Raw genomic sequence first — 270,424 nt, forward strand, 5'->3', positions numbered from 1 at the left:
AGCGTAAGATAAATGACGAATGATATTATTTAGTGGTCTTAAAATAAATAACAATAGCTGGGTTATATTTCAAATTCGTCTCATAATGCATGATTGCCGGCAGTTCAGCTAAATAAACTTTGCTGAGTACGAGTTCGACTCCAATTAATACTCCAGTTCTGGTGCTTGATATTATAAGAAGATGCTGAGTTGAATGGCAAGTGCAACTTGATCATGTGCACGGAGAAACCAACTGTGCTGATGATTTCAAGGCTTCTCATTTTGGCACCTTCCCACTTGGTTGGTGCCCACATATTTGATCTCCCCCTCCCCCAGCAGGTACCAATAGATGGGTTCTTCCTTCCATGATGGATTTGGTGTGACTGTGAGCTGAGCCGCCCAAGACTGTTTCTAGTTAGCACGACTGTAAGATCTCTCGGGCGTTCATATTTTAGTTGGACAATAGATAATGGGTGACAACAAAACTCGATATGTTTTCGAGGTTGGATCACCAAAACTCTCCTCTATTCTCTTAGTAAAAAGAAGAAGATAAAAAGAAAAAAAAAAAAGGACCACTTCGTTAACAGCATCCAACTAACCATTGTTAACTTAACTTTCTAATATTAAATTATTAGTTAATCACTTTTCTACTTCTCCTGAGAAAACCACTAAAACCCTACTACCTTCATCATCATCACCGCCGTTGCAACCAAAAGGACCGCCGGAGATCACATCACAATCACCAACCTCATATGTTCCTTCTCCCTCAATCGCGCTTTTGTCGTGGCTCTCTTCTCTCAAGTTTGTTAGCTGTCGCACTTGGCTCGATCTTTGCCGTACCTGCTCTATGTTAAGAAAAAGTACAGAAGAGGAATTAAAAAAGAATCAAGAAGATAGAAGAAATTGCAGAAATTGTTGTATTAACTAATAAATAATTAAGAGACAAAGATTATTTATATGTATAACTGTACTCTATATATAATTTATTGTATAATTAGTATATTAATTAATTAGCTATTTTTATAGTTAAATAATAATTTTAATCTTAAAAAAAAGATTTAGTTATATTTTTAATATTATAGTAATTAATAAATGACTTTTGTGATTCTATAATAATATGTAATTCTTAAAAACAATATCTCAATTATTTTTATCATATTAATTTTACATATAATTAATAAAAAATTAATAAATATTTTTAATATAATATTTTTTTATTGTATGAATAAAATCTTAGAATATTAAAATATTGAAAATTATGTTAAAAACAATACCTAAAGATAATCTAAATTATTAATATTTTAAAAATGATAAAATAATTCTAAAATATAGAAAATTCATTAAAAATATTTTTATAATATTTTATTATTATTATTATTTATTTATAGTCAAATAATAACAACAATTATGCAACAAACAACTAATTAGTATTAACAGCCACTTAATTAGAAATATAACTAAGCTACTGGTTTTAGCACTACCGGTTAAAAAAATGGCTACTTCGTCTTCTTACTATTGTGGAATTAATGGTGGGGGTGAAGATTTAAGGATTTGTCGTTTCGTTTGTCATTTGTCATTTTCGACACAAAGTTATAAGCATGTATGATTTATGATTTGTTATATAAATATAATGTTATTTTGGAATTATAATTTATTGAATTAAATGCTCTGATTAATGTCTTAATTAGGATTTGAAATTAGGTAATTACAGACTAGGTTTAAAAGACTAATCTAGTCTTAATTAGTTTATAATTGATGTGATAATGACATAGCAAATATCTATACGAGTAGATATTAATATCACAATATCAACTAATTTTCACCAAAAATGTATTTAGGTTAAAATTACTCTTAATTAATGAAATCATATTAGTGCTGCTAAGAAAATGATGAATCAGAATATTATTAAAAAACTACTAAATGACAAACTTGTAATGAAACATAATAGCCAATGCTAAAGTCAATAAGAAAGTAATACTTTGATGTTGGAGTATAAATATTAATTGAGACATTCTTTGAAATCAGAATTGTAAATTACTAATTTAATTTTCAAACACAAAAGTCAGCAACGAATTAATTGCATGCCTAATTATTGTTGTGCCTACCTCAAAACATAGCTTAGATTAGATGAAACCCAACTGGAAAATATTGATATCAATTGAGTGTGGGTCTGCATCGAGCTCGACTTTTAATAGGGCAGGCTTGGTCCTTGAGAAATAGATACCTTCATAACTCCTTCCTTTTGAGGCTGAGGTTGGAAGGAGAAAAAATAAAGAAAGAAAGAAACTCTTTCTTAAGAAATATTATAACAGTAACCATAATAATTATGCTTAAATCAGTAAAGCATATAATTTTATTACTTTGATCTTTTATATGAATTTCATATTTATAATAATTAAAGTGTTAATTTTTAATTTATTAATTAATATTATATATATTTATTATGAGATTTTTTAACGGACTTATGATTTATATATTAATCGAGTCACATATGTATAAAAAAATTTTCAAAAGAAAAAATTAAAAAAGGAAAATAAATTTAAATATGTAAATCATTCAGTAAGTGAAGTTAATAGGCTGAGGGTAGGCAACCATTGTGATTACACTATCATGATACTTCTTTGTGTGTGTATATATATATGACTTTATTCTAAAGAAAAAAGAAAAAAGAAATATATAAAACTTCTTCAACGATATCAATACCTTAGACGCGAGGCCTACATGAAACGTGGGCCAAAACAATCCATTTCTACGAACTGGACAATTTTAAGGTCAAGTTAGGCCTGTTCAACTGACCTAACTAAATTAAGTCTGTTGTCACGCATCATTAATCAATAATAATATGCGAGTTTAGTGATTGATCAGTATTAACTGCACATTGAATAATTCTTAATGAAGAAACCGAGCCCAAAACTGGGGGTGTCAAAATGGTGCATGACAAGTGAATCCGATTCCCTTAACACGTAAAATTAGTAAATTAAAATTAAATCTTAATAGGTTCATATGTAGCTCGAAATATATCATATAGCAAGTTGACGCGTGAAGCTATTATAACCCGTTTAGTTACTAATTAAGTAAACGTGTTAATATATATCGTGTCGAGTTACATATGCTATCATATACAATTAATTAATTTAATTACTAATTAAATAAATGTATTATACATATCGTGTCGTACCATGCCGTGTTTAATATATCGAGTTGTGTTACACATGTTACTGCACAACCAATTAAATAAATATGTTACAGGTGATGTATTTCTGTAATTCATTTAAATTTTGTATTGTGTTAAGATTTAAATATGTTGACACGATTATTAATCATGTTTATGTTAATCCTAATTCCTAATCATGTGCCTATGTAAGTCAACAGCACAACACGAACACAATCTAAAAACGCGTTTTGACACTCTATCCAAAACAATGGCTATTTCATTAAAAATAAGCTAAATATGTGATAGGTTCATATTATCTAAATATATAATTACGATATTGTAGTAGTTTATTGATGTCTTATATAAATAATATGCAGGAATATGTATTTTTTATTTCACTTTAATTTTCTTGTCTAATTTCAGAAAATAATAGTAAAAAATATATAAATAGGCTTTAAGTGGATCGTGGTTGTAAAAGACTTAGAAATAAGACACCTGGACTACCAATAGCGTGGGCCTAGCCGAATTTATCAAGGCCCACGAAGAAAAATTTAATTAGTTATGATGTCATTAATGGATAATTATCTTTTAAGTTGTTTATTTTGTTTAAAACAGTATAGAGATAATTATAGTAATTATATGCTGAGAGAATGACTAAAAAAAAGAATCTCTATAAGAATTATAAGTTAATTAAATAAAGGAGGCTTTTACTCTTTTCTCTACAGGAATTTCTACTATTAAAGGGAATCTTTTTGCATTGTTCTTTCAAGAATAAAATGAAGCTTTTTAAAGACGTGGAGAGTGAGGATCAATCTTCTTCATTTTTTGAAGGGCTTTTGAATTTTGCAGGAGTTTTAATTTTCTGTTCTTTGTATCTTATGTCTTTCTATTTAATTAAAATGACAATTGGATTAAATATGTCAAGCCAAGTTTCATAAGTGTTTAGTTTGTTTTTTATTTATGTATGAACTTTATCTATTATAAGTTTAATGGATGATTTCTTTATTTTCATATATATATATATTAGTTTCATCTATTATTATTGGTTGACCATCATATCAATTTAATAGTAATATTTATTGTAAAAATCTTTAGGTTAAAAATATTAGAAATATCATTTTTACTTTTATCTATTTTGGTATAAGAAACCTAACTTGCATCATTAGCTTGAGTGACTTAAAGAAAGGCACATCACCATCTCATTTATTAGATTTGGACTTAAGGAAAATAAGGAGATTACTAAGTATAAGCTAGACTAAATGCTATTTTATGATATACTTTATATTAATCATTCTAGTTGCATATTTATTTTCTAGTTATTTAATTTCTTTCATAAATCTTAAAATTATTTTCAAAACATTGGCTTAGTTTAGATTTATATTTAAAATTTCGTGTGATTGTTGGTTTTTATAATATTTGCTCTACAATATTTTATGAGATCAACCTCTTTATGAATTTGCCAGTACTATCATTCGGTTCGTACACTTGAAAGTATTAATTTAGACACATAAGTACATGAGAAACCAATAATAAAAAGATTGGCTCCAAGTTTTAGTTGATATATATGAAATTTCAAATATTTGGTTAAAGTGTAACTAAATCAACTCTATAAAATTTGATAGAATTTCTAAATAATTTGTGATTTCGGTCTTTTATTCAAACAAAGGAAAAATATTTGTCTATCACTTTAAAATTTCAGACATTGATATATAGTTAATCAGAGACTAACTTGATATTTGTAGAAATTAAGAAATCTCAAATTTAAATTTTCCCTACCATCCACTAATATTAATAAATATTTTATTATTTTTACGTTGAATATAAATTTTTATGATATAGTTAATAGAAAAATGGATACATAATGTAGAAGTCTTGCCCTAAAAGAGGGTTGGGTTTTTTCTTAAAAAAAGAAAGAAAAGAAAACACTCAACATAAAAACATTAAGTTGCTAGACAATTGGACAGCCCGTTTGAATTGTTATTTTTCTTAAAAAAGAAAAGGAAAAGAAGATTTCTGAGCGTTTACATTCTGTAGCCTTTTCAGTGGAGCTTCCAAGCAGAAGTGCAATTGAATTATTCAATTAAAATAGTTTAAGAAATATTTGTTAAGTAATAAGAACATATAGTTATGGAGAAAAGAAAGGGTCACTAAATGTCTCTAAATTGTATTAATATTATAAGTTAATAAAGGGTTCCCACTATCAATTATCAAATTTATCACAACCACCAGCACCCACTCACAGCGTGCAACACATGGTTACACTACTCACACTCCCATGTATCTAAACTTCCTCCGCCTTTCCTATTTATTTATTTTCTTATCCAATGTTTTAAATTTTCTAATTTAGAATTTCTTAGTTGAACATCAAAAATGGGAATTTTTCTAAATATAGAATATCACAAAAGGTAACCACTTTATTTAAATAAAATTTGCATACTTAACGGACATTTAAAAAGAAAAAAAAAAAAGAAAAGAAAAGAAGGAAAGACAGTTATTAAGTGGGTTAAATTCTAATATTAGAGTAGGCCTGGCCACCGGCGGTTCGACCTCGAAATTAGACGAATCAGTAAAATCTGCAATTTAGCCCCAGTCGTTAAGAATCACTTTAGGATTGGTTCTCTCTTCAGCTCAAACTGGAACCATCACTTCCAAATCTAACCAGAAAGTTTTTATTTATTTATTTTGATGCTTTTTGTTTTTTAAATTGGTTGAAAAGAGTTGGAATCGGACCGATCGATTTCAAAAGCCACCAAACCATAAACTGTGGGTTGATGAACCGTGGCCAGGTGAGCACCGTTGGACAATATTTTGTTGTAAATCACGTGACCAACTTTAATGTATATTGCCTACATCTAAATGTTTGCTCATGTAACGGTCCTTATCAAATAGATAGTGAATTATGGCAGTCCTCCATGGGAGGACGACAGGAAGAAGTTAGGGTATAAATGAGTAGATGGATGTACTTTTTGGCACCATGACCAGTGCACGTCTGCTCCCACCTAACACCCCACACTTCCATTATCACCGACCCACAACTTCATACGCCACGCAACAAAAATATATATCATGGCAAAAGTCAACGATAAAAAGAAAGCTGGAATTTGAGTTGCTGTAATGATAATTAATTGAATCTCAGGACAGCTTTAATCAAATCTTAAATCAACTAGTGTGTCCGTGTAGTGCTTTTTATCTTTGTTCATATGAATCAATTTTAGGTTTCTCTAGATACCTCTAAGTGGCTACTATTTTCTTTTTTTCTTTTTTTCATATTAGCTAAAGAACCCATTTACAAATATAAATTTGTCACGGCATGCAAAGGAATTGATTTAAAATTCTTTTATTTTTCTAATTTGATGAAATTGGTTGATATACTTGTTAAAAGACTAGTAGCTGAACAAGTCAATAATCATTTTTTCTAAAGTGTCCTTCCCTCGCTCTCTCTTTTGTTTCTCCCCGGATACTGTCTCCGCATGATTTCACTGTTTTACCATGTAGATCGTGACTTTTCACTTTCAGATGCAAGTATCATTGCTTGCTATTATTTCCAACATTAGTGGAGCCCTGTTCTAATATCGGAAGTATTATTTTATTTCCATGTGAATCAACTTAAAAGAAAATAGTAAAAAAGCATTATGATTGAGATTAAGTGATAATATAACAAAATTTGTTTTATTTGAAGAAACAACAAATTTACTCTTTGCTTTAAATAAAATATTGTTGTGCGTAAAATAAAGAGTCATTCTGTAATGTATCCAGATTCATTATGCACCTAAATAATTTTTAACTATTAAATTAAAATCTTTGACCTGTAGCAATTAGATTAAGTAACAACCTATCTGGTAATATTTTTTATTTTTGAAACTTATAATCTGTTGAAATCATTTTTCATTACAATATATAAATTATGTGAAATTTTATCTTCTTTTGTACTATTTTTATATCATCATTCCCATACTTTTTTAGTTTAATTTATTTAAACATTAAAGTTCAAAAAAATAATTAAGAAATTAGATCTTCTCTCCTCTTTTTTCCTTCTTAATTTCCTACTCATTTTTTCCAAACCCATTGATTTCGGAAATTCTCCAACATAACATCCCCATTCAAACCTGATAGCAAGAAATCTAATTGTATTAACAAGTTTTTCAACCGATGCAGTATCAGTAGTGGCATCAAGATTTTAACTGCAGTTATTTTGGTTGGAGTTTGGAGGCGGCGAGCAGCAGAACTATCGTTGTCATGGATGCAACTAGAGGAGGTGACGCATGGGATGGAAGATGAGGCAGACTTGAGTCCGGAAAGGCAGGAAGGGAACGTGTGGTGGAGAGACGATTAGAGAAAGTGGACGCCATTTATTTAGAAAGAAAAGAAAGGAAAAGAAATAAGAATTCCACTTAAAAGCTACTTTACAATGATTTTACCATTTTGATATAATAAAGGAATCACATAATTCCAAAAAAAAAAAAAAAAGATTTCACCATTCTAATTCTAATGATTTCATTTTCTTAAAAATATTAAAATATTGAGTTTATAAGTAGACCCAAGATCTATCTATAAATTTAAATTTTAAATTTTTAAAAATTATAAAATCGTTAGAACTAGAATTTAATAATAATACTAAGCATTGTAGGAATAAGGCATGAAAGTCCCAAATATATCTTTAAGAAAGTCGTGAAATTATCAGAAATTAAACCCTACATGATGAAATATAAGTACTACAAAGCAAATTTTGTCCAAATTTGACAGCTACTAACGAGTTACAATATACTTGTTATATTATTAGAAAATAAGAGTAGGAATTTTAATTAATTTCAATTTATTAGAAAAAATAAAACGAATTAATTTTTCATAAATAATTCTTGAAAATTGTATCAATAAATAATTTCTAAATCATATGCGTATGTTAAGTCCAAACGATTTAAATTAGAATAGTATATTTTTTTTATTTAATTAGCCATTTGCCCATTTGATTAGTCCAGCCTGTTTTATTTGTTCAGTAAGTCACATGTTATAATAAAATGGGGATCCATCACAACATAAGTAACCTTCTATAGCAAGTTAAATTTTACCCGATGTTGAGGGTCAATAGCAAGTCAACTTTTAGTCAATTTTTGGGTGCATACTACACCTAGATGCACTATAGAAAAAGCCTAAAATAAATCCTACATCAACACTTTTTGAGAATGGAATAAAAATATGAAAAAAAGGGTGCATGTAGTCTAATTATTTTTCAAATTCTAATTACATGATTTATTTTTTAATAAATCAATATACATAATTTAGTCTATTAATAAAATTAAGTAAACAAGTCGTGCGTTTTACTGCCGTAATCAAGTTGATAGATTACAATTTAATAAGTTTTTTAATATTTAATATTAGTACATAATATCTTAAAAATAATAACAAACTAATTATTTTTAAATGTCTTTCTTGATTTTTTTTTAAATTTAAAATTCTATTAATACAATAAACAATAGGTTCACATATAAAAATTTCACATATGAAAAATAAGTACACATAATAAAATTAAGAATTATGTATCAAAATAATAACATATGTCAAGAAAAATTTTATATCTCGTACTCACATGGGTGAATATGGAATACATCTTGCTGATATGGGTTATTTTTTTATTATATATATATATATATATTATTATCAATTTCTGAAATCTAAAACTTTTTTAACATGTTTGCTTAATTTTTGATACATAAAATTTTTATTTGACATGTGTACTTATGTTTGACATATAAATTTCAAATTTATGTGTATTTATAGTTTTTTTATTATAATTAATATGTTATTTCTTAAGATATAATTAGTATCTTTATCTGATAGGAAACTATTTATTAGTTAATATTATTTTAAAATATAATTAACAGCCAGTATTTAATTAGAAATGTAATATATTAATTAATAAATTATATTTTTATTTTAATATTAATTAATAAGTAGTTTTCTAATTGTAGCTTCTAACTAAAAGAATAGCATTATCAATAATATCTGCAGTTTTTATTCTATATGTGACGAACATTTCAATTAATAAATACTATAACATTTCATATAAAAAAACCTGATCTCTACTATAACCTTTTTTCGCTATCCAAACGCTGTTCGCTAATATTTCAGCAACTTAATTTCCTTCTCGAAAGTCCTACAGCAAGAGTCCAATCCTTAGTTAGCATGTCGATACAAGCACTTACAAGGTTAGCATTGATTGCTGGACTTCCTATTGAGCCACTCAATAATGATAGCATGGGGTGTAAATACATCTGCATTCTTTTCCCAGTTAAGTGTATATGAATAAATGACATAAGATATAAAAAGATGACTTTTAGTAAATATATAAAAGGGAATTTTGTCTGGGTTTAAATAAGGTTATCAACTGATTATGTTTTTCAATTTTATACGTTAGATGGTATTTGGACCAGCTATATATTTTTAATTTATTTATTTTTTTAATAAATTTTAAACAAAAAAATTTCTCACTCTAGTTGTCTTTCTACTCTTTTTTCTTTTATTGCTCTTCACCTATATCCTTTTCTTGACCACCGCAAATATCTTTTAGATCATTAGTAGTACTTTCTTTTATTTATATAATTCTATTTTAATTAATAAATATAAATCTTTCATATCTATTTATTTTTATTATTATTATTAGAATTGTTTTATTTCTTTTTGTATTCTATTTATTGTGAAGCTTTTGATTATACCCTTTATAGAATTTCAATATTTTCTTAGAATGCATTCTTAAAATTTCATAAGGCTGCAATATTGATAGTAAGAATTCTTTTATTAGTGTTATTGCAATCGGATTCAAGAAATTGATTTGTAGTTCAACATAACCACTTAATGGAATGCATAGATTATTAAATTGTAAATTAAAAGAGCTCTATTAATACGATTAAACGATACGAGCATAAGATTTTATTCAAGTGAGATTTTTTTTTATATTTATTAATTATAGTGATTTTTAGTTTTATTATTGTCCAAGTTGTACTTTTTATTTTTCAAAAAAATTCATGATTTCTATTTTAAATAAATTTAGGAGATGTTCTCATTCATAAGCAGAAATTTAACTAATTATTTACAAATATAATAAGATAATTTTACATATACGGGAAGAGATTTAAACAATTTGCTTCATTTTTAGCGGATAAGATAAGTTGTACTTGCGCACTAGTATATATTTTATAAAAGTAAAAACAGAATCGCATTATTTAGTTCAAACAAAGACTATTTGACCTGCACAATAATTGTCATTAATTAATACAGTATTACGCGAACCTTCCTTTAACGGGGCGCATAATATAATGGACCACGAGTCCATCCCTGATTGGTCCTTGATGGACCATCCATTTGCACTATCTTGCATTCGTCAAGCCGAGTGTTAGCTTTACCAAGCATTTCCCGGAACCCAGGCGATCATTTAGTATAATTTCCAAATAGGTGATACTGTATTCTTTCTTGAATTATAATTTCCCAATAAGTAAATTTATTATTTAAAATATAATCATTGACCAAAATTTTATTTTTTTCTTGAATTATAAATAAAATTACCATAGAAATTAAGCAGTTTAGAGAACTACTTACAATAATAATATTTAGAGAGGATTTGAATATTATACACCCAGTCAAGCTTAGTGATATTATATTCTTTGAATATTTCGTAAGAGGTACTTTTACTATTTATTTTTATTATAAATAAAGAATTAATAAGGTTTAAATATAATAATTAAAAGAAATTAATTAACAATATAGAAATTGAGACAATTATTAAACTGATAATATATATATTGTAAGTGAAAATCTAAAATACGAGCCTCCTTACTCCATTCCTACTTGCGCATGTGGGAATAGAAGACATCTAAGTCTATAATGAATAATCATGAAAAAGAAGACATTAGTAGACAAACATCCCTATGTAAAATTTATTTTCTTAAGAATTGCAAAATTTATAAGAATATGGTCAGCTTCTGATTTCCAATTTCCAAAACTCTAATTGAAACGTGACATATTTATTTATTGTAATTACTCAAAGCAATAAACACGTGATATATGTGCTCCATTCTCATAATATTTTTTATATATTTTTCTATCTTAAGCGTAGCATTGTTCTTGTCTTGGTCGTTTACTCCTTATATTCTGTCTATAAATAGAACATCTCCCATGAGAACCTTTCAAGCCAAAACACAACAACATTCAGCAACTACACAAAGCTACTCTTCTTAATCTTTAATTTAGTTGAGCTATGGAGTTCAAGGAAGAGAAAACTGGATCAACTGACAAGGAGGATGTTGTCAACTATAATGGAGTTAAAGCTATGCCATTTATCATTGGTATTTATACATGAATATGCTTTGGCTTTTTTATTACACCCATGCATTCTCTAGCTGGTAATATCAATATGTTTAAATTTTTGCAGGGAATGAGACCTTTGAGAAGTTAGGGACAATGGGCACTGTTTCAAACTTGATAGTGTATCTCACTACTATGTTTAACATGAAGAGTATAACAGCAACTACTGTTATCAATGTCTTCACTGGAACTGTAAATGCTGTCCCATTAATTGGTGCTTTCATCTCTGATTCTTACTTGGGACGCTACAAGACTCTTGCCATCGCTTCCATCTGCTCTCTTATGGTATACTAAATTAATCTAAACCTGAGAATACTTATATCATCTTCATGCATGCATGCATTTAGAATCATTTTAATCCTTCCTTCTTGTTTTTCCTTTCTTTTTTTCTTTTGTAGGGAATGATAGTATTAACTCTCACCGCCGGAATCTCCAAACTGCACCCTCCATCATGCGCAGCAAATGAGATGGGCAAGTGTGTTGGAGCCACTGGTGGTCAGTTGGCTTTCCTATTTTGTGGGTTGGGATTTCTTGTTCTTGGAGCTGGAGGTATTCGCCCTTGTAACCTTGCCTTCGGAGCTGATCAGTTCAATCCAAATACTGAATCTGGCAAGCGAGGCATCAATAGTTTCTTCAATTGGTACTATTGCACCTACACGTTTGGCATGATGATATCTACAACCTTTATCGTCTATGTGCAATCAAATGTGAGTTGGACGATCGGGTTGGCGATTCCAGCATGTCTAATGTTCTTGTCCTGTGCACTTTTCTTCTTTGGAACAAAACTTTATGTCATAGTGAAACCGGAAGGGAGTGCCATAGTTAGCGTGGTGCAAGTGCTAGTTGCTGCGGCTAAGAAACAAAAGTTAAATCAGCCAGACAATCCTGCTCTTTCCCTTTTCAGTCATATGCCAACCAATTCTGTCAACTCCAAGCTTCCGTATACAAATCAATTCAGGTAAGATAAAACGCATTCTTCATGCACATTCTTTCTGTGTAACTCCCATAGCATACAAAAGATTAATTGATCATGTGATATTATTTGAAACAGGTGGCTTGACAAGTCCGCAATTATTACGAGTGAAGACCAAATAAATTCTGATGGGTCTGCTGCCAATCCGTGGAGACTTTGCAGCATTCAACAAGTGGAAGAAGCAAAATGTGTGCTGAGAGTGATTCCGATATGGGCCTCTGGCATACTGTATTATGTTCCAGTAGTTCAACAAAACACATATGCTGTTTTGCAAGCACTTCAGACAGACAGAAGACTTGGCGATAGTGGGTTTGAGGTGCCTGCAGCCTCAATTATAGTCTTTTCCATGCTTACTCTTACCATATTTATTCCCATCTATGACCGAATGTTGGTTCCATTTCTTCGGAAGCTCACTGGCAAAGAAGGTGGAATTACAATTCTTCAAAGAATGGGAATTGGAATTATTTTCTCAATTGTTACCATGATTGTTTCTGGTCTGGTTGAAGAGCGAAGAAGGCACTTGGCTCTTACAGGGTCAGCCCAAGGAGTCTCGCCTAGAGGGGCTATATCATCCATGTCTGCTTTATGGTTAATCCCTCAACTAGCACTTGCAGGACTAACCGAGGCTCTTAATTCAGTTGGGCAAACTGAGTTCTATTACAAGCAATTCCCTGAAAATATGAGAAGCATAGCTGGTTCTTTCTTCTACCTCGGATTGGCAGGTTCATTTTATCTGAGCAGTATACTTGTTTCAATAGTCCACCATGTCACAGCAGGATCCAGTGGCAGGGATTGGTTGGCTGAGGATCTTAACAAAGGGAGACTGGACCTCTTCTATTACATGATCGCTGTTTTAGGCACTCTCAACTTTGGCTATTTCCTCGTGTTTTCTAAGTGGTATAGATACAAAGGTAAACATACAAATACAACTGAGGTTATGGATGGATGGGAAGAAGTCTAAGAAGCATTCTGTTCCAAAGGAAACTGAGCAAATAAATCTCAAGGGTCGTTCTCTCTAACAGGAAAACAAAAACCGTAGAATATTGTAATAAGTAATTAAGCATTGCCACTGCTTACAGGCATAAAATATTGTTCCATGTTTGTAATCTTTGATGTCATTATTAATTCAGGCTTTACCTGATTGTTCTTTTAATTATGAATGATTTCTGCAGAACTAATTTAATCTTTCACTGCATAATTTTTCAAACAATATCCAGCGGTGCACTTTCATAAGAAAGAAACTGTGCCAGGAACCTGTAATGCATTTTCGTCTATCAACATCATCACTTGCATAATCTGAATCAACATAACCAATCACGCTCACTCTTCTTCCTTCCAAATTCAGATTTTTTATTAAGAGAAAAAAACAAACCGGATCCTTCAACCATTAATTCAAAACATGTATAACTAACGGGCTTTTTACAAAAGTATGGGAAAAATAATGCAAAATCTTATTTTTCTACGGTCAATTTTTTTTTTTAAAAAAATTATTTATATAATTTTTTTAAACTTTACTATAATATCCTTTTGATAATTTATTGGTATTATTTTAGCACATTTTTTGTTACCATTAAATGATTTTTCTATTTTTATTTTTTAAGTATATTTTATATATTTTAGACTGCATTTTGATATGTATTATAATATGTCTTTTGGAATATATATTTTTATGTCATCAAACACACTATAGTTGCTATAAAAAATATGCAATATCATTTACTTTATGAATGTTAAATATAAAGATATAAAATTAAAATAATAAATCTATCTCATTTGACTAATTTCGGAATAATACAAGTTATAAAAAGATATCTTTTTGGTATCTTATAAATATATTTTTATTATTTTTTTGGACGAAATAATAAAAAGAAATTTAAAATAATATAAATTAAAATAATAAACTTTTGATATCTTTTAGGATATATTTTTAATATTTATTTTTGATAAAATTTTTAAAAAATAAAAAAATAAAAACTGAACATAATAATACAAATTAATCATAATATCCTCATGGTATCTTTTAGATATATTTCATATTTCTTTTCGGATAAAATTTTACTAAAAAAATTGATAATAACATAAATTAAAATAATAAATTTTTGATATCTTTTAGATATATTTTTAATATGTTTTTTTTGATAAAATATCAAAAAAATATAAAATATAAAAAATAAAAATTAAATTTATAATATAAATTAAAAATAAGACCTTTCAAATATTTTTTTAGATATAATTTTTAGTATATTTTATTGAATAAAATTTTAAAAATTGTACAGATAAAAGACCTTCTATCCCGCCAGCCAGCTTACTTCTTCCGCCCATTACTACCCTTTGCTTACACTCCCGTATTCTGAAAAAGCGAAAATGTCTATCCCCATTGCCAACTTTCTTAGTCGTAGAATGGGCTATTGCCTTTTCTTTACTATTAAACAAAAAAATTATTAAAAATAAATTCTTGACAAAGTTTTAATTATTATCATTTAGGTTTGGGCAAGGCCCAACAAACATTTTGTTTTGGCCATCATAAAGTCACGAATTTTGAGACGAAGTTGATGTCCTCTAATAAAATTCTAAAATCCAAAATCTGCTTCTTCCGCTAGGCTTCTTTTTCTTTTATTTTTTTCTCTAAAATTTTAAAATTGAGCGTATTAATTTTAGAAAACTCACGGAATGTATGATCTCATAAACAATTAATAAAAAATAAAAATTATAAAATTTATAAAGGATAAAAAAAATATCTCATATGAGTTAAATTTGATTTATTATATTTATTAAATAAATAGAATACTGAAAAGATATTTGGCTCGACCGAGTGAGATACATTAATAGAGTCTATTATCTTCTAATGTAAGTCAATTTAGATATATTCATTCCAAAATAAAAGTAGTCAAATTTATAATTTTATACTATCATGAAATTATGTCACTATCTTATGTATTAATTTTCACCTATCAATATTTAACTCAATCTGAAGAATAAAAATTAATAAGTTCAATAATCCAACGATTCCATTGCTCTCCATCCTCATAAACTCCCTCAAGCTCTCCTTTTAACTTTATACTTTTTCCTATCAATATTTAACTCAATCTCAACTAAAACAATTGATTCTTTAAACTCTAGTTTTCCGTTTAACTAAAATAATTAAAAAAAATAGAAAAAAGAAGCAGAAATGGATTTGGTTTTTAGGGTCTTAATTAATCAATTAAAATTTAAAATTTATTAATAGTTTTTTAATTTTTGATTAATATATATATATATATATATATATGATATAAATATTTAAAAGAGCACTTTTTAAAGATTATATTTATAAAAAAAAATAATAAAATTTAGTATATAAAAACCTAATTAATCAATTCAGTTAATCGATAAACTAAATTTATTGAACATAATATCTAAATCCTAATCGACAAATTTAATTAAAAAAAAAATTCAATGTCAGTCGATCGGTTCGCTTTGCTCCATTTTTTTCCTACCCTCTAATTTGATTTCATTAAAATGCAACACATGGAAAGAGCTGCGAGGTATTAACTTGACCTTTGCTTTCAATAATCACTTTATGCTGGCTTGTTCCTGGACAAGGCAGCTTCCATTGCAAGTTTAATTCCTAAAGTTTTTTATTTGGTGACTCACATATTCTTAAAGTCCAACTCTCGAATATGTTTTATTTTTATTGTTATTTCTTTTCATTTTAAATCGAGTATAATTTGAGAATATTTATATCAACTCGCATAACAATTTAACGCATTTAAATTTAATACATTTACTATATAAATATTAAGTTTAGTGAGTTTTGAGTCTGATATTTACTTTTGAAATTTAGAAATTATATTCTAAATGTTGATTATATATGGAAAAAATTAGCCAACTTTTACATAACAAATCCTTATATTTTGTATTATTTATATTAAATGTAATTCTATAAATGAATATATAAATAAAATTGATATAATCACATTTAGCGGGGTTGCTACCGCTGATTATCTTCTCTTTTTTATTTTTTTCTTTGGATATATATAATATATATATATATATAAAAGAAAGCATATATGCAGTTTCAACAAATTGATACAAATGTGTGGCAGGTGATTAGTTTAATTAAATAATAGAAAGGAGTCGAATGCTTTTTAGATGCCTTGAAAATTTTGAATGGATCAGATGCCTCCAAACTAGAATCGGCATCTTATTACCAAAGGATATATAAGATAAAAATTAAGATTCATTGAAAGTTCACACAATCAATAATTTTTAATTAATTTAAAAACTTTGTATTATAGATGATAATTTATTTTTTTATTTCTGTTCCTTGCCAATGATTCTAATTATTATTAGTGAACAGGAATAGCACAAATTCATATAGACATGGAACATAATTCTGATGCATTAGTATTTACATTTTCCTTTTCACACCTATAACATTGGAAGCATGTGAAATGTATGGGTCTTGATATTGCTAATCAATCGAATTATACATGTCATTCTTGTTATTATGTTTTGTTATAAAGCCTATATAACTAAGACCGATTTAAAAAGTTATTAATTTTTATAAATAATAAGTTTTTATATACTCTTTTTTATCACTTTTTATGTGGCGGTATAAATAAAAAAAATTTAAAAATTTTCTTTCACTTCTCTTTAAGAATTCATTCCACTTTTTTTTTTTTTCCAAACACATTTTTTATACTACTGTCGCCGTTATATTCTCTATCTTACAAGAAAAACAAAGGAGATTATTTAAAACTCAAAAAGAAAAAACTATTTGAACAAGTAATTTTTATTAATAAGAGATGATTATTGTTAGTTCAGCTATTTTGCCAAACAGGTAGCCCACAAACATAACGAGTATGACATAAACTTAATAGTTTGATCGAAATATATCGTACTATGACCGTTTATATGAATTTAGACTTACCACAACAATAAGAAAATTTATAAATATTTTTAAAACTCTTGATTAAATATACCCTCCTAAACTGCGAATTATATGCTATTTAGATGCCTCACAATTATTTTACTCAATGTCTTAAAATATATAAGTACAATTTTAGAATCTTAATGCGTTAACTAATAGACAACACCTTATGGAGTATGGCAAGTTTCCATACATTTTTCAATTTGGACAAAAGCACCCTTAATTACCTTCTTCTAAAATGAAACAGAAGAAGAAAAGAAAAGAATCAAAATGATGTAGAAAAATCTTATTACCTATTTGTTTCACACATGATCGATAAATAGGCTGAAAACAAAATCAAATTAAAGAGTAATTAAGGCAAAAATAGAAACAGAAAAAGAATTAAAAGATTTTAGGCGACATAATAAGTAATTCTCATATTCTCCGAATGCTCTTTGAGTGAGTGGTCATGAAATGGAAGATGGCCAAAGAAATAAAATAAAATAAAAAAGCATAAAAGGACTAATTAAGGAGAGGAGACAGGTTGTAATCAAATTCTCCCTATCTAAATTGGATAATAATTACGTCTCCAACTTTATTATTTAGAAGTGGGTTCTTCTGGGTTTCACGTCAGTGGACGTAGTTAGATTTTCAAGCCTGATGATAGTAATTAGAACATAAGTTCAAAGACAACACTTTGTAATTAACTAGTAATTACCCTTAATAAAATGTCAAATATTCTTATACATTTTTTTAAGGTCAAAATAAAATTTATATTATTTAATGTGTAATCGATAAATAAATAATTTTTTAAATTTAAGTAATTTTATTAAATGTTGAAGAAACAATAAAAGAAACTGTGGTCTCAGAGGCTGCACAAGCTAGGTTGCTTGTGCAGACCTATCATCACAGACCACCTCAGGGTAAAAAGGAGCATTCTTTCCTGCAAAGCAGGAAATGCCACTTCAACCCATACCCTATTCAGAAAAAGTCGTTAGACAACCGTTAGGATAAAAACTCAATAAGCAAATCATGTATATATATCATTCTTCACACTGTAAAAGACTTATAATTCTTATTTTTCAATATATAATATTCTTCATTGTCTTTTCACATGGTATGAGAGCCTGGTTCCCACCAGTGATCATCATCTACCTCTTTTAATCCCAGCCATGTCTTAAAATGAAAAACTGACCAATATCATTCTTAAAGGCAATTCCAACTATTTCAAATGGTCCAAAACTGTGTATATTGCCCTCAGTGGCAGAAAAAAAATGGGATTTATCACCGGAACAAAACAACGGCCAAAACCAGAAAGGCCAGAAGCCCCAACCGAAGAAGAAATTGACAGAATAGAGGAATGGTAGACATCTGACCATTTGGTCATGTCTTGGCTCACAAATACTATAGAGCCCCAAATATCCCATTTCTGCATCCTGATGAAATCATCAAAATCAATTTGAAAAAAAATGCAAAGCCTTTACGGCCACCAACACAATTTTGCACATACATTCAGACTCAAACAAAAGTTAGCGCAAATCACTCAGGGAACAGAAAGTTCCTCACAATATGCAATAGAAATTCTCACTCGGTGGGAAGAGTTGAAGAACTATATTCCGCCTTCAATCGACCCACTAGAAATTTAAAAAAGGAATAAACAAGATCTGGTATATACTTACCTTGGAGGATTGGATTCAAGCTATGAAAGCTTAAGATCGCAGATCCTCCTCACAGCCGAGCTTCCTCGAATAGATGAAGTAATAGCCAGCGTTCAGCGTGAAGAAACGTGGAGGAACACCATGAGCGTCTCCTTCCCCCTGTAACTCACGGACAATCACGCCTGGCGTCGCGCGGAGGGCAAGCGTGACCAGCCGCGGGGTCACTCCCGCGAGGTCTGCTGGCACATACATCCGCACTTGAGGCCTTCGCGGGGGTGGGACGGAGCTGCAGCATTACGAAGAGAGGGAAAGGGAGAAAGGAAAGGGGGCGGCGGCAGGAGAGATTTTTTGGACAAAAAAAGATATGGGAGAAAGAGGGGATGTAGGGTTAAGAGAGGGTGCATATGCCGGGTCGAGTGTCTTTAATCAAACCCGACCCAAACCCGGCCTACTCACCCGACCCGACCCAACAACGTCAGCCCATCCAGGCTTCGTTCTAGTCCAGATTTCGGCCCAACAGTCTTTATGGGCTCCTCAAGTCCAACAATCTTCGGCCCAGCCGACCCACCCTGATCCAGACTACCAGGCCCAGCCGACTCCCATGGCCCACCAGCCTTCTCAGGCCCAAATGGCTGACATCTTGGCCCAACTCCAGGCCCTTGTCCAGCAGCCCAATCGGTTCGGATCAAACCCATCCTATGGGTTAGGTTCGGTTCAATCACTATTTAACTCCTCAAATAACTGCCACAATGCTTGGATTATTGACTCTGGAGCCACTGATCACATGACTTGGGATTCCACTCAATTACAAAAAATTCATTCCATCAGTGATTCTCATCATGTGACAGTTGCCAATGGCAACAAAGTCAAAATTTAAGGATATGGCACCACAAATTTATTTCAATCCAATATTCATGATATTTTATTTTTGCCTGATTTTAAATCTAATCTCTTATCTGTTGGCAAAATTACTCGTGACTTAAATTGCAATATTATTTTCTCACCATCTTTAGTCATTTTTCAGGATCGAATTCCTGGAAAGACAATTAGTGAAGGTCAATTAGAAAATGGTCTTTATTATCTGCATGACCCCCCCAAGGCCTATTTTGTGTCCACTAATTCTTCCCAAAATATGTTACTGCACCAAAGATTTGGGCATCCTTCTGACATTATTTTAAATAAATTACTTTATTCAAATTTAAATTCTAGCAATTGTAATGTGTGTAAATTTTCAAAACACACGCGACTACCTTTTTCGTTGTCATCTAGTGCGTCTGAAAACGCATTTGATTTAATTCATTCAGATGTCTGGGGACCTGCCCCCTTTACTGCCTATAATTATTTTCGCTATTTTGTCATCTTTATTGATGATTACTCTCGTACCACCTGGATATACTTATTAAAAGGCAAAAATGAAATTTTCTCTCGCTTTCAAGATTTTTTCAATTTCATAAAAAATCAGTATAATGCATAATTAAAAATTTTCCGCTTCGATAATGGTACGGAGTACGTAAATCAAAACTTTTTCACCTTTTTTAAGCATCATGGCATCATACATCAAACCACTTGTGTTAATACCCCAGAGCAAAATGGAGTGTCTGAACGCAAAAATCGACATCTTCTCAATGTCGCTCGCACTTTCCTTTTTCAAAGTCATGTCCCTTCTATATTTTGGTCGGATGCCTTGTTAACTGCAACCTATCTCATAAATTGGCTGCCTACCGTCACCTTAAAATTCTCAACCCTCTAGAAGTCCTCAAAAGCCGCAAAAAAGAAGTAGGCCACCTCCGGGTTTTTGGATGTGTTTGCTATGTTCATATCAAGCGCTCACACAAACTAGACAAAAGTTCAGTTAAAACCATATTTCTAGGCTATTCCTCCACCCAAAAAGGATACAAATGCTATGATCCTTTAACCCACAAAGCTTATGTTTCCCGTGATGTCACCTTTGTGGAAACTGAACCCTACTACTCACCATCCACCAATGCTGTTTTTCCTCCTATACCGTGTCAGTCTTTATTTCCGCTTAACTTTGATTCTTCTCTTAGCAGCTCAGAACTGGACCATCAGCCTCAAGAGGAGTCTTCTTCTGTCTCAAAGCCACTTTCTTCAAGGGGAGAAACTCAGCCTCACGAAGAAAAAATTGCCTTGAGAAGATCCACTCGTCAATCTAGACCTCCTGTAAAATTTAGAGACTATGTGTCTCATACGGTAACATATCCAATTTAAAAGTTTCTTTCTTATAATGTCTTATCTAATCAATATCGCAACTACCTCTGTCAGATCTCAAACCACACTGAACCCATAAATTTCTACGAAGCCAACACCGACCCTAAATGGTGTAAGGCTATGGAAGAAGAACTTCGTGCCTTAGAGAAAAATGATACATGGAGTATTGTTCCTCTTTCAAAAAATAAAAAACCCGTAGGATGCAAATGGATATACAAGATCAAGTACAATAGTAATGGCACTATTGAGAGATACAAGGCCAGACTTGTAGCCCGAGGCTTCACTCAAACTTATGGTGTTGATTATCAAGAGACGTTTGCTCCATACGGTCAGAATTCTTCTCTCAATAGCAATCAATCAGGGCTGGAACCTATTTCAAATAGATATCAAGAACACCTTCCTACAAGGTAATTTAGAAGAGGAAGTTTACATGAGACTACCTCCTGGTCATAAGTCAACCTCAGACACTTCCATGGTATATAAACTAAAGAAGGCTATTTATGGCCTAAAACAGTCCCCGAGAGCATGGTATACCAAACTCAGTCATTTTTTATTAAGTATTAATTTCAGTAAATGTGAATCTGATTCATCCATGTTCGTTAAAAACACTCTTAATCTCACCATTGTTATCTTAGTGTATGTTGATGATATTATAATAACAAAAAATGATGATCAAGGTATAGAGGATGTCAAACAAAGTCTAAAAAGAAGAATTCGACATCAAAGATCTTGGTCAACTGTCATATTTTCTAGGCATAGAAATGACAAAGTCCAACAAGGGCTTATTTCCATCTCAAAGAAAATATACCCTCGACCTCTTAAAAGAAATTAGAAAAATAGGCGCCAAACCTGCCATCACACCTATGGAAACCAAAATTAAACTCAACTTAGAAGATGGAGACCCCTTAACCAATATAGGGCACTATCAGCGCTTGATTGGGCTGGAAGTTGTGATAGAAAATCAACCACCGGTTACTGTATTTTTGTAGGAGGAAACTTGGTGACATGGAAAAGTAAAAAAGAAAGTGTAATGGCCAGATCAAGCGCCAAAGCTGAATATCGTGCAATGGCTTCCACTGCAAGCGAACTCATTTGGATCAAACAAGTCCTCAAGGATATGAAAGTTGAAGGTAAAAAAACCAATGCAAATGCACTGCGATAATCAAGCTGCTCGACACATTGCATCAAATCCGGTGTTTCACGAACGAACCAAACACATTGAAGTCGATGGCCACTTCATTAGAGAAAAGGTTCAAAAAGGAGAGATTGAGACCCCTTACATAAGAAGTCAAGACCAACTGGCAGACATATTCACAAAGGCCCTTGATAAGCAGAATTATCATTCGATCCTCCGTAAAATGGGTTCCATAAAATTACTCGAACGCACCTTGAGGGGGACTGTTGAAGAAATAAGAAAAAAAATTGTGGTCTCAGAGGCTACACAAGCTAGGTTGCTTGTGCAGACCTATCATCACAGACCACCTCAGAGTAAAAAGGAGCATCATTTTCTGTAAAGCATGAAAGGTCACTTCAACCCATACCCTATTCAGAAAGAGTCGTTAGGCAACCGTTAGAATAAAAACTCAATAAGCAAATCATGTATATATATCATCCTTCACACTGTAAAAGACTTAGAATTCTTATTTTTCAATATACAACATTCTTCATTGTCTTTTCACATTAAAGTGATAGAATCTCAACATTAGTGTACTTTGAAAGACTTATTAAATATATTAGAAAAGTTAAATCAAGATATAGACGAGTATTCCTATTAGCAATGATTTTGTAGAACTAATATTGAAAGGTAAATGACTAATGAGAAAGGTATGTAAAATCTATGTGAAATCAGGTAAACAAAAACTAATGCACCAAATCATCACAAACAATAAAAGAACTTTGCTAAAAGAAAAATAAAGAATTTCACTAAAAGTTACGATTGGTACAGAAGATAGCCCCACAACCTCGTCAAAATCGTAAAAGATCCTGAAGGTTAATTTTGCTTTTGATTATTGAGTTTTCTATATAATAATTTGTTTTGTTCTCTTTCCCTCTTAAAATCTGTTTAAAACTCATGCAATCTCTTACATTAAAAGACTTAAGTTGAGGATTTGTTTATGTAGGAGATTATAATTCACCTAAAATGAAGAAAAAGAAAAGTACAATACTAAAATGGGGGAAAAAAAAGAACTATTTCTGAGTGATACCCATGAGACCAAAAGATAAATACACTAATATATCCACTCCTAATTTTCAGTTACAAAATGTTTAAGGGACGTCATACTTTTGGTGGGCAAATCCTAATTTCCTTTTATCAGGAAGCCTATATATTTCAGGGGCCATTGCCCCACTAATGTATCCACCCCAGCTCCTGTATGCCTGTTAATGCCAAGTGCACTGAATTGCACCCTTTTCACATGTTCTTAAAAAAAAGAATTGTGCTTCAGATTGGAGTTCTTGGTAGAACTTGCAATAAATAGTATAGATTCCAATTTGAAGAGTGCGCTAAGTTAGCTTATAAGTATGAAGTGGTCAACTAAGTATAGTTTAATAAATGAGTGAATAATAATTAAAGAAAGGATTCGAAGCTTTTAATTAACATATGCAATGGAATTGATAGCTACTGGCTTTTACCAAAGGACAATTAGCTTTCAATAATATAAAATTATGGGTATATAATTTGTCTAATTATATTGATACTCCATGAACTTGAAAAAAAAAAAAAGGAAATTCACATCTTAACTAAGTCATTTCCAGACTCTCATATAACACGTGATCACTTTCTTTAATATTTTTTTATAATGTAAGTGTCTTTTTAATTATAGTTTTTCTACTCTGAAAAGAATCATCATGTGAAATCTGATGCCACACTCTTTTCCCTTATCATTCTGTATTTAGCATCGATAGCTGCTCTTTTTCCTTTAGTTAATTTGGTTAGATGCCCTCTACCTAGCAGAAAAAGGATAAAAGGAAATCGTACTTTTCCATCTTTAATTAATCTGATATGTAACTGTCTCTGTGTGTGTACATGTGTATATATATGTCACCTCTGTGACAACCTTTCAAGGCCAAACCCACAAAACATTCTTAAGTTTTAGAAAGCATCTAGTTATGGAAGGCAAAGACGAGAGAAGAACTGATAATAATAAGGAGGATGTCCCCAAGTATAGAGGAGTTAAAGCCATGCCATTCATAATTGGTAAGTACACCGCATATATTTTTGACACCAACCACAGGCATATATATCCTTCTCAAGCTTCGTGACGAATTTGTTAAATTAACTTGCAGGGAATGAGACCTTTGAGAAGCTGGGGACGATGGGCACTGTATCAAACCTGATAGTGTATCTCACTACTGTTTTTAACATGAAGAGCATAACAGCCACCACTGTTATTAATGTGTTCACCGGAACTGTGAATGCTGTCCCATTAATTGGTGCTTTCGTCTCTGATACCTACTTGGGACGATACAAGACTCTTGCCTTTGCCTCTATCTGCTCTTTTATGGTATATATATATATATATCATCAATTTCTAAATCCTAGAAATGTAGAGATAGATTGATGGCCACATGCTTTTTAGTCATGGCATTAAAAATAATTAATTTAAATAATCACTCTCATTATTTCAGTCATATTTTTTATATTTAATTAGTACTATTCATATAATAACTCATTCACTCTATAATCATTTTTTATTTATTCATTCTTTTTATTGATATTCACATCTTGCATCACATCAGCATAAATTGTTATTTTTTGTTGATTCTTTTATTCATTTTCTAACGTAATTTAGATGGGAAGAAAAATTTAGATTCACCGATAGTTAATTATTCGTTTACTAGTCAGTTTTATTACATATATAGTGTATATTTTATAAAAAGTCTTTTATCCTCTGTCTGAAACGGGCTTAAACCTAATTCAAATTTAAGCTCATTTTTAATTTATTTTATACTTACCTTTAAAACATATATTTTGACATAATATTTTACTAGTTTTCCCTAACTAATTATTAGAAGCAAAAGAAAATCTCTTAATTAATAGTATTATTTAAGATTTAGTTAGTAACTAGTGCAATTAGGATAGTTAGACAAGTATACCATACAACGGTAACTGGGCTTCAACTATACTTGTCATGTAACTTATCCCACATATATAATTGTTTTTTGGTTTGTCAAAAAAGAATAAAAGAGGAGCAACTATAGCACCCCGTAGCCTTAGTTGTCCATCTAGCAAGAAGTTTTGTTCTCGGAATTCAGTTTTGATTGCAATTAATAACGTTATGGCCATCTCTTCTTTTTATTTTCATTTTCCTAGGAAGTAATGCAAAAGTTTCAATATGCATGGAATTAGTATCATAATATGTAAGCTGATTCATTTTGCATGTTTTTAATCTTAAAGGGAATGATAGTGTTAACACTCACCGCGGGAATCTCCAAACTGCATCCTCCAAGATGCACAAAAAATGAGATTGGCAGATGTGTTGGAGTTGGAGCCACTGGTGGTCAGTTGGCTTTATTATTTTGTGGGTTAGGATTTCTTGTTCTTGGAGCTGGAGGTATCCGCCCCTGTAACCTTGCCTTTGGAGCTGACCAGTTCAATCCAAATACTGAATCTGGCAAGCGAGGCATCAATAGCTTCTTCAATTGGTACTATTGCACCTACACGTTTGGTATGATGATTTCTACAACGTTCATTGTGTATGTGCAGTCAAACGTGAATTGGACTCTCGGCTTAGCCATTCCTGCAGGTCTAATGTTCATGTCTTGTGCACTTTTCTTCTTTGGTACAAAACTTTATGTCATTGTGAAACCTGAGGGGAGTGCTATACTCAGTGTGGTACAAGTACTAGTTGCTGCTGCTAAAAAGCAAAAGTTAAGACAGCCTAGCTACCCTGCTCTTAGTCTTTTCAATTATATGCCAGCCAATTCTATCAACTCCAAGCTTCCGTATACAAATCAATTCAGGTAACAGAAAAAATTCCCTCTCTGCGTCCTTTATATATATATGTATAGCCTTATGACAGATTAATTCGAACACTGACAAGACAACCAATGTTGTAACTGAAACAGGTGGCTTGACAAGGCTGCAATTGTCACTGATGAAGATCAATTCAATTCTGATGGTTCTGCTGCCAACCCATGGAAACTTTGCAGTATTCAACAAGTAGAAGAAGCAAAATGTGTCTTAAGAGTTATCCCAATATGGGCAACAGGCATCATTTACTATGTTCCAGTAGTTCAGCAAAACACCTACGCTGTTTTGCAATCACTTCAGGCAGACAGAAGAATTGGCAATAATGGCTTTGAGATTCCTGCAGCTTCAATTATAGTCTTTGCCATGTTAACTCTTACCATATTTATTCCCATCTATGATCGAATTATTGTTCCATCTCTTCGAAAGATCACTGGCAAAGAAGGTGGAATCACAATTCTCCAAAGAATGGGAATTGGACTCATTTTCTCAATTCTCACCATGATTGTTTCTGGTTTGATTGAGGAGCGAAGAAGGCGCTTGGCTATTACAGGATCAACAGGAATTTCACCCAAAGGAGGGGTTATATCATCTATGTCAGCCTTATGGCTAATCCCTCAATTAGCACTTGCAGGATTAACAGAGGCTCTTAATTCAGTAGGGCAGACTGAGTTCTACTACAAGCAATTCCCTGAAAATATGAGAAGCATAGCGGGTTCTTTCTTTTATCTCGGGTTGGCAGGTTCATTTTATCTAAGTAGCATACTTGTTTCAATTGTCCACCATGTTACAGCAGGATCTGATGGCAGGAACTGGTTAGCTGAGGATCTAAACAAAGCCAGACTGGATTTGTTCTATTACATGATTGCTGTTTTAGGTGCTCTGAACTTCGGCTGCTTCTTGGTGTTTGCCAAGTTCTATAGATATAAAGGTAAGAATGCAAGTGAGGTTGTGGATGGATGCGGAGAAGAGGTCTGATCAGAAATATTTTTTATAGTATAAAGGGGATTAATTATAATTTCCATTCAGGGTCATGTTTCCTTAAATTGTTTAGCATGCAACTAGAAAGCATTATGAATAAATTTGCGCATGTTCATGTTGTGGTTCGACATCAATAATTAATACAGTATTCTTTCCTAGTTTGATTGATCTCTCTTCAGCAAGTGATGTTCTTTCTTTCTTTCTTTTTCATTTTGGGCATTAGGCGTGGATATCATAAGCATGTATATCTTTTGAAATCAGCATTTCAAAAGACATTTGATATTTGTCTAAGAACAACAATTTTTAATAGTAGAATAGAATAGCATTTATTGCAATGCCAAAACTGGGAATAATTATATATAGAAATTGAAATTATATACACACTTGTTTAGATAATGAAAAGGGGACAAGTTTCTGATAGAGAGAAGAGTGGCGATGCCAGCATAAGCGAGAGGGTGGGTGGGGTAGCAGTTTCACAAGAATTTTGTTCCGACAAGTGAAATACGTACAAGTAGGTTGTGTTAGACTGATGTTTAATCTCATCCTTGTTCAAAATCCCTAACCCCATTTCAATTCAAATAGCTATTATTATTATTATTATTGAATAGGAAAAGAGCTATTATAACATAAAATCAATTTTCTGTCCACATAATCTTAAGCCATCTATTGAAGAAAAAAAACAGACATTTGTTTTCAATAGTAATAATAATTTTTCTTAAAAAAAAAAGTTATAAATCAATTAACATGGAGATGCGGGGTATCGATCCCCGTACCTCTCGCATGCTAAGCGAGCGCTCTACCATCTGAGCTACATCCCCAAATGCGAAATGTGGAAGACATGTAAATAGAAAAAGTAATTATGTAATATTCTTTCTTTCTATTTTCCAAAGGCAGAATATATTTAATAGGAGGGCCTTAAATGGGCCTAAAGTACATCGAAACTTTTTTAGCTATACGTTATGAGCAAGAAGATCGAGATTTCTCCTAATGAAGAAAAACTAATATGACAAATAGCAAATTCATCAAAATATAAACCATAAATTTTTATAAAAAAAGATTAGATGTGATCTTAAATTTTAATCATGAATACAGTATTTATGAATTATTTAAATATAAAATTATTATATAATATAATAATTATTACAGTTACTATAAATTAATAAAATAGTAAAAAAATTAAATTTAAATTATAAAAATAGTTAAAAGAATTTGTAACATACTGAAAAACTTATTAGTCTAATATAATAAAAAAAATAGATATTTTAGTATATATATGTGTGTGAGATATTAAAAAATAATAATAATGATAAATAAATAGCAAAGACTCTAATAATCTTATTTGTTAAAAGTAATTATTATTTAAATATATGAAAATTTATTAATATAATAAAATAAATAAAAAAATAAAATTGATAAATATTTCATATTTTTCGTATTTATTTATCTTAGCATATAAAAATATAAAAACTTCATAAAAATGTATTACATGATTTTTATAGAAAAATTAATAAAAATATAAATAAAAGTATCATAAAATAAAAATAAAACTTATTTGTACGAATATAATTATAAATTGGATTATATATGATATAAAAAATAATTTTTTTAAATATATAATAATATGTACAAAGTGCTAGTGCTTAATATTATATTTGTCATTACTCATCTTAGCGGTGACGTGTCACTATATATAAATTTTGAGATATATAACTTTTTATTATATTTTATAAATTTTGAATTAATATCTTTTATTTGAATTACTATCAATACATTAGCTAGTGCATTATTTTTCAATTATATAATTCTAATTTCAAAAATAGCATCTAAGTTTTTCAAATGATTGCTTCAAAAAAAAAAAATAATGATTATTAATCCATAAAATACTAGTTATATTTTAAAGTTAATCTATAAATACCAGTAATATATTTATTAACAACTTAATAAAATTTCCTAATCTTACATTACACATTATCAATTGTATATTTAATTTATATGTATTTTTAAAAAATAAAAAATATAATTTAAATTTTACAAATTAAAAATATTAATGTGTACTTGTATTCTTTTATGAGTTGCAATTATTGTACTTTAATTGCCAAAGCTTTTCACTTGAAAAGTTGGGATCTCTTTAGTAGTGGATACCTCATTGACTGGAATGTTCTTTCCGTTACTCTATTTTTGTGATTAATGCTAAAACTTTTGCTTTATTTGCCTCCTCTAATAAATGCTAGAACTATAGGGGAACCATTGGTCTGACCGCTTTCATAACTTAACTGAGTCCAACCAAACTATAATAGAAACCGAACCAATAATTACAATTTCTAGTTAAAGAAGATACTTTAAGTTTTCCTCCTCTTTTGATTACTAGTTATCTATTCATATCAAATTCTGCCAAGACCTTATTGTTTATTATCATATTATAATAAATATTTTCAATTTCCATTATTGTTCAAGTGAGTCTTTCACGAGCTAAAATTGAAGATATAGTTGTCGTAAAAGTTAATTAATTACAAAGTATTTGTGTAATGCAAGGATTTACATAATATTAGAAATCAATAGGCCATGGCTGACGAATTTTTGTTCGTCCGTATTTGTATGCTTAGAATGTAATTCTCTTATTAATTATTTTTCTTTTAAAATTCTCATCAAATGTATACCCCCACTATATGAAAATCTGATGAAGAGATTAATTATTTGTTGACATAGACTTAAATTACTGTGGTTTTCATGATCTACAGTTGATATTATACAAATTATAATTAGTTAATTTTTTTATTTAGATTGTGTATACAAATTGGTCATAACAACTTCTCAAATTAACTTTAAAACACCAGAGTCAATAAAAATTATATTTTATTTTCTAAATATTAAAATAATTTTTTTATATAATTAGAAAAGACAAATAAATTAATTTTTTAATATAATTGATATTACTATTTTCAAAATTAAAAATATATTATATAAATTTTTAAAATAATATTAAAAATTTTATTTTTAAAATTAGAAGTATAGAAAACTATTAGTTAATAAAATATTATAATTAATATATGTTATTTCTTAAAATTAGAGTCAATAATCAATTAGAAATATAACTTATTAATTAATAAATTAATAAAAAAATTATAAAATTACATATAAACTGGAATTCTATATGTAAAAAATAAGTAAACATTAATAAAAATTCTATATATTAACAATTAAACACATTTATTAAAAAAATTTAGATCTCAAAAATTAATATTTATATATAGATATAGAATTATTTTTTTCGAAGAGTTTTTTTTTTCCTTATGATTATTTTAAATTAATGTAATTTATTGCAATTCTATTTTTAGCATGTTCGAGATGACACTTAGTATTTTCTATTAAATGATCGACATCCGATTTTTTTAATTTTTTGAATTTTTTTTTTTGTGTGTCAGGAAATGATCATTTCAATTAATCCATAGCATATTTATTTTGTATTTGTTGTTGGTGGTTTAAAGTGTGGTAGGCTTCTGTCATTTTTTATGGTCTCTCTAAATGATTATGAAATCTTTTTGGGCACAGTAACACCACTATCAATGGCTGTATTGAATCTGACATTCTTTATTCTATAAACCCATCAGTCAACTTTGTTAGTAATATGTCTCTAATAATTGCCCATAACAATTAGCTTTTTACTCATATGTGTGCGGATAAAGATTATGTATTGTCATTTCACTATTCTCTTATTGGGTATTGAGATTTTTAGAGTTAATATATTTTATGAAAATTAATATACTGAATTTTTATAAATTACTTTTATGAATTTATCTATACTCTTTAATTTGGTATATTCCGATAAATTCTGTTAAATATGATAAAAATTTCAACTATTTTCTCATTTATTAAACTGAAAGATATACAAAAAAATCTATCCCATATTAGTAGTTTTGGATGGATGATAAATAAATAAATTTTATTTTTTAGTTAAATGATAGATTTTAACAATATCTATAAAATTCACAACATTTTTACCTAAATGCTTAAACAAACATAACATATCTTAAGGGCATTAAACATACCTAAGTTTTTTAACTGAAAATATGAAAAGCAATATTCTTTTTAAAAATGATTGTGCATCTCAAATTATTAGGTCAAATTTATTGTAAATTTAGAATCATTCTTGTCATACACCATGTATGGTATCATATAAATCTATAAAAATTGACTTTATTTTAATTTAATAATTTATTAATATAATTAAACACTATATTAGTTAATTATTAATTAATTAAATATATTATTTTTATATATTTTTAGAATTTAATCGGTAGTACTTTACAATCATAAAATTCATTTATATAATTTTAAATTATATAAATAATTAAAAATTATATATAAATTTATCCATAATCTAAATTAATAGAAAGATATATATAATTAATAAATTATTTGAAATAATATTAATAAATTATTTATAATTAAAAACACACATATAATAGTAAAATATCACATTATTGTAAAACCCCTTAATTTAATAATAAAATTGTATCTTGACCAAAGTGACCTTTTATAATTTATGTTGCATCTCAAATTATTACTTGTTAACGTCATGATGATTTCAGCTCCCTTTGGCTTTGATCCAATTATTGTTGGAGTGCCATTGATCTCTCTGTCAATTACCAGTTCAGTTTTTATCGCATCTTCCTTTCTTTCTTTTGTTTGAAAGTCTTAACATGGCAAAGTTAACAGGAGTATAGATATCCAGTTTATTATGTTTTTATTTATGTACTAAATTGATAAATTATATTTATTACTTTTAAATAAATAAATATTTAATATTTAAATATATAATATTTATATATATATATTATCATTTTCTTATTCATTGTAAAATATACATTTGTTGTAAATAAGAATTAGCCAAGTTAATATGTTGTCTCTTTCGTGCTAAAGCTAAGGATTTTTACTTTTGCCACATCAAATATTCAAGCAGTTCTGAACAAAATTAGCAATAAGGACTTGAATTTAAGGCATAGGAAATGAAAAATTGATTTTTAAGGGTATTAATGAAAAACACATCTGATTTCAGAGGCTATAAATTACCCATAAGAAGGACTTAACCCTTCGGTAAAGGGAGGCTATTTCGCCAGCAATTAATTTCTACTTTCTAGCTGATATATGCCAAGAAAGGCAAAATTAAGAATCAACAAGTAGATAACACTTGTTTTCATATATCCTCAATGAGCCCTTTCCTTCCATGGCATGAAGTACTTAAGAAGCAGCCACCATTAGAAATTCTGAATGATTTTATCAAAGAGAGTGTGCCCTAGAAATCGATGATGCCTTTATACATCCTGAGTCCTGACCAAAGATGAACATGCACATGACCGGCAGAAATGGATGCCTCTACAGTTGTCATTGTAATACATCTATATTCAGGTTAAAAAGTTGTCTATTGCATGGCTAAAATTTAAAGAATATGTCCAAACCGAAAGGTTTGGGGGGAAGGACTTCTGTGGACCATTGTTATACAAATTATTGAAAGGCCTAGTACAAGTCTTTTCCTTGCTGCTAATCATGAAAATTTGGCTTCTTGTAGATTCGTTACTAACTCAGAACCATTCTTTTTTTCTTTAGTGGTAACTAGAATCATTTTACTTTTGTAACCTATTCGCTGTATTTGCAGTTCGTATGTTGCCCAGTGAAGTGGCTGGCATATATATCCTCTAGGCTCTAGACAAGACAAAACACACGTGGAGTTTCTACTGATCATCGCTCATGTTTTCCAATGAACTTTGACACATGAAACATACAAAGGGTAGTTAACCTATGAAAGGTACATGTGATTGTGAAGATTTCTTCCCCTGTGCATCTGTATTATATATGCCCGCAAATATGGAACTCTGAAAAGAAGGGTGGACAGGAAGGAGAGGGGAGCGCTGAAGAGAGAAGAATTGGATGCTCTGTTGTCCTTTCTTCTAATCACTCGGCCATTCCTTAAAGATTTAAAAAATTGACTTGCACAAAGTAATGCTGGCCTCCTAGCTAGGTTGCCTGAAAAGGAGAAATTATTGAGTCCATCAAGTAGTGTCTGTTCATGCAAAGTTTTGATGTATCTTAATATGCTGGCTCTGTTGGTTTAACAGGATTCGTACATTCTGTACAATAATATCTTTAAAATTTAATATCAGTTCAATTATGAGAAATCGTAGTTCTAGCAGAAAAACAATACTTAGAAGCTCTTATCTATTATATTCTTAGGATGGTTCAGTTCAACCCTCTATAATTATGTCCATGCACAGAATGGTAAGGATATTTTCTTTACATTTTCTTAATATTTTATATACAATTAGCATAAAGAATCTAACCACTTCAAAAAAGGTATTATGCTACATATATGCACGTTTCTCTATAATGATTTTTCTTATACATAATTATATAAAGTTTATAAAAAAAGTAAAAGGAAGGTTTTATTTGGTTGGAGCATCCATATATATATATTAGATAATGGTATTATTATTATTATAATCATCATCATCTAACTGCTATAAATAAATTAAAATAATCCATGTTGATTATGATAGTTTGTTATACATAATCATATTTAAAAGGGTTGTGGGCATCTATATATACATTTGTGATATTCCTTCATTAATTTGTTCAGCCATTATTTTGAAAAGGGCCATTGGATTGTCTGCATTACTGACATTATGTTTGAAAAATGTTTCATTTCATTAGAAACTCTTGCACATTCAGATTATGCTTTCTTTCTTTGACCCGACACTTGTATAATTGCATGTGTTAATTTACACATTGATGTAGGCCAATAGAGACCAAAAATTTGTCAATGTAACACCATCATTAATGCATAATGCATTTTGTTCTTATTGAAAATTTAACCGGAGATAAATAGACAGATAGTGCAGGCAGGTCCCCATTACAGACACCAGTTGATTATAGTTCCCATTGATTAATTCTTGTGATCATCAGTTTATGATTGTAACTGTCTGATTCTGCTGTTAATGCTTCTTGTAACCTTAGCATAACCAAAATCCTGAAGTAGTGGCATTATTTATAAAAGGATTAGACATTAGCTGGAGATGTGATGTCAGTCTTGATTCAGTGAAGTTAGAGTGGTTAGTAAGAGGTTCCATAAACTTTGAATGGTTGGTAATTAAATTACCTGGAAAAAGTTCATATTAATAATTAATTAAATATGGGAAGATAATAAAACAATTACAAGGATGTCATAAAAATTAAAGACTCTGAGAGCTCGGGTGCAAGTGGTTCGACAATTGAATCTAGCCAGCTGTTCTTAATTAATTGCTACAGCCCACAGTTTCTATTCTTATTTTACGCAGAAATATTGAGCGAAACCTATTGGTCAACTAGAATTATAGATTTTTCATTAAATTTTTAATATGTGGCATATAATGATGAAATTTTGGGTAAAATATGCTATGTCTTAACATTTTAATGGACGTTTATAATTATATTTAACAAATAGGGTTCATTTAAGAATTTCTTTATAAAGAGATATGATTTAGTTTTTTCTTTAATTAAGTTGTTTATTTTTCTAGCAAAAGAATTCTAAATCTACACAAATATACGCAAGAGTTAACCATGATTAGACAGTTAACTTTCAAAATTAAAGGGTGATGACAGATTTTGTCGAAATATGACACATGTTAATATTTTAATGAAAAGTGTTTTATCTTTTGTTTTTCATATTGAATTTTAATGAAAGTTTCTAATCCTGATGGCAAACACAATTGACCCAAGGACCCATAGCAGCCATCAAATACCAAGAAGAGACAGTAAACACCTCTATCAACAGCACAAACTTGTATATAAAATATGTTTTAAAATTTTCAATACAAAATATTCGGACGAATACCAATGGTTAAGCTTATGAGTCATAAATATAGTAAGGAGTCGGATAGCTTGAAGCATCAAGTTGGGTTTGAGAAGTTATAATCGGATTCTGGACGAGATTTTAGAATTTTAAATTATATATTTTAATACCCCTTTATAAGTTTCAGATTTATATTTAGAATACTTGCTATCTCCATCCATTTATATTATTGAATCATTTATATTATCGAATTCAGGACAGTAGACAACCAAAATCCATTTTAGATAATTAATATTAAAATAAAAAATAATCGAAATTAAACTCTTATGGTTTAATATAGATATTCAGTAAGAAACAATTAATAGATGTACAAATCTCTAAACCTAATACCCATTAAACTAACTACACTTTAAAACTCATTAAAATTAATTTCTTACTCTATTTTATCTTAATTATTTTATATAATTCACGATTCTCAATTTAATTATCCTTCTTCAAACATTAGCTGAACTTGGAGCGATAGTTAACATAATTACTAACTGGTTTTTGAACGTTGGATGAGAGTTTGCCAAAGAGAGTAATTTGTATTTCTTTTTTAAGAAAAAAGAAAAGAAATCTTCGTCCAGTGGAGTGCAGAGAAACACGTATTGCCTTTTTATCTTAAAAATGTTACAAAATACATAACCCATCGGGCATAATAGTTTATGTTTAACAAGTTCACATTTTTCATACCATATAGCTTCAGATAATGTACAAGGTGATGTGATTCCAATTATTTTATATACAACATGGAATCCCTTACAGAATCAAAATAAGTTATACGGATATAATAAAGAAAAAAAAAAAACTAAACTAAAAAAGGAAAGGAATACAAAAAGATAAAATGCAGTACCTACACTGATGTCTACCCATTTTCAATCATTATAAACTCTGATTGGATGTGCATTTTCATGAGACACCCCACATTGTTATAATATTAAACAAAATAAATAATAAATCAAAAGGACCATATGGTTATTAATATTATCAATTATACAGCACCACAACCGAGCCTTTGAAAGATGACTAGGCATCATAAACGAATATTGCATAACAACATCTAGCACTCTTAATTAGATTATGAAAAACAACCATTGAAAGTGGAGTAATGATGTGAATCAATGTGGATCACATGTCATCCGAGTGCAGAAGAATTGAACCCAAAATTAATAAGTAGAAATTAAATGACAAAAGCTGAATATTCGATGAGGAAAAAATTGTAGTTGTTAAAGGATTGTAAGTTGTAGCACATGTTACTGAAATTTCAATGGAACTGAAATTGTAGTTGACACGTACTGAAGTTGAACACATTTACATATTTCCGTACGTCGGCAGCAAAAATAATAATTAAAAAACCAAGGTTCACTAATTAATTTGGACCATTTTTCCACATCCAGCTAGTATATATGAGTTGATGCGTTTTGTTATTTTTTATTTAGTAAAATATTCATATAGTTTTTCTTTAAAACATGATATAATAAATTGCATAGTAATCGTATTAATACAAGTAATATTAAAAAACATGACCAGTTCGTTATGTTTTTTGGGATTTTTAAAAAAATCAAATATTCTTTTTTCTCTTTTCTTTCCTCTAGTAAAAACATTAATTTGTCCTTTTAAGAATTGGTAGTGAATTCTTTTCGTATTCAGGCGACTCTAAGGATGCTTCCCATGTCAGCTTAGTGCTTCACAAAAATGCTCTTCATGGAAATGGAACCTTGGTTGATAAGGAAAAGAGAAGACCTCTCCTTTCCAATAACCCTTATGGGTATTATACTTTTGATTCATATACTATGCATAGATGTTCTTAAGCTTGTCGCTAAGACACATTTTCTTAATCTTGCTAAATTCTATTGAGACAGCATATGTTAAAGAATGGTAGGTGATATTGGCTACCCATCCAAAATAAGTCTATATGCATCGAGTTAAGAAGACAATATATATTTTAGCACAAACGTTTACGTGTTAGAGATTCTACATCTCTAAAAAATAAGATACAAATAATTTATAAAAGTTAACATTCAACTAATTAAGTACCTTAAGCATTTTGATATTGGTTCACTTGAATCTGATTTTATTTAATGAGGCCTTTACACTACCGCAGGAAAAGACTCGGCAATTTACTTGCATAGATATTAAGTTTCCACAAAATGCATGGAATCTTTACACAGCCCATTCACATTTCTTTTAAATCAAATCAATGCAAATTCACTTTACTTTCTGCAAGTTAAAAATTGCAGGAAAATGAGGAGTGTTAAGAGCTTTCTTTTCATTATTTTCTTTGCACTTTCTCTTTATTATCTTTTGCACACTTTCTCCTATAAGCAAGACAAGTAATAATTGCATCTTCGTATTTATCTCTTTCTATTTTATTCTATTATGCTAATCCAAGCGAATTATTTATATTTTTCATGTTTGAAAAACTAATAATATATTTTCTATAATAAAAAATTAGAAATTGGTTGAAGAGAAAAAATAGCCAAGTGAAGGAAAAGCACAAAATAAAGTAATAAAAGTACAAAGTGTTTAAAATAAAGAGACTTAAAATTTAAAGCGTATTACAAAAGTATTATTTTTATTTGCGTTATTTTAATATATGTTTGTATTAATTATAAAATATAACACATATAATCTTATTTATAAAGAGAGTAATAAAGATGGCCAAATAGATTGGAATATCAGTGTACAATTCAGTGAAAGGGAGAGTTTGCAGAATTAGTGTAAAGGGTCAGCAAGCACGTACAATAACTTCTTTTAGCACAACTAGGAAAGGGATAATCATTATGTACTCACTAAGGTTCGTCTATTTACATCATCCATCCCTCTAATTTCAAAATAATACTAAACTATCCCTATTTTATAGTCCGCGTATTCATTCCGCTTTAACAAATAAAGAAAAAAAAAAAGAAAAACTCTCACTCCGCTTTTAATAAATAAAGAAAAAAAAAACTTTCAATTACAGAAAAAAAAAACATATTTGCCCTTAAGATAAATTGTTACTAAAATTACTTGTATTTTATTGTGAAAAAATTGCTAGGTATTTGGAGTGAATGAGAGGGTATGATATTGGGTATTTAATTTTTATCTTTTCTTTACCAATTTTATGGGAATTTTTTGATTTGGTGTTGATTATTTGGGTTTTAAATTTAAATTAGATATGCGAATTGTGATGATAAAGCTATAACTTCACCGATGATCCTTTCTCTTTTGGAATAAACAAAAAACCATCATTTCGTTTCAACAATAATACAGCCAATTATATTTAGTTGTTTTTATTTGAAGCCAAGACGAAAATGCAACTCGTTTTCGATACGTGTAAATTTAATACAGCTTCTAGCATCACTGTTTTAGTATTTTGGCATTGATTTTGACCCGCCATTGATAATCACAAATGTGTAAATGAGGGGGACTGCATATTAATTAGACCTCACACTGTAAGAAATGCTAACAACTTAAAAGTAGGTTTCACGAAGTGACGATGAATTGATGGCGATTGAGAATTAGATCGTTGGAATATATATTTTGTAACATCAAGTCTAAGATTTAACCCTTGTTTGGGAAGATAGAAAGAGGGAGCAAATATAATTTTATAATAAGGGGGTTATTTTTCCCTCACTTTCTGGAATCAGAAGAAAATAAAGTCAATATTTTTATAGGTTTATAATGGTAAACTTGTCAATACAGTCTACTTTTCTTCATTTATATTCTATATTTCTACAAAAAAAATAATAAAAAATAGAAAAATAAAATAAAACCATATTTCCTTTCTTTTTCTAGATGAAAAGAAATCACTTTAAATTCTTATGTTCCATTCTTAATTTTTCGCTTTTTAAATAAAATAAAAGTTGAAAAGTATGAAAAAGGGAGAAAGAATAATATGTAAATATATGAAAATAAAAAAATAAATTTTAGATTTTATTAAAGTTGAGATAAACCCTAACCGCGAAGGGGGTGTCTGTATGATTGCTTCAGAAATAGACGCCTCTTGTATTTGGTTGGCAACTTGGCAGCATGTGTCTGATATACGGAGGAAAGGAATTATTTATTTCCTCAAAGGAAGTTGTCCTGACGTGGGTTATCTATTATCTATTTCCACTGTTTTAAAGTTCAAATCTCTTTTTCTTCACAGGTGAGAACAAACTGACAAAAAGTTGTTTTTTTTTTCTTTTTTCCATTTAAACTCCACCTATCTAAAAATTGAATTATGGAAAAAAAAAAAAAAAGTCTGAAAGTAGATAAATTGTATTTGAGATCTGAGTTATAATTTAAAGTTTTGAAGTTAGACGATACACATTGTGAGTCTGAACACTCTTCCATTATATGCCCTGGCGATAAGAATATTTGTATTGCTCTAAAGATTATTCTATTTGGCAGAGTTAATTAGTTTATTGGAGTCCAGTTATACCTTTTGTTATCACCATGCCACACATGGGCATCTGCTTCTCACTTATATTACTGGCTTCAAACTGTTCTCATAGATTACTATCTCTCTTTTCTTTTCTTTTCTTTTTTCTTCAAAAACATAAATATTTATTGTATTCCCATGTTAATGAACTAAAATACATTCCCATTCAATAATTTTTTATTAGAGAAAAAGACACCCCCGCTGCAATAATTTTTTATTAGAGAAAGGTACCCAAATAGTGCATATCAGTCTGCATACGTAAAGATAGATCAAACGGGTTATCTGCTAACCAAATCAGCTAATTCGCCACCGATCAACAAGAAACAGACACTTCCAATTTCTTATTGAGCCACTGGATAGCGAGTAAAAGAATTCTTACAATTTTTTAGTGATTTGTTAATTTATTCAAATATTTTCGGTGCCGCTGTGTTTTTTAAAATGAATGGCACACTAAAAAAGAGAAAAAGAGAAGAAAACCGTGAAAATCCCATCAAATGACAAGCTGTACTATAATAGGAGGATCCAATTAAGACAACCATTGACTACATTTATAGCAAACAATAATTACAAGAGAGAAAGTAGGGATACGGCTTCCCATTTAGAAGGAAGTAATGGTGTTTTGTGCGCCACGGCCCCATCCTCCCCAGCTATATCTTCAACGCTTCCTCCTTTCTCAATTTCATACATTTTTTAAGATCATATTATTATATAATATTTTAATTCCATATAAAACCCGATAACCTTAAAAAAATGAAACAATACTATTCCTCCCACTGCTTTCGGTGTTATTGAATGCAGAATGTTAGGTTGCGGGACCGGAACTTTTTCAATTTAATGCAGTTATGTATTGCCAAGCATTTTTTAATTAAATTTATTCTAAAAATGTTCAGTGTATCATATATATGGCAACTACCATTAAAAGGCTAATTTTATTATATGTCGATATAATTATATTATATATATATATATATATATATATATATATATAAGGTGTGGGATCAAGCTGTACTTGAGCCATTCATTTAAAAAAAAAAGAAAAAAAAACGAGTGAACCGATTCCTCTAGCTTAATTAAATAAACTAATATAGTTTTAATACAAATTAAAACGTGAGCAACATAGAAATAGACAGTAAAATGACATGTTTTCCGCAAGATGCTAATTAAATGCTACACAATTAGATAAGATTCTTTTTCTTTTTCTTAATATATACTAAATGAGTATAATAATAATAATAAGATCGAGGCATATTGCTATCTCTAAGCAGCTCAAAGCACAATTTTAGAAGTAGTGAGTTTGTAATATTTTAATTTGTATGGACATAAATTCGCTGGTCACTCGTGCAACAGGAGACACCGAGGGAAAAAAAAATAAAAATAGGAGGAGCTTAATTGAAAGATAAATTATAAAATTAAGGTGCTTTACCAATATACTTTTGTTACATTATTACTTCATTTCTATTTTATTTTTTCCGTCATCGGATCAGATGGACCGAATCTTTATTATCTATTTTGTTAAAATAAAGTTACCATTCAAGAAAAGTATGAAAGAATAAAAAATTATAACACTTCAAAAATAAATTTATATAACTCTAATGTAAAAGAATATATATTTATATGATTTTTAACAATTTTGATCATTCTTTTTATTTTAATAATAACGACCTGAATTATAATATTATTAAAATTTTATGGGGTGATATGATATAACTAAGTCATGTTATCATTGATTTAAAAAAATTGCAAATAATTTGAAAAAATTGAAGCTATGTTTGCCAAAATTAAAAGAATTAGTTAAAATTGGCAAAAGTTGTATAGATTTAGAATTCTTTTGACCACTAAGTCATTAATATATATATATAACTTAGTTAAATCTTTTTTAATAAATCTAAAAATATACTTTCAAATTGATCTTTACATTCAGAATTATTTTTAAGATATATGAAATTATAAAAGAAATTTATGAAAATTTAAGGACTTTTTTAATTTAAGAACAACATATAATGGGTCGTGGATTAAACAATAAAAAATAATCATTCCGCTAGAATCACCGTAAGGGTGAAGGTGAGAACTCACCTAATATAAAATAGAGGATAAATTTTTACTGTTTGAACTAGACATTAAGTATAAATTTTAAGAATTTTATAGAATAATTTTGAAAATCAATGGTAACAGTAAAGAGGAACGGAGCAATTTTTAAAAGAAAAGAAATTAAAATGTTAAGGGGGTCCAAAATAGAATGGCCAACTGGGCATGGGTTTATAATGAACCACACTCATACATTTACATTTAGAAATTATGTGAGCAGTCATATGTGAAATGAAAACCCGGTTTAAGTAACACTATTTCATTAGCCACTGGACAAGGAATATAAGATGATCACGAATCAAAAGGGAGGGCCACAAATTCTGTTAGCATAATTTTGGATTTGTGACCTCTCGCTCTTTATAAAATCTTATTTTATTTTCTAGAACTCTATAAAAAGACCGGAAAAGAAAATTTTATTTAATTAATATTTTTTTATTATTCGTTGTAAGTTAACCTTGTCTTCACTTGTGATCTTATATATAAGGACGTGTTAGGCCAAACTCGAAAGGCACGGAACCAAGAACAGAACTGCTCTACCAGCTGTTTCTTCCTTCTCACAACATCTATCCAAATGGAGATCACCAAGAAGAAATCTGAACCAACTAAAGAAGATGTTGTCAAGTATAGAGGAGTTAAAGCCATGCCATTTATCATAGGTATATAATATATATATGTATCATGGTGTCTTTTATATTTGTGTGTATATTATATACTCAAATTTGTTTTTTAAATAGTTTATGCCGTCTTGTTAATTATATGTTTATATATGTAATGTAACTTGCAGGAAATGAGACTTTTGAGAAGCTGGGGACGATGGGCACTGTATCAAACCTGATAGTGTATCTCACTACTGTTTTCAACATGAAGAGCATAACAGCCACCACTGTTATTAATGTGTTCACTGGAACTGTAAATGCTGTCCCATTAATTGGTGCTTTCATCTCTGATACCTATTTGGGACGATACAAGACTCTTGCCATTGCTTCTATGTGTTCTCTCATGGTACACAATTTATGCAATATTACCAACTTTTGATCATGTTATAGAACCTTATGTTGTTTTACTACTTTCTTTTCATCTTTCCAAATATTTTTCCCCACAGAAAATCTTTCTTTCTTTCTTTCTTTTTCTATTTTAACGTATATATACGCTCATGATCAAATATTCCAATTGTTTTATTCTTTTTGGACTGGTTTGACGAATTCTTTCACTTCTTTTGCCTTAAAGGAATCGTTATTGCCTGGTGCAGGCTTTACTGTGCGATTGAAAGGGGGTGATTCTTTCCTTTACGTTGTTTATTTAAAAGAATTGCTTTTATCAATCAGTAATAGTAGAGCACGATTCACGACGCTAAAAACAAAGATGGGAATTCTTAAAAATGTTTTGTCTAGGCTTAGAATATAGTTAGAACTAGAAACCGCACGTTCTAAAAAATTTCGGCACCAATGAGTTTGATATTTTTCTGATCTTTCTTTTTTTTTTTTTTTCTTTTTTCCAGGGAATGGTAGTATTAACTCTCACTGCGGGAATTCCTACTTTGCACCCTCCAAGTTGCACAATAAAGGAGATAGGCAAATGCATTGGACCAACGGGTGGGCAATTGGCTTTACTATTTGTTGGGCTAGCATTTCTAGTTCTTGGAGCAGGAGGTATCCGCCCTTGTAACCTTGCCTTTGGGGCTGATCAGTTCAATCCACATACTGAAGCGGGCAAGCGAGGCATCAATAGCTTCTTCAACTGGTACTATTGCACCTACACGTTTGGCATGATGGTATCTACAACTTTCATTGTCTATATCCAGACAAATATTAGTTGGACTATTGGATTGGCCATTCCAGCATGTCTAATGTTCCTGTCCTGTGGCCTCTTCTTCGTCGGTACAAAACTATATGTCATAGTGAAACCTGAGGGGAGTGCTATAATTAGTGTAATTCAAGTACTAGTTGCTGCTACTAAGAAGCGAAGGTTAAAGCTGCCTGAAAATGCTCTTAGTCTTTTCAATTATGTGCCGACTAATTCTATCAACACCAAGCTTCCCAAAACAAATCAATTCAGGTAAAAAAAAAGAAGAAAAAGATAGAAATCCCATTTATCTTATTGATAAAATCTAATAGAACCATGTTATTGGAACAGGTGGCTTGACAAGGCTGCAATTATAACGGATGAAGATCAGTTCAATTCTGATGGTTCTGCTGCCAATCCATGGAGACTTTGTGGGACTCAACAAGTGGAAGAAGCAAAATGCATAATGAGAGTAATCCCAATATGGGCATCAGGCATCATTTACTACATTCCAGTAGTTCAACAAAACACTTACGCAGTTTTACAAGCACTTCAAGCAGATAGAAGACTCGGTAGCAGTGGCTTTGAGGTGCCTGGTGCTTCATTTATAGTCTTTGCCATGTTAACTCTTACCATCTTCATTCCCATCTATGATCGAATTATTGTTCCATCTCTTCGAAAGATCACTGGTAAAGAAGGTGGAATTTCAATTCTCCAGAGAATGGGAATTGGGATCATTTTCTCAATTCTCACCATGATTGTTTCTGGTTTGGTTGAAGAGCGAAGAAGGCGCATGGCTATTACAGGGTCGACCATAGGAGTTTCGCCTAGAGGGGCTATATCATCTATGTCTGCTTTATGGCTACTGCCTCAATTAGCACTTGCAGGATTAACAGAGGCTCTTAATTCCGTCGGGCAGACTGAGTTCTACTACAAGCAATTCCCTGAAAATATGAGAAGCATAGCTGGTTCTTTCTTTTATCTTGGATTGGCAGGTTCATTTTATCTAAGTAGCATACTTGTTTCAATAGTGCACCATGCTACAGCAGGATCTAATGGCAGAGATTGGTTAGCTGAGGATCTTAACAAAGGGAGACTGGATTACTTTTATTACATGATTGCTGTTCTGGGTGCTCTCAACTTTTGCTATTTCTTGGTGTTTGCTAAGTACTACAGATACAAAGGTAGCTACGGAAGCACCACGGAAGTTAAGCCTGCAAGTGAATCAGTGTGAGAGTGTGCAAGATTTGTGATGTTCTGATTTTCCTAAAGTTACTGAGGATAGGACTAGTGTGCAAAATCGCACTGTTTTATTTTCTTGCAATAATCTTTGCCTTTTCCTTTGAAAATCAATAGCCTATTGCATACTGCATATTGTTGATATTGTTGCGTAATGGTACAAATAATTTGGCAGTAGCCATTATCTTTGTAAGTGTTACTGTTAAATGCATAAATAATATTCTCAACCACAGGCATTCATTTTCTATCCTCAATTGATTTTGACAAAGCAAACCTCACTCCGTCAATAACCATCCTGGAATCGTATGAAACAATCCCAATTTATGGTTCATTTCCTGCCCTTTATTTTTGTTTTCTCATCAATATATTGATAAATAATAAGAGAATATTTTAAGCTCAAAGTTATACTACTTTTAGTAAATTTAGCTATACTTTTAAAATTTTATAAAAATAACCCGGGTCTTAGTATTTTTTAATTTTAATCCAAATTAAATAAATTGATGGTTACATGAAATATGCATATTATGCCACTTCGCATGTCACGTCATTCAATCTTGACCAAAATTAAAAATTAGCTAAAATTATCAAAGATTTTGAGATTTGGAATGACTTTTATTAAAATTACTAAGTTTTCCAAAATTATCAAATACAAATAAATTGGGAATTTTCTTACTATTAGGGCAAATTGTTGTTAGAGGATCTCGTTCTTTTCACTATAATTAATAAATAACCTTTTAAGCCACCAAAATCACATATAAAAACCGTTTTTCTGCTTTTCATTTAGCAAAATAGTCTTATAATTTATTAAAGTTACACAAAAATTAGAAAAATATTGAATCAATAGCAACAATCAATTTTTTTTTTAATTCTTTTCAATTTATCATTGAATAATTTATTTTTTATACTATGGTATACTTTCTTTTTGCTTAGATTATTTAATGAATGATTTCTCTTAGACAAACTGAATTATTCAAAATATTACACATATTTATAAAATAAAATACTCATTGAAAGTATTTTAATTTAGGAGGAGAATGCATTTTTGCACTTAACGTTTATAATGAAAGCCCTTCGGCTAACCAAAAAATTAAACTGTCAAATACTGAATTTAATATTTTAATTTGATTTAATCTTAGATGAGTCAACTCAGTTTCATGCAAAAGCTGAGCACAAAAAATAAAAATGATGACGGAAAGCTTAGGCCACCATTACTTAAGGAAAGCGCATCCTATTTGCCTTTTATTACTGTTAAAAATGGGGAATTTTGAATTATTTTGGCTTTTGCTTTTTTTTCTACTTTTGTTTCTTCTGCGTCCAACTTGATTATAGAAGACGGATCATGATGAGATTTTGCTTCAACCATTTTATGGTTCATCTTATGTACATTAACAATATTTTGATTTTTATATTTCATTAATATAATTAAATTTTAAATTAGTCAATTATGTATGATATTTAGTTATTGATCAACTAAATATATTTTTATTTATTAAAACTTTTTGTTTAGTTTTAAAATCTAATTAGTGATATTTAACAATTATAAAATTCATCAATATAATTTTGATTTGTATAAATAATTAAAAGCTATATATGGATTTATTGATAATCTAAAATAGTAAAATATATAACATTAATAATTTATTTAAAATAGTATCAATTGATTGCCTATAATTAAAAAATAAATTCATAATGATAGAGTCCACAATAATATTCCTGTAAAACCCTTATTTTTATTTTCCCATCAAAATATAGATAAATAATAGGAAAGTCTTTTAGGCTCGAACTTGTATGATTTTTTTAGTAGATTTAGTCATATTTTTTTTTTTGTTTTTATAAAAGAAGGATCAGAATTGTTAAAATAATTTTTTTTTTGGTTTAAATTAAATAAATTTAATGGGGATTATAGAATGTGTATGTATGTCACGTGACTCAAGCTTAACAAAGTTAAAAGATTGGTTAAAGTTATCAATAATTTAGTGAAAGTTAATTAATCTTGGATTCAATATGATTGAATGAAAACAAAAAAGAAAACATTTTAAAAGGAACTTATTACTTAACCTAAGAAAATATGCAAAGATATGCTTTTGTGATTTTGGTTGCTAAATAGCGTTGTCATATGCCCGAAGTTTGTGTACAATATCAGAGTGAGAGTTGGCCAAAATATCGAAAGAATCTATGCTTGTCTTTAAATATTTTAATTATGGGTTGGTAATAGATAAAACTTAGACCCATCCAAAATTTCAATTTACCTTCTAATCTAATTTTAATCTATTTATTTTTGCATGAAACTTAAATACATTGCTGAACTTTTTATGCCGGTTGCACAAGTAGGCTTTATCTATGATTTCATTGAGTCATTTTATGGTACATAAATCTATAAGAGTTTTTTTTTTTTAATTTTTATAATTTCTAAGATAATTAAATATTATATTATATAATTTAGTTATTGGTCAATTGAATATATTATTTTTATTTATTTTTAGAATTTAATCGGTAGTATTTTATAACTATGAGATGCATCTATATAATTTTAATTTATAAATAATTAAAAATTAAAAATTAGTTTATTAACAATCTAATTAATAAGTTTAAATAATAAATTATTTAAAAATTTAAAAATATACTTATAATAGTACTCTACTAAAATCCTTTTTATTTATACACAACTATGTTAATTAATGATCTCATATCAGTTAATTATTTGAATTTAGATAATTCTTTTTTTCATTATTCAAAGCGCTTATTCTATTCTAAAAAATAAAAAGTTTTCAAATAATTGATTTTTTTTTTAATTTGGGTTGCTTAAGTTATAATTAAAATTACTTATATCCTGAGAATTGTCTATATCTAAAATCAGACATTACGAAAACTTATCTTCCTTGATTTTTTTTTTATTTTTTTTTATTTTGTATATATAAGATATATGATTAGGAACAACTTTTTTTCTCTATTTGAATCCACATGCTCTACTCTGCACAAATTGCACAATTGTATTATTGTGCTTAGATAAATATATTTAATTTTACTAAAACAGTTGTTGTATATAATGTCTTAAATAATTGAAAAGCTGCAGCACTTTGCGTGCTATTTGCTAGTATATATTATAAATCAATCAAACATAGAGAATATGTTAGCGCAGGGACAAAATATATAAATATGGATACGAACCAGGCATGATAATTAATTCTATTTCAATTAATGGGTACTGGAATAATGTTCCCTCCAAGCACAAAATTGTTGAGCCCCTTCATCTACCTGTTTGTTTCCGACAATAATATTAACTTATTTATTTTTCGGAGGTAAACCTATATTATATTTATTAAAACCCGAATTAAGTATATAGATTTCGGGGACTAATCCTGCCTAACAGTTATTTAAGCGTAAAGGTTGTTTTTATGGGTGTTTTTCTTTGTTTGACTTCATCCGGAATCAATTACTTCTGTTGTGATTTGCAATTATTGTTTAACAACTGTTTTTATACTTAAAAAGTCGGAGGCAAAAAACAAATTGATAAAATTAGTTCATAAAAAGCACAAAATATATCTTTTTGTTCTTGTCCGGTGAGGTTTGAATATTTTTAAAATAGTCTGATACGGATGCTTTTCTACAAGTTTAAAGAGTCGTATTATTACGTTGAGCATGGATTTTTTTTATAAAGATATAAATATGAAAAGTAAAAAATTAATTACCATATTTTAAAGCAAGAAAAGAGATCTCAAACTGGAGACCTTAATTTTCAGCACTAATATTTAATCGCCATATTAGAAGTTTAATAATTTCAAAAATAGGTACACTAAATTAAAATATCAAATGAAATAGAAAACCTCATTACATTATAAATAAATTCAACCATATTAAGATTCTAATTTAACACACCACTCTTCAATTTTCTTGTCTTCCTGATTCTTATCTCGTTCACCATATGGAAGCTCTGGATACCCACAATTAAAAGGCATCCTCTCATGGAAAGAGTTGCACCATCAAGATTGCAAATGTCCACATAAATAATGCTGTTGTTGCAGAAAGTTGACTCCTTTTTGAGTTAAAGATTACTATGCCTGATTTTGACTATTAAAAATGATACATAGGAACAGCAACACAACAGGAACTACCCACTACCATGGACTGATAGCAACATGTTTGACACCAAAAATGGCCAAGTGTTCTCATCACCTACATTTTCAGAATTTAGAATTCGATTCTTAAGCTCAGACTTACAACAGTTCTCTTTTTTCTGTTTTCTCTTTTTCAAAAATAATAATAATAATTTTCTTAAGAATATATGGTAAAGGGATAATAACTTAGTAGTCTATTGTTCTTTTTTCCAATAAGTTCACATCTGAGTAATCTACTAAAATATATGATTTGTTTATTAACTGAATCCTTGCCCTTCAGTGCATTGATTTGCTATAACGAATCAAGTTCTCTCCATTAATTATTTGTTAATACTCAATCCAAATATATATTCTAACACTAATCATCAATGAAGAATCACATTCCATATTCTAGATACATGCCAATGTTGAACCCAATTGAACATAATCAAATTCCTTGTAGTTACTATCCATGGCTAAATGACATATTCTCCATTCCTATTTCTTTCTCCTTTTAGTTGAAATCTACATGCACTATGAGCATATGTAAAGGTTGATGACACAAGCCATTCCACATTATAATCATCACTATTCATTTTGTTTTTTTTTTCTTCACAAACTCATATTGTATAATGCAACTGTTTTATTATAATCTGTTATTTTGATTTATAATCTTCGGTAAAAAAAAAAAAGTTAGTATTTTAACTTGTTCTATAAAAGTAAATTTGCCCCCTAATTTGTGTTAAAAGATTAAAAACAGACCAAGTTTAAATTATTTTGGTAAATCGTCTCCAATGCGCCTATTTTTTTTAAAAATTTTAAATAAAAAATAAAAGAAATTATATTCTTAAAAAAATTAACAAGAATAATACTAAAATTGTAATATTTCTTCTTCTCCAAAAATCCAGTAGCATCTCTTCTATAATCAAATAGTAAGCACATACAGCTTTTTCTGTTTGTTAAGATGGAGTCAGATTCTAATATTGTTGTTCAATGTGTAAAAGGTCATTACTATAGTAACTAACCATTTTAATTTCCCTTAGAAATTATGAAACATTTCTTGTATAAATTAAAAGGCTTAATCTCGATCTCCTCTTCTTTTTTCTTTTAATCAAATCTTTCCGTGAAGCTAATGTTGTTCATGATACTTTGGTCAAATTTGGTCCAACAGTTTATGTATTTATAATATTTGTTTTTGTTACATTTCTTTTAATTTATAGAAAACTCAATAGATCATGGACTATATAATATAGAGATGATTATCACTTTACACTCGTTATAGAAGTAAAAACTCACTCACTTAATGCAATATACAATATGCTTCGCCGACTCGTGTATCATATAACTATATATATTCTTAAGAATTTTCATTTAAAAAAATCCTAATTACAATGAAATTAAATTCAATCACCATTAGAATAATTTTTGATGCATGACAGTAGAAAGATATCCACATTATAAAATAAGATTCTAATTTGAACCATTAAAGAATCTTTTTTCTTTAAAAAGAAAAAGAAATATTTCTAATGGTGAAAGGAGGAGATATTTCTTGAGCACTTCCATTAAGAAATTATGTATTTTTGGAAGTTAGACCAGTGGAGTTTCTAAGCTCCAAACTTTTTTGAAGCATTTTGCATCTCAAGTGGCCCGAGACAGCACATATATTGTCCTTTCCACATACTTATGGCCGCTATTGACTTATATATATTCATCTTAGTTAATTAATGGGAAAAATAGTGTAACGAGAGTGAAGAGTAAACATTGAGGCAAGAGTGAAATATCCAAATTAGAAGTGACTCTTAAAAGACTTCCAAAATGACATTCTGAAGTATGAAGTACAAAAATAAGTTGAATAGCATCAAAATTGAAGAGGGCGGATTCTATTATGAATATAAGAGTTCGTATTCAATCATACGAGCAAATTAAAAATTAGAAAAAGTTGGCACCATGTTTGGTTTAAGAAGATATAATAGTGATTTTATTTTTTTTATTTTTATAAAAGAGTAATTTTATTAATATTAAATGAGGAAAAACATCATAACCCATCCATGAGGCTTACTCAACACACTCATAAAATCTAGGCACCTCCAATATTATTTGAAAAAACTAGAGAAAATCAGACATACAATTTAAAGAGATAAAAACGGATAACCCTTTTTATATAATATTTGATACGATATGACAAAGAAAAGTATATATATTTTGTGGAAGAGAGGAGTAATGATATTGACAAAAGATAATAATATAATATAGTGGAAGAAAACATTGGCATATTAATGATGCGCACCTCATAATCAGATTTGGCGTGTTAAGTGTTTTCGTAAGCTGTATACATCATCTGCTCAAACTGAAACTGCAAAGCATTTTGGACCTCTAAAGTCGCAATGGATAGAGAGATATATGATGCCAACTTCGATTGTTGGAAGAGTCATTCACCGATCTTGCCAAGTTCATGCATTTGTTTGCTTTGTTCAATTATTACCCTTTTCTTTATGCTCTTTTTTCTTTCCTTTTCAATTTTTTTGGGTGCATATGCTACCACAGTATACTTTGTGCACTCCTTTAAGGCATATATGTTTGTCCTATTTCTAGAAACTATATGAATGTGGATCAGCTCAACTTAGTAAAATGCTTTTTGTATATCCTATATACATTTTTATTTACCTCAAAATTCATTAATTGGAGTTGCCTTTAGAGTTCAATGACAAGTTGGATCTATATTCGATTATTTAATTTAGTATCTTTTATGTTTTTTGAATGTATTTTTAGATTTTAATCTAGTGTTTGTTCTTATTCTTTTGGTAGATGATTTATTTCTATTTTATGATTATATCTAAATTTACACAAATATAATTAATTTATTTTTAGATACAATACGATTATTCTATGAATGGCTTCTAGTTGTTTACATCTTTCTACCATCAACAAACAATATCTAACTTATTATAACACGTAAATTCTAAATTTTATATCACATCTCCATCCAAATTGGGCACAAATGGGAAAAGAATTATATAAAAAATAAGATCTATGAACCCGATTGAAAGAGGAAGCTAATCAATTTGGAGTAGTTGCACATTCATTGTTTGTGGTGTAATGATGCTGATGATGTGGTTGTGCATTTGTAATAAACAAAGCACAACTAATCGTCCTGGTTTCTAGGCCAATTTCAAACTTGAATGTGGTTTTGGATTGTTTCTACTTGATTGATGGATCATGGGGAGGTGGTGGGAATGGTGGAACAATGTCACTTTCATTGTCGTTTTAGTTCATGCTACACAAATTCAATGCTGAGATTTGAGTTGGGTAGTGCTTTTCTTTTTGTTTTTTCTTTTTCTTTTCTTTTGAATTGTCCGTTTAATTCATTGTAAACAAATGCTGAAATTTGGACTGGCTAGTGCTCTTTCTTTGTTGTATTTGGATTGTTAGGTTTTGAACAAGATTATAGACACGAAGTTCCTTCGTTAGGTTAAATAAAATTAAAAGAAAAAGGAAAGTATTAATTTCTTTTATTATTAATTATTTCTAATTGTATTCAGTCTTTTTACATTAATTATTACTTCTCATTTCATAGATATCACCAAATAAGATTAACAATTTAATATTTATATATAATAATAATTACATCCATAACCATTAATATGAATAAAGGGTAAAAATACCACTCTAAACTTGTGTTGTTGGATCAAATATATCCAATTTTATTTTTTTAAGTAATTAAGCCCACAACTTCTATTTAAAGGCTAAATCAATCCCAATTTATTTCGTCTCCAGTTCTACATCTTCATTCCTATTAATACATCAAAATAATATTAGAATATTCATTTCGGTTTTCTTTCTATGTAAATAACAATATATTTTTATATTTGCCTCATCTTTATATTTCGTTGTTATACCATCTTCATCTATCACTTTAATTAACCAATGTTATCAACCATCAAAATTGTTACCACACCCATCAAATCAAATCAATTATCAAACTAGCATACCCGCAGTAAGCCACTACACCTATAACAAATCACCATACCCCCAACAAGCCATCACATAAAACGAACCCATAATAAAGCCACCATATCAAAACACCTAAAATGTTTCATATATATATATATATATGTACACAAATTTTAAGCCCGGTAATTTTAAATTGAAAAAGAAAACTAAATCTTTAAGGCCTAGCATCAAATCCTCCTTGTTATTGTCAATGGCAAAGCTTAGCTTCATGGTTGCGGTAATGAGAGAACTACGAGCTGCGCTAGAGAGAGATTGTATGGATGATTTGGTTAGCAATGGCAGTTTTAATTGAACTAAAAGGAAGATCAAATAATGATAGTGTTGTGATACCCGATGAGTTGAAAATATTTGAAAATGAAATTTCTACATATATTTTTATTTGAATGTTTTTTGGTTTAATGGATTGATGTGATAATTATAATTATACGGAAGTACAAAAGATGAAAATAAGAAAAAGAGTTTGATTTGTTTTCCTTAATTAATTTTATTAATAAATATTCAATTCATCCTCTTTAATAGACGCGTGAAATGCAAACATTGAATTTAGTTAATATTTGAATTTATTTAGCTTCAAAATAGGAGCTATGGATCTATTTGACTCATTGGCAAATTGTTCCTTTGTCCTTTTAATATTGTTAAACATGATTCATCTTTTTTTAAACCCCAATCCATTTTAGTTGAAAACAACTCCATAAACTTCATAAAATTCATTTTAAAATCTAAAATTTATATATTTAAAAAAAACTTATTTAAGATTTTTACATAATTATATTTGTAAAATTGGTTATAACACTAAATGTTAACAAAATGTGTACAATTTTAAATAAATTTCATATTAGTGATTCAATATATTTCATAATACTAAAATATCTCATTTGAAATTAACTTCATAATTATTACTTTATAGAAAAACATGATAATTCATTTGTAAATAGATTTTCATTTGCAAATAGATTTCAGTTTAACATAATATAAAATTTCAATTTTCATATGAAATAAAAGTTCAAGCTCGAGGGAGGGTTCGGGAGAGACTATACCAGTTTGAATGGCCCAAGGACCCAACTCAGTAAGAGGTAGGTGTGACGTGGGCATGCACCTGCAAAATGGGTGATTCGGAAGAAAACAAAGAAGATGGAAGAGAAGTACTGCGTGGGCTGATAGTTCAAACATTCATAGACAGAACCATTTCAGACTTGCAAAGCGACACAACTTGGGCTTCACCATTTTAGCCGGGGGGACTCATCCACGAGGTCTTTTTCAGCTAAGTCATTAGCTTCCCAGTTACATCAGAAAGTCTTTTTCTTTTTTTCTTTTTTTATGTATAATATAAATCACGTACTTTTAATATGAAAATCAAGACTGCAATATATATATATATATATATATATATATATATATAAATTTTTGTGTATGCTTACTCAACTTTAACACAAAATGAATATTTACTTTTGACATGTTTACATTATACAAATAAGTAATTTTATATCTTTCTAAGTCATTATATTAATAATATTACAATAGAATCAATATATAAACAAATATGTTATTTTCTAATTAAGTAATAATTTTAATTGAAAAGGATATAAATTTTAACACAAAAGTAATCTGAAGAAAATTTAGTGTATAATGTGTAATCCATCATTAAATTAGTTATAAACACTTATATACGGGGTTTTCAGCTTAACTAAGCTGCCAGCTCATCAAAAGAGAGAAATGTAATAGGTTGGTTAAATAACCAACTTCGACTAATACCCTAACAAAAGCTAAACAGAATTATGTGCTGCCTGGCTCACATTTGACGTGGATGCACTCTTCTTCTGATACTCCCACCTCAAGATGAGCACATATGTTGCAAATGTTCATCTTGCTGAGAAGAAAATGGAACTGCCCTGGATGTAAAGTTTTTGTAAAGATGTCCGCTATTTGCTCAGTAGTCTTTACATGTTCAGTTTGAATGAACTCCTCCATTAACTTCTCTCTTATATAATGACAATCCATCTTTATATGTTTCCTTTTCTCATGAAACACATGATTCTTTGTAATGTGAAGTGTTGAGATGTTGTCGCAGTGCATTAGTGCTGGTTGTTTGAAACCCACCTTAAAGTCTGTCAGTAAATAGCTCAACCATACCAATTCACCTGTAGTCATAGCCATTGCACGATATTCTGCTTCTGCATAATTTTGTGACACCGTGCTTTGCTGCTTAGATTTCCAACTAATCAAAGAAGAGCCCAAGAACACAGGGATAACTACGATTATTTATCCCCTACTTTTTAATTAATATTTTGATTGTCGCTTCTGTTATTTATATTATATTGAACTCTTCTTATATTTTTACAGAACTATGTATTACTTACTTTATTTAAAAATTGATTAATAAATAAAATTATAATCTGATTTTTTGAATTTCTAATAAATATTAAATCTGTCTAAAATTATGTTTTTATCATATTAGAGTAAATTTTTATTTTAGTATGATTTAGTTATAGTATCTAACAAAAATAATAATAAGTTATAATTTTGTGGGAAGTTAATTATGCCCTTGGCTATTGATGAATTACCTTTTAATTTTACTATTTAATTTTATTAATCATCTTTGAATATCATAATTGTGGCTCAAAGTGATTTATTTTGATTTGATGATGGAAGATACATGATATGTGTCTTGTAATATATTAGAAATGATAATTTAATGGTTTTAATATCACTTGAGAAAAGATGTTAATAAATCTAAAAATTTAAACTATTAAATATGAGGCTCAGTCTAACCAAAATAATAACAAAGTAAATAGTTTTAATCACAAATATATATATATATATATATATATTTGTTGTAATAATTCAATTTAGAACATAGCAATTTAATAATATAGCTCCAAATGTAAATATTTTCAAAATATTTAAATTTTTGAAAATTATACTAAAGATTAGAATAAGTGTAAAATAGTAATTAATTATATTTGTTAAATAATAAAACTAATTATTATTTTTACTAAAATAGATCATTTATTATTATTTTATCTATTGGAGGTTGAACATATTATAGACTATATAATAAAGTGTAATTATTTTCTTACTCGATATAGAGATAAAAACTCATTTAATGCGGAAAAAGACTCAAATTCGAGACCTCTCACCTTCAAGCCACTTGAGTTAGGCACCAAGTGTATTAGAAATTTTATTTTAATATAATAAAAAATAATTTTAATGAGTTCCATACTCATTAATAATTAAAAACTAAAATTATAATTTATTTATTAATTCAATCTGCATAAAATAATAAATAATTTTATAAAAGATATAATGAAATTTCAGTATAATAAAAAAGAGACGGGAGCACTCGTGTTAAGGCAAAAATTAAGGGGTAAATAGTAATTACCTCTTTACTAAATCAAATAAGCAGATGAGAGTTGACGAGGACACGACATAAAACGCAAATTCCATTAACAAAGCTTTAAAACTGCGCCTTTCCAAGAACAAGAATCTTTTTCTTCTCTGAACCTTCATTAAGAAAACTAAAAGAAAAAAAAAAAAAAAAAAACAATGGGATCGATTCTCTCTGCCCTTGTTGGCGACTCCGCAGCCGCCGGAGACTCTTTGTCAGGCGATCATTCTGGAGTGCAAACTTTCCACTCATCTGAACGTTGGCAGCTTCACTTCAATTCCATCAAAGATTCATCACAGTTGGTATATATATCACCTTGCTCTCTCGTATTTCTCTAAAACAATTTGGTTAGCTTATTGATCTTGTGATCTGGGTGTCTGAAAATTTATTTGGTGGTTGTCGTTGTGTAATTTTCGAGGGAAGATGGTGGTAGATTTTGCTGCTTCTTGGTGTGGACCTTGCAAGTTCATGGAACCAGAAATCAAATCTATGGCTACTAAGTATAGTGATGTCCAATTTTCCAAGATTGATGTTGATGAATTGCCTGTATGTGTTTTTTTATGTCTTTACTTTTTGTTTAGTTGAGTTGGGTGGTTCCTTTTTTTCTTTCCTGAATGATTTTGGTTAATTTCGGTATTGTGTGTGATAGGGTGTAGCACAAGAATTTGGAGTGCAGGCAATGCCAACATTTGTGCTGGTGAAGAAAGGGAAAGAAGTGGATAGGGTGGTAGGAGCCAAGAAGGATGAGCTTCTGAAGAAGATCGAGAAGCACAGGGCTGCTTGATGTTGTTCAATTATGTATGTACAATTGCCAAACAGGACAGGTTGATAACTCCTTTTTTCTTTTTTCTACTCTCTGCTGTTACTGATGATATGATGATAAACAATAATTTCATCAATCTATGATCGCTGTAGTTGTCTTTTGTGTGATATTTCCATGTCTGTCGTCTAACTAGTCATACCATCACATCCCATATACTAATACCATTAATAGTACCTGAAAATTCAAGTAGTATAGGGAGTTAAAAGGGTTCTAATATCTTTGTGTCAAAAGGCCTCCAAAGGTCTAGTGAATTCATTGAATTGGTGATAGCAATAGCAATTGGAGATGATGCCTTGATTCTGATTGATGAATGGTGATGCTATTGACAAAAGCTACTAGGAATTGATCACCTTCAAATATACAGCTTTAATGCTTTTGGAAAAACAAACACTTCAATATTCCTACTATATGCGAGAAAAATCTGGTTCATTTCTGTTATCATCTGGTATTTAGGATCACAGAACAAAGTAGCTTGACAGGTTTGGAGAATGCAATACATATTTATGGTTTACTTATTTAATTTTGGAGCTTGAACAGAAATCCTTTTGTTGAATCTCATTTCTTTGGTTATTCGCTAAGCTTAAACAAGAAATCAGCATGAACTCCTTTTTGCTATTTCTTTCATATTCTTACCATCCTTCAGAATACTTGAATGGAAATTGTTGTCATCCTAGCTTCTAATAAAGTTCGATAGTAAACATATGATGAAAATTAATGATATTGAGCAGCAAAATAAGCTTACAAAGTTCTGTTGTATGCACAGGGACACACGTTGACCTAGATTATGATACACAGCTGCCAACAAAATATAGTTTTTATACATTCAGAAGATCAATTACATATTTCACTCTCATTTTAACAAGTATACCTCTGAGGCAGGAAAAAGGATTGTTTTTATTAGACAGTGTAGGCTTGCTGAATTGTGTCGATGTCCAAACCCTTCAGCCTCACTACTGATTCAACATGCCCCTTAAGGGTATGCAGTTCTCTGAGCCTGCAAGCACCAAAAAACGATATCAAGCTTTAACAGACCCTAACAACTCACTGGCTAAAAGCACATCGATCATTCTTCTGATCACAAAATATATGAGATTGAAGTTTAAATTTTACAGCTTAACATTGTTATTCAACCATTAGAACAGAATGTGAATTTTATATAGGAAGATCTGTTGCTTGATGGTTACATTTGCTAAGTATGTTGTGTTATTTAGGTGATTATTATCATAACCGAGTATATATAGCGACACTCCTCATTCATTGTCAGCAAGCATACCTTGCAATCTCAGCTCGTCTTTTTGCCTCTTCAGCCATCTGGTTAAGTTCTGTGTAACTACTCCGGTCATTGAACATCTTGATATCAGGTGGATGCAACCCATGTAGGGTCCTTTGAGCATGTGCCCATTTAAGCTCACGCTCTTCCTTTCCAAAATCCTTTTTCCTTGTGAAGGCAATCTGCAAAACAATTAAATCCCACCACAAATAGTCAGTAAGAAGAGACTCCAGACACCAATACAACTCCATTGAACCTATTCTGTATCTGTACCCTTTGCTCAATCACAAGATCCCAAGCCTTCCCACTCAAGGCATATCGGATAATGAACTTGATAAAATCAAGTGGGAAATAGAAGATGAGGTTGTAGAGCCAGACAACACCAGCCCAGCCCCATCCAATGCCTTCAATTGCAGCAAAACTCCAGTTTGCGTAGACGGCAATCAAAGTAGCAATCTGCCGTACAAGTGAAACAGGGGAAAAGGAGTTATATTTTTAAGTAATATTAGACATTAAGAAACGGAGGCTAAAACCTTCACTCACCAGCTGAGCAATAACAAAAGCTGCTACAAGTAAGAGGCCAGGACGTTCAACAAAAGACCAACTCCTAGCCCGAGTCACAAATATGAGTGCCTGACTTATGGTGCTCACTTGCAGGTATATTGCCGAGGCAAGCTTTCTAAAGTCGTCATCGTCCTTCTTTTGAAGGCTTGAAACTCCAAAAGTTCTCTGAGAATTGCAAGTGTCAATTTATGCAACTAGTCTACTATGCGCAAAGAAAATAAAACCATGAAAACTGAAAGCAAAGATAGAAGAGATATATTAATAGGCATCTCTGTAAGATCATATCTTATGCAAGTAGATGAATCACTGACTACAATCGAACAAACACTATCAAAAGATCAAGATTGTCTCTAAGTGCCATATTTAAGTTAATAGTTTCCACCAAAAAAAGTAGGATTACAATGGTCTCTTATCTTGAAATAGAAGGCAAGAGACAACATCAAAAATGATTGAACAAGACTAAGTTAATAATGTGATGGTCATACATGTCATATCACTCAGCAGAGAAATTCAAACTGGGACTGATTCCAGCAGAAATTTAAAAATGCTGAGCTTACAGGAAAGAAATCTGTGCTATATGCTGCCCAAAAGAAAATGACAGTCATCATAGCCAAGTAACCACCAAGGATGATTCCAGTTGTAAAGATCTCTGCCAACTTCCAGCTATCTGGTAGAGGGGATGGTTTCACCCTATCCTTAGATATTGTCATAATAGTACCTGCCACAATGTACACCTCGTAAACTATGAATAGAAAGATTTTCCTAACCAGACAGCCAAGAATAACTATAAGCAAATAAAAAAAGTGCAATTCCCAAGAGTTTTGGCATCTTTCCTACCTAACCAGACAGCCAAGAATAACTATAAGCAACTAATTAGCCTCTAAAGATTGTAGGTTTCAGAAATAACAAAAAAGTGATTTCAAATTGCCAAAGCCAACAGCACTTTTATCAATTTCTATCTATCCTAAACAACATTCATGCTATGACAAGATAGATACAAACCATCATTAAGGATAGCAATGATCAACACCATGAAGGGTGGAAAGTCAAACTGCCAGATGAGTGCCAGTAACATGAAGCCAAGCTGCCATGAAAGAAATGCAAGAATCAAGTGAGCTAATAAGAGGAACCTGTAAAATACCAATGTTGCTCAGACTAAATCACAACACCAGAGTTGCAAATTTAGCTATGGAAATAATTATGTTGTATAGACCCCACACCAAACAGCTTACCACAATACGAATAGTAATAGAGACTGCATATATCTGTAGTAGATTACAAAGAAACATGTTAGTGAACTTAGCCAGTCTATTCTGTAATAAGTTTTAAATAATAGAATCTTCCAAAATTTGGAGATAAAATTTACTGTGTAATTTTTCATTCTCTGGAATATTGCCCGACTAGTTAGTACAGCACTAATAATAACACTGAGACCAGGTTCTGTTAGGACAATGTCAGAAGCACTGCGAGCTGCATCAGTTGCATCCGCAACAGCTATCCCAATGTCAGCCTTCTTAAGAGCCGGAGCATCATTCACTCCATCACCGGTCATTCCACATATATGTTTCCTAGCTTGCAAACGTTTCACAATCTCATATTTGTGTTCTGTTCCAAAAGTGAAGTGAAGCCAGGAAAAACAAAAGGAAAAGATATCAGGCAAAATCCGGAAACAATTAACAGAATCTTATTATGGTCCTTATGGATATATCAAATCTGGTGATATAAATTATATTACAGGAAACCATCCACTGCACTTAGGTTTCTCATTTAGAATGGATGTCGATATGTCCAAGTGGAAAACACTGGATCTGTGGTCCAGTAGTGCGGCAATCAAAATTTATGCTATTGAGCAGCTTGATGTGAACTAGTCCAAAAACCATCATTAGGCATAAAGTGGAAAAAGGCTGAAATACCAGGGAATACACCAGCAAATCCATCAGCTTTTTCAATAAGCTCATCTACAGGCAAAGCAGCAATTGACTCATCTTTGTTATGTCCTAACAAGGTTGATGAAGGATACATGTTGGTTCCCATTCCGAGACGGCGTCCTGTTTCCTTACCTATTGCCAGTTGATCACCTGATGGAGATTGAAAGGAAAACAAAGACGAGCAATTGTTAATAAAAATTATCCAAGAGGACAAGACTGAACTCTCCTAGTCGTACCCATTTACTAAAGGTGCTGAAGATAACCGAAGCACAAATTTTCAGAAAAATGGATAAGCACCTGTTATCATTTTTACATTTACCCCAAGATTCAGTGCCCTTCTTATTGTTTCTGCACTATCATGTCTAGGTGGGTCAAACAGAGGCATGAGACCAATAAATTGCCATGGACCTCCAGAGCTTTCCTTTCTACCTTCAGGAACTTCCTGCGCATAAATTGATAACAATACCAAAAATTTTAGTAGAGTTTACAATATGAAGAAGTTATTGCTGGTGTATGCATTACTGGTATGCTTAATTGAGTTTATGATATAATGAAAAGCAATTACTGGTAATATACTTTACCTGGTATGCTACTGCAAGGGATCGTAAACCTCGTTCTGCAAACTTATCAATCACTGTATGAACTCTACGTTCTATCTCTGATTTGTTGTGTACAAGATTCAAAATCTAATAGACAAACCATAAACATGATTTACTAGCATATGGAATTACAAATACATTTTTAACAAATAGTTTTTGATGGCTATACCTGTTCTGGTGCACCTTTGCTGACCCGATGCATTTTGCCCTCAATATCAATATATGTTAGAGCTGTTCGCTTGTCTGTTGGATTGAATGGAAGGAAGTGAATTTCTTGAATACCAACTCGTGCCTTGATAGTGTTCAGAAGCCAAACAAATAAAGTAGAAAGTAAAATGATTAATAGAATAGCCAAAGTACAGTATGATTTAAACATAAAATGGACAGTAATATTTGCTACAAAAAGTATATGCATAAATGCAATTATATCATCTATCAATCCACCTCCTTTGGATCAGCCAGCATCCCTACTATAGCAGCATCTATTGCATCCTGGTTTTCCACTCGAGAGGCTCTAGCCGCCATCAGAACCACAGTGTCTGTGTCTACTCCTTTAGCTACAATCTGTTCATTCAAATCCAGGCAAAATGTTGGAACAGCAAATGAAAAGTAAGAAGTGCAATAACAATTGTAGAAATATGCCAACCTCAATCAAATTCTTATCAACAGTAAGTTTGTTCAAGGTCAGAGTTCCAGTTTTATCACTACAAAGGACATCCATGCCTGCCATTTCTTCTATTGCTGTCATTCGTTTTGTGATAGCCCCCTGCAACAATTAACAAATAGCTTATACATACAAGCAATCATCTGAGTTACCACCCTGCATTATCTGTGTTTGTAACTACCGACCTGCTGAGATAACCTATGCGACCCTATCGCCATTGTCACAGATAAAACTGTGGGCATTGCAATAGGAATCCCTCCAATAAGAAGTACTAATAGATTGTCAATTCCTGGCCGATATGGCCGGTGTTGAATTGGGTACATGACAATTATCTCTATTATCATCCCCACGGTGATGGAGCATATACAGAAATTCCCAATTGCAGTCAACACCTGTTAAGCAAAACCAAAAAAAGTCAAAGGAATACATCCACTAAATATTTAAGATATAGACAACTAAGAAAGTTCTAGAAATATAGATCCAAATCAGCACAGCAGAAACAATATTCATAACATTATATCCATTTCTATTTCTGTTCTGATAACTATGTTGAACCAAAAAAAAAAGTAAATTTGGGTCTCATTTACCTGTTGAAAGTGTCCCACTTGATTTGTTGAATCCACTAGGTGGGCAGCCTTGCCAAAGAATGTATGAACACCAGTGGCAATGACCACGGCTCCAATCTCTCCTTGCTTGCATGTAGAACCTGAATAAACACTATCACCAGGTCCTTTTGTCACAGGAAGAGACTCGCCAGTAAGAGCAGACTGCAGTCCATTATAACAGCAGACTAATTAGATGTTTCGACTTTATTAAATCTAAATTTAATCAACAGGGCAAGAAAGTTGCAAAAATTGCCTGATCAATTTTCAAAGGATCACCTTCAAGAAGACGAGCATCTGCAGGAATGATATCTCCAAGCTTAACACTGATAATATCACCAGGAACTAGAACGGAGGCATCCTCCTCTATCCACCTCCCATCTCGAAGGACCTGAAACAGTTATGTTAAGAAGAGAAGAACAAATGAGACCAGAAATTTCAAAAAGCTCACCTAGATATTAAATTGATAACTCTAGCATATCCAAATGCAAAAGCCAATTTAGCAGTAAGAATAGATATACCAATAAATGAACATAAGAGACTGTCCTATCCATACCTTGGCTTTGGGAGCAAGACGGGCCATGAGAGCAGCAGCAGCATTTCCAGCGTTATTCTCCTCTATAAAACTTATCGTAGAGTTGATGAAAAGCAAAATAATAATTCCAACAAAATCTTGCCAGTCAGGTGGTTTCCCCTGCACATTTCAAAAAGTAAAAAATTTCATAAAAAAAGAAAAAAAGAAAAAAAAAAAAGAAACAAGAAAATAATGAAGAACAAAAGACAGAAGTACTGACCCCTCCATTCGCAAGTGCAATAGCCATGATAGCTGCTGCCTCCATTACCCATGAAAGAGGATTCCACATGAACCCCAAAAACTTCAAAAACTTACTCTCCTGCAAGATAAAAGCAACGCAAATCATAGTCATTATAAATTATCTTTAGTACTGCAAAAAAGAAAAAATAGGGAGAGAGAGTAGGAAAGGAAAGAACTTCCCTTTTATTTGACTGACTTAATATGCAGAAATTTCTAAAATCTCCATTATTTGAATTAAAAAAAATAAAGATAAAATGAATAGCAAGTGCTTGGAATCATTTTATACCTTGCATAACATATAATTCCCTTAAAAGAAAGGTGGCGACTGAAACCAAATAAAAGTGAATTAATATTAACCTGCTTTTCTTCAAGCTTGTTATATCCAAAAATGGTAAGCCTTTGCTCAGCAGCTTCTGTTGTGAGACCATTTGAATTACACCTAAGTGTTTGAAAAACTTCTTCAATTGGCACATTCTCCTGCACTCAATCAAACACTCCAAATTCATCATTCAAAAGAAAACCCAGTTATCAAAATAAAACAAAATTAAGTGAACTTTATTGATGAAACAACAAAACTAAAACATGGGTTTGATTGCTTCTTTCTTTTTCTTTTTATTATACCAAATCAACAGCTTCCTTCAACACAGCCTCCAAAGTTTCAGACTTGTCATCCATTTCAGCAAAGCCCTGAAAAGAAATTACAAAACAGAAGAAGGTAAGTATTTCTAAACAGGAAGATCATCAAAAACAAAGGAGAAGAAGAAAAAGAACTTAAAAAAGGATTAAAAAACCAAGAAAACAGACAGACAGGACTCTGTTTCACCTATATTATTTTTGTTATGTATTACTATGTTATGGTTTTTGTTTCCTCTGCTGCCCCTTCGTTCTCTTTCTCTCTCTAGAATCTTGAAGTGGCAGCTTTTCTGTTTCGGGCACGATTGTCCTTTTTGTTGCAGATAAACAGCTCTCAGTAGATCATGTACTTGGCGGGTACACTCTTCTCTGCTATAAATACTACATTTTTCTTGTTTCTCTCTCTCTTTTTCCTTTTCTTTTTTATTGGTTATATCTTATCAACAACATATGTATACACACACAAAAATGGAAAAATACAATAAATATATATAAGTATTTTTTATTTTAATATTAATTTTTAAGAGAGAAATACAATAAATTATTAAGCGAATTAATTAAAACGATAAATTGTAATGAATCCTGTTTCCACGTAAAATTATAAAATTAATATAATGATAGTACTTTTTCCATCTCAATATAATAGTCTTTTCTTTAACCATTTTAAATTATAGTTCATCTTTTTTTTAATTGTTATATAGCAAGTAATGTTTAAGAATATTATTCATTAATTAATTATCACATATAATTAATCTTTATATTTTATTTAATATTATAATTTTTATAAAAAGCTTATACTTCTATTACGTATTATATATAAGTATTTTAATATCAATAAAATTTAGGTGAATGTAAGATTAAATTAAAAGTTAAAAATATTGGAGATTTCTATAAAATAAAATTAAAGTGTTTATAAAATTAAATTAAAAATTAAAGTGTTAAAATGATTAAACTATTAAAGTTGATATATTTATTTTATTTTTTGTCGTGAAGTGCCTAAATTTGACGATTAGAAAAGTTAATAATGAGTTTGATTAAAGAGTACAAAAATGATAGCACAAACATTAAGTAAAAACATGACCTAATTCCTTAAAAACAAGATACAAAGCATATGTAATTTCTTTTTCTCACCTAATCTCATTTTTGGCCGAACCTTAGCATAGAAACAAAATCAATTTCCAAAAAGTCACAGTCATGATCAAGGTAGGACAACACACTTCTGTTGCAATGTTTCAATCATTTAAGTCCTTTCATCAACTGATAAATCAAATTTAATTTCTAAGGAATACCCCAATAATCCAATTTACTTGACTAAATCTGTATTCTTTTAGCACCGCGGGCTACTCTTTCGAAATACAAAAATTCTTAGACCGATTTTATCAATTGAAAATAAATTATATTAAAATTAGTAAAGGTAGGTCATTTAAGATCATTAATTTTATGACTATGTATTTTGATGTTAATTTCAATTTGTTTAAATAACTAAATGGATAATTTAATAGCAAATATTTTTTTAATATTTTATTCAATTTAATCTCTTTTCAATTTATTATAAAACAGTTAAAGTTTTAAATATCTAAAATTTAGCAAAAATCCTTCCCTTGCTCTAGTAGACGGAATTCTAAGTCATTCGGAAGGGCTTCGTATAGTTCTATTTTAGGGCGTAACGTTGTGGTTGTTCCCTCTTCTTTCAATCACATCTGATAATAAATGAATAAAATAAAAATAGTAAAAAATAATATTTTCTTTTAAAGTATGTAAGGATGAATTAGCAAATCTAATACTAATATAATTTTTTATAGCTAATATTATATAATTTCATTTGATATTAAAACTGAAATTAGCAATAAAAATACATTGTTAATATTGAAAAATGAAAGCAACAGGGTAAATTTGAAAACAAATGTAAAATACTAAAATTATTTGGCAATTAATCATAATAAAATGAAGTTGCTTCCTTTTTTTATATAAAAAAATGAATGAACTAATTGCATTATACTGATAACAACTAGTCCAATCTTTAAATTCTAATCAATTTCTTACCTACTTTCGTAATTAAAGAAATAACTAAAACGTGTCAATAAGTAAACAGTTATTAGCAATTATCTTACCTACTTTTTTCTCTTATAGTTTTGAAGTAAAAAAAATATATTTTCCTTTAAAAGAATATATTTCATTTTTATTTTCTAAGATGAATGTATAAAAATAAAAAATAAGTAAATAATATTTAACTTTTTTAATTTTTATTTACATAAATAAGAAAAATAAAATAATTTTACTTTTTCTTTTAATCTCTTAAATAATAAATAAAATTTTAAAAAACAGTGCTAAAAATGGATAAAAAATAAAAAACGAAAAAAGATATGATATTATTTTAAAGAAAGATATTTAAATCAATTTACTATTTAAAATAAGTTAAATAAAAATTTTAACTAATAAAATCAATTAGAGACATTATAGTGAATATTTTTTAAAAATTTAAATACTTAATTAAATAAAAAAATAACTTAAACAGAAAAGTTAAAACACTAAATTTATAATTTTTATATAATTTTTATCATTTCATCTTTAATTTTTGACAATTTGTTCTGTAAATATCTATTTTTTCAAATTCTTCGCCTCCAAAGAAAGTGCTTTTAACTGTCTGGAAAGTTCAGTGTTGAAGCTGACTAAAATGGAGAAGAAAATGGAAGAGGAAATCTAAGGACATGGCGACAATGTTTGATTGTGGGACAGGATAGAGTTCTGAAGATGAGATTACAGGTAGAAAAGGAAAAGAGAAAGGAGAAAGAAAGTTAGGGTTTTGAATGACAGCTCATTTAAATTGATGTAATATCAAATTAGATGTTTCTACATATCCTTTTGACTGTCAAATCTTTTTGTACAATTCATGGAATTACAAAACCAAAATGAAACCCTAAATTGCGATAATTAAGTATTGACAATTGACAGACATGATTTGGATTCTACCCACACACACACACAATCGTATTCCTTTTATTATCCTCTGCCAAGTGTCACATTTCATTACCATGTGATATTGATATAATCTTGGCCATTCCTTTTATAAATAATAATAACTAATGATTGAGGGCAAATCACGTAAGCTGAGAATATCAATAATAACTAGTAATTATTTTTTCCATTTTTATACTACTGTCTTTTTTTAAATTAAACATATTTTAATTATTTGTTATTTTTATTTATTCAGCATAACATTAAATTTTATTATTTTTATATTGAAATAAGATAATAAATTTTATAATAAAAAATTATCTAGTCTAATTTAATTTTTTTTATAACTAAACCTATTTAATCTAAATGAATTATTAAAAACAACATTTTTTATAGAATAAAGAAAATAATAATAAGTAATTAAGGATTATTATTTGATATTATGTAATATCAGTATCACAAAAATTTTACTTTTAATAAAAAAGTTAAATTGTAAATATTTTTAAAAAATTTATAATGATCGGTATTATTAAAATATAAAATATAAAATATATTTATTAAAAAATATAATTTATTATTATATTAGTATATTTTTTATTCAACAATCGTAATTAAATTTAATGATTTATAACACCGTATCATGAGACCAAATAAATTGCGTTGGGATAATTAAAGGTTGATTGTTGATTGATTTCTGTGGTTAATGGTTGTGTCTGAGGAATGGGAATACTTTATAATAACCATTGCTTATTGGTCTGAAACATATTTATTACCAATTTTGTATCCCTTTCTCTGAATTTCCATCTTAATTATCCCAATTCTCAGGTTATCAAGGCTTCGATTTAGATGCCTAAAGTTCAGCGATCATACACAATAATAAACTCATATTTTACTGTTATGATGTTTTTTTTTTCTAAATAAAAATAGAAGAAAAGAGAAAGAAAAGAAATTTCTTTTTCGTTTTCCATTAGATCCAAATGGTCGTACTAAGAAAAATATTATTTCAATTTAAATAAATTTTTAAAATAAATTTTTTTATTTATAGTAAAATAATAATAAAAATTATATTTTAATTCGAATAAAATTTTAAATTTAAATATTTTTTAAAATTGAAAATAATTTTAAAAATATATTCTGTTAAATATTTTTGGATCAATAGCTTCTTAACAAAAATCATATAACTCTTATTCTAGAAAAGCCCTTCTTTTAAACCTAATAAATAATAGTAATATTATTATTCTTTAAATAAAAAAGTGAGATATATAAGTCAATTTATGCCTATTAAGATCACTATTATAATTGTTATATGACAAAGATCAATCTTATTATATTGATAAGTTTCATGAAATTTATTATTTTATTTATTCAGTGTACATTCCAAAGGGAACCTTTTATGTTCAACCTAATGATGGAAAGCAAAATCGATGTAATCAGTTTGTTGGAATTTAGCTTTTTCTGGGAAAATGATTTTGAATGGAAAAGTCGAATTCTGGCTTACCAAACAAACGCCTCTTAAAAAATAAAGATCCATGAAGAGAACCATTCTTTTCTTGCTAGCTAAATTTGCCGTTTAACTGGAAATGGGGAACCCTTTTCCAGAGCTTGGTGACAACGTGAGGTTGACAAATGAACTCATAAGCATTTATTTTCAGGCTATATTGTTTCGTGGTTTTAATTACAAATTAATTTCTCAACTTTGTATTTTTTTAATAATTTTATTAAATTATTTTAAAATTTTAAAATAAATATTTTTTTAATTTATTTTTAAAAATATTTTTAATGACAATTTTTGAAATTTTACTGTAAAAACGATGACATAGAAAATTAATTATGCTCGCTAAAAAAATAATAATTATGAATTAACAAAAATAGTTTATCATATATTTAATAATATAACCGTTAAAAATTATATGCATTCTTTCACATATTTTACATGTAAATGCAATTAATCAATTAAAAAATCAATTGTGCTTACTTATTTTTTATTTATTTTCCTTCGTTTTCATCATTTCCAGTACCTCTAAAATTTTATTGTCATTTTCTGGCTTATCAATAAATTGCACAAATTACTCTGTCTTTTGTTTTCTTGACGCCAGAAGGAGAGAAAACAAATAGACAGACAATGAAATTTTATAACGAGTTATGTTTGAGTAGGAGTAACGACATTGCTCGTGGATATTATAGGAATAGTAACGTGCCGACCATATATTCCTATTCATATTCAAAGGATACTCGTACTTATATTTTATTTGAATAATAGATATTAAAATTATTTTTAAAAAATAATATGTGATACACTATCCATATCTTATCCAAACTATTTTTTTTTATAAATATAGATTGACCATATACCTATTATTCAAATGGGAATAGTCATGAATGAATTTTATTTGAACATCATCGGTTAAAATATAATATCAACATTAGATTGCATATTATTTTAAAATTAAGAACTATTTAATTCATTTTTTATTTTAGACAACAAGGGTTCAAGTATGAATCTCATTAAATATCAAAGACACATACTTTGGCGTACAATGGAATAGGATACCAGCATACTCTTTTTCTTATCTTAGTAGTTTAGTAAGCAAGCTTAAACTCAAAATAAGAAAAACTACGAAAATGATTGAATAAAATTACATGTGCATGATTCCTCAAAGTCCAATAAATGTGAAAATTTCCTTCAGTAAATCAAAGAAATTTATTTAATATAGTATGGTTTTGGGCCAAAAACCCTTGGAACTCAATTGAAGCTCAATTAACCAAAGAAAATTGCCGCATAAGGAAATAGGTGGCACATTAGCATGAAACCCAAGTGATTGATTGTACATAGAGTGAATGAAATTCAAATGATGCCTTTGGTATGACAAAAGAAAGTGCATAAGTGGTGAGAGAAGCAATATAAGTGAGAAAAACATTTAATACATTCGGTTTATATGAAGTCATATCAGTTGGTGTGATGCTCACAAAAGGGTTTATAGACTTCGGCAACCTCAAGAGCAAACATGAATCTAACCAATATTTCCATCATCTCTTCAGTCACCAACAGCAAAACTTTTGCCATCTTTCTTCGTAGTGGGTAACAAAAGTTGACTCAGCTGATATCAAATTTTATTTAATGACAAAGGAAGGTTTCTTTTCCTTTTTTTTTTTCCCCTTTTATTATTTTTCTTCTTCTCTTTAAAAATATTGTGAAATTAGAAGGCAAATATTTGATATATTCTTTTTTATGGTGTTCATCGAGGTAGTTGTTGTTATTATTTAAGAATAATGATATACGTTATTAAGAATTAATGAAATAAACTTCTTATTTTTATTCTATTGTTAATTAATTCTAACTAGAATTTAATTTCAACTCGAGATTTCTCAGTTTTAGAGATAATTTTTATATCATTATCAACATTTATTAAAAAAATTATTTTAGAGATAACTTGTAATCATGACAATCATTGAAAATTAGAAGAGAATAAGTTTACTATATATTTATTATAGACCTGGCAATATAAGAAATTAGAATATAATCTAAAATATATAAAAAGGTCAGAATGTTACAAGAATGAGAAAGAGATAACAAGAGAGATAAAAAGATAGATTAGCTCGAACTTTCAAGGAACGTATGTGCCCACCAAACTTTAGATGGTGATTCCTAGCTTTTGTTCTTTATTAAAGATACATACATAATCGAATATTGTATAGCTTCTTTTCGGATAGCAGTCTTTGTCATAGATTTTTCTTTCTTCTTTTTTCTGGATTTTCTCCTCTATGCCCGCCCAGTATCTTTGGAAGGAAGCTCCAACACTTGCACCAAGAATGGAAAATAAAAAGTAAAAACAAGGGAAACAAATGAGAAAGACAAAAACATTTTTTCTAACTATAGTTACGACCTCCTTCCTTTTATGTTTCATATGAAAATTGAACTCAGGATCCAGCCCCATGTTAGGAAATTGGGGATTCCCCATTTTTAATGGGTCTAGCTCTATTAAGAGTCTGGTTCTCCTCCTACTAGTACTAGCTATACAGACGTACATTGAATCACTGATCGCGAGGGAACAAGGAGAGCAACTAACAAGAAAACAGTGTTGAGGGTGACTTTTGATGTGAAGAAGTGATTAGCAATATCAATTGGCAATCAAATTAATAAGATTCGTTTGGTCCACTGGGAATACCTACATCGAATCATCATTTTCCTTTATACAGTTATTGAGAGATGAAAATGGTCACGCAACCCCTAACCATAGCTTTCTTTTCCTCTCTTTTGGTTCCACTTTCTGCTCTTCTGAATGTAGCATCCGTTTTCATACATCTAAGCACTTCTCATGCATCAGACCTGATGTTTGTTTATAATCAAGCTATTCCCATTAATTATAAATAAATAAATAAATACAATACTAAAATGTTAACAGAATCTGTTTTAGCTACAGTTACTTCAACTAACAATCTCTCTCTGTCGAAAGTTGTTAGTTTGCTCCAAAATTTTCTCCCAGGAGAGCTCAAAACTCACCTTGGCTGTAAGACCAACCAGCACGCACTAAAGCTTAAGACACATCATGCAAGGCAATAAAAGAATGGGAAATCTAAGCCGAACTTAAAAAATTAAAAAAAAAAAAGAACAGAAAGAAATGAAAGTAATATGATTTTTGTTTTTTAAAGTGAAAAAGCTACTTTCCATTAGCACTAGCATGTTTATCATGCTTATGGAAAGGCCAAAGATTCACCAAGCGCTCTAGTACTGCTGCACTTTTTGAGAAGTAGCCGGAGAATCCTGCAGGGGTTGAAGGTGGAGGAAAGTCTTCTGCTGGCATGGCAAACGGCCGAATCATCGTCTCCATTTTCTCTAATGTGAGATATGATCCTACTTCTTGCAATCTTTCAGGACCCATAATAGGCAGTGTATGTTCCTGGTGCAATGAGTTGGCCTCACTGTCGTTCTTCTGGAAAAAAAAGAAAAAGAAAAAGAAAAAAGAGTAGAGCTTGTAAACATCACCCCTGGAATCATTCCACTTCACAAATTGAAGTATTTCTGTCTTGACATCTTGCTGATAACCATGATCCTAAATAATTTTGAACAGGCATATGGTCGACTTAGTAGAATTAGAACCAGAAAAAAGCAAATCAAAGCATCAGATTTAGTTGGTTTAATCTTCCTGTCAATCTATGCTTAAAGTATGAAAATTATGATACTGTATGTCATTTAGTAAACAATCTGCAAGGAGTCGATCTGAACAATTAATAACTTATTCTAGGGCCGACCACATAAAATAAAATCCAAGCAATGATAATTTTTAGGCTCGTTGTAGGATGAGTCTAAAAGTTAATGTCTAGTTTGACTAGCACTCAATCCCACGTTTCCACATCAAATACAAGCAAATGGCAAATTAGCTTTGTGGCTTTGCCAAAAACATATCAATCAACTTCTTCCTAAGTGGTCGTGCAATGGCAACTGTTCACTTTTTTTTTAACTATGGCAGCATGTAGTAAATTTTATTGAAATAGGAAATGGCTACAGGACATCAGTGACGTAGATGGGAACTTTTCCAGGAATAATTGATGATGCATTACCTCCAAGGGGGACAAGTCTGCACCACGGCTATATGTCATCTCTATGCGATACCTTTTTGGGTCTTCCAATGGAACCTGCATTTTCAAATGTAAAAACGTGATTAGATAAGTGAAACGGCCTGAATTATTTCAGCTATTAAAGAACATATAAACATACAAGTATTTAATGAAACCAGACTAACTAATTAGACCTTTTTGAGCTTTATATCTTTTATAGGAAAAAAGATGCAAAATATTTGAAACTATCATCATGAGCGAGATATAAATAGCTTTCTGCCTTATTCACCATTTTCTTTAACAAAGCTATATCAAGAAGCCCAAAAGTTTAGCTCTGCTAAAACCAGAAAGTAAATATCAGTTATGAACTGATTGTATTCCAACAGTAAACATAACAGTTAAACACGTCCAAGTTTTAAACTGGACTTCTCATCAGATGTGAGAAACTATCTCAACATAGCCATTAAAGTGTAATACAATCAGTTCGAATAAGAAAAGGCGTAATGGATGGGCACAACATTGCCATTCACATGCAAGGTAATCATGTTCAGTGGAGTTTAATTTGGTGGCTAAGAGGATCCCTGTTTGCTTAAGGTTAAAAATTACCAATGATACTTGATGTTAGACATGAGTTGGGTACAAAGATCAAAATCACTTCCATAGGATATCACTTGATTGGCTAAGTTCCTGATATCAACTCAGATCACGCAGAAACCAATTTCAGGTCTGGCTAGCCAGTACAGACCACTAAGGCCAACAAAACTGAACTCTATTTTGAATATGCATCCTCTTAAAGAAGCTAACCAAGTAAATATTCTTAAGAAAAAAAATAAGGGGGCACCTCGGTGTTCTCAAACATCCTCAGTACGATATAACTCATGTAATCAAGCTCCTTGGTTTTGTGCAGGCGCTCCAAAGCATTATGGCAAACAAGACTATCCTCTTCTTGAAGAGATTCATCCAAATTACAATAACGGAGGACATTCACAAGGGAATGGATATGAGATTCCTGAGAAGAAAAAGATTACAACAAACAAGGGCATTATTACATGCAACAGGAAATATTCAATTAAGGCATTGAGGAAGAAAAATACAACTATGGTGATCAAAATAATAAGATTAGAAATTCTTTCTCTTGTCCAATTTAAAAAGCAGTAAGCCCACTTTCTGTTGAAAGAAGTTGAAGAATAAGCTTAGAGCAAACAATGAGGATTCAACTAAATACGGCCCCACCCCACTACTGCTATTTCCATTGTGCCATAATTGCACTTATATATGGAAAATAATTGAGAAAGGAAGCAAAGGTAGTTTTAAACTGAATAGAAATCCCAAACAGCAATTGATGTTAGTTCAAAATGTCTTCAAGACTGAAGACAGCACAATACTTTGCATGTGTAAATATTTCTTTAATAGAGGAAAAAAAAGTGCTATTCAACTAGTACCCTCTTTTGGCACAGTAGAGTCAAAAAAAAAAAAGTACATGTGCAATACAACTAGAACCCTTTTTTTAACATGCTTTGAGACAGTGCGACCATTTGAACACCTACAATTTTATATTTTGTGCAAAGAAGTCATACACATAACAAGAAAGATAAATTCATTTATATATGTGTTATGAGAGAGAGATGTGAGGTGTTATGGAAAAAAGCAGCTGGCGCATATGTTATACTTACTGAAGTAAAAATAAAGTTGTGGGAAAAAGCAGCTGGAACATATGTTATACTTACTGAAGTAAAATAAAGTCGTGTCCGGACATGACGTTCGGGTGTCTTGACATTTGCATACCTGATTAAGAATTGAGTAATGTAGCAAGATCAGTTATTTTATTAACAATTTCACACGTGAATATAATAATCAGAATAAGTACTTTGGATCCAAACGGTATTTTGTCTCTTTATCATCATCGTCGTCGTGGTCTGTTGAAATTTCACTTGTGCTAGTTCTTCTTGTGTCTTCATTCTTAATGAAAAGCTTCGACTGATAATCTGCATCCTCCTTTTCATTCTTTGTCGATGTTGAATGTTGGTCTTGATTACTTTTTAATTCTGCAACACTGATGGCTTCCTCCCGGGTGTTCCTCAAGTCGATTAGTATTTTACCCAACAAACGGCGAGCAATCTGAATTTAGAGAAGTAAGACTTTAGCCATCTTTAAAAATGTATATCAATGTTCATTGAGAGCTGAAGAGTGCCAATATAAATACCGTCTATAAAGATGCAGGAGAATCAAAATCCACCAAAAATAAACTCAAATATCATTGAAATTCCAATTTTCAGGTCTACAAATAGTCAAAGATTCACATAATAATCATGCAAACTGTAAGAAATACATGCCGAGTTTGGTGGTTGATTTAGCCCAAGTAGACATATTTTCACGAGCATATAGAACAAATGCTTCTTGAGGAAACATTCTTAATAGTGTTCTATTTTGTGAGTCAACAAAAAACAGATTTTTATTACATACAAGATCAATAAGCCACCCAACAAAAATAGCTATCAAGTGAAGTTACAGTGAGATAAAAGCAAATGCATTCAGAATCTCACCTTGGAGCCAATCTTCAATTTCTGCTTTGGATTAATCCCGTACTCATTTGGGATGACACCATCTGCAAGTAACTGCAATAACTTTAAATGTAAGTAGGATATTGCCAATAAAATCATGGAAAGACTCAATAAATAATTGATGTGGACAAGAAAAATATCAAGAAAAACAAAATTCAAAGAATCAAAAGATTTAAAATTTTGGTTTAATATTTACAATTTTCAATACCCAAAGGGTATTTCTATAATTTCCAGCTTTGCTGGAACAGTAGTTAAGATTTATTTTAGGAGTTTTTAGTTTTATTAATTTCTAAATCCTTGTTGGATTAGGATAAAGTCTTCATTTAGAGAATCCTTTAAGAATTAGGAGTCTAAAAGTCTTTAGGTTTAGAATTAGTTAATCCTAAACAAAGATTTCCTGCAAATTGCTGCTCTAAATAGTGTGTTTCAATTCTCTTTAGGTGTTGACTCATAAAGTTTTCTTGTCTTTTTTTCTTTTCCTAATCGTCTGTTTCAAATCTAAATTTCCGTCAAATCAGACCTGGGATTCAATCTTAAACCTTTATATTTCTACGAAAATCAACCTAGAACAGGTTATTTAAATCTGTCCTACATCAGCAATAATATACATGACAAGCAAGTTTCATATCAGTACAGTTAGTCATACTTGCTAAGACATGTAAAATAAAAAATGGAAGTTCCATCCACTTTAATGATGAATAAATGTAGGATCTAATTATGTTTATACCTGAGCAACTTTGAAGAGTTCATCCAGCCCTTCTAGATTAAGATGAGCATTGTGCAACAAATCGTATCTGTAAAATGGTAGGTAAGTTAATTGAGAGAGGCGGTTTTTGAAGGAAAAAGGTCAGGCTTAGGAATGACATAATTAAATCACAGGATAATCCTTTTTAATGCAGCCTTACCATAAAAGCATTATGATATGCAATTTAATCAACTTAAATTTCAATGTTGTGCAGCATAATACCAATGAAATTACATATTTCCCTCATGTGCACTAATACCCAGAGGTCGTGACCACAAGCACGCAAGCACAGATTGGAGGTGTTTGTGTTGAAGGGCCAAAAGGTCAAAAGAGGGGTTACACTTGCATGTTTATGTGCATAGAGCCACTGGGCACAAGTACATGTTTGCATGCCTCGGACTCTAAACACATTATTACATCTCACATTTCCCATAAGTACTTTACCATTCACATAAGGACTGCTAAAAAGTAAGAGAATTGAAAATGAATGGTTAGTGAATCAAGGACAGTCTCAATGAATGACCTAAATTAACACTAGTCATTAGAACTTCGGAAGGTTAGAAAACATGCGGCTAAAAATAACTTAGAAAACTACAATTTCGTTTAAGTTAGCCTAGAAACTAAATAAGTTTATTGGGGCAATGGGTTCTACCTCAAGGTGAAGTTTTGAAAGTAACATGGCAGCACGAAATACTTCCATGTTCATGGCTGATAGAATTTGTTACTCATTTTATAAATTACTACGTTATAACCAGCATCCATCTATATACTAGAAATAGAGAGCTTACTTGCAAGAGTCATAGACATCAGGAATTTGTGTTATATCAAATCGGCTGCAAGTAAATAGCCAGTAAGAGAATGTCAGAGAAATATAGTAGTTGGTAAACAAAGTCCCTCAACAAAACATTTGACATACTATTAATGCAACAAATTATCAATGGATAGATAATAACCACTTACTCTTTGCGTTCATTATACAAGTCTCTTTCCAGTTTTCTCCAGCGTGCATACATCAAAAGGAATCCCTCACTACCACAGGGCAACCCTGCAGCAATACGATCAACATCTATATTTATTTTACCAAGGGCCTTTGCTTGATCGTATGGGGGAATAACATTATATGAGCTTGTCTCTGTAAGTTCTTCATCTTCATCCTTGGCGAGCAGTCTCACTTGTTCTGTGACCTTCTTGGTCAATTTTACCTGTTCACAAATCAAACCAGAAAGAGATGTTCTGAGAGAGAGAGAGGAAATGTTCTAAATAGCTTTTCTTCTCGAACAAAACCCACCTCATGGAATTAGAAATTAGGATGTTTTCATAAAAGCAACAGGGAAATAAAAGACGATGGAATATTTCTTCCTATAAGAAAAGATTCAAAGAAATACCATGTTATTTAGCACCTTGGTACTCAAGGGTAGAGGAAACTTTTAGCATCAGTTTAATAACATGAGGTTTGATATAGTTTTGTGTTGATCTTCTTAAAATCATACTTTCTGGTGTCCATGTGTCATAATATGACAATTAGATTTGAAAGTTATCCATATGATTACTACATGATTGGCCACTTATCAACATGGTTACCAGTTCAGGAAGAAGTTCAGAAGCATTTGGGGGTAGTCCAGCTCCATCGGTCATCCAAGGAAATTCAGGGGATTCATTGCTATTAGCAGCCTTTGTACTGGAAGTTATAATCTCATTCAACCTAGCCTGCAAAAGTTAAAGGAAAGAAAAGCACTTACTCAGTTTGGGAAAATGACATGAGAGTTGGATGGATTCATGCCATGTCAAAAAGTGCTTGTCTATTTATGTTAAGGTCAATATGAGCAAACACAACAAAAAATCATGTCAACATCAAAACATAAGCAGTACTAAATATTTAAATCAGTAAGGTGACAACAATATCATCATTAACAAGCAAGTCACATTATGTTGAGATGGCACAACCTGTTTAACCTGATAATTTATTTAGGAAAAACTGACTATAGACATCCCTATACATTACATCTCATGCAAGATTTATTAGAATTTTATTAGATTTATCGTGAGTCATCAGTGGGGTGGATTGAACATATCAATCCATTACGAATAAATATGTCAATTGCACATCAATGCATAGCATGATACAATTATCTATCATCGAGATTGTCATTAAGTTATTATGTAATGAAACCAATTAAGATAAGCTTTCTGATTTGGTGTTGGGTTCATGCTGTGTACGCTTGTTATGGCCCAACCTTGTCATGTGAGAAGAAATTGATTAGATGGATGTGTTTGATTTGTCAATTTACCATTTCCTTGTTGTTTGTGCAGTAATCCGTAATGGTTGCTGAACACATTTGTCTAATCAATTTCTCCTCACATCATATTGCCATCCCTAGGTTCCCTACACAAACTCACTAGTTAATCATGTTTAAATGCCTAAATTATGTCAATCAGCACATGAAGTAGAAAGCAGTTTCAGTCAATAGCTAGAGAAAACATATATAATGAGCACATGAGTGTAGTAATATTCTTTGGACCATAACCTTGAGACTCTATGTCGATTGCTGATGCAAACATATATAAGAAGATTAATATCTATAGTTCATCCAAACAAGACAAACTGACCTTAGCTTCTTCCATCTCACTGCTGGCATTGTCAAGTCCATCCAACATCGACGAATCCTTGCTGACAAGTGAAACCTAAGCAAAAGCTTGTTGAGTAGATCATAATGCAACATATACAAGTCAGTCAAACTCTGGAAAGATAAGTCCACAAACCAGGATTGGTGTTAGCTGTCCTTCCAGATCAAGGAGGCCTTTAGCAAATGCAGCTGCAGACATCTGTGAACAAGTATCTTGTGAATGATATACGGCAATTCAGTTCATAAAAATTTGGACAAACAAAGAAAGCACCCAAACCAGATGATAAAACAACAAAAGGAAATCAGAAATCAGATATTTTGTTCTCTCTGAGCTATTAAGCTATACCTGCACGCGGCCCTCATCAGAGCTGTAAATTTTAAGATCATGACGATACGTGCTATGCAGGCGTAGCAGACCTGTACCTTCACCTGCAGAGTCATCCAACTTTATCAGGAGAAGTATAGATGGATCTCATGAATTAAATCTAACAATTTATCACTTTTCTATGTGATATATAATTAAAAAATAATTGTAAAAGGATATCCCATTTATCTAATTGAAACTACATAAAACAAGAAAATGCAATGAAACACAATAACATTTCCATTTTCAGGTAGTAAATATTAGAAGAGAGCATCTACTATTCTTTTTCAGCTAAATCAAGTTATAGTTAACCAAAGATGGCCTCCCAACTTTATTAGGAGACATGCATCAAGTCTTTACCAAAATTCTTCTCTATAAATATATATGCAGGTGCAGTAGGTAACCGGTGACAGCAGAAACTTAATCCTACATTGGCCAGGATTAGATGAACCGTGTTAGGTCAAGAACCATGCTGGAATAGGAGTAAAAATAAAGCGACATGACATGGATCTTTAGACCATATTACCAAAGAATTATAACACTTTCAAACAAATTATTAATTATAACCAGAAGTAATGAACTGTGGTTAACTATATAATTAAAGCCTTTGTTACATACTCATCTCACTACACAGTGGTATTAGTATTTTGTACTTTTCTTCCAAGCAGTATCGATCCAATAGCACTCAGTCATATGTATCTATTCCTTTTCACTAAGATAAGGATCTAATACTGCTCCTAGTAAGACAGTTATGAGCTGAAACTTCAACAAAAGATACACATGTGGCTAGCAATGAATTACGCTATTGTAGATTGTCATGAAAAGATTATAAGTTTCTAATTACACATAATTTGAGTTACAACTTGTTGGATACAAGGGGAATATCCCTCATGGAACATCTCTAGCCTTACTTGGATCAAGAGTACCTAAATGTAGATAGAGAGGGATGACTAAATAAGAAAAGTCTATCAAACCAAAACTGCCAAATACAGGAAATGAGTGCAATAAAAAGAAGTGCACCCTCCTCTCACATTCTGGTAGAATCCTCCTACACACATAGGTGGATCCCACAAAAATGTTAAAGGAAGGATACGCCAGTCACCAGGTGCAATAAACATGACTCAGAATAAACTCTGTAAGGATTTCCAAATTGCATTTCAAGAGGGCAGAAATGCAGAAAAATTTTGTTTAGTCCTCAGCAGGGCTACACAGCTGGGGTATCAGCCCCTATGCCATAAATAAATCCCTTCCCTATGTATCTTCTATCTAGTAGAGAGCAGTGTTATCAGAAAATGCTGCACATCTGGCAATTTGTCTACCAAATTGCAAGATCTAGATTATGGATCATTTTTCTACTTTAAACATTAACCTGAGAGTTCCAAAAATTCAAAGAACCAACTGCAAACAACCATTAGTAGTGAATCAAACAATATCAGTCATTCAAATCTTAAATATTAATTAGCATCAATTTGCTGCCAATTTAGGACTTTGACATCTATAATAGCATTGAACTAGTTAGCATAGCATTTCTAACTTAAATTGATTTATTATTACTTAGAGGATATTAGAAACTTTAGTGATGATTCTTTTTCATTTCAATATTTGATATCTTGTGTATTTTCTCACATATGCAATCTAGAAAGCTGTATTTTCTTCCTACTAAACAATCCCAAATAAGCCTACTCCAACCATACCATATTCCTGGACCAGGAAGTTTTATGTTCCATCCGTGTTCCACATACAGGAATTATCCACACTTCATGCAACCGAGGTTAAGAGGCCTACTACAATACTCCGAACCGGAAATCTAAAATAGTTATTTTGTACAAATGAGCCAAACTCAAAATGCAAAAAGTTAACACACTGTAATGTTTCATTTGCGCCCTTAGCATCAATGCATTTATCACAAGCTATAAATTGAATGAGAAATATGACAACCTTCTGAACAAGCCTAAGTCTAAGTCCATATCAGTCAGAGACAGTATGAACAAGGACTTATAACAAAAATTGGGATAGAAGACTATAAAAATAAATGTCAAACAAACACGTCTCATGAGCATGCGACTCAAACATGTCTAGTTGATTAATGTTTTAGGACAAAAAACAGCGAGTTCATTATCTTAACCTGGATACATGTTATTCCGAAAGTATCTACCCAATTCTTCTGCCTGCAAAACAATTAGATAAAGAAATTAAAAACAAAAGTTAGAAGGTAAGTTAATGATGAAAATAATAAAACTTTTGGATAGCATACTTTGTCAAGATGTAATCCATGTACTTTTATCATATATGCAAAGATGAATTTAAATAGAGAACCTCAACTCAAAGAAGGACAAAAATTAAACAGAGAGCCTATCTATGAGTTATTTATAATTAATACCTGCTTTCTGCCAGCATGGGTAAGAACACCCCCATATTTAAGAACCATGAGAGCTTCAACAGGCCGTTCTTCCTCAGCTTCACCGGTACTTTTTGGAATTTTGACCCACTTTAGTGGCTTTAGTTGGACTTTCCTATAGATGCCAGAAAAATGGCCACCCTAGATCAAGGAAACTCAAATTGTTAAAAACACATAATTACAAGTTTTTGCAACAATAACAGTATGTAAAAGATGATGGTGAACCCAAAGTATATAACCATTAGGATGTCATGACTATTTTCTTATTTAGCCCATTTGCTTTATTTGCTTTATTTGCCTTATCACATGGCTCCAGCAGCATAATTTTTCACAATTGCTGAAATGCAAGTTGAGATGTTAAATCAAATTATGACCTAACTACAATATCCAAAATCATTGGTTTCCTAAGAGAATGATGTTGAAAGTTGGAATAAGCTCACAATAACATAGTGAAAGAGTACACGTACATGCAGCAGTGTAAATGATAAATCCATAACTTGGGAACATAGCAGTCAATGGAAGGAATTGAAAACATGATGTTTAAATTGGAAGAGAAAGATGATGACTTCAAGAGAAAGAAGCAAACCTCCTCAAGCACTGCTTTAACTTGGCGAAGCTTTTCAGCATGCTCAATGTCTTCTGCCTCACTATCACTTTCACGACCAGGTCTATAATGTAAAAAGTCACTAACAAGTTAGAGCTTGATAATCCATATATAAGTCAATAATTTAAGTTCTGCTCTTATTTTAATTGTCAATAATGGAAACCCACTCTAGAAGAGGCATGAATATCAGTGCCTGCAAAAGTTTGATAGAGCATGGACCCAAAAACAAACAGTTTGGTTGCCATAATCATTTTTTTCTTGGGGAACCACAATATAGATCATGAATTTATAACCAGTCTATGCTCCAAAATATACATCCCCTAACATGGGAAAAAAGGTTTTCACTCCAAATGCATCAGGTTTACCATCGCAAAAGGAGCATCGATGAAAAATATTGCAATGGCCCCATTAGAGCAATAATGCTTAGATAATAAGCATATGTCTGAAATTGACAAATTTATCACCTTTTTGCACAAGCACATTGTTAAGGCATTATAAATAAATGGAATTCAAAATTCTTGGGTCAGACCTTATACGAGGTACAAGTATTCGTGTTGCATCTAATAGATCTTGCAACTGAATAGCACTTTTTAGTTTTGTCTGCAAAATGAATAAGGACGAGAGAGAGACAGAGAAAGAGACAGAGAATCCAATTAAAAACCAGTCCGTTAGGAGTAAAATTGAATACAGAATCAGGAAAGAATAAACTAAAAACTAAATTACCTCAGATCTAGGTCGTCCCCCATTGTATTTTAACATCAAGTTTAGCAGTTTTTCCTCAGTAACCTTCAATTTCACCTTCTGTTTGGGAGTTCTATCACCACTGTTGATATAAAAAATTTATGTAAAAATGACAGAAAGCAAATATTAGTTTTTGGAATAAATTATAAATTAAGTCCAAAATGTTGTGGAATCCATTTCCAGTTGCATGCTTTCATGTTTGAAAACTCAAGAATTTCAATCAGAGTTCCACACCTAAGCTACAACCACCCCACCCCACTATTTAATTAAAACAACATTTTATCTCTTTCCACACGCTCACTCTTTTTGCTAATGCATGCAGGAATTCCTTGAATAAAAGAAGCACTGAAAATAACTCATTTGCTCCAGATATGACAATTCATTTAAACTTAAGGTATTTAATATATAGCACACCAATTAAGTACAAATGAAAATGAAGTTCATAATAAAAATATTTGCAAATAAATGAATTCTTCAATACTTGGCTTTCGAGCAAATCAATTAAAAACGCAGGGGAAGATTCACAACATACTGTCGCATAACAGTAATCACGCAGCGTAGCTCCTCAGACTGCCCAAACGTGCCAATAATCCCACTTCCCTGACGAGTCAGCCCCTCTGAAGGCTGGACTGGTTCATTGATTTTCCATGGTAAAGTGGGTGGAATTGTTGATGAAAGGTGAGGAGCTTTGGCATCTAAGAACATCTTCCTCAATACACAAGCAGCATCATCATAATATCTGTATCAGAAAGAGAACCCATAAGCCGAGAATCTAATCAAAAGAAGACATTACCCTACTAATAAAGAGAAAGTAGACGACAAGATGAACAACCCTTAGTTGATATCTGAAAACAATTAGCTAGCAATTTAAAATATCAAAGAATGGAACCTACAAGTACAAAAGTTGAAAAACCAATGATGACAATTAACAAATTTGCATGGAACAATTGTATATGTTTTGTGTCGTGCCTGTAGAATGGCCTCATCAAAACTGGTGGCTAAATGTTCTTAACTAAAATACCTTTTTGCTTTGGATCACTTAAGCCTATAGTGACACCCCGTTCTACTTGCAGCCATCAGCTTGATATATATCAAGCACGAGCAGTTTGAAAATTATCATGATGGTCACTATTAACAGACTGTCATAGAATTACAAGATCATCTAAAGTTTCAATTTAAAGAATAACAAATTTCATACCAACTTTCATTTTTCTCCCCTTGCATGTTTTTACCAGCAAGATCTGTAAAGTTTGAATCAACATATAACAATAAAATGTCCAGAAATTGGGGATGGAGAGGGGATCAGAATTTTAGCAACATTCTAAAGATGACACAACCAGCAGCACCTGCATTTTCAATCATTCTATTTTGTTTCTCTAGGAGAGAATGTTCAATATGCTAGCACCATCCCAGAATGAGTATTGCAACTAGGCAAACTACTTTTAGCAACTCAGAACTGAACTGTTTGTAAGAATAAAAAGTGACAAAGTATTACTTGTAGGAATTTTTCACAAAACTCCACCCATTCACATCACAAACATATGACCGCCCTTCACATCGCAAGAGATCAAACCCACAAACCTGCAAGCAACGAGAACAATACAGTGATTGGTCTACATAATAAAAATGATATTGATTTTATTGAAAAGCTAGAAAAGTAAATTTTAAAATTTGTTTTGCTTATGTGGCTCGCTCTAGCAATTTTTCAGAGATATAAGTTAGTGTTTTGACACTTACCTGACACTATATATTTATAACCATAAACAATCTACTAAAGTGACTTCAGATATACTGGTAAGGATTCAAATCAAGATGGCAAAGCCTATGCTGTAGTAATTGCCACCAATAAGAATGCACCAGCTATTTTTTAGTTTTGATTCATTGATCTTTTTTTCCTTTTCCAAAAATTACAATGACAAGGAGGGTGTGCAGATTTTGAGTAGTCTGATAGAAAAAGGCAACAATGTAATGTGCTCATTGTCCTGGCAAAGTACATTAGTAGAAGATGAAACGCCGCTACAGCGACCAATATACCTAAGCTCATTAAACATTTAACGGAAATTTGTTTTAACTTTTAAGGCAGAAGAACATGCAGAATTCTAATAGCACCTGGCGTAAAGTTGCAAACTAAAACAGACAGAGGCCATGTGCATTAGATATTTCAAAAATTCTCACAATAAAGTTAATAGAATATTTAGCATATCACTAATCAAGAGGATGTTAATAATTTCTTTCCAGATTCTGAAAACATACCGCTTGCCTAAACGCAATGCAAACCTCTCTTGCCATTTGCTTTTCATTAGGTGTCAGCAAAACAGGATACCTCACCTGTCAAAGAAAGTGACAATAATACATTTCAAACATATCCTCTCCCTATCCTAAACAGAAAATACTAAATTCAAAACAAGGCACAACATCACAGCTAAATTGTAACAAATTGCATAACTGTGTTAGTTTCTAGTTCTAGGGAATAGAAAAATTTTCTACAAAATCTGAAGGGAGCGCATATCCATGCATTGTGTGGAATACAGCAAGCCACACGCATAAGCAAGTGCAGTAGTGCACTATTTAATGTTAACTTATTAAATTATTCCCCAGTGTAACGTAAGGCCGTCTTCCATTGCAACACCGTCAAGCAGCCATACAAACTCTTCATCCTCAAACTCTCTTAACACTCAGATGTGCTTATAGTATTTTATGATACTTCTAATACCACTTTACTCACTTGACTTTAGACCAACTGTTTATGTGAGCATATCAGTCATCAGTTTACCAAAATGAATTTCCTCATATAGAACAGCTCCAAAGAGCCATTTACCAGCAAGATGGGTTATCCAACTGTGTCCTGCTTTCCGACACTATATAATCTCATACGAGAATCAAACATTGCCAGCAGTAAAAGAAGTGATGAGGATTTGAGAAAAAAGAAATTGAAAAAGAGAAGAGCAAATGAGTCTGTTTGCCTAGGAGTGTGGTTGTGGAGTGTGTTTCAGTGTATAAAAGTATCAGATATATACATATACATATACATATAAAGAAAGAAAGAGACACTTAGTAAACTGGACATGTTAAGGGCATTACTTCCTTTCCATCAGGGTTTCTCATAACAACACCATCAACAACAGGAGATTTCCTTGCCTCAGCATGCGCATATTCAGGGCCAACAGTATATACCTACAATCATGGCAAAGCAGCCATTCATAAGACTTGGAAAAAATAAATGCATAATCAGTGAAGAATTAAGAAAAGCAAGCTAAGAAAGCTCTAACCCCACATCTTCCTCCCACCCTCTCCTCGCGAGAAGGCATAAAAGCACTATTGCAGAGAAAAGATAAATTTAAAAATCAAAACAAATCTCAAGAACTGAAAGCAACTTACAAACCACAGAGTAAAGCAATATCTGGCTGGGATGACTATGAGACTATGAGTAAACACAAAACCTCAAGAAAACCCATATAAGAACTTAACAAGTACTTAGTGATACTGATCTGTTATGCGGTGATAACAATCATATTAATATCCAAAAGCCCATCCCTTACCCAGTAATACATTTAGGAAAATTTTGAAATTTGGACCATATAAATCAGCAGAAAGAATGTCCTCTCTACATGTGCTAAAACTCACATGTAGGAACATCAATCATCAATGATCAAGATAGACAATGAGGAAAACATCAAAACAATTGTCTTTTCATGGAAAAGGATAGTTCCAACCCAACAAAATGCATTTCATTAGAATCTCAAAGCTAAAACAGGATTGACATTAATCAAACACCAACTAAACTTGAAGAATATATCACAAGCCCACAACTATCATAATGCTATATGTATACATATATATACAGACACACAACACAAGGATGAGCTTGGTGCAATGGCATGGTTGTTTGTTGTTAACTTTAACCACTCTCATCTAAATATTTCTTGACCAATTAAATGCTAACATATCAATACAGCTGTATGTTTATAAAAGAAAACCCTCCCAAAATTAACTTAAAATGCCTGGAACAATTATCCAACTATTTTACCACAAGTCAGTAGCTCCATTCCATCAAATTTAACTTCAAGAGAGCTTGCAGAATATTGCACCAAAAACAATGTGTAACTTGAACTGCTTACAAAGAAAAAACAAACACATTTGAGGAAGTAATAAAAGTGCCAAGCATGCAACCTTGACATCTGTTCCTCCTGTTGGCATAAATTCTTCATATATATAAGAGCCTTCCCGTCGGACTCTTCTAACCTCTGGGTGGAACTCACTTGACCGGTTACCAACCTGAAATCCAAACCATTCAGATTTGGGTACTATTGCACATATCAAAAACCAAAACTTATTGATACATATAAGGCATTGCAGCAAAAAGGCTATTGGATATACTGAAATGTGAATTCCACATAATTACATGTTAACTTTGGTGAGTCAATTATATATTAATAAGTTGATAGCCATGAGGCCCACGACACAAGTAGAGGCAATCTTGAAACAGTATCTGGGTGTCCTTTCCATAAAGAAGCAGAACCAAGTAAACCAGAAACTGTACTATGATTCCTTCATATGAGAAAAGAAACAGCAGAACCAAGTAGAGCCACCCAGGGCTCAAGAATGCCTATATAGCACTGCCTATTTGAGTGCCATCATGATAAAATAAATACATGAAAACAGTATTATGATACCAAATCAGAAAATAAGAAGAGGTTGATAGATAAGCATACCTTCCTAAACAATTCCTTCATACCCCCACCAGCTGAGCTTGGATAATAAATCATGATACTATGATTATCCCCTTGATAAAAGCAAAATTTTCAAGTCATTATCAAAATTGCTTAGTGGAAAAGAAAACTTTACTAATCGATACAAATGATGCATAAAAAAGATTGATGATTGAAAACTTGTATCAAAATTTTGTAGCACTGCTAATTTAAGATTAAAAATCCTATGAAACTCAGATGCAGTTTAACCTTTAGTACTCCTAATAAAAGTGAAAAATTCATTCAAGAGTCAAACAAGTATTACAATTACTATAAGAATTCTGCAAACTCGAAAAACAAGAGCATCAGATCACTGGCATGCTTTTTCTTATCGCTCTTATTATTAACACAGAAACAGATCTAATTAAACCTCATCGCATTATGAACAACATTACTATGCGTTTAATGCAAAAGAATAAGTCACATAATTATGAAGCACCTACATCTAACACTGATCTTGCCAGAGTGATGCTCTAGAAGAGGTGATTGCCATATGTTTCAATTTTATCATCTTCCACTATTGGCTGTCAAGACTCAAATCCATTACCTGAACTATGCAACCCAATCTTTTACCATGGAACCACACTAAGGCATATACACCAGTGATTTGTTAATGACAAAAAAGCTGCCCAAACATGAGAATGTCATCTGCAACCTCTTTCTCCGTCTATTTACCAAGTGGTTTGAAAAAATGAGACAATAAAATTTAAAAAAGAATACCATAAAAAGCTGCCTGGATAAAGAAGAATGCATCAAGGCCTTGAAGCACAAAAATCAATTATCTAAATCACCTTATATTTTTGCTATAAACATACTCATTAGTAGTGTTTTGGTCCCTGAGCGATGGAGACATAAACTGGAAAAAGTACACAGCTTATGAATAATATTTTCCCATGTCAAAAGCATAAAATTTATTGTATAAAGAAGGAGCATTCACATCACTGGCATAGATTTAAATGAGAATCCAATGCATAGATAATAATTTTCCCAAGTCAAGCAGTAAATCCATATGTACTTTTGCTCTTCCTTTTACATGCCATCTTCAAGAATCAAGCAAAATCTAAGGAGAATTTCAAATCATTGGCCTAAATAATATTGATAATAAATTCAAGAACTTATGGATAAAAAGGTAATATGCTTACCATCAATAGGCTTCTCTACAAATGGCTTCCAAAAGCGATTGCCATGAACCTCAACAAAATCTTCTTCCTCGGAAAAATAATCCAGCTCTTGATATGGAAATTCCCTGTTCACAAGCGCATATCGTGGAACAGGGATACCATACATTTCAAGACGCTTGGATCACCAAAAAATGAATAAGTTTATTAGTCACCGCAATTGAACTGCTATATGAGGAAAAAAATAATATAATAAATATTTATTATATCCAAGAGTCAGACAACTTTTAGGATATTTATTTAAGGAACAATTTAAGATCAGTTCCTTCTGGATGGGATTGAAACACTTGCCCTTGGGAAAGGAGAAAAGGTGAATACATTCTTCAAGTGAATGAATAAAAATCATTTGCTGAATAATCAGTATTTTTCCACAAGTAAAAATTGCAGTTGCAACTTGTACGACACTAAATCTATATCAGAATACTAAGGTAGAATTTTACACTAGATACCTGGTATACTTTCCTTCGGTCATGAAGAAGGTGTTGTGGCTCTAATTCATTCACTAGAAAAGGCCTGAATCAACACGAGCAGTTTGCCAAGGCATGTTACACATAATTGATGGTAAATTTAAAAAATTTGCATCATGAAAACAGATGTTCCATGGAAGCAAACACAATAATGCCATTAACTACTCAAAAACGAGCATATCACAACCATAACTACATTATTACTCATTTAACATCTCATAGTTATTATTCCAATGGGTGGAGTTTGTTGAAATTGCATTTATTCTACAACATAATTCGCAAGCTTTGATCATTTTCATTGGAATTTAACAACTTGAGCAAAGTGAACAAATAATTTGCTAATAAAATTCAAACCCAAAGAAAAAGTTCTAGTAATGTGAGTGATAGATTATAAGCCACAATAAAACTGATATTTGATGAATTTGGAATTTCACAATATTAGATGAAATTGGGAAATTCACAATTAGTTCATCTCTAAAGTGGGCTATATTTATATATTTAGACAATCCTATGAAAAGGTACAAAACGAAAGCAATCATACTTCCTTAAAGCAGCATATGCCTCAGCCTTTTCAAGGGGATATCCAGAAGAGTAGAAGGCAATCAGGCAATCACAAATTGGCCAGCTGAAATAAGCAAATACAGACAAATTAGTTTTCTTGCAGAGAAAAGTTACATTATCAAATTATTCAGACCACAAAAAAATTGATTGGACGAGACCGATAATATCTGTACAAACAATTAGCAATTATTCTTCCGTTATAACTTTGTGTCCAACACAAGTATCATGCCATCACCTTAATTTACCTACATTTTAATGATGGGTATCGATTTGGATGTGATCCATGAAGCAACAAGCACATTTACCACTCATTTTTTACTTCAGGACTCAAAAATACAAGGCTCTTAAACACATCTCCTTGCTCGAGAAACTATTCTTAATTGCCAAATAATAAAATAAAACATTGGAAAAATAAAAATAAAATTAAGAGGGAAAAGAAAAATTTCAATAGGATCATGTGCAAAAGGAAACATCAATTCAATGCTTATGGATGAAAGAGGGAGTGAATAAATTAAAATTGCATCAGATCTAAAAAGAATATTCTTAATTACTCAATGTTTCTTGTCCTTGAACAAGTTCCCCTCCCATTTGACTGCATCTCTCAGGCAATATAGCAATAAATTGATAAGAGTTTCAAGATTTTCCCCTCTTTCTTTACTCGTTACAAATCAAAATGGAAATAACTGCTTAGATGAAGAAAAACTTAACCGCATTTTGTTCCTTTTCTCATATTAATAACTGCTATCACTATCACGACCATTGACGAATCACCACTGCCACCAGCGACGCACCACATATGGTGAAAATGCAAGTAAAACACAACAAGCAAAACCTATATGCTTTTGTCAGGCATGTTGCTATTAGCTTAACAGAAAGTCCAAAATTATATTGTGAAGTATGGAGTATCTCTACATATATAAAGAAAATTTAAAAATGTCAACCAAATTAATGCCTTGATAACAAAAATCGTAGTCATTAGAGTATTAGGATCACCTCTTAATCTACTAACTTTTAATAGTAATTAAGAAACCATAGCTAAATCCTTAAGCAAAGTAAAGCAGAGTCCAACACAGTGAAGCAATTCATAGAATTACAATAATGAATAACCAAACAGGATTTCCAACTAATTAAATTAATAAGCTGAAATGAACTATACCTCTCAATTGGATCTTCAGCAATGACTTTATCCCCAAAATGTATAATCTAGGAACATAAAAATAAATAAAAAAGTTAATCAAAACTCAAAACACACATCAAACAAACTTAAGGAGTACGTATATATATAAATTGACGTAGTACCTCAAATTCACCAAATGCTTGTAATCTATCCATGATTTGTCCCATTGGAGCTGATAGCACCTAAATAAAGACAAAAGTAATGAAAACAGAAAAAAGAAAAGGAGAAAAAGAAAAATAGTTGATTGTCGAGAATGTTTGTGTTGTTTATTATTAATTAAGATTGTATTAGTGAAAACTCCAAACGAAACAGAACCTCGAATCCGCATTTCACCTTCTTTTCCATCACGCAGACTCCTATCTTTATCTTCTTCTCCATTTCTCCTCCTTCCTCTTCCATCTCTGTACTGTGTATATGAAATGAATCTCCCTTCACTCTTCAAAACAAAACACCAGAGCTTCTCTCTCTATACATATACACGCAGACACTTCTAATAAAGCTTATAATAAATAATAAATACTGAAAAAAAGCAGAGAAGCGCCACCACAGCTGTAGTGGTCTGTTTGGTTGGATATGATATGTATGAGAAAGGATTATCTGCGGATTCTGGAATATGCAAAAAAGATTTACTTGAAATGAAATACCATATATAATTTTTTTTTTTAAAGAAAGATACAATAAAATTGACGAGGACGTGTAAAGGTCTCTTGCTGTTCTTGTGTGATTTATCAATGAAAAAGGTTTTTCCTTTTGCAAGTGGGTCAAATGCATCTGGACACTTTGTGTTAATGTGAAGTTGCGCTTCAGTCCCTCATATGCTTTAAATTTTCAATTGTATACAGAACTTTTGTTGAATCTTTTTCTTAAATAAATATGATGTACATTAGAAATATTAGAGGGTATGTTACTTTTTCCTACATTAACATTTGAAGAATTTTGAAATAATCTTCATTAAGAAATTTATATTCTTTCATTTTTCTTTTTTTTATATGATCTTTATTTCATATTTTTTCAAAATAATTTAATGGATTGCATGTACCAATAATTATTATACTTTCACAGTTAAATATATCTAAATCAACTCATAAATTAAATATAATATTGAGGCTATTTAAACTACATATAAAAAATGTATAAAGAAACATATATAGTTATATGAAATATAAAATGGAACTATATATATATATATATATATATATTAATTTTTAAGATTTATAATTTTTTTGACAAGTATATTTAATTTTTATATTTAAAAATTTTATTTTGATATGTATATTTACTTTTGACACGTGGCATTCAAGTTTATGTGTATAGTTTTTTATTAATCTATTGATTTATAAATTATATTTCTAATTAAACACTAATTTTAATCATAAGAAATATTATAGTAATTATATTTTAATATTATATTAATTAATAAATAGTTTTCTAATTAGATAATAACACTATTTAAACATTATTTTTACTCCTAAGAAATAATACAGCAGTTATGTTTTGATATTATATTAGCTAATAAATAGTTTCTTAATTAGATAATGATATTAATTATATTATAAAAAATAACATATTAATCATATTGTAATATTATATTAATTAATAATTAAATAATAATTTTAATTTTAGAAAATAATATCCTAAATTATATTTTTAATATTATATTCAATAATAAATTTAATTTTTAATTATATAATAAATTTTTAATTCTAAAAATAGTAATATCAATATAATTGATATACTAATTTATATAATATTAAAATTAATTAATAAATTATTTTTATATTATTATATCAAACAAATTTTAAAATTAAAAAAATTGAAGACGTTGAAAATTATTTAGTTTGCTATTTTTTAAAAAATTTAATAAATTAATATTAAATATTAAAAATTTATTAAATTATATCTTTCAAATTGATTTTATAATTAAAATAATAATAACAGTTATATAACACATGAATAGTATATATAGACCTTTAGAAGATTTTAACAACTAAGAAAGTAAACTAATGACAAAAATACACCCGGCGATGGGATTATCATGCTCTAAATATTAGTACACTATATTATTAATCATATGGAATCTATCTTAAAATAATACATTTAGAAAAAGAAATAAATTAATTTAATAGAAGTATTATTATAAAAAAATTAAAAAGTACTTTCAACATAATAAAAATTACTTTACTCTTTATTCTTTTATTGAGTTTGTAGTTTTCTTTAAGTTTCTATAGCTATACTATTTTTAATTGAATTTGGCAGTTTTGGATAAAGTCTATCAACTGTATTCTTTTATGTTAATAATAATTACAATGAAATCAATATTATAAATAATTTAATAAAAACAATTGAGAAAAAAAAAACAATCAATAATTAATTGATGCTTTATATTGCATGTGAAAGAGAGATTTTGAATATATTATTAAGTTAAGTTGGAATTAGAAGAACACTAAATGAGAGTCTTAGTTTTTTTTTTTTCTTAATGAAAGGCATAATTGAGTTGTCTCTTTTTTTAATAATTACTTGATATATAAATCCTAATTAATTTGTTTAATGATTTCAGAAAATTACTAAAATATTAAAACATAAGAAGAAATAAGTTTCTGTTTAATTTGTATATTAAAACTTGAATTATGAATTTGGATTAAGTTCAAATGCAACTCAATATTTGTTCATCTAATCAGGAATTGGATAAAGTAAAATTTGAAGGACTGAACTGCACAATTACAATGCCTTCAACGCATATTTGGCCTTTGCAATCTTTTGTTGCGAGTCCGTGTCAGATAGTGGTGTTTAGGTTTTGGACCTAAATTAAAACTAAGATTTTCTTTTTGTGTACCTAAAAGATTATGAAAGCCAACACACAATGTGACAAAAAGAGCGGGACACTAAAAGAACAAGTGGGATATAGTGTTGTCATTTGGAACCTAATATTTTAAAGGCCCCCACTTTTGATATTACCTTATATAATTATAATGATTATATTTATAGTTTCTTTAACAAAAAAATAAATTATTATATTATTATTAGTACTACTGCTGTTTGTCCTATGTGCCGCAGATTATTTTTCTCCCCCTTGTTATATTTAACATTTTGAGTAGTTTGATTAAACTTTTCTTATTTTAGGAATATATTTATTATAAATATAAACATATATTAATACGCAGAGGCTAATGACGTGGCTCGTGACTTAGCTAATTAAAAAATTTATTGATGATGACTGCCATATGTAATTTTATAATTTTATTTTATTAGAGTCGGTATAATAAAAATCCATACACATTTAATTTTTTTAATGAAATCTCTTTTCTACGTAATAAGTTTTTTGGCTTGTTTTTAAATAAAGAGACTTTCTGAGTTGGCCAATTGGAATGTTTTTATTTGAAAATGACCACTGATGATTAATTATTCAAAGAGAAATGTTATAATTCAAAGGTTTGAAATTGAAACTAAAAAACTAATGATCATCTTCAAGAGGGTGGGGACACCTGATTGGGTTGACGGAGAGACGACTCCCCCCGTCAAGTTTGACATCAACCTTGGCGGCTAATACCACCCTTCTCCTTCCTTATTATTATTTTTTTTATTATTCATTCTCCTTGCTTTTTAATCATTTATTATTATTCCTTTTTTCCAAATGGTTGGACTTTTTAAAATTGTCAACTTATTTAATTGCCATCTCCTTTATTTTGTTTTTTTAAGGCTAAAGATACAAATTTGACCTTAAACTATATGTCGTATCGCACATTAGCACTTGATGTTTTTTTTTTTTCCCAATTGAAACTTTAACTTTTAAAGTTGGCACAAATTAACCACTCTCTTAACAAAATCTTAAATGTCTGTTAATTTTAGATGACTCTTAGTTTTAGAAGACATGGACGTAATCGAGCCATTTTTATAGTTAACAAATAATAATAATAAAAAGTAAATATGACTCTTGGATCTACTTAATTACTAATTGAAATGATGGTCTGATAATAATTTAATGTAAAAAAAATATATAAATGAAAAAATAAATCTCAATCTAATTTAATCTTTTTCTTCATTTAACTTAATAATTCAACCTAATAATTAACCAGATTTTTTTATGTGTATATCAATTTTCTCATTAACCAAATACGCAAAAATTGATAACCTATCCAATTTAGAAAAAATTGAATAGTAGAAAGAAATATCATTGTTTTTTATTACTGTTTTAAAAAGATTTATTCTGATTAAACTAGTTCAGTCCAAAAATAAATAAATAAAACTAGTTGGACTAAAAATGGATTAGAAGTCAAAAACTATATATGACTAAAAAAATATATTTTTCTCACTTCAGCAAACATCGCTAGTGCATTAAAAAGAAATCAGCATAACCACGAGAGACAAGAAATTTACACCCTTGATTCATGAACATTAAGCAAAAAAAGTTCTTCAGTCTACAGTGTTTTAAATTCTATTTGACAATCCATTTCAAGCCATGTTTATTCTTTTCTCAACATCAAGTGCCTTGTTGAACTATAATCCGCTGTACAAATAATCAAAGACTTCAAGGACCTGAGAATTTAAGATTTTTAATCCAATTCAAAACAACCAAAGTTAGAAGCTTTGAGGAAGACATGCATCTAATGAGTTTCTGTTTCTTCCTATTTGATTCCTCTGGCTTCCGGTGGCTATGCTTTCAAGTGGTAAAACCCGCTATTTTGAGTAAATGGCTGACGATCTGGCAATACAATTGTGATTAGGTGCTCTTGATGGGGGGGCAAGTCGACACTCTCTTCCCCTCTGTAACGTTATCCTGGTTGAAGAAGAAGGACTTCCTTAGCAGCAAGATATGTACACATGAGGCTTTTAAAAAATGTTCAATTGTTGTATGCCTTAAGAGCTGTTTCCCTCTTGGGCTATAAGCCCAATTCTGTGGCTTTAATGGATTTTATTAGGAAATCTAAAAGTTTTATTCAATATTTATTGTAATTAGTTGTAACCTACGTGTGTTACGTGTGTGTGAAGTATAAAAAGTTTAAGAGTTATAAGTTACATTTTGAATTAGCATTAAATAGAGAATATATTTACTCTTTAAGCTAGTATGTACTTTTTTCAGCCCCGACCTTCATAAAAAGTTCAGAGCTACTTTTGGATTCGATAGGGAATTGAAGCTTAATCAGCACCTTTTTCTTACGATTTCAGACCAGTTCATACACCCGAAGGTCTAGGCTGAATATTAAAGCCTACTCCCTATACGGCGGGCCAAATGTGCGTTTTGACAAGAAACCCACATCACAGTGTAAGCCGTTCCACCCCAGTCATCATTAGGGCCAATTCAAATTTGGGTCTAAAAAAGGCAAAAGAGAGGGAAAAGAAAAATTGAAGAGGCAATAGAGAGAGAGACAATTTTGCAAAATCTAATAAATCAATTCACATTTCAATACCTGAAGAAGCTAATACGACGTCTCCATATAGAATTGAGATTTTTTAATTCCAAAGTTTTATTTTGGGTAAATTTTGAATTGTTTATGCTTAACTATTTTAGGAAAAACCATTGAGTAATTTTTATAATTCTCTTCTTCTTTTTCTTCACAAGGATTCCTTACCTCGAGGGAACCTGAAGAAACGTAAGTAAGTTTTTGGTTTCTTTTCTATTTCCAATTTCTTAAATTGATTTCTCTTAAACTCAGCTGTTTGCATATGACGTGCTTGAAGAAATGCCTGAGCAAAATCAGTGGATTTTTTTTTTTATCAGTTTAATTTTAGTATTTTCTTCCGTTTTATGGGCAGTTGGTTATTTCCTTTGTTGTTTACTGCAGATGGAAGCTCTATACGCAAAACTCTATAATAAATATGATGCTCTAAAGGTATCTCTACTCTTCTTCTTTTTTTTCTTTTTCTTTTGGCAACATTTTAACAAGAGTAACTGCAGTATTTTTTTTATTTTTTATTCGGCGATTTTCTTGTCTAGACTGGGTCCGTGGCGGAGCAACACTAAAATAATCGGAAGTATTTTCATATTATTTGTCGAAAACAGTGATGTTGTTTGATATTTCAAAATATGTCAGCTCAATTTAATTGGATGGTTTGAAATGTGTCTAATAATGAGGGAGTTTCGTGTTTTTCTTTTCATAGCAGTGGAATTTGATTTTCTAGATTATCTTCTTGATTATGAATTTTGTTTTTGTTTTTTATTCTTCCAGAAAAAGAGGATTTCTGAACTGGATGAAATCAGTAAAGATCAAGAAGTTAACTTTTTGAATTACGTGTCTGGTATGTGTTCCTTGTCTTATACTGTTGTTCTCAAATCTATTACGAGTGTTGCGGAAAACACCTTTAAGTATTTTCTTGGGCGTGTTAAGGATATAGCTAGAGTTAATGTAGAGTCATTAGCTCAACAATAAAAAAAGGAGTGATTTATTCCTTTTTTCATGACTATCAGGGCTAAAAGTAAAAACTTCCATGATTTACTATTACATTTTGTACAACTGATACAAGGTAATGCTGCTCATTTCTAGTGTACGGTTGGTCTAGTACTCCTTTTCTAGTTTCTAGTGTTTATGATATAAACATTTACTTGCGATGATACTATCATAATGTACAGCTAAATCTTAGAATTTCTTGCAATATTTAATATTTGTTTCTTTTGTTATTTCAGCTGCAGAAGAGCTTATTCAACACTTGAAAAATGAAAACAACAGCTTGAGTGCACAAGTTAGTGAATTGAGAAGCAAAGTTGCTTCAATCAGGCATGTTTACCCAAATGTTGTTTTTCTTTTGGTGGTTGCACCTCTTTGGTTCATTTATTTATTCATTACGATCAGAGTCATTTTTTAGACTTGCATGAGTGACAGAGTTCTAGGAATGATTTTTGTTATTTTGGATGCAGTTCTACCAAGGATGAAGAATGTGCACGATATCAAAAGCAGCTAATGGAAGAGAGCCAGAAGAGTAAGAAATCCGACATTGCTGGATTAATACTGCAATTTCTTTCCTTTGTCTTTGATCATCAAGATATAAATCGGTTTCACATAGTTGTTTGTCTGGATGCATTAGCAGTATTATTTATAATAGTCCTTTTCTTTTCTTCTTCCTCATTTTTTATTTTTCTTTTTGCACAAATAAGTTGAGTAATTGTTGGCCCTGGTTGTATATATATGTACATTTTCTAAACAAATTGATGCTTTAGATTAATCTGTTCCGTTAGCCACTATAAATCATGGCAAAAGAAGTTTAATCCTTTCAGTGAAAAGGCACAGAGTTAGTATATCCAGCACGTCTTAGCTTTCGGGTTAAACATTTACGTTTCAATTTTATTACTGAGGGGGTTAAATTTATTTATGGTAGATAAGGTGCTTTATGAAGAAGTTGAGAGGCTTCAGAAACTTCAAGAGCAATTTTCCTTCAGTTCAAAGCATGGCACAGACGATAATAAACAGCTGAAGATGCTTCAAATTGCTCACGTTACATCAGGTGAGGTGATCAGTGAGTCAACAAGAAGAATGACAATAAAGCGCAGCCGAGAAGCTAGTGCTGAGAAGGAAGGCTTTATTACTCCTGATCGAAGCAATCAAGATGACTTGTTGGTAAGAGAATCAGCTAAGGACCCATCTGCAGTTAGAAGACGCAGCGGAGAAGCTGGAGTTGAGAGTGATGACTTTATCTCTCCTGATCAAAGCAATCGAGATGATGTTTCATTGAGAGTATCAGCAAATGATCCATCCAGGTTAACTGTGTCTAGTGGGGATCTTGGAAATGAGCAGGAGGTATGCATGTGACTCCTTACTGTATAACAAAAACTATTTCCTTCTTTTCTTTTTCTGATTATTCTAGTGTGATTATCCAGCCTGCATGCTGTGGAAGAACTGTTGGCAGATCAGGTAGGTTTAGCAACTTTTTGTGCTTTTTTGTTGGAAATGGACTATCATGTGGGTTTACATTTTACTTGTATGTTTATTCAGGTGGTGGTGGTTTTGTGACTGACAATGGTTCTACCAACTGCCAGTTTCAAGCACTTATTGAATGTTTATTAGGCATGAAATTATCTACTGCTAATCAAACTGAAGAGATATGTGTTTCAGCTCTGCATCAATCAAGTGGTAAATTATTAATTTTTACATGTATTCGCATGCCATGTATTTCTCCTCGACTCTGGTTCTTCTTTCTTCCTTTACTTCTTACTGTCATTTTGATTACTCTATCAGCATTCTACTTTTTGTCGTTGTAAAAGTATGATCTTAAAGAAACTTGTCTTTTCAACAAGTATTTGTGTTAGAGTTGTTATCCTGTGTTGCTGTTTCACAACTCAGGTTCGGCAACATCTTTGGTAATGTACCTCAAGTTTAGTGGGGACTTTGAATGTTGAGGTAGTTGGTCCATTTCCTTTAATAATCTATGAGATTTAGCACTATCAAGGACGTTCAGTGTAAGCTATATTATGGACTTTGAGTTTCTTTGTGTTGTGATGTACGAGTTCTAATCGACTTGTTAATAAAGAAATTATAAGGAAAAGTCCTTGCACATTCTGATACAAATTAGACTTAGGTTAGATTTCCAAAGCCTTAGTATTCACGATTTTATAATTTATTTGGGATTCTGGGGGCTGGACATGGACACTGCTTAGGTGTATGATGGTATTGTTTGATACTCTATTTTCCCGTTGGCCACATATATAAAAGCATATGCTTGTAAAGAGAAAACAATGAGCTTTACTTCTTTAAAGAACTGGTAGGTTGGACGTCTCTGAAATCGAAAGAAAGGTGGGGAATGTTCTCTCGCATAAGTTTGGAAGGGGCTTGTTCCCTTCTCAGATACAAACACCGATGTACTTCAAGATGTTGGATGAAACAAGATTCTGCTGGATCTGGGAAAAACAGGATAAATCATTTTCATATACAAAACTTTGGTTTGTAAATAGACAGTGAAAATTTTGGGGCCAAATCAGGTGGGTAGCAAGCACTTAATTATGTAGGTGGTGCCTTGCTCAAGATTATTATATGCTTATGTTCTCTTACTTTAGTAGGTGGTGTATGGTACTTTGTCATAGCTGAGTTTCCAGGCTCCGCGTTTAAATAATCAAACATGAGATGTGCCCTTTTACTTTAGCTTTTATGAAGCTAACAGTTTCATACTAAAATTGGGATAGGTTTGGTGGTTAGTCCTTGGAATATGTGCACCTTAATCTGGTGCCTTTTTTTTTTTATTTTTTTTTTGCGGTATGATCAATTTGACATGCAAGTCATGCTGAAGTTCTAATGTGGTTTTCTAATTCGATTATCAGTCAATATTATTCTTGTTTTCGGTTTTAACAGGTTACTCGTTTAGTCTAACATGGGTGAAGAAAGCTGCTGGACAAGAACCTGAGTTGCTATATCGTCCGTCAACCTTAGGGACATTCGAGAGGGTAGCGCCAGAGTGGATGAGATCAGTCATAAAGTTTAGCACCAGCATGTGTCCTATCTTCTTCGAAAGGGTTGCCAGTGTTATCAAGATGCATTGCTGACGGTCCTTTCTTATTCTTACATAACAACGCTGATAGTTACTTGTATTCTTAACATAGAAAACTGGTGATTGTGGCATCAATCATGAATAGGCAAGGCATTTAGTTTTTTGTGTTGAAATGAAATGGAATTCGTGACTTCACTGCATATAAAGAGTGAATTTGTCCTACTGCACTTGGATTCCAAATAATCTTTTAGCTTTACTTTTCTTTTCTCTCCCCAAAGCTTTTTTGTTTTTGTCATTTTTATTTGTTTAGTTAACTGTCAATCTTAAGGCAGTTCTTAAAATATCTTAAGGAAATGCATTGATAGAGGTATAGATGTACATGAACTAACAAAATGGAATTGCAATTCCACCCAATACATCTTGTTTTCAATTAACGAAGAAGAGGAAATACATCTTATTAAATTGAAGTTTACTATTCCATTTCCATGCCAAAAACTGTATTAACTGAAATGAGGCTGCCCGAATGAACAAAGGCTAAGAATTCAAGTGGAAGTCCCTGGAAGTTCAGCTCCTTGAATTCTCCAGTTTCTGGGTTGTAAGAGACGATGCATCTGCACCCATACAACAGCAGGAGTTCCCCATTTTTCAAATCACATAAAACTCGAAATCGCCTTCCCTGATAACCATTCTTCCTTCTTCTAGCAGGAGGAACCGTGTTCAATCTCAACCCTTGAGGCACATAATTTCGAACGATCATTTCCTTCCTCCAAGATGCCTTCACATTATAAATTTTCATCATCCATATCTCATTTGATCCTTCATTACATGAAACAATTGCGGACAGGCAACCTCTTAATGTTACTAGATGATAATTGATTTGATCAAGACCTCCACAACCTGGCCGTGGAACGTCCTGGAATTGCTCGGTTTCTAGGTCAAATGAAACAATCTCTCTATATTTCACCTCTTCATGCACAAGGCAAAATGTTAGCCAATGAAGTTTTTCATTCACTAACGCCTCTGATGTTGGACCATTAAGATCATAACCTATTTTACCAATGTTTCTCCATGTAGGAGTGTTAGCAGTAAGCACAAAAGCCTCAGGTGCTCCACCAGAAAAATCATTGTTTCCCTGTTTGTAATAAACTATTTTTATCACCTTGTACTCCTCCATTTTTGGATGAAATCCAAACCCGAAAACCACTCTGCAAATGACTGAATGTGGAGAAGCTTCAACTCTAGGTAACTCCCTACATTCAATAGTAAAGGGATTGTATATGTAAAGTGGATCATCAGAAAAGTAATCGTATAAACATATTAATCCATTACAAGACCCCACAACTTCAAACTCGGATAGGACGGACTCAAATGGGGTCTTGAGTGTTTTTAATTTTCTTGGCTCTGGATGCTCCACTTGTACAAGTTCAAGCTTGCTTCTTGGCCAGTCGGAGAAGAATAAGAGACATAGATTCTGCTCAGCTGCGCGGTTCAGATGCATATTAGCAAGCAATGGGTTCCTCACTGAAGTATACCAATGTCGAGACACGGGTTTGCATTCTAGAAGAGAAACAATAGGTTGTCTTGAGAGTATATCAAAGTAAATTTCCTGTGGAAGTTTCTCGAAGGATTCACTACCCGGGTTTCTACTGGTTTCTTCTTTCCCACTGTTTGAAGCCATCTATGGTGCTCAAGGAGTGCGGAGATTACAAGGATTGGAATGTGTCTTTGCAAGGGAATAATGTACGTGCAGCCACAACATGGAAGTGGATTTTGATGAAATAATTCTAAAGCGGATTGAACAAGAAGAGTTCTGTCTTGTTGCTTTTGTCTTTCGTTTTTGTCATTCAATATACAAAATGATTAAATGAATAAAACGAAAGATGCAAGGTTTCGTTATCGTTACTTAGACGATGTTAATGCCTAAGAAATGTGCCAGTACTTGGCATATTGAAATTACTAGTTTATATATATATATACCATAATTAATAAAAAATAATAATATTTTATATTTTAATATTAAATAATTGATACATGTCTTGTTATTTAATATCTTTAAATGATATAATGTTTATTTTTTATTTTTTAATAATTTATTATAATTCTTTCCAAATTTGATTTAGTAATATTATTTTTTTCTCTTTTATTGAAATTATTAACTAGACTAAATCTCTTATGACTTGGTAAATTGAAAATTTGTATTAAATATATATGTTTCATTTTTCACAACGAATTTATATAAAGATTCATGTGCTTTTGTTTTTATTGAAATTCTTTTCTAACAAACTTATCATACTTATCTTATTTTTAATATGATTTATTATTGAAATTATTATTATAGTTTATTTATAAAATAATATTAAAATATCTTATTAAATTTTTATCATAGTTATTCTCTTATAGTAATACAGCTGAATTAGTTAGTTAGTTAGCCTATATAAAGAAAAAAAAAAACTTACTCTCAATCTCAAAATACACGAACCGATCAGTATATTATGTGATAATTGAAGGGAAATAGTAAGACATTTTAAGTGCAATTTTGAAAATTAAAAAAATAAAATAAAATCTGCAAATGAAATATTTGCTTAATTTCTGACAGAAAAGCCCTAAACCTCAAGGAAACCAATCAAAGTCTAATTTCTCCAAATTTGTGTTTCCCAGGACCTAATCGGACTCGAATGGCAATCGATTAAACTGATCAACCGCACCATCCGGGTTGATTTTAAAACTACCACAAGGAGGTTAAAATTGAAAAAGATAATAAACTAAATTTCAACTTATAAAAATCCTACTTTTTCTGCATCTTCAACTGCTAGTTCACCAATACTTGTCCCGGCAATGTATCCGCCAGACCATGCACTCTGTAAAAAGAGAACAATCAAGGGTGCATTTCAATATAGGAAGAATACGTGATGCAAAGTTGCAAACAATTTCAAGTTCTAAAATTTCTCAACAGCTGATTCTGTATGCAGATTATACATTTTCTAACCCTAGCATAGATGTAAGGCAGTGGAATAAACTTTAGCGGATTAAGTTTTTCACCACCGTGAATAGAATTGCTACTATATGAATTCTAATTTCACTTAAATATCAATTTCTGTTACAATATTATTCCCCAGGATAAAAATACTAACATGGAATCGCTGCATTTACATATTTCTTTTATAGTCTTTATACCTATGCTGTAGTATATAGTATAAAATATAAATACACTATGTACTCGAAGGATGTTTTTAATACCTGGAAATTGAAACCGCCAGTCACCCCATCAATATTTAGAACCTGGAAATGATGTTAACCCTTCAGCACAAAAATTGAGACTACAGTTTATTGACAGTCACTTGTGCATGTACACAACTGATATTTGCTCATTTGACAATAGAGCAGTTAGAATTCAGCAGCAAAGATGGAATTTTACATTTACGCTGAACAGTATCTCATAGTAGCTCGCTTGAAACAAGAAGTAATAAGGCCAAAAGGTCTTGAGACTACAAAAGGAAAATACCTCTCCAGCAAAGAAAAGCCGTGGACAGATTTTGCTTTCCATTGTGCTCAAAGAGATCTTCAGGAAAGAAAAACAAACCAAATTACTTTCAGTACATGGGATGAAGAAAAGAGAGCAAGAGGAGAGAGAACCTGGGACAAAGGAACACCTCCTGCAGTGACGAATTCATCCTTAAATTGACCCTACAGTAGGAGTATAAGTTCACATCATCTGAAGAGTATGCAAAATATAAGAGGGCTTAGAGGTTCAGAACATGAAAATTTACCTTTCCTGTTACTCCAAATGCACAATGTTTCAATACATGGGCAACAGAAATGATAGAGTTATTTGATACGGAAGCCCACAAGGTATCTCCAATTAGACTCTGCGTACAACCAAAGAAAGTCATTTCTGCAAATAAGTTTTGTGATGAAACATTAATACATGATAACTTGTTTTGAAGCAGTCAAGGACCTCACGATCCAATATATACTTCCAAAATCTCTTTGTAATTCCAAATTCTGAAGGCCATGAATTGAAGGCCTTTTGTTTCTGCAAGGAAAAAAAATATGATTTTAAGAGCAAAATAGTCATTCCTATGAAAAAGGAAATGCAATATGTTACAAAATAACAAGAAAGAGTAGAAATGCTAGTAGACCAAAAGATAACTAGAAAGCTGGCATAATCATTTATCTCATAACTCCCATTTCCATTGTTGAGATTAAATTTGTTTTTGACACTGAAGGAACCAAAGGCATATCATGTTTGATGATGATGAGGTCTTTTAAACCTCTTTCTCCATTTTATTTTTAGTTAGGTAATATCTGCTGAAAAATAACATACTATCACTTTAAAGAAAATCCCCATTTGTTCTCATACTAGCACAAAACCAACGCCTATTTGCTTAAGATATGTGTACTTTGTGCTCTATCCATCTAAATCAACAAACCAACTTATAATATGGGTCATCCCATATAGAGGGTTCAGTTCTCTGAGGAAAGTAATGAAACTGCCAAAGAAGTTTATAATCCAGTTTCTAAAACTCTGTTTCAAACTTATGCATTTGCAAGAGTTGTAAGCAGAAGTTTGAAAAGGTTACCGCAAATTTATTCTTGTGTTGACTGAGGATTGACTTTATGTCTTCTATATGCAAATCAGGTATAAAATCCACAGTAAGCATGCCTGCATCATTATCTAGAGACATTATTAAAAGAGGTGGAGGAGAGAGAGAGCGAGAGAGAGAGCAAGAGACTAAAACCAACCATTTTACAATACCTTTGTAACATGAAGTGAACAGATCACGAGCCCCCCAAGCAGAGAGTCGAAGAATTACTGGCCCACTGAGTCCCCAGTGTGTAACTAGCATGGGCCCAACCTGAACTCATTAGGTTTTGGTTAAGTCAGGAAATATTAATGCATTTAGATCAGCAGCTGAAAAAGCTTGCCTGTGAAAGGTGTGGTGTATTCCTTGGGATATTTTCTACTTTCAGCTTCACTTCAACCTTAGGAAATGTAACCTGAGCATAAGAAAACCCAGAAACTTAGCACAAAACAAATATTTAAAACATAAGCTGAATATGACAAATTTTAACTTGTGAATTTGCAATGAAATATCCAGAGTCTGGATATGGGTATGCCATGAAGCTGAACAGAGATTGAACTGCAGAATCCTAAAATGACATGATCTAATAAATATATGAAAATCACAATAAAATAGTCATGCCACCAAAATTTACTTTGCATTGTTGCTCCCACTACTGGTAAACATGATAGCAGATAGCATCAATTCAACTGCTTCATAATAAGAATGTACTTCACAGAAGACAACATGCAGCAGTTCAATGAAATGTTACTGTACAATTTGAGGGGTATCCTTAAATATAAGCGAGTCCCTGTCAATATTTGCTCCTACAAAGATACAAACATGTCCATAATAATAAGTCGGTATACAGTTATACTAACAAATAGTTTAACTAGATTGCAGCTAACTAAGAGGGATGAACAGCCACCAATAGGAACACTTCTATTTGGCAGATGCCTATATGTCTGGGTATAGTGGGTCTTCATATTGAAGTTATGAAGACACAGAATACTATTAGGTAGCTAAATTGAGGGAAAATAGTACTAGTTTTACTTGGATAACATAAAACTAAAGTTTGCTAACTTTTGAAAGTACCGTCGCAAAGCCTTAACTGATATAAAGAAGCTTTACCCCTGACAACTCTGCAAGCTGAGAATCTTCAATCTTGAAAGTGAATAAGCTTGGTACTGGATCTACAATGGAATGACCAAGCTGAGTAGCAAGACTATAACCCTGTAACATGGAAAAAATGGAGTTTTATCAGGAACTTTCTGTTACACGCACGATTCAAACAAATATTCATACATTAGTACCTGTCTGCTACTCCCGCTAGCAATCAATAGATAATCAGCTTCAACAGATTCAACAAATTCAGCCGTACGTTTCTCAACCTTCAGATGAAACTTTCCGCTTGCATCAGTAGATGCCTTTGTTACAACTTTTCCAGTTTGCAGAGAAACTGTTAGAGGAACCAGATCTTAGATTCCGTGGCTTTCATACTTCCCAAAATATTGAGAAAACTCCTAATTAAGTCATATCACAAAAAGGAACAAACAAATGTAACTTCCCAAGAATAACACGACCAGATGTTCATTTTCTTCTTTATCTTTCTTGAAGACTCATACATCAATATATCATAAAAAATTATTTCGTAACAAGATTATTTCCATACACTATTAAGAAATTCATATTATATGCGAAGCAGATATTTATAAGAAAAAGAAGTATCAGAAAGAAAGAGAGGTTGTTAAATGCAAATGCATCAATGCTAAGTTTAGATAAACAAGGAAACTACATGCCATGATTCAAGAAAAACTACCTCCCTTTCGCTTTGCCTCCTTTAGAAGACAGTCAATAATAGAAGATGAACTATTGCTGACAGGAAAAACTCTTCCATCATCCTCAATCTATAGGCAGATATGGATAAGTAGAATATGCAGAATAAGGGAAGTATAATAATGGATGCAGTTTCGATGACAACCTTTAGTGCCACCCCGTGATCAGAAAACCAGGACATAGTATCCACAGGGCCATGCATATTGAAGAAAGATCCTTTCAGTTCTCGATGACCCCTAGGATAATGGTCTGCCAAAATCTGCAAATATAATGAATTATAAACAAAATTTATAAGTAAAATCAATGATTTCAGTTAGCAGATGCTGGCTAGACTCTATTACACTTGCTTTGTTTTAAGTCCCAGATGAAATTAAGCATTTTATTATAGCTAAATTAGTTCATAATAGTGTTTAATGTTTAGAGGTCATATAAACTGTTTGAGTAATGTGTAATATGAAGATTTTACACAAAGGACATGACTTCGGAGAAATTGATCAAGTGTATCAGAGTTCTTTCCAGAGGTCATCATAGTGTTATAAGTTTTTTTTTCCACTATGAAATAGTTCCAGATCCAAAAAAAAATTAGGGATCGGAGGCATTTCTCTAAGTTGAATACTGAATTAATCTGTCATATTGCAAGATTCTAGTGCTAACACAACAATAAAAACGAGCACGTTCTGTTATCCATATATATATATATTCTCTTCAGCTATTACTGATATCAAAATCTTAAAACCGGAAAGCTCCATGCATTCATTGAACTTTAAATATGACCTTCCATCTATATCTTTCCTCTTCTGACCCTCAATCACTAAGAAAGAAACAAGCAATCAATAACATTTCATAGAATTTGGCAGGTGAAAAATCTCACAAAAGAATTCTTCAAAATTATGGGAAGTGGCATAGAGTCAATATTCCATCCAACATTGAATTGACAAAAGCACATACAGTAGTACTAATAAGATAATATATAAAGGCAAACTGCAAATGAAAGCATCGCAAGAAGTAACAAATTTCCACTGTGAGATAACAAGTGCTCACCATATGATCAGAACAATGTCCATTTGTAACGTTGCATCTTCCTCCCCCAGAGATTTTCACCTGTCAAAAATCGATGAATAAAAAAAGTAAAGAACCTTTACCAATAAACCAACCAAGAAAAAGAAAGTCAGAAAGAACACATGAGTTAATCAATTCATATAAGTCTAAACTGAAATCTATATCCTTAAAAGGAAAAAAGAAAAAACAAAAGAATGCAAAAACCTTAGACAGAGGCTTTCCTTTCTCTATAACCAATACGTCAAGATTAGGTGCTAAGGTCTTGGCTCTAATTGCTCCATATATTCCTGCAGCTCCACCTCCAACCACTACTAATAACTCCTCATTTGACTACCCATTACAAAAAGACAGGTCAAGATACGACCCAAAGAAAGAAAGGGAGATTGAAAGGAAGAAAGAAGTTAATGAACCTTGTGCGCAGTAGTGGTGCAAGTAGCAGCAAATTTGGGTTTGTTCAGGGTTAAAAGAAGATGGGCAGAGTTGGTCTTGGTACTGACAGTCGCAGCTCTAGTTGATATCCCAAATTGGAAGAAGCAATAACGCGCAAAGTTCAAGCTCATTGATTCTCCCTCTTCTCGAGTTCTTTTTGCTTTTTTTTTTTTTCTTTCTTTTTTTGGATTTCTCGGCATCACATTACATTTTTGTATTGTGTGCTGCTGTCAGGTTGTGCACCAGCATGGGCCGTTCACGTTCTGATTCGGGCTTACCTTGCCAACTGCTTCGAACTTTTTCTTATATTATCGTCCAGTGTTGCTCTTCACAAAGGGCTTCCCTTTTTTTTTCTTTTTTTTTTTTTTTTTTTTTTGCAAATTGAAAAGAGAGAATGGCTCATTATTGGTAATAACCCTTGATCATAATTAAATGAACTTTCTTCTATCTTTGGCACATTCGTAACATTATAATTAAGGAATCCAAATTTGTCAGTACCAATCTCAAAATTTAAGTAAAAAGATCAAACTTAACATGAATTTGGAAAGTATTGGAATAATAACTTTAAGAAACTGTTCTCTTGTAATATGAAATTAGATTATGGTAAAACTTGTTGATCTACAAAATTATCATCCTAAATAGTATTGTCAAAAGGTTTGGTTTTGTTTTATCATGAATTCTACATTTTTTTTGGTTATGTTTCAGTTTTATATTTCCTTAATTATTTAATTTATATTTTTATGAAATTGGTATGATTTTTATAAAAAAGAGCGTCGTATTTTTAATTTATGTATATTAATAGAATTTTTTTTAATTTGTATTTAGATTAGTAGAATAAGGAAATCATTATTTCTTTTAATTTATAAGTTATAACAGAAAATAAAATTGTATTTCATTAGAAGAACACTATATTAATAATTATAATTATTTGCCTCATTTCTATTTTATTACAATTCATTAATTTGGTTTTAGTTTTATTTTTTATATATTTACTATTGTATCGGGGTTTCAATTTGTTGTTATTTTTTTATATATTATTTTTGAATTATAACTAAAAATCTAAATGCGAGTTAAAATCAAATTAAAATAACATGACCAATTTTTATTGATCCATATACCATCATAATGAAATTAACCTTTTATGTACATGACCCAAAAAAAAAAAAAAAAAAAAAAGGAAAGGCCAATCAATTTATTTTTATTATATTATAGCAGTGTTAACATTTGACATGAACACTTAGCAAGATTTAATTATATGATTATTTCGACAAGCAATGGATATATAAGAAACCAAATGTTAAAGACAGCAAGACCCACAAAGCAATAGGTTTATCATCAACATGGCCTATCTTTCTCAGGCTGCCACAAGAAAGCAGCATCAGCATTCTTGTCACTGCAATACAGGCAAGGATGTTGCTCAAAGCCTTGTGCTTCTAATACCTTTCTAGCCATCATCACAACCTCTCTGTTGCTAAATATTTGATCAGGATTTTCCTTCAGCACCATCTGCACCGCATTGCTAAATGCTCCATATGCTTGTCCTCTACCTTCACCACCTGGGTTCATATCAGCAGAAGTCTCATTTGCTTGGCACCCACTCAGTAAAATTCCGTCATCAGGCTTTAGTGATTCAAATAAATCTTGTTCAAGTGATTGTAATCTGAATTTAAGGCTAGCATCAGCTCCAAAGTACTCTAACAAGTGAGTGCCAATATCAGATGTGTTTATGCCTGTCAAGGAACTAAAATGTTGGAGTATGGAATTAAAAGGGATGTGCTTAGGAGTGTGGATATGGGAGGAGAGGTTTTCTGCATTAGCTGTTATTGTTGAATTAGGCCCTATTTGTTCTTTCTCTTTGTCAATTAGGCCACCGCTATGGCATGAATCTGAAATGATTGTGAAGCTTGTTCCCTTTGGTAGCCTGTTGACAAGTTGCCTGAAGTCCACATCTACAGAGATTGTCATTCCAATTATTAAAAAGTACCATGGTCTGAAAACAATATCTCGATTATAAAAAGTTAACGAAAATGAAAGGAACATCATCATATGAACATATGTACGTAAATTAGAAGTCTAAAATTAGGAACACACCAGTAATAAGATTGAAGTCACAGGGGACAATTGCCTCATCCTGCCTAAAGGGATGCCCAGGCCGTTTGGAAGGAATCTTTGTTCCATGTCCACTGTAATGGAATAACAGAACATCACCTGATTCAGCCTTACCAACCATCTGATCAAGTGCTTTCTTTATGTTTGCACCAGTTGGCATGATTTGCGAAGACCCTGGTGCAGGTGCATCTGTTAGTAGCTCAATGTGGCTAAGATCGAACCCAAAGCGTTTAACAAGCACATCTCTCATGGTCACAACATCATTAATGCATCCATGCAACTCGTTTCTGCTGTTTGGATAATTGCACCCAACCAAAACTGCCATTCTTTTCTTTCCTTTCTCCATTTCTCTGGGCTGCTGATGGATTTGAATAAAAAAGTAGGGAGGAGAACAATTTATTTGTAAAAATGCTAGCTATAGATATTGCTGTTTCTCTCCATCTTCGAGTTTATATACAATTCTAATTATGGCATTTATGTTTCCCTTGCAAGATTTCTGTCACATTACTTGACTTTCAAGTGTTGGACAGGTGACTTAACTGAGCGTTTACAGAACGCATTGAAAATAAAACGTGTGATTGCAATTACTTAATTAGTTCCATGAAAAATGTCAGAAAATAAAATAAAAATTTCATATGCTAAAGTTCAAGTGATCCAGGAAAAATAAGGCAGTCCTTTACTTAGAGCACTAATTCCTCACCAGAAGGCCAAAGAAATGATTCTATTGGTTTTACATGCCGAAAATCTGTGTTTACATCATAATTGGTGTAGACTTATATAAGGACTAGAGTTGAGCACTTACTCCATAACAGGTCCACATCTCAATTTGAATAAGGTTCCAAATTCAAGTCTTTCTACCTCATTTATGAATTAAGAAAAAAGAATTGCTAATTTACTGATCTATTTTTACTTGGAAAGTAAAAGGAGGAAGAGTATTGACTATTGAGGACTAGAACTGATTTTCAACAACCATAACATTCTTATTAAAATAAAAAATAGAGAACCAAAACGGGCTGCAAACGGATCCTTTTCCAGGTGGGAAAATATACCAAAACAGAAAAGAATATATCAAGAATCTGATTTTGATGAAGCAAGGGTTGCATATATGAATAGAGACCCTTTTTGCATATAAAAACTCGTAGAAGCTTCAAAATTAGCGGCATGCTCTGTTTGACAGTTATTTAACCATATCTCTTGGCGCCAATTCCAGAACTCCATTTCAAATATTCCAACGCTTAACAAACTTAACAAGATACATGACCCAACTCTTACAAGAGACCAAACTCAGCATCAAAGCATGGAAGCATTGCATGTCCTTAGTCCAACAATGTGCAAACATGCGACAACTCAAAGCCATTCACGCAACTTTTATTGTCAATGGCATTCACACAAACACCTATGCAATAAGTAAACTGATTGATTTTTGTGCTCTATCTCCACATGGTAATCTCTCTTATGCGTCCCTTTTATTTAGCCAAATTGAAATTCCCAATTCATTTATTTTCAACACTCTTATTAGAGCTTATACTCGTAGTTCAAATCCTCATTTAGCTCTACATTACTTTGATTTCATGTTAAAATATGGTAATATAAAGCCCCAAAACCATACTTTTCACTTTGTTCTGTTTGCGTGCGCAAATGCAAGTTGGCCTTTTCTGGGTAAGCAAATACATTGTTGGGTATGTAAAAATGGAATGATTATATCAGATGGGCATATTCAAACTGCTGTTGTTAGATTGTATGCGAAGTGTAAAATAATGAGTGATGCACATAAGATGTTTGATGAAATTCACCGACCAGATGTTATTCAATGGAATGTGCTTATGAATGGGTACATTGAGTCCAATTTGGAGAGTGAGGCTTTGAGGGTGTTCAGATTTATGTTTGTCAAGGGGGTTGAGCCTGATGAATTTTGTGTGACTACTGCGTTGGCGGCTTGTGCTAAATCTGGGGCTCTATGGCAAGGGAAGTGGATTCATGAATATGTTAAGAAGACCACATTGGGATTCGATGTTTTTATTGGGACAGCACTAGTTGATATGTATGCAAAATGTGGATGGATAAATATGGCAGTGCAAGTCTTCGAGGAGATGCCTAAAAGGAGCGCATTCTCATGGGCAGCCATGATTGGGGGATATGCAATACATGGGTATGCGAGGGAAGCAATTCACTACTTGGAGAGGATGCACGCGGAAGATGGGCTTAGGCCTGACGGGGTTGTCCTCCTCGGGGTTCTAACGGCTTGTACACATGCTGGTTTGCAAGAGGAAGGGCGGTTTCTTTTGGACAACATGAAAGCAAGATATGGAATAGTGCCTAGACATGAGCATTACAGTTGTGTAGTGGATTTGTTATGCAGGGCAGGTCGATGGGATGAAGCACTTGCACTTATAAAGAGAATGCCCATGAAGCCACTTGCTTCAGTTTGGGGTGCTGTGTTAAGTAGTTGTCGAACACATAAGAATGCTGAGCTTGCAGAATTTGCTGTTCAGGAGCTTCTACAACTAGAAAATGGTAATGGCAATGAAGAGGATGCAGCTTTTGTTCAGTTGTGGAATATTTATTTGAGTACTGGAAGAGGTGAGGATGCATCTAAGATACATAGGCTGATTGGCGAAAGAGGGTTGAAGAAAACACCTGGCTGTAGTATGATAGAAGTTAATGGGATGGTAAATGAGTTTGTTTCTGGAGATGTGTCAAATAAAGATGTAGCTCAAATGCACGCAATACTGGAACTGTTATTGCCGGACTTGATTACACCATCTTTTGTAGAGGAAAAAGTTTACAATAATATGGAGGTTTCTTAAAGGTAGTACTATAATAAGCGTTTAAGTTACTTTGATCTGAGATTCCATTTGAAATTATAATTGTTTGAGAAGTTTGTTTTAGGGCTGTATTCTGCAGAAATATACTTTCTTTCAACAGGAAGTTTTAAACCGAAACATTTTATCAAATCTCACAAATACTTATCTTATAGCAACTAAAACTCATTTAAACTTGCATTAAACTTACAATGATCTAAAATTTGTGTTAATCATTTCTAAACTTAAAATGACACAATACTTAGAGTGCTAAAATTAATTATTTCGAAAAACTTTAAAACCAAAGAAAACCTCAAAGTATTATTAACAATTACAAAAGGATTAAGAAAAACAGCCAACAAAGGAAGAAGGACCCGTATAACATTAAATAGCCCTCAAAAGAAATTCCACAAGATGACCCGTGGATAATCAAGATTATCTTGATTGAGCAATGATCCAATTTAAACTCTGCCAATCTCACCCCCTTCCCGGCCTCCAACTTGAGCAATATCCACACGTAATGTTGTGAATGACAATGCAAATTCAATTACGCTGCAGATGGACTCTCAAGTTGCCCAATATTTGATGATGCTGTTGAATTGCACAAGAGAAACATCTTAAATCAACATAAATCATGAACCATAAACCACCAAAAGAAGGAAATACACTAATCTGGATCAGCATGACAAAGAATTGGTGATGAAAGTTTAGAAATTTGCCCCTTTTATATAATTGGCGATCTTCCAAACTAATTGCCACAAATAAATGAAAGGAAAATTTTCTGTTATAGGAATCACTCAGATATCAACCTTTTTTACAGGATTCTATGTCAGAATCACTACAAGAAAATTCTTTTAGCAAGCCTGAAAAAATGCGATTGTATTGTTAATAGGGCAACAGCATTTAGCTACCCTATAGGATCATTAAATGAAGGGTGATGTACTCTGTGTCAGAGAGAGCATCAGGATTTCTAACCTTTCCCTGGTGAGGGAACCACAATAACATGCATATTTGCATTGTTTGGAGGAAGATGTAATCGAAGGGGATTAAGCTTCCCATTCAATGGATTTCGAGAACAAACAAGGATATCTTGCAGCCCTGTTTCTTCCTCCAATTTTTGCTTCAATTGCTCCACCACACTTCCTTTGAAAGTAAATGATTGCCTTTTGTTTTCATCAACTTCACCATTCTCGTTCGCCACATTATAATGAATCAACCTTCCTTCATTCTTTACTGGAACGCCCACCAATGGTTCGTCAATCTGCATTAAAATTCATCAAATAAGAAACCCAAATAGCGTCGGTGATCTGTTTGTATCTGAAATTGAGGTCAGAAGCTGATTTTTTGAAACATTCCTGCGTCTAGAAAGTCAAAGAAAACTTTTTGTTGCTATTCAACAAAGAAGTCATTTTGCAAGGAACGGAATCATGCGAGATCTACAGGATTTTGTACGAATACATTCAAGGCGAATAATTTATTCTAAATAATGCCAAAGAATATTACGAAATTTAGTTGCTTCTGATCAGCAGATTCACGACGGTGGTTTTAAATTAAAAATGCTCGCAAATACTTAGCCATTTTATACCTCAGTGCTTGAATTTTTAGGGAATTGAAGCGAAATTGCAGTAGGTGAACCAGGATCAGAAGGTGCCGCAGCCTCAATGTGGTTATTGTTGGTAGGCGGAGGTCGTTCGTAACGCACAATTTCCGCTCGTTGAGTTATGGCTTGCGGTGGCGGAGGAGGTTCTTGTACTCTTATCTCTACAAGATCAATAGCCCAAAGAATCCAATCTTGTGTTGAAGTTCTATGAGGAATATCATGTGTAATATGATTTCTCCAAGGTGGTAAGCCTGCATTTGCTCTTAAATATTGCCCATAAGGTGTCTTAAGTTTAATTTGGACCCCTTCTCTAATGGGTTCCCATTCGACAGATGAATCTAATCTTCTTGGCAATGTTTGCAGGACTTTCTTGCCTGTCATTCCTAACAGGAATGGCATGTTAGAAGCTGTCAGGTATTTGCCGTAACAACTCCTGAAGCGCAAACACTGGGATTTTTCGATAATTTCTACCGTCCATCTTGCATTCTTGGTTAAACCATTTCTATCTTGGGTAACAGTTTCTTCATCTTCATCAGCTATCAGGTATTTGTCATGGTGACTTCGAAGACGAACCACTTTGGCTTTTTGGAAAAGTTCCATTCCGTTCTGGATCAATATATCAAGATGGATGTATAATTAATGGTTTTTGGAAACAAGGTATATGTATATATAGCATGCAAATTTTTGTTAAGATCAATGAAGAAGCAGAAAGGGATTATGTGAAATGCTTCTGGCATTCTATTCCAAGGAAGCAACACAGCAACTTTTCTCTCTAATTTCATAAATTTCATTCATTTTGTACAGATGAGAAACTGAAAAACAGCTTCCCAGAAAAAGAAAATTACTGGTACTCTGATCAGGAGATTCTCCTAATCTTAGAAACTAATTCAGTAAACCAAACACCCACATTAAAATTTGTTTCTTTTTTAGTGTATATATGTAAAAATTTAATCCCGCAAGTTAAGCACCTAATGGCACTATTGCGGTTTTTATATTAGGCAAGAAACTAAAAAAGTAAATTGTTCTTAATACTATTGGTAAATGAGTAGCTACCTGTATTATCATTTCTTTCCGATGCATCTTCCCTGGTGATAATTATTCTTTGTACTTCTTTTTTTTCTTAAAAAAAAAAAAAAAATTATTTCCTTTGCATAAGCTTACTTAGTATGTTCAGTAGATTTTTAATTTGAGATTTCTTAAATACCAATCAGGAATTATTTAATCTAAAAAGCAAGTTAAATTAGACTTTGATACCATAGTCAAGTGCATATATCATATATGAGCAAATGAAACGGAAAATGATTTCAATGGGTAACCAATTATTTTGTACTTTTCCCATCAAAAGATAGAAATGTCAAAATTGGGAACCCAATTCATACTTTATTCGAAAACTGAATGAGGATTTTAAGAAAATTCATGGGGATAACACATGTTATTATAATAATATATATTATATAATTCAAAACTCAATGATCCTTTCAAAAATTGAGGAAGCGCCCATTGAAATAGGAACCTTTTCCTTTCGATGTTCACATATTCTTGTTTCTTGAATAATCCTTCTTTAGCTAAGGAAAAAAGAAAGAGGGAAAATCTTCAGTGTCAACTTAAGTATTTCTCAAGACATTTATATATTGTATGGGTAAGTGTTATCATTATCGCTGGGAAATTCTTTAAATTTTAATGGGTTGGTCAATTATAATGGCTGGTTATTTTGTAATTGGCATTTCATATAAATATATAATTGAAGAATTTTTGTAGCCAATATAAGGTTCATAAACAGTTAAGTTGACATCAATAGATTTAATAGATAAATATCTCAAAAAAAAAAAAAAAAACAGTTGAAAAGAGAAAATGTTGGTTAGATGGGAGATATTGAGGTACGAAAACCTTGACTATAATTTATCATATTAAATTAAAGATTGGTGGTTCAATTTTGTTGGCTTGATTTGAATAAGGTATTTCACAGTTGTATATTTCCATCAATAGTTTCAATCAAAACGGAATACTGAACTGTTTTGAGTTTTTAATTAAAAGGGAAAATGACATAATTTTCCAAACTAAAGAATAGAAAAGGAAATATAGAAAAAAGAATTTACATACCTCTGTTACTAATTTGGATCTATCACTAGATACAGGATTCACCATTGAAGAATGAATCTCCAAACATGATTCTGAACCAGAAAAATCTGATGAAAACGAGGAAGAGAAGCTCGACCCAAGAGATACATTACCAGGGATTGAATCAAATTCTAGTATGTCCACCATTTCAACTTTCCAAAGAATCCAATCTTGCGTAGAAGTTCTATAGGGAATGTCATGTCTGACCGAGTACCTCCATGGCGGCGCGCCACTGTTGGCACGTAGAAACTTGCCGCATCTTGTTCTTAACTTCACATGAAACCCTTCTGTTCTGGGCTCCCAATCGATGGAGCTATCCTTATGTGATACTGGCATGGTTTGCAATACTTTTTTACCTGAAACGCTCAGTAGGAATTCCTCATCTGAGGCTGTTAGGTACTTGCCGCTGAAACTTTTTAGTCGGACGTGGTGGGAGTCGCCTTGGATGAACTCGACGGTCCAACGTGCCCTGTGAGAGCATCCGTCATGGCTCTGTCGAACTGTTTCTTCATCATCGTCTGCTATCAGGAACTTGTCATGGTAGCTCTTCAGTCTTACTACTCTGGCTTTGTTAAAGAACTCCATGACTAGTGAAGAAAAGTCTTAGCTTGAGAATGGAGAGAAATTAAAGAAGATAAAGATGATGAAGTGATGCTGGAGAAAGGCTCTTTATAGTATGAAATATAATTATGGGTGAAAAGTACGTAATCTTGGTAAATTTTCAAGACCAATAAATTATAGAAAAGGTAATTTCCAACATTATTTTAAAAAACAAAAAGAATAGTATTAGCACCCAAGATATATTATCACTTAATCAAAATTAGCAGAAAACAAAATCCAATAGAAAATGATTTGACTTGACCAAGTTGATATCAAACTTCGACCCGTTTGGCTTTTTATTTTTTTATTTTTTTATATAAAAAATAAGCTGACAAAGGTATGAATAGTTTAGTACTTCAAGGAAATCATGACAATTTTCTTAAAAAATAAAATTATGAGACAATATAATTTGTTTTAGTAGAATGTATATTTAAATATTTAAATTTTGATCTTTTAGGTATTTTAATATTTTAATTTTTAATTTATATATATATATATATATTAATTTTTAAAATTTTAAATTTTTTGATACGTATATTTAATTTTTGACATATCAATTTTTTATTTTGATATGTGTACTACTTTGACATTATTAAATTTAAATTTATGTGTAATTTTATAATTTTTTATTAATTTATTAATTAATAAATTTTATTTCTAATTAAACACCAACTCTAATATTAAGAGATAAAATATTAATTATATTTTAATATTATATTAGCTAATAAATAATTTTCTATCGGATAATAATAATAATTCTATCTTAGAAAATAGTAGCATTAATTTTATTTTAAAAAGTAGCATATTAATTATATTTTAATATTATATTGACTAATAAATTATTTTTATAATTAAATAATAATTTTAATATAAAAATAACATCTCAAATTATATTTTAATATTATATTTAATAATAAAATAGATTTTTAATTCTAAAAATAGAAATATCAATTATATTGATATGTTAATATATATAATATCAAAATTAATTAATAAATAATTTTTATATTGCTGTATTAATAAAATATTAAAATTTTAAAGAAATTAAAAATACTTAATTTATTATTATTTTTTAAAATTTATAAAATAATATTAAATATTGAAATTTTTATTAAATTGTATTTATTGATTTGATTTTATAATTAAAATAATAATAATTAGTTTAATTTGAATTTATAAAAATATTTATTTTCTAGATTTTTTAAAAGAATTATGATGCAATATAAATTTTTTTATTAATTTACAGTGTATAAAATTGTTATGGTGTTTTTAAGATTACCAGGTCAATATAAAATCGAACGGATTGATTACTAGGAAATGAATGGCGTTGAAGACACGGCTTCAATTTGTACTTTTTCTTCTTTTTTTTTTTTCTCTTTTCAGATGTAAAACTAACTTATATATATGTTTGACTGTTTCCAACCTTAAACTTTTATTATTTTTTAATAAATTAACATGTGATTTATTTAATTAGTAAAATTAAGTAAATTGATATATCAGTGTTAACGTGACAATTTTTATATTTACATGATATCTTGTTAACTTTTATTATATAAAGAAAGTAATATACTAAAAAGATTATATATTTAAAATTAAAAATTGGTCAATCCACAATTAATTTTTCTTGTCCTTTTCAGTAAGCATTCAAAATTTAGGGTTTATAAGATAATTAAGCAATTGTACTCTTGTTTGTTAAAGAAAAATGTTGCCTTGTGACAGAATTTGGTGATGTTTAATGGTCCGACAAGGTTGTATTCATACTTTAACAAGTTATGATGAGGTTTAGACTATGTTAAGGATTAGGAATGGAAACAATAATTCGTTCTACTTTCAAATTCAGTTACTACTATCTACATATTATTCAATTTCAAATTTATTTATATTATTTATTATAAAATATTATTTTTTAAATATTTAACCTAGTATTAGATACTTTACCCACTAAAAATCTATTTATGTAAATGAATTAGGTGGGCACTTCCCTTCACAAACTCATTCATAACAAAAACTCTTAATGTAATACAAGTATTAATGAAATAAAAAAATATAAATTAAATCAATAAAACAACCTATAATATTAAACTGAGTAAATAAAAAAAATATAAAATATAAATTTAAATAATTGTTAATATTAAACAAGTATTTACGATCTCTGAATGCAAAATTCGAATTCTATATAAATTTATTGTAAATATTAAAATTAAATTTAAAGTCGTTTGAATTTGATTTTATATTATTTAAACCCGTCCTTATATTATATAATATCGTATCTCAAAGAAAAGTTGATCCATTGCTATTCCTAGTATGGATGAGTTGAATTGTTGGGCAATTGGGAAAGATGGAATCGCTAGTTATTTTGTTAGGCAGAAATATATTTTTGTCAGGAAAAGGGGAAGGAAAGGAATGGGAAAAATTCACCTCCACTCTTTTTTTTTTTTTTTTTTTTAAAAAGAAAGAGAATTGTTAAGATAACTGTTAGAGACTTCTGATTGTGGTAGGGTTTGACACTTGTTTGTTCACTTTCATGTCAAGTAAACAAAATCAAATATATATGATAAAAAAGAAAGGATAAATTCCCATTTTCAAACTGAACCCGAAACTTATCATGTATATAACAAAGCCCTATATGAGTTTTGCTATTTTATTGTTTAATTAGCCAACTCTCTGGCCTTTTGTCATGTCTATTTACTTGCGTGTGCTCATGGCAGGCAAAGGACGAAGCACAAGCCAGCAAGCCTGTGCAGCTTGCAAGTACCGCAGAAGAAAATGTGCTGAAGCATGTGCTTTAGCTCCGTATTTTCCAGCCGATCAAGAGGAAACGTTTCGAAACGCGCAACGGTTGTTCGGTGTTTGCAGGATTCAGAAGATGCTACGGCAAGCGGATAAAGATAAGAGAGAAGATGTTATGGTATCCATAAAATATGAGTCCAACATGCGCGCTGAATACCCTGTTCATGGCTGCCGCGGCGTAGTATGCCATCTCCAGTCCCAAATTCAACAGGTTATGCAAGAACTTACCCTTGTGAACAAGCAACTTGCCCTTTGCAAGGACCATTCTGATGGGCTTCTCACTAATGGAAATGGCGATAACAGTGTAGACAATGCAAGGCTCAGCAACAATGACATTGTTGGCAGTAAATGTATATACGGTGAAATTAATTAATTCTATTCAACACCAGATAGAAGAACCTTTTGATGAATTTGATTAATTAGGCCCCTGTAAATCAAGGATGTTCATTTATTTATTTATTTATTTATCTATAATGTTGAAGGTGACTTGTTATATTTTATACTCTCTAAACTTATAATTAAGAGTTTACTAAAACATTCATTTTAAATTTATGAAGTAAGTAGTTATATAATAAAAATATTAAAATATTATACTAATATCTCCTCTCATGTGCCGCAAAAGATATAAGGGCTTACAACATCAAGTCACCCTTTTACCATCAACAAATTGTTTTTAATAATGAAAACTTATTCCTATAAACAATATAATGAGAAGTTATTATATAATAATCTCAACAATTTGTGAGACAATATAATAGCTCAACAATTTTGATATATATCAATTTGGAACTTTACCATATTATCATTATAAAAACATAATTATGTTAAATTACAAATAATTTAGGGACGATACTTGTAAAAATGACGTACAACCAATAGTCATCATGATAATTACGTGTCTAAAAGTCTTAAAGGGAGAGAAAAATAATAAAAATTGGTCCATTTTACAATCATATATTTTTGAAATAATTTAAAAGAGGCCAAACTAAAATTTTCATTCTATTTTCATAATAATAATAATAATATTTATATTATAAAGCCTCAATTTCTAAAAAAGATTTATCACTTTAATCTATGAAGCTGATACATGAGAGACACAAATTATTACCCTTTTTTCTAAAGGTTATTGTACTTTTATTATCTGACAAAACCCAACTTTTGTAGCTGTTTGTTATTACATGCATAACTGTTCTTATATATATCAACATATATAGACATGGCTTTCTGATTTTTGGAATTGAAAAAGTCAAGTGTGTCCCAGTAACAGACAAGTATCTTGGTTTGATAATATGTTTATTACTATTACTTGGTTGAAGTGATATTATTCTTTTGATAGATAATGTGTTCTAGGCAATATTTTATTAAGTTCTTGGCAGTTGAAAGAATTGGATAATGTCTAAGTCATGCTTTTTTAATCTACTTTTTTTAATAGGGTTTATTAGTTTCCTGAGTAACTATAGATTTTCAACTCTTTATTGTTGAAAATCTTAAGGCTGGTGTCTGTTTGATGGTGTTGCGTTTTCTTGCATTGTCATTGAGTTGGAGAGATGCGTGGGGTTCTTGCCATCATCATCTTCTTCCTTTGTAACTTGCTGGTGGTCACTGATTATGGTTATTCACATCCACTGTGTACTAATTTAAGTGGGTTTTTTTTTTCTTTTCCTTTGGTTATTTAATCCATTCAGTTCCTTTCACTTTTGATTCCCATGGTTTTGTTTGTTTTTGACTGCATTTTTTTATTATTTGTAATTGTATTTGTTGGAATAGGGGCACCCTTTGTCCCAGAAACCTCTCTGTCTTTCTGCCAATACAATGGAAGTGTTTGTTGTAACTCCACTGAAGATCGGGAGTTGAAGAAGCAATTTAAAGCATTGAACGTCTCTTCTCCTGGTTGTGCTTCTCTTCTAAAATCAATACTCTGCTCGGTAAGTGTTTCTATAGAACAGTTATTTCTGTTTCTTTATCAGAATTGATGTTTCAAGTCATCTTGAGCTAATTCATTGATCAATTGAATGAATTATGTTTGATGTTGTTTTTCTCTTTAATCCATTTTGAATTGCAATATTTAATTATATTTAAGGACATCTCATCGTTCCTTGATCTATCCTCCGATAGTATAGATTGTTGGCATGAAGGCTCAATATAGCTGGAATTTGGTCTACAGGCCAAATGCAAAACAAACATGTAAATGGTTTCCCTGCTTAGGCAATTGGGCACTGATTTCAGAACATTATTTAACCAAGTTATATGCATTGAATTATTGTATTTGGCAGAGATGCGACCCTTTTTCAGCAGATTTATATAGAATTGAATCTGTACCTCGTGTAGTTCCCGTTCTTTGCAATTCCACACTTTCAGCAAACTCAACCCAGTCACAATTTGCTGCCGGTGATTTTTGCTCAAAAGTCTGGGACGGGTGCCACAATGTCACAGTATCAAATTCTCCATTTCCGTCTCCAGGAAAAGGTGGAACAGTGACTAATTCTTCTTCCAAGCTCACTGATTTATGGCAGTCCAAGAATGCTTTCTGCAATGAATTTGGAGGAATGTTAGCTGATGGTTCAGTATGTTTTGATGGCAAACCAGTTTCGCTGAACAGTTCCGAAAGCCCAAGTCCTCCAAGTGGCATTTGCCTTGAAAAAATTGGAAACGGTTCCTACCTTAATATGGTAGCTCATCCTGATGGTTCAAATAGAGCCTTCTTGGCAAACCAACAGGGTAAGATTTGGTTGGCAACTATTCCAACAGAGGGTTCTGGAGAACAATTAACACTTGATGAATCAAATCCTTTTCTTGATTTAACTGATGAAGTATATTCTGATTCCGAGTTTGGGATGATGGGAATAGCATTTCATCCAAATTTTCAACAAAATAGTCTCTTCTATGTTTCTTTTAACTGTGATAAGGTTAGATGGCCTCAATGTTCAGGAAGATGTTCCTGTAATTCTGATGTGGGATGTGATCCTTCAAAACTGACTCCGGATAATGGAGCACAGCCATGCCGGTATCACAGTGTCATAGCAGAGTTCACTGCTAATGGTGCCTTGTCACAACCTTCCTTGGTAAAACTCTGAACAATTTGATAGCTTTATATTTTTAACAATCATTTATCAGTATTATGATCCGTTCTATCTTGACTTCAATTGCAGGTAATAAATGCCCACCCTGCTGAAGTTAGAAGAATATTTACCATGGGTCTTCCATTTACATCCCATCATGGTGGTCAAATAATCTTTGGACCTGAAGATGGGTATTTATATTTTATGATGGGAGATGGAGGAAGTAGAGGTGATCCTTACAACTTTTCACAAAACAAGAAATCCTTGCTTGGAAAGATTATGAGGCTAGACATAGATAACACACCCAGTAAGTATTTTGACACATACGCTTTTCGTTTGGGATTCTGTCCATCTCATGGACTTTTTCAGTTGCATATTCTTTTGGCCTTTCTGAATTACTATTTTACATTATATATTGTTTGGTTTGTGTATGTAAAGATCCACTTTCGACTATTCTTGAAGATGTGCCTTTTGCAACTGCAATGAGCAAAAAGTATTTTGCACTAGACAAGAGCCAAGTTGCCTTCTTTCAGCATGTCAAAGTGATGACCTACTGTTTATTATGATATTATCCTTAGGTCTTTGGTGAAAGAGTATAGATTACTCTCATCTGTCAGAAGGATTTTCAACCATAAGAGTTGTGAATAGAGAGTTAATTGGGCTTCATAGAATAGAATGCTTCTGTAGATCTTTCGCTGGTGACACAAGGTGTACGTTTCGAAAGCAGAATGAGAAAGAAATGTACCTGTTTAATTGAGTTCTGGATAGAAGTCCTCTTTCCTGAGTACTTTTGAAGTAGTTTAAACTTACAAGCCAGTAGTTTACATTTCCTTTTGGCGAATTAATTGAATTTTACATCATTTTTCTCAAAATTCACATTTTTGCAATTTTTCAGGTGCACAAACAATAATTGACTTGGGTTTGTGGGGTAACTATTCTGTTCCCGGTGATAATCCATACATTGAAGATAAGGATTTGCAACCTGAAATTTGGGCCTTAGGGTTCAGAAATCCCTGGAGATGTAGTTTTGATGCAGAAAGGCCTTCCTATTTTCTATGTGCAGATGTTGGGCAGGTAATCAGCAGCTTTTCTCACATACCATTGATCTGTCATAAGACTCTTTGCCACATACATTTTTGGCGTAGCTATAAATTGGATTCAAGTTTGTTAATTCCCACAAATGATTGCTTCAACATACTCTGTGATCTTTGTATCAAACATGTGCGTCTATCTTTCCATATTATTATCATTTGTTTTGCCCGTAACAATGGGCATTCTTCGTACGCCAAAACTTTCGACCTTGTCATCTTTCTCCATGGTTTCTGATATATGGGCAATGGTCTTGCAGGAACAATATGAAGAAGTGGACATTATCACTAAGGGTGGAAACTATGGCTGGCGAGTTTATGAGGGCCCCTTTCTTTACAATCCTCCAAGTTCTCCAGGAGGAAATACATCAGCTAGCTCCATAAACCCAATTTTCCCTGTAATGGGATACAATCACTCTGATGTAAACAAGGTCGAAGGATTTGCTGCAATCACAGGTGGCTATTTCTATCGGTCAATGACAGATCCATGCATGAATGGAAGGTGAGAAAGCTTGATTCTCATTATTCTGATGCCTAATAGGATTTTACAAAATATCTAACATGTTCTTTCAACTAAAACATGGATTAGAAAGTTCTAACTAGCTAGCTAAGCCCTTTCTCATTGAATCAACAGAAACCAAAGAAGTGATAGTTTCAAATTATACTACTTTGTGTAATGACTATCACTAGCATTCCACTTGCATATGACCATATCTTCCTTATAAAACTTGTACATGATCAATATCCACGGAATATATAGAATATTAATGAACTCATTTTATAAACAACTCAACACTGGGGGAATGACTTGTGTTGATGACAATTATAACTATAATCCTCCTTTTTCAGATACCTGTACGCAGATTTATATGCTGGGGCAATATGGGCAGCCACAGAAAGCCCTCGAAATAGTGGAAACTTCACTAGTACGTCACTTTCTGTGACTTGTGCTCACGATTCTCCTATCCCATGTACAACTGAAGAAGAGAGTTCTCTCCCTGCAATGGGGTTCATATTCTCTTTTGGTCAGGATAACAGGAAAGACGTTTTCATCTTAGCCAGCAGTGGTGTGTATAGAGTTGCTCGACCAAGTCGGTGCAACTACTTCTGCTCAAAGGAAAATGTCACAGCTACTCGTCCGAGTCCAGGTCCCTCTGCTCCTTCCCCTTCACCCTCTGCTGGGGAACAGCTGAGCCATTCATCAATGCAGTTACTACAACTCTTATCCTTTTCATTATTGCTTTTTTGGAACTTTGCTCGACTCCAATAACTAAACACCACCATCCAGTGGGAAGATAAAATTGGAACGCAAGAATGATTCCTTTATAAATAAATTGTTGTAGACTTGATCATGCATCTTCCAATGAATAAATAGTCATCATATTCATCCATAACTATGAAAATTTGGAAATGCCCATGTTTATACCTTCAAGCCAATTCCTTTTGCATAAAATTTGTAATTTTTTTTCCTGTGGAGTATATCCATGTTCCATTTTTAAGATTACTAGAAAAGAGAAAGGAAAACTTTGTAAATGTAGATTGTATTTGTTGCAGAATTCGACAGCATCTAAACAACATTAAAAGAATGAGATCTTTTAGTTCAAACTAGAAAAAGGAAGAAATTCTATGCACTAACAAAATTTAGCCAAAGAAATTAGTTTCCTTTATAATTCAAAAAGAAAAAGCCATAAAATCACATTGTGAAATATGTAACAGCCAACTTGCCTAGGCCATGATTCAAGGAACCATAAGATGCATATTGGCGAGAAATTCCACTCTCTCTCTCTGTACTGTATGGACATTATAGCTGTTAGTAAGCATGTAATAGCGCAGTGTCTCCTATTGTTTTTGAGTTGGAAAGATTTAAGAAAACGGGTGATTAACTGTCATGTTTATAGTTTCAACGGTAAGAAATGACCCGCCACCATTTGTTATACGCCGACGCTGACGTGGCAATAGCGAAACTAAACTGTTTTGTCTGACAAAAAAAAGAAAAAAAGAAAAACAAAAGTATCGCTGAAAAATCTTCCACTGGTTCCAGAACAGGACCATCCATCACTCGCTAAAAATCCAATGTCTTCGCTCTCATCATTTCCTTCTCCAATGCAAGTCTTAGACCCCATATTTTCTCTTCCACTGTTACCCTTACCCAAATCCCGTATCTACACCTTCTCAAGACCCATTACTACTCGCTTTCTCCTCCTCTCTTCTTCAGCAACCAAAAGAGACATGTGGACAAGAACCCAGAAAACAACGCCTTCTTATTTAGACCATAGTGTGGACATGAAACAGCTATTAATTTCAATTTCCCAAACCCAAAATGAAGTAGAATTGTATTCTTTACTTTCGCCTTATAAAGAGAGACAACTCTCAATTCGTTTCATGGTTTCGCTTATCTCGCAAGAAGCCGATTGGCAAAGATCCTTAGCTCTCCTTGATTGGATTAATGAGGTTGCTAGATATTCACCTTCTGTGTTTGCTTACAATGTTGTTCTGCGTAATGTGCTTCGAGCCAAGAAGTGGGACCTTGCACATGGCCTGTTTGATGAAATGCGTCAAAGAGCGCTTTCTCCGGATAGATATACTTATTCTACCCTTATTACTTCTTTTGGTAAAGCGGGTATGTTTGATGAGTCCCTTTTTTGGTTACAGCAAATGGAGCAAGATCGTGTCTCTGGTGATCTTGTTTTGTATAGTAACTTGATTGAGCTTTCGCGGAAGTTGTGTGATTATTCTAAGGCTATTTCTATATTTATGAGGCTTAAAAGAAGTGGGATTACGCCAGACTTAGTTGCTTATAATTCTATGATTAATGTGTTTGGTAAAGCAAGGTTGTTTAGAGAGGCGAGAATGTTAGTTCATGAGATGAGAGAGGTCGGAGTTTTGCCTGATACTGTTAGTTATTCAACGCTGTTGAGTGTGTATGTTGAGAATGAGAAGTTTGTTGAGGCCTTATCTGTTTTTGCGGAAATGAATGAAGCAAATTGCTCGCTTGATTTAATGACATGTAATATTATGATTGATGTTTATGGACAGCTTGACATGGTTAAGGAAGCTGATAGGTTGTTTTGGAGTATGAGGAAGATGGGGATTGAGCCGAATGTTGTTAGTTATAATACCCTTTTGAAGGTCTATGGTGAAGCTGAACTTTTTGGGGAAGCTATTCATTTATTTCGGTTGATGCAGAGGAAAGAGATTGAGCAGAATGTTGTCACATATAATACCATGATCAAGATTTATGGGAAATCACTTGAGCATGAAAAGGCCACAAATCTCGTGCAAGAGATGCAGAAAAGAGGAATCGAACCAAATGCCATTACGTACTCAACAATAATTTCTATTTGGGGTAAGGCAGGGAAATTGGATAGGGCAGCAATGTTGTTTCAAAAGCTGAGGAGTTCAGGGGTTGAGATTGATCAGGTTCTCTATCAAACAATGATTGTAGCTTACGAGAGGGCAGGTCTTGTTGCTCATGCCAAGCGTCTGCTTCATGATCTTAAATGCCCAGATATAATTCCTAGGGACACTGCCATTAAAATTCTTGCCAGAGCTGGTAGGATAGAAGAGGCCACATGGGTTTTTCGTCAGGCTTTTGATGCTGGGGAGGTGAAGGATATATCCGTCTTTAGATGCATGATTGAGCTATTCTCAAGAAACAAAAGGCCTGCAAATGTTGTTGAGGTTTTTGAGAAGATGAGAGGAGCTGGATATTTCCCTGATTCTGATGTTATTGCTCTTGTGTTGAATGCTTATGGGAAGTTGAGGGAATTTGAGAAGGCAGATGCTGTATATAGAGAAATGCAGGAAGAGGAGTGTGTTTTTCCAGATGAAGTTCACTTTCAGATGCTGAGCCTCTATGGTGCAAGAAAAGATTTTATCATGGTAGAATCCCTGTTTGAGAAGCTGGATTCTGATCCTAACATTAACAAAAAGGAGTTGCATCTTGTTGTTGCCAGCATATATGAAAGGCAAAATAGATTGAATGATGCATCACGAATCATGAACAGAATGAGTAAAGAAGGGATGTTGAGATTATGAATATTTTTGAAGTTTAAATCTTCCTTGTCTTTGTAAATTCTGCCAACTGTTGTAGATTACGCTTTGGTATTCTGGCTAATTTGTATATATCCTATTTGAAGATCAAATTTTTGTACCTCTCTGAAAAATGAAGATTCTAATGACCTTCAACCATTTCCAGCTGACTTGTAAAACTTGAACTATAGGAAACTAATCCCTTCCTTGATTCAACTGATGAATTATATTCTGATTTTGGAATAATGGAATAGCTTTCATCGAAATTTGCAATAACGTGGCCATTTCTTCGTTTCTTCCAACTATGCTGAGGTTAAATGACGACAATGTTCAGGAAGATGTTCAAGTAAATTTGATGTGGGATGTAATCCTTTAAAACTAGCTCCTCGTAATAGAGTTCAGCCATGCAGAATCACAGGGTCATTACAGAGTAGACTGCTAAGGTACCACTTCACAACCTTCCTCTAGTAAAACTCTGATCGGTCACGTTTTACAATTAGTGATCAAATTCATTTTGACTGATTGACTGCTCATTCCTGTTGAAGTCAATCTCCTTAGTACCATGGATGTCCATTTTTCTGAAAAAGAAAAACAATATAACTGTGGATTGTAATTGCTACAAATTTCCACTCTAACAGCAACTATACAACTCCATTCTGACTAGAGTTTTATTAGTTATACATCCAAAAAAGGGTGAATTTACCGTGAATTTATATTTAAAGATTAATTACATCAAATTTAAACTTTTTTAGCAAATAATTCTATGAATTTATGTCCAAATATCAAATATATCTAATTTAATTTCTTTTTCAGCAAATAACCTCTTGAACTTGTATGCAAAGGTTATATACATCTAATTTAAAAATAATATTTATTTATTAATTTACTGATGTAATATTTAGTGACGCGCTGTACAAAAACTTATTTGATAAAATTTAAAATTTAGATTTAATTGATTCAAAAATAACGAGTTATAGACCAATTTGAGTTATTTAATCCTTAGAAAGTTAAAATTTGGCTTATTTAATACTTTTTATTTTTGAATCAATTAAATTCAAATTTTAATATTTTTTTAAATATGCTCTTGTATAATCACTAGATATTGTATCAGTAAAATAATGAAATAAATATATTTTTTTTAATTTTTATATTTTAATTAAAATCCAAAAATCTAATATTATTTTTATTTAAATTTTTTTTAAAGTTTGGTGTATGTGGCCCTTGGACAAAAATTCAAGAGGCTATTTGCTAGAAAAGTTTAGGTCTTTTGATATAAATTCAGGAAGCTAATTGCTAAAAAAATTTAAATTACATATATTTGATCATTGGATATAAGTTCTGGGAGTCAAATTGAGATTATACATCTCTTCTTCAATTTATCCAAAATAATTGCCATCTTCAACTACTCGTAAGTAATACCCTCTTATCTAACAACATATCACAGCTAACATCCTTGATTAAGCTATGCCCTTCTCAAGGAAAAATGCCAATCACACTTGTATAGAAACTTACCTAACAGCTACACACTTCTATTTGTAAAGAAAAAAGTCAATGTACAGAGCTTTTTTTTTTTTTTTCCCTATAAAATGAACTGGGTCAAGTGTTCTTTATAATTCCAATATGCACAAAGGTAGCTGAGTGTAGAAAAAGAGAAAGTTCTCTATTCAACTAAATCTTGAAACGCTGATTAGGAAAAGTAATGGAAAAAGGAAGAAGATTAAGAGCATTTTAATTGAAGTATGCATGGCCTTAGAAGTATTTCCAAAAGAGTATTCACCAATTTTAGGAGATAGAGTAGAGGTAATGGTTTCCAGTTTGTTATGGAAGTTAGATCGGATGAGGTAGATGTCTCTCTTTTGATCTGGTTTTCCAAGATGGCTATAAAATTAAGATGGGTTTCTTGGAAAAGAAGCTTAGTTGCCTAGTTTAGCTTCCATTATATTTGCTGCAAACAGCACATCTCCTACTCCTCTGTGCTAGTTTTATGAAGGCTGCATGCTGCATCAGTTTAGAATCAGCCCTTGCCCTTATCTACACTTAATGCTAACATGTTTTTTGGGAAATGGATATACCCATAATCATCAAGTACGTTGTTTTCCTTTTTTTTTTTTTTCCTTTTCTTTTCTTTTATCTAACCTCTCTATTTGTTTTGATGAAACTAATTTATTTATAGGAATTAAACTATATTCTGCAGAAGCACTTTATGGGAAACAAACAAAAAAAGGGAAGAATTTGGGATCTATGGTTGTGCTGAAAATTAAAGTAGAAATTTTTTTTATGCCATTTGGAGTACAATAGATAAAATAATAGTTGCAATTGTATAAGAGGGAGGTGACAGTGATTTTAATTAACTACTACTAGTTATTAGCCATTAATTGCATGCTATTTGGATCATTTGTTGTAATTGGTTTTATGTAGTCTTAGTGTTTTGACTTCTACTCCCTAACTGTACCACAGCTACTGGTAACTGCTTCCTAACAACTAGTTGATAAAGAAAAATTACTATTGCAAAAAGGAAATAGGTGCCCAAATTTAATTCAAATATATCAAAGGGAAAAGGACAGTCATAGGAATTAGGCTGGCTGCATTTGTATAGTTAGGTCAAGTTAGTTGATGGTTAAGAGAACAAAAATGATTATCAAAGAAAAATAAGAAAAGGCAGAACAAAAGGGTAATCGGATCTCTGCATCAATATATAAATAATAGTTTTTGTTTTTTTTTTTTATTTAAAAAAATTAGATCCCTTTGATAAAAAAAAATAATAATAATTGCAATAAACTGCAAAATTTTTTAAATAAAAGACATAAAAATATAATCAAAGATATTAGAAGCTTAAGAATATTATCCCCTAAATAAATAAAAGAGAATAATTTGCTCTAACTAAGGGTAAAAATTGAACAACAAATAATTTGGATTTAGAGAAGGCTCATTATATATGTCATTAATAATGTTATGACAAAAAATGGAAATTCCAAGTCTTCTTATTGACTTTTACTCTTCAATTAATTCCTAAATCACCAGAGACCATTAAGTTGTCAGTTATCTTCTTCCTTCCATAATTATCTATTTGTTAAAAGAAAATTATCCCTTCCAATATGCAAAGTTAATGTATAATTATCATATTATTATTTTATTATTGGTGTCTGGATGGAATTCTATTAATAAATAAATAAATATATTAAACAGAATAAGGATGACCAAATTTAGGGCAGGAAAACTTAATCTCAAATAATTAATAATCTTATTGCTACAAACTTTTAATCCATAAAACCCTTATTCCAATATATGGAAGCTCCCATTGTTTCTCATATATGTATAGTAATAGATGTATATTAAAACTTCCACCCCAAACAACTTTTAAAGAAATTCATGAACATCAAATTCCTTGCAAGTCTGGTAACACAATCAGAGATATTCAAAATCTAAACTCCAATATCAACAATAACTACCATTTAAATTCAATACGAAATTAATTAACAATCCCAACAAAATTTCAATTCCACAAAGTGGGTCAACATCAAAATGTCTCAAATTCTATAAATTGTTCAAGAAAACAAAACTCAAAACAAAAAAAAAAAAAAAAAAAAACCATAAAACCAACAAATTCAAGCATAAAAATTACATTTTTGAAAAAAAAAAAAAAGAAGAAAAGAAAAAGAAATTCCCCCTCCTGTCACGGCGAAGCTAAGCTCTTCTTTAATATCATCATCGTCTTGTTCTTCACCGTCAATTTCACGCTCTAGTTTCTCCACAAGAACCCATTAAGAAACAAGCATCGACAAAAAAAACAACACACACCCATTTCACGGACATCTCCATAAAGTAAACCAAAAGAAGAGAAGAAAAATAAACATGAAGAGATTGAAGAGCTACTACATGCACATACGCCATCATCAATCAATGGAACGCAAATGGATCTTTCCATTAGCAATTGGTTCTTTAGTTTCATTATTTCTTGTCTTGCTAACTAGTCTCTCTTCTTCCTCGTCTGATGGCACTCCCTTAATTCCTTTATACCGTTCTTTCTCTTCTTTCAGTTCAAGATTTGTCGAAACTAAACTCCACCCAATTCCCATCAACACTCTCCCACCTCCTCCGAGACTCGCCTACCTGATTTCTGGGTCTGCGGGTGATGGGAACATGTTGAAGCGCACATTGCAAGCTCTTTACCATCCCAATAATCGATATGTTGTGCATTTAGATAGAGAATCTTCTGCTGAGGAGCGTTTGGATCTAAGTAATTATGTGCAACAAGATCCTGTCTTTTTAAAGTTTGGTAATGTCAAAATGATCCAAAAAGCTAATCTCGTTACTTATAGAGGCCCTACTATGGTTGCTAATACTTTACACGCTGCTGCTATTTTGTTGAGAGATGGTGGTGATTGGGATTGGTTTATAAATTTAAGTGCTTCTGATTATCCACTTGTCACACAAGACGGTTAGTGAATTTTGAATTGCATTTTTAATGTTTATTGTGGTTGAATATTGGTCTTGTTTGATGGGTTTGTTTTTGTTTTTCTGTTGGATAGATCTATTGCACACATTTTCTTATTTGCCAAGGGATCTTAATTTCATTGATCATACTAGTAACATTGGATGGAAAGAGTGAGTTATTGGACTTGATTAAATTAATGATCTTTTGTTGTATTGTGATTTCTTCAAGTTAGGAGAGTTAATGGCTACCGCTGTTGTTGTAGGTTTCAGAGAGCGAAACCTATAATTGTTGATCCTGGGTTGTATATGACAAAGAAAGCTGACGTTTTTTGGGTTACACAGAGGAGGAGTGTGCCAACAGCATTTAAACTTTTTACAGGTGCAAATTTTAAATTATGCTTGATTGTCCACTCTTTCTGTTCATGAGCTGATTTTATTTCAATTGTTGTAGTATTTGAATACAAGTGCAATGTGATGGCCAATTATCTAAATTCGTTTTTGCTCAACTTAGAAATGCTTTTGTTGCTGGGGAAACAAATAATGGACCAAAAGGAAATAAAAGTTCTGTTATTTATTTGTTTTCTCAAATTCCGTTATTCATAATTTTTCTTAGTTTGTCTCTGATTTCCAAAAAGGGTAACCAATTTAACTTAGAAAATTAGTAGAATGGAGCTCAGTTTACATAGAGGATTCTTCTTTTCTGAGTTCATAAACCGGGACTACGAAGATTCAAGGTTTTCTGTTTTGGTTACTGTCTTTTATTGTCAATGTCATAGGATGTTTATGATTAATTGCTCTCCATCTTAGATTTTCCTGTATTACTGTGGTGCTTTCACCTTTAGGATCAATCTTATGCGGCTATGAAACTTGTATGAACTCTGTTTCCCTGCACTTGATTATTTGATTTTGTGGGTTACTGATGTGTTATGTCTTATTGAAAGTTGAATGGCATCATAATCCGCTTGAACTATATTCCTGAGTAAATTAACTTCTGTAACAAGTCAAATGGCATGATTTGGATTCAATTTAGTGCAAAAACACTTTGCATCTGGCAGTAAGTGTTTGCAAAGCTTCTTGCCAGATTGTTGGATGTTAAGTTTTGCTTCCCATCATAATCTCATTCTTATTAAAAACATTGCTGTATTTTTGTGAATATACCAGCTCTGATGACAGAAAGCACACATAAAATGAATGTTGTCAATATCTGGTTTTGACCAGCTCACACGCCTTTGCTTCTTGTTGGGTCAATGATGCTATAAATAACCTGCTGTTGTGCCATTGTGATAAACTGAGGGACTCAGAATTGTCTCATAAAGTCCCTTGTCATCTATATTAAGAGTCAGTGAACATATTTTGTATATACTTTGCAACTGACTCATACATACCTCTTCTTCCTAGCATCTCTCCATGCTAGTAACTTAGCATGCACCTCTGTGTATGCTTGTCTGTCTGTTAGCTGTATTAATAATTTTATAGTATTAGTCGCTGACTTGCTGTTTTAATTTTGTTGAAACCATATTATCAGAAGAAAGTCTAGGAAGAAAATGTTCTGGAAATAAGTTAAGTCCTCAAGTGCAGTCACAGATCCCAGTAAAAGTTTAGGCTTTTGATTAGATTTTTATTTGCTGAGGTGAAGAGGGCACGCAATTTGGGAAGCAATGATGAAATATTGGATCTTGGAATTTGGCACTAATTTAAGTTAGTCAATTCTTTTAGTGGATTAACAGAAGGGAAATTTGGTGGGGTGCTGTCAGCAACTTAACATACAGCATATTCAATCACAGTTTGGCTTGGTTAGAACTAGTTTAAGGACCTAATCTATGACATGTTCAGATCACAGTGTGGCTTCATTGGAACTAATTTATAGTAATTTGATATTCTGATCTAGTTTCTTAGCTTCTAAGATTTTGTTGATACAGCTGCTTACGTGTCAACTGCAACTCAAGATTCATGGCGTCCTAGTATCCCAACTTTGCTGCTACGGTTAAGTGGGTAGTAAGGACAGCCATGTTATAAGTAAGGAATCTAAGGGAGTCATGCCATTCTTTTGTAATCAGTCCACCTGTCTGTGCTTCCAGTGGAAGCCAAGAGGTAAGAACATCCATTAAGGCATTGAGTGCTTTCTAAGAGTCTGTTCTAGGTTAGATAGGCTGAGATAGAACTAGGCTATGGAGGGGAACTTTTTTTCGGATTATTTTCAACAGACTATTAGGCCCCTTGTATTCCTTTCAAGTCCTTAACATGTTGCTTAGCGGTAATGGAGAACTTTACTACATGTTGCATATCATTATTCTCAGGTATACATGGCATGACTTATTAGAATGCCATTGCCATCTATAGTGCATTAATGAAATGATGTTTTAATTTGATCAAGCAGCAATTATTACTTTTTATCTTTTCCTCTCATGTTGAAAAGTCTAAAGGACTGAAAAGTTCATTTCCTCTTGATGCTGTAACCTGAATATCTTTGGGATACAGAAGAGGGTAACAATTATACAACCCTGTACAATAGATTCATGATGCTTATTTGCTGGAAGATGGAAAGGACATGTGGACTTATGCACCACAAATTTGGGGGTTGTGACCTACTAAGTCCTATGCTTCTGCCAATGAAAAGCTTTCATTTAGATTTGGCCAAATTTCATTTTAGAGATGACCTTTAGTTGCTTGATCATTGAGTTTCACACCACATAACAGTCAATGATTTGGTTTTGATGCATGCCAACATCACTCAAATCTTTTGCAGAGTTACTCTTGAAGAAATGTCATTGAGAGTTATTATGTTTTCAATTATGCCTCAATAGGTCAAGAAATGTTCTATTTTGCAGGGATTAAATGCCAATTTGAATGTTGGGTTTTGATAACGTAATTTATGTTCTCTATTGTAGGTTCTGCCTGGATGGCACTTTCTCGGCCTTTTGTTGATTACACCATATGGGGGTGGGACAATTTACCAAGAGTGGTACTTATGTATTACGCCAACTTCATATCTTCCCCAGAAGGGTATTTCCACACTGTCATTTGCAATGCACAAGAGTTTCGTAACACCACTGTGAATAGTGATCTTCATTTCATATCATGGGACAACCCTCCTAAGCAGCATCCACACCACCTCAACATTGCTGACATGCAGAGGATGATTGATAGTAATGCTCCTTTTGCAAGGAAGTTCCCTCGCAATGATCCAGTGCTGGACAAAATTGATTCTGAGCTTTTATCTCGGGGTCCAAGCATGTTCACTCCTGGTGCTTGGTGCATCGGAAGCAGGGAAAATGGAAGTGATCCATGCTCTGTTATCGGTAATACCACTGTCCTTAGACCAGGCCCTGGAGCAAAGAGGCTTGAGAATCTGATAAGCAATCTGTTATCTAGTGAAAATTTCCGACCAAAGCAGTGCAAGTAGCAACCATTAAGCAAGAAGGTAGTTTACATGCTCTTGGGTTAGTTTATGTCAGAAGTACAGAGACTGTGATCGCCTAATCTACATTCCCTCAGGTGGGAGGAAAAAGAGTGCTGAAACTATATACGGGTCGCTGGCTACATGTAGTGTCATGGAGAAGACGGATTTTGTGCAAAGATATCAATTACAGGGCTGGCATTAATTTTCCACTGTAGTATCATGGTGTAGATGACTGAACTCATCCTTGTGATTAGGTGACCCAAAATATTTTATCCTTTTCTTGTTCTTTTTATATTTTTTAGAAAGTCCGTCCATCAAATCATTTAGCCTCAATATTGTGCGGAATTGATGGTGAGGTGGATGAACAATGGTAAACACCCAATGTTTAGAAAGAGAAGGAAAAAGAAAAAAAACAGGAAGTTCAAGTTTTACTGTACGATGGCTTGTATAGACAACTGCTTCTCTGGCACTATCAGACTCCGGTATGAGTGCTGAAAATCCAGAGAAAAAGAAATATCGTTTAGAGTTCATTTTGATGGTACAATCGCATAATTGTCATTCAATACTGTATGCCCGTCATGGAAATTCCTGGGTGCTAATGTTGTCAGGTTTTATTTTGATAATGAGTGTTCTTGACCATGGTTCCTGGAAACTTCTATAATCTTGCAACTCCACTACATTTCCACAGTATTGTGATTTCTGTTTTCCATGAAAAATGGGCTGATCAGGTATTTGCTTTAATGCTTTTTTGTGTAGTCAAAGCACCGACTTGATTCCAAATTGCTGAAGGGCGCAGGCGCTGCAAAAAGTATAGTGATGAATTTTTTTAGTTGATAGACTGTCTTGTCTGTCTTGCGAAATTTGTAATTACAAGCTAATAAAGAAAAATACTTTGCATACAGATAGAGAGGGTAAAAGACATCTCTTCCCTGACGGGGATTAAGGAATCTTGCAATTAGCAGTAATTGCCATCTGACCAAAAACAGAGTCCCTAATTTATACCCCTTTCTAGTTTTTCCCCCTTTCAATAACTGTCTCACTAATTAATTACTGATTAACATTTCTAATTAAAAGAAAAAAAAAAGTCACATCCTAGATCATAAAGAGGAATTGATAGTAGTCTACATATGTCTGGCAGGTAGCCACTTGGACGGTAGAATCCTTCTGTCTCTTTATCTGATTCAAGTGTTTAAATTAACTTAATCACAACCTTAAACGCCAACCTTATGTGTATTTGTTTATTAGAAAATAGCTGTAATAAAAAAAATAGGTGATTAAATTATATGTATATATAGTACTAAACAAATTTAAATCTTTTAGAGAGGCTTAATCATCTCGATATCACATCAATTTACTATTAATTAACTTCCATATATGATTTCATAATTTGTTAATAGCATAAGTTGTCAACAGATAGTACACAAATAATGATTAATTAACTTTAATCTAAAACATAATAATAAAAATAAAAATAAAAAAACATTTTCAGAAACTCTTGTATATATATAAATCTCATCCATTTGACATCACGTGGATGATGAAATGAAACGTAATACAAGTTGATGAATTAAGTCTTAGCCATCAATTCCAATATCTTCTTTGACAGCCAACCATATCTTCAAGCTGGATTGATCAAATTCAAAAATATATATCTGAAGACGGATAATCTAGCTTGACAAAGTCAAGAAATCAATCTATATATAATATATATCAGTAGATAAACTATTGGTGCAAAACCAGTAATAAAATAAATAAGTTTTACCTATTGAAGCAACTATACATACCTTCAAAGAAACAATCAGAAATACAAGTAAACTATGTTTAACATAAAATAAAGCATTTGCAACTGGGAGGAGATAATGATGCAGGCAAGCAGCTACAAAGGAACTAATAGAAATTAGAGACTATAAGATTTAATTTGAAAGAGTATAGTTTGATTAAGGCTAATTCTTACCTTCACTGTACATTGCAATAATAAATAAGAGCTGTAACAAAGAAATGAAAAACAAATGTCATATTGTATTTTCCAATAACAAAGCAGATCATTAAAATAACAATAGCAGAAAGCACGGATAGAGAGAAAACAATTTTCCAAGAAGATGGTATATGTGTACACATTTTACAAGAAGAAGATCATACAAAGGCCGGGAGCAAGTAGAAGAAGAAGAAGAAATTGATGTTCTTCTGATCAGCAACCAAAGAGAGACTAGCTACTTACATTGCATACAGCCAAAGGAAACAAAAAGCATAAAGTTGGAACTCCAGTAAAATATTTCTTGAGAAGAGAGAAGTTACAGGTGTGTCTTGTCATAGGATGATGGCACTTGCGGCATCTTTTCTACACAGAGGCCGGAGGTGCCACCGCTCCTGCGACAGGACTCCCCCAACCCCTCATATATGTATATATATATATTATGTTACATCTCTCCTTCTTCATGGCTGATATTATATACTTGTACGTGAATACATATATATATATAGAGAGAGAGAAAAGGTAGAGAAATTAATGTAGGTGCATGCATGGCCTTTCGCATAAAGAGAACAATTCTATGGAAAGCTCAAGAATTGAAAAGTCTTGATGAGCGACAAGTCGAAAACATATTCTATGTAATATATCCTTGTCAATATACAATCCAGTCTTGCCTCTGGTGAGTTCACATATTTATATAATATGAAAAGTCTTTACTTGCGGAAGCATTTTTTCTCTGACCAGCTATTGCAAGTTGTTCATTTGACTTGAGTCTTCCAACTTAAGTTGAGGCCACTAGGGTTAACTTCATCTTCTTGTATATGATTCCAGTGGTCCCTTTCAATTATTAGCCAAGTTTTGACTTATATATATCTATTTCATTTTCAAACCCTCATAATTTGTTTTCTATGTTATTCTGAGTGTCTTTTTGTTAAAGAAATTTATTATTTATTCTCTCAAAAACGATACTATGTGGAAGGATTAAAAGTTAGCCATCAAACTAGAACTTGAGCTGCAAAAAGCTGATTGCAGGGAATGGTCCTACCTGCAAAGTACTGCCCAGAGTTATCATTTAGGGACCAGTTTAATATCATCATGGTGGCTAATTCCATTTGCAATAAAAGTCTACAAAGAAAGGTTAGGTCATAATTAAATTAAAGAAAGTAAAAGAAAAATCAATAAATTGGAATATGTGGGATTATTTTTGTAAATGTGCTGTGATATTATATATATATATATATATATACACACACTAGAATATGTTGAATTCTAAGGCATGGTGACTAATTGTAGAAACTGGACTTCATGACCTAAATCAAGACATGGATTTGGGAAATAATCAAGAGCGGACGATAGCTCCTACTAACCCTTCTTCGCATTCGTTAAAGTTTCTTTTTCTTTGTTTTCTTTTCTTTGTTGCCTTTGTCATCTTCATCTTTTTCTAGTCCCATCCCCTAAATATAATGAATCGCTGGTCAAAATAAACCTCAATTATTAGTTTCTTTTTATTTATTTATTTGTTATCTAATGTTATTTATGCAGTAAACGAAATCTTATTTAATACATTAATTTAACTAATATCAAATTAAGTATAGAAAACTTCAGCTAAGATTGTCAATATATATATATATATATATATATATATATATATATATATATATTTTAAATGAAACGTATCGTAATCCATTCAAATCATTGATATAATTTTCAAAGATAAAATTGAAATGGTTTTCTGTCAAATTTACATGTCTAGATCCGCTACTAGAAAAATGGTAAATAAAAATGGAAAGTTGCATGAAATCGATCTTTATATGAATTACCTGTTAATGAAATACCTTCTTTTCCAAGCCAATTTATAATTATCCATTCTTAATATAGGAAAATTAATTAAGTGACTGAGGCTTGTGTTCCAAACTAATATGAAAGAATAGCTAAAGTAAAAGAGTTAGAAGTTGCATAGTGATTTGTGAAAATTCTATAATAAGCAACCGGCTTATCTTAATATCAAACAAAATTCCAGGATTATCAACTTCAGGATTCTCATACATACATAATGTTATGCACTGTTATGCCAATAAAATAGAATTAGCAATTTGAGATTAAGCAAGAATTAGCAATAGAAAATTTCAAGTATTTCTATCTGGAAATCCAGATCATCATCCTAGCTTTACGAGGATTGTCTGTGTTGATATTTCCATTAGGAAGACCATCGATTTTCAAGGATGAGGGGAACTAATTAGAAAAAGAACTTCTAACTACCTTCTACTAGTCAAGAAACATTACATCAATCAGCTGGAAGCATAAATAAAGTTCCAATCCACCCCAACAAATTATGTTAAAATATATTAATAAGCTTACACATATGATCATCCGTCACCTGATTTTTCGTGAGAACAAATATCATCAGAGATTTGGTTTCATATATACCATATATATGCTTGTATCTACATGGGGTTTCAACAAGAAACAGGCATAAGGATTGAGCTTAGAAGTCTAAGTTCATCTTTCTAAATCTACTGAATTGCTCTCAAATAATTCAAATACTTTTGTAGAGAATAATCTTAATTTGAGAAATATATATCCACTGTCGAGAAGACAATGGAAAAAAAAAGAAGAAGAATATTATGAATTAAATGCTTTTACAACCTGATTTTGAGTGGTAATGGGATTAGAGAATAGTTGTATATGGATTGTTCGATATGCAAGAGAACTAATTCTCTTACCAATATGCATAATGTATCTTTGCTCTGTCTTTTAAGGTGAATGTTAACCATGCAATAAGCCAAGATAGATTGTTAATTAGTTGCCATCTCAGGTCCTGGCGATCGGAAAAGAATAAAGCTGTGTTGGTTTAGAAACGTGATCCTATTATAGATATTCCTTTGTAGCTGATGATGCTGCTTTTGCAGCTTTGCTTTCTTAATAAATTTGTTTTCCCTTCGAAAAAAAAAAAAAACTAGAACTCGTGGAGTTTGAATTAATATGATTGCTTTTTGTTTATAAGTGTTTAAAGTTCAAAAAAATAATTATTATTTGATTGAAAATTTAGAAATTGCATACTATTTTAAAATATGGTGGCCCACTAAATTTAAACTATATATGTATAAGTATTCTTATTCAACTTTTGATTCCCATTTCATTATTATGTCCACATTGAATTTGGATAGAAATTCATATTACTTAATACCTATACAGCTTGAAAATAAAAAATTAACCAACACAATCATAAGTTGTTCGGGAAAACAAGAATAAATTATGTTGAAAACATTAAGAAACACAATCATAAATTTTGTGAAGACATTCAGTCAAAAAGGTCATGCAATATGAATATCATTTATGAACATTATGAAGATTTCATTGGCTAAGAATTTACCTTTAGTTACAGGGTGCATAATCATACATATGTGCTGCTTTAATCCAAGCTTAATAATTAAATGAATAAAAACCATCCAAATATTAATAATAAGGGATCTCAAAAGCAAAAATAAAATGTAGTAAAGTACACATTCAACAAATTAACATAGAAATTATAAAAATAACTAAGTGCAAATGCTATTAGGAAGGACTACTATTTGTCGTGACTGGATAATAATTTTTATTTATTTTAATATTAAAGAGTTACATGATGGAGAGGTTTAGCTGGTGTCATCTCCTACAATGAGAATTTTCTTGGTATGTATAACTTCTTCACTCGTTGAAACAATTATTATTTTATTCTATCATAATAATAATAAAAAAGTATTTTAATTGTAAGGGCCCATTTCCTGATTTTCTAATAAAATTATATTATGATCTACAGGAGGAAAAGAAAAAGAAAAAGAAAATATCAAAACACCAATTAAATCAGGCTAGGATCATGTATAGGCACAAGAATTTTATTAATTAATATAGCTTTTAAGCAATATTAGAATTACTAACACAACAGCAATTAGCTGATATTGCCTAAAATGACCGAAACCAGGTAAAAAAAGACAGACCCAAGAAAGATATGCACTGGATACTGTGATCAGATGTTGACGGGATCAAGCTCACAGCAGTAACTGCAGAAAGAAGCAAATGAGTGAGGGAAAGCTTGCAGCATTGCAAAATGCATTCAGAAGCAGCGCAAAGAGCTCAATTCAGAACCTGACAAGTGAAAAACCAGCAGCTCCTTAAATCTTCTCACGCCTTTATAATCTGCCACATTAGGAACCATGCGCCATTCCTACCCAGACGTCCCTACTTTGATTTTAAAAAGAAACAGAATCACGCCCGTTCCATATTCTTTCCTTTTTGTTGGTTTGGTCGTAAGTATGTCAGAGACGGAAGGAACACTGATGCAATCAAGACGCCAAGTCCTAAACATAAAAAGAAACAAAACCAAAAAAAGAAGAAGAGAGAGTATAATTCCAAAAAGGAATTCCAGTAAAATTTCTGAAGAACATTCATATTAATTAAGAAATACTACTACGTTCAATAGATTAAACACCTCTGCAAGCTTATAACTGAAACATAACATACCCTTTCTGTGGAACTCCTTAGCCTGCAGTTTATATAAAGACCTGAAAAGAAATCCCTAGACGTATACAGTTCAATATAATTCTATACTGATACCTCTATGCATCAAATGACCGTGTGCACGCATGCGGCCAGAGAGATGGTTTAAACTGCAATCAATCAGAAGTGGTTATCGATTAGAGTAGGATCTTTCTAGAGGACAAAGGGAAGTTCTGTCGAGGAATGATGGTACCTATTGCTATTAATTTTGTAAACACCAGGTACCATCTTTCCTGCGACAGAACCCCACTTTACCCCTCTCTTCCACGCATTTTCAGCTCATCTTTTCAACAGCTTTTATAATAATCTCTTTGACAGCTAACAAGATTAAGGTAGTCTGTAGACGTTAAACGCCTATACATGCACAATCTTTCCTGAGAAAGAAGTACTCCCACGATACCCTAGCCATCTACATTTCTACTCATTTTCTAGTCACTAGATTAAGAGACACACTCTCTCTTTTAATATCTCTCTCTCCTGCATCTCATGCCCTAATTGCAGAGACTGACTCTTCTATATATAGAGAAAAAGAAGAAGTATTTTGTCCATTATTCAGTGAAAGAAAATAGAGAAAGATCAGGGAAATGACATGATCATGATTAACGGTGATGCATAAGGAGACAATGCATCCATACAGTGGGGAGCTGGCCGGTCTTGAAATGTGCGGTCTTGTGTAGGGCCTAATACACTGAAACATTTGACCATATAATATTTTAGACAAAATTAAAAGGCTTCATTAAATACTACAAGATAATGTATAATCTTGTGCAGTTCATGCCTAGAAAGTTTTTTGACCTCTTCCAAGTTTGATATTAGGAATCCAAAGGATGAGCATCGCCCATTTTGTTAACTGGCAAATTTCTTTTGATGTTTTTTTTTTTGGGGTTATAATTATTAGTATATGGGTCGAGGTTAAAATTGGCCAACATATATTCCTGGACCAAATCTCTCTGGAATATTTTTATTTTCTGGTCTGATGGGTTAGGCTGAAATTCAGATTCTCGACCATAAAGAAATAACTAGTCAAAGCACTGTAAGGATAATGACTTATTTTGTTTTTATCTTTAATGAAAGAAATGATGAATTGATACTTTAATGGAGCAGGAAATTTCTACTTCAACTTATAAACTTTAATGCCTCATAAACCATTCATATTCTTAATTTTAATTAATCACCAAATAAGTCTCCTCGTCGTGGAGTGTCTTGCTGTGAAACACAATGGTCGTCCACATTTCCTAATGTTTTCGGGAATTTGATTTTATAATGCCTATAATGGCAGTGGAAACTGCAAAATGAACCAGTTTTTTTTTTTTTACTATTTTTTCTTTGTTAAGGATTATTTTTTTTATGAGTGCTTATTAATTACTTAGTAGTTGATTTGGATTAAAAAATTATTTAATCGGGTTAATTATAGAAAAAAAACTGACTAAATAACACAAAAATAAAATAAGAAAAAAATTAATACTTTTTAAAGATGAAAAAAAAATAATGTCCCATTAATATTTTATTTGAAGAAGAGACCATTAGTAAGTAAGAAATAGAGAGAGTATTAGATTCCCATTTTTTACTAGAAAAAGCACCACAAACAGGCATAACCTAATAAATGGAAATCAAATTTATTATTATGACGTTAGAAAGAAAATAATTATGATCCATCGTCAGTTCATCACCACTGGTAAGTAATTGAAAAAAAAAAAAACACTTTTACTTGGATAACTTAATTAAATTTGCTTCGTTGTCTTGTGGCTGCCGTACTATATAATTTTTGGTGATATTATATATAAACATAGGACCTAATAGCTAAATATGAATTGTCATGTGGAGAACTACCGATAAGCATAGTTGAAGGAGCACAAGGCAAAAATTAAGTGCCAATAAATTATATCCACAAGGCAAATTGTAGGGATTCGTGTCGCAGACGGATGTCTCTTGCTGAAACAATGTTGGCTACTCACACAATAATTAAGTTGCATCTTCATGTATATACTAGTACAGTCATGAGTTTGATAAGATACATTATTTATACCTAAACAATTACACTGTAAAGTTGCATCTTGGAAACAATGTCGGCTTGTTCGGGATGGTCGGTAGGGGACAGAACTTGATGACCCCAAAGTCTTGAATGATAACAACAATTATTCATGGCTGGAACCCAATGCTCTCTCTTCTCTTTATTTTATATGTATAAAAAAATGGGCAGGTATCAACGGAAATTGCATGAGATTTGCTTGCATATATAATTAAGTTTTTGGAGTCGAGTTTTATGATCGATCTGTAGAAAAAAAGATGAAGAAAGCAATAAGCTGGAAGTTGCATGGCACTTTATTGGGGAGACTTTGTAATTATTAGCGAGCAGCTATTTTTGAATATTCCTACTTACATCCACTGTAATAGAATTTGTTTGCATTTTCCCAATGCTTTTCTCTTTTAGTCCAAATGATGTTCCGGAGTTGGGCACACTCGATTAAGTCTATATTTATTTTAAATTTAAAATATAAAATATGTTTAAATTTCTTATATTTTTTTTATTACAATTGTAATAGCTCTTTCCGAACTACTATATTTCGATATTTTGAATTTTATTTTTAAAATATCAAATATAATTCTATATCAATAAGTAAATATAAAGCTAATCTAATTAGCAAACGTACCCATAGACAAATAAATGCTTCTTCTATACTAATAAAAAAATAAACAATTTCAAATCTCAATGAAGCTTTCAAGCCCTTATTCATCCTCACTTGGGTTCACCAAGATGTCTCCTTTCTACCATTTTGAAACTTTTCCATACATCATTTTCATTTCGTTCACATTTTTTTTACTAAAATTTGATAAATAATTATAGTTGGAATCCATAGACAATTTTGATTTAAAATCTTGACCTATATATTTACACGTTCTAGATTGAGCCATTTTTGACAAATATAAAACAAGAGCAACAAGCTGAAAATTCCACATCTCTTAGAAAATGCTATTCATAACTAATTAGTAGACAACTCCAAGTAGAATTCAATCAATCATGGAAAATCTCTATACCGAAACCTCCATTAATTTTCCAAAATGAAGCGAAAAGGATTCAACTGTTCAGAGAAAAAGAAGAAGGAATAAATCCAGTATCAATTGACTAGCACAAGTGAATGATTCAAAGTCTTGTAAGATCTCTGAATCCTTGAGGCCTTCAAAGAGCAAAACAAACAATTATTATTTGGGAAACTGACTGGGAAGATTAAATTTACATCTGTTCCTTGTGGTTTCCTAGCTGTCTTCCATGAAAAAGAGAGGCATATTTTTGTTCTTTTATAGGTGAGAAAGGCTTTGTGATATGATTTACTCTTTAAATAACTAAAAGACTAATTCTTATGCATAAATTCGTTAATATGGATGATTCGCTGAGGCTGAGAGCAAAGATCTGTTTTGTAGCAATAACTTTTAAGTATTTACGAGAATAAATGCAATCAAAAGTTAATGTGCACAATGGATAACTTATTGGAAAATGAATGAGAAATCGAATCTTTCTTTTTGATATGTTTGGTTTGTTTTAATTCCGATCTTTATTATTGTAAATATCATGTTTTAAAAAAATGTGAAAATGGAAAGTTAATAAGGAAATTCTGTAAACATTCTACTTTTACAACTAAAGTCTAATATCAAGCAAAAAAAATTATTTTATTATAATCTATTCAGCTCATTCTCTTTTAAGTTTAATATATTATTTGTATTGTTTATGGCGAGAAATCATCATATATAATCAAAATCTATTGATTTAAAATTATAGATTTCTAAAATTTTATGTTTGAATTAAACATAAAAATAATAGATTTTTTATTTAAAGTTAAATATAATTTTGGGATAAAATAAATTTATTAGGAACAGTATTGAAACAAATAAATAATAAAACAATCTATCATTTTCTTAAAATAGTGAATTTTGGATTTTTTTTCACTTATTAGATGGAAAATTAAAATTTTTAAAAATAAAAAATTTGGATGGATGAGATATTTTTTAAAATTCAATATTTTTACTTGTCAAATAATGAATTTAAACTAAATTCATATATTTTATAAAATTTCTCGGTCTAGACAAAAACTGTGTAAAAATGAGTTGGCAATCTGAATAATTATGAACAAAAAAGCTAATAATCATGTAAAACTCCAATAGCTAATGGATGGTGCTAGGAATTTGTTTTTCATAAACCCAACTCACGAATCTCCAAATTCCAAGTCTGCTGTAAACAATAACAGCATTAGATTACTATTTACCGAAAAAGAAAAAGAAAGGGAAGGTTAGCAAGAAAAAGAAACGATCCTGACGAAGACTAGTTTTATTTACCAAGGTATGGATAAGTAAGGCTTGACTCCAGGGCATATAGCAGGTGCCACCAACTCCTGCGACAAGACGAGAATCTCTCCTGTCCACCTCTTTAACTTCTTCTTTCCTGCCCCTCATATCTCATGCCAAAGTGATACTATTTACTGGCCTATTGATCTTTCCAGTGAAAAGTTTTATCTTAATTATGTCTATATATTGATTCTGTTATAGTGGTGGTGCCAGATTGGAGGTTCGCATTTTCACTCATGAATTGTTATTTTAATATGAATTTTAAAAATAACCTTCGGCATTTTTTAAAGTTTACGATGAAAAGAATAAAAGTTAAAATTAAAATTTTATTCAAATTGAGATATACGTCAAGCACGGGGTAAAATTTATGCTTAACTTTCAATTTTATAGTAATTGAAAATAACTAAATAAGGAGAAATTAAAAAATAAAAAAGAAGCAAATGTTGACTAATTAAAATGTATATAAACTAAACCGGTAGGCTGGCTTGAATAATTCCAGTGTAAAAAGAAAATGCAGTGTGTAACCATGGCTGGAGACGTAGAAGGAGTCATCTGAGACAAAAAAAAGAAATTAATAATAAATAAAAAAAGGGCAAAGAAAGAAAAACGTCATCCGGTCTCCTTATTGGGGGAGAATTGAATTTCAAGTTCAACTTTAGGCATCCACCCAATATTAAATGAATGGGATCCTTAAACAGGTTGAGTTATAACGCCTTTCTTTTTTCTCTAATAAGCCAATAAAATAATCAAGCATATCAAAAGAAGAAGAAAGACATAAGAATCAAGCAGAGGTTTGAGGGCCACTGATTCGGGCTTTATTTTTATTATTATTATTATTGTTACTATTATAAAGTGGTCCAAATGCTTTAACAACATGTCACTAAAACTTAAATCTCTAGGAAGTGTTTATTATTGTTATTATTTTATATTTTTAAAATTCTTAAAATAAAGAAAATAAAATATATTTATTAGAAATTGTTTGTGTTCTCTTTTTAATTTTTTTTTTGTATGGTTTTAAAAAATAAAAATCTATTTTCGATAAATGACTAAAAGCTGTTTTTATAATCTTTGAAAACATTAACAAGTTAGAGATTTCTGAGTTTCTTTTTATATTTCTAGTCTTAATAATCTGAGTTTTAGATGGGACTTGATTCCCAACTCATGAAGTTGCTTGATCATCTACGACCAAAATAAACATATTCTTATGATATATTTTATGATAATTTTATTTATTGGAGTAATATTTTGATTTAAATAAGCTAAAATCTCATCACAGATTACAATGGCATAATGTTAATCAGTTCCTGAAAGATTACCTCCACAAGGTGTTAAGATCTATGGACCCTGTAACCAGATTCGGATAGAGCAAGCTCAGACTCGCATAGAGTGGACTAATATAGACGGATATGCATCGGTTTAATTGTAGAAATTTTGTTATTATATTAAAAGAAATTATTCAACATATAAAAATAACTATAAATTATTGGATGGAGTTTGAAGAATATCTTTTAATCTCTATACTGAAATAAAGGAAATTTATCAGCAAAGGAAGATGAATTAGGTGATGGAGGATACGTACTTACCGCTTTAAATAAATCGCAAATACAGAACGGTGAAGCAAAAGAAGTTGAAAGGTAGCTTGTCGCTAGAGAATGGCTTTAGCTGCGCCCTGCCATGGCTACGGATATCGCAGCTGGCGCCATCTCTCCAGCGACAAGGAACCCATAACTTCTCTATTATATTGCACCTTGCTTGCCTAAAACAAACTGTAATTCGTCGTGTATTTATAGACTCAAACTGGCTGTCCCTTCTATTAATTTTTTTTTTTTTCTGTCGTTTACATGGAAATTTAATAATTAAAATTCGAGGAAATTACCTATCTCATATCAATATATTTTCTTTTCTTAAAAGAAAAAGAGAGTCAATTTGAGAATATAGTTCGGTGTTGGTGCATATTGAAATGAAGATCTATTATAGTCCGATGATATCTTTGTTTATTATAGTCAAGAATTTAGAAAATTCAGAGGTGAGTAAGTTGGTAGGGACAAGACTTTTCTTTGTCAGCTGAATGAAGACGCCGATAATCCCTAAACCCTAATTATTGACAGCAATAAAGCTCGAATACAGCAAAGGCTATATATGTTTTGCACGTGATCAATGCATTAAAAATTAAAGAAAGAAAAGGAGGAAGAAGGAGAGAGAAGAAAGGAGCAACCCAAATAAAAGAGAGGATAAAAGTCCTCTCTTTTTTTAATCATAAATAATAATAAATGACTTCCACTTCTAAATTTATTTAAATTAAACATATATAATGTTTAACATAAAATATAATTTAAAAACTATTTACTAATATAAAAATATAATATCATAAATTTGGTAATTTAATCTTACAGTAACATGAAATTATCTTAATTAAAAATAAATATCAAATAATTCAAGGATAATGAAATTCATATGAGAATACAATTTCATATAAGGTGGCAACATGGATAAATAAAATTGGGCAATGAATTATAAGACCCATGTTATTATAATGGAACTCTAACAAACGAAATTAGAATTATAATAGAGAACGAAACAGCTCTTATTCATTATTTTTACAAATTTCTTTTCCAATTTCGACGAGACATTAAACATATAAAGAAAAATTCCATGAGTAAAATTTCAAATGGAGAATTGATTTTCCAAATATATGCTACAATAGAGACCTTACATATTTAACTTTTCAAAATGGACAAAGCAAAATACCAATCTCTTGTCATTAATCGAGAGTCAAAACATGGTGCCGCTTTTTATAACATTCAATTCAATGTTTTCACACTTACTAACATAGAAGTTTCTTTCTACTAACATTGTCATGTAATTAAAAGAGTTAGTTGGTGTACATTTTAAAAATATGTATATAAAAAGATATTAAATTTTTAATTGAAATAAGTAAATGATCATAAATTATTTTATAAATTAAAAGTTTTGTTATTTAAAAATTATAAATTTTGTAATATAACTTTAGAAATAATTCTTTCCACAACCTTCTTCCTTCCTTGTACTTTAATTACATTTAAAGATGAAAGTAGAATATATAAATAAAAAATAATCATTAATAAATTGATTACAATAATAAAATAGTTTATTCTCCGTTCTTTGGATAGAAGTTATTTTATACAAAATAAAATATGGATAAATATATAAATTGATCATTGAAGTTGTCTCATTTTTGCAATTGGTCCCACGATCATCATTTTAATTCAATTGGACTTTTCAATTTTATGGGTTATTAATTTTAAAGCCTTTAATCAGAGACGTTGTGCATGTATATTTTACGCCATCTAAAAATATATAAGTTTGAATAAAATAATAATATTTAAAATATAAAATAACGGCTAAATACATAAATGGTCTCCTAAATTTGTCTCATTTTTGCAATTAGCACCCTGAACTTAACTTTGATTCAATTGGACTCCTCAACTTTATGGGTTGTTATTTTAAATCCTTCAATCACATACATTAAAGGTGTATATTTTACGCAATGTAAAAAATGCGTAAGATTGAAGAAAATAATAATATATTTCAAATATAAAATAAGTAAATAAAATAATAATAGAAAAAGTAAAACAATTAGTTTTAGTTCTTAAAAAAAACTTGTTCTTTTTTATATCTGTTAAATATTTCATTGCTAGGTTACTGGTGTGGACATAATTTATGAGAATAGAAATAAGAACTTGATGATAGAAAAATTGAAGGATTATAACGGTTTATTTTTTTTTTCATAAAATATATTTTTTTATTTAATTTAATAATTAAAGAATAATTTAATATATAATAATATATTAGAATTAATGAAACACACTTTTCACAAGAAGTTAATCCAAAGCGTTTAACTTTCGTCTGTGAATGATTTAAATATAACAACTCGCGAAATTCATACATGCAATTGAATCAAAATTGAGTTTAGGGAGACCAATTACGATAATAAGATAAATTCAATAGTTTAATTATATATTTTGCCTATTATAAGTAGACTTGTTCATGGGCCTGGGTACCTGTCCAGGCCCGCACTCTTCGGACCAGATTTGGACAATACTTTTTTAGTACAAGCCCGGTCCGGTCCAAACCCACAAAAGCCCGTAATTTTCGGACCGGGCTTGAGATTTATATAAAAATCCAAGCCCGGCTCGGCTTGATGTCTAGTTTAGTTAGTAAAAAAAAAATGTCATACCTAGCACTTGAATCTATGATCTTCAACTTATAATTAAGTGCTAATACCACTTAGCTACCTATTTTTTTTTTTTATAGTTTTATTGTTATTAATAATATATTAATCAAAATAAAATCCTAAATCTAAATGTAACTACAATTTTGGACAGATTTAATAATTGGTCGGGCTCGGGCTTGGGCTCAGAGATATCAAAAAAAATTCGGTCTTAGGCGGGCTCGAGCTTGTCCAAAATCAAGTCAGGCCCGGCCCATGAACAGATCTAATTATAAGTAATGTCGTTAGTAAGAATATTAGTTTTTTTATTACTATCATTAGTTGAGGGGTTAAAAATAACAATTCATAAAATTGAAAAGTTCAATTGAATCAAAATTGAGTTTGGAGGTCAATTGTAAAGACGAAACAAGTTCCAGGATCCATTTATGTATTTAGCCATAAAATATTTATATGAATTAGTCATTAACATGGATGTAGTGGTTTATTAATTATAAGTTATTTAGATGCTAATCTTTACATTAAAATATGAAATTCGAGTTTTTTTATAAAATAGAATAAAAAATATATAAAAATTAAATTAAAAAATATATTAAAAATCTCAGTAAAATCCTTATAAAAGAGAGCGAAGAAAAGATTTTAAAGTAATTAAATAAATAAGAAAAAGATTATAGAAATTTTTTTAAGATTAGATTAAGTTTATAATTCTAAGAAATGAATTAAGAATTTTAGTATATTTCTTATGATGATAGGATGAGAAAAATAATTTAAAATAATTAAATGGTTAAGTATAAAATTATAACACTTCTAATACTAATTAATATATATAATTTTCTAAAATAGTTAATACACTTCTTTAATACTAATACAATTATTATCTTTTAATAATTTTTTTATTTATAAATTTTTTGCGATGAGAGGGTGAATAAAATAATTTAAAGTAATTAAATGGTTGAGTATAAAATTATAATAATTTTAATATTAATTAATATATTTTTTACAATTGTTAATACATTTTTTAATACTCATATAATTATTATTTTTCAATAATATTTTTATATAAATTCTTAAATTTACTACAATTTAAATAAATAATTTAAATATCATACAAATTTTTTGTGAAGAGACTGCATTACTTTCGTGTGTATATATATATATATATATATATATATTGTTGTTGTACAGAATGTAAGTCCATCGTAGTTATTAAATTTTTCATAAATATATAAAAGAAACAAAAAGAAGGAAAACTTTTCCTTAACGGTTAAAACTGTTATGGCCTCTGTTTTCGCCATTTTCAAGCTCACTTTGCATCGATGGCATCAACTCTTTTGGAAATTCAAGTGTCGCAATTACGGTTACAATCCATCAATAATATAATATATGGACTGAAATTGTGCTGAATCGATAAAAGAGAAAATGTAAGATACTTATTGTATTTTACATAATATTTATATTAGTTATTTTCATTCAAATTATTATAATTTTTGACATATATTAAATAATTAACAGAGATAATATGTTAAATATTTTGATGTTAATTTATATATTAAATATAAATATAATAATTATCCTAGTATATGTATAAAAATAACATTATGACAGATTAATTCTGGTTGACAGTTTCAATTCCAGCAGACTGCAAATTTAAATTTTGAATAAAGACTTTCATTTAAGTTTTAGAAACTTTGAAAACATTTATATGAAAAACAACAATGAAGTTATTTGAGAATCAAAGCTGATAGTATTAATTATTTTAGGTTTGATTTGTGTTATGTATATGTATAAACAAGAAGAAATATTTATTAGATGATTATGATATTTAAAAAAAAAATATCAGACTTTTGATTAATGGATGTAGAAATAGTGGTTTAATAAGATGAAAAATCTCAATGTTGTATTCCTAAATAGAACTAATTTTAAATAGACATATATTTTTTTTTTTTTAAATATTAAAGTAAAAGCAGTAATATAATATGTATTTGAATAGAGTAATAGGTAAAAAATTCTCAATGTCAAATAAAGATTTATTATACCACTAAACATATATATGCTTACGGTGAAGTGTGGAGAATTGTCATTTAAGGCAGAGCAAAGCTTATATAAATTTTGCTTTTGAATTTGATTAGCAATTGTCGGCCTATTTGAGTTGGGTTGGGTGTCATTTCTCTTCTTAATCTTATGGGTGGATATATTGTCTTTACCACATTCTTTCAAATCTCTAACATAATTGATACATTCTCACATATTATATTACTATTTTCTCTTTTTAATATTATGTTATTATATTTTTTCTAAAAAAAAATTAGGATAGATTTATTTTTGAATTTTTGGATTAAATTATTTAAAAACTTTTAATTTTGAAATTAATTACCAACTAGTAGATCTTTGGTAAAAATAGAGAAAGGGAGTATTTAGTATAACAATTTGAAATAGAGAAACACATGGTTGCATTGTATTGTTGCACGTGCCACAGACGTTGCACGCACGCACAATACACACTTTGGAGATAATTTCGATGTATACATCGATTATGATCTTATCAGTAGTTTCTATTTGTAGAAATTGTTGATAAGATCATTTAGATTTTTCTTTTCCTTCCTTTAATCTGCCCTGCCAACCATCCATACTAAAACCTCTCATTTCTTTTTCTTCTTTGCCACCCATCAACCTTAAGTGCTGCCCATCTTCACGTACCAAATTCAAAAATTAAATTGGTACTTCATCCAATCATAGTGTAAAAAAAATCAATTACGATAAATTTAGTGTATAGACCACAATTAATAGGAAAGTGTCACGTATGTGTGAATATTTTACATTTTGATATTAAATGATTGACACATACTTTATCATTTAAAAATAATAAATATGTATAAATTATCTAACGATTGATATATATGTGGAGACATACATCAAGACTGTGCAAAAGAATTTTTAAAAGGAAATTACAATATAAAACATCATTACATTTTTTTAAAAATATATAACATTACAACTAATATGTACCAATCTAAATCTAGCTGGGTCAGTAAGATTTATTGCTTTTAAAAGTAAAGATCTCTAATTCGAGATCTCTCTCCATATCTTGTGGAGTTAATCTTTCATAGAGTGAAAAGCTATAAAAAAGTGTGGGATTCATAGCAGCCCGCCTAAAAAAATTTTCATTCTTTCTGACACTAACAACTAACATATACTAATTATATGTCAAATTAAAAAAAAAACTACAAACATGCCAAGAAAGCCTTCTATAGCCTCAAAAACCTTCAATGTGCAATGCCAATCCATAGATAAAAGCATTTGCTACCATCTATCATGCTAGTCATTCAGATAATGGACCAGCACTTTCACTTTCTCACAGGGGTCAAACCAAATGTATTGTCATTAGCAAGTAATTATTATTATATGAGAGTGTGTAGGTTTCCTAATTAGAAGAAACCGATGGTTAGAATTTTTCTTGATAGAAATGCAAGTGGCTGCAAGATTCCCATTTCATTAGCCTTTGGTCTCTATATATAAGACTCTAATTTATTTGAAGCTAGAACCCAGAAAACTCAAGATCTGCTTTTGCTTTTTCTTAGTTTTAGAAAATCTATGGAGGGCAAGGAGGAAAGAACATCACGTAGCAATGAGGATATCATAAACTATAGAGGAGTTAAGGCCATGCCATTTATCATTGGTATATTAAATTGTTTCATGCATCTTGTTATTTAATTTCCTAGCTTAGTTTTTAATTAGTTCTTTAAAACTTATTAATTGCAGGAAATGAGGCTTTTGAGAAGTTAGGAGCAATTGGCACTCTATCAAACATAATGGTGTATCTCACTACTTTTTTTAACATGAAAATCATTACAGCTACTTTGCTTATTAATATCTTCAATGGTACCTCAAATGTAGCACCATTGGTGGGTGCTTTCTTATCTGATTCCTACTTTGGACACTATAAGACTCTTGCCTCTGCTTCCATTTGTTCCCTTTTGGTAATATCATCTTCTTAAACACTAAGCCCTTTTTTAGTATACAAATAAGAATTTATGAGAATGAGAACTCAAAATCCATGACTGCAATACTAGTAACCTGAATCTCATTGGTAATATTTTATTTTGTCCATTTATTTCAGGGAATGATGATACTAACTCTCACAGCAGCCATCTCCAATTTGCACCCACCAAAATGTGCAGCAATGGAGAGCGGTACATGCATTGGACCCTCAAATTGGCAAATGCTTTTTTTACTAAGTGGATTCGGATTCTTAACCATTGGAGCTGGAGGTATTCGACCTTGTAATCTAGCCTTTGGAGCTGAACAGTTCGATCCAAATATTGAATCTGGTAAGCAAGGCATCCGTAGCTTCTTCAATTGGTACTACTTCACCTTCACATTCGCCATGATGATATCTGCAACCTTCGTTGTCTATATCCAATCAAACGTGAATTGGGCTGTTGGATTGGCGATTCCTGCATGTTTAATGTTCATGTCTTGTGCACTTTTCTTCTTCGGTTCAAAACTTTATGTCAAAGTGAAGCCTAAGGGAAGCCCCATAACTAGTGTGGTTCAAGTTCTTGTTGCTGCTATTAGGAAGAGGAGGTTAAGCCCACCTCACAACCCTCGTTTTTGCCTCTTTGATTACATGCCAATCGATTCTCTCAACACCAGGCTTCTCTACACAAATCAATTCAGGTAAAAACGCAAAATAAAAATCTCATTCTCTATTTATTTATTAATATCCCCAATAATTGCAACAGGTGGCTCGAGAAGTCCGCTATCGTGACTTGCGAAGACCAAACCAAGTCTAACGGATCAGCTGCCAATCCATGGAAACTTTGCAGCATACAGCAAGTGGAAGAAGCGAAATGTGTACTAAGAGTAATTCCTATATGGGCATCAGCCATAATTTATTTTGCCGCTATTGTTCAACAACAAACTTATGTTGTTTTTCAGGCACTTCAATCAGACAGAAGACTTGGCAATAACGGCTTCAAAGTGCCTGCCGCCTCGTTTATAATCTTTTCCATGCTAACCCTTACAATATGGATTCCCATCTATGACCGAATTTTGATGCCCTTGCTCCGAAAACTCACTGGAAACGAAGGTGGAATAACACTTCTACAAAGAATGGGAATTGGAATCGTTCTCTCGATTCTTACAATGCTTGTTTCTGCTTTAGTTGAAGAGAGAAGAAGGCATTTTGCTCTTACAAGAGCAACACTAGGCGTGGCACCTAAAGGAGGAGCTATATCATCTATGTCCGCTTTATGGCTAGTCCCTCAACTAGCACTTGCAGGGGTAGCTGAGACATTCAGTACCATTGGGCAGGTCGAGTTCTATTACAGGCAGTTTCCTGAAAATATGAGAAGCATAGCTGGCTCCTTCCTCTTTCTTGGTTTAGCAGGTTCAAGTTATCTAAGTGGGTTCCTTATCTCAATAGTTCACCATGTCACAGCAAGATCTCAACATGGGGATTGGTTGGCAGAGGATCTTAACAAAGGGAAATTGGATTGCTTTTATTACATGATTGCTGCTTTAGGGTTTCTCAACTTTTGCTACTTTCTGGTGTTTGCCAAGTGGTATAGATACAAAGATAATAATATCGCAAGCACTAGTGAGTTCAGCATGGAAGGAAAGCAACCTGAGAAGCATATTTATACTTAAACTCATGCTCATACTTCCGTAAATTGCATAAACTAGAACATGATATATATAGCAAGGAAGCATTGTCAACAATTATATATGTATATATATATGTAGACGCATACGTACCTGTTGCTTAAATATATATGATATTAAATGAATTGGTATTGAGACTCGCCAACTCCCTGACAGTATGACTTTAACAGAGATAAATTGAGTAATTTAAGTTTTCTTTCCTTTTTGATGCAAACCAAAGAAACACCCATCTTCTAACTTCCTGTTTCACTTTTTTCCATCCGTTTCCTCGAATCCAAGAGTGATGCAATTTATGTTACATGCTGATCGTAATGTTTCTCATTGTAGTTGTAGGTTGTAATTATTTTCAAACTTTTTAAAATATCAAGTAAAAGCATTTAAGAAATGCAGGTCAACTCAACTAAACTTGACAGTCTTGAAACTTATATATACATAAATGTTTAGCTCCAATTTTCTTCTTTTAATTTTTTTCTTTTTTCAAATATTGTAGCTGCTATAGATTTCTAAAACTTATATTCTAGATTTCCAGCTACTAAATATTTGTGACCAACCCGATAAACATTTCTTTATACCATCTTCTTTAAAACCGTTGTTAGAGAGCAATTTTTTTTTTTTTTTTTTTTTTGTTTCTAAGAATTATAAAAGTTCAGGAAGAAGAAGTGGTTCAACGGAATGAAGGAGAAATTGGATAGGGTGGGTGGTGGGCTCTGAATCGAAATAAGGAAAAAGAGAATGGATGGTGATTTGAGCAATTTTAGGAAAAATAATGACATGGTTTCTTCCTCTTATATATGGTTCTCCCACTGAAAAATGAGAGAATACCGTGTGTAATTCGTTTCTATTTCCAACTTATGAAGAAAAATTACAACTGATTCTAGTCAGATTACATTGGAGTTACAGAAATTAAGAGTAATAAGATATGGAAGAAACAAATCTTCCCATGTGGAAGTGTTAATTTGTTCATTACTGATTAAATTGTTAAATAAACAAAAAGTTGGGAATTTCAAAACCAAATATATTAAATAATATAACTCATGGAAAGAGGGAGACTTGTAAAGCTGTTTTGTCAAGGAACCGGAGAGTTCATTAAGATCAAAAGGCCAAAGCCATGCCAATCTAAAGTTTGTCTATGGCTTGCTTGTTAATAGCAATTGCAATCTCTTTCTGGCTATTTAAGTGATCGATCTAAATTGTATATAGATATTTAAGGGTATTTTAGAGTTTTAATAATATATTTTTATATATAATATGATAAAAAGATGTGTTTTATCTTGTTTTAGTTTTCTTGTCTAAATTCAGGAAATAATCATCAAAGAAGAGAATTTGAGCTAAAAATGTACTAATGCGCTTTAATTGGACTGCGGCTATTAAATGATTGAGAATTAGACACGTGAGCTATTAATAGCTTAGGCCTAGCTTAATTCATTAAGGCCCAAGAAGGGAGTTTAAGTAATTATTATGTAATTAATAGATAATTATTTTTTGAACTGTTTAGTTTGTTTAGGACAATAAGAGATAAACTATAGTAATTATGTGTTGAGAAAAGAATTTTAAAAAGAGAATCTCTACAAAGAGTAGAGGTTAATTAAAACAGGGAGTTCTTCGGCTACTAAAATTCTCTCTAGAAAAGATTTATATTATTCTCTGCAGAAATTTCTATAGTTCATCACTTTGTACACCTAGCTAGTTTGTGTCGTATCATTATTTGAAGAATCAGAGAAGCTTTTCGAAGACGTAGAGAAAAAGGACCAATCTTCTTCATTCCTTGAAGAGCTTTTAAACTTTGATGGAATTTTAGTTTTATGTTTTATGAATCTTAAGTCTTTTTATTTAATTACAATGGTCGTTGGATTAAGTATGTTAGGTTAAGTTACATAAGTGTTTAGTTTGACTTTTTATTTATGTATGAACCTTATATATTTTGAATTTAATGAATGATTTCTTTGCCTTCATATGTTCATTAGTTCCATCTATTATTATTGGTTGACCATCATATCAATTTTGTAGTAATATATGTTACGAAAATCTTTAGGTTAAAAGTATTAGAAATATCATATTTACTTTAATCTATGTTGGTATAAGAAATATAAGTTGCATCATTAGTTTGAGTGACTTAAGGAAAAAAGGCACATCACTATCTCATTTGTTAAATTAGGATTTAAGGGAATTAAGGGGATTACTAAGTAAAAGTTAGACTAAATGCTATTTTATCATATAGTTCATATTAATAATTCTAGTTGTATATTTATTTTCTAGTTATTTAATTTCTTTTATTAAACTAAAGATCATTATCAAAACATTGGTTTAGAGTGTTTATATTTATTTTTTCAGTATTTTGTGTGATAGTTGGTCTGTACAATATATGCTTTATAATTTCTTGTGAAATCGATCTTGTGGTGAGTTTGTCCGAACTACCGTTCAGTTCGTATATTCACGAGTACTAATTTAGACACATCATTAAGCTAAATCGATCAAAATACCTAGCAATTTCAGGTACATAAAAATCCAATAAAACTTCGATTTGGATCACTCGTATTTACCTTTACAAATCGTCGAAATTGAAAATTTAAAGAAGTGGGTATTTATGAAAATTGGATTTAATTGCTTAGATAGGGCCCTTCTGCAGTAGCAAGTTGTGTTCCTGTTGCACAAGCCACGACCAAACTAGAAAATTCCAAGTTCTTTGTGGCATTCTGTCGAACAGTTTCACAGCGCAAATAAAGAGAGAATAATCCCATACGGAATGGCGATAAATTAGAGCCTAACTATTTTTAACTAAAAGACAATATTTACTCTTCTTAATCTGATTTCATTGATAATTCATGGAGCTATAAACACTTTTCTTTTCGTAATTGTTCAAAATCTAATCTCCGATATTTGCTTTTCGTCATCCCAATTCTGCCATTTGAATGAACTGATCGCCACTAAATCTTTTATTGCAATCTCTGGCTATTGAACAATTTCTTTTTAGCTCTTCACTACTCTTTATTTGGTTTTGGGTTATTGTTATTATTCTCTTTTGCTTCTTCCATTACTGCTGATGCTGGTGGTGGTGGTGATAATTCCTTCTCTTTTGCTTCTTCCTCCGCTTTCAACTTTGCTACCTCTTTGGCCTTTTCAAGACCTACAATTAGACTCTCCAAGCATACCTCAGCATTCCCAGGAAGAGTCTTTGGCATCAAATGCTCCGCGACATCAGCAGGAGTCATCTTTACTTCCCTCAGCAAGTCACTAATTTTATCAAACAGATGATGAGATTCAATCTGAATATAGTTGCTAGCCAACTCCTTAAATGCTTCAAAGCTGCAATATGTCAATTCTATATGCTTGTCCATCCTTCCTCTCCTGACGAGTGCTGGGTCAAGTTTCTCCACAAAATTTGTAGTGAATAATATTAGCCTTTCTCCTCCACAAGCTGACCATAACCCATCAATGAAATTCAATAACCCAGAAAGAGTAACTTGACTACTTTTGCCATCTCTTTCATCTTTTGGAAGTCTTGGTTTTTGTTCCTTATTATTCTCATCCCCTTCTTCTGCTTTCTTCTTACTTCTTTGACCAGTTAAATCAAGGGAGCAATCTATATCTTCTATTACAATAATAGACTTGCTGGAAGTCTCGATTAATAGCTTTCTTAGCTCAGTATTGTCTTTAACAGCAGTCAATTCAAGATCATATATATCATAGTTCAAAAGATTTGCCATTGCTGCAATCATAGTAGACTTACCAGTCCCTGGCGGACCGTAAAGAAGATACCCTCTCTTCCAAGCCCTTCCAATTCTTGCATAGAATTCTTCTGCTTGACTGAACGTAATCAAATCATCCATAATTTCCTTCTTTTTCTCTGCTTCCATTGCTAGTGTCTTGAAAGTAGCCGGGTGCTCGAACACTACATGGCTCCAATACGATCCATTGTTAGTATAAAGCTTTCGCTGTCGATTTCTCACCTTAATTGCCTTCCCTTCTCTCAGGACATGATTTAGGTATGGTCCAATTACGACATCTCTATGTTTCTTATGAAATCTGAGCTTGTAGTACCTTTTCTCATCAGTCACCTGATAAAAGGATAATGTTTGCGACTTGAAAACATTCTTTCCTGAAGCCCACCATAGCTTCACACCTTCGAATTCATCAGCAACTTCTTCATGATCATCCATGCTAAGAACAAGTGACTGGTTGTTCTTCACCACTTCCGCTTTGAGCCGCTTCGCTTGCGTAGATGAGCTGGAGCTAAGGTAAGTTTCAATGGCGGAGTAGGCTTCGCTGCGCATCAGACGTTCTCCTGTGAATTCATGAAATGTAATTTGAATATAAGGGTAAACAAAAGTGAAGGCTCTTTGAGTGTATTTTTCAAGACGATCTCGCAGTTCATAAGGGAAGTATTGCTTGAACATAGCCCAAACAAACATTAAACTAGCAATCACTGATCCAACTTGAGCAAGCATATCGCCTTGCTTCAAATGAATCATTTTCGGAATGTATTGACTATTCCTCGTAGCTAAATCTCTCAGGAGACTTGGTGCTGATGATCTTGGTGGGTTTGGTTATGTGAAGGGAAAGGGTAAGTGATTCAATTAGATAAATACACAAGGGCGTGCTAATGGTGTCGACGACCTGGGAAGGGGGAAAATTTCTCTTAAATCAATATGTGATATTAAAATTGATTGGTACCTTTCAAGAAGAAGCCAAAAAAGTGGGCAAAGTTAGATAATCTTCTCGGCTAAGTTAGGAGATGTCACTGTGACATAGGATAGGGTTGCAATTACAATTGTTTAACATTGATGTCGTGGTCTATTACTAAGCGAAATGACCACAAAATGCCATAAGAAATCAGGGGACCAAGCTTCTTGTCCGCGATTCCCATTGGCGAAAATTTTATATTTTGGGTGGTTGAGACTTTGTAATAAAATATCATATCCGACAATTCACACCAGACATAAAATTCATTGAGAAAAATATCTTATTGAAATAATTAGGTTTCATCAGAAAAGCAAATGGATCAACGAATTCTGAATTCCGTCTTTATCTTTGCTTCTTTTTTCCTTCATTCACTCGCCTCTTTTTCCTTGGTTTCTTCCCCTTTTCTTTTCTTGGTAGATTCAAGCTCTGTGTCCAGCTCGATAGTTTCCAAATCCTTCTTCGCCTCTTTCATATTAGTAAGTCTTTCTTTTTACTTGTATTAAAAAAGACCAATGACTAGATAATAATAAAACAGTCGGTGACAGGGGATTTTCTTACTAAGCAAATGCTTTTGTTAATAGTAAACTATATATTTTATAAAATATTTATAAACAAAATCATTACGTGTGTTTGTATACTTCTACATTTTCAACACTTAACTCTATATTTTTAAGAGGCTGTCCCAACAAAAGCATACACCGATTCCATAATGAATGGTCGAGTTATAAGAGTAAGAATGAAATAATAATTTTTCTTTTCTTTAAAAAAGAACATGAAGAAGTTTATTTGAACTCAAAACACTTTGCATGTGATTAGATTCTATTTGAATCAAAATTCTTAGCATTTAAATAATTTCATGATAAAACAATTACTTCAAAATTTTAGATAATTAAATTCTCAAACAATAAAGACATTAGACTTTAAGATCTTAGGAGATAAAGGGCCTGAGATTTATAAGTTTTAAAACTTAAAAGTTGTCCAGAATTTAAAATTTTATCAAAGAACAGATTGGCCAAGTTCTTCTTCAGTGTATGTTTCCGTACATCCAATCAAATGAGGTAAAAAAAGGAAAAAAAAAAAAGCAATTTAATCGGTGAAATTTTGATTAATTAGACAGGGAAAATAATATATTGAAGAAACTGATACAATTAAGTAGCTTTAGATTACACAATACCTAATTAACAACTTAACTTGTGATCACTAACAAGTTTTATTCTAAAAATCAGGAACCCTAAGAAGAGCCAATTTCTCATTGGCATAGTTAAGCCACCACACAGTTTAGTTTGTCTTCAAGGGGCAATCTGTTTCTCCCCATTTGAGGTGATACCATTCTCTTTGATTTCCTTATCTGATTTTACATTCCCCTTTTCATCTTCTTTACTAGCTTTCTCTTTCTCTTTGGCTTCTTGCTCTGCCTTTAACTTTGCTTCTTCAGCCTTCTTTCTTGCTTCCTCTTCCTTCGTTTCCTCAAGAGCAGCAATCAAATTCTTGAGACAAGTGTCCTCATCTTCTTCATCTGATTTAGGCATCAAATTCTCTGCAACATCAGCTGGTGTCATGTTGGTTTCCTCCAACAACTTGCTAATCTTACCATACAACTCATGGGATTCAACGTCCAAATAATTCTTAGCCAGAACCTTGAATGCTTCAAAGCAGCAGTAAGACATCTCTATGTGCTTGTCCATCCTTCCCCTTCTGATCAGTGCAGGATCAAGTTTCTCAACATAATTAGTAGTGAACACAATGATCCTTTCTCCCCCACAAGCTGACCAAATTCCATCAATAAAATTCAATAGCCCCGACAAGGTCACCTTGCTTCCTTTATTGCTCTCATCTTCATCTTTCTTTTTCTTCTTGGAGACTGGATCTTTCTTCTTCTCATCGTCGTTGTCGTCATCGTCGTCGTCTTTCTCCTTCTTGGGCTTTCGCTGACCAGTCAGATCGAGTGAGCAATCAATATCCTCAATCACAATGATAGACTTGCTCGTCGTCTCGATCAACAGCTTCCTTAGCTCGCTGTTGTCCTTCACTGTAGTCAACTCAAGATCATAAACATCGTAATTCAAGAAGTTAGCCATGGCAGCAATCATAGTTGATTTGCCAGTTCCTGGAGGACCATAAAGAAGATATCCGCGCTTCCAAGCCTTGCCAATCTTGGCATAGTACTCTTTCCCTTTACTGAACTTGATAAGATCATTCTTGATCTCCTGCTTCTTCTTAGTTGCCATTCCCAAAGTGTCAAAAGTAGCAGGATGCTCAAACACCACATGGCTCCACTTGCTAGCTTTCCACCCATACCAATTCTGGCTAGGATTGTTGGTGTAAAGCTTTCTCTGACGGTTCCTGATCGAAATTGTCTTGCCTTCTTTCAAAACATGATCAATATAAGACGTCGTGATTATATCTCTGTGACGTCTATGAACTGTAAGCTTGAAATATCTCCTCTCCTCTGCTTCAGGATACCACGAGATGGTCTGTGATTTTGGAGTAGTTTTGCTGGAAGCCCACCAGACCTTAATCCCATTATATTCATCAGTAATCTCTTCATGGTCGTCCATGCTAAGAATAAGAGACTGGCCGTCTTTAACAACATCAGCCTTAAGCCTCTTGGCCGTAGTGGATGAGGTGGCGCTGAGGTAGTTCTGAATGTTGGCATAGAGCTCGCTACGCTTGAGCCGTTCCCCGGTGTATTCATGGAAGGTAATTTGAAGGTAAGGGTAGACATAAGCTACCAATTTCCGGGTATATCTGTCGAGATAGCCCCGAAATTGGTAAGGGAAGTACTGTTGAAACATAGCCCAAGCAAACATTATGCCAGCAATTGCTGAGCCTAGGTTAGTCCACATTTCTACTATACTCATTCTTGGATAGTGGATTGGAGAAGAGAATGGTAATTATTAAGATATAAATTGAAGAGACATTCATGCATACATATATATATACTGAAATAATAAATAGACCGTAGAGCAAGTCTTTGGCTTGGTCGTCAAGCCATCTAACTTTATCAAATTTTTAGCGGCTTTTAATTCATACACCATAATTAATGAAAGAGTGATACATATATAAATAATTTATATTTTAGTATTAAATAATTGATATTTACTCTTTCATTTAAAACCAGTGAATATGTGTCAATTATCTATCAGTTTGATTAAAGTAGTGAATATGTGTCAATCATCTATCAATTTGGTTAAATTTTTTTCTAAGTTTTAATATATGCGAATTTTCTTTAGTCAATTTCTTTTATACTGTGTACGCATTTAATGATTTGGTACAATATAGTAATTAAGTTATTTTTTAAATTTAATTAAACTAACACATTGTTTGATAAAAAATGTATTTTAATTAAAACTTTTTTCCTATTTAATATTTTTTTTGGTTTCAAAAAATATAATTTTTTTAATCCATTTTAAGTTATAGTTCAATTTCTTTCATCTTGATTGACTCTTTGAAGTGTTAAACCGATGAACTACGTCAGGTAAATTTATAAAAAATATTAAAATTTTTGTAATCGCAAAATATATTATTAAATTTTAAAAAATGACAATCATCTCCATATATTGTAAGTGAAACTAGTTGCAAAAAAATGATAACATCTTACGAAATTTAATGATTTATAAAAAAGTTAGTAAATTTACAAAGAATATTAAATTTTTTCATAACCGTAAAATTTATTGCTGAATTACGAAAAATGATAAATATCTTTATATTTTTCGTAAATTAAAAATATATTTTATTAATTGACATATATTTTATCACATTGCAATTAATTTCATATTAATACTTTGAAATTATAATAATTATAAAAAAGATAAGAAGGATTTTTTTGAAAAAATAATGATAATCATTAATAATATTTATTAAAAGGTTATCCTTTAATTCGCGTGTATTTAGAAAATACAGTAGCATCTTGGGACAGAAGAATATGTATTTTATTTTAAGTGTAAAATTTAATTGGTAACTTTAAATATAATTTTAATTTTCTGTATGACGTCCTGTTGGTGAACGTCATCAAGGAGAGCTTAACGCAAGGATATACATTTCATGACCCAAGTATTTGGTTTAGTGGGAGTCAGTAGGAGCAAATCGATGACTTTTCAACCTTGTCAAAGGAAGCTTCAACTCTCAACCAATAAGAGACATTAGATCTTGTCCTACCAAGGTCACTACTCACGGGTCAATCTGTTTAGTCGGAAATTTTAGAAAAACAATATTATCATTGAAATCTCAAATCAAATTTTGAAAATTTACAACTTTTAAAATTCAAGTCAAAATACATATTAGTACCTCTATAATTTCAGAATTTTAGATTGGTTCATAATAATTCAAATTTAACGGAATTAAATTTATAATTTTAAAATGACGTGAAATAAATAGAATATCTTTTGTTCCATATCGATCAAAATCTCGGCCGAGATTGAACCTAAATTGTCATTCTGGCCTAGATTAAGGAGATAGATTGAAATGAAGCAATTTTATATAAAAAAATATATTATTAAATTGAGTTAAATAGTTTGTTAATATTTAACTCTAACACAATAAAATATTTTTTCTCTCTATCAATAAAAACGAATTGAAATTTAAAACTTTAAATAATCATCTTTTTATCTTTATCTATCACTTTAGCATTCGCTCTATAATTTAACCATATTTTATTTTCATTAATTTATAATTTTTATAATCTACTCTATATTATTTAATAATAACAACTTAAAACTTATGTACTTGTTGCTTTTCAATATGTTATTTAATTAGATTATGGTAATAATTTTATAGTGTTGTATTTTAATAATTTAAAATTAAATTATATATGTAATCTAAAATGAGACGCCGAAATGCTCTGATATCAAAATATTTTGTTCCAATGACAAATTGAAATGACAGCCGGAATGAAATACATAACTTTGAAAAAAATATTCCAAATCATGTATTTTACACTAATTTATTTTGCAAGTAAAATATTCATAAGAGTATGATTGAATGACTATATTTATCAATTTGATTAATATAATATTATATTAAAACTTCTTAATTTAATAAAATTGACATTATTTGTGTGTGCATAATTAATTAATTTTATACATATATACTATTTTTTTTCTTCAGTTCGGTTTCATTTTAGTTCGATTTACTTGAAAAATTTGTTTAAATATTGACAAAATTCTAAAATGCAACTAAAATAGTAATTTAAATTTGGTATAATTCAATTTAGAGTGGAAGTGTTCAGTTCAGTTTTTGTAGGCTTAGTTCAAGGGTTTGAGATATTCAAAATCCGTGCTCAATCCTACTGACCACTATATTCTCACAATTCCTATAATTTCACAACTACATCTTAAGGCTCTTTTACTATTATTTTTTATTGTCTAAATCTTATTTTTCAAATATAAAATATTTATTTTGAAGAATTGTTTGAAGAAACAAAATAATTATAATCTTATGTTGTGAAATCATATTTTACATTTAAACAAAAATAAATACAAAAGCTATAATTACATAGAATCAAATTATGTAAAGGGTTTAGATTATATATAAAAATATCAGCTTTGATTAAAAAAAAAAAAAAAGAGCTCAGTCCCCTATAGGATCTCATATCTATACATATACAAAAATATCATTTGCTTTGTATTTCTTCCAGGCATCCGCCGTAGTTTTGATTTATTTTCAAATAGTCAATTTATTTATATATATCATATTTACACTTGCATAAAAATTTCTTTCATTTTTACTTAAGTTTAAAAAGAGTTGTCCATATGTTATATCATATTATACTAAATTAAAGAAATATCTATATTATATCTGTACTAAATTATGATTTAAGTCTAAATCTTAAAAAAATAAAATCTACTCTTAAACCTAATTAGATCTAAAAAATCTTATTTCTTTTAACATAAAGAGCTAAAAAAGCCATCGCAATTGATGGAAATAATAAGCCTACTAAAAGCATAAAAATATAAGATAAGCGGTTGAGAATTATCAAAAAATGGACACCTCAATTTAATATTTGTACTTCTTATATATATATATATATATATATATATAATTTGAATTTCTCTTTTTTTTACTTGTAATTTAAAAAAAAACAAAAAAAAAAAAAATCATCAGCATGCATCTGTAAGGTATATGTTCCAAAAGAGGCAAAGCGGACATCACGTAGGGTCAACATGTATTTACTTGTTACGTTATATATTATTGCAATGTCGTACTACGATTGAATTTTTTATAATTTTTAGTAATTGATTTTTTCATATGAGACCAATATGTAATTAAAGAATTATGATAAAAATACTATATCCTTAAAATGTATCAATTGATCAAAATTTAACCATATTTGTTCTAATCAGCTATTATTATTATATTTTTCATGTTTGATAATATAAATTAGGAGCTTAATCTTCAAAATATCATTGTTCGACTGTTGAATCAATTTTATGACTAAATAATTACAATTTAATATTTTTTAACGATGGAATATATTATTTTATCACAATTTATAACCACTTTCTTTAAAAAATTACATTAATTAAAATTATAAATAAATAAAATCACCGTACTTTTTGTACTTATTCTTACAAAAGGTTTTGTCAAGCTAATTATAAGACCATATTCTTAAAAAAAGTTTTGTCAAACTAATGATAACACCAAATATTGAACTCTTCTACTTATTTCATGTAAATTTTAAATCACCTCACTTTTACGTGTTCTTTTAATAATTTTATAATTACAGTGTGATCAATTTAATAGAAAGTATTTCACCGAACCTAAATTTAACAGTTTTTAAGTAATTGATTCCTATTGGCCACTGCATAGTGGCGTAAAACATATATTTGATTGAAGACTTTTGTTTGTTTTACATGAAAATACTGTATATAAAATTAAATTTTTTTTTTTTCAAAAAGTTTAATTTAACTAGAATTACTATTTCTAAAGACTATTATATTTAATCTAAAAATATCCAATAATATTTTGTCGTCTGCTAATCGGGTTGGTCTGGTCTGAAAGCTTTCTAATTATCCTTTTTTCTTTTTCTTGGAATCATTAAACTTCATTCCAAAAAAAACAGCCCCTAAAAGGGCCAATAAATTAAGGGCTGAAACTTTAGAGTTCCCCCAAATGAAAGGCAAATCAAGTTACCACTCAGATTGATCCATCTCTTTCATTTCCAGTTCCGAAGAATACCATGCCAATCATCCTCAGCAACTCTTATGCTAAAAAAACAGACTTACAGAATTGGCTTCTTGCCCATTAGACTTGGCATACATATCAAGAATAGATTTCATTTTGAGAGCTTCCTTGATAAAGCCACATCCATTAAAAGGTATTATTAGCCAATAAATGATTGGATAGAGGAGGGCACCTATTATTAATCTGCAAACCCCTCAAAGACCCCTTCATCAAAGTTGCCTGAAAGAAGAAAGATAACACATTAGGAGCAAATAAAAACAAATAGGTTGAGAGTGGATCACTTGGTATAAATTGAACTAATACGTTGCATAATCTATTGAATAACCTTTCCACGAAAGCCTATTATAGAAATAACTAATTCCAAAAAGACCCTACCCACTGTGCAGATTTTGTTCCACTATTTAGGCATGAAACGTATTTGCAAAAACAGACTATCAGTATTTGGTTCAGAGATTTGATGCAAGTATTACGTTCAATAAAAATTTAAAAAATAATAGCTGATTTAGTAAAAGTCAATAGCTGATTATATTATCAAAACTTTTTCTTATCAACCGATAACTGATTTGAATTTTTTCATTTATTTGAACACTATTATTTTTATTAGAACTTATTAATAATAATTTACTATAAGTTGATCTCTTATATTTTTATATTTTATAATAAATCATTATTATTTTAAAATTATTTTTAATAGTTAAATAATTATATTTATAATTATAGTATTTGAAAATAGAATTTTTATTAATAGAATTTAAATTTAAATTTCTATTTTTAAAATAATTTTTAATAATAAATACCGTTGAGCTAAAGAAAATAACTATAATATTTTTAATTATTTTTATTAATTTGTATAATTAAATATAATATAAAATAATAAAATATATTTAACGATAAATTATATCTTAAATAATCGTTTAACATACTAACAGCAACTGCTAATAAATTTTAACAAACAGTTTATTTATCAACCATCGGCGGCTGGTAACTGTATTAATCAGTCAAACCAAATATATTTCCTACAACATTATGAAGATTCTCTTTAATCAACTCCGCTTTGTTTTGATAGAAAAAGCCCTATAACCTATAAGGGCTTAGGGCTTTGAAAGTTCCCATGCTATAAGCAACAAATTTAATTTCATTATTAGAAACACAACATGAAAAAATCAAATTAATATCATCAATGATACTATGAACAATATAATAGAGAAGTTCCTTATGATGCAAGAAAGTCTATGAAGAATACCAGACAATTAATTGAGAAATCTCTTAAATCTGGACAACCCAATTTCTTAATCATTCTTAAGTCCGGTAATCTAATTCCCATGCCTTTTCTACTCTATTTACACTCGGGAGCAAGGTTACTTCCTCGGCTATACCCTTATGAGACATACTACTTTAGTGGAAAGCATCAATTCTGGCCATCAGAGATCTAATAGTCCAAGCATGATTTAAAATACTATTTTATCCCTAGCAATGATAGCCTTCTGCAATTATCTAACTTTCTATGGCAGACACCTTCGATACATCCACTTTGTCTCAAATCGCAAAAGTCTCCTAGCAAGTCTAACACCAGAATCGAGATTGAGGGTTAAAAATCTATGGTAACCAAATCAGGCTACCATGAATTACTGAAGCTCGATCCAACCGGAAAATGAAATTACTTCCGACCTACCTATTACACTAGGTGACAAATAATCGACTAGAACCAGGATCGTTAAGATTACATCCATTAATCCAGCCTATCACTTCTCCATCCATAGTATTCTTCTCAATTTTTAACTTGCGCACTGCCAAAAGTTTTTCTAACAACCCACTCAAGAACACTTCAGATAGCTTCATTTGTAGACCAGGTTTTGGAACATACTTGAACCTTTGGACTCTGCTCTGGCTGTTTCATAGAAGTGTACTGAAAATATAGAGGGGCAAAACTAAATGAACTTTCAAGCAATTAACTTCCTTTGCAAGCACGTAACTTTCATTTCGATCTGCAAGAGAGTTCATATAGCAATAAAGAAGTCAAAGCTTTATAAGCTTCTTAAGAATGTCAAGTAATTACTCAGAGATTCAAAAGCCCAGGGTAACTAGGCTGTCAAAAATTTAAAAACAATATTTTCCAAGAGCAGTAAACGATTCCTCCTTGAACTGGAAAGATTATATCCGGCAACTGGCAACATATGACAGGTTTCACGGTTGCTTGACTTGGGAATTTCTCTTGTACATTGGATTTTAAAGGCAGCACACTATTTTCCCTTTATACATTTGATTACGAGTCCATCAACCAGTGTCGCTCGGAATCAATTGGCAACGGTTGCGCAAACAATCTCAAATAAGCTCCCAACAAAAAATAGAATTTTGACAGGTAATCCTGTTAGATTGATTCGATTTGTTTATGGGATTGGTTGGGAATCCCTACAATATATCAAGTAACAGTTAAATTCTAATATATTACTATGGTGGCTACTTAGCCTGCAAAAGCTAGATAAGCTTCTTAAGAATGTTAAATTAATTACTCAAGGATTCTTTATAGAGGAGTTCAAAAATTAGGCCTTTTCTCCACCATCAAAACTTAGTATACAAGGTAGATTCATATAGTATCTGGCAAACAATGTATACTGGGTTTTAAAGGAAGTATAATACATTCCATTTTCTAAATCTGATCAAGAGTGCAATACCAATATGGCCCATAATTACTTCAGTGTTGAGAACAAAAAATTAGGGTCCCTCAAGGCTCGGAATCAATTGGCAACGACCGAGGAAATAATCTCAAGTAAGCTCCCGACAGAAAATAGAGTTTGGACAGAACTTAAAGATTCTTTGTATTCAAATTGAAATTTTGTCAACTTCTGCTCAGAAGTATGAAATTTCTTCTCATTGATTGAAGAATCTCTGAAGTCTGACATGTGAATTGGTTTTCATAAATTCATCACCGCAGAAGTTACAGTTTTATGTTTAATTTAAAAGGAGAAATGAAAACAATCAATGAGCTCTCATATTTTCAATAGATTTCTGTTCATGTAAATCAATCAGAATAGCGTATATCGCCCTAATTTAGGGCATATAATCACAGAACTCATTAATTTCCTCAATGAAAAAACATATAAAAAGTCTTATAAACCTAACTAACCATTACAGAAATAATTCGAATAAAGAGAGATCAGAGTGTGCTAAAATTAGGTAATCAGTCATGGTGAAATCAGAAACACGGACCAATTAATTTCACTCATCATATCTCTTTTTTTCCATCTCCGATTAATCAAGATCAAACGAAAACGAAACTTTTAAAAAGAAAGAAAATAGATCTATAAGAAATTGGAATTAGGAAAAAGAAATCATCAGAGACTTAAATACCATGAATCATGGAACTAGTCCATCATATTGTTGCAGTATTTTCTCATCACTTGAGTTGTGTTAGAAAAGCCGAATAGAAAAATAATAAACAGAAAGAGAAATGATGCAGAAGAGAAACATACGCCTTTGACAATAACCCTACTCATGAAACGACGGCTGGGCTGCTCGGGTGCTGATTTGAGGCGTCCGCCGCTTATTTATACAGAGGGAATGACTCGAAAACCCTAAATAGCGCGTGGCTTTTATCTCTTACAATAGCGGCGCCGTGAAGGGGCTTGTACATCTAATGGGCCGTTTGTATCAATACAGGCCCATCTTATGACCCTATCAATGGCCAATATATCATCTCCATTTTCGATCTAATTTAATTCATTCTCGCTGTGATAATTTTATATGTTTTATGATTTTTGTTAAAATAAAACGTTATTGTCATAAATAAAAGAATTATTAAAATTGTGGAGCTTTCTTTACATTTTAATATTTGTAACCCTATTATCTTAGGTTGTTAAGAAGGAGCAGTTTAAGTCAATAAATTATTTTTTTAATCTAATTTACCCGTATTAAATTGTTGCCAAATGCAAGAAAAATAAATAAATATCGTGCAAAAAAAAGGATAATGCTTAATAAAAGAGCAGTTTGATTTTTAAAATCTGAAATTTTACGATTCAGTTTCTAGTTCTATTTTTTTTTTAATATTAATAAGAGTTTATCATTATTTATAGTGAAATAAAATAATTAAAAAAATAGATACTAATTATTTACACAATTAATTGAAAATAGAAATAAAAATAAAAGGTATATATTACAATCAAATTAGCATATTTATTAGTTGAAGCTGATACACATTAAGCATATATAAACAAGTAAAAGAATCTATAGAGACTCATGCTCATCATCAACACCCCATGATGAAGGACAAAAGGTGATAACATACTCCTTAGATGCACAATTAACCAAAGGAGGTGGGGAATCAAAAGCATAGCTATAGTAATTAGGACAAGCATCCTTGAATATGTTTGAGTAAACATTTGGTTTACATTTATCAGGGCTTCCATGGTCATTCCTGCAACAGAATGTGTCGAGATTGAAAGCCAAGCAAGCACTTTTGCAGGCCACAACTTCCCCATTATTGTTAACGACTTGTAGCTCATGAGGGCATGATCTTATCAAGCTTTTCGAGCATCCACCGATAGTGCATTTCGGGGATAGTTGCTTATTTAATTCGTGACTAAAACTGGAAGATTGTATCCATCAACTAAGCTTACATCGTAGAAATTTGGCTTGGTTTTGTCTGCTTGGAGAGACACTTGAACTAATGTGGCTGGGGGTGTGCCTATTAGCCCATTACATGCTAGTCGTCCATCACAATCGCCTGTTTCACATGCAGATTGCCAATTAGAATTGAAATTACAGCCGGTTCGAGCCCAGATTCGACCATTCCAATCCCATGGTGCATCTATGCGTTGAGTTTGGCCTGATGGCAGGTAGAATCCTCCACCGGCAATAATGGGATGGCCTGTGTTGGAGGCTGTTGCTGGCCATATGGGAAAGGGGCATTTGTTGTGCACATAAAATGTTATTTGATGTGCTAATGCAGGCCCTGGATTATTGTTTATAATCAAATTAAATTAGTCTATATCCTCATCATATATGTAAAAAGAAATTAAAAAAGGAAAAAGATACAGTTAAACTTCATATGTCATATACACAATGCCAATGTCGTGAAATTACCGGATAACAAAGAATGTAAAATGAAGGAGAGAAAGAAAGCAGCAATAATCTGCAGCAACTTCATGTTGATATTCTTGAATGAGATCTGGTGAAAAGAAAAAAATGTGCAGAAACTGTATATATAGGTGAAATATATATAGAGAGATTGAAAAGGGCTACTCCATCATCATCTTCCATTGCACTTTAAGGTTTGAAAAAGACAAATCCTAGATTATTTCTTTTCTAATGTTATCCTTCCTTAAAAGTAAACCAAGCAGCAGCATTAGGTGACAATTATAATTAAAATATTTTGAAGTTTAGACATCATGCTTTGCTTTAGGAGAGGGGAAATTATAACTAATCTCCATCTGTACAGCATTACAATTAGGTTACAGACCCACTCATCATCTGGTGACTAATCAAATGGCTTAAGAGAGGTATGAACAATGACAACAAAATTTAAAAGAAACAGATACCACTGAACGTTTGTTTGAAAAATTAACTATTATTTAGTAGATCAACTGTATTATTACCTTAATTACTATACATGCATAGTACTAATTAAGGTTGACTCACACTTGTGCAAAAAAGACTATTGTAAGATTTTATATAATTTACTATTTCACAATAAGTTGAATAGGAAATCCAGCAGCAGCCATAAAAGTTCATTTGGACTCTCAATTGACACCTGCCAGTCCTGATGAATAAGCCTTGGAATGCTGGCTATTGCTGTCGCAGACTACCTTATCACTGTTTAACGGCTGTTCAACACATATAACATAGGCTATCTATTTCTAACCTTCAATTTCCGAATACCAACATCTTTTATTATGTCTTTCTCAGGACTCAATAGAAAAATACTCTGTGATTTAATAAATAAAGTGTATATTTGCAGAACTTTGAAAGATGTATCTTCATCATTATATGATAATAAAAACATATATAGTTGCTACTCCTCAATAAGTTGCTTCCAGTGCTGCAGCAGTGAGTGCAGAAAATTCATATATACTATACATATATATAAATATAAATACAACTATATATGAGTTGTAGTTAGATTAGATGCTGAAGTGTTAAAAAGATTTAAATACAAAATATTTTAATGTCTAAATAAATAAATAAATGACTTTTAAGTGAAAAAAGTGAAAATCTATAATATACCTTCATTAATTTTGTTATTTATTGGAAATTTTTTGCATTAATGTTTGTCCCAGTCTGTGAATCAAGCTCATAAATGAGTGATATATATTCATTAGTCTTAAATAATAAAATATGCATCAATCTCTTATATCAAAATATAAAAATATTTATATAAATATGTCATTTTTCTATTTGTTGTGTGCTGTGATGTATATATCATGTTTATGTAGAATTATTTATTTATTTATAAAATAGCACGTTAATAGAAAATATTTTTTAAAAAAGTAATTCAATTTTTTATATATTTGAAAAATTAGAAAAACTATTTTTTTATTTGTGGAGTGTTCTCAAAATATTCTTCTATAAAAAGGACTAATAAGATATTTAGATTTATTAAAAAAATAATATTGTAAGTTTATATTTAATATAAAAGTTATAAGAAAATAATAAATTAAAAAAATCAAATCACTTGAGTAATGACCAATAATTAATATATATCTAAATGGTTTCATTATGTTATTCTTTTTAGATTTGACACTGTAAAATTTTAAAAAATGACTTAGTATTTTCTTGAATTTAATTTAGTTTCATTCTTTCTTTGGCTTTGACTGACAACATATAAAAATATAAAAAATATTTTTCGTGTATGATTTAGGCTTTAACTAGTTGTGATGTTTTCTTTTATTTTCTCTTTTTTAAATTTTGTGTATATTTCAAGTTATTACGAGTGAAATAGGATTTTTTTTTTCTAGGCTATTAAGACTTAAGAGCTCATTTTTGTGCCTGCTTAGTGGATTCAAACAGACTTATTCTGTGCGAGTGTTGGTTCTAAGCTTCTGATAGGATAAATTAGTTGGTAAGAATTCATTAAATTTATTTGGTCATATATATATCTTCTGTAATTATCAAAAGATGAACAAACATTAACACAATGACCATAAATACCACAAATACCACATACTTTATTTTTTGGTGAGTGTTTTGTTGAAGCAGGCATCTTAACTGCTTAGTCAATTTAGCCAATTGCATGATCATCTCACTACTAGGTACTACTTCATTCACTCTTATTCTTTGTATCCTCACACTCTTTTGTTGAGAATTGGCTCCTAACATCTCAAAGATGTCATAAACTTCATCATTTGTTCTTTCTAACATAGCATTTCTAGCTGCTTTATCAACCATACATTGATATTATTGTGTCAATCCATCATAAAATAATTGGTTGATTATTGGAAGTAGGTATCCATGGTGTGTCCATTGCAATAAAAGTTATTTGAAGCAATCTCATGTTTCATGAAAATATTCAGTATCTTTTTTATAAAAATTACAAATTTCAGCTTTTAATTCTTTAGTATTTTGATGTGAGTAAAACCTACTAATAAATTCTTGATAAACTTTATCTTAAGTTTTTCTTAAAGAATTAGGAGGCAAAGTCATTAACCAAGCCTTTGCTTTTTATTTCAATGAATAAATGAAACACCTCATTCTTAATTGATCCTTATTAAGTCCAGATAATGAGAAAGTATAAGCTATAGCATAAAATTCTCTAATAAATGTTAATGCATCCTCACTATACATATCATAAAATGAAGGAAGCATATTAAAATGAATGTTGTTAAGTTCATAATTCTTAAATGTATCACCTAGAACTATACATGAAGTAGTTTTACCAAGTATAGGCCGAACATAATCCTTTATAGTCATTCGCCTTTTTGTTCCTACTTCTCTTGGTGGGTTTGCCATGATTTCAATATCTTTTTTTAATTTCTCTTCAATCTTTTGAGTTGATGAATCACTTGATTTAGTTTTCCTTCTACGCATACAAAACAAAAGAAAATTTCAAATTTAAAAACTCAGAAATAAAATTTAAAAATAAAATAAAATAACAAATAAACACAAGATACATTTGACAATCAATATAATAAATTTTGGACATAGTTCTCCTGCAACGGTATCAAAAACTTGATGTGTCTAAGTTAGTACTCGAAAGTGTACGAACCGTTCTTATAGTAAAGCGATAAATTCACCATGAGATCGATTTCTTAAGGAACTATGAAGCCACTTATTATAAAGACTAATTATCAATACAAAACAATAAAAATAAATCTAAATACTCTAAATCAGTATTTTGAGAGAATAATATTTATAAAGTAAAGTAACCAAATAATAAATAAATATGCAATGCAAATGCAAATGCTTATGATTTAAAACTATATGCTAAAGACAGGATTTAGCCTAACCATTTACTTAGCAATCTCATTGTTTTACTTTAAGCCTAGATCTAATGAATAAGATGTGGATATGTCTTTTCCTTTAATCAATCAAACTAATGATGCAATTAAAATTTCTTATACCTACATAGATTGAAGCAAAGTTGGTGTCTCTAATACATTCAACCTAAATATGTTCATAACAATTACTATTGCTAAATTAACATGATGGTTAACTAATAATTAACTGAAACTAATAAAGATGAAGGTAAAGAAATCATTCATCAAATAAATAAATAACAAGGTTCATACAAAAGTAACAAGACTATGCCAAATACTTATAAAAACTAGCGTAATATATTTAACCCAATGATCATAATATTAAATAGAAAGACATAAAACAATAAAGTAAAAGCTCCCTCTAAATCTAGAATTTATTGAAGTAGGAAGATGATTGATCCTCACTCTCCACTTCATAAAAAACTATTTAGATCACTGTAGACAATTGTAGAGAGAATAATGGTAGACAGATGCAGAGAGCGGATAAGAAAAAACTCTCAACCTCTTCAAGAATCAGATTTGTAGAGATATGTATAAAGAAGAATTTTTCTCTAAACAAGTCTCACTAGAGATGTATACTCAATATAAGTCTATATAATGGATAAGGCTATAAGTATCTTTATTTCTACAAAATACTATCCCATAAATAACTCTTAATATAAATACTAATAATAGTACAAAATGACTAAAATGCTCCTCTTAGGCCTTGTATAATTCGGCTAGCACACTAAATAGCCGGTCCATACGTCTTAATCTTGAGCATTGACATAAACATATCTAATTATACTTTTTTTTCTTGAGTATTTAGCTCAATATTTTTCTCTCTTTGCTAATATTACCTAAAAATAGATTATTAAATTTAAGTAAGTTAAAAGTACATATTTTCACCATATTATATATATAAATCATATCATTAAAGCTTCAAAATATCCTAAACATCTATATATAATTTGGACTTGTCACCTTCCAACCTAAACACTTGTAAAGAGAAATAAACTTCAATAGCTGCTTTTTAGGTTCATTTAAATTCATCTTTTCTAATATATATGAAATTATAAGTTCAAATATAATATTATAGAAAGAATAAAATTAGTAAAATTATAAAATTAATTGAATTCACTTAATTCTAAATTATTGTGATCAAATTCAACTTGTGAATTTATTTAATTAATTATTTAATTAAAATCAAATTAATCTCAATTTCAGATTTAGATTTAAGTGACTTACAAATTAATATAACTCAATTTATATTCTTTAATTTCTTGAAAATGAAGGTCTTTATATATTGATTCAAAGAATCGAATTTCAATTTAGTATCATTTTGATTTCAAAATTTTAAAGTTTATAAATTTAATCAAAATCTGTGAACTTTAAATCTATAAGTAGTTCGATTAATAAATTTATTTGAATTGAATATAAAACTCATGAATTGATAAAAGTAATTTTAAAATATAAATATTAAAATTATTCATCAATAATTAAAAATAATAATTTTAAACTTTTAAGAGTTTATAATTCTTTTAAATTTTATAAATTGAAACTTCCGAATCCAAAGAGAGCCTTTTAATCTTTGATAGTCGATGTGCTTGATTTATATTTGACACCAACCAAAACTACATTGGCGTTACAAATATGCATGGATGATGAATCTGACGGAACAATCATCTGCCTCTATACTAAAGGCCAAAAACATATTTAATTTTTTTAATTTTTTAATTTTTATTTTATTATTGTTACATATTTTAATTTTTATTTTACTCTAACAACTATTAAATCCTTAATTATAATTAAAAGTTCAATAAAATTAAAATTAAAATTAAAATTAAAAAAAAATCAAAAGGGACTAATGGGTTTTGCCCAGAACTAAACTAACGGTATAGGCTTTAAGGCTGAGGATTAGGTATTTATTTATTCTTTTATAAATGTTGTTTTGTTTTAGAAAATCTGAAAGGCTTTTGTCTTCCTCGTGAACTGAAACTTTCTGTCTGTTTCTCCTTCTGTAACCAAAGAAATGTTACAGCTGACAGGCAAAAAAAATAAACACACAACAGACTCAAAACCCAAAATTTCACACTCATTGGGTCTCTCATCACATATTCAAATTTGAAAGCCGTTTTTAACAATTCTCTCTCTGTTATGTGAAGCCCGCTTCTTACTCTCCCTCTCTTTGACCACCTCGGTCGCTACAAACACCACTTCACCGATTTGACTGTCACTCACTTCCTCCATTTTTAACCCTTTCCTTCTTTTATTTTTTTTTCTTCCTCTCTCTCACACATTTCATCAAACATTTTTTCTACATTCCCTTTTAAACATGAATAAAAAGATTGATAATGGAGACACTGAATCTCTTACCAGTAGCTTTCAAGATCTTAGCTTTACTAACAGTGTTTGTATCAGTTTATGCAGCAGCACCATTTCTGGGTCTGATAATAGTGTTAGTAGCAATATAAGTAATGCTAGTAATGCTGCTAGTGAAGCTAAAGAGAGTGAAAAGAGCACTAGCACTCTAGATCCAAATGAACCTAGTTTTAGAAGTTTTTGCCCTTCAAAACCCCATAAAGGAAATGATATTAGATGGGATGCAATTCAATATGTTAAAGGTAGTAATAAAGATGGTGAGTTGGGGTTGGGGTTAGGTCATTTTAGACTACTGAAGAAACTTGGATGTGGTGATATAGGGAGCGTGTATTTAGCTGAGTTAAGAGGGATGGGTTGTTTGTTTGCAATGAAAGTAATGGATAAAGGAATGTTAGCAGGGAGAAAAAAATTGTTGAGAGCTCAAACTGAAAGGGAGATTTTGGGTCTGTTGGACCATCCATTTTTGCCAACCCTTTATTCTCATTTTGAGACTGAGAAGTTTTCCTGCTTGTTAATGGAGTTTTGCAGTGGTGGTGATCTTCACACACTACGGCAACGGCAGCCTGGCAAGCATTTCACTGAGCAGGCTGCAAGGTTAGTGCCTAACTATGCGATTAGTATGTTTTTCTGTTAATGCGGTTTTGTTAATGCAATGTTTATAAATTTTTGTTTTGATTGCTTTTTGAGCTGCTGACTAGAGGAAGTGCCTGTAGTAGAGGTGGTAACTAATGAAATAGAGATTTGTTTGCTTCTTTTGACTATTTCATTGTGCTGCAAGTTGCAAGCTTGTGGGGCCTAAAAGAAGTTACTAGTTTTTTGTTCGTTGCTGGGAACTATTGAGGTTGAATAATTTTAAGCTTAATTAATGCATATGAAGGGAAGTAAAGGCTATACATTATGTGCAAAAATAAATTCAGTTTTGTACTTGTCATAATAACTGCCGGCTGATCTGTCGTAAGTTCATTTGTAATGTTTGCATTCATTGATTTAGAAGATACAGATAGGCATCATCCTGTGAATGGCCAGTTGCTGGAGCATTCGAATGGAAACTCCTTAAATATCATTAAGATTCAAATTAATTCTTCCAGATAACTTCTTGCTAGACAGCTAGAGTATTTAGTTATATGGTCTTTTGGATTTGCAAAGAAAAACTGTCATTTCTATTAATGGAATAATTTTAAGCCTTTTAGTTATCAGCTCAACTCATGCCAATTCTCTATGCTTGTTCCAAGCTATCTTTAGTATTTTGATCACAAAATTAGGCATTGTTTTTCACTAATTCTTTCTGCGTTTACAGATTTTATGCTTCGGAGGTGCTCCTTGCACTTGAGTATTTACACATGATGGGTGTTGTGTATAGAGACTTGAAGCCTGAAAATGTATTGGTTAGGGAGGATGGGCATATTATGCTGTCAGATTTTGATTTATCATTAAGATGCTTTGTGAATCCTACTCTTGTTCAGTCCAGTAGTGAGCCATCTTGTAAGATCTCTTCATATTGTATTCAGCCATCATGTATTGATCCGTCCTGCAAATTACCTGTTTGTGTAGAGCCTTCTTGCTTACAACCATCTTGCTTTAAACCTCGATTTTTCAACTCCAGAACAGCTAAGGTGAAAAGTGAAAAGCCAAATTTGGCAAATTCAGATTCACTTCCTGTACTTATTGCAGAGCCAACTACTGCTCGGTCCATGTCATTTGTTGGAACCCATGAGTATTTAGCACCTGAGATAATAAGAGGGGATGGGCATGGGAGTGCTGTTGATTGGTGGACATTTGGCATCTTCTTGTATGAGTTATTACTTGGTAGGACACCATTCAAAGGGACTGGAAACCGAGAGACCTTATTCAATGTGGTAGGCCAGCCCCTAAAATTTCCTGAGGGGTCCTCTGTGAGTTTTGCTGCCAAGGATTTAATCCGGGGTCTGCTCGTAAAGGACCCTCAAAAGAGATTAGGTTTCAAAAGAGGTGCTACAGAGATTAAACAACATCCTTTCTTTGAAAGTGTTAATTGGGCACTCATTCGCAGTACTCATCCTCCAGAAATTCCAAAACCAGTTGATATTTCATCTTTGAATCACACATTGAAATCATCCTTGGCATCAAATGATAAGGGAGCCAAAGACTCGGATAGATCATCGGGTCCTTACTTGGATTTTGAGTTTTTCTAGCAAAGTTTTGCCGGAGGACTCTAGGGCTTGTTTATGAGGTGGTTGGTTACATTGTCAGTGTGTATTCATGTTCTTAATGAAATATTATTTTCCACGTGATATAGTCATCCTTCTTCTGTGTCAAGTATTTGTCATTGGATTGTTAGTCAATTGGCTTATAATAGTGATTTGGCTCCCACTTGAAAAATGCTTTTCCTTCAAATGCTTAAAAAGGAGGACAAAAATGAAGCAACTTTTGTTGTAATTTGTCTATGATCTCCATTCTGTCGCGAGCCTAGCATGAGATCTTTTTGAAAGTGGTCCTAGAATGGTGGGTCTTAAAGCCCTTTCCATATTCTCCCTTTTGCATAGTCACTGTTTGTTTGCAGCCTGCATTGACCCTGTTATTCTCCAAGACTTTATCTGCAGAAGAAACCTTTGTTAAAGAGATTGAAAGTGGACAACTCCTATAAAAGCTTTTACATTTCTGTGGAACTTTGGATGCATCTTGCAATGAGGTAATGAGGTGTCTATTTCATGTTGATCTTTTGTTCCTTATATTTGCTTTCAACTGTACATATAAGAGATTCTGCTTCCATGAATTGTTGCCTTGTGCCAACTGTCCAGTGTTGCTCTTTACATATGAATCTCTTTTCTTTTCTTTCCTTTTCTTGTAGAAAGAGAGAAAAGAAAATAAATAAATAAATTGAAAAAGATATGCTTTATTCTTTTACAGAGAACAGGCTTTTCTTTTAAAAATGTACATTCTCACTTTAATCATAGCTTTCTTTCTTGGCCATTGATTATCAAATGGAGACTTACAGCTATTTGCAAAAGATGCATGTCATTGAAAAACACATTAAACTGACAACTTTGTCTAAGCAGTTTATCTTCTTCAACTGCAATTTTTTTTTGTTTTAGGTTCATCCACCATTCAACTTTAGAACCTACTTGAGTGCCAAATTACTCAAATTAGACCCACACAAACACTTCTTATAAGCATTTGGAGCCATGTTTGCAAATTATTCTTTGCATTTCAACTACTTTAATCATTATACCAACTAAAATATTAATTGGAAATAGAGCATCTACTTTTAAATTTTTAATATTTTTGTATTTATGAGAACCCTTTGGATTGGATTTGGAGCTCCTAAACTATCATTATATATATGGATTTTCTTTTCCCCAAAAAAAGAAAAAAGTACACTGTACTCGAAACCTTTTCTTTTCTAAAAAAGAAATTCTTGCAAACAGATTGCTTTAAGCAATTTCTCATCAAACTGGTCAAGTTTGTGAAATTTCTTAGAAGCATTTGGGGCCATGTTATAAAATAAATATGATAATTTGACTATTCATTATAAAATAAATATGATAGAAAGGGACTTGAATGTGTTTCATGCTAATTTTATTTGTTTTTTTGTTATTAATATATGAAATTAAGAGCATTTAATATTGATTGAAAATCTATAACTACATGTAGCCTAGCTGGCTAGTAGCTTATTTACCAAATGGATGCATTATAAAATTTATATCAATTTACTGTTCTTTCCTTAATTCATTGTCTCTTTTACTCGCAAATTCAATCATTGTACTTTTGGTATTTTTCATTCTAAAAATAAAATAATTTTTAATATTTTAATTTCTTTTCTTGTAACTAATCTCATTTAATTAGATTTTTAACTCTTTTTTCTTATTTTTATTTTTTTTCATTTATTCATATATATATATTATATATAATATATGATATTTCATTCATCAAACAAACTAAAATAATTAAAAAAAAATAAGTTTATTTCCTCTTCCTCCATCTCTAATGGAACAAAATAAAAGTTCAACCATTGTATTCAACCTAATTAATCAGACAACACTTCTTTAAATAACAATTAGCTTTCTTTAACATCTTTTGTCACTCAAAATTAATATCTGGTTCTTGAAACTTATTTTGATAGCCCATTTCCAAGAACACATAAAGAAGCTAACATCAAACGAGAATCACAAAGAATGAGACATATGTTGCGTAACACTTTAATCTTTTCCATTAAATTAATAATTAGAATCGTCTTTGGAAAGGACTCCTTGAACAAGCATATATTTTGTTCTTCTTCTGTTCATACAAACCAAAAACATATGCTTACCTTTTGTACCATTTTGCAGAAACTTCAAGTGGCAGCAAATATATTATATATAAAGTATATAATCTTCTCTCATATATGCACTCTCCACTCTTGTAAAATCCGCCCAATGCATATATGATGGATGACCCACAAAGATTATGAAGGTAGGAGTTGAAAGAGTGAAAAGTTTTGGTGATTTTGCAATGTGGTCCAGAATTGATTGTTGTTGTGAAATGATGAAGAAGAAAAGGAAAAGAAAATATACTTTAATTATAAAGAAAAAAAAAAAATGAAAGAAGAAAAGTAGCAGTGCCGACTGTCGAGTGCGGGACCATGGACTAAGATAGGGAAGGATTGAACATGGCAAAGCTTTCTATGACATCAAAGAAATTAAAAAATTGTTCAGCAACACTCGAATAAGTAGAGAATACACCATAAATGTTTAACTGGAGTCAGCCTAATAATCTAAACAATCTAAACTTTTATGAAATTTTATTATTTTGGTTGATTTTTTAAAAGTTATCAATTTAGCTACAATTTAGTAAATTGAGTACAATTTCAGTCTAATTAAGTTGTTTATCAAAATTAAGCAACGCGAAACAGTGATATGGACGCCAATTAAGAAATAAAAAATCTCTTGATGGGTTTATTTATACACGTAAGTTTTTATTTTCTAAATTGCATTTATATTTCCATACAGCATCCATCATCTACGTTACTTAATTTAGACCAACAATTCAATCTGGTTAAAATTGTACTTAATTTGTTAAATCATAACTAAATTGATAATTTTAAAAGAATTAGTCAAAATAGTAAATTACTATAAAATTTTAAATTTTTTAGATTGTTCGGCCTATTTAATTATATGTGATATCATATATATTTTCGGTAGAATGAGATTAATTATAGCTTTGATTGATGGATATGAAACTTTATTTCTACATATTGAAGTAAAATTAATTAGTGCGATTTATTTGAGGTTCCCATCGTGTGGAGGGCAATAATATTTGCATAGATATTTTAATTTAGCTCTTTTTATGAGATTGGCCATGTAAGATGATCTCTAATCTACCATGGAAGAAACTAATAAATTATCCTCTCTCTATCACACCCACTTGAAAGAAATGGATATCTAACTAAATGATTGCATTCAGCATTGAATGTATCTCCAATTGATATATACATTTGCTTTTTATTTTCTAAACAACATACATGTTTTTTTAATTATAATTCGACCTTATAGAGATATAGTTATATAAGAAATTCTTTTGGAGTTTGGATAACTTTACAGTTTTTAAAATTAGCTAAGAAAGTGTATAACATATAGAAAATGCAGGGCTTTTAATTTAATATATTAGTTTTATTTAATAAATGTGCTAATCTTTCACTTTTAATCCTCACTTTCATATTTTCTTATCTTTTTTAGACCAAATGAGATATGGGGCAAATTATTCCTTTCCACAGCACATAGCTCACTTATTGTGATATACTCTTTTATTTATCTTTTTATTAAAATCTATTAAAGAATGCACTGTATTAAAAAAAAAAGATAAGAAAAAAATAAAATAAAAATGATAAAGTCAATAGAGATATTTTATTATCATAAATATATTGATAAATTAATGTAGAATTTATTTATAAATTTTATCTATTTTGTTAGAATTTATTTAGTTAACAAATTTAATTATTTGAATTTTAAATTAACTTTCACTTCATTAAAACTATATAAATTTTAGATTTACAAATAAATTTCATAAATTTTATAAATTTCAATCAAATACAACGTTAATAGTTAAGTACAATATTTATATAAAATTTTAATTAGATAAATAAATAATTTATATAAGTTCCTATAAGTAAAAGAGTGTCCATTCTTTTGTTATTTTCTATTGCACATACTAATTGAGTAGATGTTATATGTGTTTAAAAATAATTAAAAAATAACTAAAAAATAATCATACTGTAAATTTAAATAAAATTAAAAAAATATTTTTAAAAAAAATTATAAAATAAAAAAAAATATTTTTTTATTAATTTCAAGATATTTTTACAAAGTGTACAAGTTTTTAAGCGATAAGCAATTTAATTAAAGAGATATCTTGGCCAATTAATTGGGTGGGGGCCGGGGCACGCCCAAACGCATGTGGCGCGGGGGGGATCCGTAGAGGTCATCAAATGTTCCTATTCTTGCACCAGATCATGCTATTGCTAGCTGGTGGACACACTTGCATACTTTCTAACCGTATAAAATTTAAAAGAAAATAATCAAATAGATTCAATTTATTATGTTATTTAATTTATAAAATTAATCCTATGATAACATATAATTGAAGTTGTATTAATTAATTTTGGATTATAGTGTTAATAGTAATACACAAATTACTGCAAATTTAACAGTTAATCAATGATGTTATTTGTGAATTAAATTCATTTATGAATAGTGGACCTAAGTTCATTAAGAATTTATCCAAGAAATTTTGATTTTGCATCATTTATGACTCCAGCTACTGATGTTGATTTGAAGCCTTTCCTCCACTAACTAAAACTGTCATCTCTGTCGATCACCCAAAAAGCACAGTGGTTACTCCAATTATCAACTTGTCTAAACTTGCCCGATTCAAATTTTGGATTCCTGCATTACTTTACAATAGCATGCATCCTTAGAATCATAAGCTCCAAACTTCACTTCATCGTCTATGTGTATATATACACTCACACTGCAAAACACACCATAAATATTACATAAAACCTAATGGCAAACCCTAAAGAAACATATGCTCCTTTTAGCTCATTCCCAAATATAGAAAAGTGCACATCCGTAGGTCGACAAAACGACACTGTAGTGACCGATATGGATGGAACCCTACTTTGTGGACGTAGCCCGTTTCCTTACTTTGCCTTAGTTGCCTATGAAGCTAGTGGAATATTAAGGCTTCTATTCTTGCTATTAGCTTCGCCTATTGCTGGAATTCTCCGCTACTTCATCTCCGAATCTGCTGGAATCCGAGTACTTGTATTTGCAACCTTTTCAGGGATGCGAGTGTCTGATATAGAATCGGTGGCAAGAGCTGTTTTGCCCAAGTTTTATTCTAGTGACTTGCACCCAGAGACTTGGCGGGTGTTCTCTTCGTGTGGGAAGAAGTGCGTAATCACGGAAAATCCTAGGATTATGGTAGAGGCATTCTTGAAAGAGTTTGTTGGGGCTGATATGGTTATTGGCACTGAGATTGTTGTGCATAAAGGGAGAGCGACTGGGTTTATTAGGAGTCCCGGTGTTCTTGTTGGACAGAACAAGGCTGATGCGCTAAAAATGGCTTTCTATGATGCGCCGGTGCCAAATATTGGGATCGGTGACAGGAGGACTGATCGTCCATTCATGAAATTGTGCAAGGTTTGCCAGCTACTCTAACCTTATAATTATGTCCTAACATTTGTGTTTATGTTTGATTCATGTGGAATTACTATAGTTATATAGAATAGCTATAAAAAAAAAAGAATGAAAAGGAAAAAATAGAACACAAGTGTCAGGTAAAGAAGTTTTGCTAGATGGACATATATATTCGATAGTCTAATTATTCTTTCTTATAAGCCTTATTTATGTAATAACGTCTCGATAATATTACACTAACTATTCTTTCTTTCTTTCTTTCTTTCTACCGCAAAATGATTGAGCCAATTTATCACATTTATTTAAGCAACAATACTAATACAATTTGTGCTAATTAATACAAAAGGCGAAATAATAAGCTCCTATCAATATAATGGCAAATTACTTTTTTCAAAATATAATTAAATTATGTTTTAAATAGTATTACTTTATTTCCATATCTCTTGACGGCTAAAATTTACATATTCAAGTTTATATATATACCATAATGAATAAAAATATATATTGTCAAAATATTTTATATTTGAATTGAATAACTAATAAATATTTAATTAGTTAAAATTAATAGATATGTGTTACTTATATTTATCAGCTTGGTGTAAATAGACAAATAAAAGAATAAGTATTTATTAACTAGTTTAAAAATAGAACCAAACTAGTTTTACTAGATAAATTAAAATCTCTTTAGAAATAAACTGAACCAAGTTAATTTTAAAACCAACGAATTATATTATGAAATAGTATTAAATAAACTTAAGTGAATCTAAAATCACTTTAAGAATTAAATTTTATTATACTAAATAATTAAAGAAACAGTCATTTTAATTTATACCGTCAAATTAAATTTTTTTTAACATAAAACCAAATTGAATTAAAATAATTTTAGTTTTTCAAAAGTAAACAGAATAAATTAAATTCAAAAAAAAAAAAAAATCAAATCGAACTATTATTTTGGTTTGATTTTAGATTTTTTGAAATTTGGCTCACCTTTAAACGCATACATATAGTAAAGTACTTTTTTTCTATAGATGTACTCTGGAATTTTGAGAAATTCAAAGCAATAGTCAAGAAGACATAGTGATAGATCATTGTGTACTTGCACAATAATTTTTTTTTTTTTTAAATGTTTCAATTTGTCTGAATTGCACGATCTGATTCCTTTCAGGAGAGCTACATAGTCCCAAGCAATTCTCAAGTAGAGCCAGTTGGTCCTAAAAAGTTACCAAAACCCATAGTTTTCCATGACGGGCGGCTTGTCCAAAAATCAACACATTTAATCGCGCTTGCTACTCTTCTTTGGATTCCAGTAGGCTTTATTCTCGCCTGTCTACGCTTAGCCGCCGGTGCGCTCCTTCCAATGCCATTAGTGTACTACGCCTTGTGGGCACTTGGTGTTCGTATTCACATAAAAGGCACACCGCCGCCGCCAGCCAAGAAATCCACTGGCCAAGCTGGAGTCCTCTTCGTATGTTCCCATAGAACTCTTCTTGACCCGGTCTTCCTCTCCATCGCTTTAGGACGTCCAATCCCAGCCGTCACTTACTCCCTTTCGCGGCTATCGGAGTTCATTTCACCCATCAAGACTGTCAGGCTCACTCGAGACCGCGTTACTGATGCAAACATGATCAAGGAACTATTACAAGAAGGTGACTTAGTCATATGTCCTGAAGGGACTACTTGTAGGGAACCATTTTTGCTTCGGTTTTCAGCTTTGTTCGCGGAGTTAACCGATGAACTTGTCCCTGTCGCCATGGCTAATAAGATGACTATGTTTCATGGAACAACAGCTAGAGGATGGAAAGGGATGGACCCCTTCTATTTCTTGATGAACCCTAGCCCTGCATATGAAGTGACATTTTTGAACAAGTTGCCTTACAATTTAACATGCGGAGCAGGAAAATCTAGCCATAGTGTTGCTAATTATATACAAAGGACGATTGCTGCAACTTTGTCTTACCAATGCACCAGCTTTACTAGGAAGGATAAATATAGAGCACTTGCTGGCAATGACGGAACTGTCGTGGAGGAGCCCAAGCAGGCTCGTGATGAAGTCATGGATTCCTAGACATTCATGTCATTCCAGTAGGCTTTATGTATATATGAAAAGTATATTCGGGAAGCACCGGGAACAGGCAGATGAATCTTGAAAGAACAGTCTGAGCAATCTGAGCATTTGCCACCCCATTATACTCACGCTTAATGAAATTACAAGAAGTGAAAAAAGTCTCAAGTATATTTATCTATGATATTATCTTAGATTAAGGTAATAATACAGTAAAACATAAAATTATTTATTAATTTTTACTATTCTTAATGATTGAATTATTTATTATTTATTATTAAAAACCAGTTCATGCAAAATGTTTCTAACAAAATAAATCAAAATGACCAGCTAACAACTGCTTCGCCTCAATGATAAATGCTTTGCTTTGAAAACTCTGTTCCTCCTTTGGTTAACTTTAGAAGGGGAAAAGGAAAAGGTGTGTAGTCTCCATTCTCATTCCCCTTGCCCCTGATTCTTGTTTAATTTGTTTTTCTTTTGTTTAGTTCATTAAAATTGTGTCTGACATGTATGCTACAAGAGGGATAGCCATACAATTTCTCATCCTGAATATGATTATTTTTATTATGCTCTTAAACATTAATTTGAGACCCTTTTGATTCCATCATTCTTTATACTATTCTTTTTCTAAAAAGAAGACAGAACAACTTTTGTTAGAGTAAATATTAAATTTTTTTAAAAGATTTCTTAAAGTCAACAAGAAATATTATTCTTACTGTATAGAAATTTACTGTTTTTCTAATTTTTTTCAATTTACAGTTTGATTATTTTCAATTATTTTTTACCTTTTATGCAATTGTTCTTCAATTATTTTCGTTTAATTTGCTTAGAAATAACCAAAGAAAACTAAAAAATAATCATAGCCGTAATTTAGAAAAAATAAAAAATTGTATTCTTAATACTGTAACACAATAAAAATAAAAAATACTATAAGTTTGATAAAAAATTAGAAATATGAGTATTTTTTATATATTTTTAAATATTTTATCTCATTGGGCCCAATTCCTTTAATCCAAAAAGTGATAGCCCTCTAGAGAAAGGTGAAAGTATAACTCCAAGAAAAATACTAATTTGACTTCTGACTATAAGTCCATGGACCTATCTGATCTTTTACCCATTGTTCGAAGCCCCGGCCTGACTCATCTGAATAATATTTTATATATTGTTTCTATTAACTTGAAATTGCAATTCACTTTTAATTCAAAGAAACAAAAAAATGCAATTAGACCGGCCTGAATGAATCGGACGGCTTGCCTGTCTCGTCAAAATATATTTTTTCATGAAAAATAAATGGATAATTTATATTTTTATTTCTTTTGGGCAATTTTAATACGTGATTTATCAAACAACATTACCAATATAAAATTAGTTAACGATTAGTGCATATCTCATTTTCACTAATTTTAAATTTTATTTCTTCATCTCTATATAGAAAGAAAGAATTAATAAATTAATTTCTTTCCAAATTAAAGATACAATGGTATCTTGAATTCAATGCTTCTAGAAATGCTTATCATTTCATACTTTTTAAGTTAAAAATAAATAAATAATATTAATTAAAAATAATTTAATTAGTATATTTATATTCATCTATTTAAATTTTAACGATGTCTCACCTTTCACTTTTAACTTTAAATTAATTTTATAATATTATTATAAAAATGCTTTCGTATTAATTAATTTTCTATGAGATTAATCTTTTTAAAAGATTTAAGGCTTTTATCACATCTATAAACATTATAATTTTTTCTTTATATTTTTTAAATAAAATATAAAAAAAGTATTAATTTTAAAAAATATCCTAATAAACATAAAACATTTTAAAAGATTTATGAGACATGTCAACTGTTTGATTTATCCTCATAAAAAGAAAGTACGATTTTCAAATTTATTGTATTTAGCATTAATTATCAAATGATATTAATAATTAAATAATAATTCTAAAATAGACTATTATTTTATCAAAACTATTATTAATTACAATTTTAAGAATTTATGTAATTCCACAGTATTTGGTTGGATTATAATATTTATTTACTAATTTATATTTTATGTGATTACTACACCAGTAATTAATATTATCAATAGTATAAATTCAAAAAATTTAAATGGTAATGTTTTAATGCAATAGAAAAGTTTATCCTAATTTTGTTGAAACAAAAAAGTTTATCCTAATTAAAATGAGAAAATAAATTCTAATAAGAAAAAAAATGAGAAAAACAAGTTTCTAACAACAAAAACCTTCCAGAAAGTAAACGCCAAAATAAATAAATAAATAAAGACACAGAAGAAGAAACACAGAAACGGTTTTGTGCTGTTTTGACAAATTACACACAAATACAACAAAAACAAACTCTGAAACACCAAATCCAGTGGGCGCCCACTAATTCTTGTCTTTAATGAGAAAAAGGGGAATTCAACTCTTTATGTAGCGTTGATTTCAAATTCCCCCTCTAAAATTCACTCGGTTTCTTCCTTCATCATCTTCTTCTTCCCTGCCAAATACTCCATCTTTCATTGCTTAGATTGCAGAGAAGTAATTCTAGAATCGATGGAATTTGATAAAATTAGTGCCCTTTTTATTTGTTTGCTCTCACTTTTCCCTCGTTTTTCCTATTCTGATAATGAAATGTAAGGCTTTCTCTCTCACTGTCTCTCTCTCTCTCTCTCACACACACACACACAGACACGACACAATTTTGATTTTTATATTTATTTTCTGTGTATCTTGTAATGTATGGATTTGATGTGTGCTCTGAAGACAAGGATCGGTATTAAGATTGAAAAAAGGTGTCGTTTCTTCTCGAATCTTTGATCCAACACGAGTCACTCAACTCTCTTGGCATCCCAGGTATGTTTCTACTTGTATTTTATGTGTACTTAATTTACTAATTGACTGTTTTGACTTTGATTCTTAAACTTTTGTTTCTAAAACAGGGCTTTTCTTTACAAAGGGTTTTTATCATATGAGGAATGTGATCATCTTATTGATCTGGTTTGCATTTTATTCTACTTTAAAGCTAACATTAGTTTTTTTACTTGAATTTGGACTTAATTGTCTATTTGTGGTGGGTAATCTTTTTCCTGTTGCATTTGGGTGTGGTAGGCAAGGGATAAATTAGAAAAGTCAATGGTAGCTGATAATGAATCTGGCAAGAGTATAGAGAGTGAAGTCAGAACTAGCTCCGGCATGTTTATTGCTAAAGCTCAGGTATCTGTATTTGCTTTCTTTTTTATCTTCAGTGTTAACCAATTTTGATGTCATACTTTTATGGTTAAATTCATGTGTGAATAGTTGTATAATTTCGTCTAGTATTTGGTAGATTAAGGGTTTTTCTTAATGATATTGTGATATTGTAAATAAGGGTTTGTTGGCAGTGAATGCTCATTTTAAGGATTTGATGAATATAGTCATATATGGGCTGTAAATTGAGAATTGTGAATTTGGTTAGTATTTTATTAAATTGCAAAATTTGGATTCAGTTGGGGTTGAAGGTTTGACTTCCTCCTGCAATTTGAAGCAATATGCTGTTTCTCTTAGGACAAGGACATGTAAAGTTAAAAATTTGTTTTCATGGTGAGACATGTGAGCAGGAGAATTCCTTATCAAAATTAGTTCTTAATCCTCGTCAATCCTTTATTTGATGATTTTTCAATAGAACCAAGTATGTTCTTCACTACACTTCTTTGTTTTGGAAAATTTAATGATCCATGATTTGCAAATTGTAAAATAAGATCTCTTTATTGCACGTTCTCCAGCTGTAAGTAGTCTGGAGATCAGCTTGGTAACACCATGTTTCTGTCCATTTATTAGTGGCATTAGGAGAGTTTTAAGCTTATCTTACTAGCTTTTTTCTTTTTCATTATTAGAAAGAGCTTATTATCATTGTGATTTCTAGTGCTGATTCAGATTTGGTGATCATTATTGCCATAATTTGCTCGCACTCCTGCTTTGCCTTTTCTAACATAGTTGACTTTCAAGTTTCTGCTAATGGTTACTCAAATAAATTAGCCCAGGTTTAGCTTTTATTGGGGTTGCTATCCATCCATGTTCGATTATCGAGAACTTGTTCTTCAGAGAATTTTCTTTGGGAGCAGAAATATCCCATGTCCAAACTAAAATCATACTACACTTACTAATACCTGAAGACCACTAAGAACTTGACAATTTCACTTCACCAATTAAAGCTGAAGTAGCCAGCTCTGTAAGCTGTGCCACTGTAACTTTGCAAGGTAGTGCAGAGAATAGTCTGATATTGATAGGCTGAATACTTTTTGCTGTTACTTGAAGACATTCGAAAAAGAAAAAAGAAACTTTTCATCAGAGGTCAAATTCAAGATAATTGCACTCAAATTGGATAATACAATACCTAGACTGGAAGGCAAACCTAACAAGTAATGCATCAGTGAGCACTAGCAAGCTCATGATCCAGGTTATCATGTTGTGTTGATGTCATGTCAAGAGTTATGTATAAAATGATGCAAATAATCATTCATGTTAAGGTTTCAAATATGGTTGCAATAAATTTATAATTTTCTGATATTTTTGATAAATGCTTTTACTCCTCATAGGGTTTGTAAGATTTAAAATGGCGTCCTTTGTTTTAACTTTGAAGGATGAAATTGTTGCTGATATTGAGGCCAGGATTGCTGCATGGACTTTCCTCCCAGAAGGTATTCTTCATTTGCTTTTCACTGTCTGCAGCCTATTAGTTCTGTTTACGAAATATCTTTTTTGTTTATTCAATATTTTTTTTAACCTATTTTTGTAATCAGAAAATGGGGAGTCCATGCAAATACTGCACTATGAGCATGGTCAGAAGTATGAACCCCATTTTGATTACTTCCATGACAAGGCTAATCAAGAGTTGGGTGGACACCGTGTTGCTACTGTATTGATGTACTTGTCCAATGTTGAGAAGGGTGGAGAAACAGTATTCCCTAACGCAGAGGTATATAATACTAGAGATTATAACTTTTTGATGTCCTTTGGTACTTTTTCCTCTGTGTTCTGTCTCAAACTAGCTACATGTTATTCACAGGGAAAATTGTCTCAGCCAAAGGAGGATAGTTGGTCTGATTGTGCTAAAGGTGGCTATGCTGGTATGATTTTGGAGATGTAGTCTTGCCATGCTCTTTTTTTTTTTTTTAAATTCTGCAATAGTTCAGGTTTAGGTGGATTAAGTCGCACAATATTTAGTAAGAATCGTTGCAATAGTTTCTTGGCAGCAGATTTGGAGAGGACATGAACATATCACATGAATCAGATGAAGTATTTACTTATGCTTCCACCTTGTTTCTCGTTTTCTTGTTTTCCTAATAGTGTTCCCTTCTTATGTTGGTCAGCCTTGAGTTATTTAAAGATGAAACTGCTTTATGCCCCATTATTGTCTCTCAGCTGAGGATATGTATTTATATATATTGAAAGATGTGATCTGATGATTCTGAACAGTCTGATCTTAAGTCTTCTGTTGTGATTTTCCTCGTCTTTTGTCCTCATATGATGTAACTCAAATCCATGTTCTGTGGAGTCTGTGACACCAATTATTGTTGCGAGTTGACCCTCAGTTATTCCTGCTGGACAAATGAGATGCCTTTGCAAACTATAAGACTGTATTGGAATGCAACTGTCATGCTGTATTGTGCAACCGATTGCTATTAGCTTCAGTTCTCCCCAGTAATGCCTGATTTGTTCTACTTTATGCCCTGCAGTGAAGCCCGAAAAAGGTGATGCTTTGTTGTTCTTCAGTCTTCATCCTGATGCAACTACTGACTCAGACAGCTTGCATGGAAGCTGCCCAGTTATTGAAGGCGAGAAGTGGTCTGCAACTAAATGGATCCATGTCAGGTCCTTTGAAAAATCCTTTAAGCAGTTGGGAAAGGGAGATTGTGTCGATGAGAACGACCACTGCCCATTGTGGGCAAAGGCTGGGGAGTGTAAAAAGAACCCTCTCTACATGATCGGTTCTGGTGGGGCAAATGGTTATTGTAGAAAAAGCTGCAAGGTGTGCACATCTTAAGAAGTTTTTTCCCAGTTTTTCCTTCTTGGTTCTATACAGAGTAAAGTTTCTTACATAATTAAATGCTGTAGATGACACTGGCATTGCCAACGCGGCACATTAATTGGGAGACATCTTTATAAAAGAATTGTTATTAGTCAGAAGTATAATCACAGATTAAAAGTTAAAAATATCAAAAGTTTAAGCATTTCCACCTACTTTTATTATTTTAGTTTGGTGTATTTATCTTATTGATCATTTGGTTTCTACTGCTTTTCAAAGTTCATGCCAGGATAAGTTGGTTGCAATTAATAAATGACCATATTTATAAACAGCCACAATTTTTTCCATCAGATTCAGGAACTAAGACTTTGAAGTCAAGAATTATCAATTCTTGAAAATTGCAACAGAAGCAAATGAAGAAAGAGATGATAGAAAAAAAAAAGGCTCAAGGGAGCACCAAACTTTAACCTAATTTGTTCAGGTAAAACAGCAAAAATCAAGTGATAATGATGATAAGATGTATATTCATATATATTATAGATTATACTTCTGCATCACCCTTTCCAGATACTATTCTGAGGAGCTGCAAAGGGTTGAGAAAGTAGTGAAAAATTAGAATAATTTAATTTCAACAGTTTCTGTCAGGTGGACTTGCAGAATTCATCAGCTCAAGTTAATCACCTCTTTTCTAGCATGGTCAGGTGCTGCTGATGTATTATACATACAGTACCCATTCACGAAGTAACCAAAACTAACTAACAAAAAAAAGCTTAAGTAGTTAATGAACTCACTCCAAATGGACCTGTATATGATACTGTTAACAAAGCCATGCATGTGGAGAGAGAGAGAGAGAGCAAACATAAAATTACAGTGGATGGATATCACGTCAAAAACAACATTTTGTGAGAGAAGATGAAAATAATATCATGCAATTGCTGTTAATATGTGAGGCAACTGCATGCCTTTCATGCCTCTTGATCACTACTTATACGTTTGCCTTAAATATTAAAATCTTTTCTATTATTATCATTGTTACTGTACAGAAAAGATTGGAATTGCATCACCATTACATAACATAACCATCCTTTTTCTCCTTTTGCTGAGTTATCTGCCCATCAATATCAATGGGGAGACCTCCTTGCTGCGATAAATCGAATGTCAAAAGAGGTCTTTGGAGTGCAGAAGAAGATGCTAAGATACTTGCTTATGTTTCTAATCATGGCATTGGTAACTGGACCTTGGTGCCTAAAAAAGCAGGTTTTTCTTTTTGAGTTCCTTTTCATGTTATTTGAAGTTCAAAGCTTTTTCTGAGTTCTTGTTTCAGCTTCATATATTTTTCTGTTTGCTTGTTTAAGTGCAGGACTGAACAGATGTGGAAAGAGTTGTAGGCTAAGGTGGACTAATTACTTGAGGCCTGATCTAAAGCACGATAACTTCACTCCTCAAGAAGAAGAACTTATTATTAATTTTCATAAAGCTATAGGTAGCAGGTTGGTTTCCACTTCTTGTCATTTTATTCACATTTCCTGGCCCTTTTTTAATATATATATAACTACCTTTGAGCAAATGGGGGATGAGATCAGCTATAATTCTTTCAGTCTTAATTTGTCCATCACCATTTTCTTAATAATAATTAATTTGTCCATGACCACTTTTGTAGCTTAACTCGATTGTTCGTGGCACAGGTGGTCCTTAATTGCACAGCAGCTGCCTGGAAGAACAGACAATGATGTCAAGAACTATTGGAATACTAAGCTGAAGAAGAAACTTACAAAGGTAGGAATTGATCCTGTAACCCATAAGCCTTTCTCACAGATACTTTCTGATTATGGAAACATTAGTGGTATAATAAATTCTGGAAACCCAATTGGCTCTTTCAATAAATTCTTAAATAACAACAGCAATACAAATAATCTTATCCCCAAACCTGAGCCTTCTTCTGTCTTAACTGGACCTTCGAGTTCTAATAAAATCCTGGCGCCTAGCAGCTTAGAGCAGCAAGTTCAGGATAATCATCCACCATGGAATCTTCTGCCGCAGTTTCAATTCGCTAACCATGACATAATGCAGCCGCATTTCTTTAGTGAAGTCAGTTCTTCTTGCTCATCTTCATCTTCCACTACTCTCACACAACTAAACTCCCCGAGATCTTATTCCTGCCAACAATCTCAGCCTCCAACTACACCTTCTCCTTGTCTATGGAGTGAATTTCTTGTCAGCGATCCAGCATTATCCGCAGACTTTCAGCAGCAGCAGCAACAAGAGAATGATTCTAATGGGAGGGTGTCATCATTAACCTTGGACGAAAAGCATATATCCCATGACAAGTTTGGTGATGGAAATGAAGGTTTTGGATCATATGAAGATAGAGGAACAATCAATGGCAGTCAAGCAAATACAGACATTTCTCCGTGTTCTGCAACTTCTTTTTTGGATGGTATCTTGGATAAGGACAGAGAAATGAGTTTGCAATTTCCTGAACTTCTGGATATTTCCTTTGATTACTAAGAACTTCTAACCATAGATTCATTGTATGTTTTTTACAAGAAAACGCAGGAGACTGTTTTAGATATTAACCTGATAGATGTATGAAATTGGCGAGAAAAGCCATATTACATAATATCAAGCAATACTTATTTATCTAATTAAGAATATCATAAAAAGAAAACTGAAAAGAGATTGATGAAATAGTACTAGTGCTAGTGTTTGCTGCTGCTACTAATAAAAACAAAACCATTTATCAATTTCCTGAAATTGCTCTAAGACCAGAAAAAAAAGAAAGTTAAAGAAAGAATACTAAAATCAACTAATTAAGTACCTCTATTATAAAATCTAAAAATAGCAATGGCCTATAGATCGCAAATCTATAAACCAGTATCAAAGCATTGTACAAAGAAATCCAATATATAATGGCCAATCATCCAGTGATCCCGTCAACCCTCTAATCTTGTCTATCTATATATAAACCTCCTCCTCCATCGAATGTGATCGAGAATTAACCAAAATCTTTCTCTGTCTCTTTACTCTAACAATATTTTGGCAAATACAGGAACAAGATTTGAAAAAGACAAAGTATCCCCTCCAACAGAAAACGGTTTTGTTAGTTAGAAAAAAAAAAAACAAAACAAAAAAAAGAGAAACAAGTATACCCTCCAAAGAAAGAAAGAAAGAAAGACCTCGCATTGCATATGGCCACTGCATTGCAAAGATCATCGGTTTCTTTCCGGAGACAAGGCTCCTCCGGCCGCGTCTGGGATAATCTTCAGGTTGATCGAAAAGTTAGCAGCCCGCTCAGTGTCAGTGGACCCCTTTTATGCGTTGGCGCCACCGGTAGTGGACCTCTTACAGGCAGCGAGACCGCTGCTAGAAGCCAAGATCTTTCCCACAAACACATTGAAACGTATAGAGAGAGTAAGGAATTCCAGGCATACAGAGATATGAGCAATTCAGGTTCTTCCACAACTCCTATGCCGCCTTCTAAATCACAGAGTAAGGATCAACGGTGCAGTGTGTTCTCATTATTTAGGCATTGTGTGGGATCTCCTACAGCTAATTAAAAGTTTCATTTTGTTTTCTTTTTTGTTTCATTCCTTCGTTCAAATCTGCTCACTTTCTATCATCTGTATAAAACCTTCATCAGCCTATATATATATATATATGTTCTTTATCCTCTTTCATTTGTAATCACCTCAACATATTGTTCTTGCATGATACTTGCCCATTTTGTAAGGTACGATCTTCCTTTTGTCAACTTTCTGATAATAGTTGGCCACCAAAATGCCATTGCCAACCCATCTATTTATTTTATAAGCACAGATCGAAAATGGTGTCTTTTCAGGATTTATAGTTCTTTTCAGGAAGATATAATTATCAATACTTTTCTTTCTTCTCATTGTTTCTACAGTGCTGAAATTGTATAAACTGTCTTATGATTGAAGAAATGTTAGCTTAAACACCTGATTAGTGAAATTAGAAACTTTATTTTCCTGTCTATTTTATTTTTATTTTGTAAAAAGTACTAATGATGCTAATGGGATTTTATTTTATTTTTTGCAAAAAGATGAGCATTATAGACCAAAAGCACCAGACAAACCTATAAATTGAAATTTAATGGACTCACTGCATGCTACAAGTCATGCATTAATTTCTCTTTTCCTTTTCTTTTGTGGGAAAGTTCTTCCCAGGCCTCACTTGAGCGGAGACCACTTATTTATTAACAAAAAACGATATCAGTAATGCTTGAATTTAACACAAAGCAGGTATCCTTCAAAACCATAGAAAGCCAAACTGCTCCAGACTAGATTAAGAAATGATGGATTGTAGCTACTGCTATTTGAGAATCCGAAATGACACAAATTGAAGCTGGTTATCGCATATTTCCTTGTATTTCATTTTCCATATCAATGCAGCTACAAATTGAAGTTAGAATCTGTACAATTAAATGAAGCCACTCGAATACAAAAATGGAGGCCGGAAATGTCTACTTTGAACTGGAAAACACACCAGAAAGTAGGTTATAGAGTAGGAGTAAACAAAAGAATTCGAGTCCCAATTAGGTTTTTGTCGATTGGAAAACGTTTAAAAGTATTAATCTTTTTTCAACACCCTAATTGCTGGTGTTTAGCATAATCAAGCTCATTAAGTCGCATGCAACATAACATATGCTCTGGCAAGTCCTCTGCCTTGTGTCCCTGTTTGACAATTTTAAGATAATGTTAAGAAACACCACACTCACCGGTAAACAATTCAAAATTAGCCTTCCTAGCAATCTTGGAGAAGATGATTACCTGAATTGTCAGGCCAAAATCCAAGACACAAAGCTTCAGTCTATCTTGGAATGCTTCAAAACCTTTTCTAGAAATGTAGCTAAATTTGTGCATATCCAAATCAATCTCAAAGTAGCTTTCTCCCTATAAGCACATTCAAAATAAATTACCAGTAAGAACTAATTCTCCAATCTCAAAGCTTCAATATATTGCAGTTTTGTATGTGGAGAATAAGCATAAGCATAAGCATAACTGCATAAGATATGGAACTTCCCATTTCGCTTAAAAACCAATAGGTATGATCAGCATAATGCAGCTAAAAGGCACACATCAGGCATGTCCCCAAATATAATAAACTACTACGAACTTATATCCTTCTGGCCGAGGCTAATATGTAAAAGTTTTGTAACAAAAACATTAGAACAATCATACTGAAGGTAGTTAAGACTTACCAAATAAAATTCATGTTGAGGACGTGATAAAACAGGTTTTTCGTTGTATGCATTCAGTAGCTTCTTTTCAGCGGAGCCTAATTGAAGTTCATCTGCATTTGCCAGTCGACCCAAGATTTTTAATCTTTCTCTAAATGGCGCAATTGTATCAACCGGGAAACCTCTAACTCTCTCCACTTCATCATTAATTAACCTCTGTAAAATAGAGAAACACAGAGCACATGTTTAATAAAAAATTATTGGGAAATTAACAATATGCAGGTGCGAAGGTGGAGATACATTCATCTTACATTGATATTATCTCGGAAATGAGAAGGAAGCTCTTTTGAGTAATTTTCAGACAATTTAAAATACATAACCAAACTCATTCCTTCTCCATCATTTTCACTTTGGAAAATTGTTGCAGGATACAGAGGTATCTGTAGAAGATAATAATCTTATTATTGAAATTACAGCTATACATTAAACACTAAAGTATTTGTAAGGGCAGAAAAATTTCCTCACTTATTTAAAGCACCTATGTACTAGCAATGGGCATCTTTTAGTGCATTCGAGCAGGGAAAGTTTGTTGCCATATTTTTTCCATCAAATATCAATGGTATATACAAGTAACATTAGCCAAAGAAATGAAAAATATAAAACTACCTGAAGATTTACGACAAGAACAGAAGGGACTTCATCGGTTGCACTGACAGTAGGAAGTTCCACATATCGAGCAATGTGATGGATTTTCCTTGGAGATAGAAAGAGGTCAGCACCAAATGGATAAAATGCAGCACAGTTTGGAGCACGATCTTTCTTCTTATCCCTATCAGACACATTAAGAGAAAAGCCATACTAAGTTCGGTTGCAAAGAAGTAAGGAGTTATCTTTGATAGAGTGTTACAGATACAATGAACTATTTGGAAATCAAAAAAATTTGCTCTGACCTAAAATAGTTCTGTCCTCGTACTTTGAAAGTACTTGGCTCAATAGGTGACCAACAATCAGGCATCTTCTTCTCTAAAGGACAGCATGGGAGTGAGGAACCAGCAATGGGTCTTTGCAAAAGTGCCTTGGGTGAAACTGGAAGAGCAACAAAACATGCCCATGAGATGTCAGTTACCAACTTATGGATATCAATTTACCAACTAGTGTCATAAATTACCAAGAAGGATGGCTACATAGTGTCAAAAAAAGTGATGATAACAATCTATTACTTTGCTAACTATTACCACACAGAAAATCAACTCTTTTTATCTTAAGCTTTTTGGTTTTCTGGCACTCTAGAAACAGAGAAGACACTACAATCCATGCATGTAAGACTGGACCAAAAAAAATAAATCAGTATTGTAGCTAAAGTTTTAATTCCTTCCCTTCAATAACAAGGGGCGCACCAAAAAGGTCAAATTATAAGTAAATTATAATGGCAAAAAGACAGCCTCATTTCATATACCAATAGCAGGTGAAGTAAATTTGATTAATCTTAAACAAACAGACAACTGGCATACAAGCAAAACAGCTAGAAAATAATAAAGAAAGAAACGCAAAAACTCACAGAAGGTTGGAGTAGAATGCCCTTCTCTCCATTTAAAGGAAAGTCTAAGAGAAGGTTTTCTCCTGGAAGAAGGTGTGCCCGATGGGCTTAATGATCTTTTTTTCTCAATAGAAGGTACAGTTGAAGCAAGACAAGGCAAGCAAATATTTGGCAGAAGCCCACAGTTATTCTCCTCCACCTGCTGCTGCATTTGCATTACATTCACATCTCCTCCACCGTTCCCAGAAACTTGAGCTTTCACAACCTCATTTCGGGTGTTGTTTTCGTAATAGTCCTTTTGATTAAAATCTCTAGGAGATGAAATGCTCAATACACTCTCTGTCCCAATAACTGAAAACCCATCTGAAATCAACCAATCAAAACATCAGAATCCATACAGAAACAAAAGCCATGGAAGCAAATTAGTGTACTTGAAAATTAAATTCACACACCTTCATGAACACTATAGAACTCATCATCAATTTCAGATTCAAGAACTGAAATAGCATCAGACCAAGCAGCTGCATCAATACTTCCTGTTCAACAAAACCAAGATTTTGATTACTACCCAGATCAGAGAAACCATAAAAAACTCCAAAAAATGCAAACTTTCGTAATTATAGAACCTTGAAAAGCAGGGTTGCTGAAAGAACGATCTGTTTGGCCAGAAAGATCAGGTCTTCCAAAGTTATGAGAAGAAACACGTCTCTTGATTATTCTTCTCCTCCTAATTCTTGGCTTATTAGTACCATTCTTTTTCTTCTTTGATGATAATCCAATACACCCTTTTGGTCTTGAAGCACAGCCTCCCATTGTATGTATTACACTCACCTTCTTCGTTGAGATCAGTAGTTGAAGGAGAAGAGGATTGTCACTCACAAAACATAAAGCTCTGAATCCTATTAATTAGTTAATTAATTAATTAAATCTGTGTAGGTAGCGTTGGAGAAAGAGTCCCAAATCTTTGCTGCAAACTTCCTTTATGTAGACTCTTTTCTTACCAAATTAATAGAAGCGTCCCATCATATCATATGACGTCGTTACCTGATAATGATTTTATAAAATTAAATTCAAATATATATATATACTGAAAAGTATTAATCTTTTCAATTCTTTTATTATTCAAACATGAAAATTAAGAAGTTGCCCAGATAACAAAATTTAAATTCAGTTAAGCAGCAAGATGCCAAATGCACCTAAGAAATTGCAAATTTTTGTAATGGACGATCTTATTTAGCCGAGTTTGACCACCACTCGGAGAGGAGCGACTGAAAGAGTCTTTGAAAATTAATAATTTATGTGCACATTGTGCGTGCGGTAGTTATTATGATTTTTAAGTATAAACTACCATTAAATAAATTTATAAAAATAGTTAATATTTATAATATTTTAAAATAATAATAATTAATAGAACCTCTTAAATATTCTTTTGTGATGCTAAATATATAAATATATTAAATATATTACACTATTGATGGATTAATAGTATAATAAAAAATATTAATATAATGTAATTAATTTATTGTATATTTTTTAAAATAGATATGATAATAAATTATTATTATAAATTTGATATTTTTATATATTTAATATTACTATTTAATATCAATTAAAAAGAAAATAAATTTTATTAAAAAAGTGGAAATAAATATATTATAATAATAATTTAAATACTATGGTCAGATCTCTTAATTATATAAATAAGAAATATATCAATATTTTTACTATTTTAAAATAATATTATATCAATTTTCTTTCATTATCTTTTATATTGAGTTGAAAATGAAATTATATAATTATGTATCGAGTATTAAAAACTGAAAGCACAAATTGATGATTAAAGGAAGAAAAGAATATTTTTGTTTTCGTTTTCTAAAAAGTTTATATAAATAATGATATATATTAGTTTTTGCAGAGAAATAGAATCTATTTTTATATTGTATTGAAGGTTATTCGGATTATAAGAAAATTAAGGGAAAGAAAAGAAAGGGCCCACGCGCTATGTTGAAGAAGTAAATCTGACGGTGGGATGGTGACAACGAGCGAAATGAGGCCGTTGGATGAAGAGGGCGGGGAAGAGGGAGAGTTGGAATCACGACCAGAAGTAATACGTCTGCTTGGGGGGGCAGTAGTGGTAGAGATGTCAGTAGAGAGTACGTGTCCTGAATTTTAGCAAACGTGTGTGATGATGATGACGAGGATATTTTATTTTATGATTATTGAAGTTGTATGTGGATCACGTGTGTCTCCTGTTCTGTTTTGCACTAATTTCGACGCAAAAGAAACGCTCTGCTGGCATCATCATTTACAGTGCTTCTCCTTCGTGCTTATTTTATTTATTTTTCATTGATTTTATAAAAAAATATGTATTTTTACTCTTCAGTTAATTTATTTTTAAATTATCTTTTTAATTTAAATATATATCTAATTATCTAAAATTTAAAATTTAATTTTTTTATTTAATAGATATTAGAGGAGATAAAAATAAACCGAGCCTATATATATTTCAAGATTAGTTGAATGATCAAAATCGACTCTAGTTATATATTTTTCTTAATAAATTAAAAAATAATTGAACAGTTTAAAATATCAATATTTTTTATATAAATATAATAAATAAAATTATTTTATCTTTTGTCATAGAAATAATTATTAAAAATTATTTATTTTTTAAAATTTTAATTTATAATAAAATTTTAAAATTATGTAAATGTGAGTTTGTAAATGATATTTGATAGTTAAATATAATTTTTTTTTAATTTATAGTAAATTTTTTGATGTTATTATTATTATTATTATTATTATTATTATTATATAAATAAAATTAATTTTTAAAATATATATTAAATAATTTATTATTTATAATAAATTTAAAAATTTATAAATATATTGAAAAGTTTTTTAACTTTTCAAATTTAATCTGAATTTTCAATAAATATAAAAATTAAATTAAATTCAGCGAGTTAGATACAAGTGAAGTTCGATGTTGAAATTATTTTATATTTCTAGACATTAACTATAACTGACGTGGCTAACAATAGATTTCACACAAAAAAAGATTATTTAACTTTAAGTTGAAAAATTAATATACTATCTTTATTTTGGCATGTAATATTTTAAAATCTTCTAATTTATGTTTTCTTTTCTTTTCTTTTCTTCTCTTCTCTTCTCTTCTTACGGCGGTTGCTTGCACCACACAGTACGATTCTACAAGCCTGACCCATTTCAATACCTGAAATAGTGGATCAATTTATCCTTACCAATCATGATTTCCTTAATTAGTTCGCAATGCCCAGGCTTAACTGACTAAGATTGTCGAAGGTTGATGCAAGTTCGCCATAAGTTACTAAAGCCAAACATTCAATTCCATCGAAATCAACATGCTCAATTTGCAAGTAACCAGTTGCAATTTTTAGTTTGTTAATCTTCCGATGGATACGGTGGTTGGTATAGCGGTGATGGAGGTTATGGTGGTGTATATGATGGCGACGGTAAAGAGTACGGTGGTGGAAGGTCATTTGATGGAAAAAGAAAGAATAAAAGAAGAAGGCAAAATATATAGATACACCCTCAACTTTTTCCAAATTGCAATTACACTCTGAAACTTACTAGTAGCTCACTTAGACCCCTAAACTAATTAAAATTGAACAATTAAACCCTTAACAGCTAACATAGTTTACTTAGGATTTTAAGACATTAATAGTTGCTGACAAGGCAAAATGGAACAACATCTACATTAGCTTCTATTTCATTCCAATCCAACAATTCTTCAAGTGGTACATCAATATCAAGATCAATATAAATATTAATAACATTACGGTCTTTTAATTTCCTTATAATTCTATGAATGACTGTCATTTTCAGCTAAAAACAGCCTATTATCTAAACTCTTCCCAATATCACAAATAAATATCCTACTTTTAAATCTTAATTCAGTATTATACCTATTTTTTATGTTTTCAATAGATAAAAAAAAATCTAGATTAAGATTTTCTACAATATCAACTTCACCAACTTCATCATTCACACAATGCAATTCTCCAGCAGTAACCTAAGTACTAGCATAATGAAAATGTAAATCAACAGTAAATATCACACATTAACAAGTCACAAAAATCACAATCCAACAATTTTACACGATAAATTTGAAATTTTTAAAACACATTTGTTGTATCCTGATTTCTTAACTAATTTGAAAACAATAATATTAAGACTTAAATAGTACAATGCATATGCTTTATTTATTCACTTTTTCAATTATCCAACACTTTTTATTGATTTTACAATAAAGTATCACTATTGATGCAAATTTAAAAAATATAAAATCCTAAATAAAGGAAATAATAAAAATCCAAAAACACATTTTATCCAACCATTCAAAACTCACTTATTAAAGCCAACAAAAAACTTTTTGTATCAATTCTTTATGAGCATTGCATACCCACAACAATCGTTTTCAACCACAATGCTTTTGTAAAGAATCATTTCTCAACTATGGGAAATATTATTTTAAGGTTTTATTCACACTAAAATAAAGGTATTAGTAGTCACATGCTAAACATGTGACTTCAAAAGTGAGTTGGTGATTTTTTAGCGCTTTTGTATAAAGTGGGTCATAATCCATTACTATTCAGTAAACGGTGTGAGCTCTTAAGAGCTTAATTATTCAATTTTAATTAGTTTAGGAGTCTATTAATATTACAATTTAGATAAAAAATTGGGAGGTATATATGGAGCTTTTTGCCAAAGAAGAATAAAAGAAGTAACGAAGAGCTATGGGACCCAACGTATGCTTGATGTTCTCGTTAGAAGAAGAGCTTAAATTACAATTTTTATTGTTTGTGTTTAAATGTGTCAAAAAAATAGTTTAGAGGAAAATATGTACCCGGCTATAAACATGAAGGGTAAAAATATACCTTTTCCCATTTTTCATTTTAATAACGACTAGGCAATCATTTATATCAACAAGGCCCTCAACCTTATTTTATTTTAAAACTCTTAACTTTATCAGATTTCTTTATTTATATTCAGATTTCTATAATTCTTATTAGAAAAAGGTAAACACAAATTATTTCAACAATGGAAACAGTCAATAGAAATTTGCAGCCTCAAATGCCATAATCCATAACCCTTCATTGCAAAGTTATAAGAGAGATTCACGTAAATTTTAGCACAATATTATCTTTGCACAAAATAGGATTAAACTCCATAAATAGCCATTAATAATATAGCAAGTGTCCTAATTAACACTCATGTTTATGTATAAAAATGAGTTCATCTTTTTTCTTGTTTTTTTGTTCTTCTGCCTCCAACTTTAAAAATAAGAATTATTACATACAGTAAGCTAGGATGCTCAAAGGATTTATCATTTATGGCTTATGCATGGTTTTGGTAAGCAATATGCATTTGGTCGGGAAAACAGAAGCACGAGATGCTGCTTCTCCTTCTCCTTCTCCTTCTCCTTCTTCCTTGAATGGAGAGGCAGAGGCTGATAATTATATAGGACACGGAGCCATGGAAGGTGGAGATCGTGTATTCTGTGGTGAACACAGATGTAATACATTCGAGGCAGCCAATAAATGGAAAAGAGGTTGCAATAAAGGATCTAAATGTCGAAACTGGTAACTTGTCAAAGGAGCTACTCGTGATAGTGAATAATATTTTTTTTGTTCTCTGATTTCGTTTCCAAAAATTTATTTTTATAAATTTTTTATTTATTTTTTTTCTTTTTCTTTTATAATTTTGAGAATGTTGAAGAGTATATCAAAATAAGATATGTACGTAATAAAGCTGAAAGGGAATATTCTTTTTTTGATTTATTATATATTATATAAGTTTATGATTGTACTATATTTTTAGTGTTATATTAGTGATTATTTTTTATTTAATTGTTAATCTATTTAATTTGTTGATGCATAGAGTAAGGTCTCATTTTTGGCAATGAAGTTGAAAAGTATATTTACATGACATACGCAGAAGAACTAGAATGTTGAAAGCTTTCAGAGACTAACATAATCACTGAGCCCCAGATTTAAATTTATTATTGTAACCCCATTGAGCTTATATTTTTAATTTTAATCTTTATTTCTAATAATATTATCAATTATTTAAAGTTTATGAAAATTATTGTATTTTTTATTGAAATTATATTAAAATAGTGAAAATTATATTTTAGAAAACAATAAAATTTATTGGAATTTTATTTTTAAAAATCTTTGCTATAACAAAGATGTTTTGAAGTTACCGTGTATGAGGATAACGGTTCTGAAAAATCTGCTAAAATTTGATTAATTCAAGTAAAACCTTGAAAACTCTAACAATGGCAGTTTCAGTTTCAACATCTCCAATTTCGGCTCCGTTATTGTTAAACATCAATAACGTAAACTCCAATCTTTTATATTCTTTTCCATTTCTCTCTAATGTCTCCTCAAAGTCCAGCAATCGCATTTCAACAGTTATCCTCTGCTCTAAGAGTAATCATAATCGCATGAACCTCTCAATTCTTTCACTTTCTTCATTTACACACATCATATTTGATCTCTCTTTCTCTCTGTGTTTTTCTCTTTTGCACATGAACAGAGTCAGGCGGTGGATTGATAAGTGAAAAAAAGAAAGCTTTATTTGAACGTTACGGTCTCAATCCTAACGATTTTTTATCTGATTCCTCTCCTAAGGTTAGTTCGTTTGTGTTTCTGTATTTTATTTTGGCGTGTTTTATGTTTGTTAATTGAATTAATGTTTTAAGTAAGTTTTGTGTTTTTTTATAGTCAAAGAGAAAAAAGGAAGGGAAAAATGCAGGAAAAGGGAAACAAGTTGTTGCAGAGGAAGCTAAGCCACCTAGGACTACGCATAGGTTGCTTCAGGTAATAAATTTTGTTTTGAGATTTACTTTATATTTGGCATGGTAGTTCAATTTGAGGTCATTAGTGTTTTTTTCTTTAGGTGGAAAAATGATGTAGTTTGAAGTATTTTTTGCCACTATTATTTCTGCAGTATAAAAATCTGTTCTTCAAGATTTTGTAAAGCTTTTGCAGCTGATTGAAGTCTCTGCAACTGATTATTTATTATAGAATCTAACTGAATCAGTTCCATCGTTCCATCTTTTCGTTTATTATGTGCCAGTATGATTATTCTTATTGTTGTCAATTCGGTCACTGTTTAAATCTGATAGTATTTGATGGGATGTGATTGTGTTTACTGTTCTAAAAGTACTGTTCTCATTCACCATGCTGGCTCATTGTTGGTATGAAATCATTAGGAACGTTATCGTAGATCTAAAGTATAAATAGTGTTATTCTTTTTTCTGCTTGCCGCTGCAGTCTGCTTTAATTTGTTTTTTCTTTTGCATTGAAATTCAATTCATAGTTAAGAAAATAAAATGTTGGCAATTTTTTCAGGTATTCGGAGGAAAGGCTAAAAGAAAGAAGCTGCTTTCACCAATGGGCATGGATGTGCGGCCAATGATGGAAGTTGTAAAAGGTTGTGCCTTTGATATTTTGCAGGTATTACCTATTATACGCTCTTATATTTATAAGCGGGCTTAATTTCTCTAGTTTCCAGTGTCCATTGATATCTAATATTGGTTGTCAATCAGATATGGAAATTTTACTCTTTCCTTGTTTATTTTTCATTCTTTTTTGTTCACCACGTTAAACAGTCTGTTGCTAATGATAATTTACTTGGCTTTACATAGGCAGCTGGTGGCTGTCCTGCATCTTTAAGGCCAGGTCGCTGGTTGGATTTGTACAGTGGTACAGGATCTGTTGGCATTGAAGCTATCAGCCGAGGTTGTTCTGAGGTACTATTTACCAACATGTCATATATCTCTTGACATACTGTTGAGCGCTTAAAGTTTAAATTTTAGAACTTCTAATGTTCAATAAATTATCAATTTGTTATTAGTATTGTTCTTAATATTTTTATGAGTTCCCTATATCATGTATGTTAAATTCTCAGGTGCATTTTGTTGAGATGGATCCCTGGGTTGTTTCAAATGTTCTACAACCAAATTTGGAGTCAACTGGGTTTCTTGATGTTTCAGTTGTACATACAGTTCGTGTGGAAAACTTTCTAGAACGGGCAGAGCAATTTATAGGCATGTGCCTTCTCTCACTCTCTCTTTGGGTGGTGTTGTGTATGTTTTTGCAAGCAAATTAACCGCAGTGTTAGCGCAACTGAATGACTGTTAGTTAATCTGGAGTATAAGAATTGATGATCTCACTGTATCCCGTTGTTCTTAATCAAAATTTTGCTGTTGTAGGAAGTAACAGGACCTTTGATTTCATTAGTGTCACACCTCCATATATGGAAGTCAACTATGGGACGCTGATGGATCAAGTTTCAAAATCAGCGCTAGTTGGAGAAGACACATTTATTGTAAGTGGCAATCACTTTGCTTTTTGTTTGCTTTTTTAACTTGATTTTAAATGAATCCTTGCCATTGTTTTCTGTTCTCCAAAAATTTCATGCTGTAGGTGGTGGAATATCCTCTGAGAACAGAGATGCTGGATGCATGTGGATCCCTAATAAAGGTAGGTCTCACAACCATATATCTTCATGCTTTAAAATTTCTGATCATTTTTTGGAGGTTTAAACTCCGCACACCTGGCCTCCCCTAATTTTCTTTTCTCATTTGTTGCATTCAATGTTAATGATAAAGCATGATAAGTCCTACCTATCCTAATTCTTTGTCCAAGTTTTTGTTAAGCATACTGCTGAGCAATCTTGGGATAGAAATTAGATTTTAAGTTTAGACTAGATGGCTGGCTGGTAAAATGGTGAGGTTATTGGTTATTTTTCGATGCTGAATTGGCTCTCTGCCCACCAGATTTGTAAGTATTATCACCAGTAGCTAGCATGTTCTTAAAGAGCAAAATCATCTGGTGTTTAGTACTGCAAAAGTTGTATGCATTTGCATGATATCATTTAATATTGGCACTTCTTATGGTTTTGTTTATTTGTCATTATGATGAAAGAGCAGATAGCTGATCGAAGATTTGGACGGACACATTTAGCAATTTATGGACCCAAGTGGGCCCAGAAGAAAAGAGCCAGAAAAACAACTTTGAGCAATACCAGAAGCTTGACGAAGTTTCTACAAGCTGATAACATATAGTCATCTCTTGCTTAAAATGCTTTTGCATTTCACATCTGCATCTGTTATCAATAGATGTTGCAGTTGTCGGTATCATATCATAAAAAGAGCTCTAGTGGATCTTTAGGTAATTTCCTGTTATGTGGTAATGTTTGGAATTTCATTTTCTTTCTGTGAATTAACTTATACTTTTGTTGTTTCCTATTTCACAGGTTCATAGTATCTTCTGAGCTGCTTAATTTTCTTGATAATTTAGAGACAAACCTGTGGTGTATCGAGCTGATTTTTCATAATTGTAAGGACCTAAACTAATTTTGTGTTTTGTACATGGATTATACTTATAGTCTATTGCTGACACTTGTTTCTGTAGTCTATCACTTGGACTTGTTTAAGTCAAATACGATCGTTGGTACATTTTCTATTTGCTTCTCTTGCTAATTTTAGCTTATAAGGGGTTTATATACATATATATACTCTTCTATGCATGAGGCTGAGTGTTGATACACATTCTCCATATATATTTGACGTACTTTTAATTTCAACTTTGTTGTATTCCAATTCCAAACTTCTTGTCTATTATCTGACTAATAAGTTTCTAGAAATGCTTGGTAGCTATATGCTCATTCTTGTCAAACGAGACCAGGCAAGTTGGTTTGAGTGAGACTTTGGGAACCAGCCAGCTTACTGGTTTGGGTATCTATTGAGATCTGGGGTCAAAGAATGGTTAAAGCAGGCTGATTGTTAATCAGAAAAAACCAGTTGGAAAAGTGCAAAGCAGGAGTTGTCAGGCCCTAGAATTAGCATATTCCATGCCAATTCTCATCCACCTAATCAGGAAAATATCTTGTGCTGTTACTTGTTAGTCATACAGTTTTATTTTGGACTAATAAGTTTCGTGCATAGTATCTTAGTACTATCTCAAACTGGCTGAACCCAGGTTTAATCTTGGCTGAACTTTTGATTTCTTGCAAATGAGTCGAGCTGCTTGAGAGCCAATCAGAACTTGACTCATAGAGAGCTTGTTCATTCTCATTTTTTAAACTAACAAGTGGAGCTCGTCTAGATTGATACTTAGCTCGTTTAGGCTTGTGAGCTAGTTTAAAGGCTTGCAAGCTGGTTCATGAACTAGTTTGTTTAGAAGCTCATAAGCTAGCACATTTGGATGCTGATGAATTTTCTTATTTGTAACAAGAAGGAAATATATTTGGAAAGGAAAAGAATGAAGGGGCATTGTCTTCTTATAAATGATGTGCCCCTCCTCCCCTTTCTTCATAGAGACATTTACCATGAGCTACATGTCTTTTTGTGAGGACTGCTATGAATGTTTCATGGTTATATGTTAAATTAAAATGAAAAATAAAAATATTTGCTTGATTTTGTTAGCAAAAACATTACACTTTTGGCTTGTTTAAACCTTCATGATACGAGCTTGAGCTTGGGTCGTACATTATTGAAAACAAGCAAAATACAAGTCCAGCTCATTATTTTAGCAGATGTGCCAGATACAAGTTGAGCTTGAGCTGAGCTCACAGCCAATAAAACTAAAAAGAGCTGAGCTCAGGAAAACTTTTAAAGAGCCAAGCTTAAGCTCCTTAAAGCTGGGCTTGGCGTAGCTCATTTGCAGCCATAAACTGTCTCCTTCCTTGGCTTGATTTGAGAACATAACTAATATTTAAAGACAATAATATTCCCAATGTGAATTTGTAGGAATTTTTTTCCTTTAACCCCTGCTGTAAGGACATTCTGAAGGGAAACCTTGAAAACATAACTGACATTATTATCTGATTGGAAATTCACTTGACACTTTTGTTGATATGACCTATCTTGTACTTCCATATAAGGTGATAATTGATGGGCATTTTCCAGTGGTAACAGTTCTTAGGTATTCCAATTATGCTTCCCTGTTGTACTTTCTGATCTCTGAGCCTTGCACCTCCTATCTGTTTGTTTCTGTGGCAACAAATAAACACCAGTATCTGAAGAACATTGTGTATAACTTTTCTTTTGTCATTGCTTTGTCTATTCTGTCATTAGAAAAGGAACATGGTTAAGATTAGTATCCATAAAAAAAATCATATAAAGTGAAGAGGATCTCAATTTGCCTACACAGATATGATACATTAATTGATAGCTTGAGCTTATGAGGAACCTGGCACACCTCTTAACAGGGGTGTCCAGCGCGGGATGGTCATTAGAGACATTGACATTTTCCAAACACCAGAGCATAAAGTAACTGGAAAAAACAATTGGACATGCATGTTCGACCTGCCTTTTTCATTTGCATTAAACACATATTAGTCACTTCATGGCAGTGTCATATAGCAAATGCTTTTTCTTAGTAAAACAAAGATAATGCTCTGTTTCTTTTCAAGTTCTATGATATAAGAAGAGTAGCAAAAGCAACATGTAGATGGAAAGAAAAGAGTTTAACCCTATTAATAATAGATGAAAAGAAAATAGGTACACTCTTTTTTTTTTCTCAAAAAATGGAGGAAATTTTATTGGAGTAAGAAAAGTCATTACCAAAAAGGCTATAAGCATTGCCGTGAACTTTTTCTTTCTTTGCTCTAATGGTATGATTATAAATTTCTTTTTTGTCAGATACTGTATTTTAGCATATACAGTTTTACAAGCTTCATATTACCAAGAATCACAATGGTCTTGGTGAGAATTAATATATTATTGTCAATACATAAGAATCATCATAATCTTAGTGAGAATTAATATATTATTGTCAATATATTAAGTGTTCCATTTATTCATTTACATAACGTGTACTGTGTCCTTGACATGCCATGTTCTAGAATTGGTGTGTTTTTGCTGTGTTGTGTCACATGTCTGTATCTTTGTATCATGTTTGAGTTCATAGCAGAAAGCCTGTCACTTTCTTGTTATGCTAGATGACAAAATAAGGGTTGCTAATGAACAAGAAGACCTAGGAGGAGTTATACAAGTGACATCAAGAATGCAGTTAAAGCTCATACTACTTATTTGGATGGTAAAGTAAATTTGGACAGATCCAATTTAGATTTACTTTGTGTTTATTCTGTTGTATATATGTAATATCTGTACATATATGTACATATATGCTTGTATTTCTTGCAATTTGCCGAGGTGGAGGAATTTTTCCACCTTGAACGATGTAGAGTTAAACAGGAAGAGAGGAATAATTGATTTTTAAGAATGGGTTTCTTGGTCTGAAATTATAACTGGCAACTCTGAGGAGTACTTTTGCTTGTGGTTTTGTGGCTCTTTCTCTATTTTTGGTTACTTTTGGAGTCTCTTGATGTAGTAGGTCTTTGGCATTATTATGCATGTGTGTATAGATATTCCTTTTCTTTTCTCTCTTTACTCTCCCTTCTTCCTTTTAGCATTCTTCTTATGCGTGCCATCTTGCGTGCTGCATAAGGATAGTACCTTGTTTAGGTGTTATTCATTTCTATCTACTAAAGAAATCATGGTTTTACATATGCCATTGAGAAAATAAAGTTATTGATGACCTATTCATTGTCTTGGTTTTAAGTCCATTCTTATTGTTTGTCGCAGTAATACTTTTTTAGGTTTTATTTATGGCACGTGTTGATTATTTGTTATCACTAAAAATTGGGTTGGTCAAGTAAATGTTTGAGTAAGCATCATTGATGTCAAAATTCTTCTTAAATGCTGTTGATATGTGGCCTTTTGTTTGTTTTGGCTGTTCTTGCAGCTGCATTACCTCACTAAGTATTAGACACACTTTCAGAGCCTTTAATTAGTAACCTTCATGCCAATTTTTTGCGTTCTTTTTCTGTTGCCTGCATATCTTCCTTCATAAATCTTAAGATTTATTTAATCATTTGTAAGTTGGAACTGCATGAGAAAATTTATTGAAGGAAAAAGAGAAAGTCATTGTTGTGATATAATGATAGAAATACATGTAATCAGTTTGTGAAGAAAGAGATGCAACCTATTGTGGACCTTACATTCTCCACATGATTGAATGTGTTACCCCACTACTATCATTGAATAGAAGTTACTTAAATGGACTCCTGAATAAAAGTTCATGTTTTTGGACATAGAAAAACATTTATACTTCGAAAATGATAGTGTTTGATGGTATTACTTTGAATTTTACTCTCCAAATATAAATTCTATGACTTATGTATTTATGACCATGTCTAGGTAATATTTGTAATTATATTTTTTTATGGCAGATTGCCTGCAGTCTTTTGGTAGATTTACCAAAATATAACTGTTGCTATCTTATAGCGACTCCCTTGCTGCATATATCAGGTTCTGTTGATCACTTACGATCTGCACAATGTTTCACATGCTTTTTCTGCTTCTGGATCTAATTGCTTTGGTCTGCCACTGGGAACTTGGGACTTGCAGGAGTTATCTTCTAGAACTGTCATTCTCAGGATTTTCCTTGCAATAATTAGGGTTCTATTGCCAATTATGGAGCGAATGGTAGTCACTAGTGGGTTCTAAGGTTATTATGGAAATTTTATATGCTCCCTCTCCATTATGATAACCATATGACACTTTGAAGAATGCAAGAGTTGGTCAACTATGGCCATCAGCTTATTACCTTGTTGTGGCATTCATGTGTCCTTTTTGTTGTGCTTTGGTATTATATTAAATTACCATAGGGACCTCTTCCCATTTCAAAATTGGCTATCAAGTTTTGTTAGATTCATTGCGTAAGAATTGAACTTCTTGTGTGCTAGTGTCTTCTTTTTCAAAGAGTGTAGATACTAATGCTTTTGTGCTGAATGGTCTATTTTGTTTTTACTTTTGATGTGGGTATTTGGAGAACAAGGACTGCAGCATAAGCAAGATGAGTTAAAAGTTGCTGACTTACTATCTTTTGTTGAGTCGCTCTTTCATTTTTCCTTTAGGTGCATTCACCAACCAAAACCAAGAGGCATATCAGTGATTCATAGTTATACAAAATGAAAATGTAGATGTAGATAATTAATCAAAAAATCAAAGCTCTAGAAAAAGCAATTATTTATGTACATGGATCTTTTTTTTAGTCTGTTCCTTTTTTAAGGGGTGGGAAGGAAGGACTCTTATGTTACTTTATCATTAACAGTCATGTCTCTCTCTCTAACTCACTCAAACACATTATGAAATGCATGTGTATGTATCTTTTGGCAAGATGCTTTTTTCAGTATGTGGTAATTTTTTGGTTCACTTTTTTTGTTTAAAATATTTTCTCATCTTAGTGGTTAGTCTAAGCATTTGTCAAGTAATTTAAGTCCTCACTTGTTTTTGAACAATAATAGGCACTTCTTCATTCTTCATACTTATTGTTCTGGAGGGGCACACGCTAGACCCTATATATCTTTTAGGAGCCAAGGTAACATAAGAGTTAAGAGGAGAATGAGGTCCCCCTTTTGTCGCTGCATGAAAAAATGCACAAACTAAAGCTAAGAATGGGAGCTTGCTTGGGCCCATTCAACCTATAAAGCACAAGTGTAACAAATTTATTTTATCTCACTCACCTTCACCCACTGTCAAGACACACAACCGAGTTATTCTTGCAATTTTCTACTTTTAAATAGGACTGCTCACCTCTTACCCGCCAACTTCAAACCCATTGGAATACTTGTCTTGCCCATTTTGCTTCTGGCTTCCCTTCCTGTCTGTTTTTTCGGCCTACGTCTCAGGTCTCCACTCAAAACCAACATGGTTTTGTTGATTGTTTTATCAGCCTTTACTTCGAATAGCAAGCAATTCTTGTGTGTTGAAAAGTAGTAGGTGCAAGGAGGGTATAAGTACATGGGGAGTGGCGGCAGGGTTTTGAGGGCTCTCTTTGGAGCAGTTGTGTTCATGGGAGTTATTTGTTTTTTATCTGTTGGTATTTTGGCAAACCAGGTGACAAAATTGACAGCAAGAAGTACAGTTCTATCAACTGGAAGTTTCGAGCATTGGAGAATGATTGGAAGAGGAAGGCATCATATTCATCAAAACTTGGATCTCAATTATGTTAGTAAGAGAAGAGTGCCCAACGGACCTGATCCCATTCACAACAGGTACATGTACTCCTTCACTTAGCATGAAGCGTCCTTTACCTTATGATGATAATCCAATACTGAAAGAGTTTGAACTGTAACTCATACGTAAGCATATAGTAATAATAATTGAGACAGTTGTACTTTACATATATCAGCTTTCAGTTCCTATCATGGTTAGATTTTCTTTTTCTTTTTCTTTTTCTTTTTCTACTTTAGTGTTCTGTGTGACAGTCAGTTGAAACGGAGAAATATATTTATGCTCCCTTTCAATAAAATAAGATATCTGGAGGGATCATAAACTCATTTGAAATGCATGGAAGCTGATGACATTGTTGCTCTTTAGCAAAAGCTTCTTTAAATATCAATCTTTCTCTTATTTTTATGAGGAACGAATAATAAAGACATTGGGGGAAGGACTGGGTCACTTTTTCAAATGTGGAGGGAACCTCCTACTATATTGTATAAAATGCTTTCTCACAAAACCCAATGAATTTCTTTTTATACTTTTACATGGGAGGAAAATCAATTTGCAATATGTAAACAGGTATGTAAAATAGTTGCAATCAACTAATATTGTATGTGAATTGGAAGTGTTTAGGATAATAGCCCAAGTTCTGCAACATGTGCTTTGCGTTAGTATATTTGTCTGCTGGCCATTCTGATGATCATTTGCCTCATAGCTTGCATAACATATTAGTTGATTTGCCTGGAAGAAGTCAATTATATCATCAGCATCATCATGATCTAGGTTTTTTATCTCATATTATATATGTTTATCAGGCGAGCATCCCAGTCAAGGCAACCACCAGGCCGATCCTGAATTACTCTGGGACTGAGATCATATAAACTCTTTGTGGACAATAATAGAAACAGAAGAGCATCTTTTGATGTTCACGCTGCTACGTCAACCAGGTTTAGACTCTTGGCAGAAATGTGATCTTCCAGCTAAAATGTTGGCTAGAGGTTGAGCGAGTCTTGAGTGCACATATACTTCTATGATATGATTCGAGTTTTATTTCCTGCGATTTGCTTAATTATGTTGAAGTTTGTGGAGTGATTACTTTTCTATAAATTTTTATTTTTCTTACGATGCATGTTTCGACTCTGCTTGTGCTTGATAACTACATCAGATTCATGACCACACTCGCTCATTCTTGATAGCACGCTTTGTACAAAGAACAGCTTTGGGAAAAGATTATTGAAACTTTTGGAGAGTAGTGTATATATATATATATATATATATATATATATATATATAATATGCATGTGCCTTAGAGCCAATCATATTTTGTAAAAGATAAGAAGATAGAGAGGATCGTGGATTGGGTTCTTCTACTTTTTCAAGGAAATTTTGGAACAGAGCCCAAAAAAAGGGTTCTAGTCTTGGAACGTGATTAATAGGGCTTGGGACATTATACCGTTCAATTGTGTCTCTTTTGATTTTTTTTGGTTGGATTGCTCCTCCTTTTATCTGCTTTGTGCTCCTCCCCAACTGAATTATTTGCTCATTAGCTAAAAATTTCTCCTCTTTTTCTTTTTCTTTTTTCTCCTCGAGTGGCGGTGCTATGGTAACTGTAACCAAGTAAATTGCAAAACAGTAATTGCTGGAATCATGCATGCCTGAAGCTTTCAAGTCCCATTTTTCCCAAATTAAGATGACAAAATCAACTGGGTCCAATTGTCATTTTCTTTGTTGGTAATCATCAGGACAATTAATCAACAACCTGGTTCAAATTCTTCGTATTAGCGAACACCAAAGGAAAACAAATCAATTTGGGCATATGAAGATTTAAGAAAAAAAATTATCTCAATACCATGTAAAAAAGGCCACCTTTAGTAATATTTGTTTTTACAAGAAAAGTTAATGGTGTTAAAAGATGTTATAATTAATTGTGACTGGTTGATGGTGCATCCCTTTCACTCCTGGCTAGTCCAAAGTGAAAAGGGCAAAATAAAAAAAGAAAAGAAAAGGAGCTTATCCCTGTTCATCGCTTTTTCTTTCACTTTAATTTCTCACTTTTCTTTGCTTCTTTTATGGTATTTGATTTTGAATGGTTCGAGAAGCAAAGACTTGGTCCAAAGTTGGAAGTGAGATTCAAAATTAGAGCTTCTTTTTTTATGGATGGGAGACAGATTCCCATCTTCTGCAGCTCTTTTAATTGAAAGTTATGCCCTAAAACGGCCGCATGTTTTAAGGGACCAAAAAATAAAATTTATTACTCCTTAATGTAAAACAGTCTAAGAGTAAAAATTTCAATCTGTTATTTGCCTCTTCTTCTCAAGGTTACGAATTATAATGGATAATGAGATATTCTCTATCTCTAAAGTATAATAATAGCCATATTAATTAATAAAAAAAATATGGACATGTATATTCAAATTCAAAAGAAATATTATTATTATATTTTTCAATATATAATTAAGATGAAATATTTAAAATCCAGCTCTAGTGGTAAAAACAATTGCTCTTGGAACACAGAGGTCTTAATTTCAAACCTCCAACTCTACATTAGGTAAAATTTCACTTTATAACAAGGGTAAAGAAATAGCTATCTCTTATATATAGTCTAAGGCACATTGAACTTCCTAATAATAATTTAAAAAAAAAAAAACTAAAATGAAGCCGTCTATCATATCTATCATATTTACCGTGGATAGTCTAGAGAAACTACCCTCAATCGTTGAAAAATAAATAGTATGTTCGGTGAATGAGAAAAAGGCAGAGATATATATAGAGAAGAGTCCTCCACCAACATAAGTCTCCCTAACCCAATAAGTATGTCCTTATCTCCACTAAACATTATCCACAATAACTCTTAATATAAATCCTAATAATAATACAAAATGACTAAATATTCCTTAGATAAATAGTAGAATTGGGATTAGCAAAGCAAATAGCAGGCTCATGTGTCTCAGTCTTGGGTCTTAACACAAACACGTCCAATAAAGCTCTTTTTTTCTTGTAGTATTTTGCTCCATATTTTCCTCTCTTGGCTAATATTACCTGAAATTAGACAATTAGACTTAAGTGAGGTATACATACATATTTTGACCATATTATATATAAAAAAATATGTCATTAAAGCTCTAAAATACCCCAAATAACCATAAATAATTTGGATAGATCATCTGCTTCTTCCATTCCGTGCATATTAAGAATAATTTAAAAGAATCCTATGAATGCAGCATCTTAGTTAGGATGCTGCCTCCATGATCCATAACAAATTAACAGCAATAATTGAAGTAATAAGTCTATCTCAGGCTAACATTAATAATGATTTAGGACATCAAGGCCCTAATCCTGATTAATGATTGATTAATCACTTGACATTTCTAAGGCTACAAACGTACACATCATATTACAAATTGCAGGGAGCATTGAGATTGCTTTCCATGGAACAAAAAAGAAAAGGAAGAGGATGGACAAAATTTCTTGAGTTAATTACAGTTTTATTTTATGATACATGATACAATGATACAGAACTTACCCGAAATTTTGCAGTATTCACTTGTTTATTCATTATCTTGCTTGCCAAAAATCAAAGGAAATTCCTCATCTTGCTCTGAGAAACCAAGATCACTGCCAGTGACCTTTAACGACTGGTAAACACGGAGCATAGACCATCTATCTTTAGGCCGAGCAATCACACAATTCAAGCCAATTTTCAAGAACTGCAAGATTTCTTCATCGTGTCCTTTTCCGCAAAGACTCTTGTCAATTGCATCCTTGAGTCTACCTGAACTTGAGAGTTGATTCACCCAATCCACCAAGTTGCCCTTGAATTCTTCTTCAGGAGTTGCAATATCAAGAGGCTTTTGCCCTGTAACAAGCTCAAGAAGCACCACCCCAAATCCGTACACATCTCCTTTTAATGAAGCAACCATAGTGCTCGAGTACTCTGGCGCTACATAACCTAATTCACCTAAGTCCCCATTAACATAACTGCTCTCATTAGAATCTGAGGAAGTCATAAGCCTTGCCAATCCAAAATCCATGATCCTAGCGTCAAAATCTTCATCCACAAGTATCACATTAGAGCATATATTCTGGTGCAAGAAAGGAGGTTGACACCCATGATGAAGCCAAGCTAGACCCCTAGCAGCACCCACACCAATTCTAAATCTTGTTGGCCAATCCAATAAGGTACCATTTCCATGCAACAAAGCATATAAAGTGCCATTAGACATATGCTTATAAACCAAAAGCTTCTCATCCTCTACAACACAAAATCCCAAAAGGGGTGTCAAGTTTGGATGTCTAAGCTGCCCCAGTCGATTCATCTCTGATCGGAAATGCTTCTCACCAAGCTTACAAGTGTTAAGACGCTTGATTGCAAGTGCTGATCCATCCGGAAGAAGTGCTTTATAGGTAATACCCGTCCGGCTAGAAATGATGATATTCTCAGGATTAAAGTTATTAGTAGCTGCAATTAAATCAGCCAATCTAACCTTAACGAGAGGCTTTTGAAATAAAGAAACCTGAACAAGCTTATGAGATCTCAATTTAGCAGCCCAACTAGTATCATCACCTCTTCCAATTCCATGCCCTCTTTTTCTCCTCCTAGAATACCTCAAGTGATACCACCACCAAACCCCAAATCCCAACAACAAAGATGCAGCAGCACCAAAAACCCCAGCAGCAATAATAATAGCAAGATTCTTTTTGCTTAACCCACCACAGTTAGATCCTAAAGGCTTCCCACAAAGTCCATTATTCCCATCAAAATCAGCAGGATCAAAATTACTAAAGAACGATGGAATTGTACCAGTAAGATCATTATTTGCAACAGAAAACCTCTTTAACCTAGACAAGCTGGAAAACTCATAAGGGATAGGTCCAGAAAGACGATTATTTGATAATATCAAATTATTCAAGTACGTACAGTTAACAAGATCATGTGGGATAGAACCAGAAAGATCGTTATTTGAAAGATCAAGAGTTACTAAATAAGGCAACCAAGTACAGATCTGAGAAGGAATCGTACCAGAAAGAGCATTTGATGAAAGATCCAAATTTTGTAAGCTCTTACAGTACTTTAAAGACTCAGGTACTTGTCCTGACAGCTGCATATCTCTCAGTTCAAGATTAATAATCCTGTTTTCTTGATCATTCCAACAGGAAACACCCACAAAATTGCAGAGAAACCCAGATGATGAATTAGCAAAATTCCATGAACTTAGCTTTCCTTGTGGGTCACTAAGTGAATTTCTAACACCTTCAAGGCACTTCGCATCATCTTCTCCAATTACAGAAGAACTTATTAGTGTTGCTGACACTAGAATTAAAGTTGCAAACTTTAGACTCTGAATGGAACAATTCATGGTTAACCCAAATCAATAAAGATCCTTACTTTTCTACATGTAACCGAAAAATAGAAAGAGAGCGAAGAAGAGAGATTTTTGTTGAAGGGTTATTACAAGAATCAAAGTTCTTTCCGCGTTAAATCTTTAGAATGGTGTACAAGTAAAGGGAGACTAAGACGGAACCATTGACTTTCAGCTTTTGATTTGTAAATCTAATTCGAGTGGAAGAAATTAGTACAGAAATGTTTTAAGTGATTTTGTTGATTATTCTTTTATTGATGTTTGTCCCCCTTTTCTTAAAATAAATAATTATTATATAATGTGTGTAAGAAAAGAAGAAAAAAAAAAGAATAACAATCAAATTATTACAAATGGTGAATGATGATAGCAATTTAATTGACCAGAGGTGGGCGTTTGTTTTGTTTAGTGGATTAATTAATGAAAACTTATTCTTTGACCAAAAGATGTTTTAATGTCAGGTCCCAGCCACTAAAAAGAATTTTTAAGCCCAAATTGGAGATTACACTAATTAATTGATAGTTCTATATTTTATTATTTTATTAGTGGATAATATAAATTCTTAGGTGAAATAGATTATTATGTTGAATCCAAATTGGCTGAGAACTGAAAAGTAAATTCATTCATCAATCAGATTAATCAGCTGAATTAAATGCATAATAATATGGTTCTTGATTTTTATTTTACTTAATAAAAGGAGGAATTGCATTTTGTGGACAGCCAAAAAGGAGTTATAAGGATTTGGATGTTAATCATTTATCGGCAGGGTCATGTCTAGTGAGCCCCCACTGCTACTCTATAATGACCAATAGGATTTTGCTATTTCAGCTACTTATCAAAATATTGAAATAGTTGATGGTCACAAGCTCAATCACAACCCATCCATTTTTGCCTGTCATTTATATCAGAGGGTTGGAAATAAATTTCATTTAAAGAGAAGGATCCTAATGAGTTCAGTTGTCTTATTCAAGAATTTTTCTTCTTTCGGCAATTATGGTCAAAATTTTGATCCTTTTCTTTGCATTATGATAATTGGAGCATTATCTATTGGAGGTCCAACGTAATATAATAAAAATTTACTTAATTTATGAGCATAGACTTCAAGAAAATAAACACATTTACATTTGTATTGAGAAAAAATAATAGCATATTGAAATTTACTAAGAACAATAGTTACTAGCCTATTACAAAATGTACTTTTAAATGATTTTCTATAAAAATTAAAACACATAAATTATTTATTAGTCTTATGTACTTAATATCTAAATTTGATTTTCAACTTTGAGATTTTTCATTTTTTTTAGATGTGATTGTTTATTCCCACCTTACAAAAAAAAAGAAATTTTCCTCCTATTTCTAACATTCTAATCATATATACCTTTTAAAAAGAAAAAAAGAAAAAAGAAAATCTCATATGATTTTGCTTCGCTCAGATCCTCTGTCAATATACATTTGTAGACTGTGTTGCCAAATCTTTCTCTAAATGCATCATTCCATTTGACTGAAGGGGAAAAAATAAAAAGTTTGATAAATTGGGAGTTGGATAGGTTGGTGTGGTCAAACACTTCAAGCTTAATAAAGATAATGTTGAACTTTTAACCTGTCTTTAACTAACCACCTAATTAATTTAACAAAGGAAATGACAGTATTAACTAGAGCCAAGCTAGCTGTGATTACTACAATGGAGCACCTTCCAAACCCAAAAAAGAAAAAAAAAAAAAAGAAAAGAGAATTAACCCAAGAACTTTATAGTTGAAATGTCATAATTTTAGTGGCTGTTCACTGTTAAGGATTACAATCTCTAAATGGCGTCGAGCAGGGTCTATGGTCACCATCATTTGGTTGATTTTGCTTGGATTTGGCTTTTTACTTTATAGTCCATAGTGCATACAGGCTATGGTCGCCATGATTTCTGCTATCCCTTTTTTCATCTCAGCCTCAATTCTTTCGTTTCATATTTAAATTTTTAGTTAAACAGCTTGTTCTATACAACAGGAACAGTCCTTTCCCTCTTAATCCCTCAAAAACAAAATAAAAATAAAAAGAATTAACTCCCAGCATAAAAATAAAATGATGCTCCTCATATAAGCCTGACTATTGCACCTCAATTTAAGTCCTCAGAAGTACAGTACAGAATATGATCTGTCTTCCAAAGAAGAAAATACGACAGCAAGTAAAAAACAAAAGAAAAGAGAGCATTTGCAATTTGAGATAAGAAGTTTATCTAGTTGAACCATTACGAATGGAAATGTGGAAACTATATTTCCAGTTCTTCAATTCCTGTCTGCGAGGTTATATCGTGTTGTCACTGTCACCAGGGACTGAGATTAGTCATTGATGTGATGATCTGGTCCAAAGTGGTGGGCTTGCATTCTCAAGCTACAAAGCGCGATTGCTTAATATTAAATTCAGGTGAAAAAGTTGCCACGTCCATTTTTGCCCCTAGGTGCAAAAAGAGAGCAACAATGGCCCACCCACTGGCCATGAATTACTGCCGTTTACTTTATCTATGCAACAAATATGATCTCAATCAAACAATGAGTTTTAATGAGAAACCAAATGAATATAGAACATGGAAAATTTTACATGGCTCTAGTGCCGCCTTGCACCAAAAAGGATGCGTACATAGCAGAGCAGCAGTCCAATTTCTACAGCTGTTCGGAATAAACAACTGTATGTCTATATATATCAGGGCACAACTTTTTTCGCTTTTTTTCTTTAACAAAAAAAAGAGGATATGTGTGGAGAGTGTTTACCTTGAGGAATATGAGCAACAACAAATGCAAATTAGTTTGAACATAGAAATCGGCTTCATCCAGTCTCATCTTCTTCTCTTCCTGCCTCTTCCTAGCTGTCCAGATTTAAAAGCACTTTCCTGTTCCTGGAGGAAGGCCCTTGCCTTTCCGTACTTATCTGATCTTTCTTCTTCCACAAGTGCTTTATCTTTTTCCTTCACTTCCGTTAAGAAATAATTGTCCTTGCGCAGTTCACGAGCTGCTCCTTTTGCTTCTCTCCTTAGAAGTTTATTTAGCTTTTTCCTTTCAACCCGTTCACGGTCTGGATCATAGTCTCTACCCTTAACAAAGCTGCAGAACAATGTAACAAATGAATGTTTCCCTCCCAACATAAAGAAGCAAAATGCAACAAAGACAAAACAGAGACTCAGAAATTATAAATTACTTCTCCTCAAATTTTGGATTAAGTAGTTTGATGGGCACTGGCTTCTGCTTCCGCATTTGAAGTGGTCGCCGCAGCATATGATGTTCATCAGCTTTCTTCTTAATAAGTTGAGCAACATCTTTAAATTTATCTTGCAATATTGCTGACAAGTTTTGCTGTTTTGCCACTTCAAGTAACAAAGTTGAAATTGGCAAAAATATCTCAGGAAAGGAAGGAAGCCCTTCATAAATGTCAACATATCCTCGTAATGTTTCTATCGCAGTAACCAGCACACTAGCCCTGTATTTGAAAATACGAATTCATCTTTTAGAAATTAGCAAACAGTAAAAACTAATTGCATCAATATGGAGATGGAAACAAATTTAATCCTAATTGGTGTCTAGGGTGCAAACTTGCAACTGTAGAACAGGCCCAAAGCTTTGACGTTCTCATCTTGTCCTAATCCCCAATATTACACTTTGCATGTTGTATTCTCTGCATCAATTCTTAACCTCTCTAGAATTCAAATGAATTTGGATACCCCCTCCACCCAACCAACGTTGTACTCCTAGACCACAAGACAAGCTCCAAAAAACAGAAAAGTATTCCTTGCTCTAGGCATTAACTAATGTCAGAGAAACAGAATTTCTCACTAACCTGAAATTATCAGAGCTGAAAAAGGAAGAGTCTTCTGGCATGTCCATTATCATGAAGAAATTCAAAGGATTAATCTCATTTACACAATGGCGCATAAACAGCAAGGACCCAAGTGATTTTAGTTCCACAAGATGATAAATCTGCCAAAGAATTAATGGTCATCTCTTCAAATTACTACAAGTAGGCAGCCTTAATAATGTACAATAAGGCAATTCCACAACTGAGAGATACTGCGAGAACATTTGATACGCTGGGAAATGAATTAGGAATGGAAATTAGGCGTCTCCTATCCGAGTTTCTGATTTGAAGTTCATTTTCGAGATAATTAAATACAATATAAAAGCAAGCTTAAAAATAATAACTCAAAGCAACTGTCTTCATGATATGCATTCAAGTTATTAAAAATAGGCTCACCGTTAGAAAAATTTTAAAAAACATATTATATATCTTTGAAGTCAATCCAATTCTTTTAATTTATCAATTGTAGCCTGAACTACAATATTAATCGTTATTTTATGCAATCTCATGAATAAAAATTGAGATATACATATAAGACCTGGAAAACTACCTTCATAAGTAAAAGCATACTAATCATCTTGAATACTAACAACAACAAATAAAGTTTTTCTGACATCCTTCCTTTATTAAAATATTAACATTTTTACTATCCGTTACTAGAGAAAAGAATTAATACCATTATTTTTTAAGGAAACAAATGAATAAAGAAAATATTTTTAAGTTTCCTGGCATTACAAATGAATAAAAGATATATTAGGTTGTCTGTTTTCTTTGATCCACTTGCTGAATTATGTAAATTTGTTCTAAATGTTACAATTGAGATTAGAATTGATAAAATTAAAAGAAGTGGATAGAATTGAAAAGACACACAAAGTTCTAGATTTTCTTTTTGACGATCAGCCTTCATATATTATGGCATAATAATATTAGGGCTGACAATTTTTGACACGACATGACACATAGTTAAACGGGTTTGGATTTGGAATGAGCATTTATATTTCTATTATCTAGTTCATTTAGTTTAGATTGGGCTGGAAGTTAATGATTGGTTGGAAAAAGAAAAAAGCACACTACTCTGAAACCCATGCTATATCATTGGAAGCTAATTCCGAAGACCACACTAAACTGAAAGCCACATTATAAACCACAGCCATCATGGCATTATATACCTGTGATTCCCTGTAAGACGCTGGCTTTTGTTCAACAGCAGCCTTCAGCAGAGTTTGGAGAAATACAATGGCTTCAGGACAGAACTTCTTAGATTGTTTAGTTACCTGAAACACAAATGAAGCACATTATTAGATTTCAACTGCAATTATGATGGGGAAAATCAAGGCAAAGAGCTAAGTTTATTTATAAAGATGCCATATACACATTGTAATATATGCTGATAGTGAGTGATGTTAAGTATTTTGTGATTGTGATATGCATGAAAGTGATAGGGTCTCGTTCAATGAGAGACATAACTAAAACGAAACTGTGCCTAAAGAGTCACTTTTAGCATAATCCAAACACCAACTATAAAATGAGAATCTATAGAGGTGATAATAAGTAACATAACAAACAGGTGATCAAGTGCAGAAGCCACTGCTACAAAAGTAAACCGTTCGCATTGGTATGATTATTAAGTTTGGGGAGAAGTGATGGATGAGAGACTACTTACAGAGAGAAGAATGGAACATAAGAAAGAACCGACTGCAATATCACGACCCGAAAAGATGGGGCAACGCATAAGATATTCACACATCAATAATATTGCCGGAGTCATGACAACATGACGAAAGTCAGAGCATGGAAAAACCATGGACCACAACCTCAAGAGAGACAATGTTTTCATGGAAGGCCAACATCCACTTTCTGCAAGAAAAATGATTTTTTAGTTGTAGAGCTGCAGAAGGCTCATAGATTCTAGAAAGGAAGAAATGGAAATCCATCGCCTCTCCATATTACAAATAACCTCGGTTCTTAATAGATTCACAAAACTGTGCTCGAGTTCGTAAGATCCGCTGACGAGCACATATTGCAGAAAAGTATGGAATCTCCATGCTCATCTCTATCAGTGGCTTGACCAGCAAATTTAACAACTCAAAGTTCAAGGGCTTTTTATTTGCTAAAACAGCAAAATACTGCAATAATACACCATAAAATACCTGAGAAAAGAAGAGATTATTTCATCATTATGAGAGATGATATTGTGAGTGATTCAATGGGATAACAATGACACACATTAACCAAGACAGACTCAGAAACAATGCTTTAATAACATAATCATCTCCAGAGTACACAACCAAACAAACGAGCAGCTAAATTAAATAACAAACTAATGTGCATATTGGACAAACTCCCCATTTGTTAACTAGCATATCCCATTCACGTCTTTTTTTTTTTGTTTTTAGAGACAAAGCCATATCAATATCTACATTAATTTATTACTTTAAGAACACTCAAAATCAACATCAATCAAGCCACTCACCGCACCACCACCACTGTGCACAAATAAAAAAGACAACAGTTTCAAACAATGTAAACAAAAAGGGAAGGAAAGATTTCATACTTGCATTTTCTTCCGATTTTCTGCTGCAAGTTTTATCGCGTTGCTTGCCCGAATTCGATTGATTACAACCATAACATTGGCATTAGAACAATTATCCAATAGAGCGCACAGTTCTTCAAAGCTCTTTGGGGCTTCAATTAAAAATGGAATATCTGGTTCAGTTGAATGTTGTTTTGTTTTCTTTGTAACCAAAGATACTCCATCTCCTTTCCTAGTCTCAACATCATCATTTTTCTTGGACTTTTTCTGCCCTCTTGGCTCTATTTCTTCATTGCCATCATCAAGATTGTCATACTTTTCTTCATCCCCTTCCAAGTCAGTGCCAAGATTATCATCATCGCTTTGTTCCCAATCCTTCAAAGACAGAGGCTTATCATTTTCGTCATTATGTTCACCATTGTCGCTGTCATCAGATCCTTCACTATCACCATCATCTTCAGCGAGCTCTGAATCTTCAGATAGATTCAGGTCTTCGTTCTCAGAGTCCTCCACATCCCTTCTTTCAAGAATCTCATCAACCCAGCCCTTTTTAGCCTTAGGCTCCTCCTGAAGAGAAAATGAATCGCCCAGATCATCCCCAGATACTGACCTTATACTTTGCATTGATTGCTTCTCAACGTCATCATTCTCTTCATCACTAGAGTTATTAGTCGCAAGCATCCGTTTCCGACGTTCTTCCTAACATTGTGAAGAACCATTCAAGTTAGCAAGCAAGATTTAATTGCAGAAACAGCATTCAATAAGATAGATTTACAAGTAAATTAAATAAAATCGATAAACAGTTTTCTGTTAGTTATATAAATCATTTATACCAGAGAAACTGGAGTGCAATACAAGCAAATAAAAAAGTTTAAACCTGTGGCGCCACACTAGCAGACTTAATCTGCAATACAGCATAAACATACCTCCAATCGCTCCAGTTGTTCTCTCTCCTCCTGGGCAATTTCCTCTGGTGTCTTTGTCCGGTCTGACGGGTGAGCACGCATATCCAATATCATCCCTTTGACAAGTTTATCATAAGAATCAGGTTGATCCTGCCAGAAACAGCAAAAAAGGCTAAGTTTTCATGCTATGAGTTGAGCAAGCAAGGTGTAAATGGCTTTTTGTTAACTTTAGAGCTCCAACTCATATATAATAACAGTGACAAAAGAATCGAAACCAGCCGGTGTATACAAAATGAGATAACACAGGCCTTGACATGTTAATACTGCTCTAATTTAAAAGGAATGCGAGTGCCAAATTTAAGATTTATAAAACCCATAACTTTTAGAGAAAAAGAAATAGACCACTGACAAAGTAGCAAACTAGCACACCAAATTTTTTATTACATACAATTTCACAGAACCGAGAACCATAAAAATATACCTGCCCAATAGCTTCTGGTTTTTGGGTACTTAACAAACCATCAGGAATGTCCTTATTTACAAGAGCTTTCAAAGCATTCATCTTGCCTGGTTCAGTCAAAGATAACAAGACGCGAGACTGCACTAAAGATGTGAAACTTTTATCCAAATCTTCCATTAACTGTTCATTCTCTTCCTTGTCTTTTGCTTTTTGAGCCTGGTACAGTGCAAAAGAAAATTTTCAAAACCCGGAGACAATCATACTCTTATCCATTAAGGATTTCCAATCAGACAAAGTGTGCTGCACCTTGAAAAACTTGCTCTTCAAAATAACCTCCTCCATTACTTCCTTCTTAGTTTTGTGCTTCTGCAATCAGGAAGTCATACTTCAGTCAAGGTCAATGGTTCATTTGGTTTGTACAAAATCTTTAATGAAAAGCCAAATAGAACACACCCAACAACCTTTCAAAAATATATCATCATTCAAGTCATAAATTTTAGTAATAAAAAATTATCAATTAAAAAGGTCTTATATTTAAAAAGACCTTAGACTAGAACACGAGGATTCAGGTCCCAAAACTGAGGTAAGAAGGTGGGTGTTACCTTTTCCTCTCCTTCCAATGCACCCTGTTCCCTTAGATTTGGTGTATCATGGGCATCTAGTTGCTTTAAGGTAGCTGCAAGGCAAGCAAGGAAAACAATTGATAATCATTAAAGTTGTAAACACAAAACCAAAAACAAAAGAGTGACACAAACAGGCCCCGTAATCATACCAGCATAACAATAACTAATAGAAGCTTGGATTATAAAGTTTTAATAATCCAAATGACATATCAAGAGACCATTTAACGGATAAGCAAAATGGCATCATAAAGAACAAATCCAGACAATAAACACTGCCAAGTAGTGTCTGTGAAATAGGTATATAAATATATATATATATAAACCTCTCAGCTATGTATAGAATGCAATGGAGCTAATAAAGAGATGGTACTTCAGTTAAGCAATCAAAGGAACCATATTGTATGCTACATTCTTTTTGAGCAAATATTTACTGCTGCAGCAATTACATGCAACGAGAAGCTAAATTCAGAAGTAAATTAGATCAATGATGGCATTATAATGTGAGCAAAGCCCAAACTTTTAAAAAACATGAAGTTCATACATACTTGTTCCATATGGAGCATCATTATCATCATCGGATAGCATTCCTTCATCAAAATCATCTCTCTCAGATAGAGGACCAAGATTTGGAATTTCAAAATCTTCTTCTTCACCATCTGATAAATTATACTTACTCTTCTTGCTTAATTTCATCTACGAACAAATGCATGAAGAGAAGTAAACAAAAAGACAACCAAAAAAATTATTAAAAATAATAAAGATGTGAGATAATATCTTCTACTGAGTAAAATCTGCACCAAACACCTGCCTCCCTATTGCTAATTCACTTTTATGATCAAAAGAAACTGAACGACAAAAAATCTTCAAGATCCAATAGGCCTTGTTTGCAACAAATCAAGGCAATATTTCAACTGAATTGAATTAGTGCAAAACCATGCATTTTTGGCATAATTTCAGTTTTTTCAAATTGCCATATTTCATTCTAATTAAATTGCCTTTCAAACACAAAGATACGAAACAATTTTAGACAACCAAAGCAATAAAAAATATGAGCAAAAACAGATACTATAGAAGGCTCCAACAATTAGTGGTTTCTTAAAGGAAGTTAAAAACTATAACATATAATAAGTTTCTCGTATAACTTGTTACGAAGAAATGCAAACCTGACGCTCACGCTGGGACCGCATAATAGCCTTATCAAATTCCTCTAACTCATCATTCTTCTCTCCAATTCGCTTATCAACAAACACTGATGACTTTCCACTTTGCTCATATTCTTTTAGCAACGTCTTCTTTCTCTGCCGTTAGCAAAGATAAGACATTTTACGCTTTTTAAAATTAAAACCACACAATTTAATTCAAATTGAGAATTAAGAGATGGTAAGAGGGGGAAGTGCCTTGTCGATGGCGAGAGAGCGGGCAAGGCCAATACGACGCTCTTCGCCTTTTCCTTTTTTCTTGCCAAGAATATCGAATTTGCGGCGGGACCATATGGTCTCGAAAGGATTGTGTTTCGGAGCGGTGCTTGTGGAAGTTTTCAGCTTCATTGATACTGTGTTTGGACCTGATTTTTTGCTCTTCTTTTTCTTATTCTTTGTGTCACTTCCGCTTCGTTTCGCTGTCTTCGCCATTGCAAGAGAGATTGAGAGTGCTTGTGTACCGTGCTTGCTCAGGGTTTAGGGTTTTTAGTTTCCTTTGCTAGTGACCGAGCAGCCTTAATGAAATATGTACCGGGTTAGGTTTTTATGGACGGGTCTTTGCTTTCTTTGGATCTTCTGTCATTTTATAAATAACTGATCGTTTAACTGTGTATTATTTATGGCTTAAAAAGAACCGTGCATTCTTTATTCGTAATGTCTAAAATGAATTTTTTATTTAAAAAATAACTTTATATAAATTTAATTAAATAATAATAACAAATCAATAAAAAAATATAACGAATAATATATTGCATAAGATGATGTTTTTATGTCTAATTATTTTGAATACTAATTGTCTAATTAACATAATATTTTTTGAGGAATGAAATTATTATTTAACTAAAAAAATAATATATTAATTTATATAATTCAAATAAAAAATTAATAATTTTATAAAAGTAACAAAGATAAGCGCACGTGTCTTTTTGTGAATCAAAATCTTTATATTCTAGCGCGCATATATATATATATATATATATATATAACAATAATAATTTATATATAATATAGAATGCATATAGTCTCATGAATTAAATATAATTACTAACTTTATTTCATTCTATTATTTGGGATACGATCAACATTCTATTTAAATTAAAAATAAAAAATAAAAATTCTAATTTTATTCACTAAAATATAAGTTATTTTAATTTATTTTAGACTCTTCTAATAAAATATTTCACCTTTATTTAAAGTAAAATGATTTTTTATTTTTTCATATTTAAATTTTAAATATTAATATAAAAATTTTGAACATGATAATGTTGGTGATTATTTTCAAACAAAATCTAATTAATTAATATTTTATATATAGTAAAATTTTATAATATTATAATAATAAAAACATGTAAATTAAGTAATGAGTCTATTAATTTGTCAATAAATTATATTTTACAGTAAATATTAAAAATTATTATACATATTTTTTTTATTTTTTTATAAAATATTGAATATGAAAATATATCATTTGTTATATATTTATTTTATGTTAAATTTTTTCTTAAAAGATTGTTTAGAGATTTGTATTAGGAATGTGATGCATGCAGGTTGTAAAATTTGGACATGCGGCGAGGATAATGGAGTTGTTAGATTGCAAAAAAAGAGTTGTATTTGACCTGATTAATTAAATGTGTAAGAGGAAATAGCAAAAATAAAAAAGAAAAAGAAAAAGAAGAAAACTATTTACAAATAAATTTTATTTACAAAACTATTTGCAAAATAAATCAATCGGCACAAATAAACAATTTCTATGTAAATATGGTTATCAAAGATTTTGGACAAACTAATTGTTTGAGTTAAAAATTTAAAAAATAAAGTGGGTTCGTCTTGTTTAATAATTAATTAATATTATTAAAATTATTAACAAATATTATTTTTATTACATAATTTTTTTTAAATATTATTATCTATCTTTTAAAAAATATGATATGATTATTTTTTAGTTATTTCAGTTATTTGTAATAAAAAGAAGTAATAAAAACTAAACAGTATTTAAAAATAAAAATTATATTTTAATCTTTTAATACAGTAAAAATAAAAACAGTATTCAATAAAAAAGTAAAAAATTTATATTTTTATTATTTTTTTTAATAATTATGTAATTGGGTTCTATCTTACCGCGCCTATAACCCGAGCCCAAAAGAATCCACCCCTCATTATCCTATCAAAATTTTAAAATTGTCAAATAACATGAAAGGGTAAAACTACAATAAAATAAGCGCGCTTTACACAATATTTTATTTATTTATTTATTTTATGTGCAGTTATGCTATGCGACCCACTAATCGCTCCACTGCGCGCCTTCAACAAAAACAAAAAGCGCATTGCTTCCTCCAAGGAATAACACGCCGTCGTTTCCCCCTCGAGCGGCCTATACAATCAAAAAAGCGTCCCCACATCCCCAACGAACAATCCTTAATCCAAAGACTAGCGTAACAGAATGTTTCCAAACTCTCGTAATTTAGACACTGGAAGAAGGGCAATCATGTAATTTCATTGACACTAAAAGCTGCCAACAGTAACACTAACCTCCTTCTCTCTCTCTCTCTCTCTCTCTCTCTCGCTGTCCCTATTCAATTCAAATAACAATGGTAGAATCGGAGGTAAGTTCAACTAAATCACACTAAAGCTTAATCACGTCGTATTATTCATATCAAAATTGTTTGTAATTTCTTTAATTTGTAGAAAATGGCGGCATTGAAAAAAGCGTATGCAGAGATGATATTAAACACGGCGAAGGAAGCAGCGACCAGAGTAATGGCGTCAGAGAAGATAGCGATTAGGTGTAAACACGAACTCTTTGCTACTAAAGACGAAGCGCTTCGTCTGCTTGTCCGTTTAAAGCAAATGATCGATGCTAAGGTATTCCTTCTTTTCTTTTTTTTCTAATCATTGAAATTTTTCAACATCCACAACTCTAAAATTGTGTTGAATCTTAATTTTTTTTTTCTTGGCTGTGGTTTGGAGTTATTATTAAACTATTCTAAACTTAGACTAGATTAAAATAAAACAAATTAGTATGGTTTAAATGTTCAACTAGATACTAGATTATCAAATTATTATAATTTTAATTTTTTTTTGTTCTAGCAGAAATTAAATGAATCCAGTATGACAGTCTCCATTGTGATTTTCTGTTGTTTTTTCATTTAAATATTATCCTAATGCGTCTAAATACATACTAAGTTTTTAGTTTGTTCCTTTGATTTGCCTTCTTATGAATGGATTACAATCAATATCACACTTGTAATTTTTATTCTTTACAAAGATTAGCTTGGCTTTCCTATTTCTATTCTGTATATATGAGAGAGCAGATCGTAAAATTTCATCATTTGATGTTTGATTGAGAGAAGCTAAACATGATTGTTATTTTCTTACTTGATGTTCGACACTATGGATGTAAAAACATGCCATCCCTCCTTCAAAAATGTAATATCTAATGAAACTTCGGATTTCGAAAATTAATCCTTGCATTTCAGCATTCGACTGAAAACACACTATAGTGGAGAAAAACAGCCACCTTTACTGTGAACTTTTAACAATTAGATTCAGAAATATATTGGCTAAACACTCTTTAGTGAAGAATCTCTTTTTTTTTTTGGAAGCTAAAAAGAAAGGATGGAGTTAGAAAACATAAGTAGAGTTTGAAAAATTAAAGGAAACTAAGTTAATTCCAGCTTAACATATCGATAAATAAACTAGCGGTAGGTTAAAATCCCGTCACGAAATAGGCGATACATAATGCATCAGCTGTTATTTAAACCATGGTGGCCATGTGGACATCACTTGTGCCAATCTTACTACTGCAAAATTCAAAGTAAAATAAACCATGAAAGACATTATCAGGCTACTTACTGTATAATTCATTAAAATAAAAAGTTCTACTTTATAGGGTCTAGAAGCAGAAAGCCAGGGTGAGTCACCTCATCAAGGTCTTAAGCACCAACACTTAATTTGGTGCTTTAATCAACTCTTGGAACTAGAAAGAAGCCAAACTCTTCCTTTTAGATATATATGATCCTGTTAGGAAATCTAGTGTTATACAAAATGTAAGTGAAAATAGGTTTTAATTCAAGTGCTAGCTGGACTTGCACATTATTATCCTTCGAGGAGTTCAATGATTAGAACAAACTAAGAGTTCACTAACCTTTAGTGCTTCACCAAAATAATTGTTGTTAGATTTTTAGAATGGTATTCATTTGATGACACGTCCATTTCAACCGAATATTTTATCATGGTTAACCAACAAAACTAGATAAAATGCTCACTTACAATATGTACTATATTTGGTTCTGTAAGGAATTAATACAATGTCATCCAATTTTTCCCAATTTTCAGATAATTGAAGCGGAGATAGCATCATCAAGCCAACAAACTAAGATTGATGAGCTTGAAGCACAACTTCAAGAAGCAGAGGGTGTCATAATAGATCTAAGAGAAGAGTTGAACCGGGTACGTGATAAGTTGGAAAAAGTAAGGAGCAACAAAGTCCAGCCTTTCAATGGAAAAATCAAAATGGATGATGAGCTTTTTGATAACAAGTATTGTGATAGACAACACAATGAGAAATTGAGTGTTCCTCAATTGGAAAATCATACTTCTCAGAATGCCGAATTAGCCTCCATAATCATAAGAAATAAGGAACCGGAGCTTTACAGAAATGGATTTACTCAGAGAATTCGTGCATTGGAAGGTAACATACTGGCTGGGAAATTACCTCCTTCTGGAGAACTTGATGAATATTCCATTAGAAAGAGGGAATTAATTATTAAAGAAAGTAATAAGAATGATGTGAATCTTACTCTTCCATCTCTGGAGACCAAGAACTTAGAAACAGTGAAGAGTGGCTCCGGAGAACAAATCAGAAAGCATGTTAAGGTTCACACTTTACGACGAAGAAGGGCTCGTTTTGGGAAACCCAAAGCTGAGCGCAAGTCTAGTCCTCATCAGCTTATGAAGTCTTATCAACCACTTTCTTTTCTTTCTCGCTGCAAAAGATACTTCCTAAGCAGGGATCCTAAGCGTGATGATCATTCATGTGTCCTTCCCTCTATCAAGACTGACAATGTTGATGTGAATAAAAGTTGGAATGAATTGGAAGAGAAATTGCATTGTCAAAGCTTCTGCTTTATGGATGAGAAGAACATCGGTAGTGAAGGGAAAAGACAAAGGAAACTGCAAAGTTGGGATGCCACTTCTACATCCTTAACATCCTGTCCTGAGCAGCATGAAACTTTCCAACCCTGTTCTACTCTATGCTGCTGCAAAACTTGTTCACTTTCACTCTATGATAATTTAGAACATGGTGAAGATAGATCAAAGATGACTGACAATGAAGTTAAGTTGAAGCCCTTGCCCCGTCTGGATCCAGGGTTAACACTAATTAAAAGTGGCGTCGATCCAGTATCTGGCTTTACAGATGTCACAGTGAGTGTTAAGGCATTAAATAAATCTGGTCTTGCCCAAAATACTTCAAACAAGGACATGGAACTAGTGGATGTTTTGGTAAAACAGAAATGTGAGACTACTGTAAATTCAAGCTTTTCATGTTGTGAATCTAATAGTGAGATGGTCAATGTGCCACTGTTACATTCTGATTCAGCAGATCTCAAAGTATCCAAAGATGCTACAGTTGATGTATCAGTGATGAGTTCTGATTCAAAAGATGCCCAAGCATCTGGGAAATTTAAGGTGTCTCCAAGCCAAGTCAACAACAATGGGATTCTTAAATACACCTTTCAAAGGAAGCGCAAGAAGGAAGCCTTGAACAGCTCTGATCAGAACAGCTCTATTAAGAGGAGCGACGTCAAAAGGAGAGCTGGGGAGAGGCAAAACGATTTATCAGATCCACAGACATCTAGCTTTATAAATGAGTCATCTAGGGACAGTCGGCAACTGGCTCAGGTTGCTCGTCAGGTTGGCTTCTTTTATCTTTTCAAGTACTCTCTCAAATGTCTCCTTTGCCAGGATATTTTCTTTTGACGCACCTTGACTTCATATTTCAGTCAATATATTGGAAGTGTATATTTGTGATATAGATATAGTGCCTCTGCCAAAGATATTTTACACATATTGAACGATCTCAATCTGCATGATAAAGCAGACTCTACTTTGTGTATGCTTTTCCATACTGAAAATTGGTTGAAATAGGGAGTCAATATTATATAGACACATTAAATTTGGAAGACTCACTATTTAAAAATCATTCAATTGAGAGGATTATGTGAGCTTGGGTTTCTTTTTAATTTTATTTTGTAAAACTTCATTAACCTTTAGTATTAATTGTTATACTCTTTAACTACCAGGGATGGCACAGTAGGTAAGTATTGCCCTAAAACAAGAAGCAGAATTATTTAACTTTGCAATCTAAGATTAAAGTGGCTGCAACACTCATTAACAGTATTGCCTGATTTGAACATTTATCCATTCGTTTACAAAAATTATCAATTTTTATTTGTTTTCTACATTTCATTCTATATAATATATTACTTGGAAGGTATAGAAAAATTTACCATATTAGATTTACCTTTAGCTGTCCAAACATAAATGCCAAGCTTTGCCACTGCTTATACTCTTGTCTGTTTTTCTAATTCCTGAAGTGCTTCATGCGCATATCTGCATGCCTGTTGAGTTACAACATTAAATAGATTATAGTCTCTAATATTTTCCTTACAATTTTACTCTTGCGCAGCTTATTTCTTTATCTGGAAAAGGATGTCTGTAATGATGGCAACTGTTCCTCCAGTCCCACAAGAAGAAAGTTGGACGCAGACACCCTATTTAAACTCGATTCACCTTTTATTTGGTATTACCTGCAGAAATCACCCCTTCTTTTTTCTTCTTTTTTCTTCTTTTTCTCTGAGGTAACCTGATAAAACGGCCACTTGCATAGTACGAGAGATATAGATTGTAGAGGTTACCCATTAGTAATTACAGTATATCCAAAAATCAGTTTTCACCATATGTCTTCCTGTTGTGAAACTTAACCCCATTTGCTCATCCTGTCAAAATTTTCTTATTACTTGGGAAATTTATAGAATATTCAGAGGCTTCCAGATTGACCTGGCAAAATCTCTTTATATATATATATATATATATATGGAGTCATTAAGCATTTTTAATAATAGGTTTTTAGATTTATATATATAAATCTTTACTCTTAAACTAATGCTTCGGCGTTCATTCTTATATTACTGTTTTGTTTGCTTCTCACATATAGGATGATGGATGAAAAGGGTGCAGGTGATATCATTGTTTAAACATATAATTGAGAGAAGTAATAGTAAGAAGAGATAAAAGAAAGTCTTACTTTAGGAAAATCTCGAAAATATTAAATAACTAGATGAGTTTTAGCCTTCACATCCTGTGTAGATCTTGCAATTTCCTTTTTCTCTTTTCACTATATAAGTCCCAATTAGGCATAATTATTTCCCAAATTACAAATAAAATCCTATAATTTGAAGCCAAAATACTGTGTATAGTATACACACATCAATTACAGCCATTTTCGTGCCTTTTTTATGCCCTGTGCTTTCTTTCATTTGCATTTTTATTCTCATAAGATCTCGAAAATGAAATTAGCAAAGTCCATTTCAAGGTCTTTAAATTTTTAAGTTTTGTTATATTAAGCCTGTGAATTTTGATTATTTTACATTAAGCTTTTGTATTTGGAAATTTTTCAAAAATATTCTGAAATTAATAAAAAAAATATCTTTTTTACTATGTAATTTTTTTTAAATATTGTTTTTCTAACTTTTTTTAAAAAAATTATAGTGCAGTTGTTTTGCTGTTATTTTTTAATTATTTTATTTAAAAACAGTAAAGAAAACAACAAAAAGCATAATTTTGAAAAAAAAAATTAAAAATTATATTTTTAATATTCTAATACAGTAAAAATAAAAGAGATTGATAAAAAATAAAAAAGAAATATTTTTGATTTTGTTCTTGTATTTTTATTTCTAATACATCAAGCTATATTAGTTAGAAATATATTTATCACGACGATCGTAGTTGTTATTCTGAAATGACCCTAATTTAATAATTAAGTTATAAGAGATTTTTATGTTCATAATTAATTTTTAATTTATTTTCTTTATTTTCTTCTTTTGTTATGATTAATTTATAAGAATTTTCAAACCAATTATCGTGATTTATAATTGTAAGAAAGATTATAAGCACCTGTTCATTGTAGTTTTCTAATGTTTCTTACTCTCTTATGAATTTTTTTTTTTTTTTGCTTTAACTTGACTTTAATTAAGAAAATTTTAAGGATCCATATGTTTAAATAGAATTTTAAGTGAGAAAACAATTATAACATATTAGAAATAAAATCATTTTAAAGTAATTTTATTCACATAAAATGAGATTTAATTATAAAAGAAGAAAAAAAGAAGAAGAAAGACATTGACATATAGATTGATTCATGATAGTATTATGAAAAGATATAGAAAAAAGGGACATCAAAAATCATTATCCCATTGAAAAGCCAACCAAATTTTGAAAGTCGTGTTAAACCAACTTTTAAACAAAAACAAAAAAAAAGAAAGAAAGAAAGAAAGAAAACACAGTCGCCTTGGTGAACAGGCAGCAATTATAAATTAAAAACCGTAAAAAGATTAAAAAAGAAACAAAAAAATAAAAAATTCCTATGCTGGGTGATGCTGATGGTGAATCATGGAACATGTGGGGTTACTGCTGATGATGTTTATATGGTATAAAGCAGGCGTGCTTTGGATCGACATTTCATTCCTCTGCTCTTTTATTTTTGGGCAAAAAATTTACCTTTACTCACTGTTAGTTGAAGTGGGTATACATTTGAGTAGGAGTGCACCCACCTGTCTATACACAATCCTGCTCATAATCATTTCACCATAACATCAAGTTCATTCTCAACCTTTGATTAATTTGGAGGTGGCCATATCAGCAGGCAAAATGCATAAAATTAGAAAAGAGGGAAAGGGGAAAAAAAGAGGTTCAGAGTCGAGCTATTGTGGGAAAGGTGAAAATGTCAGATTTTTGTATGATAGATGCTGTCTTTTTGTCTTTGTTTTCTTCTTTTAAAATTTTTGAACTGATCATCTATTTTATTTATGTGATTCTTTTTATGCAAGTATAAAAGATGAACTGCGAAGTTCTGTAGGTGAAATGAATTATCATAATATAGAGTCATCGGATGATTAGGTTTCAATAGAAATAAATAAGTGAACCAGTTTGTGTTTGCTGATGATACAAGCGATAATTATGATTTATCAGTAAGAACTTGCGTGCACGATGTGAACATAGATTCTGAAATTATTTTGTATTAAGGAAGTTACAAGATGACATTTCGATAAAATGAACCCAACTTTTACCAGTTGTTACATACATACAGTGGCTGGAATGAACGAAACAAGTTTGAAAAACCAGCAATGGGCTCTACTATGCACTAGAGGTAGCAGATAAAACTGATCGACAAAAGCTCTGCCAAAGGCTCTTTTTTGGTTAGCAAAACCAACCTTTTTCAGCCTTTTTCTTTGCTTAAGCCAGTGTCTCTAGGACCAATATACATGACATGGGAAAAGCTTTAGCAAAAAGCACAATGCCAATTCCAAAGCAAATTGCACGCCAAGCCCCAAAAAACAAAACTCACAGAAACCAATATAGCTAAAACCCTGAGTTGGAGCAATCATAAGATAGAACTGCTTTATTTTGCAGCTAAATAAAAGCATGTTTGCTTGTCTCCCTTACCACCTGCACTCTCATTAGTCTTCAGTCACGTTCTCTTTTCATCACAGCTATTACATACACATGCCATATGGAAAACTTTTAAACTTAAAAAAGATTGTCACAGGCATTGCTGCAAATAAAGCCAAGTCCAAAGGGATTCTGTCTCTTATTCAGCATATAAATACGAGCCTTTTTACGTCCATCCTCACATTGTCACAAATACACACAAAATGGATCAGAAGCAGGTAGAGAGTGAAAGGGCACTAAATGGAAGAGAGCATGGAGATGAATATATTCATAAAACTTTCATTGCAGCAGGAACAACTCTTGCAATGGCATGTCTAAAACGCATTCTTGTTATGTTTTTTGTAGAGCAATGGCGCACAAGGGTCTTCCTCATCCTTAATCTCGTACTCCTAACCATTCTTTTTACTTCCATCCGTTCAAGTTCAAGTGAAAATGATCAAGAAAGTAAGGATACTCCAGAAATGAAGACTCAAGAAAACAAGAAAAGAAATGAATGTGGCTTGTCTACAAAAGATAAGCCACACCAAGAAAGCCACAAATTATGCAAAAGGACAAAGGATGCACATGAGGTAGAGCAAGAACACATTAAAGTTGATATTGAAGCTCAAAAATTGTCCCAGGAGGAGTTAAATGAGAGAGCTGAAGCTTTCATTGCAATGTTTAGGCAGCATTTGGTTTCTGATGCAAGAAAAAGTAGAAATCAGTTCATTTCAAGGTCCAAACAAAGTGAAATGTTCAACCTACGGAAGGAATCAAATTTGACCATCTCAAGTGAAAGACTACAGTCAAATGTCGGAATGAAAGTGTAATTTTTGTAGTTTCAGGTTTGCACTTTTTAAAAAAAAAATTAATAACCCTTCTAGTTTTCTTTTTGAGGTTTAATCATAGGCTTGATGTCAACGCAGACTTGCAGTGAGCAATAGGAGACCATTGTCTCTATGGTCCCATGGACTATAGTTATCAAAAAAAGAAAAAACTTGGTCCATTTTGTAATTGTCAATTATTAATAAATTGATGATGATGACTACTACTGTAATACGGGACCCCCTCTTTTAACCTTTTGTGGTTAACATATCAATTTTTTTTTTTCTATAAATATATATTTTCTCCTTGTTGTTTTCCCTGATCTTCATTCTGCTATTAATCAAGTCAATTCTAGTTGATGTCACAGTGGGCACTGGACATGTGGAATTTATTACATTCTTGATCGAGGATGAGTAGGCTTTGCTTGCAACTCTTGTTATACTTCATTTTCAGAAACTCTTAATTTGGCCTAACCTTTAGGCCGGAATTGAGGAATCCAACGAAAGACAGTATTTTCTTCCTTTTAGCTTCTTTCTTTAACCCCTAAATCACTATTTCAATCTCCGATTGAAATTCTGATTGCCAACCGAGAAAAAGAAAATCTCAACGCGGAAAAATACGGGTGACGAATGCTCAAACGTTAGCGCCATGGCAACAGGTAACATCGGTATTTTACACTGTTGACTAAGACTCGGACACCAAATAATCGACTTACATTTTTGAATATTTTTCAAGTTTCAACTTTAATTAAAAAGCGAGAGACTAGACCTCAACCAACTCTTGACATCGATATTGTGTGATGAGAAATTAAAAAGAAAGTCACAACCAAAACAGAAGCACACAAAACAAAATGAAATGAAGGGATATGATTGCGTTGCATGTGAATATGAGACTGAGGCTAGAAATCAACCTTCAATATACACTTTTCTCCATAGCTAATGTAGAAAGAAATAAATCGCAACAGATGGTGCATTAAATAGTTGTACAAATGAGTACTAGTTGGTGGGTAAGTTAAGTTAAAGCATTTATTTTGTAATGCAGAGTTAGAAAGATAAAAAATGGAGAGCATGAGGCCTACAAAAAGGAGGATTAGAGGCATAGCAATTGGTAAGTAGGTAGAAGAAGGTGCATATCATTTATTGAATTTGAGGGTGACAGATATATATTGAGGCCACAATCTCATCAATATTCTCGTTAGAATGTCGCAGCACATGAAAACTTTTTCTCTCGAGTTATTATTGTTTTGTAAAAATCTACCTATTTATTAAGACTATTATTTTAGATTTTGATTTGCGCTTTTTATATATAAAAGTGCATTGGATTTTTCATGCTATCTAAGGGCACTTGATTTTTATGGCATCTTTATTGGACCCTGTTTCTGTCTATCACTTTCTGGAGTAATTGGTCACTGGCCCTGCCAAAACAAGGACACCAATCTCCTATAAATTTTAATGCCACGTGGTACTATCACTATTTTACCCATACTTTGCTAAATCTTAATTTCAAAAACATCCTTTCCAAAACCCAAAAAAATAAATTATGAATTCTTTTTATTGTTCTTTTTTTTTTTTTTTTTTTGAAGAATGGACTTATAAGAATTTGGTTTACTTAAGATTAAATATGCTCTCAAAAGTTAGCATAAAATTTATAAAATCAAAATAAAATAATGCAATTAAGTTTTCTGAATTTTGAGTCCTCAATTAAATTATCATGAAACAGCATATGTTTTTCTATAATTAAAAGAAAACATATGAATAAGAAGAAAAAAAAAAACAACTTGACACATTTAGGAAAAATTAGGACCTATAAAGAGGCTCGGCCTGGCTAAACCGTACACGTTCTTGAGGCTAATAATAGGGTTGGCCCCGAATAGATAAGCAAATTAATGTAAGTGATAGACTTGTCTCGCTCATTACTTGGACTCGGATCACAACAACTAAACATCTTCATGTTAGGACTTGGGATATTCTTAATTTATGGCTCTACAACTTGAAGTTAGGCACCCGCAAGAGGGGGCCTCTGCGCTTTTAAAAGCAAGAACCCATGGGAAAAGGGAGGGCGGGCAGGCGGGCGAAACCTTATTTAGAAAATCACAATTAAGCATACATATATTGATCATTAAGAAATGGGTGGTAATGGTCATGATATAAGTACACTTTTTTTTTTTCTAACATTATAACTACGAAGTTGATTGCTAGCAGAGACATGATTCTTTAAAGTTGAATCGAGTGATAAATATGCATATTTAAACACATGAAAGATTTGGACGTAAACTTCACCAATTGGTGGGTTCAAGCTTATGCCATGAGGTTGCAGCATACATATTTTGGTTTGGTTGGATTTAAATAATATATTCAACCACGCTAATAAATGTGATTTCAGAAAAATTTCAAACTAAATTAAGTTGCTAAATTACCTAAACCATATATGTGATTCAGGTCCAGTTTGGATGGCTTACGCTATTCGAGCAATTCACTTTTTTTTACATATTTTATTTTAGTAAATTTAGAAAAAAAAAATATTATTTTTATTCTTGAATCATATAAGAATAATTAGATCTTGAATCAGGTCAAAATTTAAATATGTTGATTAATCATATGAAAAATATAATTATTGACTAATTTTATAAAAGTATACTCTATAATGTGTATAAATATGGCAGTTTAAATTTATCCAAATTGATAGTTTTAAAGGTAAAGTGTAAAATAAACAGAAGTTGCATTAAAAATAAAATTAAATTAAAATTTTAATATTGAAAAAAGAAAATTCTTTTACCAAGTATAGTAGGAAAAGAAAATAATATTTTTGTTGCTGTTTAATCTTTGAGACTAATATTCTTAACAAGTTTATAAAATTAATGAGCTCTTCTCATTAAATAAAAAGAATAACCACAGTGCAGATAAAAAGAAGAAAAATCCAAAAAGGAAAATAAGAGAAGAAGAAAAAAAGCAGAAAAATCTATGCAATCAAGAGTGGGGAAAGTATATTTGAAAAACAGTTAATAGGGGGAAAAATCCAACGGAGTAGCTGGAGGTACCATTACTGACATGGGCCATATAAGCAATCTACTCCTTGTGGAGTGACTGAGACGAGTGAACGAGGTTTGGGGATAAGAACTTCTCATATATACCAATAATGAATGACAAAACCAACATTGTTAAATTTTGAGGTACTTGTTGCCCATCTCTCTTAATGATCCACTCTTCTCACCTACCGGATCCATCTAAATAATTGGTTTTGCTATGCAAAAGACGATCCACAAGAAACATAATTCCTACTCCAATGCTAATTTCCTCTCTCTAAATCATAATGTGAGACTACAGCTTTTTTTGAGTTGGTATATATTTGCAATTAGCCGTCAATGAATCACTTTCAAAGTGTAATCTCGTCGAGGACTAACTCTTTAATTCATTCTCAGATTTACAAGTGAAGTCTCCAAAAATAACTTTAATGTTTTCAAGAACAGTTTTAGAACGCAAGGCCAGACACAACGGATCTCGTTCCAAAATTCATAAATAAGGATAAACATGAAGTTTTGATAATTGTAAGAACACTGAGACCTATTTAAACACTGGCAGTCAGAATTGGCAGATAAAAACCAAAAGCTAATAGCTGATTACCTGAAAATTACCTCTTTTTAACTTCTTAACCCTTTTTTTATTACATACTAATAAGGAAAATGTGTAGACACTGCATCTTAGCAAGTCAGAAAAATTACTTAAAAGTTCGTAGGATTTTAACCCATAAACTTTAGATGAGCTACTTATTCCATTACGAATACTGGTAATTACACAATTTTTACTGTCCGAACTCTTCAGCGAGATCCATGTAAAGCACTCAACCATAAAAGATAAAAAAGATTGTACAGGCACAACACTTGAAACAGTAGAAGGCAACCAAGTGCGGTGCAAACATTTTTGCACAAAATACAAGGAGCATATAAGACGAAAAAACATAAAATAGGATGTGGGGAATGGAGCTACCTTAAAGCTTTTTATGATGATATGATTATACATGAAATAGGGCATGCTCCATACTTATATATATATATATATATATATATATATATATATGTACATGCTAAACAATCTTAATAATAAAAAGTGCAGCTTATATAGCTATATCCATTATATTAATAGATTGTTTGACTTTGGAAATGTAATAAGCTTTTGCTTATGTAAATAGGCCAACGAGACATACGTGAACAGCACCACCACCATGCCACACCACAAACAACTCAATTGGAAATAATCAACTAGATGAATGACAGAAGCTTGTGAGGCCTACAACGTTCTTTTATGTGATTATACTGATCAAATTACACCATCAAATATGGCAGAGAAGAACCTTCTTCTTCTTCTTCCCTTTCTTCGTCTACCAAGTTTTGACTTGACATGTTATGTTCTCTCTCTCTCCATTCTTTTTTCTTCGAATTCTCAGTTGAAATAACCTTCTTTTTTTTCTTTTTATGTCTATGTTTCTTGCGTTTGTCTGTTCGTTTCAATCGCATCATCACTTTGCTACAGGGCGATTAATACTATGATTCTTTACAGTGAAACCTACGTTTTCTTTCCTTTTTTCTTTTTGTGTGTGTGCAAGTGAACGAATTTAACATGTTGAGTAAGGTGTTAAAAAATGGCACAAAGCAGATCTATATCTACCTCTATATTGCTATTGTAGTTGTGGCATGGACTTGATCTTTGTTGTGAGCTATGTATAACGAAGACCGGAAGACTAAAACTAGTACATTTCGTAAGTGGTTTAAAAGAAAGAACAAGAGAGCTGGAGCAAATCACTGGAATGAAATTTCAGGTTTCAACTTCTTTGTTTCTTTTCTGCTTAAATTTTTTTTATTCTTCCTGAATTATGTTTGGTTTCAAGTACCATGCTTTTAATTTCTTACAGACGAGAGTGAAGATGAAGTTTACGATAACCTGGATGATGTATTTGTTCGGTCAACGGAGATTGATCCGTGCATTTCAACTAACGAGTTAAGGTGAGGGTGTACATATTTTTTTATTTTGCAAATTATAAACAAAGAAAGACGATAACTGCTCAAACAGTTTATCTGCATATTTCAGAATTTTTGTTGGTACCTGGAATGTTGCTGGAAGGTCTCCAGTGGGAAGCCTAGCAGTAGATTTGGATGAGTGGTTGAATCTCAAGGATGCAGCTGATATGTATGTTCTCGGGTATGTAATACTGAAAGGGTATCTAAACTTGAAACCATGATTCTCTATGCAATTCTCTAGACATGCCATTCGACAATTAAGCTTCTCTCTATCTGCAGATTTCAAGAGATTGTACCTTTGAGAACTAGAAATGTGATAGGAGCAGAAGACCCAACAGAAGCAACAAACTGGAACATGCTTATAGGAAAGACTCTAAACGATAAATATGGGTGCCCATGGTTGACGCCCATGATAAAACCAATCTCCAGTGACAACTACCATTACATGAAGGTCTCTGATACTGGAAGGAGATCAAGTTTTAGTGGCTATTCTGGAATCCAAATGCGAGAGAAGTTAGGGACACAGCATGATTTATATGGGGGCAGCAAGTACAAGCTAATGGCGAGCAAAAAAATGGTTGGAGTGTTTATAAGTGTATGGATGAAGAAGGAATTGTTGAGGAAGTATTGCATTTCAAATGTGAAAGTTTGTTCAGTTGCTTGTGGCATCATGGGTTATTTGGGGAACAAAGGCTCAGTTTCAGTTAGCATGTCCATAGAAGGAACAAGCTTTTGCTTCATTGCTGCCCATTTAGCTTCTGGTGAGAAAAAGGGTGATGAAGGCAGAAGGAATCACCAAGTCTCAGAGATTTTTAGGCGAACTACTTTTCTTCGATCCCCTAAAGATGATGATAATCCTCATCCTCTCACCATCTTAGGACATGAGTAAGTAGTTCTCTCAGCAAACAACTTATTAAGCACAGATTAAAATGCTTGATTAGCAAATTATTCATTGATCATTGCAAGTCAGTATCAGGTTCAGGTTTGGTTATCATCCATGCCTGAAGACATTATTTTAATAAGTTTTTTATGTCATAAATTAAAATTGGATTTTTAAGAAAAAGTTCTTGTGACCAGAATAATGAACATTGACAGAATATAATTCATTAGGATATAGGAGAACCAATTTTCTGAATCACCTTTCGTGCTCCGGGTAGTCTGCTACCCAAGCCACCGGGGTCCATTACAAGAAATATCAGTATTATCAAACAAGTTCTAGACCCACATCTAATGTTCTTTCATTTAAGCTACGGATAATTTATATCTTTTTCATCTATAACTTCTACCAACTAAGCAAAATTTAAAAGTTTCAGATATTTGATTTCATATTAGCCTTCCGAAATAATGCTGTAAGACGACAGGAAGGAATCTGAATCTTAATTATTTGAAGGGATGACACATAAGAACCAGAACATTTCTCTATTTATTGCAATGTCCATCCCTAGTGACACAGATGTCGTGTATTTTGCAGTCGGATATTCTGGTTTGGTGATCTTAACTACAGATTGTACTTGGAAGACAGTTTAGCTAGATATTTGATAAAGCAGAATGACTGGAAAGCATTGCAAGAGTTTGATCAGCTCCGAAAGGAACTAGAAGATGGTGGAGTATTTCAAGGTTGGAGAGAGGGAAATATAAAATTTGCACCTACATACAAGTATTCTTCATCAAATTGTAATCGGTACTCAGGGGGGCTCCCAAGCAGAACAGGAGAAAAGCAACGAACCCCGGCATGGTATGCCCTAAATATCAAATTTTTCTTACAGTCATTGGCCACAACGGAGCCAACATTAACTCTTTTCTAGCATTACCCAAAGAGTTAGTCTTTAATTTTACAAGTACCTTGTGTTTGTGTGAATCTGGTGGCAGGTGTGACAGGATACTATGGTACGGAAAAGGAGTGAAACAACTTTCCTATTTTCGCAGCGAAAGTAAATTCTCTGATCATCGTCCTGTTTCTGCTCTATTTTCTATACCAGTAGAAATCATGAAGCCTACAAATTCAAAGGTCGTTCTGATGGAGAAAATTCTTCCCACTATAACACCTCCAGGAGAAATTGTGAGTTCCTCAATTTTAGTCATTTTGTTCTGAGACTTTACCCTAGACTACTTAAATTTGCCAAAAAAACGAAGAAGTTTGTCTATGAACTCATAGCCGTGATAATAAAATCTCAATAAAATTGTAACTTCAGGAGCCAAGCAATAGTAATGAAGAGTCCAAATCATCAACCTTGCTATCACTAATAGCAAAAGATAAAGAAGCATCACCTACAAATGCAAAACTATAGCTGAAACAGAGGAAAGGATGTGCAGCTAAGCGTCTGGAGTTTGAATTATTGTGCATCTGCAGGATGGCTTTCTGGTGATATACCATTTTCTAGAAATCTTCTTTCCTGCATTTTTTTCACCCATTGCTTTGGGGTCTCAAAATGCAACTCTTATTGACTATTATAAGCGAAAGAAAAGTGATTAGATGAATGTAATTAGCTTTGTTATCAACTAAGTTGTTTATGACTTTCAATTAAGAGGAATTTCTATAACAACTTTGTCTTTTGCTAAGTAAAGGACATCAAGAATCAAGCCTGATAACGGTGATGAGAGAGTGGGGTAATGTTTTAACAAGTCCTAAGTGGCTGGAATACTGCTGGATATGCATACTGAAATTTCAAATGCAAAAATCTTTAAGGTGACTTATCCACAATTATGATTTGACAAAAATCTTTGATAGAACACACGGATTTGTAATCATAGCTTTCCAGTGTCGTTGAGGCCATCCAAAATCAAGATAAGCGCCAAAAAATACCAGGATCCTCAAGTGCAATTGTGCAGGGCAGATTTAACTATGCCAGCTCTAGAAATGTAGCAATAGCAATTAGAATACTCACAATAGATCAAATGGCATCATTTTCCTGAAGAATCCCACTAAGGGACTCCACATTAACTATGTGACAGCTGGGACAAGCACATCTCTTCTGCAACTCCTCACCGAGAGAAGAACAAGCCTGTTCCAATTCAGAAGTCTGCTTGTTTCCAGTCAAAGAAATTTTTGGCAGTTATCATAAGTTGCATGAAAAGGCCAAAATATTAATCAGTAAAGCCGGCAAAGCACTCCCATTAAATTGTTGCATTTTCTACAAGAAAAAGGTAGTGCATCTCAGACCTTCGCACTTTTTGACAGCTTAGATATAGATAATACTATTTCACAAGCATTTTGACATTAACTTGTTATAAGCTTCCACTTCTTTACCAAGAATACTTCTGAAGTGGGAGGTTAATTAAAGGATGGAATCTTAGCTCTTTTGTAAAGTGCAAGGCCGTGCTCATTTTGTGCAGCTTACTTTATGACAGTGCTCCCAAATCATTTAGGATCAGTTGTTAAGAACATACAAGCTGGGGCACTGCGTATTCCCTTCTCTTTTCTTCTCTACTCATTTCAGTGAAATATGGTGAAATCATGACTGATCAACAGGAACGATATAAAAGTCTCAAGGATATCTAGTCAAATCTTGCAGCGCCTTTGTTTCTTTCATTATCATCCCCATCAAAGAAACCTTCTCCTGAAGATCAACGTATTCCTGCTGGACCTGCAGGGAACCAAATATTGCTGTCAAAGTTAACATTGAGTTATTTTATAATCAGAAAACTTCCAAGCTAACCTACTCCCGCCTTTGATACAGAATCGGCATCTTACCTGCTTTTGAATTATCTGTTCGACTAGGTATTCTTGTTCCTCTTTAGTTGTTTGAGAAACAATTTGGTCAAGCATATCCGCAAGAATTCTTGAATCAGATTCAACTGTATTTTCTGTTTCTGAAATGAATTTACACTGTCACGGGATAAACACAAAAAGGAAAACATATATAAATCTTCCCTACAAATGCACTTTGATCCTGAGAGAGAAAAAGGGAAAGGTTGGCTTCTTTTGTTATTGAAATATCAGTTACCGATGCATAGAAATGTCTTTTCAAATTAAAACTATCCGAGTAATAATTGATCCCAGCAGACCATATATGCTTCCTCAGTGTTTTGACTGGATAATTATCAACGAATAGCTAATCTACAAAGCATTTATTATTAAACATGTTTTCAGAATTCGATCAGATAATAATAATACAATAAACTAACATCCATGAAAAAATTGGAACACCAATAGATCATGTAAACAGGGTTAAAGTTTTACACACCTGCTGTAGTTCCAATACTATTCTCTTTCTGGAATTCAGATGCTATTTTCTCCTGGAATCTCCTAAATTAATATGTAAGACATATTACTCATTTCCAGTAACAAATACTAGAATGCACATTAAAAGATTTCGGTTCGTATACCAGGCTTGGGGCAATAGTTTATCGTCAGAGATAAAGAAAAACAGAACATATATCAATCTGCCCTGAGAACTTCTTGCCGCCTAATCAGCAAAGCTATTATGAGAACATAATCTCAGGTAGTTGTTGGACAGTGCATGTAATCCGGCATAATTATTTTGGCGGTCTAATACTGCAGAAAGATATCTGGAATACAGTAAATATGGCTATACTGCAGCAATTTCCAAATCTGTTACTCTATTTATACAGGATTAATTCTATCACCTATATTTCCCTCTAGAGATATTTCTATGCGTATTCACACTTTTCTTGGCGATGAAAGCACCACGAGGAGTCTGCAACGCATGTGTTCTTACCTTTTTTTTCAATGCTCTACTAGCATGACAAAGAAATATAGTAAGGAAATATAGGGAAAAAATAAGAGCAGTATATGCATTTGCTGAGGTTATTTGAGGTTAAAATGTCCCTTTAGACATAAGTCATCACCAAAATACGCAGACATACAAGCAAAACCAACTAAGTTACAAAAGGATTGCTAGCAACTATAAAGGCAAGAGGAGATTTGAGGTAGATAAAAATTAGTTAAGATGCATAGATAGAAATTGACGTAGGTAATTCTTATCATAACATTTTAGAAAATTCTTGCCTAGACTTGGTGTATGATCCCACTTATACACCAAACTGCTGATAGATGATTAAAACATATTCATAGTATTAAATAATAGAGTATATGTGTCAATCATCCAATATCAAAGTATAAAACACTCAAACATACATATCACTCTCTTATTAGTTATAGTTTATATACGAAGACTAGATAAGACTCTCCCTAAAATATTTTAGAGCGTACGAAGCCTCTCCTTTTGAATATAACTATTTCAGCATGCACCAAAACATGTTCAAGAACCATTAATTTTTAAAAGAAATTTGAAATCATTGCACTGGATTTAGAAAACAAGATTTTTGGTATCATATGAGAGGTCACCATGTTTAAGATCTTTATAATCTATATTTGTCAAAATAAAAAGAAAAAATTGCAAGACGTCAGACCTTGAAAGATGAAATAACAGGTAATTATGGATGCTAACCCTTGCTTGCACAAACGTTATAAATGTCGCCTTATAGTTGAGAATCGAGAAGTAAGAGCTCATAAGAGCCTGACCACTTTTAAGTTATACATATATGGACATGAGTGTAATCGACATTCAAACTTCGAGCTAGTTTATCAGTTACATCGACAGGGACGTAAAGTTATTCATATAACAATGTTTCGTACTATATTTCAACTAGGCTACGCGTTACACAAGGCATTGGTTCAGATATTATAGTTTATATCTAAGCTTACAAGTATTCCCCAAGACAAACAGAAAATGCATAATTGAGACATCTCTTAGTAGATTAATACAAACCTTATCCTGGTGCCGAGCTTAACCATCTGCTCGATAAACTCGTCTCTGCATTTTATATAAGAAATAACAATTATTAAGAACTCTATATAGAGATATTTCTAATTAAACACTGGATTCAGCTCTTAAGTTAACAGTTAATACCGTGAGGTTCTTTCTTCATTCTTTACATGTTCATGTAAAAAAAACAAGGTTCGAAACACGAATTAACAACAGAACAGTTATGAAGTATTAAATAAATCCAAAGCAATTTTCAATCTATCAAAAGAAAATCACCTTTAAACCGTCCACTTCCGATCCAATAGATGATATTTCATCTTGAATCTGACAAACTCTTGCCTGTAATTATTTCAACCTCATTAGGTTTATAATTACTTATCAAATATAAATAAAAAGAATAAACAATGAGAAAAGAATAAACAATGAGAAATGAATAAAACCTCCAGAGATTGAATAAAAGCAACATTTAAAGCCAATTCAACTTCGAAGCCTTTAAGCTGTTGCTCAATAGTTTCTTTTAATCGTTTAGATGCTTCAAGCTCCGCATTTTCTGTTTCCATTTCAGTTCTGATCTCTACCAATCTCTTCTTTAATCCGATCACTCTTCTCTCTGTATTTCGGCATTTACCACAAAATTTTTAAAAGAAAAAAAAAAGACAAATTCTTATCTGTGATTATTATTATTATTATTAGTAGTAGTATTAGTCATTTTGAAGGAGAAGATTAAATGAAACAACCTCCTTGTGATTTCTCGGAGGCACAATCGCGAATTAGGGTTAGAAGTTGCTTCTTTTGATCGATTCCCGCCATTGATTTGATTTTTTGAGCTTTTTTTGTTTGGCGCCGCAAAATTTAAAACAGTGGAATTTTGAAATGAACAGATAGGAACGGGTACTTCTTATATATGTGATTTATATCATGGGCCTGCCGTTTATCTGTTGGATTTAGTTTTAGGCCCGATTAGATGAATCAATTTCATGCTTAATTAATTGAGAAACAATCTTTTCCTGTAAACTTTTTGAACAAAACAATATATAATATATAATAATAATATATATATATATGTATGTATGGTATTGTTGCTGGCCCTTCAATTTACATAATTTGTGTTAAAAACACTTTCCATCATAGTATTGTGTAATATGTATTAAATGTATTTTTGCCCCCATCATAAGCAATGCTGACAGTACCTGAAATTGCTGAGCCATTTAAATTAATGCTAGTAACGGGGAGGAAAAATGAATAGGTTTCAAAAATATTCCAAAATTAATAAAAAAAATATTATTTTTATTATGTAGAATTTTTTTCAAAAATATTTCTTTTCAAAAATATTTTTTTTTTAAAGAAACACAATGTGATTATTATTTTGTTTTTTTATTTTTTTAGTTGTTTTATTAAAAAAATAAAATAAAAACTAAAAACAACTAATACTATATTTTAAAAATTATATTTTTAATATCTTTACACACATCATCTTTTTATAAAGAAATAAAAAAATTATGGATATTTTTGTAATTTTTTCAAAAGAAAAAGCAAATGAAAAGCAAATAGGAAAAAAAGGTGAATTTGATGCCACTAGTTAAGAGTTAGCAGCAGAATAATAATAATAATAATAATAATAATAATAAGAGATACAGTTTTGATCCAATCTGAAACTTGGAAAGGGCAAAGAATTTATGAAAAGAGAAACATGACACGTAGTTTGCTTTAGAGGAATGCTAGACACATCCACATTCAAAAGTGTTATATTGAAATAGATAGTTAGTTGATTAGTCAAATAACCCAATCACTAAAGACCTCCTCACAATCTAAACCCAAACAATTTTCAATTTCTAAAAATTAATGAAGGCCCAACTTTCTCCTCTATTAAAAATGAAATTTTTATTCTAAAAAAATAAAATAAAAGAGGAAGTGGAATTTGAGTAACAGGAAAGAAAGTGGAGAAAGGTAGAAGGAAATACATATGATATAGTATATTATAATCTCAAATTCGTCCTTAATTCTTTTGGTTTATTTTTAAAAATTATTACTTGATTGTTTTTGGGCTATCATTTTAATCTTTCGGATAAAGTTAAATAATTAATAATTAATTCAATCACAAATGAAACTGTCTAATGAAGACCATGGCATGGACAATAACCAAGGTTAATTAATATGTCCTCTTCCTTATTGCGAGTTTAGCCGCAAATATCTCTTCATGAGCAACAAGGATTAGTCACGAAGAGCAACCACATTCATACTTTTTTCTTTTAAGGAAATAATAATCTTCATATATAACTAAAGTTCCCCTCGTGAGCAACAAAGACTGATCACTAAACATTAATCAGCAGAAACAATACGAAAACAATTCGAGGCACGCCTTGAAATTGTACCACCTTTTTATGCGTGATGGTGGCACGCCACAGATAGCACCCGTAAAAACAGGTGTTTTTGGGTTCCCCATTCCTGCAACCTGATAGGCATAGCTAGGTAGACAAATAATGCTTCCAATGAAAACTTTCATATATATATATATATACATATATCCTAGTCATAATCCTATGAGTAGCAAGAGTTATGAAAGTTGATTTATGGGTATGATTTCATAAACCCAATTGAAATGATAAGAACTTGTTAGTCACATCCTTTTTGCTTTGCGTTATCAGCTCCATTTGGCCTGATGCCCCTTGTAAATGGGTGTTTTCTAATGGACAATATCAGCAGTGTAAACCCTGGAAACCAGACACATCCCACTTCCGCTTTGATTTGGCCAACCAATTAGTCTTAATCAATAATAATCTGCTTTAAGATTTTATATATATATAGTTTGTGGAGATGCTTGTGAAAGAAATTATGGGACGGTGACAAGGATGCATGGCAACACTTCCTCCCCAATTTACTATTTTCTGCATTTTGGAGTTTCTGTTTTTATGGGCATCATCATGATTCAAGGAAAAAGAAGAATTTCAGTTTTATTGTTTGAATATTTATTTAGAGAGATGTAAAGAAAAGATTTTTGGATAGTATATATAATTAAATGAATAACGAAGACTTTCACATGTATTGAATGAATAAAGGGTACAAATAAAAATATTGATAATTTAAAATTTTTAATTTTTTATTTCTCTCGGTGGGAAGTAATATCTAGTTATTTTTCTTTATCTTTTTCAATCTAAAAAGGAGAGTTTTTCCTTTTTCAATTTTCTTCCAAGTAAATAAAAGGAGAAAAATGTAATGAGATCTACAAAATCTGGTTTAATGGTAGAATTGTGTGATCTTAAAATCCGAATAATTGGAGAAAAATATGAACTAATTAGAAAAGGCAACGGGAAGTCACTATTAATACTTTGTCTAAAATGATATTTATCTCTGCTAACCAGTTGGGTACTTAAGACAATAATCTTCGGCAAGCCCACACTATTGGACTTCTTTTTTTTTATATAATCAAGTTTTTTTTTATTAAATAGATAAAAGGAGAAAACCCACTAAGAAAAGCAAAATGCCCCAGGTGATGAAAGGAATTCCAACTTAGAACTATCATATCCTAGCTAGAGCACGAATAGATCTCTGCATCAAGCTGGCAGAACTGGAAACAAGAACAGGAAAAGGAAAACCTGAAAATAAAGTGCAAGTTGCAAATGGAAAAGGACAATTAAAGTTTAAATTTTTGAGAGGGATTATTAACAAAAAAAAAAAAGAAATTAGAAAAGATTAAGAAACATTTTTTTCACAGAAATTATGAGGACTTAATGACAAGGACAGAAAGAATAAATGACAAAAATAAAGGATATAGGAGCAATGATAATGGTATATATTAAATAGTGTAACTCCACATAAATTAAGTGGAAGTAAAATAATAATTTAGAGAAAAAGATTAAAGTAGAACAATCAATCAATGGAAGTGGATAAATATCAGAATAATTCTTGAATTAGGTCATAATTTATTATGTGTGTGGCAACTTATGCATTGTAAAATAACCTCTTATTATGTCTCTTGACATAATAAATAAAGTAACATACACATTACCACAGAAAATAAGTTAAATTAACTAAAAAGATAATCATTACTTGCATCTTTAGGAAATTAGTGTAAGTATGTAAATAAGTGGATGCATAAATTAAGTGGCAGGCCTCATGTCATTCTTAGTTGGATTCTGTCATGGCTCATGATCTCCATCTCCCTATGTTAACTTAAAGCCACCAAAAGAGATTTACTTTTCTCTCTGTTTTAATGGAGTGAAGATCCAATTACAAGTTGCAGTAATTCTTTTTATATAGAAATCTTAACCCAGCAGACTTTCTTTGTTTCTTTAAATTTTGGTAGACTAAAAAGAAATAACAGTAAAAGGGTTATGCAATAAACATGTATGGATAAGTGCATTTTGGAGCATATCCATCTTTAGGATATGATGCTACTGAATACTAGTACCATATATCCTTTCAATTATTCATCTTTCCAGCCATGTCTTTACTGTTAAGCACATTATATATAAGTTTAGTCAGAGGAGGTTCAGAACATGATATTTGCTAAATATCTTTTAGGTGCTGAGTTTGCAGATTTGCCTGATGTCAAAAGTGGCAAACTACAGTTAGAGATTCCTGTCATCAGTGCCATTAATTTGTGTCAATGCAACTGTATTGACCTTTTTTCTTTTTTCTTCTTTTGCTATTTAACTTAATGTGTCTGTGGTACACATATTATAATTACAATGAACAATAAAGATAAATCCATTACTAATAACCCAAGTTCTTAATTATTGACTGATGTATGATCAGTAATTTGTATTTGACAGTGATGGTGACAGATTTTGAGATTGTTCGTGTTTAGCTCTTTTCTGTATAAATTAATAGAGTATCTTTATTTAAATTTAATCTATATACTATAATTAATAGAAAATAAAAAAAAATATATATATATATATATATTATATATTTTAATATTAAATAATTAACACATTCTCTATATCTATATTTTAAACTAATAAATATATAATAATCATCCATGAAATTTGGTGCAATTTGGTGCATAGGTAAATGAAAAATGAATGGATGCTGCTACACATGTAGAAAGTTATTCTGTTCCTCTTTCATATATATCTTTAAAGAAATTGATTGTACATGGTCTTCTTCATATATCTATCAAGATATTGTCCCTACAAGTAGGGAAGGATCTATGGAAATAGTTGAAAACTGAAACTTCATAGGAATATATACACAATTAGTTAATTAACTGAATATCGATTAATCAGTAGTATTTATCTAAGAAGCATTAACACTTGTAATAAGATAAGATATTTATAATATATATGCATATTAAATATGAAACCAATAATGATTTAATATCTATATTATAATATAATTTTTTTTTTTAAATGAACCGCATTAAAATTTTATGTCATATCGTTACAGATTACAATTAATTTGATAGAAAAAAGAATCAAATGCAGTTAAGTATTGGCAGCATTAACTCGAAAGGGTACGCATCTCAGAACTTGATAATCTTTGTGATGTTGGTTCATGTAAAGCCCTAAACTAGTTCCCTAGCATTCATGGTTCTTCTTAGGGCTTGAATTCACCGTGGGGAGGCTTAGCCTACCTCTGCACATAACTTAATTTTCTTTTGCACTTCAAGAACATATTTACTGCAATCCTTGATCCACTCTCTCTATAAAATTAGTTATATTCGATCAAATGCTATTGAATATCATCCATCTAAATAGAAATACATCTTTTATGAAAATTAGAAGAATCAAATAGATACTTTCTTTTTAAATTACAGAGATTTAATAAAATATTTTAAAATGTATTAGCTGATATAAATAAATGGTTTTACTTTGTCGATGTATTTTATATATATGTTTCGTTAATAATCAATAAAAAAATATTATTTATTAAAAAAATTTTGTCTAAACTTGATGTATGTCTCCACCTTAGATAACAAATTACTAGATAATTAACACATGATCATTAGCTTTAAATGATAAAGTATGTATCATCATCTAATGCAAAAGTATACAATACTCATTTCTTTATTAATTATGGTATATCACCAAATCTATATAAAAAATTTATTTATTTATTATATATATAACAGTATTTCTACATATGTCATGAAGTTTAAAATAGGTGATGGAAAACTTTTAGCATTGAATTTCTTAGAGATGACAAAAGTTTACACAAGATTGGAAATTGGATCAATTCGTCTTATCTAAAATCTAATTTGCCCAAACTCATAGAAATTAATAATTTAGACTAGAAATGGCTTAAAACTCAAACTTAAAAAGATTTCATATCTAAAAAAGCTCGAGACAAAGTAATAGGAGAATGAAATAATTGAAAGCTAAAAATAATTTGAGAATAATATAATTCAAACCCAAATTTTACATTACTTAAAATTCATTACTATCTGAAATTAAAAACAATAAAAATTTCTATGGATGAAGCAAGTGTTATGGGAGAAATTTGCAAGCCAAAGCAGTCAAATCTAAACTAGACCGCATGATTAGTATTTTATTTATTAACGGTATTTTCAGATGAAAATTTTTAAGAAATTTTAAAGGTTTTATAAAATTTCGAAATCTCTAATTTTTATTTAAAAATAATATTGAAGTATAATTTAAAAAATCACATATAACCTTTTAAAACCTACATTTATTATCCATTCTTTTCACACAAAATAAAATTTAAAGCATGTTACCTCAAAATCCTTATATCCATTTTACTTTTATCTTATTCTCATTTTTCCCACACACATTGCAAAAAGAAGCTAACAGGCCCGTAAATTAGATAACCAAAGCTACAGGCTACAGCAGCTAGAAGATTGTAAGAATGTTCTGTTGATTGGGTGCTTAACCGCCTAGTTGCCCAGCTGTTCTACTGGCTTAATGATTATACTAATGGAAGTGGTATGAGGTACGTGGGGGTCACTTCTTGTTCTTGCTACCCAAAGAAAGGGACAAGACTAGACTTAGCCATGGAGGACCATATCTATAACCTCCACCATAGCTTTTTAGATTCCCAATCCAGAACAACAATTCTCTCTCTACCTCTCTATCTCCTCTCAACGGAATCTTTTACCTCTTATAGAAAATAGGCATTTCCTTGATATGCCAAATTCTTTGTTATTTATGATCATCCTATCATTCTACAACACCTTACCCCAGCACCTCCTCCACCACCACCACCACCATCGCCACCAGCCATGACCACCATTCCAACGTCAACATCATCTACAGTTTGCCAAAACAACAACAACAACAAAAAGAAAAAAAAAAATAGAAGAAGAGCCTGTTCTGACTACTAGAAACAGTACTTTTACAGTTCATACATATATATTTTCCATAACTGATGATATGATTTGACCTTATCATGATTCTTCATAAGGAACATGCCCATGACCCACTTTGTAATGGGTTCTCTGCTGCTAGAATTATATTCAAGATTGACATGAGTGAATAAGACAGTAGCAGTACCACAGGTTGAAAGCACTAACAGAGCATCGTAAATCAAGAAAAATACATATTTTACCCTTGTCCTTTGCTATACTTCTCTTCAAAGTTAGGCCTTATTTATGATTTGGAGATTTCGACCATTTCTCAAGTCATTCTTTCTTGACATGAAACATGATTGACATAAAATAAAATACTCCCACAGATGAGTTAATAAATAAAAGAAAGGAAGAAAAACATTTTCAGAAAGATACAAATGAAAAATATGATAAAGATTTCTACAAGCACATTTGGCTATCTTTTTTGCAAAAGTTTACGTCAGTATGAAGAAAATATCGATTCCATTTGCGATACTCTTGTTTTGCTCAAGACTGTCATCGTGTTCTTTTGAATCATTGCCCTCGAAATGATTCAAGTCTTCTCATTGCATAAGGGCCTTCTTTTTATGCCCTATAAATTCCAATCGATCACGAGCACATAAAGAGGAAGGAGGAGATTCGAAGTTTTTAGGTTAGTGGAGATGCATTGTCATTAACCAATTTGGCTATTGGGGTTCTGGCAAATACCAACTAAAGTTCTGATAACTAGGAAAACCACTCATGATTTACTTCCATGATAGCCCTCAGTCTAATTATTATCAGACAGAGGGATCAGATCAGAGACGCTAATAATCAATCCACTAATGCTCTTTTACTTGAACAATGATGTCATATTGACGAATTATTTAAAAGAAAAAAATGAAAAGTCCATATCTTCTTTGATGTTAATGGCTACTAATCAGAAAGGAAGGGACCCGACCTATTTAGTGAACCCACTGCACTAAGCTAAAGTACACCGTATTAATCAAGCCATCAACATAATTGCATAAGCTCAAAAGATGAATATTTCTTTTCTCTTTATTTGTCTCTTTTTCTTATTTTTCTTTCCCTGCTTTTATTTTTATTTTTCTTATAAAGAAAAGGAAGAAATATTTGGGGCCTACCATTTACAGAATAGGAAATAAAACTGTCGATATGATATAATATTTCAATTTTAACTTATACAATTTTATCAATCATTAAGGGATATTATATTTATACATATAATAATTATAATATATGTACACCAAAAAATATGGCTAGGTAAGGTGGACCGGCGCCTAAAACAACCCAAGCAGGCCCTATTATTTTTAACCAGAGGAGATTCATTGTTAGGTTTAGCCGATTAGGGCTAAGTAAAAAAAAAAAAATTAAAGAAGTTTGAGGTGGTAATTAGCTGCTATTAATAAATTAAAATTAAAATAGAGATGCTGGTCTAGTTAATACAGTTGCGACTAGCTAGGTAGTTAGTTATTTGTTAGGTAATTTATTTCATGCAAATATCATTATTACAGAAGAGACCTTCATTCCCCCAAACAACTACTATAAGCTATTCCCAGAAATGTCTAAATCTAAACCTAAACAAGTCAAATCGAATTGTAGATTGTGATTCTTAATTGAGTGGCAGCTTGGTTTAGTTTGGAATTTGGTTTTGTTTTCTGGGTCTTGATTCATAAATCTAAAAATCAGACCAATTCTACCCATATATACATTATACATATTAAAAATATATTTTTTCATTTCCATACATAACAATTTAACTTGCATACAGATTTACCAAATTGAATTATTTTTGTTTATAATAAATTTCTACTTAATTATTTAGGATTCAGTAAAAGTTTAGTAATAAAATTTGTTTTATTTTAAACCTAGAGTGGAATATAGAATATTACTATATAAACTATTTAAACCTTTTAAATCGTTGAAACCGAACCTAAATAGAATTTATATGGCTCGGATGATTTGACTATTTTTTTAAATGGATTGATTCGAATTTTTTTCAGACTTTTTTTATAAATTTTATATGAATATAATTTTTAAACTGAACCCGTAATTATAAGTGCATATTCTATTGAAAGAGAGAAAAAGAAAATAAAAGTGGCAGTCTACTCATATTATGGCATCGAATTAATTCTTATAAGAATAAGCAAATGAAAGCATCAAAAATTATATATATAGACACACATCATGCTCCAATGATTCCTTTTCTTTATTTTCTTCCTTTTCTTTTGCTCTCCATAATATCACCATATAAATAAACTATTGTAGGAGACATATGTGACGTCCAAAGTGGGATAAAAGATGAGTCTAATTATTAATTTCCTTTTGTAGTCAAGATGTTGTGCATATTTTGCTGCCTTTTTATATTGTTTAAACTATACTTCTGTCCTGGAATATTATATTTTCATAAAATTGTTGCCTTTCTAGATGTGGAGTTCCCCTTTAGATTGGGCTAGATTTGCCTTTGAAATCTTTTTTTCTGTTTATAAGCAAACTAGATCTTCACCTAAAAGCCATGGTCAAGGTTCTTTATTTAAGTATTGCATTTGTATGGCTAACAATGATTTCTTCACATTTCTGAAAGCTGGTATCTTTATTCAATAATGAGGAATCATTGTAAAGAAGAAGGTATACAGAAAGAGAGGAAATGCCTGGTAAATTTATATGAATATATGTTACTTTTTCGAAAATGTATTTGATGTTCTTTACATATATAGATCAGTTGTGAATATAGAAGGTTTTGAATTTAGAGAATGAATTAACATGCCAAAGGGTAATTTCGAGTTAAAAAGCAAGTATTTCTCACATTATTATTAGTTTAACACACTATTTCCCCTCATATCAACTGTAATATCCAAACACTAGCTCTAATATTCTATTACAAGAGAGATTAGAGTATTAATTAATCCTGGTAACAATGATCTCGTTTGGTATTACAGATGACAAGCTGTTTATAATAATCTTTTCACTATTCCCAAAAGGTTGCTGTCCAAAAAATTTATAAAATATGATCTTACATGCAAATCAATATACATTATAATTAAATATTGTACTTGTTGCACGATGTCAGACACCTGCCTTATTATTTAGTAGTTGACCTCTGTTTAATTATAGATTAATATAATGACGTTTAATTCTTTAGGCCTCTTATTTTAATTATGAGTATTATTATCATTATTTTAAGTCCAGTTTGGACGTAATCTAACGGTGGAACGTCACTGCATGCGTTTACGGTTTCTGAAACGTCATTAAACAGGGTTGTTATCAGAAGTTGCGAGAAATACAAGCCATAAGCATCATTTATTTTAAAATTTATAAAATTAAAATATTGAAAGGCTTAATAATAAGTTTTGCCCAAAAAAATACATCTGCACATCCAAAGGGCTCCTATGCAATGTTTCTTAATTGGTTCGATACAATGTCCTAAAGGTGTAAAATCGATGTACAGCATCATATCTTAAAGATAGATGCACGTCTCGTGGCATGTTTTCTTTTTCTAAGAAAAAAGAAAAAACCTTTTGCAAATTTGGATGCTTTTAGAAAAACTAAAAAGAAAAAGTAAACCAATAATTATAATTAAGTTAAGTTTAGCATCCACATACTCCATTTCACAATAGCTACTAATTAATTATTGAAATTTATATTTTCTAATAACTTTTTATAATTGTTTTCAAATTTTAAAATAAATATTTTATTTTTTAATTTATTTTTATAAATATCTTTTAATAGTAAATTATAATATTTCAAGTCAATTTTATTTATTACCATAAAATATTTATTACATTTAGATATAAAATATATAAATAAATATAAAAATGTGATATTTTTAATAGTTATATTATTAAGTTTAAAATAATTTATTTTTAGTTATTATTTTTTTAATAAGTATATATAATAGAGTTTGTGTATCATTCTTATTTTGTCTAAAATTTTGAAAACAGTTAAATAAATTTATTAGAAAAAATATATAAAATCTAATTTATAATTAAAACTGTTTTAATTTGAACAATAGTTTTATCTTATTTATGACTCAAAGATAAGCTTTTTTTCCCTTGAAAAAGGGGAAAAATCAATTTTATTTATAGTTTTGTCTGAAAGATGAAATCAAATCAGCAAAATCAAGAAATTGTATAATGATGGTCCATTTGGAAACCAATTTTTTTTTTTTCAGTTGTTGTATTCCTTTAGCTAATTGACGTGAAAGGACTTAAGAGACTATCAAGAAGCATTCAAAATTTTGATGTGGCAAAAGTAATCACTAACTAAACACACTTTAAATAAGCTGCTTTCTTTATCCACCCAGATCATTTTAACTTTAATTGAATTGACTTGTATGAAATTGTTTCTTTTTCTCTTTTTCCTTTTACTTCTTTTTTCTTTTCTTTTTCTTATGCGAAAGCGAAAATAAAAAACAATATAAAAAAGAATAACCGTGGAGTGCTTATTTTATCTCATTTTATGAGTTAATAGTCTAATTATTCATAATTTTATATTTATTTAATCTAAAATTTAAAATTAATAATAAAATATATATTAATTTATATTTAACTATAAATTTTTTGAATTCATTACGATTATTTGATTAATTAAGAGACACTGGACAAATTGATAAAATAAAAGTCACGAGTTAATTAAATTTCTTCTATATTTTATGTTTAATGGAAAATAAATAGAAAAATAAAAAGTGGAGTACAGCCAGCAGCTATATAAGTTGTGCCTTTCATCATAAGTAGATCACAGTCCAGTAAGTGATCCACAACTGCTTTTTTTTTTTTTTTTTTTAGTGAAAAACTAATCTTTTTGTGCTGTGTGCTCGTTTCATGTGCTAACAAGTCACTTTCTTCCCTTAAATTTCTCTCGACCTCTGCCTTAGTCAAGGCCCAGCGAAAGAAATGTAAAAAAAAAAAAAAAAAAAGGCATCCTTTTCTCCCTTCTTTTATTTATTTCTCTTTTTTTCTTTTTGTTATCAATTTAATCAATTTAAAAATCAGTTCACAATATTTGCAGAAATTGGGCACTGAAAAATGAAAATTTTAAAATTAATATAAAAATAATTCATACATTAAGCAATTATTTAACGTAAATATACGTTAAAATAAGGCGATTTAAGAGAAATTAAAAAGAAAAAAAAAAGAAGAAAAAATTAGAGCACGTTGAAGTCCATCATCGCCTTTAATGCGGATGTGATGAAAAGCAATGATTATTTCATGTTTTACATGAAAAACATGTTTGTCATTGAATTCGGTTATATGTTATTATATACTTGTCAGATCTCAATTTTGTATTATAATTTAAATAGCATCAAAATTAGGTAAAATTATACTGTTTTGACATAAATGTTGTCTTAATTTAAAATAAAATTGTGGAAAAGATAATATGGAGTTGGCACCATTGCACCTAGACATAAGATAAAAAGAAAGTTTTAAAGGATAATTTTGCATCCATGTGATAGTTTAATATTATAAATGTGGTTTGAGTGTTGAAATCGTTGTTTTTTTTTTTTTTGTTCTTTAAACTAAACAACTTTACCAGAAAGTTACTTGTAAGGTCTTTTCTTTATTATTTTCTTTCTACTTTCTTTGTCGGTCTAACGCTACTTTCACTAGTCTCTTTTCGAATGTCATAATAACTTTTCTTTAACATGTTCTCTCTTTTTTCTTTTTTTTCCCCCCCTAAAAATGAGCCTACAGAAATTAGTTTTCACACTTGTTAGTATTGATCTTAATTTCTCCTCCAACTGAATCATGAGCTCCTCTTCTTTTCTCTCTTTTTGTTTATTTGACTACATCAGATATTTCTTTCTTTCTTTCTTTTTCGTCAGAATTCAATTCTGGTGGGAGCATTTTTAAAATTTATTACTGAATTCAGGCCAGTAAGAGAAGATATAGTCTTGATTTTTCTTTTTTCGATTGATATATAAAATTGATTAATATAATAATTAATCTAAAGTAAAAATAAATGAATGTTATCATCTGTCAATTATTTTTCTTCCGCATTATATGAGTTTTTATTTTATAGCGAGCCCATAGCTTGTTGACTCTCTAATGAATATAAAAATAATAAATATATGACGATCTATTTGGTTCATATATTCATTTTCTTTTAAATTAAACTTAGCATTAAACCATAAAATCACTTATATTTAACATTGTTTGATACGATTACGTTAATTTTATAGAATTATTTAACTAGATAAATAAATTGTTATAGTAATTAAATTACTGAAATATTCTTTATTCTATATATAAAAATTTTATCTTATAATTTTTTTTTCTTTTTTTCAAAATATTTTCTCAGCTACTAGATACATCTTACTAAAGACATTAGGAGATTAATTTTAGATAAAATTTATCTTATAGATTAGTTAATCCATTACATTATCAAGCCCAACATTTATCACATGCTCGGTCTATATTTTAGTTAGTGATCATTAGCCCCACCTTTTAATAAGAGGGTATTTATACTTTGGCAATTGATAATTTTTAGAAAGATTTTAATATTGGGGAGATTGGTTAGCAAGCTCGAAAGAATGTTGTTTATCGAGATGCTCTCCTTTGAGCTCATGTATTGTTGCTCTCTAATGAGCTCATGTATTGTCGCTCTTTAATGAGCTCATGTACTTATACTTTCCAATGAGTTCATGTATTGTTGCTCTCAAACAAGCTCATGTATTGTTACTCTCCAACAAGCTCATATATTTCTATTATCCAATGAGCTCATTTACTTTTACTTTTCTTTGAGTTCATGTATTGTTGCTCTCCAATGAGTTTGTTATGTGCTTTAATGCTTTCTCATGAGCTTTGGAGAACACACTTTGTTATGTGCTTTAGTACTTTCTCATGATATTTGAAGATCGGTACTTTATATGTGCTTCAATGCTCTCTCATGAGCTTTAGAGATCGATACTTTTTTAAGTGCTTTGGTGTTCTTTTATGAGCTTTGAAGATCGGCACTTTATTATGTACTTTGATGCTCTCTCATGAGCTTTGAAGATTGACACTTCTTTTATGTGCTTTGGTGCTCTCTCATGAGCTTTGAAGATCATCACTTTGTTAGATTTGGTGCTCTCTCGTGAGCTTTGAAGATCGACACTTTGTTATATGCTTTGGTGCATTCTCATGAGCTTTGTGGATTGATCTGTAATATTCTTTTACTGCTAGTATTATCTTTAGATCATCTTTTTCTTTATTTGGATTAGTGCCTCGTGTGTCCATCTGCTCATATTTCTTATTTTGATTCTCTTTATTGTATCGCATTATGATTTCTGTTTGAGCTAATTGCCAAAGATAAATATGTGAGATAAGTATAGTACTTACTCCTTGATGTTGCATGAACTTGTGCGAAGAACATCATTGTTATTAACCTGTGATCTTTTTCTTTGTAGAAAAAGGCTTTCAATTCTTTTTCAATAGTAGGCGCCACTTGATAACTTGGTCAAGAAAGGAAAGCTATTAACAAGATCTTTAAGTCTGATTCGAGCTCCGGTGTACTTGAAATAATTGTTAGAAAGTTGTCAGACGGAGTTGTTTGGCTACTCACTCCGATGGCCAAATTAGCATTGGTTTTAAGTTGTAAAATATATAGTAATTGTAGAATAATGAATGTACTTGACATGTGCCACAATTTTTTATATAGAAGCTGAAGGTCTCTTAGTCCTACAAGGAGTAGGACTTTGTGAATATAAAGTCTCTCAATCCTATTACGATTAGTCTTCTTGATTATACAACAGAATTCTGTTGGGTGGGATTTCTAACTAGAGTCCGACTAAGACTAGGTCTTCAAGACTTCTTATCGCACTTAAATTTGGATTTAGTCAATCTCGTATTTCTTGATTATAACAAATGGGCATGCAATACTCGACCTACTGTTGTTTGCTCCGTTTATTCTTTCATGATCAGCCTATTGTTTCGTACTCGATATATTTTCTCATTTTCGGCCTACTCTATCATGCTTGGTCTATATTTTGATCAGTTATTGAGTATTATTTACTAATATTATAGTTTAACTACATAATTTTATTTTTTAAATTGACTGCCGTGGAATTATTATTTTTTGAATATTTTGCTCAATTTCCACGAATACATATTGCTGCGCGTGCTTCTCGATAGAATTGACTTCAGTCCTACAAGACGGACTATAAATATTCGTTAAACACATTGCACAATATATATATATATATATATATATACCAGATTAATTAGTGAGTGTGCCGCACGAATCATATGGGAGACGGGAATACACCATCCTCGTCGAGGGTTTCAAAATAGTTTACACATGTCAACCCCATTCACTTAATATATATAAAATTAGCACATTAAAATTAAATTTTAGTAATTTTGTGTCAAAAATAGGTTGACTTAGTAGGTTGATACATAAACCAGTTATAAAACCGTTAGATATCAATTAGATGTATATATTTATTTTATAATTAAGTTAGTTTATTAATAAATAAATAATTTCTCTAATTAAATAATAATTTTATTGTTAAGAATAATATTTTGATTTTATTTTTTATTATGAATAAATTAATTAATTTTTGTTAAACAATAATTTACCTATAAAAGTGTTAATTTAATTTCTTAACTTTTAATATTATATTATTAATTATATAATAATATCTAATTAAAAAAATAGATACATCAAATATATATGTAGTATTAATTTTACATATAATTAAAAATTAATTAATAAATATTTTTAAAATAAATTTTAAATTGTTGGTAAAACATAAAAAAAATCTTATTAAGAAAGACATCTAAGATATTTTAAATTATTCTTATTTTCTAAAATGTAACAAATAAGTATAATATATTAAAAATTTATAGTCAAAATAATATACAATTTGCGGGAAACTATTAGTATTATATGATTGTTCATAACATAGTAGAGGAGCTTTGATAGTGTTAATAACTTCCTTCTGTTCTGAAAGAACTTGGTTTTTTTATATTTGATAATATCAATTTTTTATATTTCTTTTTTAAAATATTTTTTATACCATCAATTCGGAGTGGTGTGCGACTTCGAGTTCCAAGTTCTAACCTCACTGATTACTTGAGTTTTCCCCCATTTTGTTCGGAAAAAGAAAATCCTAAATAAATAATATTATTATTGTTATTTTAATGAATAGGAAAACCTGCGTGTAATGAAGGCAAAAGAAATTGAGAAGGTCCTAAAGTGGACCCAGAAATCCAGTGTGCGGGCGGGCGGGGCGTCATTAATAAACAGGTTATTAAAGTCAATCAGTGATTTTCTTCAAGTGTCAGCAGCAGCACATGTATTTTGCTTGGATTTTATTTTAAACTATCTTAGCCTGCCCTTATGCTACCCTCATTAACATCCATGTTACCAAACTATTTGGATCCGATCCCCTCGTTACGCTAACGCAGGGGGTGTCAAAATAGGTATTACAGGCGAATTCGATTCGTAGATTCGGATCAGTAAACGACTTAATCCGTTTATGACACGGTTTAATTGATTCATAAATCTGTTATAATCCGTTTAATTTTTCATATCATATTAAATCGTAAATCGTTTTACAACTCGTAAATTTTAAAAGATAAAAATTAAAATAACCATATATAAAAATAAAAGTAAATAAAAATAAAATAGCTAAAAAGTAAAATATAATAAATAAGATCTAATTAGTATGATGATTCTAACAAATAAAATTTCTTTTTTATTTTTGTACCACCCCTCTCACAAAAAAAAAAAAAAAACTCTTACAAAATAATTTGATACTATTTATATAAATTTTGAAGATGCGGCTTATAATAGTTGAAGATTTTATTTATAATTTAATACCGTCTTTTATTATTTTGAAAAATATAAATTTTTTTTATGTTAAATATATTAGGTTTTATGTCATTTATATAACAGATCAAGTGTACCGTGTCAGGTTTATAATTCATACAAAATTTATTTAAATGAAGGTGTTATGTGTGTCGTGTTCGTGTCATCCGTTAAAAATTCATGTCGCGTTAAGATTGAGATAAATTAATGTAACTACTATTTGGATCGTATTTGTCTTGGTCCTAATCGTATCACCTGAATAGTTCAATATGACACAAAAACGAGCCTTTATTATTTT

At 31.4% G+C, this 270,424-nt stretch overlaps 33 protein-coding genes, 3 long non-coding RNA genes and 5 other non-coding genes across 67 annotated transcripts; 20 read left to right on the plus strand and 21 right to left on the minus strand.

Annotated features, from left to right (window-relative positions):
- The first annotated feature begins 11,296 nt into the window (after window positions 1-11,296).
- Window positions 11,297-13,614, plus strand: LOC8276016 (protein NRT1/ PTR FAMILY 2.11). The gene is made up of 4 exons (XM_002517415.4): window positions 11,297-11,469; window positions 11,556-11,773; window positions 11,887-12,446; window positions 12,540-13,614. The coding sequence occupies exons 1-4, from the start codon at window positions 11,382-11,384 to the stop codon at window positions 13,420-13,422; spliced, it is 1,749 nt and encodes a 582-aa protein (XP_002517461.2). The 5' UTR covers window positions 11,297-11,381; the 3' UTR covers window positions 13,423-13,614.
- A 10,614-nt stretch (window positions 13,615-24,228) lies between these two features.
- Window positions 24,229-27,353, plus strand: LOC8271326 (protein NRT1/ PTR FAMILY 2.11). Its single transcript, XM_002517414.4, has 4 exons — window positions 24,229-24,435; window positions 24,525-24,742; window positions 25,636-26,201; window positions 26,307-27,353. Exons 1-4 carry the CDS (start codon window positions 24,348-24,350, stop codon window positions 27,184-27,186), a joined length of 1,752 nt encoding a protein of 583 aa, XP_002517460.1. The 5' UTR covers window positions 24,229-24,347; the 3' UTR covers window positions 27,187-27,353.
- A 581-nt stretch (window positions 27,354-27,934) lies between these two features.
- Window positions 27,935-28,007, minus strand: TRNAA-AGC. The gene has a single exon. It is a non-coding gene; the product is annotated as a tRNA-Ala (tRNA).
- Window positions 28,008-42,014: 14,007 nt separating this feature from the next.
- Window positions 42,015-44,808, plus strand: LOC8276014 (protein NRT1/ PTR FAMILY 2.11). The gene is made up of 4 exons (XM_015718125.3): window positions 42,015-42,196; window positions 42,325-42,542; window positions 43,039-43,595; window positions 43,674-44,808. Exons 1-4 carry the CDS (start codon window positions 42,112-42,114, stop codon window positions 44,554-44,556), a joined length of 1,743 nt encoding a protein of 580 aa, XP_015573611.1. The 5' UTR covers window positions 42,015-42,111; the 3' UTR covers window positions 44,557-44,808.
- An 11,288-nt stretch (window positions 44,809-56,096) lies between these two features.
- Window positions 56,097-56,983, plus strand: LOC8276013 (thioredoxin H2). Its single transcript, XM_002517412.4, has 3 exons — window positions 56,097-56,353; window positions 56,475-56,597; window positions 56,701-56,983. Exons 1-3 carry the CDS (start codon window positions 56,210-56,212, stop codon window positions 56,833-56,835), a joined length of 402 nt encoding a protein of 133 aa, XP_002517458.1. The 5' UTR covers window positions 56,097-56,209; the 3' UTR covers window positions 56,836-56,983.
- Window positions 56,984-57,576: 593 nt separating this feature from the next.
- Window positions 57,577-64,399, minus strand: LOC8276012 (plasma membrane ATPase 2). 2 transcript variants are annotated; one of them, XM_015718158.3, is made up of 22 exons: window positions 64,139-64,399; window positions 63,937-64,002; window positions 63,673-63,792; window positions 63,296-63,394; window positions 63,058-63,195; window positions 62,758-62,892; window positions 62,487-62,666; window positions 62,085-62,291; window positions 61,882-62,001; window positions 61,680-61,799; window positions 61,405-61,527; window positions 61,218-61,322; window positions 60,934-61,078; window positions 60,622-60,786; window positions 60,075-60,313; window positions 59,941-59,973; window positions 59,711-59,792; window positions 59,266-59,426; window positions 58,688-58,873; window positions 58,418-58,600; window positions 58,148-58,326; window positions 57,577-57,868 (listed from the first exon to the last, which is right to left on the minus strand). In XM_015718158.3, exons 2-22 carry the CDS (start codon window positions 63,988-63,990, stop codon window positions 57,772-57,774), a joined length of 2,871 nt encoding a protein of 956 aa, XP_015573644.1. In that variant the 5' UTR covers window positions 63,991-64,002; window positions 64,139-64,399; the 3' UTR covers window positions 57,577-57,771. The 2 variants fall into 2 exon arrangements, with proteins under 2 accessions (XP_015573644.1, XP_015573646.1); XM_015718160.3 differs by lacking the exons at window positions 63,296-63,394; window positions 63,673-63,792; window positions 63,937-64,002; window positions 64,139-64,399 and having other exon boundaries at window positions 62,781-62,892.
- Window positions 64,400-71,236: 6,837 nt separating this feature from the next.
- On the minus strand, window positions 71,237-91,287 carry LOC8276011 (inositol hexakisphosphate and diphosphoinositol-pentakisphosphate kinase VIP2). Of its 5 annotated transcripts, none has more exons than XM_048373870.1 (30): window positions 90,943-91,287; window positions 90,750-90,809; window positions 90,607-90,653; window positions 89,431-89,514; window positions 88,872-88,935; window positions 88,387-88,540; window positions 87,209-87,279; window positions 86,667-86,771; window positions 85,578-85,670; window positions 84,750-84,824; window positions 83,992-84,077; window positions 83,029-83,235; window positions 82,479-82,578; window positions 82,285-82,355; window positions 81,738-81,819; window positions 81,134-81,292; window positions 80,879-80,921; window positions 78,736-78,818; window positions 78,526-78,588; window positions 78,373-78,447; window positions 77,347-77,472; window positions 76,726-76,967; window positions 76,554-76,598; window positions 75,748-75,814; window positions 75,003-75,074; window positions 74,327-74,577; window positions 74,187-74,244; window positions 73,301-73,468; window positions 72,463-72,537; window positions 71,237-71,954 (listed from the first exon to the last, which is right to left on the minus strand). In XM_048373870.1, exons 1-30 carry the CDS (start codon window positions 91,024-91,026, stop codon window positions 71,562-71,564), a joined length of 3,303 nt encoding a protein of 1,100 aa, XP_048229827.1. In that variant the 5' UTR covers window positions 91,027-91,287; the 3' UTR covers window positions 71,237-71,561. The 5 variants fall into 5 exon arrangements, with proteins under 5 accessions (XP_048229827.1, XP_048229828.1, XP_002517456.1 ...); XM_048373871.1 differs by having other exon boundaries at window positions 90,961-91,286; XM_002517410.4 differs by having other exon boundaries at window positions 71,237-71,834; window positions 90,961-91,281.
- Window positions 91,288-95,638: 4,351 nt separating this feature from the next.
- On the plus strand, window positions 95,639-100,296 carry LOC8276010. 4 transcript variants are annotated; one of them, XM_048374808.1, is made up of 10 exons: window positions 95,639-95,887; window positions 96,185-96,215; window positions 96,408-96,455; window positions 96,792-96,861; window positions 97,247-97,337; window positions 97,478-97,539; window positions 97,936-98,354; window positions 98,435-98,468; window positions 98,550-98,687; window positions 99,900-100,296. In XM_048374808.1, the coding sequence occupies exons 3-10, from the start codon at window positions 96,408-96,410 to the stop codon at window positions 100,088-100,090; spliced, it is 1,053 nt and encodes a 350-aa protein (XP_048230765.1). In that variant the 5' UTR covers window positions 95,639-95,887; window positions 96,185-96,215; the 3' UTR covers window positions 100,091-100,296. The 4 variants fall into 4 exon arrangements, with proteins under 4 accessions (XP_048230765.1, XP_015573720.1, XP_048230764.1 ...); XM_015718234.3 differs by having other exon boundaries at window positions 95,640-96,098; XM_048374807.1 differs by having other exon boundaries at window positions 95,640-95,887; window positions 96,185-96,219.
- Window positions 100,297-100,367: 71 nt separating this feature from the next.
- Window positions 100,368-101,962, minus strand: LOC8276009 (F-box protein At3g07870). Its single transcript, XM_002517408.3, has one exon. It carries the CDS (start codon window positions 101,711-101,713, stop codon window positions 100,508-100,510), a length of 1,206 nt encoding a protein of 401 aa, XP_002517454.1. The 5' UTR covers window positions 101,714-101,962; the 3' UTR covers window positions 100,368-100,507.
- A 543-nt stretch (window positions 101,963-102,505) lies between these two features.
- Window positions 102,506-108,502, minus strand: LOC8276008 (uncharacterized protein YtfP). 5 transcript variants are annotated; one of them, XM_025157041.2, is made up of 16 exons: window positions 107,903-108,494; window positions 107,697-107,822; window positions 107,475-107,534; window positions 106,579-106,692; window positions 106,417-106,504; window positions 105,911-106,056; window positions 105,729-105,830; window positions 104,962-105,033; window positions 104,792-104,891; window positions 104,616-104,710; window positions 103,991-104,068; window positions 103,803-103,901; window positions 103,686-103,719; window positions 103,538-103,594; window positions 103,273-103,314; window positions 102,506-102,893 (listed from the first exon to the last, which is right to left on the minus strand). In XM_025157041.2, the coding sequence occupies exons 1-15, from the start codon at window positions 108,119-108,121 to the stop codon at window positions 103,301-103,303; spliced, it is 1,404 nt and encodes a 467-aa protein (XP_025012809.2). In that variant the 5' UTR covers window positions 108,122-108,494; the 3' UTR covers window positions 102,506-102,893; window positions 103,273-103,300. The 5 variants fall into 5 exon arrangements, 3 of the variants coding, with proteins under 3 accessions (XP_025012809.2, XP_015573731.3, XP_002517453.3); XM_015718245.3 differs by having other exon boundaries at window positions 103,669-103,719; window positions 107,903-108,475; XM_002517407.4 differs by having other exon boundaries at window positions 103,669-103,719; window positions 104,616-104,698; window positions 107,903-108,466.
- Window positions 108,503-109,098: 596 nt separating this feature from the next.
- Window positions 109,099-110,460, minus strand: LOC8276007 (metacaspase-9). The gene is made up of 2 exons (XM_002517406.4): window positions 110,013-110,460; window positions 109,099-109,870 (listed from the first exon to the last, which is right to left on the minus strand). Exons 1-2 carry the CDS (start codon window positions 110,374-110,376, stop codon window positions 109,257-109,259), a joined length of 978 nt encoding a protein of 325 aa, XP_002517452.1. The 5' UTR covers window positions 110,377-110,460; the 3' UTR covers window positions 109,099-109,256.
- A 544-nt stretch (window positions 110,461-111,004) lies between these two features.
- LOC8276006 (pentatricopeptide repeat-containing protein At3g28660) lies at window positions 111,005-112,926 on the plus strand. The gene has a single exon (XM_015718149.3). The coding sequence runs from the start codon at window positions 111,287-111,289 to the stop codon at window positions 112,835-112,837; it is 1,551 nt and encodes a 516-aa protein (XP_015573635.1). The 5' UTR covers window positions 111,005-111,286; the 3' UTR covers window positions 112,838-112,926.
- Window positions 112,927-113,093: 167 nt separating this feature from the next.
- On the minus strand, window positions 113,094-117,202 carry LOC8276005. 2 transcript variants are annotated; one of them, XM_002517404.4, is made up of 4 exons: window positions 116,532-117,202; window positions 114,417-115,037; window positions 113,807-114,092; window positions 113,094-113,422 (listed from the first exon to the last, which is right to left on the minus strand). In XM_002517404.4, the coding sequence occupies exons 1-4, from the start codon at window positions 117,132-117,134 to the stop codon at window positions 113,379-113,381; spliced, it is 1,554 nt and encodes a 517-aa protein (XP_002517450.2). In that variant the 5' UTR covers window positions 117,135-117,202; the 3' UTR covers window positions 113,094-113,378. The 2 variants fall into 2 exon arrangements, with proteins under 2 accessions (XP_002517450.2, XP_048230750.1); XM_048374793.1 differs by lacking the exon at window positions 116,532-117,202 and adding an exon at window positions 115,485-115,938.
- A 2,648-nt stretch (window positions 117,203-119,850) lies between these two features.
- Window positions 119,851-120,312, plus strand: LOC8276004 (LOB domain-containing protein 22). Its single transcript, XM_002517403.4, has one exon. The coding sequence runs from the start codon at window positions 119,851-119,853 to the stop codon at window positions 120,310-120,312; it is 462 nt and encodes a 153-aa protein (XP_002517449.4).
- An 870-nt stretch (window positions 120,313-121,182) lies between these two features.
- Window positions 121,183-125,438, plus strand: LOC8276003 (HIPL1 protein). Of its 2 annotated transcripts, XM_048373634.1 has the most exons (8): window positions 121,183-121,580; window positions 121,707-121,864; window positions 122,213-123,001; window positions 123,089-123,305; window positions 123,894-124,072; window positions 124,347-124,588; window positions 124,936-125,012; window positions 125,117-125,227. In XM_048373634.1, the coding sequence occupies exons 1-8, from the start codon at window positions 121,487-121,489 to the stop codon at window positions 125,119-125,121; spliced, it is 1,761 nt and encodes a 586-aa protein (XP_048229591.1). In that variant the 5' UTR covers window positions 121,183-121,486; the 3' UTR covers window positions 125,122-125,227. The 2 variants fall into 2 exon arrangements, with proteins under 2 accessions (XP_048229591.1, XP_015573633.1); XM_015718147.3 differs by having other exon boundaries at window positions 124,936-125,438.
- A 202-nt stretch (window positions 125,439-125,640) lies between these two features.
- Window positions 125,641-128,283, plus strand: LOC8276002 (pentatricopeptide repeat-containing protein At5g39980, chloroplastic). Its single transcript, XM_002517401.4, has one exon. The coding sequence runs from the start codon at window positions 126,160-126,162 to the stop codon at window positions 128,122-128,124; it is 1,965 nt and encodes a 654-aa protein (XP_002517447.1). The 5' UTR covers window positions 125,641-126,159; the 3' UTR covers window positions 128,125-128,283.
- A 3,124-nt stretch (window positions 128,284-131,407) lies between these two features.
- LOC8276001 (beta-glucuronosyltransferase GlcAT14B) lies at window positions 131,408-136,515 on the plus strand. The gene is made up of 4 exons (XM_025157028.2): window positions 131,408-132,556; window positions 132,648-132,723; window positions 132,816-132,931; window positions 135,441-136,515. The coding sequence occupies exons 1-4, from the start codon at window positions 131,971-131,973 to the stop codon at window positions 135,953-135,955; spliced, it is 1,293 nt and encodes a 430-aa protein (XP_025012796.1). The 5' UTR covers window positions 131,408-131,970; the 3' UTR covers window positions 135,956-136,515.
- LOC125370119 lies at window positions 136,353-138,570 on the minus strand. 2 transcript variants are annotated; one of them, XR_007215988.1, is made up of 2 exons: window positions 137,907-138,570; window positions 136,353-137,575 (listed from the first exon to the last, which is right to left on the minus strand). It is a non-coding gene; the product is annotated as an uncharacterized LOC125370119 (long non-coding RNA). The 2 variants fall into 2 exon arrangements; XR_007215987.1 differs by having other exon boundaries at window positions 136,353-137,828.
- A 3,210-nt stretch (window positions 138,571-141,780) lies between these two features.
- Window positions 141,781-142,939, minus strand: LOC125370175. Its single transcript, XR_007216088.1, has 2 exons — window positions 142,047-142,939; window positions 141,781-141,961 (listed from the first exon to the last, which is right to left on the minus strand). It is a non-coding gene; the product is annotated as an uncharacterized LOC125370175 (long non-coding RNA).
- Window positions 142,940-154,590: 11,651 nt separating this feature from the next.
- Window positions 154,591-157,837, plus strand: LOC8275999 (protein NRT1/ PTR FAMILY 2.11). The gene is made up of 4 exons (XM_002517398.3): window positions 154,591-154,678; window positions 154,762-154,979; window positions 155,120-155,679; window positions 155,745-157,837. Exons 1-4 carry the CDS (start codon window positions 154,594-154,596, stop codon window positions 156,649-156,651), a joined length of 1,770 nt encoding a protein of 589 aa, XP_002517444.1. The 5' UTR covers window positions 154,591-154,593; the 3' UTR covers window positions 156,652-157,837.
- Window positions 157,838-159,454: 1,617 nt separating this feature from the next.
- LOC8275997 (AAA-ATPase ASD, mitochondrial-like) lies at window positions 159,455-161,356 on the minus strand. The gene has a single exon (XM_002517396.4). It carries the CDS (start codon window positions 161,133-161,135, stop codon window positions 159,645-159,647), a length of 1,491 nt encoding a protein of 496 aa, XP_002517442.3. The 5' UTR covers window positions 161,136-161,356; the 3' UTR covers window positions 159,455-159,644.
- A 1,075-nt stretch (window positions 161,357-162,431) lies between these two features.
- Window positions 162,432-164,257, minus strand: LOC8275996 (AAA-ATPase ASD, mitochondrial). The gene has a single exon (XM_002517395.4). The coding sequence runs from the start codon at window positions 164,205-164,207 to the stop codon at window positions 162,636-162,638; it is 1,572 nt and encodes a 523-aa protein (XP_002517441.1). The 5' UTR covers window positions 164,208-164,257; the 3' UTR covers window positions 162,432-162,635.
- Window positions 164,258-168,395: 4,138 nt separating this feature from the next.
- Window positions 168,396-172,176, minus strand: LOC125370202. Of its 2 annotated transcripts, none has more exons than XR_007216140.1 (2): window positions 171,999-172,176; window positions 168,396-168,747 (listed from the first exon to the last, which is right to left on the minus strand). It is a non-coding gene; the product is annotated as an uncharacterized LOC125370202 (long non-coding RNA). The 2 variants fall into 2 exon arrangements; XR_007216141.1 differs by lacking the exon at window positions 168,396-168,747 and adding an exon at window positions 170,531-170,937.
- Window positions 171,369-171,463, minus strand: LOC112534597. The gene has a single exon (XR_003078882.1). It is a non-coding gene; the product is annotated as a small nucleolar RNA R64/Z200 family (small nucleolar RNA).
- Window positions 171,511-171,599, minus strand: LOC112534596. Its single transcript, XR_003078881.1, has one exon. It is a non-coding gene; the product is annotated as a small nucleolar RNA U54 (small nucleolar RNA).
- LOC112534594 lies at window positions 171,679-171,760 on the minus strand. Its single transcript, XR_003078879.1, has one exon. It is a non-coding gene; the product is annotated as a small nucleolar RNA SNORD18 (small nucleolar RNA).
- Window positions 171,856-171,933, minus strand: LOC112534595. Its single transcript, XR_003078880.1, has one exon. It is a non-coding gene; the product is annotated as a small nucleolar RNA Z199 (small nucleolar RNA).
- A 470-nt stretch (window positions 172,177-172,646) lies between the features above and the next one.
- On the minus strand, window positions 172,647-173,740 carry LOC8275995 (thaumatin-like protein). Its single transcript, XM_002517394.4, is given in 3 exon segments — window positions 172,647-173,094; window positions 173,097-173,476; window positions 173,608-173,740. Coding segments are annotated over 3 exon segments (789 nt in total). The 5' UTR covers window positions 173,672-173,740; the 3' UTR covers window positions 172,647-172,749.
- A 5,163-nt stretch (window positions 173,741-178,903) lies between these two features.
- Window positions 178,904-181,622, plus strand: LOC8275994 (serine/threonine-protein kinase D6PKL2). The gene is made up of 2 exons (XM_002517393.4): window positions 178,904-179,951; window positions 180,655-181,622. Exons 1-2 carry the CDS (start codon window positions 179,311-179,313, stop codon window positions 181,526-181,528), a joined length of 1,515 nt encoding a protein of 504 aa, XP_002517439.2. The 5' UTR covers window positions 178,904-179,310; the 3' UTR covers window positions 181,529-181,622.
- A 4,530-nt stretch (window positions 181,623-186,152) lies between these two features.
- On the plus strand, window positions 186,153-189,316 carry LOC8275993 (glycerol-3-phosphate acyltransferase RAM2). Its single transcript, XM_002517392.4, has 2 exons — window positions 186,153-187,012; window positions 188,175-189,316. The coding sequence occupies exons 1-2, from the start codon at window positions 186,374-186,376 to the stop codon at window positions 189,072-189,074; spliced, it is 1,539 nt and encodes a 512-aa protein (XP_002517438.2). The 5' UTR covers window positions 186,153-186,373; the 3' UTR covers window positions 189,075-189,316.
- Window positions 189,317-191,379: 2,063 nt separating this feature from the next.
- Window positions 191,380-195,278, plus strand: LOC8275992 (probable prolyl 4-hydroxylase 7). Its single transcript, XM_002517391.4, has 8 exons — window positions 191,380-191,702; window positions 191,833-191,922; window positions 192,009-192,066; window positions 192,178-192,282; window positions 193,688-193,745; window positions 193,848-194,023; window positions 194,114-194,174; window positions 194,784-195,278. The coding sequence occupies exons 1-8, from the start codon at window positions 191,623-191,625 to the stop codon at window positions 195,089-195,091; spliced, it is 936 nt and encodes a 311-aa protein (XP_002517437.1). The 5' UTR covers window positions 191,380-191,622; the 3' UTR covers window positions 195,092-195,278.
- Window positions 195,279-195,417: 139 nt separating this feature from the next.
- Window positions 195,418-197,718, plus strand: LOC8275991 (transcription factor MYB35). The gene is made up of 3 exons (XM_015718151.3): window positions 195,418-196,330; window positions 196,434-196,563; window positions 196,759-197,718. Exons 1-3 carry the CDS (start codon window positions 196,198-196,200, stop codon window positions 197,579-197,581), a joined length of 1,086 nt encoding a protein of 361 aa, XP_015573637.1. The 5' UTR covers window positions 195,418-196,197; the 3' UTR covers window positions 197,582-197,718.
- Window positions 197,719-199,420: 1,702 nt separating this feature from the next.
- On the minus strand, window positions 199,421-202,934 carry LOC8280616. 2 transcript variants are annotated; one of them, XM_002517388.4, is made up of 9 exons: window positions 202,434-202,932; window positions 202,260-202,343; window positions 201,829-202,170; window positions 201,221-201,356; window positions 200,937-201,099; window positions 200,582-200,710; window positions 200,292-200,486; window positions 199,861-199,983; window positions 199,421-199,764 (listed from the first exon to the last, which is right to left on the minus strand). In XM_002517388.4, the coding sequence occupies exons 1-9, from the start codon at window positions 202,618-202,620 to the stop codon at window positions 199,672-199,674; spliced, it is 1,452 nt and encodes a 483-aa protein (XP_002517434.1). In that variant the 5' UTR covers window positions 202,621-202,932; the 3' UTR covers window positions 199,421-199,671. The 2 variants fall into 2 exon arrangements, with proteins under 2 accessions (XP_002517434.1, XP_048230254.1); XM_048374297.1 differs by lacking the exon at window positions 200,582-200,710 and having other exon boundaries at window positions 202,434-202,934.
- Window positions 202,935-208,026: 5,092 nt separating this feature from the next.
- LOC8280614 (putative rRNA methyltransferase YlbH) lies at window positions 208,027-213,820 on the plus strand. Of its 3 annotated transcripts, XM_048374744.1 has the most exons (11): window positions 208,027-208,280; window positions 208,387-208,481; window positions 208,575-208,670; window positions 209,205-209,309; window positions 209,501-209,605; window positions 209,764-209,902; window positions 210,068-210,183; window positions 210,282-210,338; window positions 210,788-211,028; window positions 211,114-211,196; window positions 213,802-213,820. In XM_048374744.1, exons 1-9 carry the CDS (start codon window positions 208,127-208,129, stop codon window positions 210,920-210,922), a joined length of 1,002 nt encoding a protein of 333 aa, XP_048230701.1. In that variant the 5' UTR covers window positions 208,027-208,126; the 3' UTR covers window positions 210,923-211,028; window positions 211,114-211,196; window positions 213,802-213,820. The 3 variants fall into 3 exon arrangements, with proteins under 3 accessions (XP_048230701.1, XP_015573725.2, XP_015573726.2); XM_015718239.3 differs by lacking the exon at window positions 213,802-213,820 and having other exon boundaries at window positions 211,114-211,322; XM_015718240.3 differs by lacking the exon at window positions 213,802-213,820 and having other exon boundaries at window positions 208,581-208,670; window positions 211,114-211,322.
- Window positions 213,821-215,187: 1,367 nt separating this feature from the next.
- Window positions 215,188-217,937, plus strand: LOC125370157 (CLAVATA3/ESR (CLE)-related protein 25). The gene is made up of 2 exons (XM_048374745.1): window positions 215,188-216,921; window positions 217,684-217,937. The coding sequence occupies exons 1-2, from the start codon at window positions 216,668-216,670 to the stop codon at window positions 217,721-217,723; spliced, it is 294 nt and encodes a 97-aa protein (XP_048230702.1). The 5' UTR covers window positions 215,188-216,667; the 3' UTR covers window positions 217,724-217,937.
- Window positions 217,938-219,608: 1,671 nt separating this feature from the next.
- On the minus strand, window positions 219,609-222,457 carry LOC8280612 (inactive LRR receptor-like serine/threonine-protein kinase BIR2). Its single transcript, XM_002517384.4, has 2 exons — window positions 220,392-222,457; window positions 219,609-219,907 (listed from the first exon to the last, which is right to left on the minus strand). The coding sequence occupies exon 1, from the start codon at window positions 222,223-222,225 to the stop codon at window positions 220,417-220,419; it is 1,809 nt and encodes a 602-aa protein (XP_002517430.1). The 5' UTR covers window positions 222,226-222,457; the 3' UTR covers window positions 219,609-219,907; window positions 220,392-220,416.
- A 1,828-nt stretch (window positions 222,458-224,285) lies between these two features.
- LOC8280611 (nucleolar protein 14) lies at window positions 224,286-232,355 on the minus strand. Of its 6 annotated transcripts, XR_007215895.1 has the most exons (16): window positions 231,978-232,355; window positions 231,744-231,878; window positions 231,126-231,273; window positions 230,560-230,633; window positions 230,264-230,323; window positions 229,979-230,173; window positions 229,519-229,647; window positions 228,614-229,291; window positions 228,017-228,209; window positions 227,723-227,916; window positions 227,229-227,333; window positions 226,042-226,181; window positions 225,406-225,684; window positions 224,982-225,311; window positions 224,851-224,896; window positions 224,286-224,732 (listed from the first exon to the last, which is right to left on the minus strand). XR_007215895.1 is itself a non-coding variant. In XM_025157026.2 (14 exons), exons 1-14 carry the CDS (start codon window positions 232,209-232,211, stop codon window positions 225,047-225,049), a joined length of 2,829 nt encoding a protein of 942 aa, XP_025012794.2. In that variant the 5' UTR covers window positions 232,212-232,355; the 3' UTR covers window positions 224,286-225,046. The 6 variants fall into 6 exon arrangements, 1 of the variants encoding a protein (XP_025012794.2); XR_007215892.1 differs by lacking the exon at window positions 224,851-224,896 and having other exon boundaries at window positions 224,286-224,604; XR_007215893.1 differs by lacking the exon at window positions 224,851-224,896.
- Window positions 232,356-234,147: 1,792 nt separating this feature from the next.
- LOC8280610 lies at window positions 234,148-238,831 on the plus strand. Its single transcript, XM_002517382.4, has 4 exons — window positions 234,148-234,382; window positions 234,465-234,641; window positions 236,115-237,692; window positions 238,468-238,831. The coding sequence occupies exons 1-4, from the start codon at window positions 234,368-234,370 to the stop codon at window positions 238,498-238,500; spliced, it is 1,803 nt and encodes a 600-aa protein (XP_002517428.3). The 5' UTR covers window positions 234,148-234,367; the 3' UTR covers window positions 238,501-238,831.
- A 1,242-nt stretch (window positions 238,832-240,073) lies between these two features.
- On the plus strand, window positions 240,074-242,544 carry LOC8280609. Of its 2 annotated transcripts, XM_015718150.3 has the most exons (2): window positions 240,074-240,774; window positions 241,854-242,544. In XM_015718150.3, the coding sequence occupies exons 1-2, from the start codon at window positions 240,708-240,710 to the stop codon at window positions 242,315-242,317; spliced, it is 531 nt and encodes a 176-aa protein (XP_015573636.2). In that variant the 5' UTR covers window positions 240,074-240,707; the 3' UTR covers window positions 242,318-242,544. The 2 variants fall into 2 exon arrangements, with proteins under 2 accessions (XP_015573636.2, XP_002517427.2); XM_002517381.4 differs by lacking the exon at window positions 240,074-240,774 and having other exon boundaries at window positions 240,898-242,544.
- Window positions 242,545-246,983: 4,439 nt separating this feature from the next.
- Window positions 246,984-249,863, plus strand: LOC8280608 (type IV inositol polyphosphate 5-phosphatase 7). The gene is made up of 7 exons (XM_015718127.3): window positions 246,984-247,124; window positions 247,218-247,308; window positions 247,394-247,504; window positions 247,603-248,208; window positions 248,795-249,058; window positions 249,193-249,382; window positions 249,516-249,863. The coding sequence occupies exons 1-7, from the start codon at window positions 247,025-247,027 to the stop codon at window positions 249,609-249,611; spliced, it is 1,458 nt and encodes a 485-aa protein (XP_015573613.2). The 5' UTR covers window positions 246,984-247,024; the 3' UTR covers window positions 249,612-249,863.
- Window positions 247,475-253,901, minus strand: LOC8280607. 2 transcript variants are annotated; one of them, XR_007216149.1, is made up of 9 exons: window positions 253,790-253,901; window positions 253,493-253,662; window positions 253,329-253,391; window positions 253,197-253,216; window positions 253,056-253,100; window positions 251,508-251,569; window positions 251,015-251,133; window positions 250,209-250,907; window positions 247,475-247,596 (listed from the first exon to the last, which is right to left on the minus strand). XR_007216149.1 is itself a non-coding variant. In XM_002517379.4 (8 exons), the coding sequence occupies exons 1-8, from the start codon at window positions 253,860-253,862 to the stop codon at window positions 250,809-250,811; spliced, it is 651 nt and encodes a 216-aa protein (XP_002517425.2). In that variant the 5' UTR covers window positions 253,863-253,901; the 3' UTR covers window positions 249,914-250,808. The 2 variants fall into 2 exon arrangements, 1 of the variants encoding a protein (XP_002517425.2); XM_002517379.4 differs by lacking the exon at window positions 247,475-247,596 and having other exon boundaries at window positions 249,914-250,907.
- Window positions 253,902-270,424: the final 16,523 nt, after the last annotated feature.

Source organism: Ricinus communis, chromosome 5, assembly GCF_019578655.1.
Source record: "Ricinus communis isolate WT05 ecotype wild-type chromosome 5, ASM1957865v1, whole genome shotgun sequence".
Lineage (NCBI taxonomy): Eukaryota > Viridiplantae > Streptophyta > Magnoliopsida > Malpighiales > Euphorbiaceae > Ricinus > Ricinus communis.

Coding starts and splice junctions, on each gene's coding strand:
- LOC8276016 (XM_002517415.4), top strand. CDS start 11,382: ATGGAGTTCAAGGAAGAGAAAACTGGATCAACTGACAAGGAGGATGTT. Junction 11,774..11,886: donor CTTCCATCTGCTCTCTTATG/GTATACTAAATT, acceptor TTTCTTTTGTAG/GGAATGATAGTATTAACTCT. Junction 12,447..12,539: donor CCGTATACAAATCAATTCAG/GTAAGATAAAAC, acceptor TATTTGAAACAG/GTGGCTTGACAAGTCCGCAA.
- LOC8271326 (XM_002517414.4), top strand. CDS start 24,348: ATGGAAGGCAAAGACGAGAGAAGAACTGATAATAATAAGGAGGATGTC. Junction 24,436..24,524: donor AGCCATGCCATTCATAATTG/GTAAGTACACCG, acceptor ATTAACTTGCAG/GGAATGAGACCTTTGAGAAG. Junction 26,202..26,306: donor CCGTATACAAATCAATTCAG/GTAACAGAAAAA, acceptor TAACTGAAACAG/GTGGCTTGACAAGGCTGCAA.
- LOC8276014 (XM_015718125.3), top strand. CDS start 42,112: ATGGAGATCACCAAGAAGAAATCTGAACCAACTAAAGAAGATGTTGTC. Junction 42,197..42,324: donor AGCCATGCCATTTATCATAG/GTATATAATATA, acceptor TGTAACTTGCAG/GAAATGAGACTTTTGAGAAG. Junction 43,596..43,673: donor CCCAAAACAAATCAATTCAG/GTAAAAAAAAAG, acceptor TTATTGGAACAG/GTGGCTTGACAAGGCTGCAA.
- LOC8276013 (XM_002517412.4), top strand. CDS start 56,210: ATGGGATCGATTCTCTCTGCCCTTGTTGGCGACTCCGCAGCCGCCGGA. Junction 56,354..56,474: donor TCAAAGATTCATCACAGTTG/GTATATATATCA, acceptor TTTCGAGGGAAG/ATGGTGGTAGATTTTGCTGC. Junction 56,598..56,700: donor TTGATGTTGATGAATTGCCT/GTATGTGTTTTT, acceptor TGTGTGTGATAG/GGTGTAGCACAAGAATTTGG.
- LOC8276012 (XM_015718158.3), bottom strand. CDS start 63,990: ATGGATGACAAGTCTGAAACTTTGGAGGCTGTGTTGAAGGAAGCTGTT. Junction 61,079..61,217: donor CCCTTGCAGTAGCATACCAG/GTAAAGTATATT, acceptor ATTTATGCGCAG/GAAGTTCCTGAAGGTAGAAA. Junction 60,787..60,933: donor AAATGTAAAAATGATAACAG/GTGCTTATCCAT, acceptor AATCTCCATCAG/GTGATCAACTGGCAATAGGT.
- LOC8276011 (XM_048373870.1), bottom strand. CDS start 91,026: ATGGAAGAGGAAGGAGGAGAAATGGAGAAGAAGATAAAGATAGGAGTC. Junction 86,772..87,208: donor TGAAGGAATTGTTTAGGAAG/GTATGCTTATCT, acceptor TTTGGATTTCAG/GTTGGTAACCGGTCAAGTGA. Junction 77,473..78,372: donor GTGAGATGGAAGAAGCTAAG/GTCAGTTTGTCT, acceptor TAACTTTTGCAG/GCTAGGTTGAATGAGATTAT.
- LOC8276010 (XM_048374808.1), top strand. CDS start 96,408: ATGGAAGCTCTATACGCAAAACTCTATAATAAATATGATGCTCTAAAG. Junction 96,456..96,791: donor ATAAATATGATGCTCTAAAG/GTATCTCTACTC, acceptor TTATTCTTCCAG/AAAAAGAGGATTTCTGAACT. Junction 98,688..99,899: donor AGCTCTGCATCAATCAAGTG/GTAAATTATTAA, acceptor CGGTTTTAACAG/GTTACTCGTTTAGTCTAACA.
- LOC8276009 (XM_002517408.3), bottom strand. CDS start 101,713: ATGGCTTCAAACAGTGGGAAAGAAGAAACCAGTAGAAACCCGGGTAGT.
- LOC8276008 (XM_015718245.3), bottom strand. CDS start 108,121: ATGCCGAGAAATCCAAAAAAAGAAAGAAAAAAAAAAAAAGCAAAAAGA. Junction 105,034..105,728: donor AGCTTGCAGAGTTGTCAGGG/GTAAAGCTTCTT, acceptor TCTTATGCTCAG/GTTACATTTCCTAAGGTTGA. Junction 104,711..104,791: donor GTTCACTTCATGTTACAAAG/GTATTGTAAAAT, acceptor TAATGTCTCTAG/ATAATGATGCAGGCATGCTT.
- LOC8276007 (XM_002517406.4), bottom strand. CDS start 110,376: ATGGAGAAAGGAAAGAAAAGAATGGCAGTTTTGGTTGGGTGCAATTAT. Junction 109,871..110,012: donor TGACTTCAATCTTATTACTG/GTGTGTTCCTAA, acceptor CAATCTCTGTAG/ATGTGGACTTCAGGCAACTT.
- LOC8276006 (XM_015718149.3), top strand. CDS start 111,287: ATGACCCAACTCTTACAAGAGACCAAACTCAGCATCAAAGCATGGAAG.
- LOC8276005 (XM_002517404.4), bottom strand. CDS start 117,134: ATGGAGTTCTTTAACAAAGCCAGAGTAGTAAGACTGAAGAGCTACCAT. Junction 114,093..114,416: donor CTAAAAATTCAAGCACTGAG/GTATAAAATGGC, acceptor ATTTTAATGCAG/ATTGACGAACCATTGGTGGG. Junction 113,423..113,806: donor GGTTCCCTCACCAGGGAAAG/GTTAGAAATCCT, acceptor GCAATTCAACAG/CATCATCAAATATTGGGCAA.
- LOC8276004 (XM_002517403.4), top strand. CDS start 119,851: ATGGCAGGCAAAGGACGAAGCACAAGCCAGCAAGCCTGTGCAGCTTGC.
- LOC8276003 (XM_015718147.3), top strand. CDS start 121,487: ATGCGTGGGGTTCTTGCCATCATCATCTTCTTCCTTTGTAACTTGCTG. Junction 121,581..121,706: donor TCCACTGTGTACTAATTTAA/GTGGGTTTTTTT, acceptor TTGTTGGAATAG/GGGCACCCTTTGTCCCAGAA. Junction 121,865..122,212: donor TAAAATCAATACTCTGCTCG/GTAAGTGTTTCT, acceptor TGTATTTGGCAG/AGATGCGACCCTTTTTCAGC.
- LOC8276002 (XM_002517401.4), top strand. CDS start 126,160: ATGTCTTCGCTCTCATCATTTCCTTCTCCAATGCAAGTCTTAGACCCC.
- LOC8276001 (XM_025157028.2), top strand. CDS start 131,971: ATGAAGAGATTGAAGAGCTACTACATGCACATACGCCATCATCAATCA. Junction 132,557..132,647: donor TCCACTTGTCACACAAGACG/GTTAGTGAATTT, acceptor TCTGTTGGATAG/ATCTATTGCACACATTTTCT. Junction 132,932..135,440: donor AGCATTTAAACTTTTTACAG/GTGCAAATTTTA, acceptor TCTCTATTGTAG/GTTCTGCCTGGATGGCACTT.
- LOC8275999 (XM_002517398.3), top strand. CDS start 154,594: ATGGAGGGCAAGGAGGAAAGAACATCACGTAGCAATGAGGATATCATA. Junction 154,980..155,119: donor CTTCCATTTGTTCCCTTTTG/GTAATATCATCT, acceptor CATTTATTTCAG/GGAATGATGATACTAACTCT. Junction 155,680..155,744: donor CTCTACACAAATCAATTCAG/GTAAAAACGCAA, acceptor TAATTGCAACAG/GTGGCTCGAGAAGTCCGCTA.
- LOC8275997 (XM_002517396.4), bottom strand. CDS start 161,135: ATGATTCATTTGAAGCAAGGCGATATGCTTGCTCAAGTTGGATCAGTG.
- LOC8275996 (XM_002517395.4), bottom strand. CDS start 164,207: ATGAGTATAGTAGAAATGTGGACTAACCTAGGCTCAGCAATTGCTGGC.
- LOC8275994 (XM_002517393.4), top strand. CDS start 179,311: ATGAATAAAAAGATTGATAATGGAGACACTGAATCTCTTACCAGTAGC. Junction 179,952..180,654: donor TTCACTGAGCAGGCTGCAAG/GTTAGTGCCTAA, acceptor CTGCGTTTACAG/ATTTTATGCTTCGGAGGTGC.
- LOC8275993 (XM_002517392.4), top strand. CDS start 186,374: ATGGCAAACCCTAAAGAAACATATGCTCCTTTTAGCTCATTCCCAAAT. Junction 187,013..188,174: donor CATTCATGAAATTGTGCAAG/GTTTGCCAGCTA, acceptor GATTCCTTTCAG/GAGAGCTACATAGTCCCAAG.
- LOC8275992 (XM_002517391.4), top strand. CDS start 191,623: ATGGAATTTGATAAAATTAGTGCCCTTTTTATTTGTTTGCTCTCACTT. Junction 192,067..192,177: donor GTGATCATCTTATTGATCTG/GTTTGCATTTTA, acceptor TGGGTGTGGTAG/GCAAGGGATAAATTAGAAAA. Junction 193,746..193,847: donor ATGGACTTTCCTCCCAGAAG/GTATTCTTCATT, acceptor TTTTGTAATCAG/AAAATGGGGAGTCCATGCAA.
- LOC8275991 (XM_015718151.3), top strand. CDS start 196,198: ATGGGGAGACCTCCTTGCTGCGATAAATCGAATGTCAAAAGAGGTCTT. Junction 196,331..196,433: donor CTTGGTGCCTAAAAAAGCAG/GTTTTTCTTTTT, acceptor GTTTAAGTGCAG/GACTGAACAGATGTGGAAAG. Junction 196,564..196,758: donor CATAAAGCTATAGGTAGCAG/GTTGGTTTCCAC, acceptor TTCGTGGCACAG/GTGGTCCTTAATTGCACAGC.
- LOC8280616 (XM_002517388.4), bottom strand. CDS start 202,620: ATGGGAGGCTGTGCTTCAAGACCAAAAGGGTGTATTGGATTATCATCA. Junction 200,487..200,581: donor ATTTCCGAGATAATATCAAT/GTAAGATGAATG, acceptor TCTATTTTACAG/AGGTTAATTAATGATGAAGT. Junction 199,984..200,291: donor CTCAACATGAATTTTATTTG/GTAAGTCTTAAC, acceptor ATGTGCTTATAG/GGAGAAAGCTACTTTGAGAT.
- LOC8280614 (XM_048374744.1), top strand. CDS start 208,127: ATGGCAGTTTCAGTTTCAACATCTCCAATTTCGGCTCCGTTATTGTTA. Junction 208,281..208,386: donor AGTTATCCTCTGCTCTAAGA/GTAATCATAATC, acceptor GCACATGAACAG/AGTCAGGCGGTGGATTGATA. Junction 209,903..210,067: donor ACGGGCAGAGCAATTTATAG/GCATGTGCCTTC, acceptor TTGCTGTTGTAG/GAAGTAACAGGACCTTTGAT.
- LOC125370157 (XM_048374745.1), top strand. CDS start 216,668: ATGGGGAGTGGCGGCAGGGTTTTGAGGGCTCTCTTTGGAGCAGTTGTG. Junction 216,922..217,683: donor CCTGATCCCATTCACAACAG/GTACATGTACTC, acceptor TATGTTTATCAG/GCGAGCATCCCAGTCAAGGC.
- LOC8280612 (XM_002517384.4), bottom strand. CDS start 222,225: ATGAATTGTTCCATTCAGAGTCTAAAGTTTGCAACTTTAATTCTAGTG.
- LOC8280611 (XM_025157026.2), bottom strand. CDS start 232,211: ATGGCGAAGACAGCGAAACGAAGCGGAAGTGACACAAAGAATAAGAAA. Junction 230,174..230,263: donor TGAAGAGCAAGTTTTTCAAG/GTGCAGCACACT, acceptor GCACTGTACCAG/GCTCAAAAAGCAAAAGACAA. Junction 228,210..228,613: donor AAAATCGGAAGAAAATGCAA/GTATGAAATCTT, acceptor TTCTTTTCTCAG/GTATTTTATGGTGTATTATT.
- LOC8280610 (XM_002517382.4), top strand. Junction 234,642..236,114: donor AGCAAATGATCGATGCTAAG/GTATTCCTTCTT, acceptor CCCAATTTTCAG/ATAATTGAAGCGGAGATAGC. Junction 237,693..238,467: donor TGGCTCAGGTTGCTCGTCAG/GTTGGCTTCTTT, acceptor ACTCTTGCGCAG/CTTATTTCTTTATCTGGAAA.
- LOC8280609 (XM_002517381.4), top strand. CDS start 241,712: ATGGATCAGAAGCAGGTAGAGAGTGAAAGGGCACTAAATGGAAGAGAG.
- LOC8280608 (XM_015718127.3), top strand. CDS start 247,025: ATGTATAACGAAGACCGGAAGACTAAAACTAGTACATTTCGTAAGTGG. Junction 247,505..247,602: donor GCTGATATGTATGTTCTCGG/GTATGTAATACT, acceptor CTCTATCTGCAG/ATTTCAAGAGATTGTACCTT. Junction 249,059..249,192: donor AAGCAACGAACCCCGGCATG/GTATGCCCTAAA, acceptor ATCTGGTGGCAG/GTGTGACAGGATACTATGGT.
- LOC8280607 (XM_002517379.4), bottom strand. CDS start 253,862: ATGGCGGGAATCGATCAAAAGAAGCAACTTCTAACCCTAATTCGCGAT. Junction 253,101..253,196: donor AATGAAGAAAGAACCTCACG/GTATTAACTGTT, acceptor TATAAAATGCAG/AGACGAGTTTATCGAGCAGA. Junction 251,570..253,055: donor AAGCTCGGCACCAGGATAAG/GTTTGTATTAAT, acceptor ATATTAATTTAG/GAGATTCCAGGAGAAAATAG.